Here is a 288,358-nt window from a genome sequence, read left to right on the forward strand (position 1 = left end):
ATTAGCGAGTGGTTGCAATGAAAGTTAGGTCAAGTGCAGCTGTCTGTTGGCCTTGCTGAAAAGAAAGAACTTCAGTGAAAATTACCAGGCCTTGACAGTGGCGTAGCAAGGTCAGGTGGTACCCGGCGTGGAAAATTTCCTGTCACCTCCCACTCCTCGCTCGAGTAGAAACTGCAGAGACAGACTTCGGCGGAAAAAAACACACACACCGTTCCTTATCCATACGGTCTCCACTACACAGCGTCCAGTTCAGCCATGTTTCATTGTGTTTGTTGACTGAACTAAAAAGATTCAATACATATTATGTTGACTTGTTGAGGTTAATTAATTGTCAGACGATGTTATTAAACTTGTTTTTAATGTAATTTTTTTTAAAGTGTGTGAGCCCCGCCCATTTTTTTATTATTTTAAAAACACATATTTTTGCTATTTTGTCACCACCCTCATAGATGACACCCAGGGTGACCCACACCCACCATACACCCCTTCCTACACCACCGGGCCTTGATAACGCACAAGGCTGTCCCTCTGTATCTCTGTGTGCTTTGTGCCTGATTCTCTCACTACCTGACAGGAATGGCCTGTCCTGTTTTGCCACCTGAGACGAAACAGGAAGTGCTGCCTCCTTGCCCCACATTCCACTTCCGCCATGGCAGGCCCCCATCTCTCACCAAACTCAGTGGCAGCCAGGGCACTCCTCCAAGTGTTGCCAATTGTCTTACCTCTGGATGGGGGGCTGACCAGCAATGTGGCAGGCAGGAATGCTCCAGGTCTCACTGAACTCAGGGGAGCTGAGGCACCTCACAAATTGTTGCTACTTGCTTGGCTTCTCCTCCTGGAGGCAGGGAAGACAAGCGGCAATGTCGCGTACTAGAACCGCTCTCTGTCAGTGGTGGAAGCAGTGGGGCAGGTGGGCGAAGTGCTGCTTCTTGCACTTCCACTGCCTGAGGCGTTCACTTAACCAGGCATAATTGGCAGGCCAGTTCTGCTACCTGCCTATCAACATGCAGGTGAAATGTCTACAGCAGTGGCGTAGCGTGGGGGGTGCAGGGGGGGCCAGCCGCACCGGGCGCAACATCTGGGGCTTAGGGTTAGGGGGCGCAAATCCACGGGTTAGGGGGCGCAAATTACTTGCCTTGCCCCGGGTGCTGTCAACCCACGCTATGCCACTGGTCTACAGGCACCTCTCCCTTAGGCCGGTGATTTAAAAACCACCTAGTTCCATGGAATGCTTGGCACATTGACTTCTCTGTCACAGAACCCCTGAGTGCTGAAGAGGGTAGCAATACCGCAGGCCAACCCCAATGCCCCTTATGCAGGGCTGTGGGGGATTTATTAGCAAAGGGGCCCCCATGACAGTTCAAACTTCAGGGCCCCTGAAATGTAGGTCCGCCACTGACATCAGGTGGCACCCCAACCAATGGCAGGCAGGGCAACTCAATTAGAGTTTTGTCCCGTGTTCTACAAGGACAGCACCAAGATTGATGTTATATGACACCCCACGGACTGGCTGTAAGAAAGAAAGGAGGCAGGTCACTGGGGGTTGGCTGAGGACAAACTAGGATTGGTGGGGCAGCGCCCCATTTGTCTTAATGGAACAGCTTTCACCGCAGCTATGAGTGCCTGAGAGTGAAGCCTCATAATCTCTGCTGACCTTACAAGGAATTCTGTAACACGTGTCAAATTGGTGGCAAAATCCATTGGGCAGGTAGTCCTTTCTCTCTGCTTTCAAGGACTTGCTGCCCTCTCCCTCTCCAATTGACTGCCTTCATCTCTGCATGAGAACCTTCTCCTTTGCATCTCCTCCTATGCAGCACAATATCCCCTGTTACCTGCACTTTTTTTATTGCCATTCCAAACTTTATTTGGGAACTACAAATGTCACAAAGTGCGGATCTCGTCTGGTGGCCATTTCTCTTCTCTCCCCCCCCCCCGGATGATAGATTATCACGCTGTACGACTTCTAGGGGGAGGGTGTGTATGGCATGAGAGATGCTACAGAGAGCTCATCCTTCTGAGACTGCATTGTACTTCTGGGTTAAAAGTTGAGGGCATTGGGGTGGGAGAAGATTTGTCTCACAGGCCAAGAATTCCTCCTTTTATATTTTCTCTCCCTGGAGAATTCCTTCTCTCCCTGACTTGGCTGTGAAAACAAAGCGTCCAGTGTCTCTTCTGCTCCTTCTAACACAAAGGCAGTTAGAGTCATTTTCACTTTCACATTGCCAGCTACTTCTTCCTCAAATGCTTGCTGGCCAGTGGCTGGCTTACTGATGGCCAGATAACATTGCAGTGCAGAAATACTTGGCTGCACACACTCACTCTCCCTCACATGACTGGCTAGGCTGTGTGGTTGCAGTTGTGGCACCCATGGGTGCAGCTGCATCCTCTACGACATCCCTGGTGCCCATGAAGTCTCTGACTGCCACCAACCCTCCACTCACTGCACCCTTTCCTTAGGAGGTGGCAAGGCTGGTTCCATTTCCCCCACTTGAAAAGTTTGTCAATTGGAAGAACTTCCAATTCCACGAGCTTTTACAAGGCTCGCATCAGCAGCTGATCAGGAAAGCAGAGCAACTGGGGATAGGAGGGAAAGAGAAATGATCTGAGAGGAAGCAGGGGAGGGACGCAGAGTAGCTGGGGGGGGCAGGGAGACAGGAGGAGAAATCAAATCACCAGCATGAACTGGGAAGAAAGACTTCTTTCTGAAAAGGGGGAGAACTGCTGCCAGTTAGAATAGACAATGCTGAGCTCAGCTAGATGGATTAAAGGTATAATACAGTATAACACAACACCCCCACATGCAGGTGCTGATATTATGGCCTTCAAGAAGCCCATCTTGTATTTCTAGGACTCACCTTCCAAGAATGTACTGCCTCTCTGGGGTGTTTGTTTGACCTCTCCTATGCCTTTCTCAAGCATGTTTTGCAATGTTGATGCTCGTTCAAGAGAAATCCAGGGTAGGTCTGTTCCACTCACATGGTTAGAACAATTTGCACCCCATTTTCTTTTCCACCTGTCATTTGTTCCACCCCCAAGAAACTGCTCTCTTCTGTCACTGCCTCTATTGACATCCGCCCACACTTCTACCCTAGTTGTTATTTGGAGTCTAACCCAGTTTCCAGCAGCTGTGAAAGGAGTCTTGCTTTGATGTGGTCCTGCATGACAGCCATAGTGGGCATCATTCCTTCCTATGTGACATCATCCTGCCAGAGGGAGGGCATCTGTGCCTGAGCATATTGGTGGTCTGTGAAGTTGAGGGAGGACATCTGTTTAAATGCAACGGTGTGAAAAACATGCCGAAACCAAAACTGATCCAAGGAAGGGTGTGCGCGCAAGAGGAGTGGGTGGAGAGGCTCTGGTGCCAGAGGAAACTCCAATGTGCTGGGATGGGGAATCCGCAGCTTGAAAAGCTTCCCGTTGATGAACTGCAACATGGAAAAAGAAGGCAAGCTAGCCAAGAAGAGAGACTGTGCCATGGAGACAGATGACTCTGCTGCCTTAACCACACTGAGTCACACCCAAAAGCCTCTTGCAATCACTTCCTTTTCAAAGTTTTCCTGGACCCCCTGGTTAATATACACTGAGAAAGGATGCACATTTACAGTTAGATCCTTTTCCCTTGAATGGTGGGACTGGAGGCAGAGATAGCAGAATGCATGGGGAAAAGAGAAGACGGATGGGAGCAGAAAGGCAGCGTAACAATGACTAACTTGAGGAATCACCTCCCAGCAACGCCCTTCCATGCACCACTTTTCTGAGATGATGTCTCAGCCTCCCCATCCCCCAAGTTCTCTTTGGGTCACCAAGCCTTTCTGCAAATGTGGTGCGTGTTGTTTTCACGACACCAATAAGGCATATCATGCTGTGGCTTCTCCTTTTTCTCCTTCCTCTGACATTGGTTCTTCTGTAATCTCCATATACTCTCATTAATAACCCCCTTGACTCGAAGAAGAAGAGTTTGGATTTGATATCCCGCCTTTCACTCCCTTTAAGGAGTCTCAAAGCGGCTAACATTCTCCTTTCCCTTCCTCCCCCACAACAAACACTCTGTGAGGTGAGTGGGGCTGAGAGACTTCAGAGAAGTGTGACTGGCCCAAGGTCACCCAGCAGCTGCATGTGGAGGAGCGGAGACGCGAACCCGGTTCCCCAGATTACGAGACTACCGCTCTTAACCACTACACCACACTGGCTCGAGGATTGACTAAGGTCTCCCCCCACCCCAAAACAGGTCATATAATTATAATTATAATTATAATTATTATTAGGTTTTATAACCTAAAACAGGTCTTTTAAAACAAATTAGCCCACCAGTTTAAGTTATCCTGAAGCTATAGCTCTTAGTCTCTTTAATTTCTGGCTGGTAAACTTCCAAGATTCAATGGGCTAACCGGAGGTGATGTGGATTAAATGGCAAGGAAAGTGGTACTGGTTAATGAGTAGCTCCTCAGTATTAGAACTCCCTCCACAAATTCATAACTGTGTCCTCAAAGGTCTCTTTGTAAATGGCCATTATGTTATACATTCCAAGGGGCATGGATTTAAAACTTCAGTGCAGGCATAGTGCAAATGACCAAAGGCAAAGAGCAGTGATTCATGGTTGAAATATTGTGGGATTTCTTGTCCATGTTAATGAGAGTTGCTAATTCAGCATAAGAAACCTGAATCAATGATATCTGAAGCAAGATGAGGTATCAAATTCCAGAGGGGATAATCTGCTGCAGCAGCAGAAACAGCAGAAAGTCTTGTGGCACCTTCAATGCTCACAGATTGATTGTGGCATCACCTTTTGTGGACTAGATGCCATGTTGGCAGACAGATGAAGTGTTATTCTGTTGGAAGACACACACATGATGGTAGGGAGGGAGAAAATATAGGCACCAAAAAACACAAAATGCAAGAAATCTGTCTCATGTCTAAGCAAAACTCAAATATGCACAAGCTAAGCACAGTGACAATCAATGTAGTGGTAGTTGGTAACAACACTGTATTCCTGGTGTTGAAGTGCTAATTCAGGAGAGAGCAATGTTTTTCAGAACAAGGGCCATCTTTCCTTCTGGACAAGCTTTCAAGGGCCACATGCAAAAGGGGCAAAAGAGGACAGAGCGGCTGATGTAAAATCTGCCTTTGTGCAAGAGCACAACCCCTCTCGACCCACTATCTAGAACAGGGAGGTTCAACTTTTCCTACCAGGTGGGTAGGCTTCCAGCAACTGGTATTCGGAAGCATGACTGCCTTCAGTTGTGGAAGCAGAGCAGAGCCCCCATGGCTCTGCCTTCTGCATGCAGAGCTTGTGAGATAAAATGTCGGAGTTGGCTGTGGTGTACAAAATGGAAACATGTCTACTCACTCCATCAGGGTCCCCCCCCCCATCCTGAAAAATCTTCAGGCCTGGACCATAAATTTGCATAAAAACCCATATGCAAATTTAGGGCGACTTTAGGAGGAAAGCCACCACGTAAGCAACATTTAAAAAAGTAGAATAAAAAAGGGGATAAGGGGCAAAGGCCCTGAAGTCCTTGTCAAAAGGTTAGGAGATAAATGTGACAGCTCTTGAGTAGCTGGGGAGAAGAGAGTGTTCAGTGCAGCTCTTAAAAGTGAGACCTAGTTTCAAGAGCAGTGCGGCAGCTAAAAAAGCAGTGAGTTAATTTCTGACTGATTATTCTCCATCTGGGATAAAAGTTTCTAAATTTACCCTGCTGTAAAAATGCAGCATTTCCTGACAGACCTGAATTTGCAGTACCCCTGCAAAATCAGCATTACATGGTCTTCTAGCTCTGCCATATGTGTTGGTGTGTAATAGATCCCTGAATTATATCGAAGTCTAAAAATTGTTTGCATTCTGGAAGAGAACAGAAGGAAATAGATTTCTATTTTTAAACATATTTGTTATTACAACAGAAGCAATAGGTAAATTTAAAAGGCAGCACATGGAAATGCAGAGCCATCTGCTGAAGATATTGTGCCTTCCACATCCACCTGGTGCTGATTTTAATGCCTGGAACCACTAATTTTAAGGCCTGGAATCTGCTCAGAGGTTCAGTGACAGAGGCTGGATGACCATCTGTCAAAGACACTTTAGCTGTGATTCCTGCATGGTAGGGGGTTGGACTCTGGAGATACTTTCCAACACACCAACTCAATGATTTTATGGTGTGTGCAGTCTCCTTCGAAAGATCCACTGTTAATCAACACTGTGGACTATACAAATCAGCAATTCACAAGGCTGAGCCAATCTGGCAATTACTGCCCCTGTGTACTGCCAAGAGGTAATTCCTGTTTTTATAAGCTTCCTATGTAGGGATTTTTAGATACGTTCAATGTTATGCTCATGGCATCCTTATACCTCCAAAATTCCAGACACGGCAATAACCATAGGCAACTGTTTTCTAATCGGCTATAACAAGTGGACTTGCAACAAAATGTTGCAGTGCCTCCTCCCTCCTAAAATGAGTAATCCTTTTCAAGCAGGAAGGAAGCCAGCCAGCCAGCCAGCCATTCCCTCCCCACCCCACCCCACTTTCCCCTTTTCTTTTTCTAGATCACTCTAAATACTATGTCTTACTGAGCATATTCAGTCCTCATTGGGCTGTTTTAAGTTTTGTTGCCATTTGGGATTTTTGTAAAGCTCCTACCCTTCTGCAAAACTTGTTTTATATTTTCTACAACCCCTACACTGAATGGCAATGACCATCAACTTTTTTTTTGAGGGGGGCAGCCCTCTAAAATACTTTATTGGGGCAGAGCCAAAGACCTCTCAGCCCTCAGGAGCTGGCTTCTATGCAAGCAGGTGTGCTGTATTTTGCCTGGTGGGGTTCAGGTGCCGTTAGTGGTTGCAAGGCAGGCAAAAACTTCGATGGTGAAGCTTTCTTCATCATTGTATCCCCACACTTGGTAAAGCTGCACAGGTGGAGTTTATGGCTGTTAAAGACACAGGAGCCAAAACATATTTTTATATGCTGGGGTTTGTGGGTGCAGGTCACCCATAATTCTTAGAACTGTCAAAAGTTAGAATTAATCAAGGTGTGATTAAACTGCCAAACATGGACTTTCCTGGGTTTAGCTCGTTCTAACAAGCCAGGCTAGCTTGACAGGTCTTGCTAAGGGGTTCTCAAACTTTTTTCTCTGGGCCACACTTTCAGAATAAAAATTTGCTCACGTCACACCAATTTTTTTATTGCTAGGAAATAAATTGTAAAACAAAAAGAAACAACTTCTAGCAATGTTTGATGCATAACATAGAACACAACTACTTTATAATATGATCATGGGACAGCTAGAAAGTATGAAAACAATGTAGCTACAGAAGAGCACGAATCATACTGTTTCTGGTTGTGTCTGTTTGTCTGTGTATATATAAATATATAATTTTGATTCTATACTACACCATGCTGAAATGTTTATGTTTCTTTGATTGCTCTTGAGTCTTCCCACCACACTTGTCCTCTCCTCTGCCACACCCTTTCAGAACCACTGGTGTAAGCCATTAAGACACAAAGACTAGTGACAGCTCATCAAGGAAACCATCAAGCAAACACTGCCAGACAAGCTGTGTGTCGGTGGGCAGAGGCCAAAGGGGTGTAGGATTTCAGGGTGGATGATGTAAGTGAACAGGGAAAAGGCTTCAGTTTCTGCAAATGGCTTGGCAAGCGGGTGGGTGGGTTGGTTAGTGGCGGGGGGCAACTTGATGTGGGCTGTCTGGGAGAAGCTGTAACAAAGAAACACAGAGGATGGCCTTTTGCTGTTTTTTAAATCCAAAGCTGCGTTTATGGAGATAGCCAGGCCTGCCTGGGATGTGAATTCTCTGCAAACCTTTCATCTAAGTTCAGGTTTGTGTATATGCGTAAATAAACCATATACAGCGGCACCTTGGAAGTTGTACGGAATCCTTTCTGGAAGTCCGTTTGACTTCCAAGACGTTCGGAAACCAATGTGCGGCTTCTGATTGGCTGCAGGAAGCTCCTGCGGCCAATCGGAAGCTGTGGAAGTCACATTGGATGTTTGGGTTCCAAAGAACGTTTGATAACCAGAACAATCACTCCCAGTTTTCGATTGTTTGGGAGCCAAAACCTTCGACTCCCAATGCGTTTGAAAACCAAGGTATGACTATATCATAAAGACGCTACAATCTCTGTTGTGCCTCGTTGTCCCAAAAGGGATCACAGTCTCTGGTAGGTGCACCTGAAACACCTGGAATCTCATACCGCTTGGGAAGATTGTTGTAGTGTGCAACAGCATCTAGCAAGCAACATGAGCACCAGTGTGGTATATCGATTAGAGTGCCTGACTAGGACCTGGGAGAGCAGGGTTCAAATCCCGACTCAGCCATGAAGCTCACTGGGTGACCTTGGACTGGTTGTTGCACACTCTCAGCCTAACCTACCTCACAGGGTTGTTGTGAGGATAAAATGGGGAGGAGGAGAAGTCTTTAGGCCTCTTTGAGCTCCCTGGAGGAAAGGCGGGATATAAATGTAATAAATAAACTTTGAAAGGAAGCCAGAACTCCTGGCACTACCTAGATGTTTTGGTACAACTCCCTCTCTTTCTGAAAGTGGTAAATACTGTTGTTTCAAAGAAGTTATTTTGCGTGTGTCAAATACGGGAATCTGTTAGCCTTTTTTTTTACAGGGTTTAAACTGATGTCAGGTTCCCCTTTTATCTCCGCCCCTCCTCCTTTCCCTGGGTCGAGCAGATTCTGAGAATAAAGGGCCGCGGCCGCTTTAAAAACAACTACCGTAGCTACTCTACAGCCAAGCGAAACAAAAGGGAGAGTTAGCCCGAGCAAGTCTTGGCTTTCTGCTCTTTCACTCTCTCTCTCGCTTTCAGCGTGTCGCCGGAGGCTGAGCTGCAGCCCCTACCTCGACAGGAAGCCCGCGCGGCCGCTTGCCCGGACCAGGGCGAGAGCACTGTCGCGCGCCACTCCCGGCTTCAGCGCCACCAACTTTGTCCCCACGTGAATCAGCGGCGACGAAAGCCTACGAAGCACAGGTGTGGAGTGGGCTTGTGCATCTATACACGTGTGCGTATATGCACACGTGCGCTCACTGATGCGCGAATTAAGAGCATTTCTCCTCGGATCGGATTCAAAAGCCCAAGAGAGCGCGTGGCAGGACTGTGAATGGAGAAGATTGGTGTAAGGAGGAAAAAGAGGGGCGTGTGTGTGTGTGTCTGTTTGTTTTCATTCTTCATTGTCTTTGGCAGGAGTCTCGCGCCGTAATCGTGGGCAGTTCCGGCAAGAACAATCAGATAATGCTCCTTTTTGAAGCTCACCAAACGCACACATACTTCGGGCGAGGGCGGGGAGGTGGAGCAGAGGAAACAATTCATTTCCCTCCCCACCCACCTCCCCAAGTTTCTTGTTCCCTCCACATGCAAGAGAGACGCTTCTTCAGAAGCAAAAGACTTTTTAAAAATTTCTTTCTCAATGCTGGAAAAGTTTCTTCCGTGGGTGGAAGGGGGCGTGGCCAGCAGGGGTGTGGCTTTTCCGCCGCCACCCTCCCACCCCCAGCTCGCAGTCCTAATTTGCATCGAATGTTTCATCAGGACTTCCTGATCGCTTTCTATTGGCTGCAGGTAGAGAGCTGGACGAAAAAGAGAGAGTGTCTCGCTGGGAACTCATGCAAATCTCTGGCCGATCTCCGCGGCCCCCCCTCCCTCTCCACCGCGCGCCAGCCCCAACTACACAGCCGCGCTTCTTTCCCTCCTCGTTTGCTGCCGAGCCGCGCCGCGTCCCGGCGGATAAGCACAAGCACGTGTGAACGGAGGGCGATCCCTTGGCCGGACGCCCCTCTCGGGCGGAGGAGCCTTTGGACCATTGCATCCTGGTGCCCCGCCGGCCACATGGTGGATCGCCTGGGTGGGAGGTGAACAGCTCGAGAGAGGAGGGGGGGCGGCGGGAAAGGCGTCGGGACACCAGCCGAGTTGGAATCATGAATGAGATGTCCAGCTTCTTGCACATTGGGGACATCGTCTCCTTGTACGCCGAAGGGTCGGTCAATGGCTTCATCAGCACTTTGGGGTGAGTTTGCTGCGGGGTTGAGGAGGGTGGGAAGAGAGAGAGCCAGTCCTTGCGGGGAAAGGCGCTCGGCGGCGGCGCTGAGAAGGAAGCGGAGCTGTTTCTAAGGGCTGCGACGGCTTCACTGGTCTCATCGAGGGCGATGCGCGAGTCTTTCGTTAGCCTGAAGTTGAGCTGAAGTTCCGGAGAGCGCCTGAGTTGCACACACCCCACGGCCCGTGGGGTTTTTTTGAGAGTGGTTGGAGCACAGACGCGGGCATGCAAGCATTGCTGAATGGCAGCGGGGATCTCTTTCTGTAGGGCCTGGATCGAGGGTGAAGTGGTTTGTTGTTCGCTTGTTTTGTCCTGCAAGGATCTGCTTGCCGAGCGTGGTCAAAAGCTCGGCTGGTGTGGAGCTCGAGATGTCTTCCTGGTTTGGGCTGTAATTTAGTCCCTAGCCACCAGGGGTCCGGGCTCGATGACAAGGGCAACTCAGCCTCGGAATCGCAGAGTGGGAAGGTACCACGAGAGTCATCCTCCAGTTCAACCCCCTCCCCGACATTACAGGAATCTTTTACCCAAAGTACCTGAGTCTCATGCTCTACGGACTGAGCTGACAGTGGGCTTCCTTGAGCCTCTTGAGTTTTTGGGAAAGACAGTTGCTTTGGCCATAAAAGTCAGTGCCTGCTCCGGCAACGAGAAGACCATGAATAAAATTGCTCTGACCTCTGGGCCAATTTACACAATATATTTTTAAGCCACCCAGTTCTTCCTGGGTTTGCACTTGCCTGGGCGGATGTAATTGGTAACAAGTTATCATGCATATTGTCTCCAGAGAGCACCATGACTGTGACAATGGGGTGGGGGGGTGGGGGAAGTATCTGAACAATCCTGGGGATTGTTGCCACCCCCATGCATGTGATTGCCTGATCAACACATCAGGTGTATGCTTGAAAGCGTGGGCCTAGCCAAGGGGGAGGCAAGGAGGCAGCAGTCCCCCAAATCAATAGAAATCTGAAGTTCTGCCCCCACTAACAAAAACCTGCCTCCCCTAACAAAAATCCTGGCTATGCTCGTTCTTGAGAGCCCCATTTATCCAGAACTATTTGCTAGGACATAAGATGTACTGAACGAACTAGCCCTAACTGGCATTTTGATCCATGAAGTGGCAGGGATTTACTTTTCTCCTGCTCATCCCTGCCCCTCCTAAAGTTTTCAACAGTGATGTTGACAAATCCTGTTACTTTGGTTCTCACTTGTGATCAACAACACCCCCTCCAATAAAAAAGCATGACCCAATACCATTAATGCAATTAATACTGTCAGTGTTGTGTAGATGAATGCTAATCTGCAGCAAACAGAATTCCTGCTTTTGCCTTTATTTTAGAAAAACAAACTGTATCACGAACTGTAGACGCCTTTTCCTTAATCACCCTGGCCTCGCCTCGCTAGTGCTGTCTGCTCCCAGCTCCCCCTCCCCCCTTGTTCCTCCTCTCCCCAAATCTCTCCCTTCACTTTTGTCCTGTCTTTTGCTTAATATTGTGAGCCTGCTGGGCAGGGACTTTGTCACTTCTGCCTTGTGTGCAGCACCTAGTGCAGGGCTGGCGCTCCATAGCTGCTAATTAACAGCCATGAATCAGTGCCTGTAAACTGTGACATAACCTGCCAAGTAGCTTGTCAGTGCACAGTACTCAGTAGCTGCTAAGACTGTGCCGTCCAGCTGTGCTAATTTATTCTTTGCTCTGGTGGGCCGTTTGTATCCTCAGCAGACCCTGTAAGCGTTCCCCGGGAGAAGAAAGGGAACAAAGTAATGTTAGTGGCTGGATGTGGGTAGATTCTTGCTTGCTGTCTGCCAGCCAAGGATCTCCTCAGCCAAGGAGTTGTGCTGTTTGTAAAAACCATGCAGGATGCCTGCAAATCCAGAGTAGGAGTCAACAGTGATGGCGCTGCCCCAACAACCGGCAGACCCAGGCACTTTTTTAATGGGCCTAGCAGTCTGCTTGTGCCTAGATGTCAGAGTCCTATGTTGATTGCTCTATATGGGGATTTATACATGGGTGCTATGTAGTCAGTGGCTGAGGACAAGAAGAATTCCCTTCCTGTCTGAAATGGAAGTGTTGAAGGGGAGCACTGTGTTAACATCACAGCAGCTGCCATGCAGGCTGTAAACCGCTTTGTGCTTCTTGCAGTCTTCGGTAGTTGGGAGAAGGTGCAGCAGAAGGCCCAACGAAGACTATGCAAGTTGGATACACTTCAGAGAAAATGCCCATTAGATTCATTTGGACTGGTGCAAGCAGAAAGTGAGTGACAAAAGTCACTTTATCCTCCTCTGGAAACAGGCAGGGGGTTTCTGTTATTGCTCTTCTATAGAACGGACTATAGAAGTCCTTTAAGGGCCTGTAGCACTGTAACCCAGGAAGTTAGGACCAACTTTTAGGAAGCAACTACTTGGGCATTACGTTACCTATACAATGGCCCTTGTGGTCTTTGTGGGACACCACAGGATGAAATCAGATGATACCTTTGTCTTTTCAAGATTCAACTTAATTTATTTGCCCACATCCACCTTGTCTCTGCCTCCAAACTTGGGTTGTCATGTGTCTCTTTTTCCAGGACACGTCCTCTTTTTCAGGGGTAAAATTTGAGACAAATGGCATTTATTTGCTTTGAATGACTGTCATAGTGTTTTTTTCTTTTTCAAAATATGGCAACCCTCCTCCAAGCACTTTTTCTGGCACCTCAACTGCCTCTCCCAATTCAGATGAAACAGAGAGATAGAGCGAGGTGTCACCTGCTTATTGGTTTCATTTCACTCAGCAACTCATTATGACCGCTCCCAGATCATTCAGGAATTCATCAGATTCCAGAAGTCTCAGAGTTCCGTCTCAATTGGTCCCCCATCCCAGCAGTGTCAAATAAAGGCATTCAGCCCATCCCTTACCAGGAAATGTGGTGGGTGCTCTTCTATATCTATTGTCATTTGATGTACAGAGTTACCACTTAGACACTGCAATATTAAGCAGCATACAAATTATTAAAATGAAAAAAATAAAATTTGCAAATGTGAATTGCTTTGATGGTACCATGTAGGGTGGCAACTTACTCACCCCCAAGAAAACAAATCAGGACATAGATTTGCACAAAACATGCATGTGCTAGTTTGTATGTATATATGGAGATTTAGAAATGCTTGCTTTTATTGATGCATTAATACAGTACCCCAGACTGTAATGGTTAGGTAACTTGTGTGCCTGCAAGTATGGTATCTAGGCGCTAGCTGAAAGGCATCTTCAGGGCCCCTCCTGCTTTCCCTTCTAATGGTTATTAGTCTTTAAACAAGACAACCCTTCAAATAGAGGTCTGTCCCCTTGAAAATAGGACACATGACCACCCTAGGCCTGTTGCATGGGTAGGCAAACTAAGGCCCAGGGGCTGGATCCGGCCCAATCACCTTCTAAATCCGGCCTGCAGACGGTCCGGGAATCAGCGTGTTTTTACATGAATATAATGTGTGCTTTTATTTAAAATGCATCTCTGGGTTATTTGTGGGGCATAGGAATTTGTTCATATTTCCCCCAAAAAAATATAGTCCGGCCCCCCTACAAGGTCTGAGCAACAGTGGACCGGCCCCCTGATGAAACAGTTTGCTGACCCCTGCCCTATTGGAAAGGAGTGGTTCACTGCCTTTTTTATTGCAGTAGGGCAGATCAGTGAGAAATGGAATGAACTTTCAGTTGCTCATTTTGTGAAATACCGTAGTTACTTTCTCTCATTGAACTCATTGTTTAAGTGTAGTTGGACTGTGTGTGTGTGCCCTTTGTGCATAAATTTCAATCGCAGCTCAAGCTCTTTGCTAAGGTTGTTATTGAAAGCCTGCCAAAACACTAAAATTGCATGAAATGACAAGGTTGGAATGAATGCAGGAGACAATTAAAGACTTCTTGCAGAAATGAAAGGCTTGCTCTCCTGCCTGTAACAGAAGAACCCGTTGGTGACCAAACTTGTCAAATTACCCTAAGGCTAAATAAAGCTGCCAGTTACACCCTTCCCAATGCATACTTAGTTCTGAAGGCTTTGCGTTAATCTCATCAAAGGTGGAGGGGGTTGGGGAATCTACCAATGATGCAGGATTAAAGCAGCAAACATGAGCACAACTGTGATCATAAGGACAGTTATTAAAGGGTGGGTTATTTCTATTAGCAGATGCAAGCCCTTATTTTGCTCATTCCTGTGTCTTACTGAGGAGTTATGTCTGCCCAGATAACGAACCATTATTGTATAATTAAAGTGACAGTAGCTTGGCTGTTGCCATGGCTAAGGAAATGACACTCAGTAGCCATGGAGGTCACAATTCTAGATCACATGTGTCTTGCCATGAAAGGTCTTGCAATAACGTTGCTTTTAAATTGCTTATCTAACAGAATGCTGTGGGTTAAACCACAGAGCCTAGGACTTGCCGATCAGAAGGTTGGCAGTTTGAATCCCCGCGACGGGGTGAGCTCCCGTTACTCGGTCCCTGCTCCTGCCAACCTAGCAGATCGAAAGCACAAAGTAGATAAATAGGTACCGCTCCAGCGGGAAGGTAAATGGCATTTCCGTGCGCTGCTCTGGTTCGCCAGAAGCGGCTTAGTCATGCTGGCCACATGACCTGGAAGCTGTACGCTGGCTCCCTCGGCCTATAGAGCGAGATGAGTGCCACAACCCCAGAGTCGGTCACAACTGGACTTAATGGTCAGGGGTCCCTCTACCTTTTACCTGATTTTTTTTTCTATGTTCAGTTCAAACTCCATACATCCATATTGGCATAATAATTATACCAACAATAGTAAGGGGTTAGGAGGGGGGTAGAGCCTGGAAATCCAGGCTGATTACCGTATTTTTCACTCTATAACACGCATCTGACCATAACACACACGTAGTTTTTAGAGGAGGAAAACAAGGAAAAAATATTCTAAACGAAACAGTGGATGTATGATTTTTATGGTTCATGCTGTGGCCACAGACATGTGATCTGACAGTGAGTTTGGGGTAGCCCAATGCAAAAATCCTGAGGATCCATGTGGATCCATGCTTTGTAACGTTTTTGCGCCATTGCGGCCCCATGAAACAGTGGGTGTGTGTGTTTTTTTTGGTGCAGGCTATAGCCATGGAAATGCTATGTGATCTGATGGTGAATTTGGGGTGACCCAGTGCAAAAATCCTGAGGATCCATGTGGATCCGTGCTTTGTAACCACGTTTTAAGTGGGGAGGGAAGGAAAAGAACTCAAGGGACAAGGAGCACGCGTGGGGTGTGTGGAGAAGGAGCTTTTCTGCGAGCTGAGCGGGGGGGAGGGAGGGAAAGAGCACTGTTGCTTTAAAGGTATACCGTATTTTTCGCACCATAGGACGCACTTTTTCCCCTCCAAAAATGAAGGGGAAATGTGTGTGCGTCCTATGGTGTGAATGCAGGCTTTCGCTGAAGCCTGGAGAGCGAGGGGCATCGGTGCGCACCGACCCCTCTCGCTCTCCAGGCTTCAGGAAGCTATCCGCAAGCCTTGAAAGCCCGGCGGGAGTTCCCGCGGGCTCACAAGGCTTGCGGGCAGCAGCCTGCAGCCCCAGCGAGTGTCCGCAAGCCTTGCGCGCCGGCGGGAGGTCCCGCCGAGCGCGTGAGGCTTGGGGCGGCAGCCTGTCGCCCGAAGCACGGGGAGCCCTCCGGAGGGCTCCCCGTGCTTCGGGCGAGTGTCTGCAAGCCTTGCGCGCCCGGCGGGAGGTCCCGATGGGCGCCCGAGGCTTGGGGCGGCAGCCTGTCACCCGAAGCACGGGGAGCCCTCCGGAGGCCTCCCCGTGCTTCGGGTGAGTGTCTGCAAGCCTTGCGCGCCCGGCGGGAGCTCCCGCCGGGCGCGCAAGACTTGGCGCAGCAGCCTGCAGCCCGAAGCATGCGGAGCCCTCCGGAGGGTGCCCCGTGCTTCGGGCAGGTGTGCGCAAGGCTTGGGGCGGCAGCCGCGGCTGGGGGGGGGGGAATAATTTTTTTTATTCATTTCCCCCCCCCCAAAAAAACGAGGTGCGTCCTATGGGCCGGTGCGCCCTATAGAACGAAAAATACGGTACTTAAGGTATTTGCCCTGTGCCTGGGTTTTTTTTCCATTTAACAGTTTGCAGCCTTTTCCTTCCGCTCCTTGTTTTGAGGCAGAATAGATTTGAGCAAGTGAGGAGGACTTGGATTGCAGGGGATTCGCCATTAGCTGTGTAAAAGCGCTCCTCCTTGCAGCCTGAATGATAAGCAGCCACCAGCAGCAATAGAATGGAGCACAAAAAAGCGGTAGGGGCACTAGGACCCAGACAATGCTGAAATCTATCCTGCCTGAAAACAAGCTGCTCTGTCCCAGCGGATCAGCTGAGATGCGGGGGGGGGGGGGGATTTGCGAAGTTTTCCCCTCTCCCCAGCCTTTTTTTTTTACTTCCTGGTTTTCACTGCGCTGGCTCAGAGCTCGAGGTTGGTTTTATTTTGCTGCTGGTTGCTTAAATTTTATCTTTCTTGCCATCCCTCTGCAGCCTCACTGCTCTGTTTAGAGAGCGCACGGACTTTTGCTAGCGTCTGTCCCTCCTTCCGTGTAAGCGGCTGCTGCCGGCTTTGCTGCCATGACTCTCCTTCCCTCCCTCCTCCCCGGCTCCAGGTCGCTTTAAAGCAAGCAAAGCGAGAGCCTCGTAGAGTGTGTAAGCGGCTCCCACTTTGCTTGACTGACGGCAGCAATGGCTCCGATCCGTGCATTCGCTCCATAACACGCACAGGCATTTTCCCTTACTTTCTAGGAGCAAAAAAGTGCGTGTTTTGGAGCGAAAATTACGGTAGCTTAATGTCTGTTCCAGAAAAAACTGATGGAAATAATTGTTAAAGACAGAATTACTGAGCATATAGAAGGACAAGTCTTGCTGAAGCAGAACTAGCATGGCTTCTGCATGCATAGGGTCCATCTCACTAGCCTACCCAAGTTCTAGGAGAGTGTCAGCAAGCATATTGATAGAGGGGTTCTTCTTGCCACGGTGTACTTAGACTTCAAAACAGAATGTTTAGCAGTGATGGAGTGAGAAAATTCATATTGCGGATTAGTAACTGATTATCAAACATGAAGCAGAAAGAAGGAATAACAGGATAGTTCTCCCAATAGAGGGATGTGGATAATGAAATCCACAAGGATCAATATACAGTGGTACTTCAGGTTACAGACGCTTCAGGTTACAGACTCCGCTAACCCAGAAATAGTGCTTCAGGTTAAGAACTTTGCTTCAGGATGAGAACAGAAATCGTTCAGTGGCAGTGCAGCGGCAGCGGGAGGCCCCATTAGCTAAAGTGGTGCTTCAGGTTAAGAACAGTTTCAGGTTAAGAACGGACATCTGGAACAAATTAAGTTCTTAACCCGAGGTACCACTGTACCCAGTGGCGGAGCTTCATGCTCTGGCACCGGGGGGCGGAGAGCAGGCGGGGGCAGGGCTAGCACGTGTCCTGGGGCGTGGTGCGCCACCCGTAGGGCCGTGGCACCCAGCGCAGGCGTGGGTACAGCCGCAATGGCACCCCCCCGGGATTGCGCTGCCAGGGGCGGTGCGCTCCCCCCGCACTCCTCTTCCTTCATCAGTGAATATACCTGTGCCTTTTAACTTTCTATAAGAAGGGAAGATGGGTAAGGTGGACCTCGGGACTGCTTCTGTGTTTGCTCTTTTACTAAATTAGGACAGTGGTCCATGCAGTCCACGTCTGTCTGCCCTGCTTGGCAACTCCTCTTAGGATGCAGGTCTTTGCGAACCCTCCTGATGGTGATGGACCATAAGATGTTCTGCATGCTAGGAGTGGGCTCTGTCAATAAGTCATGCACATTGTAATCATTTTCAGCCATTTTCAGATAAAGGCACATTCTAATCATTGATGGATAATTGTACAGATGGTCAACTAGGGCATGGAAAGATTGACTTATTTTCAGAGTGTGACTGGACAGCAGATTTGGCTTTCAGTTCTTAGTCCTTTGTCCTAATTGTTGTTTCCTTCCTTGCTGCTTAGCCTTGAGCTAAACACACAAAACTACCTTATATTGAATCTGGCCTTTGTCCCATTAAACCCAGTGCTGTCCATTGGCAGTGGCTCTCCAAGGTGACTTACTTCCTAAATTTGCTACCTGAGGCCCTTTTTAAATAATGATGCCAGGGACTGAATCTGGGGACCCTCTGCCAGCAGCAAAAGGCAGCCCTGCTCCTCCTGTATGGAACTGGGCAAAGGGATCTATACCAGGCATAGGCAAACTTGGCCCTCCAGATGTTTTGGGACTACGACCCCCATCATCCCTAGCTAGCAGGACCAGTGGTCAGGGATGATGGGAATTGTAGTCTCAAAACATCTGGAGGGCCGAGTTTGCCTATGCCTGATCTATACCATTGGTGGTGGTGTGCATGTTTATTTCCTGACATGCATTGTTAGTGCTGTAATGATGCCAACCATGACTTGGATCTCAACTACTCATACTTAGCATAGACCCATTAAAATCAATGGGACTTAAATTTGCTCTAGATATGACAAGGCTGGATCTAGTCCTATAACTCTGGATGGGTATCCAGTGAATCATGAGAATTTGGTGAGGGAACTGAGCAAGATCTTCCCTTCTGTTACAGTTCCCAGAGTACCTTGGGGAAAGCAAATTACTGTTAAACCTGCAGTGTCAAGACACCCCAAAGCTGACAGGGATAATTATGGCAGAAGGGTGGGCAGAAGCTAAATTGTGACCTATCACCCTGTTTCTGGTGAACCACATTGTAATGTCTATGGTGGATCTGTTCCTTGATCTAGACCAGGATTCCAGAATATAGACTAACGGTAGTCTATCCCAGGACTTGCAGATAATTCTGAGAGGAAGAACACCAGTCCTTATGTAACTGTGAACAAGGAAAATACTCAGAAAGAAATCTCTTCATTTAGCAACCATAGTCTCAGTCCATGTTCTGATTTCTAAGGGTCCCAGGCCTCTGAACTCAGCACTCCTAAATCCCTTCTGGTTGCAGGTTGCAAAAAGTGCTGGACTATGTGAGCATTGAACCACAGGACACAACTTATGTCTTTTAGCAAGAGTTTTTAGTCATAATTCTCTAACATGATGCCTTAAAAGTTGAGAGAACTCTCACTTAAATAAATAAATAAAATAATTTATGCTTTAACAGTAAATTGGTACATCCAGTTCACAGTATTCTTCACTATCCTCCTCTCACTTTGAACAGGCAGCTAGTGTTAGTAAATGTTAGTAAAAAAGAAGAAGAAAAAGAAGGTAAAGTCAGTGTAGACCATAGGAAATTAAACCAACACCTGTTAAAATGTGTTTGGGATAACACACATGTAGTTTCAGCCAATATTGTAGACACAAATGCAATTATTTGAATTAATAATTCTTTACACCACAAACCGCAAACTTGCATTCCATCAATGTAGAACTACTTCTGCTTATTGTGAAGAATGGAGCATGCAAACAGTATGTCAGAAAAGAGAGTATGACTATGTGCTGGATTTGCACTCTGACCTGGTTGAAGAGGAAGGGCTTTGAGTAAACATGGCTGTATAAGTGACTGCTATTTAGTTTTCAATCACACCTTCAGATAACTATTATTGTGGTTGCATGTGGATTTGCAGGGTGGAACAGGATTTAGTACACAGGAAAGTAGCAGCAGCAAATCTACATGGTGTGAAATATCATTCTGTCTGCAACAATTAAACAGGCACAATAACATGGCTTTGGCAGTTACTGTCTCATGCTCTTCCAGTGTTAAGAAAGAATCGGGTCCATTTCAATTGGCTGGTAGGGAGGTAAATGCTCAGAGGGCACAGAAGACTCTTTTATAATGCAAATATTTCCTTCTTATGAGTGGTCAATATTGTCACGAGCCCTGCAGTGCACAGTCAGAATTTGGTTGGATTGGCAGGCTGTGACTCAGGCATAGGCAAACTCGGCCCTCCAGATGTTTTGGGACTACAACTCCCATCATCCCTAGCTAACAGGGCCAGTGGTCAGGAATGATGGGAGTTGTAGTCCCAAAACATCTGGAGGGCCGAGTTTGCCTATGCCTGCTCTGACTCAAGAGAAAGGAGGAAGAAAAGTGGGGGGATGGGGACTGAATGGTAGGAACACAAGTTGGAGGAGGTAGGATCTCCCCTTTCCACCCTGACTTCAGTTGCTTAGGGAAGAGAGAGCAGGGATGCTAGCTTCTCCTCATTTTCCTGTAGAGTGGAGAGTTTTAGTGGAGGCTGGGGAGGGCTTGGAGCAGCCAAGTGGGGAGGCAGAACCGGAGGTAGCAGCAACTGAACAGGAACCCGAGCTGAAGAGTGCAGTCTTGAATCAGGTGCTACCTTCACAGGTGGGAGTAACAGACCCACCCACCCAAAAGGTGGGTGGGTCTGACATTCCTGCAAGACAAAGGTGTTTTGCAAAGGAGAGTGCCATGCCTTGTTTTTCAAAGCTTGGTGCGTGAGGTGTGGAAACTTGTTAGGGCATCTTCATTGCTTTCATTCAGTTCTGAACTTCTTGTCCTGCTCTTCAGCTCCTAAGCCATGACTCCTGTTTCTTGTGCCTGCTGCTGAACCTGGACCATTGTTTGCCTGGATAAATATCTCTTTCTTACTTACAAGCAAGAGCCTCTGCTTGGGTGTGTCAGGGTGGCAGCCAGGGCAGATAGCCAATGTTCTCTGGTGCCAGCTTCTTGAGGCACACATGTTTATTAAGCATATGTTGGCTGGTTTGGCTGTAAAGTAGGAATTGGAGGTTGGCTTCTAACATTAAACATAGTGCATGAATGATAGAAACAAAACCCACATCCTTCCTCTCACCCCTCTCCTACTCTAAAATGGTTTCTCCCACCTCGTTGCAGATACCCGATGTGAGCCAAGGGAAACCACCTTACAGCTGTGGAGCATGGGAAATTATGAGAGAGGGAGGAACAGGTTTCATTCCAGTCCTCTATGCACGTCATTTAATTTTAAAGTTAACTCCTCCTTACCCACCCACCCCAAGCTGAGGTGTTAGAATCTAATCAAATTCTTTCCAGGCTTTAAAAATGTACACAAATGCTTTTTGGACTATGTGTGTTCTGTGAAAGAAAGTTTTATATATGCAGATAGTTAAAGAAGGCACCAATAGCTACACACATTGTTTGGGTAAGTTCACATTTTTGGCACCAATACGTGATCTTCTTCAGATATAAAACAATATTTGTTGCGATCAGTACTTCTCATAAGATCGTTGAAATAGTCTTAATCAGGTCAGGGTCCTTTGTTCATTTGGACACTGTCTGCAGAGGAGGAATGTCCATTTGAATCTGAACCTTGCTTGCATATGGACTTAAGGGGTTCACTGTAACTAATAATCAGCACATTTAGCCCCTTTGAACTTTGACAGGGGTGTGGCCAGGCAGACCAAGTCAGCCCACTGGGCAATGAGGAATGACTGACTTTGCCCACTGGCCAGATCCAGTTCCATAGCTCTGATTTTTCTGATGGTGTCTTATGTGAAAGTGTAAGAAAAGCCATAGAACATCACCGTGTACTTAATGGAACACAACAGTCCTTGAAAATTGCTCATAGCAATTTAAAGCGAATCTGCACACCTAATTGCGGCAATGGCTTGCTAATTTGCATGTGCAAAATTGCCATCTCCTGATGAGTGATAATGATGGTTCATTTGTTCTTACCGCCTCAGGCAATTATTCAACAGGAGCCCCTTCCCTCTCCCCATATCTGCCTTCACCAAATACTCATGGGAAGGGAAGATGGAATCAGGCTTGCTGTCATTGCTCCAGACCTCTGTGCACTTGGTCAAAGGTGTGGTTAGAGCATCTGCGTGTACAAATAGACACACACAGGCTGTGTATATGTACAGGGACCTTGCCTTTTGCAGAATTCACAGTTGCATGGAGAGAGCCTGTGCTTGTTTAGATGCTGCAGGCCCTATTCAAGGAACACTCACAGGTTGGAAGTGGGGGCAGAGGGTACAATCCCATCCCTGTCTTCAGAGAATGCATGAAAACAGCTAGGAAGGAGCAACATTGAAAGGAAAATAAGTGTGTCCTGGGTTGTCTCACAGCTTGCCTTAGACTGGATTAGACTGAATTATCCATTGAAAACCCAACAACCAAGATGAGAGGTGCCTTTCAGGATCTCAGCCAGTGATCTGTTGACAGCAGTGGTTGGTTGGGTGCCTTTGGCTGTTCACAAGCAGGGTGCACAGAAATGACGGTCTGTGTTTGCCCTCAGCGCCTGTTTTTTTTGTATCCACTGCTGCAGAATGTAATGCTGGCTGGTTGAGCCACTAGTTTCAAAGGACTAGACCTGCTTTCTCCAATACGGTGCCCCCTAGACGTTATTGGATTACAACTCCCATCAGTTCCAGCCAGCATGGCCAGCAGTCAGGTATGATGGGAGTTGTAGTTCAACAGCATCTGGAGGACACCAGGATGAGAAAACTAGGACTAAGTCTGACACCTCAGTGGTGTTTTGTTTTTTTAAAGGCTGAGATCACAAATGCATTCCCATCACCTTATGCTTGCAGCACCGAAAAATGATTTGAATGGAGCTTCATGTTGCATTTGTTTCTGAAGTGTGTCTTAGGCTAGGGCAAAATAAAACAGATTATAGATGGAGGTTGATCAAATGGTGGAGAAGCAGGAATTCTGGTGGCAGATGTGTCAGTAGGAAAAGTGCTAAAACCACAGCTTCTATGTTTCCCTTTAGGGATTTTTTCCCCAGGACTGTGTGGTTCATGGTGTGTTGCAAGGCTGCATTTGCAATTTCCATGTCACAGTTCCATTCAAGTGAAAGCTCTTTAGCTAGCTGCCTTAGACACCTAGAGTGGCCAGGTGGTGAAGAGGAGAGGACTGCTCTACCTTGAGTAGTTGTATAGAAGAAGGCACTTCAGCAGTTATAGGTCTACTCTACAAAGTCAGCACCTCTGAAGTGCAATGTCTGCCACATATGGATAGCTTGAAGGGGCAAAATCAAAGGGTAGGGCCACACTTTAGTGTTGTGATGTGGGCAAGGGTGCCTGCCTTCAAACTGAACTACTATTTTTTGTGAAGTCCCTGTTTTGTGGACTAGAAATGTTTGAGGGCATCATTGATGAGAGAAAGGAGTACCAGGGAGTGGAGTGCGGTCCCAGAACCATCCTTGGCTGAGAGTCTTGGGTGGGAAATAGCAACCTGGGTGAGAGCCAGAAAGCTGCCCAGAACAACACATGTGTGTGATTGATGGGTGGCAATATCTTAAATATTTTATACGCTTCTGCCAATGCTTTTACTGTTGCTTTGATGTTTTGCTGCAGACTAGATTGAGAGATTGGTGATTAAGAAGGAAGTGTTGGAGAGATTGGGTGGATGGTGCATTTGTGAGTATCGGTGGAGGTGTGGGAGTAATATGGCATGAGTGATAATGGATGGGGGGGTGCTCTGTGATTTGTGTTTATGCAGTGTGAATGGTCTGAGTAAGGAAATCGCTTGGGAGTAGGTGGAAGACAGAACTGGGTGTGATGTGCGAGTGTTAGTGGCGCGAATACTGCAAATTGCAAGTCTGACTGTGCTTTGGCAAGATGGAGGGTAAAGAGAGAAGGGATGGTGCCCCTATCCACGTGGTTATAGGCAGGAGACAGTATGGTGAGCAAGGAGGTGGATAAGGTTGGAGGGCTCGAGGGCAGGGTCAGAATAGCTGCAGACAATACCTCTCTCCTGTTCTCCATTCACCTTACTGACACTTGATGGCCAGGCTACTGAGCCATTTCCCCGATTCCTAAAAACTTTTCTAAGAGTGTTGCTACATTTTGGGTTTCTTAAAAAAAATAAAATTGTTTCATCTGTTATTGCAGTCTTAGTTGTATATTGTTATTTCTATTCTGTCTGCCTATCTATCTATCTGTCATCTGCCTCCTCCTTGTTATCTTTTCATAAACTGCTTAGAGCAGGGGTCAGCAAACTTTCAGCAGGGGGCCGGTCCACTGTCCCTCAGACCTTGTGGGGGGCTGGACTATATTTTGGGGAAAAAATAAAAATGAACGAATTCCTTTGCCCCACAAATAACCCAGAGATGTATTTTAAATAAAAGGACACTTTCTACTCATGTAAAAACAAGCTGATTCCTGGACCATCCGCGGGCCAGATTGAGAAGGCGATTGGGCTGCATCTGGCCCCCGGGCCTTAGTTTGCCTACCCCTGGTGTAGATAGTGTTCTAATATTAAGTAGCATATAAATATATGAAATAAATAAATAGAATAACAGACACTTCAAGTGTCTCTATTTTCCAGGGACGTCCCTGATTTAGAGAAGCCGTCCCGGTTTCTGATTTGATCCTGGAATAGCCCGCTTTTCCTTAGCATGTCCCTATTTTCATCGGAGAAATGCTGAAGGGTATGGAATAACGCTTGCATTTTGAATCCTAAGAACAATGCCTTGCTATCTGGATTGTCCTAGATTAACATCCTGTAGATTCATCCCAGCCCTCTGCTCTGTAACTGTACAACAAATGCAGGATTTCTATTTTGGTGAGTTCCCTACTGGGACAATGCAGTGTGAATGCAAGTGCAGCAATGGCCCAGCATGGACCTGTGCTAATTAAACACTGGTTCAGCTTCCTTAGATCATGATGCACTAATTGCCTGATTCTATCATCTAGATAAGGAACCCTGAATGGCCTAATTACAATACGGTTCTGTGTGCCTCACCTCCTTGCTGAATCTACTCTTGTATTAAATTTCATGTGTTAACTGTTTCACGTCAGCAACACTTGCGCATGCAATGCGCTGCAGCTAATCATTGAAGGACATTTCAAGGGAAAGCAGAAAGGAAAGCAGAAAATGTGTTTGGTTCTCTTCTGACCCTGCTGCCTTTTCATTTCAGGATGCCTTAAAACAACTGCAAATTGACATGAATTTTGTTCTGTTCAGTCATTGTGCTGACTACAGCAGTGACATAACAAGATAATGAAATCAATGTACTACGTACATAACATAGAATTGGGGACCACCAAATTCATTACAAAGTAAAAAAAAGTACCCAAGGAGATAAAACAGTTGCCCACTTTAAAAGCAATCATTGACACAGCCTCCCTTTGTCCTCATGAGGCTTTGAGTATCCACAAATTATTGTCACTCAATGGGCTTAAACAGCACAGCGGGTGCCAGAAAATTGGATAGATACATACTGCACAAACAGAAGTTACACAACTTCTCTTTGAGCATGTGTAGATCCAAACTTTCTTAATGGTGCAATCCTTTACATGCCTCCTTAGAGTTGGTCCTATTGAGTTCAGTGGGTTTATTCCTAGGTAATTTGGTATAGAACGGCAGTCTAAGTGTCCATTGATTTTCTTCATTGCTTATTTATGGCATTCAAAGATCAGCAACTTTTAGTAACAGATATTTATGCTCAGTAATTTTAAATATACACAAAAATGTCAGATACCATGTGAAATGCACCCTTTAGCTTTTGTTTAACAATAATCTCTTGAAAACCTTTCATTGAAATTACTGTAAAAGGTTATTAAATTAAATGTTCTAATGTGCTTGTGATGATGCTTTGATTCACTCACCTTTGATTTGCAAAGGCAACAAGAGTCAGGATAAGTGAGAACCAATGTAGAGTGTCACTCTTGAGTTAGAAGACCTGGGTTCATATCCACACATTGGACCACCAGTCAGTACCTCTCAACCTAACCTACCTCACAAGGAGAAAATGCTTGTAGAATGAGTGAGTGAACGAACCAGGTATAATCTTTGGAGGAAAAGTGGTTTAGAAATGCAATAAGTACAGTGGTACCTCGGGTTACATACGCTTCAGGTTACAGACTCCGCTAACCCAGAAATAGTACCTCGGGTTAAGAACTTTGCTTCAGGATGAGAACAGAAATTGTGCTCTGGCGGCGCGGCGGCAGCAGGAGGCCCCATTAGCTAAAGTGGTGCTTCAGGTTAAGAACAGTTTCAGGTCAGGAATGGACCTCTGGAATGAATTAAGTACTTAACCCAATGTACCACTGTAAATCCTTCTTCCCAGTGAACTCTGGGAAGTGAAAGGCAAGCCAAACACGGAAAGGAGAGAGAGCAGGTTAGTTCCTTACCTGAAAAAATGAGAAGAATGGTATCTGTGCATTTTAACCCATATCTCAGATTCTACAAATGCTAGATATTTATTCTTTTTTAAAATAATGAAAGCTGGCAATCTGGGGATTATGGTTCATCCAATCCAGTGAATGCAGCTGCCCTCCTCTTGCTTGCATTCCCCATGTGGATGACCATGGTGTGGAAATCATTATTATGAAGTTGCCCCCTGGGGAATTAAATATCAGGAGAGGAAATAGACTATAAACAATGTGTCAGGCACACCTTAGTCATCACTGTTTTTGTCTTTGCAAAGTGAATATTGATGACTAATATCCCTGGCATCAAATATGTCTTTGTTTCGTACGCTTGTATCATTGAAGTTTGTTCTCTTCTGTCATTATCATAAAATAAGAAAATAAAACCGACCATGTTTACCTTTTTCCAGAGAGGGGAAGTGTCTGGCACTAGCCCCCAATTCCTAAATAATTGTGCGTACTCTTTGGAGGTGGGCATGGTATAAGTGAGATAATAAGACATGACAATTATTCTACAGCACTTTGAAATTTTAAAGTCTTTTGCATGCATTATCACAATGTCTTGATGACAAACCCAGTAAGGTAGATCTAATAAACGATGAGCAAAGAGTTTTGTTGCTTCTGAGTCAGACTGGGATTTGGGAGAGGGTGGGAATTCAGAAGTTTCTAGAATGCAAGCTTCATTTCTTAGTCTATATCTTTCTCTCTAGAGGACTCAGATAGATTGGGAAAGAAAAAGTGATTTATATGCGTTGTATATGCGATATAACATTGTGACACCAGATGGTGCTGTGGAGTCCCATTTCTCTCTACCCGTTTTCCCTCTTTAAATTTACAACGCGTTTAACTGAAATGCTTCTTTGATGTGTCTAGATCCAGCCTCTGTGTGCTAGTATTCACGGTCACTCACTGTGCTATTGAGTTAACAGTGCACTTCTGAAGGGCAATTAAGATTCTCTGTTTGGTGGAGGCAACTCCCAACATTCACCCACCCCTCAATAAAATCAATAGGATTTATGCCCAAATATGAAGAATCATAGAATCACAGAGTTGGAAGGGACCCTGAGGGTCAATTAGTCCAACCCCCTGCAGTGCAGGAAGTTTGCCCACAGCCATCCCTGGATGGACTCAAACCACCAGCCTTCCGGTTAACAGCCAGACACACTAGCCCATTGCGCCACAGGAGAAGTGTGTGATGGTTTCAGGACAAGCAGAACTTTGAGGCTCGGCACACATTAGCAGCTTGAAACGCAGCAAAGTCCACTCCTGGCCGGTGTGTTTCAAGATGCTTTTTAATATTGCTGTTCATACCAGAGAAGGAGTGGAGGTGTCTTCACCCAATCTCTGTTACCTGATTTGTTTCCCCTGCACCAAACTCCAAATCACGGAAGCTGTCATAGGTGCATACGCTATGATCTGTGCAGGCACAACAGCTGCCTGAAATGTACTCACCTTGGTTTCCCTCTGGCTTCTGTTTTCTAATCCGATGGAAACTGGCGTGAGAGAAAGAGCATCAAGCAGGAGTATTTCTCAAGAATCAACAGGACGCTTATGGATTATGGCTAAAGTCATAGAATCATAGGACTGTAGCTTTGTGTACTTGGGGCTTTAAACTCTGCATTGATTACTGCAATGTGTTATATGTAGGGCTGCCTCGGAAAACGGTTTGGAAACTTCAGCTGGTGCAGAATTCAGCGATCAGGTTGCTCACTGGAGAAAGATGGTTTGAGCATATTACACCAATCCTGGTCCAACTGCACTGGCTACTGATTAGTTTCCAGGCCCAATTCAAAGTGCTGTTTTTGACCTATAAAGCCTTAAACGGCTCAGGACCGCAATACCTCAAGGACCGCCTCTTTCCATATGAACCTACTTGGACCCTGAGATCATCTTCTGAGGTCCTCCGGCATATATCTTCTCCTTGAGAGGTCCAGAGGGTGTCAACACAAAAATGAGCCTTTTCTGTGGTGGTTCCCTGCTTGTGGAATGTTATCCCCAGGGAAGTTCGTCTGGTGCCTTCATTATACACCTTTATGCACCCGGCAAAAACGTTCCTTTTTAACTAGGCCTTTGGTTGAGCTGATCAACATCCCATACCCTTTTAAAATGTGGCTCTTTTGGGGGGGGTATTATTGGGTTATTGAATTTATTTTTGTCTTGTATGCTGTGATCTTTTCTGTGAACCGCCCTGAGAGCTCTGGGTATAGGGCAGTATATAAATTCAGTCCGTCCATCCATCCATCCATCCATCCATCCATCCATCCATCCATACTGTGGTGGTAGGAGCATACTAGAGCCAGAGTAAGTGTTAATGTGTACACAGTTGGAGTTTTGATGTAGGTTAAAAGCAAGCACAACACATTTGCATTTATCCTTCCCTGCCCCATATCTAATTATTTCCTCTTCCTTCCCCTGCTACAGATGGGCAGCAGAAAGAAGGGGTTAAAGGAAATGTTTGTGCATTAGAAACCTGGGGAATAGCTGATAAGGTTGGGAGGGGACACGCCCCGTGTAGTCCATTTAGTTTCATTTTCATGGAGCGTTTATGCCATCCTATCTCTTACTGCCTTTTAATAAATAAGAATCAAACAAACCACAAATCAATGAATAAATATGCGAATAGAGCCTGGATGTTAAACTTATGGCTGGGTGGGTTAACAACTGGCCACGTGGCAACCCTAACTTAAAGGCATGATATATAGCTGCACTGCGGGCTTTCAGAAGTAGGTCCTGGTTCTTGATATATGAACAGAAGCAGCACAGGCTATGGAGGTCCGGTGTCATATAAATCCAGGCTGTGTTTCCAGAGCATCTACTACCTTTTTGTTGTGTTAATTAGGTTACACATTGAAATGAATGCTGCAGGAAGCCCATTCGAAAGGAACAGATCCATTAGCCGGTTTGGGAAATGAAACCCCACTAGTCATTGCAGGTCCCATTATGTGGCTGTGAAAGAATGTGATAAGCTGTGTAACCGGGGTGGGAAGAGGTGGTGGAACAATGTGGAAGGACCAGGAAGAGTGAATGGAAAGGTGAACTGACAGCAAGGAAGTTGTGCACATCAGCAAAAACTGATTGGATGGAAGCCTGATAAATAGAAATAACAAATAGTTTCAGGGTGAAGCATGTGACTGATAGGAATACATGGGGAAGACTATTGTTGTTCTAGTTGGTCTGCTTCTCTGTATGTATCTCTTTTCCACTCCATATTTCCTCCTTTCTAATCCATCTCCTGCCTCTATTTTCTCATTCCAAAAGTGGATCCTGGGACAGCAATCTCTTCCCTGATTGAACCTTAGGAACTTAATCCTTCTCTTCACATTGTAGACAGAGTTTCATAATCTCCCCATTGCCCTCATTCACAAGTCAGACGTCTTCAAAGCCAGGCTGCTGAACACACCCCGTTACTCTCTCATCTTCTTCCTACAAAAGTATATTTTTGTTCTTTTCCTTATTCTTTAGGTTTACATCCTGCCCTTCATCACTTTCGTGATCCCAGAGCGGATTGAAGCGATTTAAAATCTGCACCAAAATTAAAACAAGCCGTTTGCTGTGTAAAGCACAATTGTAAATCAGCAGCCAACAGCAACTTATCCCAACAAAGCGCAGCAGCAAATATATCAGATCTTCTCCAGCTGCATTACAGCAGCAGGCACATCCATCAAAGTATCTCTCATTAGCCCCTACCAAAAGCCTGGGAGAATAAATATGTTTTTAATTGGTGTTGAGAAATGCTCAGAGACAACCCTGAATCTCGTTTGGAAGGGAGGGAGTTCCACAGCCAGGATGCTATGACAGAGAAGTGGCCCTATTTTGGGGTCACCACCCCACCCCTTGGTAGAATCCGAAGAAGGGTCTCTCTGGCAGATCTTAACACCCAGGCAGGATAATATTGGAAGAGGCCTTGCTGCAACCTGACACCTGCGTAAGCAGCATCACTTGAAAGTTTGCTGCATCCTTCCCCATTCCATTGCAGGACTGTGGCCAGAGACAGACTCCATAGCCAACTCTTCTCATCCTCTAAACTTGTTTTTTTATTAAAAAAATACTATTTAATTATTTGGTTTTTCAGATTAAAGTTTTACAGCCAATTATCCAACATACAACATAAAAACAAGATTTCAAAGAATCTCCTGGACTTTCCTCCTCCCCATTGTGGGTCCTATTTTTAACCATTTCCTCCTGCATCTTTTGTAATTATCCAAATCTTTTACATCTCCATTATGTCCAAAATTCAACATTAAACTACAAGTGTTATTCCAGTCCTACTTATCCTCCGCACCTTTGATTGCTGTTTACTATATAGTCCAGGGTCAAGGAGCTTTTCAGAAGGCTTTGGAGCTGGGTTTCAGAACAGCTGTTTCCCGCCTTAATCAGGACCTCCTGCTGCTCCCCAAGGCTGCCATTTTAATTATGATTGATAATTGTTGGTTATTTATATTTCCAGACATTATTTCATTTACTTGCCTAAGAATTTGGGCTGGAGTTGATGACAACTTTATATGCTCATCAAGGTGCTTTATTATGTTTTAACTAATAAAGATGTGGTCCGAATTTGGATTTTGGGATCCATCTCCCCCTGATGGAACAATGCAGCCAACTTTACTTCTTGAGTTTTCTTCCAGTAATTCTATCTGTCCCTCCTTCTCCTGACTTTCTACTTGATACCATACTTTCACAGGGTTACAGTGTGGCAATTAGTGACAAAGCTGCCAAATGCTCAAATAAACATCTGACCTTTTGGAACTACTTCTTCTTCTTTTTGCAGAGGCCCAACCTGTCTTATTTGTATAACAAGTTTTACTTTCTAACCGTGAACATTACAATCACAGATTTTACCAGTTAGGCACCTAAATCAAACCATACAAACATGTTCCATGAAATGCCCCTTTCAGTAGTGCTGGCCCAAACCATTTTGATGACTTGAAGCAGAGTCCAAACAGCAAACTGTTCCCTCCAATAGTGGTTGATGGGGGAAGTGTTGCTTACCTGGTTTCCCAATGCCCTCATGGTTACCAAGAGGGAGACAGGTGAGGCAGCAGGGAGGTTGGTGTAGGAGTATTGCGAGCATCATCAGATTGGCTGCACCTGCATCTCAACAACCTTCCTGCCGCCTTGCCCCCCTCTCTATCAGTAACCAGCATCAACTGGTCTGACATTTATAATCTCATGCAAATCAATGCTTTAATTCTGATGGTTTTAAACATATCACCCCTAATACAAGTGGTAGTCTATGCCCCAAAAAGCTTTTATGGAATGCTTGAAAACAACTTTTAGGTCTTAAGATAACCAGTGCCTACTGTATAATATTGCTTGCTCACTGTCTCAGCTGAATGGAAATTTGTCTCATCAAGAAAAGACCAAGGGCACATCAATTAAGTGCTAGGTAATGACGCTGAAGCACATTCTGATTTCAGCAACCTTGATGTCAGATCAAAGCTGCTATGTTAGCTTCACACAGATTACACTAGGTGCCAGAAATGGGAATATGTCACCTTTTGCTATATCATATCTGTAGCTCAGTCAGAAGAACGTGACGTGCTTCTTGTCAAGGTTGTGAGTTTGAGCCCCACATTGGGCAAAAAGATTCCTGCATTGCAGGGGGCTGGACTAGATGGCCCTTGTGGTCCCTTCCAACTCTCCAATTCTATGATTCTTTGCTTCCTTGCACCTCTGATTTCCAGGATGGTTGCCTAATTTTTTTTGTTACATTCAGGTTTTGGGGATCCAAATGAATTAGAGAATCTAAATACGAATTCCAGTTGGCAGGGCAACAGAAGAGAACACTCTTCTCAGATTGTGAGAACAGTTCAGGGGATGGAAAAGGCTTCTTGTACAATCTTCATAATTTGAAGTAGCTTGAAAACACTGAACTGAGAGACGTTAGGCCGTCTATTTCTCTCACTTAAGAACAGAGGCAAACAATGTTTGGTTTCTGGGTTTGTTCCAAAGTACTCAAGAGGCCTCTTGCTGCTTAAGTGCTTGCATCTATTTCCCAGCTCTTCGTTGTTCTCAAAGCCCTTGGGATAAAAGACTGGCTGGTCCTTTGCACGTCAGTGAGGTGAGCAGATTTTCAGTTAGTTGGTCAATTACACATATCTTTTAGGGAACTCAAGGTGGTAGATGCAGGGTTGCCTTTGAAGACGGTTTAGAAACTTCAGCTGGTGCAAAGTTCAACAGCAAAAATATTCAATTGTGCAACTGCCAGGACCATATAACACCACTCCTAGAAGATCTACAGAACGCTGGTTAATTCTTTGTTTCGCGTTCAAAACAGTATTACTGTTTTGTTTTTTAACCTTTAAAGTGCAATGCATCCTAGGTCTTGCCCTAGATTATATTGAGATTGTCAGAAAAGGTATTTGAAGTACTGTTGGTCACTATGAGATCTATTATTGAGCCTTTGGAGTCAGTTCTTTGCTCCGTCTAGCTCACTGTTGTTTACATTGGCTGGTAGCACTTCTCCAGGATTTCAGACTGGGGACATCTGAACACGTGTCAGACTGGGGACACGTGTCGACAGCTGAACCAGTGACTTTCTGCATGCAAAGGAGATGCTCTGCCACTGAGCTATAACTCTCTGGATGCTGGTACCTTGGCTCCAGTAATCCCTGCCCAAGGAACATAGGAAGCTGCCTTCTATAGAGTCAGGCCATTGGTCCATCTACTTCATTATGGTCTACACTGACGGGGAGGAGCCTTCCAGGGCTTCAAGGAGGGGACATTTCAACCTGGAGATGCTGGGAATTGAGCCTGGTACCTTCTGTAAGCAAGGCAAATGCTCTACCATTGAGCCTTTACCCAAGTTGATGTATATTCCCATGGTTTGCTTTCTACTGGCTTTCAGGTGGCAGATGAACTTCATATTTCTGAAAGCTCTTAATTGACATAGGGTTTTTTGGCTGGAATTTGCCAAACTTGGTTTCCTAACTTCTTTAATAAGAGAGTTCCCTACCACTCCATAAAATCACTTTGCCTTTGTTTGGGACATAGGGTTGTATCCAATCACGTTAGTCCTTTTCAGAGTAAACCCATTAAAATTTCAGGACATGACAAACTTAGGTCTGTTCAATTTACTCTGAGTACAACTTGAGATGCAACTCATGCTATCTAACTAGGGATGTTTACACCCATACCTTTTAGGGTGTTTTCACAAGTTGCTGCCTGCCCTTTTCTTTCCTGCATTAACAGACACTCCCCTCCACAAGATTAAAAGCTCTTCTCAGTGTCACTTGTGAAAATGCCCCATACATTTTCACTTGTGCTGTTGGGTGGTAGTGATGACAGGAAATGCTTTTGAGTAGTGAAACAGCCAGAGGTGAAAAGGTTAAGTGAATCCCCCTCCTTTTGTAGTCATTTTGTCTGCTTATGTTTAAAAAAAGAAAGTTGGGGAGGAGAGATGTTTGTGAATGAGCATCACATGTAGTTGGGGTCACAGTGTCAGTAGTGAAAACCCTTCTCTGGATTCTTCTACTCCTTATTCACCAAAGTTCACTGCTGAAGTGTCCACTGTTAGATAATAGTTCAGCAAACAAAAAGAATTACATTTGAAATGGCAGAAAAGAACCCTTAAATTTGGATAAGTGTGCAGTATCATTTCACAGAATGCTAATGTCAACATGAATCTGGTGACCCAATGTACATTTTTTATGGTTAGCTGGCACACCCAAAAATGTTGAGCTAGTACTGGCAGTGCCAGTAGCCTCAGGATCTACCATAACCTAGTAATGGATCCTGATCAGTCATGTTAGAATTGCTTGTTGAAGACGATCTCCAGTCACAAAGAGAAAGGATTACCGCTGTGGGACCTAACCTTCACCCTGAGCCTTCCTGCTGAGGACACCTTGGCAATCTTTGAATGCATTGAGTAAAAACTGGTGTACGTTTGAAATTTTGGCTGCCTGGTTAATGTGCTTCCCTAAGTGCCAGGAGCAGCTAGCTGTTTGTTTCACTGCCATAGGAAGAGCTGGAAAGGAGACAGATGGAATGAAGTGCTCTAGCAGGCAGAGCCTGATTCTCTGGAGCAACAGGGTCCCCCGATATACAAGCAACAGGTTGTTCAACATGCAGCTGTTCTCAGATCCTGCTGGAATCCCCATCGCCTTCTTTTGCAACATTCTTCCCAGCATAATGTATTGACAGCCTGTAATATGGCACCGTATTGTTTCTGCGAAGGCAATGGGGGGATTATTGTTGTTTAATCACCTTCCACATATGCCCCAAGGTGATGTAACAAATCTAAAAATAAAAGCTAAAGAACAGTACACAATTAACAGAAGTTTAAAAACAATGCAAAATAGACACCTGTGGCACAGTCGTATTCATCCAAGTGGTATTCATCCAAATCCAAATGGAAAATGTGCTATATTAGTAATCTGGGGGGTCCTAAAATAAGCTTATCACCTACACCCTGGTCATGTTTTCACTTGTACACTGTTGTGTCTGCTGCTCTGGCTCTGACTTACATGGCACGACTAACCTTCATCTCTCTGGCCCAAGGTGTGGTGGCTGGTGCCAATTGGTAGGGTGGCAAGTCAGGGAAGCAGAGCCAATGATGCACAGAATGATCCCTGAGTTTTGTCAATAAGAAGGCAAGCTGGTGGGTGTTTGGCTGAGTGGGTGTTTGGCTGAGATTGGTCAGCCAGTGCCCCCTTTGCCCTAATGGACCTGCCTCCCTTGCCTCTGACTCTGAGGGACTGTAGCTCAGAAACCCTCATGCAAGGATGGGGAACCTTTGGTCCTCCAGGTTGCTGAACTACAGCTCTCATCATCCCAGGCCATTGACCATTCTTGCTGTGGCTGATGGGATTTGCAGTTCAGCAACATCCAGGGAGGGGGCCACAAGGGTTTCTCAACTCTGTTCGAGTCGAACCACAGGCCCTTCCACTCTGTTTGAAGCTTATGACTGCTCAACCAAGGTGGTCTCCTTTCTCATAGAAGGCAGAGGGAGCTAGTCAGACCTGCAGCTTCTTAATCTGAGGTTGGCTGCTGCTGGAACATGTGGACTCTGTTCATATGGATTTTCCAGCCTAGGCGCTTAATGGAGCTGTCCAGTCACTGTCGCTGGAGACTAAGTTGCCTCAGAAGTTATGAGGGCCTTTTCCCAGCTTGGGCTGGTGCAGCAGCTGCAAGTGTTCCTGGATCAGGATAATTTGCCTGCAGTGATCCATGAGCTGGTAATAATCTCAAGACTGGATTACTGTAACACACTCAGTGCTGAGCATGCTTATATGGTCTCCATATCAATGTGCCCTTCCTTCTTGGCTCCACTGTTTAAACAGTGACACATTCAAATGATTAAACATTCAATTACATGCTTTATCGTTTAAAGCTTGCAGCCATAGTCAAGATAGAAATAAACTTCAAAAAAGGGCAAGATGCATCAGAGTTATTGTGGCTCCTGAAATGAGGGGGGTGGGAGCCCTAGGTTTGAGGAGGGACAGTCCTAACATCTGTGTTATACTACTGGCCACTATTGATTTATGATGACAGTGTTCTGCACTATGTTGCAACTGGAAGCATACATGCCAAAATACACGGAGGAGTTATGTTATTTTATATACTTAGAGGGATGATGGCAAGTTACCAAACCACCTTCCTCATTAGCATAGTGCAGAGGGGTTTCTGTTGACAAATAGGAAATAGCTTTTTAATTGCACAGAATGTTTATGTATTAGGTACTGTTGACTAAGCAGGCTGAATGAATTATCAAAGTCCCAGGTTTAACCCCTGGTATCTCCAGCTAAATGGATCTTGGGTAGCAGGCAGAAGAGAGGCCTGGTCTTTCTGTCCTGGTCTAAGACTGCCTCATATGTTTCATATCCAAGCACTCACTGAGTTCTTATATTAGCCAACGTCGAGAAAGTCTCCAATGTGGAGGAAGAGTATGTAGAGAGACAAAAAGCTTCTTCAACATTTAAGATCATACTGAAAAGCGTTCAAAAACATGAAAGGTTATCACTGCTGATGTTGCGTTATTTCCAAAATGAAACAAAAAGGAATTGTAATTCTTAGGTTATTGTGGAAATGATTATGCTTAATAGAGAAGTTGGTTGACACTTAGAATGAAAGTGATTGTTCTCAAATATATGGGCTGTCAGAAAGATGTACCAAATTATGTCTTTTGAGTAACTCAGTAGTCTGGCATGAGTAACCATAGATATTCAAAATCATGAATTGGCTTCCTCAAAGTCACAAGATTAGTCTTAAATTATTCTGCAATTTCAACACATAATACATTTTGAAGCTTTTGCATTAGCTGTCTGTTTTAGAACATCTTGGCAAATGATAATTTTCAAGTTTTGCTGCACTGCTACAGAATGTTCAACATTTTTTTAATTCATTTTTTTAAAAGGGAAATTTTAATTTATTTTTCAAAGCATATGTGGTTCTGGTATGTGTGTGTGTGTGTGTGTGTGTGTGCACGTGTGTACAAAGAAAACAAACAAACCAGATGCCTGATTGTTTGGATACCCCACCCCAAGGTGCTTCTGGTGTATCATGAAATAATGATCCTGTATCCCCAAAATTTAAGACTAGGTCTAGGAATCTGTGTTATTGCTTTGAATTATTTTTGCAGCTTTAGCAAACACAAAGCAGGACGTGACCCTGTGTCTCCTGTTCTCTGTGATAAAGGTAAAGGACCCCTGGATGGTTAAGTTCAGTCAAACTTTAATATGGGGTGCAGCACTCATCTCAATTCAGGCTGAGGGAGCTGGCAGAGCAAGGAGACAATAGAACAGATAACTTTTCAGACCATTGAAATCACTGAGTTCAAAGTCAAGTGCCATAACTGAATATTTTCTTGCTTGTTTTTCAGGCTGGTGGATGACCGGTGTGTGGTGGAACCAACAGCTGGTGATTTGGATAATCCACCCAAGAAATTTCGAGGTAAGAGACTAATGAAGCAGTAAAGTCAACACTTTTGCTGGATCAACTGCTTTGAGATTCCCTAAAAACAATTCTCTGCTTAGGTACTGATTTACAGTTGGCTTTAGCATTGAGTGACACAGTTATCACTGTTAGAAGTCTAGCATCATGGGTACTAATTTGGTTGTTATCCACAGTCCTCTCAGAGAGAGACAGTTTGTTGGGATAACCACTAAACTTAAAAATCCTTTCCTTGTCAGCTTTGTCAAAGCAAAACATATTTCAAGCTTTTTATATTTTGGTCCCTTCAGTTTTGCACTCTTTGAGATACTCAGTGATATCTTATTGATATCTTTAATTTTTTTATCACATCACATTTATTCACTACATTAGCTCCCCAGGAAACCCTATTATTCATTACTTTATATTTTTATTATCATTATTTTATTTTGGTTTATTACAGTCTTCACATTAAGGCCACTGGATAGGTCCCAACAATTTAAAATACAACATTCAAAACAGTTTAAACAAATCACAAGAACAGGGTGGGTCCCAAAAACATATAACTTAAGTGTCAAAAGCCGGGGTAAAGAGGTGTATCTTCAACACAGACAAAAAGGTGCCAGATATATTTTTGTAGGGAGGGAACTCTACAACCTAGGATCCCTCTCCTGGGCCACCACTCCTTGAGTTTTTCTGAGGGCGGTGGAACTACCAAGAAGACCATATCTGCTGATGACATCCAATAAGGTTTGTAGGAAATGAAACTGCCTTGCAAGTATTTGGAGCCAGGTCATTAAGGCCTTAAAAGTTAGTGTGAGCATCCTGAATTGGACCAGGAAGCAAATCGACAACCAGTGCAGTTGTTCTATAACAAGGGTTGTGTGGGTTCTAAACCAAATCCCAGCCAGTAACCTGACGATTGCATTTTTGGATGACTTCTTCTTCTTCTTCTTCTTCTTCTTCTTCTTCTTCTTCTTCTTCCAAACTTCATTGACAATTTTAAAAACAATTACCAAGCACAAAGTGTTGTCTTTCAGGACAAATGCAGGTACAGATATTGAAATAGACTTAGAAAATCTTTTACTTTGGAGATTAAGCTCATGTCCATAGGGTATACTTCAATCTAGAGTGTTACCGTAATTTCTCCATAGTGACTGCTGTGACTGAGACAGAAGGGAAATCACTGTACTATTGTTAATCGTTTCTGAGTTCAAGGGCAGTCCCATGTTGAGCACATGGCAATAATGCAGTCTGGAAATTACCAGAGGATGGAGGGCTGAAGTGTAGAGTACACTATAAACAAATAGAAGTGAACGAAATGCTTATGTTTTCGTAAAAGGTCAATAAAAATATTATTAAAAAAACAAACAAATAGAAGTGAATAACAATAAATCTTGACAAGGGTTCACAGCACAGGAGCCAACTCCTAGGGGCCGAGGTCCCTTCGCGCCCCCCCCAATTGATGGGCATTGCCATTCAAATGGTGCGCGTGCTGTGTCATGTGATCGATTATGTGGGACAGGGTTTTCCTCCCGCAATATTCTATCCAAGTTGGCACCCCTGGTTCACAGTGTATTGTAATTCTAATCTTTTAAGTTTTGGATTGGAGCTGACTGGGATTGTAACAAATGGAAGTATAATCTATTTTTGCTGTATCAAACCAATTGGAGAATTGTATGGATGGATGGGAGGAAGCAAGCAGACAATGACTGCATTTCTTCACCCCGCAACCCTGTGAAAGGAGCGAGAGTCACAGTGGGCTCTCCTAAACCACTGCAGCCATCTCCTCCCCATCCCTAGGCAATCTCCATGCTTGGCGCTCTGCTGTTGTGTCAAATACCCTGCAGGCCAAACATTTTAAATGCAGCCCCCTCTGCATCTTGCATCCAATATCCCACTCCACCCACTGCTCCCTAGTACACAGCTGCTTCCCCATGAAAAGCAGGAGCAGAACAATAACAGGTTCTAAGGTGAGGGCATGAAGGGACCTCCATTTAGAATATCTGGCACTGCAGGAGCTGCTGAACTACAACTCCCATCTGCCCCAGCAAGCATGTCTAAAGCCCAGGGATGATGGGAGTTGCAGCGCAGCAACATCTGAAGGACCAGTTTCCCCATGCCTGGTTTAGAAGGATGGAGAGGGATGGGCCTTCTGACATCCAGCACACTCAACGTGGCATTGGCTGGCATGAATGCCCAGGTACGGAAGGGGAGGCTACCTTGGCTTCTGGTGAAAGGCCTTTCTGTGCCTGCTCCCCTTGTACATGGTGTAGGGTTGCAGCTTGTGTGTTTCAGCCAAACGCTGAGCAGCCAAGAAGCCACTCAAGCCAATGCCAAAGCAATAAATTTTATTGGGAGCTTGCATTGGCTCTCTAATGCTGGTTAGATGGCTGGGCTCCCAAGCACATTCAAGTCAGTTGGGATTTTCTTTTTTAACTGAATGCATTCTCTGATCTCTCTGGCTGATGCATTGACTTGGTTAAAAAAATTATTTGAAGTTAGACCAAGCTGGGGTAGAGGAACATGATTTAAAGACAAAGCAAAATCTGAAACTTAAACTGATACAAGGGTAGAATGAGTTTTCATATCATATAAAATATAACTCTTGGTTCTCTAGATTCCCCCCTCCCCCCAGCCAAATCCTATTGCTAAAGGGAGAATAATACTGAACTTTTTTATGGTGCTTTCAAAGCTTTTTTTGGTGCATATTTTTCATATATTATCAGGTTGCAATCCTTACCTGTAAGGTAAGTCAGCATTATTATTAACCTCCATTTAGCAGATGGGAGACTCAGGCTGCGAAAGTGGATCTCCCAGTGCTACCCAGTGAGCTCATGGACTTGTGAGATATGAACCTGGGATGTCCTGATTCACAGCTGGGTTTCTTAACCACCACACAACGCGAGTTGTCTTCTCTGCAATTTGTTTCATTCACTCTGTTCCGGCAGTGTAAGATACTTGGAGGTATGTCAACTAAGGAAGGGCAAAGAAAGAAAGGGCACTTCAGGAATACGGTTAATTTGCTAAGCTTTGTGTATGTTACCTTAGATTATCTTTTAGTCGTCTCTGTGGTGCTTCTTGAGCTCTGTTAATTTATTGGTAACAAGAGTCAGTGGCGTTCTGTCAATCAAACATTAAACATTGTTGGAAATGTTAAGATGAATGTAGGATGTATACCTAGGAAGGTGAAATCAATCTTATTATATTTCAGTTCAAGGAACATTCCCCCAAGGCTATTGGTGGAGTGCCTCTTTCTCACCTCGTTCAGGGATGTTTCCATCTGAGCACTGATGAAAACAAAATTGCAGGTGTGGCTAAATAAACATGGTGCAGAATTACCTAGTCTGTTTTTCTAGTGATTTGAGGGAAACTTTGGGTCAGGGTTATCTAGCCAATGTTTCCTCCATCTTGATTTCTTTGACAGCTACTGTTGATAGGTAGCCATGCTGCCCCCCACCCAAGAAGATAATTCGGCAGGCTGCCAACAAGATCAGAGCCACCTCATGCTAGAACACACAGTGAGAGGCAGGCCCATCCAAGGATATTGGAAGTTTTGCACGCTCTCTCTCTCTCGTAATATGGGAAGATACAGTAGGTTCTTAGCTGAGCAGGAGAGCACCTGCTTGGCATGCAAAAGGCCCCCAGTTCAATCCCTGGCATTTCCAAAGAAGGCTGGACAGGACCTTTGTTTGAAATCCTGGAGAACCACTACAACCACTACCAGTAAGCATAAATAGTGTTGTTGTTGTTGTTTAGTCGTTTAGTCGTGTCCGACTCTTCGTGACCCCATGGACTAGAGCACGCCAGGCACTCCTGTCTTCCACTGCCTCCCGCAATTTGGTCAAACTCATGTTTGTAGCTTGAAGAACACCATCCAACCATCTCGTCCTCTGTCATCCCCTTCTCCTTGTGCCCTCAATCTTTCCCAACATCAGGGTCTTTTCCAGGGAGTCTTCTTTTCTCATGATGTGGCCAAAGTATTGGAGCCTCAGCTTCAGGATCTGTCCTTCCAGTGAGCACTCAGGGCTGATTTCCTTCAGAATGGATAGGTTTGATCTTCTTGCAGTCCATGGGACTCTCAAGAGTCTCCTCCAGCAGCAGAGAACATTCCCCGGTGTGTAGCAGGAAGCTAGTTCATAGATTGGGTTTGTTCCTGGTAAATTCCCTTTGTTCCCTCTTAAAAATAATAAAGACACAAAAGTCTTCTTTTAAAAGTAATGATAAAAAGTTTACTTGCATTCAGTTCACAATAGGTTCCCTGAAGGCAGGCATTAGCTTGTAGATACAGAAAAGGGTTTGAGTTAATCCCATATGGGAATGAGCCCATGTGCTGCTGGCTGAGAGCCAGCAGAAAGCAAAATAACATCAATATCAGAAGAGAGTCAAAGAGGAAGATGGCTGTGTGACTGGCCCTTTTACAGGGTCTCACAGGGTCACACCCATCTACCTGGTCACACACAGGGGGAGGATGCTCCAGATGGGTGTGTCAGGAGGTCCTCCTGGCTGGAGTAACATCCCCCTGTGTGTCCACTCTGGGCAAACAGGAAGTGTTGTACTTGGCTGCTTATGTTACATCCCACAGGAAGAGGACAGACAAAAGGAAGAACTCTCTTCCCACTGTGCATAGTTAAACTATGGAATTCACAGCCACAAGATGAAGCAATGGTTCCCATCACCAACTTTAAAAGAGGCTTTGATAAATCCATGGTTGATAAGTCTACCAATGGCCATTGGCTGTGATGATGACTATGTCCTACCTCCAGTATCATAAGAGGTGTTCTTCTGAATACCAGTTGCTCAGGAGTACAATGGTTAGAGTGCTGCCGTGCTCAGGTCTTACTTTTGGGCTTCCCCTTGGCATCTGTCTGGCTGAGAGTACAGGCTGCTGGACTAGATGGGCCTTTGATCTGATGTAGTAGGACTCTGATGTTCTTAGATAATCTGAAAGGAAAAAAATAAACAGAAAAGAGCCTTATGAAACTGAAGCCTATCACCACTTGAAGCCCAATAGGCGTTCAGGATGGATTATCTGCTAAAGGAGCACGACGTGTCACAAACCATAGTATCACGTGAACGTTGTGGACAGATATGTCACTGCTAATATTTAGGAGTGGTGAGTTGCGTTTTGCCAGAGTTTAATCAGGAAACAGTCAGAGCTAGTGGCCTGGAGGGATGCAGGCAGTTCCACAGAAAGTCAAGCTGGGAGAAGCAATCAAAGCGAGGGCTCAGGCAGCAGTCAGTAGCTTTTAAGGGCCAGATGACTGACTTATTATATCTGTGCTGGGCTGGCAGCTGCATCATCATCATCATCATCATGATCATTATTACAGTGGTACCTCGGGTTACAGGCGCTTCAGGTTACAGGTGCTTCAGCTTACAGACTCCCCTAACCCAGAAATAGTACCTCAGGTTAAGAACTTTGCTTCAGGATGAGAACAGAAATCGCGTAGCAGTGGCGCAGCAGCAGCAGCAGGAGGCCCCATTAGCTAAAGTGGTATCTCAGGTTAAGAATAGTTTCAGGTTAAGAATGGACCTCCAGAACGAATTAACTTCTTAACCCGAGGTAGCACTGTATTATTATTTCTTACCTGCCCTTCACCATAAAGTCCTACGGCAGGTTACAGCAATTTAAAAATACAATATTAAAAACAGTTTATAACCAATTACAGTTATGAGACTAGACTGGGAACTAAAATGCTGTATGTATATCTATATCTCCAGGTATCTCTATATATCCTGGGTGTCAAATACTAGGGTAAGGGTGTGTATCTTCAGCACCTTTGGTACCACTTTCTGGCCATCTCCTGTGGTGATCCGCTTGTGCGCTACCATAGTGGCATTGGGGCTTCCACCAGAGTCCTTGGTTTGCAACCTTTATACGTTATATCAGAAGTGGGGAGGTTCTCCCCCCCGGTTGAGGACATCATCGGTGATGGGGGACCTGTATATCAGCAGTGGCTAGGGCCCAAAGTGGGTAGGTCAACCCTTCTCTCTTTTCTTTCTCCCCATCCATTTTTCTTTCTTTGCTGCTCTCCTTTTAGACCTCATACCTGGTGATTTTCTCCCTGGACACACCCATAATATGCAATTCCAGCACCTGTGGAAATGGGCAAAGTTCTATTGAGGTTTTTTTGTGCTCCTGTGCCTTTGATTAAAATGCTGTATACACTTGCCTATGAGTAAGCCCCATTGAACTGGGCAGACTTACTTCTGAGTAGAACTTTAGAGAACTGCGCTGTGAAAATCTCTTTGATGATGTGGACACGGTGCCAGGAGAACTAACCTGAGCCACTCCCGTTCGGCACACTTCAGCCATGCCTTCCGTGACTCAACTTTTGCTAATTGTTTCCTATGCATGCGAGAGCCATGGATTCTCAAGCATGTCTTTGTGGTGTGTTGGCTGCCTGGTGTCCTGTTCCAAAGGGAAAAGGTGATGAGTCAGGGAAAGGGCAGGGCAACTCTTGGCCTGTGAAACAGGATGCCAGGGCCAAAGCACCGGGTTTCTTTCCTAAAACCATCCCTTCTCTTAGTCCTTGTCCATTCCAACAACCCCACTTTCTCTATAAGTATAGAGGCTCATTTCCCTTCTCAACGATTTCTCTTCTGACTTGCCTTGCCACCACACTCTGGCATAAGAATCCTCCTAAACACACCATTTGGGATGGAATTCATATGCTCCAGCTGCCCCTATGCAGCAGGGACAGCCATCAGGGCCGCCTCTACCATTAAGCAGAGTGAGGAAGCCGCTTCAGGTGGCAGATTCTGGTGTACGTGGGTTGTTGGTGGCAGCATCTCTCTCAGCTGCTCCTTCTGCTCTCAGGGACAGAGCTATGTGTGCCCCCCCCGGTGTTCCCTAAGCTAGTGTGTTCTTTCTTCCTTTTGAAACAATTTATTTATCAATACATTACACAAACATACAGAAATGAATACAAACATATTAAAAATACAAAAAGTATGATTTTTAAAAAGGAAGTAGGAGTGGAGGACGGGTATAGAGAAAACTCGTAAGAACAGTATTTAAAACCAGTCGTTCTAGAAAAACCGTTACGAAATTCATCCCCATTCTTCCGTCTCCATATTAAAGAGAAGGCTACATTTCAGGGGGAAGGCAGCCCACAACAAACAAATGAGGAAAGCAAAACCAGAACCTGAATTCTTTTGAGACGCAGACTTTTGACCTGTTGCTCAAGCAATGGCACACATTCCAAGCTGCCTATGCGTTTTGCAGCATTATATAATGGTCATGGGTTGAAAATATCCTCCAGCTATTTGCAAGTTTAAACAGAGTAATTGGCAGCTTGTGTCAGTTTTACTGTGGCTATTAAATTGCTTGTTGCTCTTCCACCACCATTTTATCTAATCTTTTAATCCTTGCCCTTTTGTTTCCAGGAGTATCCTGTACAAGGCAACACTATAGATATAATTGTATGTGGTAGTGATAATGTTTCCTCTATTTGAGATGGAAAGGGGTACAGTTATGCCATTGTCAGAAGTATTGGCTTTTAAACATTCGTGCATTTGTTTATTTCAAAATATATCTCCCCTGCATTTCTATGCAAAGCCCATCGGAAATGGTTTATAGCAATAGAAGAACTATATCATTTAAATACAAAATAATAAAACCCATCCTATTCGTTAGGTTTGACTGGCTCATGGTTTTCTGTGTATATATGCATGTGTGCTTTGATATTTGTGCTTCTGGAAGTGAAAAATCCCCCTTTGCTCTGCTGTCACTTGTCCTTGTCTTGTTTCCTTTGCCACAGCTCAGAATGGAAACACACAGGAAAACAAAACAGAAATACACTGTATTTGGGGTAGAATGTTTTCAGATCTGCATTCACACATTTCTTTTCTGGGGCTTCTGCATCTTGCCACATTGGCTATGCAGTGGGTTTTTGAAGCATATTCATATTCTCATATTCTCACAAGGATATGCAACAAACCTAGCATGAATCCTCAGGTGTTTACACTTTGCCATCCTGGGATTCAGCAAATTTGACCCTGAATTCAATGCCAGCAGGGCATGTGCCACTTCAGGGCTGTTTCTCCTCTTGACGTCATTGGAGTTCAACAGGAGCAGCTTCAGGTTACTGCAAGGAAACCACTGCAAGTAATAACATCGACTGGTGCAAACACTCAGAAAAATCTCTCTCTCTTGAAAACTGCTGGAGGTGACACACCTTTGGTGCAGAGTTCTAGCTTTCAGGAAAATTCACTCTCAATGGATTTCAGAAGGCTGATCTGTTAACTGCTCAGTGAAGGCGGTGAAGGTCCTGTGTGAGTGCCTGGAGGCGGTTGGAGGATGGATGGCGGCTAACAGATTGAGGTTGAATCCTGACAAGACAGAAGTACTGTTTTTGGGGGACAGGGAGCGGGTTGGTGTGGGGGATTCCCTGGTCCTGGTCTTGAATGGGGTAACTGTGCCCCTGAAGGACCAGGTGCGCAGCCTGGGAGTCATTTTGGACTCACAGCTGTCCATGAAGGCGCAGGTTAACTCTGTGTCCAGGGCAGCTGTCTACCAGCTCCACCTGGTACGCAGGCTAAGACCCTACCTGCCCGCGAACTGTCTCGCCAGAGTGGTGCATGCTCTAGTTATCTCACGCTTGGACTACTGCAACGCGCTCTACGTGGGGCTACCTTTGAAGGTGACCCGGAAACTGCAATTAATCCAGAATGCGGCAGCTAGACTGGTGACTGGGAGTGGCCGCCAGGACCACATAACACCGGTTCTGAGAGATCTGCATTGGCTCCCAGTACGTTTCCGAGCACGATTCAAAGTGTTGGTGCTGACCTTTAAAGCCCTAAACGGCCTCGGTCCTGTATACCTGAAGGAGCGTCTCCACCCCCATCGTTCAGCCCGGACACTGAGATCCAGCGCCGAGGGCCTTCTGGCGGTTCCCTCATTGCGAGAAGTGAGGCTACAGGGAACCAGACAGAGGGCCTTCTCGGTAGTGGCGCCCGCCCTGTGGAACGCCCTCCCATCAGATGTCAAAGAGATAAATAATTACCTGACATTCAGAAGACATCTTAAGGCAGCCCTGTTCAGGGAAGTTTTTAATATGTAATGCTGTATTGTTTTTAACACTGATTGGGAGCCGCCCAGAGTGGCTGGGGAAACTCAGCCAGATGGGCGGGGTATAAATAATAAATTATTATTATTATTATTATTATTATTAACTGCTCAGACAGTGGTTCAGCACTTTTGATATTCTGTGATATAATTATTTACAGCCCAAGATTAAAAATGCTATCATCAGCTGCTGGCTTTTGGCACATGTTATCACATCCTTGTGGGTCTTTGAGCTTTTTTGGTCCTAGGACTGTGTAGGGACTTACTGGGCAATTTCTAGAAATAGAACTCCCCCATTTCAGGTTCAGTTTTTGAGACAAAAACACATGGGCCTATATTCAACAAAACAGTTGTATCAGCAATGAGTCTGGCTAGTGCAATGTGGCTTCCCCTCATCTTCTCTCCCCATGTGCCCATGCACACCCCCAATCAACCCCAGAGGGGTTGCTAGAACAGCACATGGGAGCAGGAGAGCAAAAAATGGTTGTACTGGCAGAACAATAATAATAATGTGAAATTGAATTCCTCCCATGGTTTTGTCAAAAAAGAAGAGACAATATGTTCGCCAAGCAGCAGACATAGCTCTAGTGGTGACCTGCACCAGACTACTTATGAAACCTCCAAATTAAACTAAACTAAATTGAATGAAGCATATAATTCTGAGGCATGGATTTCTTTCCTGCCCCGGTTTGGACCATGGCATTTCGCTGACTGTATTCCTCTGATCCGCCTTAAGTCTCTTATGTGGATTGGCCTTCAAAGATTACTGATGATATTTCACTTCATAGTGAAACTGCCCTGATATTCCTTTTTAAACACCGCCCCCCCTTGGACCCATGCAAATGTCACTTAGGCTTTCCAATGTGCCTCTGTTTGATTGCAAATGACAAACATCCATGCAAATGGAGATTTACTGAATCTGTACGTTTCTAGAGAAGCAGACTTCTTAAATGGCATTTGCACACCTCTTCGGAAACAGGTTTTAAGCTGCACATGTTCAAAAAATCATGTTGGCGGCAGCCCTTAGAATCCAGCTAAAATCACATAGTTCAGCTATGAAGTGTCTGGACTTGGCTGGGCCAACAGAAATGTCTGATCACAGCTTGGCAGTTCCTGCTCCCCGCCCCTTTCCATGCTTTCCCCTGAGGCTCTTTTAGCAAGGCAGATCCCCATGTTTGGACACGTTAGGGGGGAAAAAACGAAGGCGTTCAAATCTTGTACTTTGTCAGAGAGATGACAATAAATGCTTTAAGATTTATTTTATTTTTTAAACACACTGTGGGTGGCTGGCTGGGTGTAACAGACAACATAATTGCACATAATCCCCACGCATTGAGGACACAGCAGCAGGACAGCTGATTCCATTCATATCCTCTGGTCAGAAGCAGCTCGGTGTCCAGCAGGATCAGCAGGAAGCAGAGTCATTCCAGTAATGGATTCACACCTCTGCTCTAACTCTGGTGTTCAGTCCTCAGGGAGACTTCCAGCTAAGTCACCGAACTGCTGGTGCAGTTTAACCTTGACATGACTCACTTGCAAGCACATGCATATTCCTTTGGTGATAATGGCAGAGGCAAGGAGTGGGGGGGACCCTGCACTAAATGATGTGGGATGCATTGTCTACATTGACTGCCTGTGGCTCACCAGGGTTTGAGTTGGGTTCTCTACCAGTCCTACCCGGAGATGCCAGGGATTGAACCAGAGACCTGCACACAGAGCAGATGCTCTACCACTCAGCTACATCCATTCCTTTTGCTGTATCCCTGGTGATGCCAGTGCATTGCTGTACCCTCAAGCTCCATTTATTCTCTGGGTTAACCCTTCTTTATTTAAGTGATGGTCTTTGGTTGAGGGTGCAGGGCTGATTTCCAGGTAGGAATTTTGAAACTTTTTGATGCAGCCCTTACTCTTGTCTGGCCTTCCTCAGAAGTCAAAGCGACAATAGCAACGATATATGGGCTCCCAACTTGTTACCTGGAGAAGAAAATGTATGAAAAACAAGAAATTGTACCATTAATCTCCAGCACAGGCAATTGATGACCATTGGGGCACATAGTTCTTGTACTGAGAGACAGTAAGGACCCACAGCCCCTTCACACACTTGTTCAGTACATGAGAGGTTGCTTTGTGTGAAGCTCCCTCTAGTTTTCTATGTACAAGCATTTGTGTGTGAGGTGGGTCTGTGAATATGGAAATCTGGACATTTGTCCATCTATGAGCACCTACCAGCAGTAGAACAGTACAGACCAGGCAGAGGTTGACCACTCAGTCTGCTGTTTGTGAGAAGCTGGTCCTAATTCATGAGGAGGAGACAGGACCTGCTGAAGTGGGGTGTTTCCAATATGATGCTCTCTAGATGCTATTGGATTGCAACTCCCAGCATTCATGATGGTTAGCCATGCTGTGTGGGGACAATGAGAGTTGAGAGTCCAGCAAAACTGGGGGAGGGGGAAAGGGGGTCACCACATGCATTAACCCTGTGCTAAGGAATTCCCCTGGCATGGGAGGTGAGGTGTCCTTGGTGTGGGACTTGCCAATAGCAGAAGCAGCCGTGTGGGATGAGACAACCAAAAAATGGCTTCCTTCCAGAACTGGTGAGAATAATGTTTTGCGCCTGCTTATTCATCGCTCTCTGATGAATAACTGACAGCAGGTTTGCCAGCAACTTGGGACGGGATCCAAGAATGGAAATTATTTTCTTCTAGTGTCTGAAGTTTCTGTGGTGCTATTTTAGGAGCAATTAAGAGCCATCAAGGACTTTGGTTCCATCCACCTGGGACTGTCTTTCTAACAAACAATTGAAATCACTGCTAGGCCAATTTGCAAAGCAATTTTCACGTTTTGCCAGGGTGGGGCAAAAATATCACTCAAGGATTGGATTAATCTTAAAGCAGGGGAATTTAAAGAACTTTCTAGGGTAGATCTACCTTTAAATACAAGGTTGCTAGTTCCCCCTTTTAAAAAATGGTCACAATGCAACTCTTCCCCCTGCCCCCAATGGCCCTGAGAATGGCACTCACACATTGCAAGGCTGATTTTAATCCTTTATTTTGATAATGCATTTTGTGCAGGGTCAAATGTGAAGAAGAATTGTTTTTACCGCTTAATAGAACTTTTCCATCCTTGCATAAAAGCTGTACATGCCATTACATTTGCAGGAATTGCTATTGCTTCCTAAAAGATGTATGAGAATCTCTTTTCCTAGCGTTTGAGAGCTACAGGAGAGATGGTGATAATGAAAAACGTCCCTCTTTTTCTAGCATCTAAAAGCTGTAGAAGGATTTGCATTATCACATAGCTCTTAGACACTAGCACTGACACAAGGGAAGGTGGACTCCCACAGCTACGAGTCTTGCCTTTTCCAGACTTTTCAGATATGTAATATTTACATCGTATTTAACCTGAAAGTTAACATTAGTAGAAAGAGAATAATTTGGTGAGCAGCAGCTCTTAATAATCGGTGGTGAGCGTTAGAAGAATGTAATGCTTTCAGGCTTCCCACAGGCAATTGGTTGGCCACTGTGAGAACAGGATGTGCTAGATGGGCCATGGCCTGATCTAACAGGCTCATCTTATGTTCTTATGAATTGTGGTTTTAGCATGCTAACGCTTGCTAACTGTTATGTACTGAAGTTCTCACCCTGGGCCAGCAGGGGGATACTGTAGATAGTTTTCACTCAGGTCCACATATGCAAATAAGGGATTGAAAGTGACGTTCAGTGATTGGATAGTTACAGAAAATGGTTACTGTTGCATTCTAGTGGAGCTCTATATAAGCAGGCTGGCTGAACCCTTCAGTTCAGTTCTGTTCTGTTCTGGCCTGTGAATAAACAACAGCTGTTTGAAGAATCGCTGTGTCGTGTGATATGTTCACCCACAACTTAACACTAACTTCTTCTCGTTACAGATTGCCTCTTTAGAGTATGTCCCATGAACCGCTACTCCGCCCAGAAACAATACTGGAAAGCCAAACAAACCAAACAGGACAAGGACAAAATAGCCGATGTGGTACTGCTGCAGAAACTTCAGGTATGACAAGCTCCAAAAAATGTATTAACCACATTTCTTTCTGATCTGGCAAGGCTGGAGGACCTTTCCATTGCTTCCTGCTTGAGACCTTGCTGTATTGTCTACCCTCAGCATCACCCTTGCTGGGCAGGAAGTGCAGTGGTGGCTGCTGCCCCCTGGAATTGGTAAGATGGAAGGCAGGGAGACTAACAGTAGGGGGAGCCAGAGCCAATGAAAGACAGAGCAAATTCAAGAGGGGACCCTCTTGGTTTTTCTGCCACCCTCAGAAGCTCAGCGGTAAGGGATTCTCTGTGGCAAAGCCCAAGATATGGAATTCCTTCCCCGCAGAGGTTCATTTAGCAACTTTCATCATATCTTGGTCTCTCTCTCTCTCTTTGTGTGTGTGTGTATATATGTGTGTGTATATGTGTGTGTGTGTGTGTGTGTGTGTGTATACATATATGAGATATACTCTATTCTTGTGATAGTAAATTGTTTTTAATCTTGTATTTTTAAATTGCTATAACCCACCCTGGGAAGAAAATAATAATAATAATAATAATAATAATAATAATAATAATAATAATAATAATAATAATAGTAATAATAATAATAGTAGCAATCCTCCAAATTTATCTTCACTGCTTTATGGCATAAAAACTTTCTTTAAAAAAGAAAGAAAGCTGAGATTCTCAGGATGCTGAATTCTGTGCTCAGAACGATTCTTGCATGTGTGCATTGTGCAGCTGGGAAATGCACACTGGCTTGACTATAGAAGGGCTTGTATTTGCACTGCCTTATTTTACCCCCCCCCCGTATAATGAGACCCAGCTGTTCTTCTGGTTCCCTGGATCACATCCAGTGCCTCCCCCCCCCCCGCGCACCTTGTGTAATGAGAGTCTAAGAGTGATTCACACCATCAACAATTGTGGTTAGCCTACATGGAGACAAATGAGTAAATTAATATTTGAAATATAATGGAAGTAGATTTTCTGTGCAAGGAGAGGCATAGGTTGGCTCCATTGTTCCTCACCTCTCCCAGCTGAGGCATTTATGTAACGCATTGATATGCTGCCGCTCAGCCACAATTTCTGAGGAGTGTCCCCAGCAAAACAATAAATAAAAAGAGCAAAGCAAAAATGCAAGTCCAACACCCAAACAAAATAACCCACAACAGAAAAAAAGATTTAAAACAGAGGCAGAAAAACCAGCCCCAACATTCCTGATTCTTCAAAAGTGCTTGTGTGTTTTGAGGCTACAATGCAGCCTTGTTGCAGACAACTTTTAAAAAATGAGGCCTGTTTTCATTTTTCAAGGACATCCTTTGCCCCCCCTCCCCCACTGACCAGGTTAGGCTTATAACTGTATTTCAGTCAGAGGAAATGATTTTCTAAAATAGAAACAGAAAAAACGGAAATCCAGTCTCACTTTTTTTTTTTTAAGAACAATCTGAATTTTGCTGGGGCAATTCTCCCAAATATTTGAAGTTGAATGGCACCATCAGAGCCAGCCTTGCAGCAAAGTTTGCACGTGTGTACTCAGTATCAAGTCTCAGTGAGTTCAGTACACAAATCCCTTTAAACTGTGTGTTGGTTGCAGTCTAAATTCATTTTGGTGGCTTTGGTGAAATAGTAACCCATCTTTAAGCATCCTGATTGACTGTTATGCTCCATTAGGGTGACCAGAAGCAATTCCTGGCCTCCTTCCCATGTTGAGCCTAGGTGAGACCCTGCGTTCTGAGCCCTTGTTATCTGATGTTCAGGCAGGAACAGCAACATCCTTTAGAGCTTCCCCCTTCTGATTTTGGGCCTTTCATATGGAACACCTTAGCTGACCAACTCCCTTCTAAGCCTTAGAAGACTGGTTTTTTGTTTTAAATTATTATTTATGAAGGCTCTTTGAATTGTTTGGCTGGTGCGGTTGGTGGGATAGAGATAGAGGCTGCTTTTATTCAGTCCTTGGCTATTTCCTGATCCCTGCTGGTTATGCCATTGTTTGCTAATTTATTTATTTTGGAAAATATTTATATCCTGCTCTCTGTCCAACCATTTCAAGGCGAGGTATACAACAATTACTAAAACAACAAATACAGCTACAAGTCAGGAGCAGATAAAATACTAAAGTAACAAATAATCTTAACATGCAATACCAGTCATTGCAAAATTAAGACGAGAGATTAACAAACAATTAAATGACACTGTAATTTTTTATTGTGGGCACAGGCTTTTCAGTGGGTGAGGTTTTTTAGAAATAACATTGATTCATATTAAAAGTAAATAAATGCACAAAATCCTCCTCCTTTACCATGTGGTTTGCAGGCTTCCACATGGGAAGATCTGTTCCCATGTGGTCTGCGGGTTCCCCTATGCACTGTGCTTGCTCAGTTCAAGCTCCACTCCTGGCCTATCCCCTTCTGAAAATGGGATCCCTTACCTGCTTACTTTTTGATTTGCAATTCCTTGCCATGAAGGTTATTCCTCCAGCTGTGCTCTGTCTAAGAACCAGTAAAGTTATTTAAGGTGGGTCCACCACTTATGCATAATTTACTTACATGATCGTAACCTTAGGTGCATGCCTAATGATTGCTTGATTGAATGAATGAATGAATGGAGAGTGGGGAAACTGTGCCACTGAAAGAGCTTTTTAAGTCCTCTGCTTTGCTGACCCAACTCTGGGAAGGGCTCTCAAGGGCTCTAGGAACCATGGCAAAGCAGAGTTCCCATATGTCCAACCCTTGGAGCTGATGTAAAAGGACACCATACTTATGGTAACAAAATCTGCCAGGTTGAGGAACCAGGTCACACTCCCCCCACCTTGCTTCCAACAAAGGTAATCAAGCAGGGAAACCAAAGCTGTTCCAAACTGTGTACACATTTTAAGCTTAAAATGCAGCTAAGGTCATTCTTATTCTCAATTTGGATTGAAGCTAGCTCGGGGAGAAACCTCATCAAAACACAGTAATTCCTAAGAAACAACAGGGCAGATCTAGATTGAAGCTAACATTGTACGTACACCACTTTCCAGACTGCATTGGATGCAGAGTAAAATTCAGACACAAATTCAATCTGGACACAGAATTCAGGCTGGAAGCCAGATTGAAATGGAACTGAAAATAGCTCTGTTGGTTCAAAAATATAATTGTGTCTTTTTAAAAGCTCTACCCTAGGCAGATGCTAAGGGCTGGCTTCCAATAATGCTAGCCAGGGGCTCCTGTTGTTTTTTTGTTTGGAGTGGAGATGGGTGGATGGGCTCGATTTGCACCTGTGCTGTGGCACTTCATTGTTCCTGGCAAGCCATAGTTTGTTTTAACTCTGGCTTCTGCTACATGCAAACTAGGCTGTACTATACTTTCTCCAGTCATGGTTTGGAGAAAGAAGCTGCAGGTCACTGAGTTCTCTCTGCAAACAGTGGAAATAATCTGTCACATTTTTAGTTTAGTTTAGACTACAAGACGTGCTTCCAAATATTTTTTTACAGCTGTTAAGGCTAAAAACTTGCATTCAAAAAGCAAGCAAACTAAAAAGAATGGAGATGCCTCTTTCTCCTCTCTCCTCTCCTCTTTCGTTAGGTTTCCCCTTTCCTTGTCTTTTCTTCTTTCTTCCTTTGTTCTATTTTAGACCAAGTAGCTGGTTTATATTAGTATATTATAAAAAGATACTTTGTAATTGTTATGTATTTTTGTATATCTCCGAATAAGTATCCACAAATAATTTTTTTTTTAAAAAAGCAAGCAAGCAAGCAGTGTCACAAAACTGAATTTTGCATCTAGTATCTAATTCTACCCTTATGTGGATTTGGGAATATGCACAGCCCTGAATGCAGACCATTGTGCCAGTTTAAACTTTATGGGCTACAGGAAGAGCAAGGACTTCACTGAAGCACAGAGAGAATTTCAAATGGTGCCTTCATTTGCTGCTGTTTCTGATTTCTTCCTAGGATCAGAAGGTTCAACCAGGCACACTTTTCTTTGCCTTGCGTACCTAGATCCGTTTCACTATCTGCTCCATCCCATACTTCCTGTACTCTGACCCAGCCCAGGAGCCTCAGGGGTTATTTGCTTATTTTTCTTTCAGTTCCTTTTGCTGCCGGTATTTCTCCTGAGCAGCAGGCTTGTCCCAAACTGTGCGTGCTCTGCTTTCCTCCCCTTTGCTACCAGACTGGAAACCGAGTCAAATATTAATCCTGTGTTTTGGAGAGATTAGGGTTTAATTAAATAAAAAGTGCAGCAGCGTTTCTGAGGGCTTTGGATTGCCAGTGAAGCATCCGAGAAGAGCCAGCCTCTGCCAAGGTGGATTTGTGGTCAGGGCACCACCTAGTTGGAAGATGGTTTTATTCCATGGCTTGAAGTGGTTGACTCATGGCTAATGGCTGTTCTCTTGCACCGCACAAGCAATTCTCTTTCCTGCAGGGCAACCTCAGAAATCCACCCTCACCGCTCCTTTATTAGATACTCATCTGACCAGCAATGTCCTTACAGTTATATCCCCAATCATCCTGAAGTGAACTGAGAAGTAGCAAAGAGCTTAACAGGCTGAAGGGAAGTTTCCTTGAACATTTCCCCTGAACTGATTTCATTTCAACAGTTCAGTTGTATGCAAAGTGGCAGGAACCTAGCACATGGGATGAAGAGTGCAGTTGTTATGGACATCAGAGCTGGTGTGAAGGGTTGACATGGACGTGCATCTGCCAGAGGCCTACATCCCAGTGGGGGTCCCACTGACAAGAGCCCCCTGGTCCTGCTCTTCCTCTTCATCACTGCAGGCTGCCTGCTTGTTCACCTGCCTCTTGCTCTGGCCTCTTGCTCTGACTCTTCGATTTGAAGTATTCCCTTCCTTTTTTTGTCATTCCTGGTTTGGATTCATTCTGCTATGGTCTGTGTTTCCGTACAGCATGCTGCACAGATGGAGCAGAAGCAGAACGAAACCGAGAATAAGAAGGTGCATGGGGACGTGGTGAAGTATGGAAGCGTTATACAGGTAGGGAAGGTTGTCTTTCTCCTCCACTTCTGAGCACTGGAAAAGGTGAAGGAAAGGCAACCCAAAGCTGTTGGGAGTGGGGTGGACAGAGCAACTTGCCTACGAGGAAAAGAAAGGTTTAGAGAAAAACGGTGATTGAGGAGGGATGTGGAAAAGCATGTATGGTGTGGGGAAATGTGGACAGAGAGAGGTTTTTCTCTCAGTCTCATAATACTAGAACCTGGGGCTACCCAAGGAAGTTGAATCTTGGGAGACTCAGGAAAGAAAAGAAAAAAGAATTTCCTCACATTGCATAGTGAAATGATGGCATTCAATTCCACAATATGTGGTTATGACCATCAATTTAGAAAGCTTGGGAAGGAGATTAGATTACTTCCTAGAGGGTAAGGCTGGTTATGAGGCGGCATGCCCTGAATACTATTTTATTTATTGGTGAACAACAGTGAGAGAGAGCAATTTCTCTCATCTCCTGCGTTTGGACTTCCCATTGGTTGCCTACTGTGGGGAAGCAGAATTGGACTGGCCTGATTCAGCAGGACTCTTATATTTCTGATCCTACATTTTTGTTCCGAGTTCCCTGGGAAGAGCGATTGATTGTTAAGCCAGTCTGGGAATTGTAGCTCTGGGAGGGGTGTAGGGGTCTCCTATCAACTCTCAGCATCCTTAATGAACTACAGCTCCCAGAATTATTGGGTAGGGGGGAGCCATGATGGGTTAAAGTGTTATCATAGTCCTTTTAACATATGTTGTGAGTGTGGCCTAAGTTTTTCTCAAGCACTCTGTGTAACTGAGTACCGCACAAGGTTCCAGGTAGGAACTGTTCTGCTTCATGTTTGGTTTTCCAGCTTCTCCACATGAAGAGTAATAAATACCTGACTGTTAACAAGCGCCTCCCTGCCTTATTGGAGAAGAATGCCATGAGGGTGACGCTCGATGCCACAGGCAATGAAGGCTCCTGGCTCTTCATTCAACCCTTCTGGAAACTGAGGAGCAATGGAGATAACGTGAGTGTGTTATCGGGAGGCAGAAAATAATATGTGACTCTTCCCAGTAATACTGCTATAAGCTTTAGGCTATGTGGTGCCCCCCCCCAGCTGTGGCTGGACTACAACTCCCATCATCCCTAACCATGGCCATGATTTCTGGGGTTCATGGGAGTTGGTAGTCCAACAACATCTAGAGGTCACCTTGTTTGCTATCCCTGCTGTAAGCTATAGATCTCCAAAGGCTTTACAAGCTGAGATGGTTATAGGATAGGTGCCACTACTAAGGAGGAGAAATCTCTGAGAGGGGCAGCAACTTGACTTGAAACGTGCAAGGAATTTGGCGACTGAGCTCCCAGGGTGGATTCTCAGCCCCAGACCTAATTTCCCGGAAAGATATTTGCACATTTTCTGTCCTGAAATTTATTAAAGGAGAGATTGATTTGGGGGTACTGTGTCATGGAAAGGAGTACATAATCGGGCCAAGTTCCCAGATGCTTCTTTATTACTCCGTGGTTGCAGTGTCAAATGATGATTTATTGTGTGCGTCGCAACAGCTGCAGACTGAGTTTTCATATCAGCTCGCACAAAGTGCTTTTTGATAGAGGCGGTTCACATTGTTGCAAGTAATTGAATGGTAAGGTATCAACTTAAGAGCTAATGGGTGATATGCATGCATATGCGAATCAGCTCCCCGCCCCCGCCATTGGAAATGTATTTGCAATTTAAACAGATAACTAAAGATTTGGCAGGAAATGTGGGGTTTGTTGGCTGCAATCTTACACTTAGTTACCTGGAAGTAAGCCTCATTGTGCTCCTTGGGACTTATCTTTGAGTAGACATGTATAGACTTGTGCTGCCAGTTCCTCAATTGCCACATTTTATTCATGTTCACTAGAGATATTTTAGGGGACCTTCCATACTTCAGGCCAACACTCACTAACCCTGAGGTTCTCAGACTGTGGTCCACAGACTACCAGTGGTCTGCTTCATTCAGGTTGTCCATGGTGTGTCTGAAGAACACTTACATGTTGAAGTCTACAGCATTCCAATTGTAAGACAGTAACCTACATACAATATAAGACATCAAAGAAGTGCTAAAAATACAATTAAAAATCCTACAGCATCTAGCCCAGCGCATTATAGTTGCTACAGCAGGCAGGCAAGAAAGAATCATTAAGTGATCTGCCAAGGTCCTCAGCAACATTTAAGTGGTCCGGGAGGGGGGAGGCTTTGGAACTGCTGTCCTGACTATTATGACATCCTTCCTCAGGTAGTTGTTGGAGACAAAGTGATTCTGAATCCTGTGAACGCTGGGCAGCCACTACATGCCAGCAACTATGAACTCGCTGATAACCCAGGATGCAAAGAGGTACCAGGAATTGAGAGAAGGGAAGTGGTGTGAATATGGGGTGTTAATGATAGTGGCCTGAGCTAGATTGCTATTTTAGATCTCCCCCCCTTACAGGAATTAATTTGGGGCTAGTCGTGTGTAACGGGTGTGGGTGGTGCTGTGGTCTAAACCACTGAGCCTCTTGGGCTTGCCCATTAGAAGGTTGGCGGTTTGAATCCCCATGATGGAGTGAGCTCCCGTTGCTCTGTCCCAGTTCCTGCCAACCTAGCAGTTCAAAAGCATGTCAGTGCAAGTAGATAAATAGGTACTGCTGTGGCAGGAAGGTAAATGGCATTTCTGTGCACTCTGGTTTCCGTCACGGTGTTTCATTGCACCAGAAGCAGTTTAGTCATGCTGGCCACATGATCTGGAAAGCTGTTTGTGGACAAACGTCGGCTTCCTCAGCCTGAAAGTGAGATGAGTGCTGCAACCCCCTAGTCGTCTTTGATTGGACTTAACCGTCCAGGGGTCTTTTACCTTTTACCTTAGTCGTGTGTAGCATGTGGATCTTCTAATGGCTCATTGTTTTCCTAGGTGAATTCTGTCAATTGCAACACCAGCTGGAAGATCAACTTGTTTATGCAGTTCCGGGACCACATGGAGGAAGTGCTTAAAGGGGTAAGAATGAGTATGTGTCCGTCAGCCTTGAGTCGCTCTGCTGAGGACATCTGCTGAGTTTAGTTTGGCTTTCAAAGAACCTTGCTTTAGTGTTTGCTACATAGGTGGCGGGGCTCCTGGTTTAAAACAAAATATGGTTTGTCACTAAACAAGCTAATTTCAAACCATAGGCCATGAAGCTGTTTGGTTTAACTTATCATTGTTTTGAACCAGGAACCCTGGTTTGCACGTAATGGTAACTGGAAATTGTTTGAAAGGGAAACTCAGCTTGGCAGAAGTATTCCTCCTAGTCTTGTGGGAAGAGGAGAAGGAAGGAAGGGGGAAGTGTTCAAGCTTGATGTTTTACTTGTCCTTGTTGAAGCTCATCCACAGAGCTCCAAACCATGCTTTAGTGTTACTTGCGGAGTGTACTGTTATTCCCTTGCGTTGCGGTTTCCCTAGACAGCAAGGAACTATTTTTGCATATCTTTTTTGTATTTGACTGACAGGGGGACGTGGTCAGGTTGTTCCATGCAGAGCAGGAGAAATTTCTCACCTGTGATGAATACAAAGCCAAGCTGCATGTATTTCTTCGAACTACCTTGCGGCAATCGGCCACATCAGCCACAAGCTCTAATGCACTCTGGGAAGTTGAGGTGAGTGCCAGGCCTATTTGCAGGTTTTTGCTTGCAAAAAGTTCGCTTTCCCTTTCCTTATATTGTTTATTTAATCTGAATGCATTATTACCTTAGCTTACATGGCAGGTCTATGTGTTTTGGTGTCCCAATTTTGTGTCTCCCTGATCAACAACAGGAATGTCCTTGGGAGACAGCATTGCATTCTGGGTTGTTTTAAATAGTGACAATGAGGGATTAATTGTGCTCACACGGGCTTAGCCTTGGCATTTACTTTCAAAGCTTTAGACCAACCTTGGAACAAAGAATTTTTAGAAATTAAGCACTGGGATAATGCGAAATTTCTCAAGTTTTGAATTATTAGCTAAAATAAAGTGGTCTAAAGATTCCTATTGGATTACTCTGCACACCAGGAGATGGCACACAACTCCTACTGAAGCCTTCGGGGAGCTAGAGAGACCAGATCTCCTTGCTATTGATGCCTCTTTGGTGACAAAGAATAGCCTCATCACAAGAGCCAAAGCAAGGCTAGAAAAGAAGAGTGTATTCTGAGTAAATGTATAGCAATAGTGTCATCAGATAACGCTTTGTTATTACTCATTGTCAGAGTTTGCCTAACATTTTAAAAGCATCTCAAAGAAGAGAAAGGCTCTTGCTTCGCTTTTCAGCAAAATAAATCTGAAGGTGTTACCAAATGTTGATGTGTCCTTTGTTTAAATCTATAAATTCCATGACCAGAGCCAATCACAAGGAGGGCTTCTGTGCAGCATTGGTGACTAATGCTTTAGTCAAGTGGCATGGACAGCTCAGGTAGCCAGGTGGCCTTGAAGAGCCAGAGGATTGAAGCATTCCTGTGCTTTGGCCAGCACTTGCAAGAAGGCAAGTATCAGACCTGCGACTTACAACACACTGATTTTGCTTTCCAGGTGGTCCATCATGATCCCTGCCGTGGTGGAGCTGGGCACTGGAATGGCTTATACCGCTTCAAGCACCTTGCCACGGGGAACTATTTGGCAGCAGAGGTGAGAGGAACTGAGTAGACTCTAGCAGGTTCTGTGTAGGCTCTAGTAGGTTGTGGTTAGGGTTCCCTTCACTAATCAGCACTACGTTAAAGCTGAACTTCAAGCTAAAACTTGGGAATATGTTAGGATGAGTCATCTTACTGGCTCCATTTAGGGCGAACTCTAGAGCCATGCCTTTTGATGTAGTATCAGTTTGACCTTTCCTCTTTCTTTAGCAAAGTGTCACAAACCCTAAAGCATTATAACATTCCAGAAATGCAGGCTGCATCACTATCTCTTCTGCACATCTTCCCGCCCCTGCAGGCTAAGTTTGACTGGTGGGTAAGGACTCTCACCTGTCAATTACCTGGTGTCCACAATGCTGCCCGGTGACCTGTACTTGCTCCCCTGTTATCCAGGCCTAATTGCCATGCCAGATCCAGGCTCATGCCACACCTGCCTACCTCACCCCCATCTTTTGCCCTGGTTGATGTGAGTGTAGGGTTGCCGACATGGTGATTGTTCTGCCACTTCATAAAACAGTGTTGTACAGTGGTACCTCGGGTTAAGTACTTAATTCGTTCCAGAGGTCCGTTCTTAACCTGAAACTGTTCTTAACCTGAAGCACCACTTTAGCTAATGGGGCCTCCTGCTGCCGCTGTTCTCATCCTGAAGCAAAGTTCTTAACCCGAGGTACTATTTCTGGGTTAGCGGAGTCTGTAACCTGAAGCGTATGTAACCTGAAGCGTATGTAACCTGAAGCGTATGTAACCTGAGGTACCACTGTACTGGGTGGGGAGTTAGCATTGCACCCAAATTCTGCAGAGTGTACTTCATATTTTCAAGATCACAAACTAGGCAGGTTTTAGTTTGTGCTTTCATATAAGCACATACAAACTGAACTAGGTACTCCCGTCATCTGACTATGCCGTACTTCTTAAGTGAATGCATTCTTAACAGTATATGTTCCATATAAGTGACATCCTATGGAGAATACCCCAGGGCTCTCCTGCACTCTCTATAGAGGGGCCTACCATTTTTCTTATGCTGGACCGAGACTATCCAGACTCTTCTCTGATGCTGTTTACACGAACAGCCATTCAGAAGTAGGAGTGTGTGACTGTACTCCAAAGCGGGGTCCACATTCCTATTTCCTCCTTGCTCAAATTCCTCTGGCAGTTATGGTGCATTGTGAGGTTTGCTGTGCTGAAGCCACTCTTTATATGAAAACAGCTTAAGGGGAGCTGTCTTCTTTGAACTGATCTTGCCTTCACTGTTCTAAATGGTTCTTGGGTGACTCTAGGCCGCTCTCATAGCTCTTTCTTGCTTACAGTGATGGACCAGGGCCATCAACAATATTGTTGCTGGTCTCTGCTGCTCATGCCAGGCACTTCCCAGCAACTCAAGCCTACTGGTACAGCCTCTTCTGTTATGAAGCCTTTCATCACTTTATAGCCGTTTCCCTTTCTCGGCTTGATTAGTGGCTACAGAGGAAGGATTCTCTTTGTTTGTTCACTTTGAGCCAATATCTGCTTTCCCTTTTAGTGGATTATGCTCAGTGTTTAGTAGCTCCAAAAAATGTGGCCTGGCAGGTTGCAGCTCACTCAAACATCTCTCGTCCAAATCCTGTTTCTTGTGCCTTTGGAGAGTATGGTGATCTGGCCAAAGCAGCTGAAGCAGCTGCACAGGTGTCTGAATGTGTAGCATTATAAACTGTGTTATTCAACCTCTGGACTTTTAGTGTCATATCACGGATAAAAAAATATATGCTGATATTTTTATTTCTTCAACTTTCCAGGAAAACCCCAGTTACAAAGGAGACACAGGAGAACCAAAGTCCACGGTAAGTTGTCTGTTGCGTTTGGCTTGCTTGTGATAGTTTGCTTAGCCAGGCATAGGCAAACTCGGCCCTCCAGATGTTTTGGGGCTACAACTCCCATCACCCCTAGCTAACAGGACCAGTGGTCAGGGATGATGGGAGTTGTAGTCCCAAAACATCTGGAGGGCTGAGTTTGCCTATGCCTGGGCTTAGCAGTATGTAGGAGGCAACATTTTAGATTGGGCTTTTAAAAAGTTCACTTTCCTTTTTAAAACTATATTAAAAAAATAAATAAATTGTCCAGTAGCACGTTAGAGACCAACTAAGTTTGTTCTTGGTATGAGCTTTTGTGTGCATGCACACTTCTTCAGATACACAGTGTGCATGCACAGGAAAGTTCACAACAAGAACAAACTTAGTTGGTCTCTAACGTGCTACTGGACAATTTTTAAATATTTTTTTAATATATTCAGACCCAACACGGCTACCTACCTGAATCTTTTTAAAACTTACATTCATAAAGTCATTAATTTATTTTTATCAATTTATTTATTACCCACTCTTCACCCTGAGGCCCTGGGGTTGGTGGGTTACAGCATTAAAAACAATACTGAAAACAAAACCATGGGGAGCGTGAAACATTCCTCTTAGTAATAGTTTTCACAGCACTCTCACCTCAGTGCCTCTAACTGGCTACCCAGGTTATGACATTATCAATGAAATTTCTGTGCCAGTGTATGCCACAATGAATTGGCCTGGACAGGTGCCAGTCATTAAGATTTTTTTCTCTCCCACCCTCCTCTCCTCTCCCTCTCCTCTGGCTTAAATTGCTTTAGAATTTTGTATCCCAAACTCATGGCCAGCAGCTGTGGAATACTAAAACTCGATTTTGTTTGCTTTATTCTTTCATTTTAGTCTTTTAGGTTGTGTGTGTGTATTGAAGGGGCATGTAAAAATGGCGGAATTTTAAAATTAGGACTAAATAATCAACAGTTCACTGAAATTACAAGAAAAACCACAACACAGAGAACAAAATAACAATAACAAAAACAAAAATGACTAAATAAATTTTCATACCTGGACTGGCTTGCTGTAGGTTGGTGCCCTGGAACTCCCTGAAGATCCCATAGCAAGTTCATGACCATTTTTGGTGCATGAACGTTGGTGGTTTTTGCTCACACATAAATGAAAAAAAAAATGCCTTATTTTGGAACAGGCTGGAACAAGTCGCTCCAGTCGGAGATACACAGGGGAAAAGATCAAATATCGACTGGTGGCTGTGCCTCACGGCAATGACATTGCTTCCCTTTTTGAACTGGATCCCACCACACTGCAGAAGACCGACTCTTTTGTCCCACGGTAAGTTGCTTTATCCAGGACATCCAAAGAATCCAAGCCAGAATGGAGATATAGAACATAATCCAGAGAGAAAGGCATTGCTGTGTGCAAGCAGGAGGCATAAAAAAAGAAAGGTTAAGAAGGTCCCTGCTGGATGAGACCAAAGGCCCAGCTAATTCAGCATCTTGTTCTCATAGGGGCCAACTCAATGCCTATGGAAAGTTCACAAGCATGACTTAAATGCAGCAGAATTCTTCCCACTTGTAATTCCCAGCAATTGGTATTAAGAGGCATACAGCCTTAGTTGAGGTAGAACATCACTCCTGCAGGTAGTCATTGAGAGAGCTTTATCACCATGAATTTGTCTCATTCTCTTTGAAAACCATCCAGGTTGGTGACCATCAATCTACATCTTGTGGGAGCGAATTCCATAGTTCATCTATAGGCTGTGTACTTTCTTTTGTCTGTCCTGAAACTTCTGAGTTTTTGCATTATGAGAGAGGGAGGAAAATGTTTCTCTATCCACTTTCTCTACATCGGGCATAATCTTACACACCAGGCAGAACAGGAGTGGAGCAGGCAGAGAATGCACACAACAGAGTAAATGCAAGTATGAAATAGGATTCAGAAGTGATGAGGCCCATGGTCTGGCCACAGCCCAGGAAGCTGTTTTTAGTGGCCTACCACTGATTTCCAAAATGGGGCATAGCACCATTGTTGTAAAGTTGTAGAGAAGCTCAAGAAAGTGGAAGAAGGGCACCTTTGTGTTTCCTCTCTGAAACCTAACAATGATCCTGTGCCAGAAGGAAAAAGCAATGCTTTTCAAAGGGGAGGAAGGACACATGGTTTTTGGAGGGCTTTCCTCCCCATTACAGAGTTGGGGTCAGAGGCTCTTCTCGTAGCCCAGGGTGTGATGGAGAGCAAAATGGATGCAAGTGTTCAAAAGGGTGTCAGTCCAATGAGTGCAGTTCAGAGAGGAACTGTAATCCCATTGAAATCAATGGAATTTACGGCTTTAACTGCTTCGGTCTCATTTAAGTCAGTATTTATATACTACTATATCATTAAAAATATCAAAGCAGTTTGCAATAATATCTATTTATAATAAAAACAGATGCAAATTGTAAAACAAAGAACATCAACTAATAATCATGGAAAGATGTATTAAGTTAAAAGCCTGGCAGAATAGAAAACATCTCAGCAGGTATTTAAAAGTTGAAATAGAAGGAGGATAATTTCTTCTTCATTCTTACCTTCTTGTGGTTTCAGGAACTCCTATGTCCGACTCCGTCATCTCTGCACCAACACTTGGATCCAAAGTACCAATGTACCCATTGATGTGGATGAAGAACGACCCATTCGCCTTATGGTAAGTTTATTTCTGGGCCGGTGGCTAATTCTGCTATTAACAGAGAACTGGTCCTTGGTGAAGGGAGTGCCAGCTTGCGACAGGAACCAATCTGGCATTTCCAGCAGCCCTGTTAGTATCAGGAAGGTGGCCCTGTGGCTTGTCCCACCACAAAGGCTGCTACTGCTTCTGACTGCTAGAAGCCTGTATGGGCAGTTCCACAGTTCTGTTTCTTGTAAGCTATCTTGGAAGCATCCAATACTGATTGCAGCTAAGAGACAGAGTTATGAGCTAGATGGATCGGTTGGTCATATTATTGTGGCTGTATAACGTCATGCTTGATTTTATTTATTAAGACATTTCTTTTTTGCCTCTCTCTAAAAAAAATTGGACATGCAAGGCAGCTCACAATACAAGGAATACAATGAAATATATATACATATAAAAATACAGTGGCACACGCAACTATAAGAATCAGAAGAATAAAAATGATTTAAAAACCAACCTACCCATGAGCAGAATCATCAGCTAACCCCTCCCCCCGCTCACAAAAAAAGAGTCCAGAACTTATGTCTCTCACCCAAATCAGACACTCACTTAATCCAGGCACTTTTTGATCTGGCACTGAAAAGAAAGGCTGGGGTGGGTGGCATGTACCTCTTGGACCAACATATTCTAGGACAGGCATGGCCAAACTTGGCCCTCCAGCTGTTTTGGGACTCCAACTCCCATCATCCCTAGCTAACAGGACCAGCGGTCAGGGATGATGGGAATTGTAGTCCCAAAACAGCTGGAGGTCCAAGTTTGGCCATGCCTGTTCTAGGAGGTGTAAATTGCCAAGAAGCACAGACTTGCTTATTTGGGGGACAAAGCAAACTTTGCTATTGGATGACCAGGTTCTCTTTTTCAGCTTGGCACATGCCCCACCAAGGAGGACAAAGAGGCATTTGCCATTGTCTCTGTGCCAGTGTCAGAAATCCGTGATCTGGACTTTGCCAATGATGCCAGCTACATGTTAGCCAATGTAGTGGAGAAGATGAATGAAGGATTTCTCAGCCAGAATGACCGGAGGTAAAAATACCCCAAGTATTTTGATTCACTGTGTATGGGAAGGCAATGGTGGAATGGGATTCATTGACAGATGCAATCAACATGTGTAGTTTTAGGTCCATCAACTTGAAGAACCAATAGCAGGTTGCATTTTGCAGGGAAACAAGTTTCATGTCCACGAGGTAGCCTGAGCATTTTATTTTGATTTGTATAATTTGTCTTGGACACATAACTTGATGTTTTTTGCTGCAGAATTTGAAAATGTTTGGATGTAGAATTTGGTGTAGCTTTGAATTGTAAGGAAACAACGCAAATTATTAAGTCCGTAGTTCACATCTATGTTGATTTGGTTTCTTGTTAACTTCATATGTGGGGTGTGTATGTATGGTGTTAATGACCCTGGTATGAGGGAGTGGGGGGTCATTCATTGATGATGCTCACTATAACTTGTTTGGCAGGTTTGTGATCCAACTGCTGGAAGACCTGGTTTTCTTTGTCAGTGATGTGCCCAACAATGGGCAGAATGTTTTGGATATCGTTGTTACCAAGCCCAATCGGGAGAGGCAGAAGCTCATGAGGGAGCAGAACATTCTGAAACAGGTGATTGGGTCTAGAGAGAAAGACTTAAGATGGAGACAATATCATTGCAGTATTAAGTGGAATGTTTTTACTACTTCTCCAGCCACAATTCTTTTCTGAGGCTACAAGGGAGTAAAGCACCTTACTTCTGAGTAAACATGTACAGACACGACCTGCACGTTATAGGTCTTTCTCCAACATTGGAGTATGTGGTTATCCTGGAATTTGTTATTATTCCAAGTTGTTCCAACAGGAAAGGCTTTGCTTTATAATGTTGCAACTTAGCTTTAGAAGCTTTGTCCCTGACAGTTGGAGGAGCAACTGCCCTCTTGTAGCTTCTGACTGCTTGGTTCCACTGTGATAGGGCATCTGAGGAGCTCAGTCTCCATCTTCAACATTATTTTGTATTTTTTTGAGCAACAGGCAGGTACCATTTTCTCCGCGCCTGGCCCTAGATTAGGTAATCATAGTAAGGTGAAGGGAGCCTGCCATTACAAATTCCTCAGAATGAAAAGTTTATTCTACTTTGTCTGTTGCCTCAGTTTAAAGAGGGAAGGGGAAGAATGACCACTTTAGAACAGCGCCTTTCTGGAAGTGCCTCTGTAAACTGTGAGATGTTTTAACTCCCTTGTATATGTACGCTTAATAACTGAAGGGAATGTAGCCCAGTGGATCAGAAAGGTCCTTAAGAAAGACACAGAGGCCAAGGTGGAGCATGCCAGAGGCGGGTGCAAGATAGGCATTATCATGAGGTATCTTCCCCACCATCTCCTAGTCCTGGTCCATTTCCATGGATGTTAAAAAGCATGGGGATGGAATGGGACCCAATGGGACCCCACAGCACAGCCATCATGGGGCCTAACAGAAGTCCTCCAGGGCCACTCTCCAGAACTGGTCCTGCAGGCCCTTTTCAGTTTGACTGGTAACTTCCATTTCCATTGGGTAGATCTTTGGGATCCTGAAGGCTCCATTCAAGGACAAGGGTGGGGAAGGCCCACTCGTACGCCTGGAAGAGCTGTCTGACCAGAAGAATGCTCCCTACCAGTACATGTTCCGGCTCTGCTACAGGGTGTTGCGGCACTCCCAGGAAGACTATCGCAAGAACCAGGTAAGCCTTCACCGACATGAGTCAGTAAGTCTGTGGGAGATAGAATTTGGGAGTTCTATTCTTCTGAGACCTTTAGGCATAATGATGATGCATGTGGGAAACAAAGCATTCAGACAGTGAGGAATTAAGACTTGCAGTTCTAACTCGGGTGCGTTGTCCTCGTCCCGCAGGAACATATTGCCAAGCAGTTTGGCATGATGCAGTCCCAGATTGGCTACGACATCTTGGCCGAGGACACCATCACTGCCCTCTTGCACAACAACCGCAAGCTGCTCGAGAAACACATCACCAAGACGGAGGTGGAGACATTTGTGAGCTTGGTGCGAAAGAACCGGGAACCCAGGTGTGTGTCGCCCCACTGGCAGGGAGGCAGCCAGAGCTGCCAGCTTTAGAACCAGGCCTTTTAACCCGCAGCAGTTAACAGGTGTTAATATTTATCTGCATGGTAAAGAGCTTTAGCTGCTAAATCAAGGTGTTGCTAAAGACTGAAAAATGAGGTTGGTTTTTCTGGCTAGCTGGTGATCCTAGATACAGTTCAGGGTACTAATATGGAGGGAAACGTATTTCCCAATGCTTTTACTTTTTCCTTCCATGTGGTGCCTTCTATGACAGCTGTATGTTGTGGCAATGCCTCTTGCATGCTTGGATGGAGGCTGGAGAGTTGGGCGTGGGTATATGTGAGAACCTCTGAAGGTTGCCATACAAAGGGCCCCACACCTTTTGCTCCCCTTTTGCCTCTGCCCCTGCCATCACTGCCCTGCGGACCCTTGGAAAGTTTCCCCCGAGAGAATGTGGCTGAAAAAGATTCCTTTCTCCTGCTGTATGTGAACTCTACCCTTTTGTCTGTGTGAAAAACCACAAGCCAGTCAGTCTTCTAGGTTTGTTTGACTAAAGGGAACTGAAGTGCTGTGGATATAGTGGGGTTGGCAGCAGATTGCTGGAGGGTAGCTGTGTTAGTCATGTAGGTGGAGGAATTGAAGGAACTGTGGCAGTAAATGTGCAGGAAAACTGTTCAAAAGGATGGTCTGAATCAGACAAGGTGGGGGAAAAACTTACACAGTGAGTGTTGATAGCTGAGATAACAGATGCATCGGGTTGTCCTTAAATATAAAACATTGCAGTAGGATTTACTTCTATGTACCCATTTCTATGATGTTAAGAATGATGTTCTTAATGTTTGATTGCTATGTGTCAACGTGGGATCAGGAAGATGATTGATTTCCTGCCTGTAATCCAGCCAAAAGCAGCTCAGATACACCTGGGCGGAAGGTAGTCCTTGTAGGTTGTTTGGAAGATGATGTAATAAAACCTCTCCTATGTCTCCTAGATTTTTAGACTATCTGTCAGATTTGTGTGTGTCGAACCATGTGGCCATTCCCGTCACTCAGGAACTGATCTGCAAGTGTGTGCTGGACCCCAAGAACACTGACATCCTGATCCAAACTGAGTGAGTATCTAGAGAGCCCTGTTCCTTTGAACACTGGAGTTGCCCTAGTCTTCCGCTTAGAAATTACCTTCTCTGAGAAGGGTCATTTTAAGCCCATTATCAGTTAATAATGGGAGGAGCACCATATATATATATATATATATATATATATATATATATATATATATATGAGTACCTTGAGTCAATGAGTAAAACAAGTTAATGAAGAAGGTATTGAGAAGAGTTCTAATCTTTGATCTTACTATATACTTGATTTAATATTTGTATGCTGCTTTTCCAACAACAAAAGGGAGCTTCCAGGAAACCTGTTTATTGAACATTTATGCTGATTTGTTTGCAGGGAGGTTAGAGGATGTGGCATCAAAGGAAGTTTCATCCCACACTTTCTAGTGCATTTCCCCATCACTTTCCTTATTTCAAAAAGTCTGATCCTTTGAGGAAGTGGATTTGTGGCCCAATTAACTTTGACTCTGCAGCCTGAATTTGCCAGATGTAATTGAATCCTATCTGAAAATTGTAACAGTCTGAAAGTGCCCTAAGTTGAGCTCTGAGTGGCTGCCAACAGTAACAAATACACAGAACAATAACAGATAAAAACAACACTTCATCAGTCTAATGATATAAACAAACACAAGAGCATTTCAGTAAGCAAAATCCAGCAATTCGGTAAAAAAGGACACAGTTCAATACAAACCTATAATAATTCAGAAACAGTTCATTTCGGCAAATTCCAACTGTGGGTTATGATGTTATAACTCAAGTCTGAGGGTTGCCTTCCAAAACATTTCTCTGTACTGTGAGTGGACGATCAACAAAGTTCAGTTTCTTCCAGATTTACTTATTTCTCCAGCATGAATGAGGAGAATTACAGACAAATGGTGCTTATTACGGAGACGGCATTATATTATAGCCTCCCTGAAGGAGTCAGTGTATCCTGAAGATTAAATTACTACATCATAATGTGGCCATTATTGGAGCCTCGTTCTATAGTCGGAAAGCAAATTAGAAAAATAATGGACAGATTAATAGAAAGACAGGAAGAGGGAGAGACAGGCTATCATTGTCTGCCAGCTGCAATGTCACTTGCTGGAAATCACAAACACTGTTGCATTCAGATCCTCTTTGCGGGTTTCCAAAAGTCATCAAGTTTGCCACTGTGAGAACAGGATGCAGACTCTTCGTAAGTTCTTATGAGTGGAGAGGAGTCCCTTACCTGCTTTGAATTGGCCTAGGGGTTAAAGCCACAAAATTAAAAGACTCCTGCTTCTTGGGAGGAGGGCAATGACAAACCTAGACAGCATCTTAAAAAGCAGAGACATCACCTTCCCAACAAAGGTCCGTATAGTAAAAGCTATGGTTTTCCCAGTAGTGATGTATGGAAGTGAGAGCTGGACCATAAAGAAGGCTGATTGCCGAAGAATTGATGCTTTTGAATTATGGTGCTGGAGGAGACTCTTGAGAGTCCCATGGACTGCAAGAAGATCAAACGTATCCATTCTTAAGGAAATCAGCCCTGAGTGCTCACTGGAAGGACAGATCCTGAAGCTGAGGCTCCAATACTTTGATCTTACTATATACTTGATTTAATATTTGGCCACCTCATGAGAAGAGAAGACTCCCTGGAAAAGACCCTGATGTTGGGAAAGATGGAGTGCACAAGGAGAAAGGGACGACAGAGGACGAGATGGTTGGATAGTGTTCTCGAAGCTACCAGCATGAGTTTGACCAAACTGCGGGAGGCAGTGGAAGACAGGAGTGTCTGGCGTGCTCTGGTCCATGGGGTCATGAAGAGTCGGACACGACTAAATGACTAAACAACAACAAGGGGTTAAATGGTATTCAGCAGGTTCCTTTTTTCCTCTTCGTTGCCATTCTACCTGTAAAGTGGGGGCAACAATCTTATGAGTTGGTTCAGTGTCCCATTCTTTTTTCCAGGTTGAGACCTGTGAAGGAGATGTCCCAGACTCACGAGTACTTGAGTATCGAATTTTCTGAGGAGGAGGTGTGGCTGACTTGGAGTGACCGAAACAACGATAACCATGAAAAGAGCATCCGGCAGCTGGCCCAGGAAGCACGAGCAGGCAATGCCCATGACGAGAATGTCTTGAGCTACTATAGGTAACAAGCGGTTCTCCATTGGCATTGGTTCCACCTGGTCCTCGACCCACCCTTTTCCTCTTTAGCAATTACTGCCTGTTACCCTAAGTCAGGCTTCCTCAAACTCGTTCCTCCAGATGTTTTTGGCCTACAACTCCCATGATCCCTAGCTAGCAGGACCCAGTGGTCAGGGATGATGGGAATTGTAGTCTCAAAACATCTGGAGGGCTGAGGTTGAGGAAGCCTGTCCTTAGTAGCAATCCTAAAACAGTCTTCTTAGCATGTTTGTTTTTAAATAGAACTTTAGTCACTCTATTGTGATGATGGTATTTGCAGGCATAATTTGATTTCTCCTCTGTTGTATACATATTGGCTGCATCATGTTGTAGTGTTAATCTTTTAGTGGGGTGGGGTAGGAGCAGTGCCTTTTTCTGGGGGTACTCAGGGGTACGCACACCCCCTAAACATTTTGTCCATCTTTGTACTTTTGTCCATTTACTGTATTTAGTTTTCCTGATTTGAACTATAAAATGGTTATTTTCTTGAGTCAAAATGAGAGTGCCCCTAAACATTTTTAAAGAAAAAAAGCACTGGGTAGGAGTCTTCCTGTTCATAATACTGCAGGATGGTCACTTTTAGTAAATGTTGCTGTTTTATTCTTTTGATGTTTGTTTCACACTTTTGCATTTGTAAGTCTTTTTGTTATATAAGACCAACTGAACTGACAGGGAACTGCCTTGGAAGAGTCTTCGACTTTACTAATTATTAATCTGCTCTCTCTCTCTTTTCTTTACTTTCCACACATGCTCATACTTACGTGACTTTTTCTTTTCACTCTTTGTCTCCTCTCCATCCCTGCTTTTGTCCTTTACAGATACCAGCTGAAGTTGTTTGCCCGCATGTGCATGGATAGGCAATACTTGGCCATTAAGGAAATCTCCAAGCAACTGGGAGTGGAGCTCATCTTCCTCTGCATGGCGGATGAAATGTTGCCCTTTGACCTCCGGGCTTCCTTCTGTCATCTCATGCTGCATGTACATGTGGATAGGGATCCACAGGAGAAGGTGATGCCCGTGAAGTTTGCACGTCTGTGGACTGAGATTCCTACAGCCATCACCATCAAAGAGTAAGGAATATCTGGAGGATAAGGGGATGCATGTATGAGGGGGACCATAGCAACTAGGACAGTGTTCTTCAACATTAGAGCTCTGGTGTTGTTGGACTGCAACTCCCACCATCCCTCACCATTGGCTAAGATGGCAGGGGATGATGGGATTTGTAGTCCAGCAACATCTGGAAACCAAGATTGAATAACTCTAGTCAAGGAGGTTCTAGGTTCATATCCCACCCTCTTCACTGGTCGCAGTAATAATAATAATAATAATAATAATAATAATAATAATAATAATAATAATAATAATTTATACACCGCCCATCTGGTGGTATGGACAATATGGATGGCCCAGGTAGAATAACCTTCTAGGAAGTGTGTGTACCTGCCCAAAGATGTAATAAATGCAGCCACCAAGGTGATTGCAGGTAACTCACAACTTACTCTTCTTTAACATATGCACCCTCAGCTTTACATGCTTTGCTGAATAATAATATTTTTTTTAATGATGCAAAAATGGTGTACATAGGGGAGAAATAAGAAATGTTTTGAAAATAGTGTGCATGGGGAAAAAGAGGGTGGGAGAGCAGGAAAAAATGGCCAGCAACCTTTTTGAGAATATTTGGGTGTGGAAGAGGCAGTTGTAGAGGGTGATCGAAGGAGGCCAGAGAGACTTGAGGGGTTTGCAGCAGTTTTAAAAATGGGTTTTTAAATGGTTTTCTAGGGTTTTTTTTAATGGTTTTCTAGGGGGGGAGGTTCTGGCTTTATGCCGGTTTGCTTACATGTGCAATGGCCAGGAACTCAACCTCCCCGTAAATTACCTGTAATTCAGTGTATTCAGAAAGCCTAGAGTTGATCTGTGCTGGAGATTAGGTACCTCATTCATTCATTCATTCATTCATTCATTCATTCATTCATTCAACCAACCAACCAACCAACCAACCAACCAACCAACCAACCAACCAACCAATTTCCTTTGCAGCTATGATGCCAATGTGAATAGCTCAAGGGATGACAAAAAGAATAAGTTTGCCAGCACCATGGAGTTTGTGGAGGACTATCTCAACAATGTTGTCAGTGAGGCAGTGCCCTTTGCTAATGAAGAGAAGAACAAGCTCACTTTTGAGGTCAGTTTGCCTTTGCCATATTCTGGGAGTTTGGCCCTGGCATACCTTGCTGAATGTAAGCAGTTCTGGGTCTGATCAGTGCCTGGATGGGAACCCCATGTACATTGCCTTGGATTCTGTGATGGAAAAAAGATGGGATATAAATGTAAGAAAACAAATTAATAAAATAGTTGCACTTGGATGTCCTATCTTCTGCTTTTCCATAGGTTCTGTCTACACTGGGAAGAAATCTAGGTTATATTTTGTGGTTTTGGGGGTTGCCTTTGTTTCCCGTCATAAAATGGCAGGCTGAACATTTGGGTTCTTTCCTGTATTCTAGACAAGCGTTTTTGGGTTCCTTTTGAGTCTATATTGTTATTACTATTTAATATCTCACATAACACTGAAATAATATAGCTGTGTGTGACTGTCTTTTCCCCACAGCCCTCATGAACTGGGTATGTGAGTTTTTAGGTACACAATCAGTTCTGGTACAATTTGTCAATAACAATGTGTATCCCTTCTGTGGGATTCGGTGTATTTCCATTCACACAGTGTTTTGTTGTGTGTCAAACTGAAATATGGAAATCAGTGTCTTTTAAAAGCCATTAAACACCATTAGCCAAGCCCCATTTTCCAGATTCCCCACCCCCCGCCATACATACCACTTCCTCCAGCACCGGGTTCAAGTTTTTTTCATGGCTTGAGCCATAATATAAAGGGGGGAAAATCCATGTGACATGGTCAGATCTTTCAAAGTTTTGCTAAAAACAGCCTCCATGGCACCAGTGGTAGTTAAAACAAAACAAAACAAAATTTCCTCTCATGCCATTTACGCAGTATGAAGTTATAGTGGTACCTCAGGTTACAAACGCTTTGGGTTACAAACACTTCGGGTTACAAACTCCACTAACCCGGAAGTAGTACCTCTGGTTGAGAACTTTGCCCCAGGATGAGAACAGAAATCGCACGGCAGCGGGGTGGCAGCGGGAGGCCCCATTAGCGAAAGCGCACCTCAGGTTAAGAACGGTTTTGGTTAAGAACAGACTTCGGAAACAAATTAAGTTCGTAACCCGAGGTACCACTGTATTCCCCTTATATGAAGTTGTTATTAACATATACAGGTACAATGAATACCTGTATCTCTCCCCCCCCCCCAGTTAATAGCAGCTTCAAAAACATATAATCCACCTTCCCCAATACTGCAAGCTCAATTCATCTTTGGGCTCCAGTGGCTGTTCTTTTACAAAAGTAGAAGGCACAGGGAGATCTGGTCCACAAGCTCTTTCATGTCGCATGTAATTTGGCCCCAAGACTGAGGAAGAACTAGTTCTCACTGCTGCAACTGTCAGGTGGCACTATCAGTAAAATAAGTTGCCACTGGATGGCTTTTGACACCACCAGCTCTTATTGACCTCATTGGTAGTTTGGGGCATTTTTTAAGAGCGTTTTGAAGTTTAGGGTGATTTCATCTTCACTAGTTTGATAAAACCTCTCTCTCTCTCCCCAGGTTGTCAGTCTTGCCCACAATCTCATCTACTTTGGCTTCTATAGCTTTAGTGAGCTGCTGCGTTTGACACGAACTCTTCTTGGCATCATAGACTGTGTCCAGAACCCTCAGCTGATGATGCAGGCCATGTACAATGATGATATGACTGGTATGTCTAGTGAGTCTTCATCTTATTGAGCCAAGGGTGAATGCCATCATTTAAATTACAAATAACATCTATTTTTAAATGCTGCAGTCTAATAAAGCACTCAAGGGTATGGTGTTAGATAGGGGTTGTTTGTTAGGTAGGACAGAAGCGTGGTTCTCAGATGTGGCTAAACTTCACCTCCCATCATCCCTGACCATTGCCTATGCTGGCTGGGGCTGGAGGGAGTTGGCGGTCCTACAACATCTGAAGCACCACAGATTCCCCATCTCTGTTTTACGAATTACAGAAGAAGCATAATTCATTCAATGAACCTTGATAGACCAGAAACGGTTAAAGTAAAACCCCACAATTCACCTTACACATTTCTCTTTTTTTTTGGTTTGTACATCACATTGATTCACTTAATGGATATGACCATGACTCGCTCTTCATGGCCGGGGGTGTAATTTGGCAAGGATCATATAATGACCTGCACAGAATATTCATACACTGGACGACAATTCAGAAGAAATAAAGATGTCGACAGAATAATGAGGGGAAATAATTTGAAATTAGCACAGAAATAAAAATGTGCTCTGCTTATCCGCCAAGGACTCAGACCAGATATTTTTCAGTTTCATAGTATTTTCCTTTGGTTTGCTTGCGGAAGTGCGTTTTCTGCTGATCTCCAGCAAAAGCTCAGCAAATAGCCATTGCGAGATGTCTATGTAAGTAGGACCAGCTTTGATCATGATTTTTGTGGTTGCTCTTCCAGGGAAAAATGTCCGGAGGTCCATCCATGGTGTTGGCCAGATGATGTCAACTATGGTGCTGAGCAGGAAGCAGTCCATCTTTGGTCCCTCGAATATGAATGCCGTGGTAGTTCCTGAACCTGCTGATAGGGGAAGGAGCATAGAAAATGAAAACATTGTGGTGATGGAAACGAAGCTGAAAATTCTAGAGATTTTGCAGGTTAGGGCAAGTCTGAAATTCCTGAGACCTTGTGACCATGTGACAACAATAGTTGCTCATGATGGACCTTTTCTTGACAGTGACTTGGGGCTTAAGAAGGGAAAGTGATGATGAAAGGTTGGAAAGGTGTGCAAATTGGATTGATTGATTATCTCTCCGTACTCTCTGTTCTTCCTCAGTTCATCCTGAATGTACGTCTGGATTACAGGATCTCCTATTTGCTCTCTGTCTTCAAGAAAGAATTTGTAGAGGTCTATCCCATGCAGGACAGTGGAGCTGATGGAACAGCTCCAGCCTTTGACTCCACAAGTAATCTCCTACACTTCCCTTGTATTTTCTCCCTACTTGAACTGTGTCATTGATTCCTTTCTAACTTCATATTGCTTTAATAGACAATACAAAAGCTGGCAGGTGTTAGACTTTTACCTGCAGATCAATGGAACCCGTAACACTGCAGATGTTGTTGGATTACAACACCCATCATACATTACCATTGATGATGCTGACTGTGATTGATAAGAATCCAGCAACATCTGGAGAGCTACAGATTCCCCATCTGCATTCTAAACAGGAAAGCAATGGTGAGGAACTATTATTATTATTATTATTAGCCATTTAGGGTGAATCATGCCCATCTTTCCCATGCCTGGGTGCACTTCTGATTTTCCATCTGCAACCCTAGCTTGCATTTGGTGCTTTTTGAATTCAAGCCACAGCTGCAAATATCTTCCTTTGCATGGCAACAGAAAGGGGCATCAGATTTTAAAAGTCTCAGATTCAAGCTGCAGCTGCAAAGGAGGAATCCCTATTCTTCCTCTGCAGCCTGAGGTTTTCTGCACCTGATGAGGAAATGCCTGACCTCACAGGATGCATCTGATGTCATATGAAATCAGATGATTGACAGGCGAGCCACCTGCCTGTCAAAGTGGTCCATGGAGTGTTGGCCACTTTTGGGTCCTGCCAAAAGTGGCTCCCCACCTTTGAGAGAGAGAGAGACAGATGACAGGGTAAGAAATGTGGAGCTGTTCAGATGATTAGTTTTCCCTTCCTTTCTTATTTACATTTCTTATTCCCCATTATCATCTCTGAGTTGTCTCCTAATGGTGCACAGCATTGCTCACTTCCTATGCATTTCCTTTTCCTGCAGCTGCAGCAATGAACCTGGACCGGATAGGCGAGCAGGCTGAAGCCATGTTTGGGGTTGGGTAAGTTCTTGTCACTTCCAGCTCTTAGTGCCCCCAATTGCCCTTTTCAAAGAGTATCTCTTTGTTCGCAGCCAAAACTGTAGGCATAGGAGATAATGAATCACTAGGAGCTACCATAAAAATAAGTTTTTTAGATAATGCAACACATCTGGATTATTGCATGCAAATCATTATTGAAACTCCAAAACCAGTGTTGGATATGATGTCCTTTTTTTAACTTGGCGGCAGGAAAACAAGCAGCATGTTAGAAGTCGATGACGAAGGAGGCCGGATGTTCCTTCGGGTGCTGATCCATTTGACCATGCACGACTACCCCCCACTTGTCTCAGGTTCCCTTCAGCTCCTCTTCAAACATTTCAGCCAGAGGCAGGAGGTCCTGCACACCTTTAAGCAGGTAACTCTCTGTGACATGTGACTTCTGCCAGCCAGCAAGTCATCTACATCCGCTTCCTTTCAGTGTTGTCTTACAATTCTCCCTCAATGGAACTGGCCACTTGGTTGTAATTATCTATGCATCCCCTGTTGCTTCACTTTGTTTGGACCTAGCTGTGAAGGGAACAAGCATTGCCTTGGTACTGTGTGCATCAGGTGGTGCTTGATCCACTAAGATTCCCATCCGTCTGAGATCAATGTGGGGCCAGTGTGTTCCTCCACACATTCTTTGTTACGCACAAATTTCATGATTAGAGACACTGTAGCCATCTGAGGAACCCTTGAACAAACTGAGAGAGATGCATGTCTCACATGCTATCTTTTAACAGAGCTAGGCCTTCGTCCTGGTTCTTTTTTTGACAGCCAGCAGCATCAGCAGATGTTCTTCACGGTATCTCAATGCAGGTTCAGCTGCTGATCTCGGCTCAGGATGTTGAGAACTACAAAGTGATCAAGTCAGAGCTGGATAAACTACGCATGATGGTGGAGAAGTCTGAGCTCTGGGTGGAAAAGAAGGGCAGCTCCAAGGGAGAAGACGGACAAGAAGGAGAAAAAAAGGAGAAGAAAGAGGTAGAGCTGGAGCGTCTTTGGGGCAGGCAGGGAGCACCTCTGCATTGCTGGTTCGAAGTCTGGGTGTGCTGTGAACGATGAATGAATGAGAATCGAAAGCCTGGGTTGAGAACATTCCACACATTATTTCAGCAGTAACATTTTCTTTGCCACTGAGTGATCCCTCGACAGGGAGCTTTTGCTAATCCTGGATCTCTTGTGAGTATCTATGACAAAAAGTGGATGGGAAAAGGATAGCACTCGATTAGGAATGGGTGTGTGTGTGTGTGTGTGTGAGAGAGAAACGATGACACAAGGTAGTCACTTTGAATCAGGTTTCGCTTCACTTATTACACTATAGCATAATATGTACCTAAAAGATTAGTTTGTGTACAATACAGTGGTACCTCGGGTTAAATACTTAATTCATTCCGGAGGTCTGTTCTTAACCTGAAACTGTTCTTAACCTGAAGCACCACTTTAGCTAATGGGGCCTCCTGCTGCCGCTGTGCCGCCGGAGCACGATTTCTGTTCTTATCCTGAAGCAAAGAGTTCTTAACCCGAGGTAATATTTCTGGGTTAGCGAAGTATGTAACCTGAAGCGTATGTAACATGAGGTACCACTGTATAGGCTAGCCTGGTTTTTGACTGCTATGAAGGGAGAGTAGGCTTCGCAGAAAACACGAGGGTGGATTTCTTCTTCATTAGCTGCTGCAAAGATGCCTGAATAGTTTTATTTCCTTCCCCTCCCCAGCGTACCACAGATGAGGAGCCTGGGACCCCTGGAGAAAAAAGCAGTGAGAACTACCAGCTGGTTAAAGGCGTAAGCATTTGCACCTGACATTCCTTCTCGGGAAGTTGTGAGGAAAGAGGGGAGAACCTTGCCCTGAGCTTGTTGGAGGAAGGTTGGGGTGGCAATTACCAGTAATCCATACAGACACAATATGCCTTGGGCTAAGCAGCATCCCTTGATTCTGGAGAGGCATGTGAGGGCACCTCTCATTTTGCTTCTCTAGAATCAGGGGTAAGATTGCTAGTTGCTTTCTACCACTAATTCATCTCCTGCTGGGCGGTGGTTTATGATTATGTTTTGTTTCAACTTGCTTTCCTTCAGATTCTGGAGCGGCTCAATAAAATGTGTGGGGTTGGTGAGCAGATGCGAAAGAAGCAGCAGCGCTTGCTGAAGAATATGGATGCCCACAAAGTGATGCTGGACCTCCTGCAGATCCCCTATGAGAAGGTGAGAAGGAGGAGATGAATGAGTGGCAGTCGTGATTAGGAGAGCAGAACGTGCTGGGCTGCTGGAGATCTCATGGGGATAATGCTGTTCTAAATCTGTGGGATTGTCAGCAGCGGCATGGGGTAGAGTAGGGTGTGGCGAGGAGGTGAGAAGGGGAGAGCTCCAGGTTGGTGATGTTGGTGTCCCACACAGGTGTCCCCTGATCTTGATGCCACCTCACCCCATTCATGGTCTACTCAAATTAAGGTACATTAAAGACTTTGCACCAGGGACCTACCTTTTATTCTCCGTGAACAGGGTGACACCAAGATGTTGGAGATCCTGAAGTTAACCCACCAGTTCCTGCAGAAGTTTTGTGCTGGCAACCAAGAAAACCAGGCCCTCCTCCATAAGCAGCTCAGCTTGTTCCTCACCCCTGGGGTAAGAGAAGGAGCAAGTGAAATAAATGGGGGAGGGGCTAAGAAATGTTGTGTGCAGGCAGCATGCAAGATATCATTTCCCGTAGATCTCCTGTTTCTGTTCAGATTCAGCCAATACAGACTTTATAACAGAGGCTTGTAGTTTCACAGCCCTACTTGGGTTGTGAGGCCATGTCTCCATGGAGCCCAAACTATCCCAGTCTAATCTCACAGGGTTGCTGTGAGGATACAGTTGGAAAACCCTGTCTAGGCCTTTCCTAAAAGCTATGGGTGAAAAATGGGATCTTGTTTATTTTATGCTATTTCTTTACTCCAAGGAGCTCAAGGTGGGTTACATGGTTCTCTACCCCTCCCCTGTTTTTAACCCTGTGAGGTAAGTTAGCCTGAGGCTGTCACTGTCCTAACGTCCCTCAGAAGGCTTAATGAGGATAGGAGCTTCGGTCTTCCCAGTCCTAATCTGACACTGAGCAGACAGAAGAAAGAAATAGACTGGAAGGTGTTCCAAGAAGCCAACGATCAAGGCCAGATATAGGTATGAGTGACACCTGCCGTGCCTCCTGAGCCTCACCTTTCCTTCTTCTTTTTGCCAGCTTCTGGAAGCAGAGACAATGCAGCACATCTTCCTGAACAACTATCAGCTGTGTTCCGAGATCAACGAGACGGTGCTGCAGCACTTCATCCACTGCCTGGCCACACACGGACGCCACGTGCAGTACCTGGACTTCCTGCACACCATCATCAAGGCTGAGGGCAAGTACATCAAGAAGTGCCAGGACATGATCATGACTGAGGTGAGGCTCCATATCTCTCTCTCTCTCTCTCTCTCTCTCTCTCCCTCCCTCCCTCCCTCCCTCCCTCCCTCTCTTGCTGAGCAAAACGAGGGAGGAGGTGAGGTACAGATCATGACACAAGATGCTGATGGGAAGTCCTGTTCTAGCAGTAAGGAAATTGGGGTTTAAAGCTGGTAGGGTAAATCAGGCAGCCTCAAGTGTAGGCTTCCTTCAGTCCCTAACTGAATCGCCTGCCTGCAGTTCTCCTGTAATTTGAGGGGGAAAGTGTCAAGCTGCATGTTTCTGGCTGGGTTAATGGAGTGCCAGGCCTGTGGCACATGCAGTTACAATCTCATAGAAGGGAAAAACCTGACTTGGCTTGGGGGGAAGGGAAGAAGTGCCATTTTGTGGTAGGAAGGTAATAACAACAACATCAGCATCCGTAACAATGCACAGGCCTGAATAGCTGCTGTCTGACTATAACGGCTTTTTAAAAAAGAAGTAAGGAAGACGCTGTGACGACCAGCATCAATGCCAGCATCAGCCTTGGTGGGTTGCATGTTTGCTTGTGCAGCCCAAGTGCTGATGCAGGGACTGTTTAGCTGCCACCATCACCTACTGCTTTCTGGGTGATCATTTGGGGGCCCAGGATCTTGAGCTCCACCTCTAGCTATAGTGCTGCCCCTACCTCTCAGGCACCTCTCAGATCCAAGTATATGGCTTGATCCCTATTGAGCCTGAGACTATGAGCTTTCCAGCTTGGGCTTCATTTTTCAGACTGATTGTGAAATTATACGAGAGAGAAAAACAGAACACTTAGTGTATAAGCAATGAGGAAGAGGGACTTTCCCTTCCAGGAGATGCAATCACAGTGACTACTGTGCTGTAAAATTGCCATCCTCTCATTGTATCTCAGGTCCTTAGAATTATATTCTCTTTTGGATGAGGCATTCCTCTTTAGCTCTACCACAGCCTATATACAGGTGCAGTGGGGATGGAGAGGGGCTCAAAAGTACTATTTTTTTTGCAGATGTTTGCCAACCTTTTGGAGCAGGGATGAGGAACCTGTGGGCTTCAGCCTCCATTGCTCCCAATCATCACGGCCAATCAATGTTCAGGGGTGTTGGGAGTTGAAGTCCTGCAACACCTAGAGAACCACAGATTAGCCACTTTTGTTTCTGGGCTGTGTTGCTTAGCCTCCTTGTCCTTTTCCCACAGCTGACCAATGCTGGGGATGACGTGGTGGTGTTTTACAATGATAAGGCCTCCCTAGCCAACATGTTGGAGATGATGACAGCAGCCCGGGACGGAGTAGAGGAGAACAGCCCCCTCATGTACCACATCTCCCTGGTGGATCTGCTGGCAGCCTGTGCTGAAGGCAAAAACGTCTACACAGAAATCAAGTGCACCTCTCTCCTCCCCTTGGAGGACGTGGTGCGAGTGGTCACTCACGAAGACTGCATCACGGAGGTGAGGGCAGGATGTGGGCAGCTGCTTGAGGTGCAGGTGCTGAAAGGCTGTGGCTTTGTGGTTGTTCCTGTATTCCAGGTTGCTGCCCTTCTAGGGAGAGTCACGATTCCAAACAAAGGAAAATCTGCTTTTCAAATGCATGTGAGATGGTTATTCCCCAGTGTGATGTGGTGGATAGTGTCAGGAATGAACCATTCCCTGCTTGGCCATGTTACCCACTGGGCGACCGTATAGCCAGTCACTGTAAGAATAAGCAGCATCCTTCTGGATCAAGTCAGGGGTCCATCAAACCAGCGTCTTGCTTCCTACTGGCCAGCCAGTTGCCTCTGGGGAGCCAGCAATCAGAGCATGAAGGCAATATTTGTCTCTTGCTATTGGTCTCCAGTAACTGCTATGCAGTGGCATAATTCCTCTGATTATGGAAGCTTCATTTGGCCATCAGGAAGTCTAATCTTCATCATGGAGTTGTAAGAATGCATCTTGGGCACCCTTTGCTCTTTGCAGCAGAGTGTTTAGATGCTGAAGTAGCCCCCCTTTTTTGGCTCAAATCCCCCTTTTCCGTGTTCTTGTACAGATGTGGATGGGGGTTCAGAGAAGTATTGGGGGTACCAATATAAACAAAGATGCTCCTATGAAGTCTGAAGGGATAAGTGTGGAGGTTTCTTGCCTTGCCTCTTCTCATCCCACTCTAGGCAGGGGCTTCTGACCCATCCCTTTTCTTTCAGGTGAAGATTGCTTACGTCAACTTTGTCAACCATTGCTATGTGGACACAGAGGTGGAGATGAAGGAGATCTACACTAGCAACCACATCTGGACGCTGTTTGAGAACTTCACTCTTGACATGGCCAGGGCAAGTGTTGGTACCTAAATAGCGTGGCTGGGATAATGGGACTAGGGAGAGAGGTGCCCTTTGTGAAAAGGAAGTCCTTTTGCTCATAGCATAAGCCTGATGTTTCGCTGACGGCAGTTATATGAACAGCTAGTTAGCTGAAGAATTGGCGGAAGGAGGAAGTGTCACACAACACCTCATCCATCTGTAGAATTCATTGCTGAAGGTGCTTTGTTGGCCATTAGCAAAAATAGCTGTTTTATTAAAACAAAAACAATGGGATTTAGTGACCACATGTGACGGATGGGTCTATTAGTGGCGCTTAGCCATGATGAAAAGGCAGGGTGGCATTAATGCAAGAATGAGCAGAAAGAACCTCAGAGGAGCACTAAATATAATTTATGGAACCCAGTGTGTTTTTGATTACAGTTTTCATTTGGGGCGCTGTAAAACAAAACAGTGCTCTGTATTTTCTTTGTGCTTAGTTGCAAATGGATTAGCTGTAATAGCCAGCATGACTTCAGAGTTTGAAGATGGTAAACCTCTGGCTACCAAATGCCGGAGGCTGTCAGGAGGGAATAGATATCCCTGATATGCCCTGCTTGTGAACTTCCCTTTGGCATGTGGCCAGCTGGAAGGTAGAATGCTGAGCTAGATGGTCTTGGCTCTTCATTACTGTTCAGTGTGCTGGAGCTGGTATGCCGTCCTCCAAGCAGGACGCTGTTTTATTGTCCTTGTGTTTCGTCTGACGAGAAATTGCTTCCTCAAATTATACTGTGCCATTATGACTGTAGGCAATGCACATTTGTTCCTGCTTGGCAGTATGCCCCAAGGCTAGGAACTCCCAAGCCAGGACCTTACTGGTAATTCATGGTAGAGGCAAACTTTGCACAGTTCCCTGACTTTGGGGTTAGGGAAGGAGATGCCAGTCTTCTGACTCACAGATGCCACCTGGACTCTGGAAATATTATCTCCATGCTCTGTTTTCTGGTCCCATGAGCTACAATCCACTGCCTCAACAGTTCTGGTGGAATGGTGGCACTAAAAGCATGAGCTGAGGAGTCTCAAACTGAGAACTTGTCTCAGCCACAAACTCATTAGGTGGCCTGAAGGAGGCCACTCAGCCACAGCCTCTTATCTGCAATGGGAGGATGATAATAATATCAACCTACCTTATAGGGCTGTAGTTAGGATTGCTAAGATAATGTTGAAGGAGTGCTTTGAAAAGTGAAGTACTGTTTTTCATCTCCATCTTCACAGGTGTGCAAGAAGCGTGAGAAGCGCCTGGCTGATCCCTCTTTGGAGAAGTATGTACTCACTGTGGTGCTGGACACAATCCATGCTTTTTTCAGCTCTCCTTTCTCTGAGAACAGCACCTCACTACAGGTACAAATGGGTAGCTTCAGGTTCTCAAATCCGTTCCAGCGTAAGACCATAATTGTGAACTGGGAAGGATGTCACTGGTCCCAGTATTTCTAAGGAACAAGATTTGCAGTATAATTCTGTGTCTACATAGGCCAGCTGTAGCATGCCTTTCCCTTCTCTTCTGAGGGACAGATGCATTCATAAGGTGAATGCCACTTGGCTTGGCCTATACTTTGTCAGCTAAAAAGGTATTTGAGAAGCTCAGTGTCACCTGCTGAAGCAGAAGTAGAATATTCTCCATAGCTAAAAATTAGGATTCAGTTTGCACACTTTATATTATCATTCTTTCTTTCACTCCCAGTTGAATCAGGATAGCAATCAGCAATTGAGTGGATCCTCAACTCAAGTTTAGAATCGAAAAACAAAACCACTGTAAGAGGTTGATTTGATAAGCTGCTGTTCTAAGGGTAACTAGACGAGTCAGTGGGAGATCCATGATTGGGTACCTTGATTAGTTTTTTAAATGTAAATACAGCAAAATCAGATCAGGTCTGTGGAGGGCCGGTAGTGGCGCCCACCCTGTGGAACGCCCTCCCATCAGATGTCAAGGAAATATACAACTATATGACTTTTAGAAGACATTTGAAGGCAGCCCTGTTTAGGGAAGTTTTTAATGTTTGATGTTTTATCGTGTTTTTAATATTCTGTTGGGAGCTGCCCAGAGTGGCTGGGGAAACCCAGCCAGATGGGTGGGGTATAAATTTATTATTATTATTATTATTATTATTATTATTATTATTATTATTATTATTAAAGAATATTTATTAAATTTTCCAATTTTTTAAACAAACAAACAAAAACAGAAACATTAAACAAAAGCATAAAATTCATAAACCATACTTTTAAATAACAAATTTCTCAGACCTCCTCATACTTCTCCTTCTTGTATCCCAATTAAGGTTATTTGTTCAGCAAATCCTTCATTTAAAGCATTACAGCTTGTAACATTACCTTATTTTTCAAACCCTTTTCCCCCCCATCTATGTTCTTATATATCATTACAGCTAGAAACCTCTCAATTTCAATCCAGCACCATCTAACTTTCTTAAATTTTACAATATTTCTGTAAATAGTCCTTGAATTTTTTCCAATCTTCTTCAGCCGACTCTTCTCCCTGGTCACGGATTCTGCTCGTCAATTCTGCCAGTCCCATACAGTCAATCAATTTCATCTGCCATTCTTCCAGAGTGGGTAGATCTTGCGTCTTCCAATACTTTGCGATGAGTATTCTTGCTGCTGTTGTAGCATACATAAAAAAAGTTCTGTCCTTCTTTGGCACCACTTGGCCGCCCATGCCCAAGAGAAAGGCCTCTGGTTTCTTCAAGAAGGTATATTTAAATACCTTTTTCAATTCATTATATATCATTTCCCAGAACGCCTTAATCCTGGGACACGTCCACCAAAGGTGAAAGAATGTACCTTCATTTTCCTTACATTTCCAACATTTATTGTCAGGCAAATGATAGATTTTTGCAAGCTTGACTGGGGTCATGTACCACCTGTATATCATTTTCATAATATTCTCTCTTAAGGCATTACATGCCGTGAATTTAATCCCGGTGGTCCACAACTGTTCCCAGTCAGCAAACAAGATATTATGTCCAACGTCTTGTGCCCATTTAATCATTACAGATTTAACCGTCTCATCCTGAGTATTCCATTTCAGCAGCAAGTTATACATTTTTGACAAAGTCTTAGTTTTGGATTCTAGCAATTCTATTTCCAATTTAGATTTTTCCACCTGGAAACCAACTTTCTTATCCAAATTGTAAACCTCCATTATCTGATAATAATGAAGCCAATCTCGCACTTTATCTTTCAATTTCTCAAAACTCTGCAACTTCAGTCTGTCCCCTTCTTGTTCCAAAATTTCCCAATATTTTGGCCATTTGGCCTCCATGTTAAGTTTTCTCTGAGCCTTAGCCTCCATTGGTGACAACCACCTTGGAGTTTTATTTTCCAATAGATCTTTATATCTAGTCCAAACATTAAACAGTGCTCTCCTGACTATGATTTTTAAAAGCTTTATGTGCTTTCACCTTGTCGTACCACAAATATGCATGCCACCCAAAAACATTGTTAAAACCTTCAAGATCCAAAATGTCTGTGTTCTCAAGAAGCAGCCAGTCTTTCAGCCAGCAAAATGCTGCTGATTCATAGTAGAGTTTAAAGTCTGGCAGGGCAAATCCACCTCTTTCCTTTGCATCAGTTAATATCTTAAATTTTATTCTAGGCTTCTTGCCCTGCCAGACAAATTTAGAAATGTCTTTGTGCCACTTCTTGAAACAATCCATCTTGTCCAAAATTTGCAAAGTTTGAAACAAAAACAACATTTTAGGCAATACATTCATCTTTATAGCTGCAATTTGACCCAACAAGGAAAGCTTCAAATTTGACCAAATTTCTAAATCTTTTTTCACTTCAGCCCAACATTTTTCATAATTATCTTTGAACAAATTCCCATTTTTAGCTGTCATATTAATCCCCAAATATTTCACTTTCTTAACCACAGTCAGGCCTGTTTCATTTTGGAACTTTTCTCTCTCTATCGGTGTTGTTGTTGTTGTTATTATTATTATTATTATTATTATTATTATTATTATTATTATTATTAATTTATTTCCCTTTTCACCTGACCTTTTCCCTAATCCAATTTGTGCATCCCCCACCTGCTGCTGCTAGCTTCGTGGGGAAAATATACTTTTTATGTTTCCCTCTGTGAGTTAAACTGCTACTTTGCAATTTTGATTTGGGAAAATGGTATGGAGGGAAAGGGTTAACCCTTCCCTAGTACCACAGCCCTGATCCTGTTCAGGCCTCCCCAGCTGCTGTTACATTCTTTTAAAAACTCCAGGATCTATGGATCACCTATAGTCTGATCTCATGGTCCCCTTGTCTCATTGTATCCAAATAGAAGCTGATACAGCAGTGTAAGCAATGTGCTGAAACAGTCCCCCTAAATGCCTCCCCTCTCTTGCAGACCCACCAGACTATTGTGGTGCAGCTCCTCCAGTCTACCATGAGGCTCTTGGAGTGTCCTTGGCTGCAGCAGCAACACAAGGGCTCAGTGGAAGCTTGCATACGCACGCTGGCTATGGTTGGTAAGTCAGGGGAGTCAGGGGGACTGTCTGGGCTTTGTCCCCTGTGGTCAACATGAGGAAAAGCCATCAGACCTACATCCTTGAGTCCTCTAGTTTGGCTGGACTACAGACCTTCTCTCCTTGCAGTTATTTAGGCACCTGAGATTTTGCATGGCTGAAATTCCTACCAGAGGTGGCCAGCTGTGGTCTCCAACATGGGGTCTACTAGTTCTTCACAGAAGGCTTGGCATGGGTGATCTGCCAGAACCAGGGCTGTGGGATATCACCCAGGTTCCTTGGGTGTACCTTGAGGCGCCTTCCTTGTTTGTAAGCCTCCTCTCCTTTCAGCCAAGAGCCGCTCCATTGCGTTACCCATGGACCTTGATGCCCATGTCAGCTCCCTGCTGAACAGTGCCTCCATCAGCAATGCACAGAGGAATGCCGCCAACTACAAGACAGCCTCACGCACTTTCCCTCGGGTCTCGGCAACAACCAACCAGTGGGACTATAAAAACATCATTGAGAAGCTGCAGGTAGGGACTGAGAAGAGGTCTTGTTTGGAAGGTATCCAGGGTGTGCTTCTCCCCAAGGAAGGGCTTCTGTCAGAAATAAAAATCTGAACGCCACTCTGAGGAAACTCCCAATTCTGTGTGCCCAAAAGGTGACAGCCTTTCTGAAGCCACCATAAATGGCAGCTCTGATCTTTCGTAGACTTGATATCCTACTCTCTGGCTGGTTTTCAGGTTTCTCTTTGCAGGCTTCAGAACTAGAAATTTGCATCTTCCTTTTCTATGAAATTTGCATCTTCCTTTTTCTACGAAAGCCAAGATATTCAGGATGCTGAATTCTGTGCTCAGTAACAAATGTCACGCTGCTGCAGCATAATCTCATCTAGCTGCATCTAGCTTTGCCCTGACGACACTGTGCTTTTCCAGGACATCATCAATTCCTTGGAGGAGCGCTTGCAGCCCCTGGTAGAAGCTGAACTTTCAGTCCTGGTGGACGTCTTGCACCGCCCAGAACTGCTTTTCATGGAAGGCACGGAAGCCTACCAGCGTTGCGAAAGTGGCGGTTTCCTTTCCAAGTAAGTGGATCTTGGAAGACAGATTCTGGAGAGTGATCTGGGACAGGTTGGTGGTGACACTGTGGTTAGGGTAGCACGTGAGTGGGGCTTTTACACTGCCTCAACCTCCCTGCTGCCCCCCCATCTTGGTACTGCCATCTTGGTGATGCTGTTGCTGCTGAGAAGCCAGGTCTGCAATACTGCCCTGCCCTGCCGGCTACTCCTGGGAGTGGGCGGCGCTGTGGTCTAAACCACTGAGCCTCTTGGGCTTGCTGATTGGAAGGTAGGTGGTTCGAATCCCCGCAACGGAATGAGCTCCCGTTGCTCTGTCCCAGCTCCTGCCAACCTAGCAATTCAAAAGCATGCCAGTGCAAGTAGATAAATAAGGTCCTGCTGTGGCAGGAAAGTAAATGGTGTTTCCGTGCGCTCTGGTTTCCATCACGGTGTTCCGTTGCACCAGAAGCAGTTTAGTCATGCTGGCCACATGACCCAGAAAGCTGTCTGTGGACAAATGCTGGCTCCCTCGGCCTGAAAGCAAGATGAGCGCCGCAACGCCACAGTCACTTTTGACTGGACTTAACCGCCCAGAGGTCCTTTACCTATTTTACTTTTTACTCCTGGAAGGAGGAGATAAAAAGTGCTGGCTGGCATGAAAGAATTAAAGGCTTTGAGACTTGGTTGGCAAGAATGATGTGGCCTGTGGACTTGTCTAGTTAGGAATAGGGTCCTTGGTATTTTGTAACATTCCTTGTGGGTGGGTGTGCATACTGGTAGTGGAAATAAGAGGAATTCTTCTTGTGTTGCTAGATTGGTCCAGCACACCAAAGACCTGATGGAAAGTGAGGAGAAGCTTTGCATTAAGGTCCTGAGGACACTGCAGCAGATGCTGATGAAGAGGAACAAATATGGAGAGAGGGTGAGTGGCTGAGGAGGTTTGGGCTCACATATAAGGTACCTCCACAGCAAACTCACTTTTTCAGTCTGTTTTCCCTGGTAGGCTTTCTGGGCAAAGAGCCAGGCCTGTTTTACCATGTTCTGAGAGGATCCCCCATCTTCATAACAAGGCACTGCATCTTTTAACTACACAAAAACTGTCCAGTCACTGCTTTTTCACAGAGTTTAACTCATTCACTGAGAGCCTGAATGAAATGGATCATTCATATTAAAGACTTAGGAGGAGTTCTGCTGGCTCAAACCAAAGGTCTATGCAGTCTTGTTCCTTACAGTGGTCAGCTTTCTTCCATACTTACCTACTGGAACCTTAGGATCCTCTTTGGAGGCGCTGCTCTAGGTGCCTCCACTAAATGAAGTAAGGGAGTAATTCTCAGGGAAGGGGCCTTTTTGGTAGTGGCACCACTGTTATGGATCAGCTTTTCAAATGAGATTGCCTGGCATCATCTTTGTTAACTTCTGAGTGCCAGGTGGATACCTTTCTATTTACCTAAGCCTCCTAAACCAGTTATTGGGCCTCTCAGTTTTTTAATCCATGTTTTTAATCATGGAGGGTGTTGTTTGTTCTGTTTATTTTAAATATTTGTTTAATTTTGACTTTGTGCTTTTATGTTTTATATTTCTTTCCTTTCTCCCCTCCTTTTTTTTACTGTAAACCACCCAGATAACTTTGTGTGATGGTTTGAAATACAAAAGATAATGATGATCATGATGAGCAGTTCCTCCCACTTCTTTCTCATTCCAGGGCAACACATTGAGGAAAATGCTTTTGTCTAATTATCTGCAAACCAAGAGGTCTGGCTCCAAAGGGGAGATTGTTGACCCTTCTGGAACTGGTAAGTGGCCTGCAGTTCTGGCTTTCATCTTCCTCATTCTTGTGTCATTTTCTCTCCATCCCTTCTCTGGGTGCCTTAAATCCATCTTCTGCCACTCAGATGTGCAGGACACAGATATAGGATGGGCATTTCAGATGTTCTTGAAGGTGCACATGTTGGTTGCATACAGCTTACTGTGGACCAGACTCCTGGTCTATCTAGCTCAGGGTTTCCTGGTAAAGATTAGCAGTGGCCCTCTCATGGTTTCAGCCCTGCCATAGCTTGGATCTGGGGCTTTCTATGTGCAGGAGATGTGCTCTACCACTGAGCCTTGGGCCTTACCTTCCGCTCTTCAAAGCTATCACTGTGAACCAGGGGGCTGTTTATTATCCCTGGCCAAGCAGAGAGAAAACTGATGGATAGAGGAGCCAAGGTAGCAAATACTATTTGCAAATACAAATTATTCACCATCACCAGCTACTTAAGCTGATATGTAGCCCTTCATACAGTTTAATCGCATCAATGGTTTTTGCATCTTTTTGTGCTTGATTGGGCCAAAGTCACATAAACCGCCCGAGGGTAGTAATTAAATGGAGCACCGTATTTTTCCATGTCTGAGGGTGACACATTAACTATTGAATTAGCCTTCCTCCCTGTATTTGTTAAGTTATGATTTTTAAGCTGTTCGGCTGCCTCCATCTCCCTCTTCCCCTAATGTTCTTTTTCCCTACAGGCCAAGATCAGGATTGGTCAGTCATTGCTGCCATTCAGTGCCGGCTGGACAGAGAAGGGGCCACCAAGCTGGTGTCTGACCTCATCATGAACACCAAGAATGAGAAGATTTTTCAGGAAAGCATCCGCCTGGCCATACGGCTGCTGGACGGGGGCAACACAGAGATACAGGTTTGTGTCTGCTGCGACAGCTTCCACTTAAGTTCAGATAACTACCCAAGTGCTCACTTTTTGCCTAGTGTGAATTCAGTTTACCTTCTAATGCCATACTGTGACTGTGGGGTACGTATCTCAACCGTGGCAGGGACAGAGCTACCAAATTTGACTGTCCCATGGTGTAATGTGATCCTGCGGCAACGACTTTGGGTGCCCCAGCAAGCAAGCACAAAACATGTTTGGTGGAATTAACCCTTAAAAAAATAATATTGCATCAGTTGGTTGACTATATAATTGGAAGAAGGAATGAGTTGTAAGACATCTAGCCAGATTTCTTTAAAATCGTACCCTTGAGATGCCTAACTGTAGTACAGTGGTACCTCTACTTATGAACGCGATCCATTCGGGGTGCTGTTCACACCCTGATAAGTCCGTAAGTAGAGCGCTGCTACTGCACTTGCACGAAGTGCGCAGATTGCTTCTGCGCGTGCAGCGAACCCAGAAGTAAGCACTTCCGGGTTTGCCGCGTTCGTAACCTGATAGTTATGTAACCATAGCGGTACGTAACTAGAGGTATAACTGTAATAGATTTTCTTAAACAACTTTTGCTCCCTCTACTGGGCATCTTTAAAATAGCACCTTGGGACAACATTTGATTTTACCATTAAGGTAAAGGTAAAGGTACCCCTGCCCGTACGGGCCAGTCGTGTCCGACTCTAGGGTTGCGCGCTCATCTCGCTTAAGAGGCCGGGAAATCTGCAGAATAGGAATTTTGTGTTGTGACCATCAGATCCCAATTGTAATATGAAACCTGAGCTGCCTGTCAGAAGACCTTGTGATAGCTAAACGCAATACAGATGGCCTTGGAAGAAATGGTCGGTCCTAGCAGGATAAGAACTTAACAGGAGCCCCACTGGATCAGGCCAAAGGCCCATTAATCCAACACCCTGCTCTTTTGCAACGGCTTCCCAAAAGTTTATGTGAAGCCTGCAAGGAGGACTAAGTGTCTAACCACTGTCCCTGTTCCTCCCACCCTTTCTGAAGAAATCATTCTATAACTTGATGACGGGTGACAAGAAGTCGGAAAAGTTCTTTAAAGTTCTGCATGACCGGATGAAGAAAGCTCAGCAGGAAGTCAAGTCTACAGTGACTGTGAACATGAGCGATATTGGCAACAAACCTCGTGAGGACAAAGACTCCCCAGACCATACCAGCAAAGGTATGTGGAAACCCAGTTTATTCTGGGCTCCCCAGAGCTTGTCTAGGAAAGCAACAAATGCTCTTGGCAAGAATCTCTGAAAATGGCCACATCTCTCTCAACCCTTGGATTCCCAAATGAAAAATAGTAACTCCCTCTTGAAAAATGTGGGATCTGTGACAGCAGAGAGGAGTACATGGCTTGTGGGTCACATATAACCCTCAACTTCATGTGGATGACAAGGAGAGAGACAGAGGGATAGAAGCGCCCCAACCACTTTTTGCTCTACCCCACTCCCCCACACGCTGACTTTGGCCCTGCCCATCACCAGCAAGCATTTCCCCATAGATTACCCCTGAAGGAATGCAGCCCTCCATGGGAAAATAAAGGTTCCTTGCACTGAGAAACAGTATGGATGCTAATTTTTTATCTCCATCAATCTTTAAGCCAGCTCCCTCAGCATTCTGCAAGTGTAGGGTTAACCTGGTCCTTAATAAACTAAAGCTCCAGGAAACACCCAGCTTAGGTGAAAGGCTGTCTGTCATCCAGACTGGCAATAACCATATTAGGGAAACACCTAATTACTGGGGGCAGGGATCCTTGGTGTGTGTCACTGTTGCCAGCCTAAACCACATGGTATCTCAGCTTCCTGGTAGAAGCCATGTTCCAGGACAGCAAATGGGTGAGCCTTCTGTCAGTACATTACAAAGTCTTCAGTAGCTGAGTCTTCCAGAGTGTCAGAAATGGGACATCACTTGAGCTGCTGGGTGATGCTGTCAGGAAGGGAGAGGCTGAGTGGAACAAAGGGGGATGCCTGCTAGGGGTCCTTTTTCTGAAGAGTCAGACAGATTGGTTTTAGGTCTTCCAGACAGGTTGCCACAGCTCATATGCTAAGCCAGTGATCAAGTGTTGATTTCCTTGCAGAACGAGTCACATCTTTCATGCTGCCCAGCGCCCCGTCCCGTTACCCAATGGGTGTAGGGCTCCGGACTGGCCATGATGCAAGGGATAGAAACCAAAGCAATGAAATGGGTGTGTCCGTCTTGATCATGGAGCCAATTCTTCGCTTCCTGCAGCTGCTGTGTGAGAATCACAACCGGGATCTCCAGGTGGGCACCCTGCACTGAAATGGGTCCCTTCTGCAGCATATCTCATATCCAAGTGATGTCTGCTGTTGAAAAGTTGCCCGCCACTGAGATGCCTCTTAAACTCTGCTCTTGATTTCACAGAACTTCCTCCGCTGTCAGAACAATAAAACCAACTACAATCTGGTGTGTGAAACCCTGCAGTTTCTGGATATTATGTGTGGTAGTACCACAGGACGGCTGGGCTTGTTGGGCCTCTACATCAATGAATACAACGTGGCCCTCATCACCCAGACTCTGGAGACACTGACAGAATATTGCCAGGGACCCTGTCATGAGAACCAGGTAACCCCAACTGACTTGTGGATAAAATTGTATTGCTTCATCAACCAGTGGAATCGTGAATTCAGCTTGATTCACACACTCAGGTTATGGAGATGCTGGATAGAGCATCAATTTTTATGTCTCAGCATTTGAATAGGAGCAGAGATTTGGAGTCGGCTGTGAGCCAGTTGAGTAACTCCCTTGTATTAATCCACAGAGCTGCATTGTGACCCATGAGTCAAACGGCATAGACATCATCACAGCCCTGATCCTCAATGACATCAGCCCCCTCTGCAAGTACCGAATGGACTTGGTTCTTCAGCTAAAGGTAGATGGCTTGGCTGGAAATGTGGTGATGGGACAGGGAGGGATGGGAGATATGGGATGGCAAGAGATGCTTCATGTTGGGGGTTGACTTCCTGCATGCAATTATTTCATGGTCAGACTAGAACATATTTGAATGTGATCATTCTAGCCCTTTGCGCCAAAACAGGGTTTTGCATGCACCAAGCTTCTTCCACTTCCTGCCTCTCAAATACTGCCCACCCAATCATAGTGTGTGTTGGTTCCTCCTTGCTCTCCCTCATCCCTTTGGAATCCTGACTTCTCTTGTAGCTTTGATGGAGGATTGGTCCTCTGCAGAGTGAGTGCGCTCTGGATACATGGTGTGTTGAAACCATCTATCTTTACTGCAGTAGCTTTTGTTTGTTTGTTATTAGGACAATGCCTCCAAGCTTTTGCTGGCCCTGATGGAGAGCAGGCATGACAGTGAGAATGCCGAGCGGATTCTCATCAGCCTCCGGCCTCAGGAATTGGTAAGAAGGTTGAGGGGGCTGGGATAGCTCTGTGTGGTCTTTCCTGCTTTTGGGAGATCTGTTGCTCTTCAAATCTTTATTGAAATAAAGGGGACCTGGAATTGTGTGGAGCACAATTGGGATATAGGACATCCATCCTTTAAGCAGCTTCTCATCCTCCTCTTTATCAGCTTTGCAGTTCCCTCTTGACAGAGCCTTGTAGAAATATAACCTGTTTTACTTCACGTACGTGGAATCCATTTGCTCCTAAGTAACTGGTCTCAGTCTGCACTTGTTAGATGGGTACCATCTCTGAGCACTCTTCAGACAATATGCCAGCTACCTTGCTCCTTGGCAACTTCAGCAGAGGGACCAGGAGAATAATAGATTATAGCAGGGGTGCGGAACATTTTTCAGCCTGAGGACTGCATTTCCTTGCTGGCAACATTCTGGAAGCCTCATGCCAATGGTGGGTAGAGTTTGAGGAAGGAGTAGGCAGAGGAATGGACGTGACTCTGCAAAAGCCCAAGGTTTCTGTACCCACTTATCTCCATCTTCCAACACGATAAGCTGCACACTATGTTCCAGTTCCAAGAACACATTCCAGCCAGGCAAAAGCCCTCAAGGAGGGTGTGAAGCAGGGTCTGTGAGGGACATGGCATGGGAACAGGGGAAGTGACCTGAGGAGAGTGGACATGGCCTCGGGAGATCCCTCACGCCCGGTAAATAGGCCTGGAAGGGTCTTCATCAGCTCACAAGCCTGAGGTTTGCCCAGAGACCATAATACAGTAGGGTCAAAATAGAGACACACTAGCTGGTCAGTTGACAAACATTTGCCTTGCTGTCCTTTGGTTTCCATACTGCTTGGAAAGACTAGAATGGAATAAGGGGTTGGTGAGGTGGGTTGGAATTTGTGGACTCTAGGATGGGGCAGCTATGTGGGAGGGAAAAAGACTCAGGGCATTATTTTCAACCCTTCTGGATTCTGAGATTTTTAGTCTGTTTCTCTACAAGTGCTAGTAACAGGAAGGCTGTGTGTTTTGTTATTAAAAATTAAAGCTGTGATTCTCAGGATACCAAATTCTTCACAGAATAGCAGATTCTCTGCTCATACGGCAAGCCTACCTGTTTACTATGCTATTGTTATAGCCTTGCCTGTAGCAGATTCCTGCTTTAGTGACCAGGACTTATGTGTGAAATATTTCACAGGTTGATGTCATTAAGAAAGCCTATGTTCAAGAAGAAGAGTGTGAGAACTCTGATGTTTCTCCTCGGGAAGTTGGACACAACATCTACATTTTAGCCCTACAGGTATCCTTTGTATGAATGCTTTACTGCTTGATAAAGATTCCTTTCCCTTTTCCTAGGCACTGGTGCCCTTGAGGATGAAGGATGGATTAGAAAGGGTTACTCTTCCCACATTCTCCCCCCAGACCAATTAAAATAGTTTCTCAAGCACAACATTGGAAGATTTCAGCCTCAGTTGATAGGTGGATGGAGCTGCAGTCTTGACCCGCATGCAATACAACACACTTCCAACGGAAAGAAATAGACATCTGGGGTTTTGTTCTCTCTTCAAGCCCAAATCTGCTTTACCCTTCAGTTTTTATTCCTTCTTTCTCCACACAAATCCAGATCAAGGAAGTACATTGGTTTTTGTGTGTGTGTACCATACTCTCATCCCACAGCTCCATATAAACCTTTAAATGGGGAGGAGGAAGCAATGGTACAACTGATGGGCAGAGCAATTAAAAAACCCAATCGGCTGCGCTAGAGGGAGTTTAGATGTGATGGAGGTATCCTTCCACCCAGCCCGGCTTGGCTCTCCTAACCTTTGCTGTGGAGGTTGCTCCATCATTGGTGGGAAAGCCCTGCCAGCAAGGTGCATCCCAATGTTCCTGTCCAAATGATGGCACAAGCCCTACTTTTGGTTGAACTGGTGATGTGCATTCTGAAAGGATGCACTGATGCAAAGGCTTTTTTTAAAAAATGATTGTAACTGAGTGACATTAGGCTTCAAAGCAAACAAGCTTTCACCTATCCACAAATGACTTTGTAGTCAGCTGTTAGGCTCTGGCAATTCAGTGTTTGTTTTCTTTACGTTTTCAGCTGTCTCGGCACAACAAGCAGCTCCAGCATCTCTTAAAACCTGTGAAACGAATTCAGGAGGAGGAGGAGGAAGGGATCTCTTCTATGGTATGTGTATGCTCCCTATTGAAACAGGAAGGTGCTTAGGAAGTACTGCTGACATATTGCGTCAGTCCTGGTAAGGGACAGTTTTGCAGCTATTTCCCATAATTTAATTTTTCATCTGTTTACATTTTCCCATGAGGTGAAATGTGGAGATGGGGAAGCTACACAAGCCTTCAATAATCCAAATCCATAAGGATGTTAACTAAGGACACTGCTACTTTGTCAGTTTATAAAGGATTTTATTAAAACACTGTTGTAATGCTTTTGAGATGTTTTGTGCTAGTGAAACCAAGGGCTGTGATCGAGAAACATTTATGCCATGGAATGTTCACAAGCATTTATTTTTTTTAAACTGCAGAGGTAGTGAAGCTGTCTACATCAGCATTTTGGCAAAAAGTCTGTTTGTGAGGGAAATCAAATAGTTTTCAGGGATTAAAATTGTGTACAGGCCCAAGGGCAATGTGGCTAAGGGAAGGAAGCAGAGTTGGCAGTGGACCAAAAAACAGAAATTTAAAGATAGGTAGAAGAGACAGAGGCTTTGGGAAAAGGTGGTCGAGGAAGAGAAGCAGATATGAAGCAGAGCTGTGGGTTGCAGGCAAACTTCAAACATCACTGAGTGGCTGGATGGCTAGAGCATGGCAGTTGGCTCTACTTAAGAAACTTTACTTACTGTTGTGGAGGTGCACACACATCAGAACAGGTTTGTGGACATATGCCTTATATTAGTGGCTATTTTTGTTGTATATATTATGATTTATATGGTGTTTTTACTGTTTGATTTTACTGTTTGTTTTTGCTCTTTGACCCTGTTGGATTTGTTAGCTGCCCAGAATGACCCAGTGTGCATGGTTAAGAGTCAGGTTAGCCAGAGGGCACAGGAAGGAATAGGCAATGGCTTAACAATAAAAGGTAAAAAAAGAAGAAGGTGAAGGACCCCTGAAGTCCAGTCAAAGGAGACTATAGGGTGCGGAGCTCATCTTGCTTCAGGCTGAGGGAGCTGGCACTTGTCCAGCTTTCTGGGTCATGTGGCCAGCATGACTAAACTGCTTCCAGCGCAACGGAACACCGTGACGGAAACCAGAGCGCATGGAAACACTGTTTACCTTCTCACTGTAGTGGTACCTATTTATCTACTTGCGCTGCTATGCTTTCAAACTGCTAGGTTGGCAGGAGCTGAGGCAGAGCAACGGGAGCTCACCCCATCATGAGGATTCAAATTGCCAACCTTCTGATTGGCAAGCCCAAGAGGCTCAGTGGTTTAGACCACAGCGCCACCCACATCCCTGGGTTCACAATAGGTCACGGAGGCACAGAATGGAACAATGAAAGGGCCTTCTTGGCCTTCAGATCAAGAACAGGGAGGAAAGCTTTTTACACCAGAAGAGGAAAAAAGAACCCCATACACCAAAGTAGGAAATCTACTGGATGATTGTACAGCTTTGTGTTGCTTTCCTGTGGGCATAGTGGTCTCTGGACACACTTTCCCTCACCTCCCGGTAGTTCTTTATACAGCAGTTCAGGTGAGTTTTCCCTGTGGTACAACCAATGTTCCTTTTATTTTTCAGAGATAGCCACATTGATTGCTTGGCTGTGAGCTTGTTTGCTCACATCGCACAGTCCAAGACCACAATCATTACCCAGTTATAATTCAATTTCTGTGTGGGGATTTATGGGCAGTGATTTGTAATTTACAGATTAGTGGTCTTTGGCTGTTAATTAGTGTGCTGAATTGAATGGCTGTCTCCCAGGGGAAGCGCAGGCCCTGTCTACCCTGACTATATATGCTCCCCTCACCCCCCAGAGCTTGTCATACCTAGTAAATACAAGGAAATGTATTGCTAATACATAGCTGAAGGAGATTCCCCCCCGGGCCTTTACAAGCTGAGGGTATAGTATTTTCCCCTTCTCTTTCTCACAGCTCATTCTGCACAACAAACAGCTGACCCAGATGCTGAAATCAACAACTCCTGTCCAAGAGGAAGAGGAAGATCCACTAGCGTATTATGAGAAGCACACATCCCAGATAGAGGTGGGGTTGACTTTTTTCATAGCTATGTCTACACGTTTTCAAATCTGCGTGTAATTAGAATTTTTTGGGGTCATGTCTGGTATCCGGATTTCTGTATCAGATGACCTAAACGGTGTAATATACAGTTCTGCATTTCATTATCTAACAGCATGTGGATGACCTGCCCCGAAATATCCATAAGAGGCTTATGAGGGGGTCTTGGATACTGTGATTCCAAGGCCTCCTCTGATTTGCCCTCACAAATGGCAAAAATGTACACCAGTTCTGAAGTTAGCATAATTGTTTTCTCTTCCATTAGTGTCAATAGTGGGAAAACTACTTTTCATGGAAGCTGAATGAAGGCAGTACACAATAGAAAACCTCCAGCTCTGGCTGGTGTGAGCCAGTAGGCTTTAGGAAATGGTGGTTTCTCCTCTACAGAATTTCTCTCCTCATCCTCAACTTTAGGATGGCTCTATTAGCCACCAGAGCTGCTGCTTTTGCAGCTTGTAAGTTGCGTAACCAATTTTTCAAGAGCTCAGGCTCATGCCTGTCAGCTGTCATCCCATTAGTTCTGCTTGAATGTAAGGAATCGTGCCGGAATACACTAATGTAGCCTCCTCCCTTGTGACTAGCAAATCTCTTTGAAAAATGCCCTGTGGTTGACTCACTCAAGATTCCACCTAGTCATGTCCTTTCTCTACCTTATCCTGAGCCATATAAAAACCTTTATGATGCCGCTTCTGGTGATGCTAACTCTTGCCTGCCAGTGTTGAAGCACTGGCCCATGCTGTTTGCTGGTGCAGCGTCCTGGATTAGCTGCAACTCTAGCAGACATTGTGCCCCAACCCAGATGCTTATTTCCTGGGTTTTGCTGCTGGGGGTGCTTGTCACATATACAGATGCACTGGTTTTAGCTGTATATTTTATACATACGGTTTTGAACTGCTTTGACCCATACTTAAGCTACCAGGATAAAGTGGGAGAAAGACCTAGGTGCCTTCCAGGATATGAACCAAAGACTCCTCAAATCTCTGTTTTCTCCCAGATTGTGCGCCTGGACCGCAGCATGGAGCAGATCATCTTCCCGGTGCCCAGCATCTGCGAGTTTGTGACCAAAGAGACGAAATACCGCCTGTTCACCACAACAGAGCAGGATGACCAGGGCAGCAAAGTCAGTGACTTCTTTGAGCAGTCGTCCTTCCTCCACAACGAGATGGAATGGCAGAAGAAACTGCGCAGTAAGACTAGAACAAGGCAGGAGGCTGTTTGTACAGATAATAATTTAGAATGCCAAATTGTATGTCAGCTCAAGCCCCTGCAAGCACCTGTTGAGGAGTGTGGATAGTCAAGTGATGTTCACCGGGCTCCACTGACCCTGTCCTGAAGGTGGCACCCAATTCATTCCCTGCAGCACCCCAGAGAATCATGGGGCCATGCAGACTCCATAGCCCTGGAGAGGGCGCTTTGGAGCGATCATTTCAATAGCCGTTTCTGTTTCACAGTGAGACCACAGCTTTTTCAGGAGTGCCAACCACGTCAATCAGGAAACCCCCTAGATGATTCAATAATCCATTGAATTCTATATTTCTCTGGGGCAGACCATCTTATTTTATTTTTTCCTTTAAATTTGTATCTTGCCCTTCCTCCCAAAGCAACCCAGGGGCAGTCAACAAGTAGTAAAACAATAAAGGAAATATTGAAAACAATTCCAGTACAGGTGCAGACTGGGAAAGATTTCAATGCAAATGTCTTGTTGAAAGTGGAAGGTCTTCAGCTGTTGCCAAAAAGACAAGAGATGGCGCCTGTTTAATATTCAGTAGTTCCACACCCCTGCAGGAGGATATTACTGTTGCCAGTCCAAGTGTCATCAAGGAATGATCTACCCAGGACAATGAGCTCATTGCAATCTCTCTCTGCAGCCACTCGCTCTATAGCAAAGACCAGTTCAAGAGTGTGCCCTTCCACTTGTTTGGGGCCTGTGATGAACTGAGATAGCCCCATAGTAGTCATGAAGGCCACGATGAGCTGAATCTGTAGAGGCAGCCTCTGCACGGACATTGACATATCCCAATGCTGCTGTGTGGGGATTCTCAGAGACTACCAGTCAGGGAGGCTTCTGGGTAGGTGACACATCTGCAGCATCCCTATTCCCCTCTCATAACTTTGAGAGAGCTGACTGGATGTCCCTTTAAATCAACAGTGGCTAAGCTGTGGCTGCCCAGACTGTAACTCCCATCATCCTTGCCATTGGCCATGCTGGCTGGGGCTGATGGGAGTTGGAGTCCAATAAGATATGGAGGGCTGCTGTTTCACCCTCCCTGCTTAACGTGTTAGCATTCAAAATCTTAGTGAGTTTTTCTACAGAAAACAGTGGTAGAAAGAATGAAATGAGGACATGATCCCGGACCAGTTTTATGTGCTGCAGTCCACTGAAATGTGGTGAGCACAAATATTGAGGTATCATTTGAAAATTATGTCCCAGTTTCTGGCAATTGATAGTGTTTGCAACTGGGTTGGGGAAACAAGAGCATTGATCCCTGGCTCTATAAATAATTGCACTGAGATTGCTGGGTCTTTGGAGAGCTCTGTGCTACTTTCCAAAAGCATACAAGATATACTCAGCTTTGCCTTTCTTTCTTCTCATAGGCAATCCACTGATGTACTGGTTCTCCCGCAGAATGACCCTCTGGGGAAGCATTTCCTTCAACCTGGCTGTCTTCATAAACATCATCATTGCTTTATTCTATCCTTATGTCGAGGCATCCTCAATGGGTATATGTTCCGTCAGGCTCACTTTCATTTTTATACAACCATTGCCAGCATTCATGGATCCCTTTGCAGGGGTACTCTGCCCACTTGGTATTCATGCAAAGAAAATGCTTTCTGAGGCCCTGTGGTTCTTCGGTCAATTTTGCCAGCTAGGCCTTTGCAGCCAACTCGCTAGCATTCTTTACCTCAAATAAGCTATCATTTCAAAAACCCTAATCACTTATCTTTTTGTGAACATTAAAAATAAACCCCCTTTGGAAAGAACCTTTCTGCAAAACCTTTGGTAAACCAGTTCCCAGTAAGAGGTTGTGTTCTGTTTGTATATTTTGAGTGTTTTTCAAAACAAACAAGCATGTAGATCAGTGGTTTTCAACCAGTGTGCCGTGGCACCCTGGGGTGCCTTGAATTATGGTCAGGGGTGCCACAGGCAACACTGGCCTCTGTCCATCTTTCCTTCCCTCCTTCCTCTGACTCCCTCTTGCATCTCTGCCTCCCAAAGGCTTGCACAGCTGTTTGTTGTAGCAGTCCTGGCTATAAGCTCTGCAGGTATTCACAAGGTATTCTGCAGGTGTCAGGGGTGCTGGTTGCCAGGAGCTGAAGCGGCCTTGGAGTAAGAGAGCAAGTGGGTGAAGGAGCCCAGCCAGCCAGTCCCACCAGCCCTCGCTGTTAGGAATAGACAGACAAGTCCCAGGCCCCTGAGGGGCAGTGTGAGGAGGCACCTCTCTTTGGGGCTGGGCAGTTCAGAGACCAAGGGCGGCGGCAGCAGCTGCCCAGAGGACTCCCAAGGAGAGGGGAGAGGAGGCTGAGGGAGCACTCCACAAGGGAGGCTGTTTGAAAAAGGGTGAGAGGCTGCCAGCTCTGCAGGCAAGGGGTGACATAACCCGGCTCCTGACCCCCACAGGGGTGCCGCAGAAAGAATCTTGTTGGTCAAGGGAGCCATGGACTCAAAAAGGTTGAAAACCTCTGATGTAGATGACACTCATGGTAGACTGTACATACCCTGATGTGGTCTCCTAAAAGAAATGCATCCCTTTAGATCTGGGTGCTCAGATCTGGGGTTGAAAACAGATGAGGCAGGATGTGGTCCACTGAGCAGCTGTGCTGTTGGGGAATGGCTAGCAGTGCCTGTGTGAGGGGACAGGGTGATGGCATCTTTGGTTCCCACTAGGCATTGCTGGTTATGCATTAGTAGCACATCTGCACCATCCTGGGCAAGGAGGCATCTCCAGTTCTCCTCCCTGTCAGCTGCAGTTCTTTGCAGAAAATCCGACTGACGTTTGTTCCAGTTCAGCAGTAAACTGCAGTTTTTCCGACGAGACCCAGGCTTAGAAATCACAAACGAAAGTGTGGATGAACAGTAATGGCATTCACTGCTTTCTGCTTTGCCTCGATGGCCGTTGCTATGCAAGTGCTTTAATGCTGTGTTCTCTCGAAGCTTGTTTCTTCTCACCTAATGCTGTGCGACGTGATCAGTAGCGGGGCATGCAGAGCTCCACTTCTGTCACTTGGAAGGTGTTGGGTGGGACAGAACTGTGGCAAGGTCAGGGTTGGTGGGGGTGTGTGTGTGCATCCAAACCTCACCCTTCCCTTCCCCACCCCCGCACCTTCCAGGTAAGTCTCAGCGATGCCAGTGTCAGGAGAGCAGTTCTGCTCCATCACAGCAGCTGCTGCTGAAGGTTATGTTACAAACAAACGTCTTGGCTACTTAATGAATTAATTTGTGAATTTCCAGGGCTGTTGGATTCTCCACTGATCCCCCTGCTCTCCTGGCTTTTAATCTGCTTCTCCATCATGGCTCTCTTTACCCGACGCTATGGGATCCGACCGCTCCTTGTGGCATTGATCCTGCGATCCATCTACCACCTGGGCATTGGACTCACTCTGAACATACTGGGAGCTCTCAATGTAAGTCACTTGGCTAACCTCAGGCCGAACTCTGGCTGCAGTCTTGTACATATTTAACTGGGAATGAGTTCCACTGAACTACCATAAACTGTGCGACCCTTTGCCTATTGAGATCAAGTAGGCGCCTTTGCTGTACTCTTTGACACCTGTTAAAAACATTCTTGTTTAAATATGCCTATCTAGATGCTTAGAAAATCGAAGTAATTTTAATCTAGTTTAGTATTTTAACTTTTGTGTGCTTTTAGGTTTGGTTGTGAAATTTTCTTGATTTTACTGTTGTATCTTTTGTAAAATGCTGAGGTGTTTTTTTTTACACAATCAAGCAGTGTATAAATTTTATTAAGGAGACAAACCAACCAGCAAACAAAGAAGCAAGGGGTTTTAGGTACTGGCACCATGCCTAGAGCTAAGACCAGTTTGTCTTTGCAAATGTAATGGCAATGGATTTATATCAGTGTTAACTGAAAGCAGAAGATTGCTGTCAATAAAGCTAAAGTAGCATAATAAACAGCATAAACTCACTCCAGAAAGTAACTGCTTGCCTCTTTCCCCCTCTGCTTTGTGCTTGTTCCACAGCTGACAAATAAGATTGTGTTTGTGGTGAGCTTTGTTGGAAACCGCGGAACATTCATCCGAGGATATAAGGCCATGATCATGGATATGGAATTTCTCTATCATGTTGCCTATATCTTGACCAGCGTCTTGGGACTCTTTGTGCACGAACTATTCTACAGCATCTTGGTATGCTAATTTCTTCTGTATTATCTACCTGTTGTATGCGTAACATTTCACCTCTTTTTATGCCTGCTTTGTTCTCCCTAGCTGGCTAAGATTGCAATTATTCATTTTATGAAGTGGGCAAGAAAGAAATACAAATCATTGACTAGATGGGATGGTTTGGTACTGTCAAGCAACACCAAACCAATTCCTGTTCTGAGAAGTTGCTAGGCTCTTGAAGCAAGAGTCCAAAGGGCTTCTTGTTCCTTTATGGAAAAGAACGTTCACATTTATCTGTGAGAAAAGTGGGGATGTTGGTGATTAATGAATGGCAATCATTCACCTGCTAATAAATACTATGTGCCTGAAGGACTACCACAGAATGCCTGTTCTCTTCAGACTGATTCTATATAAGCAAGTTATTATTATTTTTCTGTTTCAGCTGTTTGACTTGATCTACCGGGAGGAGACCTTATTTAATGTCATCAAAAGTGTGACACGCAACGGACGCTCCATTCTTCTGACAGCCCTTCTGGCTCTCATCCTCGTCTACCTCTTCTCCATTGTAGGCTTTCTCTTTCTGAAAGATGACTTCATCCTTGAAGTAGACCCGTTGCCCAACATTAAATCGAAAGGTTTGCCCCCCCCCGCTATCTCTCAAGTTTTATATTTAACAATAGTGGTTTAAACAGAAGGGATTTTAAGATTTGCTGACTTCTGAAGCAACCCATTTGTCTTCACCGGGGTTCATCCAATTACACCGGAAACCTGTATGTTCCCTCCTGTGTTTATTTAAGGATTGGTTTTCACCTTGATTTTGTACTAGACCTTTCAACCAAGAATGAATAACTGGTAATGGGCAAGCTAAATCCACTCCTGCGTGTTTATGTCCTTAAGGCTTGCAATTTGGAGGCTTTGACGTTCAGCGCTGCACTTAAGGGAAGTGCAATTTGAGACTCCTGGATTGGGCACCTTTTATGAGTGTATAAATAGCAGCTTTTACCAGCAAAGTACTGCAACTGTGAAAGAACTGGCTTGTATGTGTTTTGCATGGCAGTCTCTCTCCCCCCCCCATTCAAAATGCAACATATAAAGACTCTTCTGTTCAAGTGTGTAGATTTCAGTGGGTTCATATGCTTCACTTCAGGGGTTGCCAACATGGCATCTTTGGGCATCAGTGTGCCTCCCATGGCACCTGCAGAAGGTCTCTGTAAATCATCTCCTCAAAACCTTCAATGCTTGAGACTTTGCTCTGCCTCCTTCATTCATATTTTCACCTGATCCACTCCTTCTAGACTGAACATGCCCCCCTGTCAGGCTTCGGGGAATCGGCTTCCTCCCCTCTTGTCAGGAGATAAAAAGATAAAAGAAAGGGACGTCTTACCAGTTAGATACTTTAATAATCACAGTGAGAGAACAAAGAAGACATCTCCTAGAAATGGTGGTGCTCCCAATTAAGGATCACACACTCCTCCATCCCTATTAATCTACGTCACTCCTCCGTCTTGTAATCTGAGTTTGTACCCTCTGTGCTTTCTGTTCTGAGACTTTCTGAGCTCTTTGTGACTTTGGGGAGATCAGAGGAATGCTGTCCAAAGACTGTGAATCTGTTAACCCTCTCTCTTCCAGTGTTTCTTCTCCTAGCTGTTCCCCACCCAGTATTTCCCAGCTTCTGCCTTCTGATCTAGGCCCTTCTGCAAACCACTGTTCCAAATCTATACTGTCCTCCTGCTCCTGTGAAGATTTAGGGTCAAGGGGTCACTCCCACCATTCCTCCTCAGCACCATTCCTCCTCAGCATGATCCCTGACAACCCTTAAACATGTCCACGTTTCATTGAGTGCTTGGTCTGGACACCCTACCTCCCTTCTGTTCTGAAGAGATTCAAAGAGCTTCTATTGGTGTGTGCATTCGATGCTGGCTGATGTAGATGCATTTCCCCCTCTTCTATTGACACAATCACTTCTAAGTGCTCTCTACAGCCATGGGGTATCTGGAAGGCTCCTTGGTTTACTGAGGAGCCCTGAGTGATGAAGTAGGCCAGACATCAGCTAGTGCAGGGAGTGCAAGTCCTGGCATAAATCTGGCTGAATTGAGGTACAAGTACATAGCTGTTCGTACCACATGGCAGTGATGGGAGCAAAGATAGTGTATCTCTTGGCCTCTATTATGTACTTAGTGAATGTGCAGCAGAGCTATTCAAAGTGGTTGGCCCAGATCAGTATGGCATCAGTAATGGACCACTCAATAGTCTCCTGTGAGAGATTTGTGAATTAGTCTGGTGGTAACATTACTTGGCTCTGTGCTCTACACAGTGTCACCATTAGTTCATGCTTGTTGGAGGTCCTTGGAGCATCATTCAAGTACAGCTTGTGGGATCGGTTACAGTTCAAGGATGTGGACAGGATGCTTGTGGTAGTGAGGCTATGTGACACTAGGTAGATAGCAACCTAGAACAACAAGAACATGATGGGAGATACTTTTTGGCATGGCTTCAGTCAAAGGAACAACTTTTCTGGACTTTGTCATTGTTATGAATTGAAAGTTGATGTTTTGACAATTCTGCTGCCTCCTGTCCTTCCAGGTACTCCTTTGGGGATGCAAGCAGACATGGACGCTTTTATGGAGACATGCAGTAGCGACAAAATGAGCTGCTCTTCTGGTGTTGCCAAGCCCAAAGTGATAGAAGGTAGGTGGGGTGGCTGAAGCAACTTTCCCTAATTCAGATGCTTGTGGGAGTGAAGAGAAACTTTGCATATTTTATCCGGCACCTTGAGAGGGCAACTAGGATGAAATTGATCTGTGTCTTAGAAGTCAGAACAAGATGCTGTAAGATCTAATCTCCAAGTTAAGATGCAAAGTTACTTTGTTGGTACTTATCCACAGCATCTTACTGGGACTAGGGGGCACTCTATGTAAGTAAGTCAGGATGGCAGCCAGCTAACTTATTTCTGCCACTGCAAGGATTTCTGCTTGCACAATGGAACTCTTCTCCTCTCTTATCCCCCTGTGCCCTCCTCAGGTCTGCTTCAGAGGACCATGAGAACTTCCAGAAAAGATTTTTGGGGCAAACACGGAAGGAGAGGAGTAGGGGAAATTTCATTTCGCAAGTGGAGATCCTTGCACTGATGGAAAGAGTTGGATAGTGCCCTAACAATATAATGCAGGATGAATTTTAGAAACAAGCAGAGCTGTTGCACGTGGCTATTGGAAATGTCTGTTATTTTCTTCCATCTTCTAAAAAGGAAGGATGAGGCAGAACAGGCAGGTATTTTCTGCATATAGTTAATGAAGCTAAGAAATATGGATTTCACAATACTGAAAGCTAATCATAGGTGCTCTGTTTGTGTTCCTGCTGAGTGCACTTTTGCTTGCATTCCAGAAGCGGAGGAAGATAATTCAGAGCGTGCCTGTGACACGTTGCTCATGTGCATAGTCACTGTCCTGAATCATGGCCTCAGAAACGGAGGTGGTGTGGGTGACATCCTCAGGAAGCCGTCCAAAGATGTGAGTTAATTTGGGGGCAACCCATGTTAGGCAACGCTGGCTAGGGGTCTAAACCAGCACAACAAAGGGTGCCTGTGCCCTACTGAAATCAGTGCATACCATTGTGGTGTGCATATTTGGATTTTCCCAATAGTTTGTCTATTGTGACATAGCGCAGGGGCACCTATGCTAAATACCAAATGCCAAATGCCACATTATATGGGTCAAATGGGGTCCCCAACCTGAGGGGTGTGACAGATCTTGTCACATTGGTTTACTACCATCCCTTCTCACATTTTTTACTTTTAAAATTCAGGTCTTTTCTCACAATTTCACTTTTTGTGAGATCGTACAATTCTAACATTATGCACACCTAACACAATCAATCCTTCCAAATATTTTCTTCATTGTTTACAAAACAAATCTATTCAACTTGTAGCCACTGGCATGTTGGCAACGTGTCTGCCAATTTCTAGAGGGAAATGTTTGGGATTTTTCAGCAAAGCGGATAAGAGAAGCCATGCTTTCTTTTAATGGCTGTCCTTGTCTTTCTGTCCTAAAGGAGTCTCTTTTCCCTGCTCGAGTGATCTACGACCTCCTGTTCTTCTTCATTGTCATAATCATAGTCCTCAACCTCATATTTGGTGTAATCATCGACACCTTTGCAGATCTGAGGAGCGAGAAGCAGAAAAAAGAAGAAATCCTGAAGACAACGTGTTTTATATGTGGTAATTGCCCAGGGAAACTATTTATCTGGGAAATACCCCCATATATTCAGCAAACATCCAACAAGATGGATCTGGTGGAGGAACTATCCCCTTCTCCAAAAGTAAACTAAGTATTCAGGGGGTGTTCTTCAGGCCCCTACAGAAAGGAGAATTAGGATTTGGGTGTTCATTTGACTGCAGCAGCTGAAACTGCCCACAATACAAACATATGTTGTATTTCAGATATTCATTGGCCTGCATACAGGATCCAAAACACAGCAGAAATGTATCCCATCTTAGTGCATTCAAATTTAAGTTTTCACAATTTCACTTTCAAAGCAAATTTTTATTGGTTTCTGATGGTCTGTCAGTGGGTGCAAAATGGCAGAAGTGCAATATCACTTGAGATAACGTTAGTGTTTAGATTTCAAGACGTCTCTTGAAGTGGTTATAAACTACTCCATCCATCTTTTCTTTTAAGGCATGTTTTCAGTTTTACAGAGATTCTTTAAGTGTCCAAAACAGGTACTATAATTTGAAATTTAACTGCTCAGCCGTGAACATTAGGCACTAGCCATTTTCTGCTCAAGACCTGCTAAAATTAGATTGGAAGAACCCCAAAGGCTTTCTCTTCCAGTTCCCTGCTGTGAACATGACCACCCATCCATTAGCACCCCACTGACCAACTTATGCTGTTCATATTTCTGTATGCTACAAGTGGAGGTCAAGTAGAGAAAAATGCGTGCAAAATCAGTCTCTTTAATGGGACTTAGGGATGGGTGCAGCAGTTGCTAGATAACATAGCATTCTCCTTTTCTTCATTACTTCCTTAGGACTCGAAAGGGACAAGTTTGACAACAAGACTGTATCTTTTGAGGAGCACATTAAATTTGAACACAACATGTGGAATTACCTGTACTTCATAGTGCTGGTGCGAGTCAAAAACAAGACTGACTACACAGGGCCTGAGAGCTACGTAGCACAAATGATAAAGGTAAAGGCGATCAATACTCTTGCATGATGGCAAGAGTTTCACTTTGGAAAAAGGCAGTTTTAGTGGGCAGCCTGTGTGTGAGGTATATAATCTCAAATAAAATCAGTTGCCCTGGGTCTACTTCCCTTCAGTTTTGCAATCTGGCCTCTGCCAGTGGCCAGATGTATGAGAGGATGTAACTTCAAGAATTGGTACCTGTACTGGCTTGTAAGCAAGGACTGTCTTGGTTTTTAATTTCTGTATAGTGCTTTTGAAGGGATGCTATTAATACACTGGGTGCTCTAGCTTTGTTGCAGAATTGCTCCTCCATCAGTGGATGGATAACTCCTCTCTCTTGCTCCAACAGGCAGCACTTAGCACCAGAGTCTTTGTTCTTGACAGTTCAGTTAACTGCCCTCTCTTAGGTTCTGCCCTACCTGTTTTGCAGTGCCAGGCTACTTTCGTTCTGATTAGTTATTCCTTCCCTTAAAACTCTTGTTTCCTGCAATGACTGTTCCAGAACAAGAACCTGGACTGGTTCCCTCGGATGCGAGCCATGTCACTGGTCAGCAACGAAGGTGAAGGGGAGCAGAACGAGATCCGGTGTCTACAGGATAAACTGAATTCCACCATGAAATTGGTATCCCATCTCACATCACAGCTGAATGAGCTGAAGGAGCAGGTATGAGAAACTTTAGGAACGGGGTGCTTTGGGGAGGGACTAAAGGAATGAACTAAGAGAAGCAGCGCCCTTTTGGATGTCATAAAATTAGACCACATTTGCTAACCCTTCAACTAAATAATGCTCTCTGGGGAAAAAAATTCTGTTGTCTGAATGCAATTGCTTTTAGATGAAGCACAGAGCAGCCCTGGCAACATTTGTAGAAATACAAAGGTATCTTATTGCTTTGAATTTTGTGCAGGCTGTCCAGAGGGCATGGTTAATAACTGTCAAAATAAATAAATAAAACGTTAGGATTACAATTCACAATGTAGCAAATAGCTAGCCTTTGCCAGCCTTGAGATTCAAACTATTCCTCTCGTATATTCCAAGCACACAATCCAACTCGTAGCTATTGCCACAGTTAGTCTTTTCAAATGCTGTTCTGCAAAGAACTCTTATTTGGTGAAAGACGCGGGTGGCGCTGTGGGTTAAACCACAGAGCCTAGGACTTGCTAATCAGAAGGTCGGCGGTTCGAATTCCCATGACGGGGTGAGCTCCTGTTGCTCGGTCCCTGCTCCTGCCAACCTAGCATTTTGAAAGCACATCAAAGTGCAAGTAGATAAATAGGTACCGCTCTGGCGGGAAGGTAAACGGCGTGTCCGTGTGCTGCTCTGGTTTGCCAGAAGTGGCTTAGTCATGCTGGCCACATGACCCAGAAGCTGTACGCCAGCTCCCTCGGCCAATAAAGCAAGATGAGTGCCGCAACCCCAGAGTCGGTCATGACTGGACCTAATGGTCAGGGGTCCCTTTACTTTTACCTTTAATAGCAGGTTGCCCCAAAAAGATTAACAGTAGAGGATGCACTGTCCCAAAGATAACATCTGCCTTAACTGATCTCTTTCTACAATGGGGGTGGAGAACCTTTATGGGCTACATCTTCATCTCCCCCACCCAACAGGACCACCCATCTGTCATAGTTAGCCCACAGGCAACAGGGGGGGAGAACAACTATGGATTGAATTCTATGTGCATCAGCTGATGAATGGGCAGCTTAATTCCCCCTGAAATTTTTAAGCATAGGCATTGCCATTCAAATAGTGTGTGCCTGCAGTGTCTTGTAATTAATCAGGGTGATGCTTACTTGCCCCTCCCTCATATTTTATTCAAGTTGGCACCCCTGGCCTGTGGCTGAAGGTTAACCCCCCTCCCTGCTCTACAACATGTAGGTCAGAGAAGTGTGGGTACATTTCTACACGAGGAATGCCAGTTAGCTGAGTACACCTAACAAAAGACCTCACAAGCTTCAACATGCAGGGGTTTGTGGCAGAGAACACATGTAAATTTGGTAAAAGAATGGTGTTGTGAATTCAACTGAAGAAATGAAAACCATCTTTTAAATCCCCCGTTTTTATATTCCAGATGACAGAGCAAAGGAAGCGAAGGCAGCGGATGGGCTTTGTGGATGTCCAGAACAGTCTGAACCACTGAGACAGCAGAATCTACTTCACCAAGCTAAAACTCTACTTTACATATGCACTTCCTGAGGAGGATATTTGGTACTAGGTTGCCAGCACAGATCTCATCCATCAAAGAAAGCCGATTCATGTCATGTTGATTCATATTTTGGCATTCCGGCACCACCTTCTGTTCATCTCCAGTAGGGCTGATTGCATTTTATTCAAGAGAGAGACCTGAAGCTGACAACTAGTATGATTTGTCGCTTTGTGCGGATTCATAGTTTACCATACATTTGGGAGCTTTGCTGCTCCTTATGATAGCTCTGTTGCTATAACATGGGTTATCTGTCTCCATGCACTACATTTTGATGGCTTCGCAGCCAGGTGCAAATAGGATTGACACTGTTACTAGCAAGTAGTAGTTGCTATATTTTAACTTATTTTAACAGAGTCCATGAAATTCAACATACATGGATCTCTCTTTTTACAAGCTTGTCATCTCAGTTTTCCTGGAGTCACTGGCATTTTTCTTCATCTCTAGAATCCTATCTAACCCAAGAAGAAACTAAGAAAAACTACTATTAGCTTAACACTTCGACTGAAGACGAGCGACAGATTCCATTGTTGAGAAATGCAATGGCATTTCGTTCCATGGAGAGACTTTTATCAGCGTTAGCGGAAGATTGCATGTTTGTGCTGCACTGTGAAAGAGCAATCTCTTCCCCCTCTTGCCCACACAATAGGTTAGAAGACAGTACACACTTAGGCGTTAGCCTGCTTCTGGGAAGGTTAAAAGGTGGTAGAACTGGATTATTTCAGCTGGCTAATGCAAGGTAGCAGAAATATTTCAACTATCATCAGAATGGACATTGAAGGGTCATTAGTTAGTTAGTGTAAGAAAACAAGTTTGGGGAGAAGGATGGAGAGAAAACAAGAGTACATTATAAAAGTCCTGAGATGTAAATTAACTACACCTCTACCAGCCCTGCTATGCTGGCTGGGGCTGGTGTGAACTGGAGGGCACCACACTGCGAAAGACTTGTTTTAGAATTTCCCTAATCAACATACACTGCCCCAGAGCATTTCCCTAACCATTTAGAAGCATTGCAAGTTCGACTTCAACAGCCAGGCTACAACTCAAACTCAACTGTAAATAAAACAAAGTACATTAGGTACAGGTTTGTCTAACTGTGAGAGTGGCCACTAGAGGGAGATGATTAGGGAGAGATGATGACAGTTCCTTGTTCCATCCTCCATATGCTTTTCCATTCCTTTCTGACCCAAGCAGGGTGTTCCCCAAGGGTACATATTACAGTGCTGGTTGGAGGGGGCGGGAAAAAGATTTCATTAATCAAGAGTGCAGCTTTGCAATTTGTCTTGCTCTGGAATATTTTACAAATATTGTTTTAAGTTTTAATGTGGTAACTTCCTTAAGTTAACACAAACAGAACCAAATACAATAAAATGGAAGGGAGAAGGAATCACCTCTCGATATGCTTGTTGGTAAAGCTACAGACTTGTCAGACATTAATACGACTGAGCAGATTTTTTAAAGATCTGTTGGATTAGTTGGATTCTGCTTGATACTGAAACTATTTAAGCAAATATTTCAGACATATCCTTTTCGGTAGGTTTTCATGAAATGCTCTGACTAGCCCGACTAATCTTGCTAGAAGATTCCAGGGTGTTCCTAGGCTCACTCTAGGGTGAATTCCATGTTTGCACAGAATGCTGGAAGACCTACTGGCCCTGTTTTCTCATGCTAGATGAGAACAGATGCTGCTTGTATTGCAGGGGCAGATTATGGTGAACCATTTGTTTTTAGAAACTTGACTACTGTTGCCCATTTTTTTTTACAGCAAAAACTGGTGTTCTACAGAACAAAAAGCTTGAAAATGAGTGCTCTACTGCAACAATTTTGCACCAACATATGGCAGTTGTGCCTTCCTTGAATAAGTGGTGGCATTCCAGTAAAACACACAAGACCACACATCTGTATGCTATAGTGCCTGTATTTGTTTGGGAATATTCTGAATTCTAAAAAGCTGTGAAATACAATTCAGTGATGTCCCAGCATATCAACTGCATACCAGCTGTCTTCTATCAGCATACAGCCTTTCCCTAAAAAACATGCAAACACCTAGACATGCTGAAGCGTAGCAACCCCGTCAATATATTTAAAGGCTTTCTAACATCTTCCTAAAAACCAATGTAATCAAGAAGGGCTTACTTGTCCCATTCCAGAATAGCTTCACCAGTACTGAAGCATTGTTCCCTGAGATAGAAATGGTTCTGAGATGAGATGTCAAAACCAGATCTCTTTGCTTTAAAAGGTCTGACATCATCCTAGGTAAGCAAATGAAACAAACAAACCTCTGTTTCAAGGAGGCAAAATATAGAGCTTTAGGAAAATTGGCTAGTGTCACGAAGTTATCATTTGGAATCTTCTTCAGGATTCTTGGCAGAAAATTTCTCACGTAACTTTGTCCATTTTCCTTTCTTTGCTTCTTCCATCTGCTTCAAGCTAGCTGCATTAAGAGGAAGTCAGAAAAGACAAAAAATAATAATAGGGTTTTCATTATAAAAGCAATTTTCTTTCAGAGGCTGCTTAAACAGTAACATGGTGATATATGCATGTTTGCCATCATGTATACATGTGACAGAAAGCCACAGCCAGTCCTAGTTCCCTGGCGCATGTGCCTGTGCAGTTCACATGCCTGAACACTGACATTAATCATGTCCAACCACTCCATTTAAAGTACACTCTAAAAACCATAAGGTGTGAAACAACCATTCCTTTCCATCTCAGTAAGTTTATGTTTCGCTGCCCGGGGCAGACCTGCTCTCCTTAGTCAGAACAGTACATGTGGAGCCAGCAAAGACTAGCATTTTCTGTGCACTGCAGCCAGAACATAAGACTGCTATTTAGCTTCAGGACACTTCAGGAATGCTTAAATTTACTATTTCTATAAAGGCTGTTTGTCTCGATACAGTTAGCTTAGATAAATCATAGTATAATAGAAAACTCTTGAACTGTAAAAAGTGAAACCAAGCAGAGAAAGCAGCTTCTACACAGGTTAATTTAGACTGTTCTTTATCATATTTCTTGTTCCCAAGCAGAAACCACAAATGCAGGAAGAACGGAAAGCAACAAAATCAGTTGATTACTGATGTCTATTGTGGGAGCGACCGGGAGTCTTAATTTGAGGCTCATTAGCTCTGGGAACACACACTCCCTTCTTCAGACTTGTGTGTCTCAAATGCAGGGCAATTAAATGCTGAAAACCCCAATTCTGTACTGAAAGGATTGGAGGCAAAACAGCTGATGAGAAACAAGAGAGCAGTATCAGCATGGTCAGGTGGACCCTGAAGTATTCAGTAGTACAAATTATTATTGTAAAAAAACCAAGAGGCGGCACCCCTCCTTGGCAGCCCATGCAGCTTGCAAGAGAAGGAATGGCTGGCACCTTGAACAGCTGTTAGGGAGTGAGAAATTGCAGGTCCCACTTGCATCTATTTTCTAGACTAAGCTCAACTTTTTGGGACACAAAATCCATTTATCATAGTGTGCCACATTCCTCAAGTAACGTGTTACTCTTAGCACTAATATTAAAGACTGAATACAATTGGTGCATTACAAACAGCTTTTGCATAATGTTTTGCTCATGGGAAGGCTATTTATAGGAAGGAGGGAGGGAGGAAACTCCTGTGCGCAAAGCAGGGGGGATGTAAAGGGCAGCTGAATCATTTTAGCCAACCAGATACAGAACAGTAGATGGATAAAGTATAGTTTGCTCAAATACCTGTTGCAAGGACTAGCTTGCATTCTTCAACTGTCACCCCAGTAAAGCTTGTATCTTTCAAACGTGGATACTATGCAAACAAACAGAAAAAAATATATAAATATAGCATCCTCCTGCTTCCCCTCAGAACAATGTTCTCTTAATCTTTCATCTCATATGGCATCACCTCCCATCAAGCATAGCCAGTAGTGACGGATTGGGGCAATTGTAGTCTTAACACTAGGAGAGCCACAGGTTTGCCACTCCAATTTACACAGTAAAAGCAAAGGCACTGTGGTAGATAATATAGTGCCCTCTGGATATTATTGGACTTCAACTCCCATTAACCCTGATAATTATCCCATATCCTGATAATGGGATAATTATCAGGGTGTTGGACTAGATGACCCTTGTGGTCCCTTCCAACTTTACAATTCTATGATTTTATTGGACATGCTGCCTAGGGCTGATGGGAGCTGGAGTCAAACAACATCTAGAAGGTGCCATGTTGGCTTCCCCTGCTAAAGATAAATCAGAAGGGTCAGTATCAGGATTACAAAACACATCCCAGAGGCAGCTGTCAGATTCTAACACTGGGTACCCAGCCACAGTGATAGGACTTACCTTGTTTTTATAGTAATTGGTATGGATTTTTGCTAAACTCTCAAACATTTCATCGCAGGTCACTGGATCAGAAATCTGCAAGAGTACAAAAGTACAGTGAAATTATTCCTAGAGTGCAAACAGCACTTCCATTGAAAAGAAATTTTATATTACCAGTGTTGTATTACCAGTTACATTACATTTTAAAATGCAAACTAGTTTTGTTATTCATATCCATTCCAACAGAGTCACTGAGTTAAGATACAATCAGAAGCCCATCCCTGAGCAAAAACCTATCTAAGCTCCAGCTCTTTCACATATCAACCCAAAAGTCCTGAGTATATACTGTGAACAGATGAAACTGTCTATTGAGGGAAGGGGGCATTTTCTTACTTACTCAAAAATGACAAAAACCTAAATCCCATGTCAATGGCAAATTCTAAACCCAGGCCCTGCCACCATTGAGTCTCACTTATTTCCCTTGAACCCTTAGCTTACCAATATTCCTTAACTGTGGGGTACAGGCATGGTACAAAGCCAGTCAGATACAGATAATTAACAGAGATAATTACATTAATTTATTATACAATTATGAAGTACAAAAGTTTTTCTGGTTACTTCAAAAATAGCACTTTATCTTTAGATTATACTTTTTAAACTTCTTACTGTCACTTTAAATACCAATAGCTTACATCCAGCTAAGACAGCTTTAAAGGAACAGTAAATTGGATAGCTCAGTCAGTAGAGTAAGAGACTCTTAATCACAGGGTTGTGGGTTCAAGCCCCACATTGGGCAAAAGAGATTCTTGCATTGCAGGGGGTTGGACTAGATGACCCTCATGGTCCCTTCCAACTCTAGAGTTCTATGATTAAAGCCCTTTAGCCAAATTGCTTTTGTATTCTCTCCACCCCAGTTAACACTATTATGGACGACTCTGTTGGAAGCCTCTTCATCCAACCCTTTATTGACCTATTGAAGAGATTTCTTTTGCTGCATTGCCCTGGAAATCTGCCCTCTCCTGCCAGTCACCAGAGACCAACGTTCAGGTTCTCCCTTTTCCTCCTCAGCCTAAGCCAAGTGATTCAGCTACCCACAGCAAGTTCTCAGCCAACAAGGCATTCCATCTTCCTTCTTCCCTGACCCCCTTCCTCTGCTGTCACTGACCACCCTTAACTCCAAGTCTCCAGCCCACTCCAGTTTTCAATTAACTAACAATATTGCACACATTTATTCTGGCCACTCAAGTCCAGCTCCATCCAATCCCACTGTCTAACTGAAAATTCCAAGCTTGCACCCAGCAAACAAAATATGCATACTCTCCCTCCCTCCCGAATACTAAGGATTCTCTCTCAGCTGCCAGTTAAGGCCCCATTCAACAGTTAAAACTAGTTTTCACCAGACCATACAGAAAGCTTCCTACATCGAATACATTACAATGCACAGTACGATACATATGTCAGAACACATTACACAACACCCATTACAACTTAATTCAAATAAACAGGATTTCTTCACACTGCGTTACACTGATGTGCTGCAAAGAAGTGTTTGCAGAATAAACAGCTCCAAAATATGCCAAACAGATCAACAAACATGAGCAAACCTCTTCACAGCGGGGGGGGGGAATGCATTTAATCTAAGATACTGTCAATAACTGTGGCCCAGATGCACTAGATAAGAGGACAAAGCACACTTCAAGGTCATGTGGAAGGTGTGTCATCTAACTATCATATTCATTTCTAAGTTTTATTATAGTTGGTCTTCTCAGATAGAAAAAATGATGCATAAACATATGTTTTTAATGAGAGATTGGGGGGGGGGGGAATGTGACATAAACTACAAGAATGATAATGTAGTCATGTAATGACCAAACGGCATCTTGGAAAGCAATAATCGGCTGCATGAATTATGCAAGTCAGAATAATATGACGTGTCTTTTCTTCCACAGCCCAAGATATTGGCCGGTGTTCAAATCAGAAAAATGGGGCAGGCCGCTTGTATAATACTGAGTTTTACATATTTTTGTATTCACACTGAAAAACCCTGATAGTGTTGCAGCTATCATGTGGAAAGCAGAAATAGCTTTTCAAAAAAGAAAAAATGCCCCAGCACATCTCATTACACATGGATAAAACAGACATTAGACTTACAAAGTACCTTTATATCTCTGACTCTGCTCTTTATGCATCCCTCCTGCTATTTGGCAAAAAATAATAATCTCTTTACTATATAAAGTATTTTATACATACAAATTGATATCAGTGCTGCAAGCATCAATTTAAATTTTTCAAAACCGATGACAGTTTTGGAAAATTAAGGTAGGAATCAGCTGCTCTGAGCACCAAAAGAAAGGAAAAGCACGTTCCGAAATGGATGGAGCAGACAAAAGTAACAGAATAGTCCTGCTCTGAGGATGTTCAGAAGATAGTGACACTCTTAAAAATGAGTGTCTGCCATAGATTTATTTCATTAATTTTTGCAAAGCATGCATTCTTCTTCCATGGAGACCATAATGTGGTGATGTACTACCACAATGCATACATACACTGATGTCCCAGGCATTAAGAACTGACTCCAAAACATTTTCAGTGCTGAACAAATCATGACTTGAAATCAAGAAAAGCTCAAGGCCATAGAAATCGTCTCTATCAGTTAAGTAACCTGGAAATAATCCAGCAAAAGCTGATACATCCCGCAAATGAAATGAACCTGGTTTTAAACCGGCATCAACCTGGAGGGCAAGGGAAGCTAACAATTTTTGGCACTTGACTGCAGCACAGAAAGAGGGCTATCAGTTCAGCTAAGAAACCAGCTGCCATTTGGCATGTTCCTCCCCTGAATCGTTTCCAATGAAACTGATGGTTATAAAAACTAAGTAAGAACTGGTCCCCGAGTTTCCTTATTTTTCTCTTCCTTTCCTTCCCCCTTTTTTGTTTTTGTGTTGTGTCTTTTACATTGTAAGCTTGTGGGCTCAGACTGTCTTTGCTTTACTCTGTGTATAGCCTTTGGATACATTTAGGTACTTCAAAAATGAAAAAGAATAATTTTTGAAAGCATCAGAGCCAGCAGAAAACCTAGCTCTGGCTGGAAATCAGAGACAAAAGACTTTAATGAGAAACTAGGGAACTCTTAAAGTCAGATCCAGATACCTACTATTCATTTCATCTGGCCCTAACTTCAAGTTCCCCACTGCACCAAGGTTCACATCATATACTAAATTTCTGAAAAGGAACTTTCATGTAAGAATTAATATGACACCCATTTGTAGAGCACTGTGATGATAATACACATAAGAGTATATTTTATTGGAGTAAGTCAAAAGAGGGAATTTCAACATGTGCAGCTCTTTTCACCACTGCGTGGCGAAATGCACTTGCCAAAAGTCTCTATACAGTGGTACCTCGGGTTACAGACGCTTCAGGTTACAGACTCCACTAACCCAGAAATAATACCTTGGGTTAAGAACTTTGCTTCAGGATGAGAACAGAAATTGTTCAGTGGCGGTGCAGCGGCAGCAGCTAAAGTGGTGCTTCAGGTTAAGAACAGTTTCAGGTTAAGAATGGACCTCCGGAACGAATTAAGTTCTTAACCCGACGTACCACTGTATATGCTATTAAAGCCACAGCCTTAACCTCTTAAGCCACCTGGAACAAGAGGTGTGTTCCTGTGATTGGGTCTTTTCAAAAAGTGTGCTATAATCCGGAGAAAAACAGAGGCTATGGACATTACACAGCAGTCATGGTAAGTGGCCTGGGGAGAAGTGAATTTATCTAAGTATTTTTATACAGCACTTCAATCATTTACTCCTGTCAAGAGCAGTTTATCAGAGAATTTCATGCAACTGATATCATAATTACATTTATATCCTTCCTTGCCACATGCTGCGGTGGAGGGCAATCCCACCTTACACAGGAAAAAACTGAAGAACTTTCTAACTTGTCACCCCATTTCCAATGGAATCTTTTCATTCTGAAGTGTCAAAAACCCACACAGTGAAGTAACCTGCATATTAAAGTTGTAACTCAGCCCTCACTCCTGCTGCTTACATGGCTAATACTGCATTCAGAGCCCTGGTGCAAACAGTACAATTGTTGTACTGGGGGCAGTACAATTGCAACATGCAATTGGATTGGGCCTCATGCTGTTGCACAGCAGCAGTGAGATCGGCTCAAGCCGAGGAATACCCCATTTGGGGATCTTGCGCACTGTTACTGGCTATCCCATCAATGGCACTCCTGCCCATTTAGCTTAGCCTTCCCAGCCCATTGCAAGTGGGGTGCAGATTGCTCTGCCCCTTGGCACCAAGTCCCATTAAACAAAGAGTGAGGTCTCAAGTAAGATATATACATATATGTTAAAAGCATTTAGATAGTGAAGAGCTCTAAAATGGAGTTCATTAATTCTCCTGGAAACCTGAGAGCAGAGTGGTCAGATGCACAGTGCCGGCTCTAATATTAGGCAGCACAAGAGGCAGCTGATTTTGAGAGTCCTGAAAGGGTACCAAACTATGATGCATTTATTATTGTATTTTACTGCCAGAACAGGGGAGAGACGCTTGTAGGATTTTCTGCCTCAGCTGGCCAAATAACAACATGACTGGCCTTGGCGTACTCCACCTCTTGACTTGGGGAGGGAAGGATTCACCTCAGGCAGCAGAATGTCTTGGACGAGGCCCATAGATATAAAAGGCAGGGTTCCTGCACCTTAAAAATTGCTTGCATGGCAGGGACACCTGACAAAAGCACCCCTCTTCTGAACAACTATTAAAGTTGCAGGGACCCCACCCTGTATTCAAATCTGGCTACTCTAGCCAGGCCGGCCTCTAGCATGAGGCAACCACCTCAGGCAGCAGGATCCATAGGGTAGCATATACCAATGAAGAGCTTTCTTCTCCTGTTGTCCCTAAATCTTCATTCCCCCCTTCTTCTCTGGCCTGGAAAGTGGGAGCATCATCTTAATGGTTCACCTCAGGTGCTAAAATGTGTTGGGCTGGCCCTGAGCACAAGCATGACTCACCCCAGGGCCTGCTTGATTCAGGCTAAAATCCTGTGCACGCTTACCTGGGGAGTAAGCCTCACTGAAGACAAAGAACTACAGTTGTACCTTGGAAGCCGATAGCCTTGGCATTTGTACGTTTTGGCTCCCAAACGCTGCAAACCTGGAAGTGTTCCAGTTTGCGAATGTTCTTTTTAAGCTGGAACATCCAACGAGGCTTCTGCAGCTTCCGATTGGCTGCAGGAGCTTCCTGCAGCCAATCGGAAGCCACGATTTGGTTTCCGAATGTTTTGGAAATCGAACGGACCTCTGGAACGGATTCTGTTTGGCTTCTAAGGTACAACTGTATTTGGGAATAAGCACCCAGAACCTGTGCCGTCTCTTCACCATTACGCTACACAAACATCCAGTGCTGGATTTATGTATAAGCTAAACAAGCTATAGCTTAGGGCCCCACCCTCTTGAGGGCCCCAAAAAATTTTTAAGGGAAAAAATATTGGATGTACTTTTCCAAAATATAAGATAAAAAATAAATAAAATAAAACCTACATACACTGAGAGCTTAATAATGGTTTCATTATTAATATACTTCTTCTTAATTGTATTTCAGTTCAACAATTACTTTGATAAAATACATATTTTGTTATGTGCAAATGGCTTTAGATACCTATTAGGTCCATAAATTACCATATAGCATATGTTCAACACAAAAAACAGTGACCATTTGTTGTTGACAAAGGACAGCTGGACATATAAAAGGGCCCCATTACCTTCAGTAGCTTAGGGCCTCATCAAACCTAAATCCGGCCCTGAAAGGATCACACAGAGGCACAAACACACACGGGTTGCCACCCCTCCTGTTTAATACAGGACATATTTCATGCAAAATGCTACGCCCTGTATTTGAGCTCTCTCTCCCCCAAGTTACCAAATGCACGTGTTGGAAAGGGCGTGCGAAAGGTCATGTGCTTAAGCACAGACAGGTTTACAAATTCACGTGTATGTATGCACGTGTGACAAGTTCCAGAGGGGCTGTTCGTCTGAAATAGATTGTATTGCTTTGAAGTCACTTCAGCACCAGATCAAACCGCCCTGTATTTTGCCAGAACAAGGGTGGCCACCCTAAACACGCCACATAAATGTGAATTAAATAATACGGGGACCAGCTGGCCAGGGCGCCGACCTTCCCCCTCCCCCTCCGGGCGTCGCCCCCGCCCCACCTGCGTGTTCTCTCCCTCGCGGAAGGCCTGCGCCACCCTCTGCCGAAGGAAAGTGCCCAAGTCCCGCCCGCGCTTGGTCTCCTCCACGGGCCACTCCTCGCAGAGCTTCAAGAAGCGCCGGTACCGCGTCACCGCCATCTTGGCAGACGCCTGCGCGACACCATTGGCGCGTGGCTCACGTGGTCCGGGCTATGCTAATCCCGTTATTAGTATTCCCAACGGAGGCGCGGCGATTGGTTCCTCCGACTCTCTAGTTCCTCTCTAGTTAAAGCGGAGAGAGCGGATTGGTACCTGCGCAGATGAAACCAGAGAGCTTCCCAGACCCGCGGGGCCGCAGAGATAAGAAAAATTAGAGAGGCGCCTCTCTTTTTCAGGATGACAACATTCCGGGTTTACATTGGCGAAACTGATTCATGGAAATGAACGGAGAAATCTGGGATTGAGCAGCTGGGTCGTGCCCACTGAAAACTATGAGTTAGCGGCAAAGGGACTTCAAGCTCCTCCTCCTGACTCGGGACTAATTGAGCATTTGAAAAGTAGCCCTGCCAATGCAAATTCCAAATACCGACCATCATTTCCCGAAGTTGGAAAATGTGCGGTTGAGACCAGCGCTTTAAGACAGCTCTGCAGGGTTGCACTTTGGGGTTCAGTCTGAGACTTGCTTGGATTTTTTTTGGGGGGGGAGGAAAAGAAAAGAGAAAGATTCACGCAAAACACCCCCAAATTGCAGCCAAAGTCGATCTCCCTAAATTCCTCCAGTAGCATACAGAAGCTTGCCTGCAGAGACTTTGCATTTATAAATGTTCAGAAACTAACTGCATTCGTTTGTCACAATAAGAAACAAGGCCCGAATCACATAGAGCACTTTGTCTTTGCTGCTATCTTTTGAAATCTCTTTGGCCGCCCAATGACAGCTGCGGTAAAATTCAGAATTTTTCTACAGGTTTCTGTGGATTTGCGCAAGGGGATTCGGGGACGGAGTCCATAGAAACCAGAAATCTGGCAACATGTTACATCGTTATTTTTTCCTATTTCTATGCAGATTCGTTGGATTAGGAAGACTTTAGGGATGGTGCTCATTCTTCGGTATTTACGGGTGCGCCCGTGTTGGGAGTGGAGAGAGATTGGTAGGGGCGTCGTCTTACGCAAAGCAGCAAAGGAGACCCGTGCAAGTTTGAGTTTGATTCACACATGATTTCTCCCAAAGAATTATGGGAATTGTAGTTTATCCTTCACAGAGCAGCAATTCCCAGTACCCTTAACAAACTCAAATTCCCAGTATTCTTTGGGGGAAGCCACGTGCTTTACATGGCTAGTTGGAGGGGATCTGTTTCTTACTCACCTCTATGAGATGCATAGTACTTTTTAGGGGTTAATTCAGAAGTGAGTCTCATTTAGTCTTTCGGAAGCAAGTTCAGGACCACAGCTATGCAGTACCATCCTATTCATGCTTACTCCAAAGTAAGAATTCATTGGGATTCACTGTGAAGTAAATGTTGACAGAATTGCAGTCTTAGTCTGCACAGCCACACATAATTTTAAGGCTCTTCTTTCCAAGACGCAATCATATGGTTAACACAGAAGGGCTAGTTGGATAGCCCACGATATGTAAAATGCACAGTTGTTGTCTGAATCTTGGCAGAAAATGAACTACATTTGCATCTGATGATGTGGGCTCAAGCCCATGAAACTCCATGCCATAATAAACTGTGTTAAGATGGTATCTGGTGGTCACAATGGACCCATTAAAATCAATAGATATAACTTGGCTAACTTAAGTCCATGGATTTCAGTGGGTTTACTCTGCAAATAAAACATTTTAAATTTGTTGTAAAGTGCAATATACAAGTGTGACACTAGATGGTGACACTGAGCTATGCAAAATTCAATTTATTTTTCAAAATGTTTTTTAAAAACGCATTTTCACAGTGGTTTTTTTTAATATGTATGGAGATTCCATATGACTGCTCTGAGTACTACTTTGCCAGATGGCACCTGTGGCTTTTAAGTCTCCACAATACGCTTGGTTATTTTTGCAGCATCAAAAATGGCTATCCCTCTGGAAACTTTGATTTGTATTAATTACTTTTTGAAGGGGTGGGGAAGAGTGATTCTTTTTTCTTTTTCTTTTTACGTGTAACAAGGATTTGAATTCTATGAGCAGTGCAAATGAAGACAACAGCTATTTGTGCCTGGAGACTTTGACAGCTCAAATGCTTCTGCTCCGGATGCTCGCTGTCAGTTGCATGTTAGCAATATTTGGTATTGTGAACTACTTCTTTTAGCAATTTCCTGCAGCTGGGTAGCAGTCTAAGCGGAGCATGTACTGGGCCTAATGATTTAATCTTCCTGTCACAATCTGCGGCTATTCGCAAGCCACAGGCAACACAAAGGCAGCAAAAGGATTTCCCTGGAGGCCTGAAATTTAAACGAGGGGAAACGATGATTTTTACAGCAATTATGCAAATGCCAACAGATCTTTAAGAAACAGCAGAAAGGAAACACAGACTTAACCAGTTTGTTACACGGCCTATGCAATTTATTTACAGTTTGACATTCCCATTTTGGGCTTCTTTCTATTTAAACATATTCTAACAGTTTTCCCATGTGACATAGGACACAGGAAGGAATCGATTAATTGGTGGTTCCATATTCACAAAGATTAACAAAGTCTGTAAACATTTTGTCAAGTTTTGTCGGCGCGCACACACATGCACAGAAATGCAGCACAAAACATCTAGATGACACTTGGGCCCTAACAGGGGCAGAGGAAGGGGGCCGGGGGTGGACCGCCCCGGGTGCCATCACTGAGGGGGGTGACATTCGACGTGGCAGCCACCCGTGACTCCCAAGCCTACCCCGAGCCGTCCGGGGAAGGGGCGGAGGTGCGCCGCCTTGCTAGCGGCCTTCTCCCTTCATTTTGACAACTTGGGGGAGGTTTGGGAGTCGCGTTTGGGCGGTGCGCCCTTGCCCCCTGCTCCCAGGCTGCTTCCTGGGGGGGGGGGAGGGGGAGCCTCCCCTGAGCTGGCAAAAGGAAGAGAGAAGGGAGGAAGGCTCCTGGCAAAGCAGTGCAACTCCCTTCTCCCACTGAAAGCAGCCTGCTATGGGCAGCTCACTCTGCCCTCATGGGCATCTCTCCCCCTGAGACACTCGCCCCCACGTGCACAGCATGTGTGCCGCTCTGGGTGCCGGAGCAGCTAGCTCCGCCTCTGGGCCCTAACCCTGATATCTGTGCAAACGTCTTCAAGGCCTGTCTAATTCCTCAGGTGACGTCTCTCCAATATAAAAAGCCATGACATGAATTCATTTATGACTGTTATTCCACAGATTTTGCACCCTCTCCGTAACAGCCCTTCTAGCTCTTCCATCGGAGAACCTTTGAAAGCACTGCCTTATTCCAGGAGGGGCTATCTCGCCCCTGCCTGCTTCTGCGCCTGCTTTTTATTGCTTTACTCACTCACTCCTTTCGGCTGACACATAGATTCCTTGGAGAATACTTCCCCCCCCACACTCTGGTATGGAATATAAAGAATCAAGGAATTGATCTACAGTCCATTTTTAAAGTGCCAGAGTTTGGTGGCGGCTGAGCATGTGGAGCATGGTTGTCATCTGATTGCTTTATTGAAAGTCCTTGGCCCATCAAACAGCGAATTAAAATGTAAAGCTGGAGGTTTTTAAGGACTTGCTAAACTATCTACACCACCCTTTTCAGGAGCATGGCATGTGTTTGGCCTCTGTTGGCCTTGCAAGTCTAAATGGTGCTTTATGAACAAGTCCTAAAATGATTTTCAAGTAACATTTCCTTCTAGCTGAGAAATGATATGAATGGACAACGTTAAAACAAGGAAGGGCAATAACCTTCTTATGGATCTCAGGTATGATGGATTCTGTGTAATCCACAGTAGCATTTAGTATCTTCAGAGTTTTTCCTAATATGCCATCAGTTCACCCTCTGAAAACTCTGGCTGTGACATAGTTGCTGGGAGAGCCATTGCTCTGAAGTACGGGGTGTGCCTTTTACAACCACAAGGTCTCTCGGTAGTTCAGTCGTTGTCATTCTCCCACAGAGATACTCTGAAAAGTTTTTATTAGGTTTTCTAGACCGAAAATGTAGCCATGATCTGGTCCCTCATAGATGGTGTGATTAAACCTAGAGCCTTTGTTGGTTGTATGAGCAAAGTCTATCATACGGACATCCACTTTGGGGTGGCTGTTTCCATGTGGAACAGAGCAGCTAGTATGCTGACAGTGTCCCTGAGGGTGATTGTCTGAAGGTGTTGCTTTCTCCAGTCCCTCATAGTTTATGAGAAGCGAGCTGGAGTAGAACCGGTAAGAGTTCTGCTTTTTGATGATCGACAGCAGAGCCTTCAACTGAGACACAATAGGTTCCACAAGATCCGTTCGGAGGCGATTCCCATTGTGAAGGAACTGCAAGAGGGCTTGCCTGAAGCCGTCTGGTGAGAGTTTCCGCCCATAGTACTTATCTTTGCAGAGATATTGAACAGTGTCTGCCTGGTAGACCTTGGGAAAAAAGAACAAATGACAACACATTAGCTGTTTGAGAAGTTATTTTCAATAGGTTGTTCTTATTTTTAGGGTGTTACAGGAATCTTAATTGTTTTAGCAACAACAGCTACTCTGAGGGGTTTTGTTACTGATTTTCAACAACATGAGGACTGTACTGTTTTTGCATAAAAAAGTAGGAAGTGGTTTTTTTTAAAAAGCTATAATATTTAGGAGGTATCTTTCACCTTTCTATGCTAGACAACCTTCACAAATCAACAAATATTTCAGGTTTATTATCTCAATATTTTTTTTACAAAGGAAATAGTCAGGCTAAAGCTGAGCTGTAAAATCAATAATGTTATTTTTTCTAATGCTACATTCTCAGTTGGTATATATTATAGTTTCATTCCAAGCCCTATTTCTTTGTACCATTGAAGAATGTACTCTCTGATGACACACCTGTGTGCTTCTTTTCTTTTTTTGAAACACTAGAATGAGCTGTTCTTACCTGCATCCCACAAATACGGGCTCCAAGGGATGCTGATGTGCTCTGTTCACACTTCTTTATTTGGCGTGCTTTCTTCTCTTCTGATGCATCATCACCATGCTGTCTGGTTCCCATCTTCAAGTCCAGAATGCAAGGGCATTTATATTTGGATACCACATTTTCAAGCAACAAAAATTCTGGACACATGAGTTAAGGAAATCAATTTTTTTTTTACTTAGGTTTACAACTGTAGCAAAACTTTGCAGTCCACCTGCGCTAGCTCCCCTGACCAGCTTTTTGTTTCCATCTCAACTCATTTATCCTGGGGATGTTCTACTGCCTCTGAGCTGTCCATCATTTTCAGTCACTGCTAAAGGCTGGTGGAGGCTTTCCAGGTATAAAGGACACCAACCAATGCATAAAGGTTGCTAGGAAGTTCTTATTACATGATTGGGCTTTGAGATGTGTATCAGGAGCTGGGTCTTACATGACTTCAGACAGATTTTTGTGCATGTAGACTCTCCCCCGCCCTCTTTTCCACTGAGTGACATAAAGTAGAGCTGAAAGGAAAATCAGACCAAATACAGACTGCTTAAAACTTCCCTTTGAAACTTTTACATTTGAATGCATAGCTTTTAAAAATTGTCAAAGTGATATTAGAGGAGTGCAAAACTCAGCTTTTCATATTTTGAAACTCAGCTTCCTATACGTGAAATAAAACAGTGAAGCTAAAAATCTATGAGATGCAATTCTCCTCCCTCCCATATTGTGAACATGGCACATTGTGACAGAGAACTTCTGTTATAAGGTGGACTAGAAATAATATAAATAAACATTTATTTGCATTTTTTCGATTTATTGTTTCAGTATTTTTGAGACAAGGTTCATACAGAGCTTGGGAATGTGGGCAAAATCCAGCATATATTAGTTGTGACTAACACTGTGATACTTGCCTGCTTGTAAGTATGTCCCATTGAGTTCCATGCACTTACTCCCAAGTAAGTGTTCCAGCCCTAGTCCCACTGAAACAAGTGCCATTACTTATTATGACTAAACTGTACGGGATTGTTCGTTATGTATTTCTATTTTATCCAGTACTACTAGAGCCTAAAATTAGAACAAGTTATCCACGATATATATATGTATGTTGAAATGCTCATCTATTATTAAAAGTGAAAGGGATACTGGGAGTTCTGCATTGCAACCTTGGGATTATAAAAATAAAATAAAATGTAGAAAAACAGCTAGGAAAAAGATACGATGAAGTTTGTTCTCATTATACTTCGAAGACATGCGGTTTAGATGCTGTTTATGGCAGTACAGTCCCCAGGGATTATAGCTGTTCTTTTCTGGCTGGTTCCCGTTGGCATCCTCCATAATTGAAGACACGTCTCTGTGGTACTGGAGGTCTGTCTGTAATACCGCTTTCCCCTGGCAGCTATGCACAATGCAAAAGAAAAAGGAGGGGGGATATGATTAGCCTACTATCTAGAAGTAATAGCCTATCATCTGACCCTAAACATGTTTGCAGGTAACTCACAGGGGTTACGTTCTGGAGATGGCATGTATACGCAAAAACATGTATAGTCCAAGCAACCCTTTGGAACTGCCACATGGGCAATCTTAATTTATGGAGATGGCATGCTGGTCTCACCTCCCACCCTCCCAGCAAGGCTTTTAAGCTCTCCACCTTGCCCGAGAGGCTCTCAAGTGGATTTTTTACGCACTGGGAAAACCCTGCACAGAAAGAGCTCTGAAGCTTTTTGTGTTCCATGCATTTGATTTGTGTGATTTCGACCAGCTGGTTTGCAATCATGCAAAGTTGAAATTGTGTAAGTTCAACATGCGTAAGTGCCAGTGACACCAGTAAAACTTAGTGCATATTTCTAAGCCTGGCTGGAATGTGTCCTTGAACTCTGATGATGCCTCTTGCATGTCTGCATAGAGAATAAAAAGGTGTGTGCAGAAACTACCCAACAAAGGTAACATATATGTTACCATATATACCATTGCCGTGTCCAATTTTCCCTCTGGCCCCAACCACTACTGCCATGGAAGGTTGCCCAGACAGGAATGCAGGCCTCAGACAACATGGTTCTTCATTCCTGGTTTAGTTTATGAGGGAAGGAGATATGGCCCCTTACTGAAGCCAAGTGCACTAACTTCTGTTCAACATGTGATGCTTTAAACAAGGACTTTGCCACTGAAAAGAGTTACTTCCCTCGGTGTGAAAGCTGAATGCGTTTCCAATTGCTCTCAGTGCTTTTGCATCCCTTGGGATAGACTAATGTTATGTGCAGTTCCTATTTCCATGTGGAATTCCCATTTCTTGAGCTACCCTCAAGGATGAGGACAACCTGAGTTCAACCCAGGTGTGTTCACTGCTGCTTTGTGAAGCAGGGGCATTGCACAGGTGCATGTTTTGCTGGAGGTGGGCTCCTTACCTGTCCTTGGCGGTGTTTGTGAGTGGGCCATGATTCCATTTGACAAACGTGTGGTCACCACTGCTGGTGTTTGCCTGGTTGAGCTTCTGCCAAATTGTCATTGAAGACTCCTTGGAGGCATTGTCCAGGGAACTGCGGTTATCCGTTTGCGGGCAGGCTATGAGGCTCAAATTGCCCATGCTGTCCTTCTTGAGGTGTACAGAAACAATACCTTTAAAGGAAAGACAAAAATGAAAATGTGAGAGATATAAGTTCAGTATATTGGTGCTGGGAGGAGCAAAGAAAGTTCACAATTAAGCACTTTTAACGAGACAGTCAGTCACCGTTCCAATCCCCTGAGAACCTCTGCAAATATTGGTTTCCTCCAAATTACTTAGGGTGGAATTCACCTAATAAACCCCATTTGCACAACAGGGATTCGCCTCCCCCAATGGACCCCCCCAAATTAGCTCTGGAGAAGTCAGGGGAACCCCTAAGAATGTGAGGTGGGGTGAGGGGGTTTGTTCCATCTGGCAAGCTGAAATGCTTGTGCAGATGTAACATTCATCACAATGCAATGTTGGATCCCACCCTTTGTTTGTGAATTTGGTTAGTATGCTATAGATAATTTGTGAAGCCATTACCTACGTTTGGTTAGGGCAAAAATGAAATTACTGTGGTTTCTTGGGATGCTATCATACAATCACAGAATTGTAGAGTTGGAAGGGACCACAAGGGTCAAAAAATGCAGGAATCTTTTGCCCAAAGTGGGGCTCAAACTCAGGACACTGAGATTAAGAATCTCATGCTCTACCAGCTGAGCTGTCCCAGCAGTATTGCGTGAAGCACACTTAGCTTTGGAGGTCACCTGGGCCTCTAGCAACAAAGATGGATCCAGAAGCACCCTCAGACTATGAACCTGCTCTTTGTGGGGAGTGTGGCTATATTGTGTGAAGAGAACTTACGAAAGCATTTGTAGTTGCATAGGAAGCTACAGACAGTTCTTAGCTAGTTCTATTTAGATCTTTGACTTTCAGGAGTCAAGCATGTTCCCTGGCATGCATCAGAAAACAGTACTTGACCTCTCTGAAATGCCTTTTCCTTTCATCTCCATTCCAACACTGTACTTCATATGAAATCTATCCTATAAACTGGAGCGTGGGGCAAATGACCTAAAGTGCAGCATGTGTGTGTGTGTGTGAGAAGTGAGTGCTGAACCCTCCCCTAACCTGAAGCTGCTTTTCCTATCTCTGCCTCTCAGTGGAAGTTACATCCAGTATTTCCACTGGGGGAAATGGCTAGGGGAGGTGTTTTAAGAGAATAAAGTATGAGTTCAGTGTTCTCTTCCTGCACTTCAAATTGATCCCAGCTCCCGCTTTACAGGAATTCAGCAACAGTTTGATTTTAAGGCATGGCTCTCCTGCCATACACAACTTTACTTCACTGTTAGTAACTGTTCTTGTGCAGAACCCAAACCTTTAAATAAGACAATCAGATAAAAAACCAGTTCCTGAAACCAGGAAACTAACAAGCGTTCTTAAAGCTTTATTGTGTCCCGTCCCCCCGACCTCTGCTGCCCTCTCATCTGTAACTGGGACTAAAGCAGTGGTAAGTGGTCTTATTATCTACCCTTTAGCCTTTCCTTTATATATGAGATCTGCTGCTTTGCATGTTCTAGAATAGCACAGGCCCTACCCACATTGCTCAGATTTCACATGTGTGGCAATAGGTATTGCCCTAAAATAAAACACCATGGAAAACGAAAGCAAGGTCTGGCATACTTAAGAGAGTGGATCTTGTTGTCGGCATATTTTAGAGCAGGATATTCCAAGCAGGAACAAGTGTGACGGTATCGTACCAAAATAGCCCTCATTATTGTTCATTTGTTTATTTGGGTTTTAACTTGCCATGTCCCAAAGGCTAAAAGCTCAGAATAGTCCATGGGCAGAGTGTCTGCTCTTATCCCTGATCCTTAAACCCGTGAGAGCCATTGTGGTGTAGTGGTTAGAGTGCTGGAGACCAGAGTTCAAATCCTCACTTGGCCATGAAGTTCCCTGACCAGTCGCTGCCTTTAAACCTAGGCTTCCTCAGAGGGTTGTTGCGAGGCTTAAATGAGGAGGGGGTAGAACCATGTATGCCACCTGGAGCTCCTTGGATAAAAGATGGCATATAAATGCAATAATAATAATTGACAACAGTAATAATAGTTTGGGAGGGCAGTAGTTCCAAATTAGTTGTCTGTTGCACCTGTGATGCTTCAGCTGAGGTTTTTGTTGTTGTAAAAAGAAACAAACAGATGCTGTATCGATGTGGTTTTTGAAATGCATGCTTGCACAATTAAAAAGCTGCCTTGCACTAACTGCAGAGTGGTGGTCGTCCCCCAAAAAACCCCCTGCATCCACATTTTCTTTTTGTTTCCATTCAGAAACAACATAAGCCAAAATGGCATGCCCTTTCCTCAAGGAAAAACAAAGGTGATAAAGCAAGAGAAAGAGGGAAGAAAGAGAAGAGGCTCATCTAACAAGGGCTGGTTGTAGAGATCAGATAAATTCCAGCCCAAATGCATTTTCTCCTCCTCTCCCCCCCCCTTGGAGGGTAGAACTTCAGGTTTGCAAGTGGTGCTATACCAGAAGAATTGTGGCCTGTATGAATGGATAAACCTTCAATATCCTACATCCAAATTGGGGCTGCGAGGCAACCACCTGGAGAGCCTTCCGATACTGTGAAAATCAGGTCTAAGGTATAGGATTAAGCCACAGGTTGTGACAAGGCAGCCCCAAAGAGAGAGTCCCTAATCTACTGTGCCAAACTTGCACCCTGTATTTCAGCGAAGTTCCTTCCTGCTGACTTTAATGGGACTCACATGGCTGAAGTGCCAGCTGGGTAACCTTTTATATATTTACTCCACTCCCAATAAAGCCTGAGTGATCACACTTGCAGCCCAGAACATCTCAAATGACAGATTGCTTTCAGGCATGGCTTGCAGAGGAGGCAGCTTTGACCTTTGGAAGAAAGGCCAGCGGCAGTTGTCCCTCTTCCTTCAGGCACAGCCACACTGCGCTTTTCATCCCCAGCTCCGACTTCCGCACTGCGGGGCCAGATGAAGAGTCTTTTGCATAGCGACTGCCCTTTGAGGATTAGCCAGGACTCCTCTGGGCCATGTGAGCTGCTCACAGCAGTGCACAGAGGCCTCCAAATCTTCTGGTGGGAACTCGGGACAGAGCAGGGTTGCCAACTGATGCCCTTCTGCCCTGCGGCTGTGTGTTGGCAGCCATTTTACAGACGTTGCTCCACATATTAGCCCCTTCCACAGATATCGAGTGCAGGAGATTTGATGAAGCATGAGGACCTGGTTTTCTTCTCTATTCCAAAACCTGGAGATAGCCAACATCCCCGATTTTGTCAATATTTGATGAGTGGCAGAGGAATCCAAACCACGGCCAAGCAGTTGTGAGATATGATGGAGGAACATAGCCTGGGTGATGCCTGACGCCATCAAATGGGAACAGTGAGTCTGGCTAAGGATGCAGCAGATCCTGAGCCTGCTCAGTAGCTCACCAGCCCCTCAATGCCCCATTTCGGGGCTTTCCCTAAGCTGTCAGAAGCTGGAAGCCCACCGGCAGACCTTCCACCTTGCACATGCTGGCAGAGCTATTGTGGGTGGGGTGGATGGAGACCTCTATCCCATCCAATATCCCCCTCCAGCAGGGCAGACTGAGGGTTTGGATTGCACCCTAAATGTATTTTTGTAGGTAATCTCCTGCACCATTAACTCCAGGAGCTGTTATCAGTCCACTGTCTTACAGGGGGGAAAATGCTCATAAAGCACAGCATCTTCCTACTCTACTAACCTAGTTCTGCATGTATTTCACATTCAAGATGTTTCCCTAGCCTGACTCAGATATCCTAAGCAGCTGTTGTCTCTTGATGATCAGCATTAAGACTCTTGGGGCCCTCCTCTTTTTCACAGCTGCTCAAAATATAAGACCAGCACAGATATATGGCTGTGCTTGAATGGCTGCTCCCATAGCAGATAGCTTCTGTGTTGCAGAGTTAAACCAAAAGCAGAGACAGAAGTACTGAAAGGTCTCTTATTTTCAGCAGAACTGGCCAGTGTTGGACAATCTGAGATCAGTATGATTTCCACCTCTTGGTTATGGGGTGTTGGGAATGCTGAACTAACATGCTCTCAACATGCATAAATTCTTGGTCCTGACTCTGGCTATATACCCTAAGAGGGGGGACGGGACACACCAGATCTATTTTTGTTCATGAATCAATTAGTGTTTTGTGTGTGTGTGTTTGCCAAACAAGGAGGAGGGAATAGACACTGAATGGCTGCATAACATAACATTTTGTCCAAGACCAAGAAGTCTTAAACAGAACCTAAAACTCATGCACTGGAACAGAATCAGAAATTTTGGAAGGGATCTGAAGGACCATGCAGTCTAATCTGAGGCAAAGCATCCTATTATGTAATGAATGCCAGCTCAATTCTTCTTGAAAATCTCTGAAGGAGAGCTTCTGTACCCTAACTATACTTGTTAAACTTTCCCCCCAATGATCAATAAGCTAGAGGCAAAACCCTGAGATATCCAAAGTGAGTTGACCTTTCATAGGTTAAAGCAGCAATGAGGGAGCCACTTCCCTATACTTTATTTCCATGTCTCAACAATTACATTTGGGAGGTTTGGGACCAATTGGTTGGGACCCACACTTTTTGCAAATACAACCTATTTCTCTTGACCTGGTGCAATTGGTGTATACTAATTGGAATGGCCAACGAGTATTTTTATGGCAAAGCTCAGTGGAAGAATGGGCTAGCAGATTAATTGTCACATATTCCAGAGGGGGCGCGCGTGTTAATCTGTTGCAACAAAACTAGCCAAGAGTTTCATGGCACCTCATTTCACTGGTATGTGCAACATATGATCAAAAAACCCACCAGCACATGCAACTTGGTTTCAGTGCATGAGCTTCTGCAATGGGCTTTGCTACAGTTTAGAATCTGGCAAAAGCTGTTACCAGATTTCTACATCCTGAAGGCTTGGTTTAGCCTTCATTTTGGTACCCCTGGTGATTCAGTTGGGGTATGTGTATAGCAAATTAGTCAGGCAGAGAGTATTTATAGAAGGTATCAGCATGCTAGAAGCATCTCAGCAATTCTCAGAAGCTGTTTTGCTATGTAGCTCCCTAGCTCCATTCTTGTGTGTATATTTTTAAATTAATAGGCACATTTATTTACTGCCATGTGCAATATGAATCTGGGCAGAACCTGGCCTGAAAAACAAATCTGTAATTTCACAGTAGTTCTCAGCAGGCAGCTTTGGGAAAAAGAGAGAGAGAGAGAGAGAGAAGCAAACTTGTCTCAAGGTCATTTTTTCCTGTTGGAAATGCATAAAAGGAGCTGTCATCTCTGTAAACAGGCACTGCAATTCTACGCATGTTTACTCTGAAGTAAGTCCCACTGAACTCCTAAGTACATATGGTTTCAGCCTAGATTGTAGCAATAGTCAAGCAAAGTTTTGCAAAATGGCATTCTTACGCAATGGTCCCTAGGCCTCTGTGAAGCCTTCAGGGTGTATAAAAATAGAACCAAGGTCCAGCCACACTGGTGAATCCAAGCCAGAGAATGCACAGGTATTCCTTTTGACATTTAGGCTACCATTTTGCCTAATGGAAAAGAGCAGAGCCAGCCCAAGATATTTCGCTGTCTGAGGCTGAACCCTCTCTCCACCCCTCTCCACCCCCTCCCTCCATGTTAAGGTAAATAATAATGAAGGCTGGCCAAGTGTTTTTGGCAGCTGAGGCAGGAAATCCCAAAAGTGCCTCTCCCCGGGAGTAAAATATACAATTAAAATTTAAAAATTTGCTGCACAGTATCTTGTATTAATTTTAGAATTATTAGTACCTTACCTTTTTTATACCATTTAAAAATAATTATTGTATATTTCTCATTGTTTTTTTTATAAATATCAACATTGTTTTAAACTACACATTTAATATTATACTTAACAAATTTTATTGTGTTTTATGTGTTTTGTTTCCTTTTTATCTTCTCTACTGGGCATTGACCGAAATATTTATATCTGAAGCATCTGATGGCAGACCTACTCATGAGTAAACAATCCTGCCTGCCATTTCAAGCAGCAGGCTGGGTGCAACCCATCCTGGGAGCAGACTTGCACTGTGAAAATTCCTCTACCTTCCTTGCCTCCCCCAACTCTAGAGATGGGGAATGTCAGCATGCAGACAGCAGCACAAGAATCCCCTGCTACAAACTAAAGAAAGAGACATGAGACAAGACAAAAATCTGCAGAGGGGTCTTGATGCTCAGACAAGGTTCATGGCTTTGTCACTGGAATTGTGGAGATGTAAAATTGTTTTTAAAGTAAAGAGATACATCCTGAAGCTCTTTCTCAAATGGCCATTGAGGGAGCATTAGTTGCCTTTACTGGGTCATGAATAGGGAACACCTCGCATATCCAAGACAAAATATTGGCAAGAGGCTAAAAGAGAAGCCTTAAAATGCAGGTGCTCTCTCTAAAACCTCTATATGTTATGCTTCCATGGAAATCTGCCAGCCCAGGACATGAGGGAAATGCTTTTTATCTTGCCTCAGAGAGAGAGAGAGAGAGAGAGAGAAGTGGAGGCATAAGGAGTTTGGGCTGGGGCAGTGTTGTCTTCTGTTGCTTTACTTACAGTCACTAGGGGGAAGTTAATTAACAACAGTGGAGGAAGTGTGTGAGCTGAACTGCTTTTAACGTGCTTTACAAAAAATAATGGGAGTGAGCGAAATAATAACTTTTTGGTTAAGGCAGGCAGCAAAGCGTTTGATAGAAGAATATCAGTTTAAGAGCCTCTTATCCCATAATACATATTGATAGTTCACTTCCCTGATCCTATTTTGAAAATGTATTGATTACAAGCTCTTTTAGATCTTTAAGGCTCTCTCTTCTTTCACAGATGTTTCATTCGAAACACATTTTATCGTGGGTCTGTGTAGATTAGAGTAACAAAATTTTGTTTTTAGATTTTAAGAAGCATGCTTCTAGATTCCTAATTTGTTTCTTTTTAATCTCTTAACTATGTATAAGTGTCTCTATGCTTTCCTAAGTACTTATAGGCCTCCCAATAGCCTGGTTCTCGGGGCAGCTTGTAATAGAATTAAAAACAAGCTAAAATTTCATACGTTTGAATAAAACACGTGGGGCCGGTAATAGGGACTCAGAAACTAGCTGATTAAAAATCTCAGGGAAAAGGTCTTTGCTTGGCACCAAAAATTCAGTGCGGTTCAACTCATCCAGTTTATGAATTGCTTCACACAGGAAAAGTCCCAAAGCAATTTACAACAACAACCCTATAAAATCCTTTAAAGCAAAACAAACACACTAAACATGTTCATCCACAGAAAACAAAGAACATAAAATCAGCCATGAAGCCTATGTAAGGATGAACACTGAAAACCAGGTCACAGCTAAAAATCAGAAAAGATACCAAGGCTGGCATTTCACAGCTGGGGTACCACCATTGAAAAAGCACTTTCCCCAGTAAAAACCCACTGTACCTCACTCAGCAGGGGCACCTGGAGAAGGCCCTTCAAAGAGAATTTTAAGGTTTGGGTAGCTTCAAGTGGTGATGGACAATTCTTCAGGTACCCTGGTCCCAAACTGTGTATTACTTTCAAAGGTCAACACTGCCATTTTTAATTGGTCTCAGAAACAGTTTGGGAGCCAGTGAGGACAGGGAAGCACGGGTGTGATATGCTCATATACACTTTTTCCTGTATACATGGGCGTAGCCAGGATTTATGTTGGGAGGGGGCAGGCTTCATCTTAGAGGGGGCAGAACCTCAGTTAAGTATTGGCTATGCCCATGCCTGTATATATTTGAGGTCCTCTTCAGAGGCCCAGTTCTGAGAGCCCCCACCCAGTGAAGTGAGGGAGAGGGGTCTTTTCAGGCATGAACCCCTAGCTATGGAATCGCCTCCCCTGAGAGGTTTGCCTGGTACCTTTTTAATAGTCTTTTGAGCATCAGATGAATAACTTTTCCTTCTCCCAGGCTTAAAAAAGAAGTCAGAACTTCCCCCACCTGGCACTTTAGAGCAAGCATTGCTGTTTGGTGAGCTGAGAGATAGTGGAATTTGCCTTCTGGAGCATGTGCTACCTCTCTGGGAGAGAGGAGATGACGTCAGCTCTAGACACATGATCCCCAGTGCCAGCTAGATTCAGACAAGATGCCTGGTGTCCTGTATCTTGGCTCACCTTACAATGTGACTTAGGAGAGCAGGAAACGGGCAAAGATCAGTGCTGAGTGTTAATGTTGTTTAGACTGATGATGATTCCATCTGCCTGCCCTGCACCCATGACTTTGCTTTCTAAGACCTTGGATTTCACATCTAAACAAGCACAGCCTTCCAGCAAGTTGCTAATGGAGAGGAGGGGAGATCCCACATTCACGTTTAGTTAATGATAAATAGCATGTACAGTGGTACCTCGGATTAAGAACTTGATTTGTTCTGGAGGTCCGTTCTTAACCTGAAACTGTTCTTAACCTGAAGCACCACTTTAGCTAATGGGGCCTCTGCTGCTGCCGCACCGCCAGAGCATGGTTTCTGTACTCATCCTGAAGCAAAGTTCTTAACCCGAGGTACTATTTCTGGGTTAGCGGAGTCTGTAACCTGAAGCGTCTGTAACCCGAGGTACCACTGTATATAACACTTAATGGAGTATTTTAAAGCTTTACATCACATACATAGGGTTGTATCCAAAGCTAGTCCAACTCAGAGCAGATCTTAGTTGGATGCAATCCATTATTATCAGTAATCCTGACAACAACCCCATGTTGCAGGCTGGAAGGAGGAGTAGCTGAAGCTGACAGTGGTTGACCTGCCTAAGACCACCTAGTGAGTTAATAGAAGAGGCATCATTTGGCCTTCCCAGGTCATGCTCTTCTTAGTCACAGAAGTGCACCAGCTTATTTGAGTACAGCAACATGAATATATTAACCTTATGCAAGAAGACTTCACTGATTTGGGAGGTTCCTGCCAAGAAGAGGGACTGTCAAACAAGCACCTGTTTCTCTCTAAACCGATTCAAGGTGGCAGCCTAGCTCTGTAGGGAAACCCTTGGGGTCTCATTAAAGAAAAAGGTCAAATTATTGCTGAGCAAGAGGATGGAAGTGCTTCTGGAATGGTCTCAGTGTGCTTGATGAAAGGTCTGTGCCAGATCACAAAGAAATGGCAATGTAACAGTGTAATGGCATAAGAACACTACAATGGTACCTCGGTTTACGAACTTAATCCATTCTGGAAGTCCGTTCTTAAACCGAGGTGCACTTTCCCTAATGAGGCCTCCCGCCGCCGGTGCCCTTCCACCGTTCGGATTCCGTTCTTAGACTGAGGTAAAGTTCTCAAACCAAGACACTATTTCCGGTTTTGCGGAGTTTGTAAACCAAATCGTTCTTAAACCGGACTGTTCTTAAACCGAGGTATCACTGTATTCAGAAGAAAGGGATGGACAATTAAAATTGCAACCTTAAGAACAAACCAACCCACCATTGTCAACAAGTAGCACTCATTGTCAGAATTAAAACTAAAAGTACATGTATACTGAAGGGTTGGGGTGGCTTGTAACAGTAGCTGTTGCTGTTGCATTTTTGAAGACATTTTATCAACAAAAAGTGTGTATATTAATGCTCAGCTATAGGCCTGTTTTTCTCATTCTCAGATGCAGTCTCATTATGGGAGGTGAAATGTGCACAGATGGCCTCCTCAAATGGAAATAAACACCTTGAATCCCAGGCAGTATTACTTACAAACAGACATTGCAACAAGTGAGATATTTGCAGTGTCAACAGGCAAATGCTAAATGAGGAGGACACCAGAGGCCTCGCCTCTCAGTTGTAAATGGGTTTCCCCTTCTCTTCCTGTTTCTGTATCTTTGAAAGGAGCTTGATCCACCCCCCTTGTCTTCCATCCTCTTTCCCTCTTGTTTTTTCATGTCTCGTTCCCAGATGTACCTGTGAAGTTTCCTGACCATCTGAGATTGCAGTCCTGACAACAACCTTTTTGGGGGCTTGCAAATGTTTGTTCACACAAAGGCACAGCTAGCATGAAAGTAATATGGGTTGTAGCCTGACCTGATAAAACAGCAATGGGAAAACTGTGTCTCTCCAAATGCTGCTGGACTACAACTCCCATTATCCTTGACCATTGGTCAGAGGGCTACCAGTTCCCATCCCTGCTGTACAAAAAGTTGGCAACATTTTATAATGGTGAAGTCACTGCTTCTTGTTTTCACCTTCACAGTCTAATCATGGTTTTTGTTTTCAAATCAGATGGAAGCTGGTTTGAGAGAAAGTGCACCAATCAGCAGTACTTCTCAATAAACTACAGGATATAGTTGGATGGTGGCTAATGTCACACATACATGGATTCAAACACCAGCAGCGGGAGCCCATTGGAATCACAGTAAACAGTAATGCGTACACAACCTTAGCATGACGAATGTTAGATCTAGCCCCATGTTTTCACTTGTGTATCAAATTTCATTTTCCTTCACAAGCAGCAAACAACAACTGGCCTACATATTTTGGCTACTTTTCAGCAGCAAATAATTTCTCCATGGCACAGGTGTTTTTGTACTGCAGAAAGCAATCGTGTAATTGTAGACCGAGCAGTTTCTAGTTCTGCTTGCACAATGTCTTCGGCTACAGGCTGTGACTGTGAGATTGACGCAGGCACAGCACTGACAGTGGAGTACTGAGCACTGACAATCCTGTAACCCTGATCAGACGGAAATTAAAAATTATTAGTGGTCTGATCTGCATGGGGAAGAAGGGGATGGCAAGCCTCCTTCACCAAAATGCATTATTGGCAAAGTCCATCACCACTGTTGCTGTTCCCCCCACCACACTCTTTTCTTTCAGCTTTGGTAACTTATGATGAGGAACAACAGATGGCACCCCTCTGGGAACCATGCAATAAACACCAATCACTGAATGCAAACTCTCTTTCTTGCATTAACATTGAATCTTGCGGCCTGATTTCAATTATGTTTACTCAACATTCAAAGGGACCTACTTTCCAGTAGATGCTGGGGTCTTGAGCCTACCTTTGTACTGAGGTGTGAATCGTTTTATTGCTGCAGGGAGAGTCTCGTAGAACCATTGCTCCTGGGAGACGAGGGGTTTGCAGACGGTGTAGTCATCATACTTCATCATGCTCATGTGGCCTCCAACCTGGTGGATAAATGGCTCCAGCACAATCCATTTTCTAGAATCCCCAAGGTCCAGATTATTCTGCACCACCATGGTGCAGCAGAGGCACTGGAGCACCTCTCTGTGTGTCTCTGCCCGTCTCTCTTAGATGCTAAGCCACGAATCGAGAAACAACCCGACTTTCGTTCTCTCTAGCTGGGAATAGAAGATGGCTTGAGGCTCTTCACGCCAGCAAGTGAGCTCAGTTCTAAAGCGCCTGTGCCTTCTGGCTGCTGAGTAATCCTCTGAGAACTTTTCTGTAACCTAAAGCATAAATTAAGCAGGTCAGAAAACAGGAACAAATTGCTTCCTCGCTCCCTATTCTCCATCGTCCAATGCAATTCCCATAGAGGTCAGACACTTCACAAGCATTATATGTGCTGATTTCTGGGCTAAGGGAAGGCTATATAGCCAGGAAATGAATGCATATTCCACACAACACACTTTTAGAGACATAGTTACGGGCTGCGTTCCAAGGCCTGAGGTATGTATCCAAGGTGGACCCAATTTAGATTGCATGGATAAGGTTGGCAGAGCAGAAAGGTAAGGAAACATGACCTAGGAGAGCTATCAGGTTAATGTGGCTCCCCTGAAAGCAGCTAGATCAGGGCATTCCTACTGCCAGCTAACATAAAGTTATTAATAAGCACCTTCTCTCTCCTTATGGAGACTCCTGGTTGGGAGAACAATCTCCACTTGCTTACCGGGGAGCTGCTAATGAGCTTTTCTACTTTGTCTCTGGGACCCCAGGATCAGGACGTCCCCTGCCAATAAAGTGACACATTGGGGAACCCACATAGGACATTCCTCACCCATTAACATCTTGGCGTCAACAAAAGTGGTTTTTGCCTTTCCCTCATGCAATCACTTCACCTCCCCACACCCACATCTTCCCAAAAGAAACCTCAGATCAGGATGTTCCACATCTCCTAACACTATGACACAGGGAAAGGTTTCCTTTTTCCTTGTAAAGTCACAGGACAGTACTTTTCTTTATTTTTAACCTCCTCCTGCAAGGACAATATATTTATATATGCCCTGATGTGACTTCGTGAGGCAAGGGGGAAAGGAAAATGTTTGCTGTTGCCTTTTTATTGACTGGTGTGGTATGTCCTGATCTGAGTTTTTTTAATAGAAAAACCGAGGAGGGCACACACAGAGAGAGGTGGACTGTCTGTCTTCCCTTGCTCTCCTCAAGGCACCCTCCCAAGATACAGCATTCACCCCTGACCACAAGGAAGGCCCACCCCATGACCAGCAGCAGTGACTAGAGGATGTTCTTGGCTGTTCTTCCATGAGATTGCTCACCAACTTATTCTATGCAAGCTCCAGGACAGACAGTTATGCAACAGGTGAAGGTGGAGCTGGTGCCACAAGAGGCACTGAACCCACTATCCTTGCTGTCCGTTGAGCCACTGTCAAAGGTGAAAGAGCCCTGCTGGGTTGACTAGTTGGCAACCCACCCATGTATCTTTTCCATTCGAGATCTGGTTCATGTTGGATGCCTCTCAACAGATGCTTTGACTTTGTCTCATGTGTTGTTTCTTCATTGTTTGGGATTTATCAGAATCCTGTACTGACAACCAATATGATCTGGCTACACCTGGCCTTAGGGTGGGACTTGGAGCGGTGAGGGCAAGGAGCTTGCTGGATTCAGGGCTAGTGGCACCTCCACTGTCCACTGACTCAGGTAGAGGTTCTCTTGGCATTGTTCCACCAGCACCAAAAAATGGTGTATAGGAATACTTTGCTCATGTCATAAAACATCCTCCCACTTTGGGAACAATTTTGATTTATTTTTTTGCAGATTTAATATTTACCTGCTTCTTGAAAACATTAACTACCCTACACATGTCTATATATTTAGATCCATCAGATGTTATAAAGTGTTCTGTTTTAAAGTCAAGCAAGTAGCAAATGTGTCACCCAAACAGTAATGGAAAAATATATATACTAACTTTAGCCAGTAGAGGGCAACAATGTACGCAACTGGTTCTGTACAATCGGCCTTAAATATCAAGGCACAGGGGCAGATCCACACAGTGCAATCTAGTAAAATACACTGGGGCATCTAAGAAAACAGGATGAGGATTGGGGCACAATACTGCCATTTTAAAATGTATTATAATATATTTATTGCATCCTAATCTTTATTTGTATTTGTACTTTAAAATGTCTGCAAATCACTTGTGCAAAATGTTATGCGGTATAGACATTTTCTAAATAAATGAATTTGAGCCTGACAAACTGAAAGAAAGTCCCACTGAAATAAAGAAGAGTTTTTTTCAATTACGGTAGATATGCTGATTTAAAATATCACCGCCTGATCCTTTTTAGACTTGGCCATTAAGTAGACATGGTTTCTATCCTCCCAGAGGTTGCAGACACAGATAGAATAGAAATTTGGCATATTCAATCAAAATGCAAACAATCGCCCAAAGCTATTAATCACACACAAAATGGTTAAAGTTTGAAATAATTTAAGTGGCTAAAATATCTACTTTTATAATCCACACATAGTCCCTAAAGATGTCAATATGTCAATATGCTTATCTTAAAAGCATTGAGAGTTGGGCTTCCACAAGACTTACAAAATCACTTTATACAACAAAATAGTGCCTCTGGGACTCCTCAGATCCATTTCTACTTTTCCATGCACTTAAAATATGGAATTTATCACCAAAGAATGTGGTGATGGCCAGCAATTTAGACAATGGCTTTAAATGAAGATTACACAAATCCATTGAGGATAAAGCAATCCATGGCTAGTTAGGATGCCTATATATCATTCTCTGCTGTCAGAAGTAGCAGGCCTCTGAATGCCAGTCACTGGGGCTCCACAGCAGGACTTTTGTGGACTACTTGTGGGCACCTGGCTGGCCACTGTGGGAAAGAGGATGCTAGACTAGAGAGACCTTTGATCTGATCCAGTGGGGCTCTTCCTCTGTTCTTACTGAGTTTCAAAATTAATTGTTACATCAGCGGCTGGATGGGACACCATGGGCGGCTTCACCAAGAGGCAGTAAGATAATCAGCCAGCTTAGCCTATCGTACTGTTATGATTTTGGGTGGGAGGAACTAGGCTGTATGCAAGATCCTTCTAACGCCTGGATCCAGCAAGTGTTAAAACATAAGCCAGGCTATGTTGAGGAGATTGCTTGGGTGATGGACCATTAAGAGAACAAAGGAAAGAGAAATGCAGCACAAAAGGAAGTCCAGATCAGCCCTTAATGAATGGCACCATCTTTTCCCAGCCCATAAGAGCTGCATCCTCTATTGCCTCTGAATACCAGTTATAGGAGTCATGAATGGGGAGAGGACTCAGGTCCTGTTTGCAGGCTTTCCCACTGGATGAGCAGGATGCTAGGCTAGATGGGCTTGGGTCTGATTCAGCAGGGCTTTGTAATGTTCTTAACACATTGATGATGGCCCTTCCCACTTGTACCATTACAGCCCATTAGGCAAATTTGCTCCTAGCTGACGAACTAAGCAAGGCGCTAGCCACACATTGCAACAAGGCACTTATTCGAAACCAAAAAACTGCAAGCAAGGGAAGCCATTTCAGAACGAAGCAAGGAGGACTGTAATGGGCAAAGTAAGTTGCCAATGAGTACCGTGGCAAATGCAGGGTTATTTTTTGGTGAACAGCAGGGTGTTAAAGCAGTAGTCTCCATTGCTGCTAGGTGGCACAAATAGTTACACATCCAACTTTGCAGCCATATATGTATATTAAGACTTGAAAGCAAACGTTTGCAGCAGAGTTGAGAGTACAGAGTAAATGGAGCCCCTTTGGTAGTCCTAAAAATAGCCAACTGATTTAAATCTGCTTCCCCCATTGTGTAATTCAGTCTCTCATTGCAGCCTGAGACATTTCAGACAGACAGACAGACAGACACGTCTCTCTGTTGCTTTGTTGAAAGATTGCCCTAGTATCTGATTGAAAACCCCCTGCAGATATTGGGAAAAGATTTGGTTGACTTCAGCTAGCTCTTTGCTTATTTCCATACAGACATTTCATGCACAAAGATGGGATGTGTAGCATTAGTCCTCAGTGTATTTCTAAATCTACTTTGGCTCCTTTTCCTTCATCTGAAAGAATAACTGTCTTGGGTGACAGAGTGCTGAAAATGAAAAGCTTCATTCTCTGTGAGGAGTCAAGTTCCAGCACCAAGGCCATAAATCCTTGTGTGCACAGACTCTGAGCCCTTTTAATCTTGTATTTCCTTTCCTGAAAGAATATGATGTTCATAAAGTTTATGTCTGGTCCCAGCATCCCTCATGTACAAGAAGCAAAGATACAGTTTGCTTCACTGAAGGATTTATATGGTTGCTCTGCAAAGCTGGAGGATTGCAGACAGCAAGGATGGGAGAGGCATTAGCCAGGATTGATATGCTGCTAAAATGCTGCATCTCTTTGCCTGTGATTGCTTGGGCATTTGGGATAATGGAGGAACTGCTGTTGCTTTGGCAGGTGGTTTGTGTACCTTTAGTAAATTTTCTGTAGCTGTCCCTCGGTCTCCCCCCTGCCATAAGATATATCTGAATAAGTGCCAATATTTTGGGGTGTGTGGCTATAAAAGCTTCCCCCCACTTCCTGCACCATAGTTGGCAGACACTTCTAGCTACCTTAATAAAAATGCCTCTGGCTTTCAGCTTTTTTCATTTCAATATGGATCTAGGCCAGTTTGGCACTAAGTTCTGTGATCACCCTTTGCTAATTTAGGCAAAGGGAGGGTATTTTGCAAATATGCATATGGTACAGAACTACGAATAGGAATCTCCCTTGCTCTAGCCTTTAGGGGGCTGAGCATATGGCCTGGAATGAACTCAAAAGGTACTGTGAAGCTGATCTCCAGTTGCAAGGCTTTTCTGTGCCTTAGTCTTAATTGACTTTAATATAAAGTTACCAGATTTTTTTCCAATGAATCCGGGGACACTTTTCAACTTCAGTAGGAATGATAGGATTTTGTCAGGGGACTGATTTGTAAATCTGGGGACTGTCCTCGGGAAACGGGGACGTCTGGTAACCTTACTTTAATAACGCTTGCAATCAGACCAAATTGTGATCTGAATTTGGTGGCAGCACCAGGGTGGGAAAATCACTTTTTAATGGGGGCATAGAAAGGGCAAGAAGTTTGTCCCCAGTGACAGATTTCTGAAAGAGAAAAATATATTTCACTTCAACACTCTGGTGTTAACACATTTTCCTCTGTAGTCAATCATATTGATTTTGAAGAAGCCAACTTTCAAGCAAACATGCTTACAACTGCAGCTTTATTTTAATTCCCAGTGTAATTAGTATGTGAAAAGTGACTTTCCTTCAAGTAGCAGTCCGTGGAGAACAAGTAGCAGAGATTAAGTTACTTGTCCAGTGTGGGGGTGTGTGCTTTTCCTCTTCCCTCCTCCTCCTCCTCCTCCTCCAGCATCAGCTAGGTCTGAAATATTCTGCTGTGAACTGGAGGTTACATCATGGGTTTATTGACAGTCAATACAGATTTATTAGGCTAGCTACCTCTCCTGTTACACCACAAAACAAATTTGATCTCAAAGGCAGTGATTTTTTAAACCAGAGAGTAGCAGATTGGTCAAAATGTTCCATCACCAAGAGAGTTTTTTAATGGAATGAACTGGTCACATCATAACAAATACTCCCTCTTCACCACCACAGCAACATTAAGGTTAAGATTTGAGGAACATACCCCTCAACCCTAAGAGTTTAGTGTTTCAGCCAAAGACTGCTATCATACAATCTACTCAGCTGTGTAAGCAGATCTCATGGCCTTGGGCTTAGATCTCAAAGGCCTGCTAGTTAGAGACCCCTCTATAATTTTCAGTGGGAATAATACCCTTTTTGTGCATGTTATATTTATAGAAGACAAGGTCTAATATTCTAAATTCTGTGCACTTAAGATTGAAATACACCTGCAGGTCAGCAAATATTTGGCAGCCCTTTCCCCCACTCAGGAGCAATATGGGGATGTTGTAGAAACACTTACGCAGTGGGAACTAGAGAAGAATATTCAGAACGCCCTAAATTCTCTCTAACATGAACAGCAATGCAGTGAACTTTTGTAGAACTGAACTTAGTAGATTTCACTTATTCAACCCCCCTGATTCATATTCCATCCTCACTGTCTAAGTCTGACCCTTTCTGATCCAAATGAAGGCTGTATACCCAAGTTTAAAGATCAACCACAACAGTCTATAATTTCAGAGCAAAATCAGAACCTTCCCTCTCTAGAGCTAAAAGAAGACCTTGGTGAATGCACAAAATAGTTACTTACTCAGCTGTTCCTTTGATAATCACCAGTATATGCAAAGGATATGGTGGTTCACAACTATCCCAGATTCATCCGAGATGTTGATCCGCTTGGTTTGCTTGCTCTAATGCAGCCTTGCTTGGAAGTCCAGCCTCAGTATGTGAGTTGGGCTGTAAGGGAGGCAAGCGAATTGGAACACAAGGTGTCACCTGATCTTCTTGGAAATTCTTGACAAGCATGTGTTATGTGCAGCCGACAGCTGACGCAACTGGGCTTGGAGGGGGTTAAATGGCGACAAGGAGAAGGAAGAAAAACACTTGTGACATTGATAGGGAAAAACCTGTGACTGTGGGCTGCTTTTAATATTTTGCATTTCCTACAAAGGACACTGCTCTGTCTAAGTCAGTGCTACTCAAAGTGGTCGTCCATGGACTGGTGCCGGTCTGTGAGCCATTGGCTGCTGGTCCGTGGCGACTCTACCACAGCCCAAGTCGGGTGGGACACTTCAGAGACCAAATATGGTACTTGTCCCTTGCACATTTGGGGGGCATTGCCAGTCCACCACATCAGACAGCTTGAGAAGCACTGATCTTGGCGACAAAATGAACACTGCATGCAGATCGCTGCACACAGGTGCTCACATGTAGTTGGCATTTGCCACAGCTTCTTAACATGTGCACAGCTCATGTGTATGAAATAACGTAAAGACATGGGCATTATGGTCAAACATAATGACCCCCAGGTCCCCCACCGACTGTCATTGTTACTTGGAACTCTTCTATAATTCAAGTGAGCAATATATTTATCGTCATATTCGAATCAGATTAAGGGACATGGAAAAATGAAACATTGAGTCAGCTATCGGCTGCACATCAAGAGCCAGTGTGGTCTAGTGGTTAAGAGTGGTAGACTCGTAATCTGGTGAACCGGGTTCGCGTCTCCGCTCCTCTACATGCAGCTGCTGGGTGACCTTGGGCTAGTCACACTTCTCTGAAATCTCTCAGCCCCACTCACCTCACAGAGTGTTTGTTGTGGGGGAGGAAGGGAAAGGAGAATGTTAGCCGCTTTGAGACTCCTTCGGGTAGTGATAAAGCAGGATATCAAATCCAAACTCCTCCTCCTCCTCCTCCTCCTCTTCTTCTGTAAGTAAAATTTGCACCCTCAAGTTTTATGGTTTAAATCCAACAGATAACAAGGTCACTTAGATTGCAAAATGAATAATTCCAGTCCAATGCAGGGCCTTTATGTTACCCCATAGCTTTTGTCAAGGGCAGATATTTAAACATCCCCAGAAACGATAGACATTGCAGATGTTTTTTGAACGTGCTGGACACAGTAGAACATATTCTCTTCTACTGTCCATTGTATACCCAGCTACACAAACACACGCCATCCCCTTTTCTGGATAGTCTAACATTACGGTGCAATGAAAATATATGATTCTATCTGTCTTACATTAACTCAAAAGTAACTGCAAGGGTAGCTGAGTTTTTATCAAAAGTATCTCTTAGAGTGGTGAATAGCACTATTTAGTGGGAAGAAACGCCAATGAAAATCCTCGTTCTTACATATTTTTACATGGCTGTTTATTTGTATATATGTTAAAATTTTATATATGGGTGTTTTATGATGGCCTTTATGTGTAATGCCTAATAAAGGTTTGGAAAAGAAATAGACTGTCATTGTTACCTAGAACAGCTTTCCTTTGGGGGGAAAGCGAAGCATCTGATGCAGCTCAGAGCTGGTTAATATAATAACTGCTGAAAGTTGCTGGTACCATCTTAGGCAGATCTTAATCAAGATATGCTTGATTAAAATAGCACAGTCAGAATGAAGGTTCTTGCTCAGTTTCACAGCTGGCATCTCCCAGAACATCCCTTCCTTGCCCCAGCCACAGAAGTGAGATGTGTGTAGTAGCAAGTTGAATGAAAGCAGTAGCTTGCACCAGACAGCAAGTGTGATCTGCATGCTTTTATAAGGGTCAGGCCTTGCCAGATGACTTGCTGTGGCCCATTGCCTTTCAAGAGTCTTCTCTGCTCGTCTTGCTGGTTACCCTGAACTTTTCTTCTTTGGACAGAGCTGGTGCTGGCACGCAGATTGAATCTGCCTGACACCCCTCAGTTTCCAAATTCAGGAGTCATTGCAAACTTGAATCCTGATACTTGTCCTGCCTACCACTCTTCCAGCCAGGCATGACTTTCAAGAACATTCTGTGCATTCCAGGTGGCTGCAAATGGTGGATACTGCCCACAAGTTTGGTGGTGCTCAAAACCTACCTTTAACAAACAAATCTAAAGTAAAAACAAAAACCAGACTTCACATTATCACACTCATGTAGTTGAACTAGCGCCCTCTAAATGCTGCACTTTCTGTCACTAAAGTGAATTAGCATATCCATTTCACCCATAAACACACATTGAAAGGATGGGGAAAACATCGTACTTCTTCACAACTTTGACTGATCCTACAACAGGATGGTAAAATGGTTTTTAGAAGTAGCTTGAGGAATGCAAAACAATATAAGGTCGCATCTGCAACATTAAAGCACATTGTTTCCCTCATAGAATCCTGGGAATTGTAGCTCCATGAGGGGTAATCTACAGCTCCCATGCTTATTTGGAAGAAACCATGTGCTTCAAATGTATGGTGTGGATATTTCTTAGTCCTTCTCAGTCTCCAGTGAACACATTTCAAATAGGTGAGGGCTCTTAGTCCAATAATTAGTAATAGAATGCTACATAAAAAATTTGAGAAGCAAAAGTATCCAGATTTAATGGAGTGATTTCAATAGAAATTTTGGCCTCAGATTTTGTTGCTGCTGTTGCGATGATAGAAAGGTAGGACTATAGATATATAATCCTGGTGTATTGCAAGTATTTACAGAGACAGAGAGCTCATCCACACTTCTGCTTGTACCGTCACTCCCCCCCCCCCCGAAAATCCACTCCTTAATGTTGAATCGGAGCAAACATTAGCTGAGTTTTCTGCAGACTGATATTTGCTCTGATCAGGGCCGGTCCAAGACATTTTGGCGCCTGAGGCGAACCACAAAATGGTGTGCCCACTCCCCATGAGGGAAGAAGGGGTGAGTGAAGTTCTACATCTGGAACAAGTGTGTGTGTGTGTGTGTGGGGGGAAATAAAGATCTATATTGGGATTTGCTGCTCCTCTGGATCCTGCCACCTGAGGTGGTTGCCTAACCTTGTCACATGGGTGCGCCAGCCCTGTCTCCAATTCAGCAATAAAGAGTTCATTTTCTCAGAGAAAGTGGTGGGACAAAGAGAAAACTGCCCAGATCTATGCACATGAGGCACAGGACAAGAGGAAGTGTGGATGAGCCCAGAGAGAGATTGCACTCAAATTAAATCCCAGTTTTAGTTGGGTGCTGCAGTCAAGAGTCTATTAAAGAAAGATGTTGCATCCAGCCTAGGATGCATGGATGAACAAGAGAACAAATTGCTGGAGTAGATTTCCACAATCCTGGTCTTCATTGCCAGTTACACCCCCTTCCGGTTAGTTTCCCTGGGTAGGGCTCTACTAGCCTTCAGTTCTTTGAACTAAATATTCTTCACATATATTCTGCCTTTTTATTAAGTCCACATTGTGTTTTGGGACTCCCAGATGTTATCATAACACACGGATCACTGCTAATAATTAGTGATTCATGTGGCTGAAGCAAATCGAGTTTTGCATGATGGGGAAGAAAAGTATTCTGTGGTGGGAGGGAGAGGTCATATATAAGCCAGGCTCTGGGAACACAGGGACAGATTAAACAGTTCTTTGAACTAGGATGCCTTGTTCGTTTGCTGGGAAATATATCAAACCCAACCCGTGTCTTCCCCTCTGCATAGCCCGAGGAACCCTGCTCATATCCAGATGTCATTTCTGATCTGACTCCTCAGTCCTTACCTTTAATGTTTTGCCTATGAATTACTTTTAAAACATTTATGTTATGTGGTTCTGGAGAACTCCCTTTGAATAACTTTACCTCAGGCTACAGAGGGAGGGAGAGCAAGGTTTTTGCTTGGTTTAAATGATTCTAAAGACTCACTCTGCTGCTTGGGGTGGTGGCAGCGGCAATTTGGCTGCATAAACAGCATCACTCATAGCCTAAATATTGGAAAGAAAAGGAATGATGAGGACTCCAGGTGACATTAATACATATTTTCTGATGTTACCACATGCATCAGACTGAGATGGCGGAACAGACAGTATCTCTTCAAATGTTAGATTGGGGATACGTCTTTTGAAAGCTTTCCCAAGTTTTTTAAAAATTCCCTACAGATAGCAAACTAGCATATGAGGGAGAAGTGTTCTAGTGTAGCCCTTTGCTTGCTTACTATTTAAAGGGAGTAACTGATTTAAAGAAACATTAAAAAAATTAATCTCCTACCTAGAAGCTGAAGTAATGCAGTCTGTTCTTCAACCACAGCATTCTATTCCTTCATTTTACTGCACAGAGCAGCCTAAGTCACAATGCACTGCGCCTGGGATTCATTTAATCAATTTTATTTAATCCAGATTTATATTTGCATGCCACTTAGCCATGGCCAAACCCAAGGGGTCTGCATCTGTTTTACTGCCAAATATCACTGGTCCAAGGCCTGCCTTGAAATGACAAGAAGCAAGTAGAAATTGTTCACCTAACTCAACATGTTCTGTCTGACTTTCCCTCTTTTTTTCTTGGGTGTGAGTGACAAAACCACTTCGATCATTGCTATAATTCAGTAGGGCTGCTCAATTCCCCAGGATGTTTCTCAATTAGGTAGGGCTGCTAAATTCACTGAAATGTTTCTCCTCAAACGGCTGGCTCAATTCTGCAAAATTTTAGTAGAATCAGTGTTTATCGCAAACTAACCTGCTTTTGAGCTTGGGATCCTGTTTGTATGAAGCATGTGTTCCACCACTGTAGTATGGCCTAAATCTAAGGGTAGAGCTCTCACTTTGAGGATAAAATGTTCCACTTTAATGTCATGGCTGATGAGGTCCAATGCAGTGCTAATATGGTATGTGTAGTCCATGGATGTGGTTTTCTGTGTTGAGCTTGGGAGAGCCTTAAGGCATCCCACCAGGTCTAGGCTCAACCAGGCCCCATTGCCAGGCAGCAGTGCCAAAGCCTTTAGGATAGGACAATGAAGAAACCTAAATGCAGCCTACATGACCTTTTTTCAAATGAGGACCCTAATATTAAAATCAGGAACTAATCACCTATCTTTTTTGGCCACTATTTTGAAGAAAAAATAGTTTGAATAATCTTGACTTCATGACTTCCAGTATGGCAAATAGCCATATTGGAAAAGAAACTAAAAGAAGCCAGAGGACAAAGTATGACTTTTTCCAATTTGGTTTTCTTTTGTTTCCTATACGAAGAAATTTGAACACAACCACCCCACCCCTACAGTGTGTCAAGTTATTTGGTTACAAAAAGCTTATAAAGATCGACTGCTTTGCTTTATGTACATATTTCTTTGCCACACACATATTTTTACTCTGTATTGTATAAGATTTTCCTGTTATATACTATTTGTTTTATGTTTGTTATTGAAAAGCAATAGGAACTTACATTAGAAATAAAGTTTACAGCAGGAGGCTCTCGGCATTAAGTTTACTGGACTGTATAACAAGGCTTCACATCTGAAAGTTGCAAAAGACGTATCAGTCCTGCATAGATAGTAGAATCATAGAATCACAGAACCATAGAACTGCAGGGTTTCTGAGGGTAATCTAGTGCAACCCCTGAAATGCAGCCAGCAGTGATTTATTTAGTCCAAATATTCAAGCCGGCCTTTTCTTTAAAAAGGAAAAAGAATGTATATCATACAATGAAAACAATCATTAATCCCCTATTCATTTATCTTTGTTTAGAAGTGTCCACTAATGTCAAGGTGACAGTGTTTTTGCTTTCCTTAATAGACATTGGCAACTCAAGGATAATGTTGCCTGGCTATGGAAAGTGAACATCCTTCCCTGCGGCACAGTACTTTTCCTAGTGATTTCATCTCTTTTTATATCTCAGTGACCAGAATAGAGGAATGGAGATTCCAGACAGCACTTCACGGTATTCTCCGTGGCATTCACTTGTGTAAACCCAATGCGAGTCTCTAAATAGTTTCTAACAAAGGTTTCTGACCTCTTCTTTCACCACCACCCCTGCTTTGCTGAAGGCTGACTGTAGGATTTGTTGGTCTGGTGTCCTGGCCACACTATGATGTGTGTTGACTAGCTGTACAACATATACACTACTAGCAGGACTCAATGGAGTCCCATGTGATTCAAGGGGTCTCTGCAGATTCTGTGTGCAAAGGGTGGTCAGCATTCAATCTACATAGGCAGGAAAGGGATCCATGTGTAGATTACAATGATCTTTAAAACATGTTCTTCATAAATGCAGCCAAAGGGGGAACAGACCCCTAACCCAGACTGTCGACATTCCATCTTGGACCTCAGGATTGCTTTACCTCAAAGGAAATATTTCAGAATGCAGTTGCTGTCAGGGGAACCAATATTTCCGCATCATTGCATAGCTATGTGACTGCCCTGTTCATGAGCTGAATAAAGAGCATTATGACTCTCTCATGCTAAAAAGTCACCATCTCCCATTCAGCAATGCACTGCATTCATGTCTTGCATAAATTGCTTGGTTTATGTACTCCGCTAAACGTACAGAGTATGTATTGTCGGATGGTATTTTGTATTCCCATTACTTTTTGTTCTTTCTTACACTGTGGCTTACTATTATTATGAAGCAGCCGAAGACCCATCACACTGAATGCTCAATTCCATATATATGTATCAGATACATCTAGCACACTGCTGACAAGAAGCTCATGTCAAATAATGAGTAAACATCTCTAGAACCATACAGGGGTCGGGTGTTTTTTTCTCCCACCACATTGGTATAAACAAACAATGCAGCTATTTGGAATTTGTCCCTAAATTTCTTTTTACATAGTCTGTTTCAGATACGATGAATCTTCTTTTTCACTGAAGGCTGTATACCCTTGAGGAAAATCTTTTGGCGGGTCTTATGCCAGGAGTGGAGAGCCATAGCCCATATTGGGAGTGACGCAACTGCTCCTTTTCTCTCTCTTTCTGTCACCTCCCTTTCCCCCCTATTTCCTCCCTCCATGCCATAACACAGGCATGGCCAAACTTGGCCCTCCAGCTGTTTGGGGACTACAACTCCCATCACCCCTAGCTAATAGGACCAGTGGTCAGGGATGATGGGAATTGTAGACCCCAAACAGCTGGAGGGCCAAGTTTGGCTATGCCTGGATTAGGCTGAGGGCTCCAGGTTAGAAAAAGGAACCCTTTGATGGTTGGAATTTTCTGCTTGCTGGTCATAGAAGCTTCCCTCTTTGTGGAGATCTAAGCCTAAAGCAATATTTAGCCGTGTGTTTGTATTTTGTATTAACCCCTGAAAGTGAAGATCCTGTCAAAATCTGTCATGTTGCAATTAAGATTTCATCAGGGTCTTCAATGTTCCTTTTTATTTCTGCTGTTGACTATGTTAGCCTGCAACTGTTACTTAACACATGCCAGTCCTCTTCTGTACTTGTGCAGTGACATAACTCACATGTCTGTGATAGAAGGAAGCAGACACATTGGCAGCTGGTGGCTTATTGAAACAGCAAGGCTCAACATTCGCCACATGCTGTGGGAGGGAAGGATCCATAGGGAGACAAAGGTCCCTTTGAAAGGTGCAAACAGGTGTAAAAGGGCTTTCAGGCTCATGTCTATAGGCTTGGGGCAGGACCAGAGTTCATCTTGCTTTCTAATGAAGCCATTGATAACTATGCAAGATAGGTGTAAAAATTACCATCATGTTTTATACTTTATTCATAGGGCTGCAACAGATCTGTAGGCTTGAGGAAAACTCAGCAACCAAAATCAGAGTTGAGGGGAAAATGCATTAAAAATACAGGATTCTCTATTACAATAAAACAATCGTCATATACACAAAAAGGCAAATAATAAATCCTTAATAGGCCAAATCCTGTGCTGCATATTTTTGAAATACACTGCAAAGGATTTGGCCTGTTAAGAATTGATTACTGAAACATTTGCAGATATTATAATGTTATTGCAAAAAATAAAATAAAATCTGTAGTTTTTAAAATACATTTTTTATTGACTAGGGTTTTTTTTTTTTGGTTAAGGACCATTTGTGCCTCAGTTCTTTGCATATTTACTGTATGTTAAGGAGAATTCAACCCTCATTCAGAGTCTGGCATGTGAATGATAAGTACCAGAGCTGCAAAACTATAAGTACTGGATTAGTACTGGAGCTGCCAGACTTACAGCTAAATAACAGCACATTGTCTCTATACATTGCCTTCTCTTGTAAAAAGTAATTTTTCCAGATTCCTGCCCTAAACCCTATTTACTGCATGAATGGAAATGTTATCCTTAAAAATCTTCTAAATGGTCAAATAATTGCTACATAGAACAGCCTGGTTTTCATTTCTTTAAGAAAAATGTTTTTAAATAGAACTTCATTCTGCATTTAGAAATTGCAGAAATAATTCCCCATCATCTCCCAACCCACGCCCCTGTTTTCAGCTACAGGCTGATTCATTCTAGCACACCAAGCCTTACATCCTGTATGCTGAGTCATGATCCAACCCTATAAATGCCAACACTAGTGGAAAGAGCTAGGCTGACAACTTTCCTCTCAGGGCCAGTTCAATCATGCGTGCTTTTCCCTTTCTTTCTTTCCCTGTCCATGTGTGAGCAGTCTTAGCTATCCTGGGGCAAGAAGTCATGTGGACAAATGTAGCATGCAAATTCAGAGCTCATACTTAACTCTGCAACAATTCCCATGGTGCAGCAGTGCAAAATTGCTATGCCTGTCTATTTCAAGTAACACGAATGCCAAGTAATGTCCAAGGATGGCCAGGACTATTCAAGTGTACACAAAAAGAGTGCCACAATTAAGTGCAATGGGGAAGAGGTGGTTCAGGGGCGAAGAGATTTATGCTTGATAAAGATAATCATTTCCTCAAGTGAAAGCAGTTTTGCCCTATTCTGGTCTGAACGTACCAGGGAAATATTTGATAAATCCGTCATTGGCCAGGGAGTAAATAGCAAATTGGAATGAAATTGTGGTGATATTATGATCTAATTATAAATGCTGCACAGGGACATTCTATGCCAACAACAAAGAACGGGCTCATTTTAATAGTTAGCTCCAAGTTATCTGAAGTGTTTAGATCGTTATTTCAACCAAGTGTGAAAATTACAGCATGCTTAGTACCCTCTTGCTTCTATGCTTCTATTAATAACAGTGCTGTGGCTCCCCTAAAGCTATAAACTGTGACCCTATGTGTCCCTAAAATGGCTGTCATCCTTCTACTTTTGAGTCCACATTTTACCTATCACGGTTTATTTAAGACTGGATTAATTCTTATGATTTACCTATCCTACCATGTGGCTGGATGCCTTTGAAATTCCCCACAAATGGAAGCATGGTAGATGTTATGACATAGACAGAGAGGGTGGCCATTTTGTCAGCCAAGGAGAAACTAATAATATGAATAACAGGTTTGGCACAAGAGCAACGGGCATGGGCTTCATCTTATTTCACATTTCTGATATGGCATAAGTGTTTCTGTATATGTGGCTCCCTGAGTGCCTTTGATAGTGGCAACTTAGGAACATAAAAACAGCCCTTCTGGATCCAACCAAAGGCCAGTCTGGTCCTATTTCTCACAGTAGCCAAACAGATGCCTCTCTGGGAAACCTCCTGTTGTTTCACAGCGACTGGAATTCAGGGCAGCACCCAAACGCAGTAGGACCGGTGGTGTATCAGTGCTATAACAATGTTACCTGACCTTACCAGAGTCAGCTGAAGACATTTTTCTTGTGGAACAGCAAATGTCCCCCGTCAATCTCCCTGACCCCTCAGGTCAGGATGTAGGATGTACCTCAGGCTGGTCAAGTTACTTTGAGGCAGCTAACCACACCAATTCTTCACTTCTTCCTTGGCAGGGAGAAAAGAACAATAATAACTTTAACAACAACAACAGCTTCACAAATTAAAAAACTAACACCTTGATACCCTTTCAGGACATCCAAAAACAACTGCCTGAGGTGGCTGTCTCACTCTATTTAAGGACTGCTTCCTTGATTCTAGCTGGGCTATAAATTTATAATTTGACATTTTCTCTCACAGCAACTAGAATCACAGGCACCAAACAGCTTGCTTACCGTCCCCTAGTGACAGCTTCTGGGCCATTTATTTGTGCAGCTACTGCGACACACCAGACGGTGCTGAGGTGTTGCTTACAGTGATATTTTAGCTGGTCTTTATCCAGGCCAAGAAAAAGCAACTACATAACTAGGCCAAATACTGGTGATAATCCCTGACTTGCCCATATCAGCCACTGGGCTTTTAAAGCAATCTTGTCAGTTGGAATTGAAGGTTAGAAGGCAGTTCCTCTAACACACCAAGAGATTGGTCTCTTCACAATGAATGGTGAATACAGCCCCACTCACCTTCCTGACCACTGCAAGCTCTACACAGAGTAGTTCCATAACTGCTCCATCACAGGGTCCAGCTGATAAGAATCAGCCACAGAATGTAACATTTGCTTTCCCACCTTCCTGCCTCCAGCCTAACACCCTGGTACCTCCATGAAACATCATAACTGACTATTGCTAACTTGAAGACTGGTTCCCTTTCCACACCAGTAATGCTAAGGTTTAGATGGAGGTGAGCGAACAATTCCTTATTCTGCTTTCATAGCTTAATGTTAGTGTTTACATATTGTAATGGTGTTATGCAATAAAAACATTTTTAACTATTATTATTTTAAAATTTCAATTTTATTAATAGCAACAACAACAACAGTTCTGAAGATGAATTTCTAAACAAAAGCTTGCCTCCATTACTTTATGGACCAGCCAGTCCAGTCAAAGCTCTAATCCACTATCTCGCTTTCTCTTCCTAATATGAGGGATGCTTCTTGAAGACTAAAATGAATGACCTGTGAAATACCTGTGCCACCTGTTGGACACAGAAAGAAACAGCACAGCACCTTGTTGCAGTGCAGCAAAAAGAGCTGTTATGTAGCAAGTCTAGTCTTGGAAAATAAGACAAGGGGACCAGCTTCACTTTAAAGACTATTGCGGCAGAGTTGCTCATCTGGAAGAAACCCGCCAGCACTTTCCTATCACCCAGCCGTTAGAGATTCCCTCAGATGCAGGAGGAGGCAGGAGGGACAGCAAGCCAAATGACCATGCACAGATGTGAATTTAGGGAAATGCGAGCACTGCAGTTGCATTGGGCACACAGTAGAGGAGGAGGCCTTCTCAAAGCCCAGTTAATGCTTGCCCAGCTTCGAGAAGGAGGCGTGAGGGTTCTGCCAAGGTCCTAGACTCCTCCTTTCCAAAGCCAGCCAAGCACTTACAGGACCCTGACAGAGCCTCACGCCTCCTTCCCAAAGCACAGCTTAAACTGGTGCCACAAGGCTGGAGGAAGTTGTCTAATGGCCTTGCACAGGGTGGCATATTACCAAGGTCCGCCCTTGCCATGCATCAAGGGAAAAGGCAGATACCCTTGCCAGCCAGTTACCTCCATTTCCCCACTGTGCTTGAACAGCTAAATGGCAGGGGAGTGCAGGACCCATCCTCCACACGCCTTATCATGTCCTGAGCCAACTGCACATATTCCAATATCCAGAGCTTTATGGTAAAACACAGGCTTCAGCCAGCCCGCTGTTGTCCCTTGAGTTTTGTCATATCCTTAATCTAGTCATGGCACCCTACAATGTGAACATGTGTGTGTGTGGGGGGGGGACCACCATAATTTGTTTTCCAGTATCTTCCTGTTCACGCCATTGATGTGGCTTTGCTACTGAGAAGTTTCACATTGCCAGAACAGCCATCTCAGTGGCAACACCTGTAATAGTGAGCTTTACTTACAGCCTCAAAATCAAATAAAACAATGGCTCTGGATTCAGAACCATTTGATTCATGCCAACTGGGCTGGGATCGGTATGTAATCTGCATTTGCTCTGAACAGTAGTTTTCAAAGTTGGCTTACAAACATGCCCACAAACGTGCCATGGAAGGAATTTTGCTGCAGTTGGAAGCTGAAAAAGTTCCTTAACAAGGCTCATTGTTGTGGCTGCAGGTGCCCTGGGCCAAGAATTATGAACGCCAGAGGTTCATTTTCACCCCACATGTAACTGTCACCTCATCAGATCCTCCTTCAACCCACCAAGCTGCCTGAATGTAATTATAGATTAACTTGACAGACTAACACTCCCTACCATAGCCTCCTGGGTAAAACAGCTGCACATCTAGGGGGGGGGGGAAAGGTCACGAGATAACTTTCATTCTGCTGCCACTTCAGATTCTGCTGCGTGCTGTGGGCTTCAGAATAACCACAGTCCCTGGCCCTGCAAGTGATAAATTAATAGCTGTAAAACTCTAACTTGCTTCAGTCAATCTCACATAAACTGGTAAAGAGAGATGATGATGAGCTTCTGTGCTCTGGCTGCCAGAGTGTCATTAGCTTTTTGTTACATCAAATAAGCACCCTGGAAAGGAGTCTGAGATGAGCTTGTGGCATTGCCATCATCTCATGTTTGTACTGATATAAGCACACATTTCTTCACTGATTGTTCTCCTACTCCCTCCGCACTATGGAAGAACAAGCATAGATGTGTCACCACGTGAGTGGATGAGATTATTATTTTTAAAATGTTCCTGCTGCCTGCTATAGTGGTGACAGGCGGTTCTAACATTTCCCTTTGAGAAACAGATAGTGTGGCAGCAATGCTTTACAGCAAAAGTGCCCATGCCAACTTGATTCGGTTGCTTTGAATGGGGCAAGTCCAGACTTCTTGTTTCCAGTGGGCTGCATCCAATGCACTAAGTCACACAGTGGAATACTTGCTACACTGGTGATTTTTTTTTCTGTGCCAGCAGAATAATGATGTATGAGGGAATGCATAAGCAGGTTTCTGGTAACCTGGTTGCACAATAGATTGTGCAATCTGCTGCCCAACGAGTTTCTGCTGGTGCAACTGTTGTGTTGGAGCCCTTCTGCCAAAGCTCAGCAAAACCACCCTGCCAGGAGTGCCTGCAACCATGGGTGTCTGGGGCTGTGGGTGCCATGCAGCATGCATGGCCCTGGCACCAAAATTTGTGGGTGTCCAGCTCCTTTGTAGGAAATTTTGTGGGTGCTCTGGCACCCAGGGCCCCAGGGAGTTGGCACCTATGCATCCTGCCCTGCCTCTCCTTAGCTGTAAAGGTGTCACAAGACTCTTTGTTGTTTTTAGCAGGTACATTGTGTGTGTGTGTGTGTGTATTACTGTTTTTTTCCTTTTTAAAAGGGTCATAAAGGTAAAGGTAAGGGTAAAGGTAAAGGTACCCCTGCCCGTACGGGCCAGTCTTGACAGACTCTGGGGTTGTGCGCCCATCTCACTCAAGAGGCCGGGGGCCAGCGCTGTCCAGAGACACTTCCGGGTCACGTGGCCAGCGTGACAAAGCTGCATCTGGCTAGCCAGCGCAGCACACGGAACGCCGTTTACCTTCCCGCTGGTAAGCGGTCCCTATTTATCTACTTGCACCCGGGGGTGCTTTCGAACTGCTAGGTTGGCAGGTGCTGGGACCGAGCAGCGGGAGCGCACCCCGCCACGGGGATTCGAACCGCCGACCTTTCGATCGGCAAGCCCTAGGCGCTGAGGCTTTTACCCACAGCGCCACCCGGGTCATAGAGATGCTTTATTGTTTGAGCCCATTATTTGCTACTTTGGAGACTGAAGACTTGAAAGGTGGTGTATAACTGGAAATAATGAATAAACACACAGTATAAATAAATGTTGGCTTAATTATGCACTAAAGAGGTATTGCGCAGGGAATGTTGTGGCACCTCAGGGGTTCCATGCTCTAAATCCATGCAACGAAACAATACTCTTATGTGAGCTTGTGCATGCCTACAATCCCCTGCACAAAGTTTCAAATGAAATACGAAGGAAAAGGGAACATCACCCCTAGAGGCTGTAAATGAATCCCAGATAAAATATAGTGTCTCTGGCACAGTTGTGCCAAATACGGCTCAAGCACACCTCATTAGATCTGAGTCTAGCTTGTTAAGCACACCTAGTGCTATTTCAAAATGGTTGTCTCAGAAACCCTCTGCTTTTATGAGTGATAAGCTGGCTTATTTATAGACCAAACATGCACCTGCATGAGAGCCCCGTTCAGCCAGTATTATTTGCAGACTCCTACATTTGAGGAGGGGGGGGGACAAACACCTTGAAATTAGCTCTTCTTGAAGCCTACAAGATGCAAGCTAAGGCGAGCTACTGTAGTGCAGCGGAGCTGGACAGCTCCTCCTGTTTCTTCCTTGTAATTGTTAGTCCCTCTTTGCCAAACTCTGCATCTCTTTCTCCATATGCCATGAACTGGCTCTCTTCAGCTAATTGAAATCAGCAGAGCCTCTGTGGTTTCAGTGGCATGAATTACCAATGTACAGATATGTGGTCTGTCTACTTGTCTAGCTCACCTTCATAACAAACGCTGTGGTGTGAGAGAGAGGGCATGTAGACTTCGTGAGCCCTCTCTCCCCTACAAGAGTCCACTTCCCATTCCTTAGCAGCACCTATCACAGGAGTTTTCAGTTAGTCCAGGTCCCATTTTTTCACAATGCTTTTTATTCCTTGTGAAAATCCTAGTCCATACCCTTAAACAGGCAGACAGACAGGTGACAGACATCACAGGGACAACTAGACACCCCCTCCATTGAGATTTCACTTCTCTTATCAAGTTAGGCTTAAAAACCCCCTCAAAATTGAGAGCTTTCCATTGGCCCCATTCATAAGTGAGGGCACAACCCCGCCTTGTGCTTGTGCAATTTCATGCAATTCCATTGAGCCCCATGGAGTCCCCTCTCTGGCTCTGTAACCAGCCAGGGCAGGAGTCCAGCATATTGTTCCCCATCCAACCTTTCTACTCCAACAGAGCATCCCAGCCTGGGATTTACTCAGGTTTGAAATTAATCCTGCACTGGCCCTTGCCCCTTAAAAGGGGTCTCTACTGCACCCTCTGATGGCCCCTCAGGAAGTGCAGGGCTGAACTGGATGGATGGTGCTGAGTTTCAAAAGCAACACCCACCCAAGATGGAGCAGGTTCTTCTCTCAAACCACAACAGTCCATTTTATGAGTCAAGACAGAATCCCAACTGGATTTGGGCTTTCTTTTGCCCAGCCAGAACCCGTTGGAGTTTTCAAAGGACTTGTCAGAAGCCACACCAGGTTTGTTAGATTTCCATTGGCTGAGGCCTGACAACACATGGACAAAGGTCTTTAAGCACCAGTGACATTAGTATGTGCCACTTTCTAAAGGCTTTGGTGCAGACTTCATCTCACATGGAGGCTACAGAGTAGCAGCACTGGTGGTGGTGGTTCGGTGTGTGTGCAGAAAAGTCCTAGTTCATGTGCCACAAGCTACAGGGCTGGAAAGCCCTGACTAATCATCTTTTCTCAGAAGGAATCTCTCCCTGCCGCAAAAAAGACATGTGTGCAATCATAACATGATAATCTAAATGTGATTTCATACAATTCCCTACACACAATGTCTGAAGAGGCATTCCTGCTATACTTGGTAAGGAATTATAATGCTGTGTCTCCACTAGTGTCTAGCTTCCAATGAGCCTAAGATTACGGTACATAGTGTATCTCTTACATCAGTGAGATGTGGTGTTAGATAATCCACTGCTGACACCGCTCCTCACATCACATAATATAGACTTGGACATTACAATTGCACTAGCAACCACACTCATCTGTGGCACTGGTTACTTGGGTATTCTGCATGGATCTGTTACAAAAAGCCCATACATAGATTGGCGCTAGTGGAGACTTTCCCCTTATTTCCATTTAGCAGCAATCCTAAGAGCGTGGAACTCCGATTCCTTTTGTTAGAACTTGGTCAGACACTTGTGGGGCAGCTCCTGTGCCAAGCCAAATGAATGTAACATTGTGTGCATTTTATAATGTATGATTATTTGAAGAGATTAAATTTTCATGTCGAGTACATTGTGGTGCCAAGAGACGTGTCCTTTGCAAGTTATTATATCATTAAGACATGCAGAGCCGAGGATTGCTGAACAAGAAGTCTATGAAATATAGGGAGGTTGTGGCCTTTGCAAGGTCCCTGGGGCAGCTGGCCATGCAGAGTACCACAGCTGAAGGAGTCGCAAAGCACCAGAGCCAATTACTCAGCCACTTGTCAAAAGCACAGCACTCTAAGGGGAGACCAGGCCTGCTTTTGATTCAAAGTATGCTAATAAGCACTAATTATAGGCACAAAGATATTATTACTCTTGGCCATTGGCAGCCCAGAGCAGTCTGCATTATGTTCTTGGCACTTGGAGCTGCTAAGGTGGGAGACTCTAGATCTGTAGCTTGGGCTCTGTTGCTGTGCAGCCTATTTGGCTAGAGCATCCTAGCTGTGTTTGCAGCAACAATGTCTTATTTGGGGCTGAGACATTCAGTCAGAGTTTTTAGTTACCAGATTTCATCTGAAGACAAGTTATGCAAGTGACTTGGGCTCTACTTGTACAAACACCTAACGATTCTGGACTCAGTGAAATCTGGCCTCTGACCCTAGGCCTTGTCCATGTGCCACAATTAAAAAACAAAAACAAAAGCTGGCAACCAAAATATGGACTGGCTTGTTATGGCAGTTTGAATTGGTGCTCTGAGTAATGACCAATTATATCCAAACCACCCTTGTGCTGTCAACTGGAGCTTTGACTATTGAGGCATCACTGTCATTGTGAAATCATGCAGACTAAACTATTGTACACTGATAACTAGTGAATGGTGGTGGGGAAGACAGGTGAATCTGTCAATTTCAGTTTCTCATTTTTACTCTCTTAAGTTCTTTTCTCCCCATTTCCACATCAGTTTGTGAATTTTTTAAAAAAGAAAATAAGTCCTCAAGAAAATTCAGCAGCATTTTAGTGTGAATTTCTCCTAATATGCACATCTTTATATGCAACTTTACCTGATGCACATACTTTTGAAAAGCAATTTCCCATAATGTAATGCATTTCTGTAGGCTATTTTTGGAAATATATGCATTTTATGGAGACTTTACCTTAGTATCTGCATGTTTGTGCACATCGCTTTGCTGAAGAACTACACTGCAAAATTCAGAGAAGTGCAAATTTCACAGGGTTGCAGTGTTTCAGTTTGTGTATCATTTTGGAAAATGCAAATTAGGTAAGTTTGCCTAAAAATGTGAACCTTTCCCACATCCCTGTTAAGCCACACTAAAGCATACCCTTCTTCCAACCGGGGGCTTAGACACACTTAACCTTTCCCTCACTTTCCCCAGGCATGGTCTACTATTTAAATCTCCATGTTTGAGAGCCCTTTTCTTTTTTGCCCTGAGCGTTCTCTGTGAAAACTCATTCTTTAAAGCGATATTGGAGCAAACTTCAATCCATGGGAAACCTGAATTGACATTTGCTCTGATTCCGCTTTAAAGAGCTGGTTTTCATGGGGAAAACTCTGAGCAATAAATAAATAAAAATAAATGCTTGTGTATGGAGCATTAAAGTTCAGACCTCTTCCTGGAAAGAACAAGTGTGGAGAAGCCCTGGGTTGACTTCAGTCCTTTAAACAGATATTTGCAGCAGTCCAGGACACAACTACCTGGGAGCAAGCTTTCTTAAATGCAGTGAGGCTTACTTCTGAGTAGACAAGTATAAGCTAGCCATTAGAATAGGAATCTGTTTACATACCCATCAGAAATTTTATTCCATCCCACGTTGATGGTGAAATTAATTTCCCAGGTTTCAGTCTGCATGACGTCAGGAAATTTATTAATAACAATCAAGTCCCACCCCAGAAACCTTATCCAGGATGTGTGTTTGGAGCTGTGCGTGGGTTGTGTAATCCTGTTTCTAGGCTTCATAAGCAGGTCTGCTCGTCCTTATCTGACCCATGTGGCTATCCTGTTTTGCTGGAATGCTAATTTTAGTTGTGGGGCAGAAGAGGGCTGAAAATATGTCTCACAATTTGGACTATAAAACTTTTATTTTTAAAGTGATTGTAATAATAGCAGCCCAAACCAAGGCACCATCTGAAAGGGCAAATTTAGAGACCCAGGATAACACATTGTTCAGTGCATTGAAGCCCATTGATTTCCGTGTGCTTCAGCATGCTTAACATTGTGTTGGACTGTGGCCCAGGTATGTAGTTAGGCATGTGGCTGCCATAACTAATGTCTGAAGAAGGGTTATATTTGTATGACAAAAATGGGTGCAATCTATGTTTGGCTGCCTTTGCAATGTTATATGTGCTATAAAACTCATATATAGACAAACACATGTAACTGTAGCTCCAGTGACATTAGCATTTGACCTGGACATTTGGAATGAAAAGCTGAAATCTGCAAGGCACGTTGCTTGGATAGCCCTGATAAATCTCCCCAAACCCTCAGTTTTAAAATCCTCTGCAAAATCATTCTCTCAGCAATCCTTATCATTTGGACTGTAAGAGCCTTCAGTGAAGTTTGTTCAATTCAGGCATATCTTGTTATTTTCAGATATATGGGTGCTTTTAGCTAAAGGGTGAGAAATTGACCATTTCCCAATATGGCAGCTTTCCCTTTCATATGCTTGTCACAGCTGTAAAATAAACATCCCCTGCAATTTTCAGCTTTATATTCTAAACGTTCAGAATGGGCCTAAACTTTTCCTAAGTATATTGGACTGCTAAGTTCACACATTCTGCAAAGACATGCCTGAGCCAATGCATTTCTAAACACCTGTTTGATGCAAGCACACTTTCCTTATTTAGCTGAACATTTTAAAACAAAATCCTAGATGTATACAGTATCTAATATGTGAAGGAGCCCTTATCATTGAAGTCTTACACATGAGTCACTTCCACATGGGAATGAAACCATTATCTGCAGCAATGCTATCCATCTGCCTTGTAAGCGCTCGTTCCCTTGGGTGATGAGAATGTCATGGATTAATGCCTTCTAGGAATTGTTTATACAGACCTATTTGCCATGTGGTATCTCTTACAAAGCACATTGCAAGAACCATGTTCAAACTTCTGTTCTGCAAGGAGAATTTAGTTAGTGTAAAGGGGACGGTGGGCATGTCTACTGACTTTTTGGTTTTTTTTAGGCAAGTTAATTGAGTGTCACAGCCCTTCTCAGTTTTATTTGCTCTGCTTTTCAAAAGGACATGATTTAGTTCATCCTTAATCCACCTGGTTGGGCCTGATATGAGCTGTACTCCAAAACTCCAAGTTGGGGAAGGCTGGTTTAGTGGAATGATGCTTGCATCCATTTGCTTAACTTCTAAGGTTTGTCAGCCACCATGTCTTATGCTGGGTGCCATCGTGGCCAGGAGTTTGGCATTTGTAGAAATATGTTTAGAAGGTGCTTCTTGGCTCCAATACTTTCCAAAACAAAGGATGAGTACCTTCTGGAAACTTAAAACACACTTGGACAGACATTACCTGAAAGCAAGTACAGTTGTACCTTGGAAGTCAAACGGAATCTGTTCCGGAAACATTTGGAAACCAAAGCGCGGCTTCTGATTGGCTGCAGGAAGCTCCTGCAGCCAATCGTAAGCTGCAGAAGCCCCATTGGATGTTTGGGTTCCAAAGAAGGTTCACAAACCAGAACACTCACTTCTGGGTTTGCGGCATTCAGGAGCCAAAACGTTCAACTCACAAGGCGTTCAGGATCCAAGGTACGACTGTATTGTGTTACAGTGTGTATGTGTTGTTTTACAGACCAACCTTGGACCTTAAACACACCTGACCAGCTGTAAAAATGATAAAATCATCATCATCAACTGAACTACTGTGTAATAAATGGCTGTTATTTGGCACTTTGATTAGCCTTTTTTTTAAAAAAAAACCATCAGGTCAGTTATGCCTGTTTGCCCAGTGATGATCATCCTGTGCGTGCAGGAGAGGCTTTTTGGTGCCTGGATGTGCTAAACCCTCTTTCACATGATGAAGGAGGCAGTTCCAAGTAGTTGCACTCCTGGTGGTGTGGGCATACGGATGTGCTGGCCAATACAATTTAGGCAGTGCAGTTCTGTCCTCCCTTACATACAGGATGGCTGGGAGCGTGCTTACGCATCTGTCTGTCAATGTGGATGTAGAGCTGCCAGCTCTGCATCTGATGTCTATGTGGACACAGCTTTTGCACTCAGCTAGCTGAGGACAACTTCCTGAGCATTTGAGCATCTCTGAATCAGGACGACTGCTGTCATTTACCGCAGAATGAAAACACATTCGTTCTGGGCTGTGTACTGACTCATTGCTAAAGGGAATGAGCATTTCTTGATTTGCCCAAGCATTTGTCTCTAACAGTTTTCCTCTCATTTGTTCTAAGCTGAGAGATAATCCAGACAGACATTGAAATAAGCAAGAAGAACGGCCATATTTAAATAAGTGTTTTCTGAGTTTCACAGCCCTTCAGACAGATTTTATTTGCTTTGCTTTTCAAAAGGACACGATTTAGTGCATCATTCGCCAACCTCATGCCTTTCAGATGTCCACAAGATATGCATTAGATATGCATTAAAAGAAGCAAGAAACTTGAGGCATATGATGAACTATTGCTTAGCAGAACAGCTATTGGATCTGGTACTGTATGTTAAGGAATGTTAAGGCGCAAGAAAGTGTCAGCTTTGGTGGGGAAGAATGTGATACAATCAGGAATGAAAGCACGCTCTGGATATAACAGACGACAAGCCAGAGCCATACTTTGCCATTCCTTCTGCAACTTATGTAGAACACCCAGAATCTTATTTTACTACCTTGACCAATTCATTAATCCCCCATCTGAGCAGAGCACACAACTGATATCACTACCTTTTTACAGAGCTTTCTAGACAGAGGAAATCAGAGCCAGATCAGTCTCCTTCCTTTTGCAGCAGGGATGCCTTTTGCAGATGGTGTTGGCTGCCAATGAGCTGCCAAGCCTGTGTAATTGTATAGTCAGGTCCTCCTCATGGCTAGGCAAGTGAAATGAGACTGACACGTGGCCTTGTGCAATGGCAATAATTTACTAGGGAAAGTGACTTAAGGCTCAAATTCATGTGTAGACTCCAAGCATGATTTACCTAACACTTGTTTTGTGTGTTGCTACTGTATGCTGCCATGTCCAGTGCTGCTTAATGCATCTATGCACACATGTAGTAGCCTCTCCATGAAGATCTGCCAGCTAACGGAACTAAAATATTATTTTTGCACCCAACATGCTGACCTACTGCTTGGAGTCCTGGCCAGTTTTTCTCTTTTGTGTAGAGAATTTTCCTTCCATACCCAAAGATCCACTCATTTTCTTCAGAGCAGCTGCAAATATTCTATGATTGACCCATGTACTATTCTCAGACACCACAGCAGAGACCTATGTTCCTGTATGTGCAAGGAGCAAAAATTATTAGTCTGCAAATTTACTAGAAGCTTGTAGAAAACTTACTGAGGCTTGGTTTGGGCTTCTAACCCTGTTACAGCTTGAGCATTTATAGGATGAGCATTGCTAACACAGTAAGACAGTTCTGTTAGGGTTAACTATATGCAACCATATGAAAAAAATGCCACAGATCCAAGGATGACAGTATTTTTTTTGCCTAGAGAGCAGAGACAATCTTTTTAAGGAGTATGGAAAGTGATACAATAGGGGCATCATGTCTTGTGATGTATACACCACCTGGAAAAACCTTCCCTGCAAACAGAGAAAAGTGTGGGATGAATGTTCACCATGGGCAACGTTGCTTCTAATATCTAACAAGCCACCTTCAGCTCTCTCTCTGCCCACCAGAATGAATGAGTTTTGATTGTACACACAGAGCAGTAGGGACAAGGTGGGCGGTGATTCATTATGTGTGGAAATCCTTGGTGTTGACGCTGAGTCTTTTTATCTCTCCTGTGCAGAGTCTGAAGCTTGGTTTCCAGCATCACTCAAGAGGTTTGAGGAAGAGCCTCAATTTTTGATCAGGAAGAATAATTGTCACCAGCCTTGGCAGAAGCAAGTGGAAGGACGGCTCATATGCAGCAGTAGCTCCAGTAAGCAGTGCATGAAGAAGCTCCTCTTCAGTGACGGAAACGTGGGGCATCTGCTGCCTCTTGTCTGATCAAACACTGAACGGCAAGCAAGTCCTTCACTGCTGACAAAGCACCAAAGCCTATAGCTATATTTTGCTTGCTTTGGGGTTGTGGATGGGGTTTTAGAATTTGTGTTAATGGGTTTATGTTCTTTTATTGCAGTAGGTTTGCATTGCCTCCCTACCAGTTTGGTTGTTATTGGGGGGAAATAAACCTTGTAGAACTGCTAAGCCTGCTGCCAATTAAAAGGATCAGCTAGCTAGGTTTGTAATATAAATGTACGTCTTTGAGGTTCTTTGTACAACTGTATATTCTGCTGTGCAAATTCTCCACAGTTCTCTTAAAACAGCTTTTAAAAAATCTATAAAGGAGCAGACAAACCCCCATACTGCTGGAGTTCAGGAAGAAAACTCAAGACAAAAGGCTGGTGGGGGGAGGGGGGGACCTTGCCATTTTAAAATGGACTTATCTACAGCTGTAGAGAACAAGGGTTGTCTTTATGATCTAACACTAGTTTTAAAAATCATCTGAGTTATCATATCTACCCAAAAACTCCAATGGTCAATGCCCTGAATGATAGCATTTCCAGATTATTTATATTTGTGTATGTGTATGATAGGGATGTGGGTGGCACTGTGGTCTAAACCACTAAGCCTAGGGCTTGCTAATCGGAAGGTTGGTGGTTCGAATCCCTGTGATGGGGTGAGCTCCTGTTGCTTGGTCCCAGCTCCTGCCAACCTAGCAGTTCAAAAGCACATCAAAGTGCAAGTAGATAAATAGGTACTGCTCCAGTGGGAAGGTAAACACGACCTGGAAAAACTGTCCATCAGTAAAGCGAGATGAGCACCACAACCCCAGTCATTCGTGACTGGACTTAACTGTCAGGGGTCCTTTACCTTTTATGTGTATGATTGGATTATATACACAATGTTATACTTGTGATGGCTGCTACCTGGGGCAGTAGCTATTCTATCCCCTATAAAAGAACAGGAGAGGTATAGCAAGTGTAGCCAATACGGCACTTTCCAGATGTTTTGGTTACAATTTATGCTGGCTGGGGTTTGGGGGAAGGTACCACATTGGCTACCCCAACAGTCTTTCTAGAGAGATGGGCATAAAGTAGGCACTACCCAATACATGCCTATAAAAGCAGAAAATCTATGCACTTGCAACAATGGAGACATTCCAGAGGAAAGAACAGCATTTTCCCAACAATAAAATGCCAGTGGGAGAATGTGAGCTATCCCCAGATTAAAAGGACTACCACTGGGAAAGAGAGCTGCATCCCATGCAATAAATGCACAGCCATCACACTGAAGACTGATTATCTGAAAGGGAACAATGGACCTACCATTGTCATTCAGGGGACAAACCTTAAGCTCACTCTGCTTATTTGACGTTTTGCTGGAAGGTACCTTCTGCACACCTAGCAGTTCAAAAGCACACCAAAGTGCCAGTAGAGAAATAGGTACCGCTCTGGCAGGAAGGTAAACAGCGTTTCCATGTGCTGCTCTTGTTTGCCAGAAGCGGCTTAGTCATGCTGGCCACATGACCCGGAAGCTGTACGCCGGCTCCCTCGGCCAATAAAGCGAGATGAGCGCCGCAACCCCAGAGTCGTCCGCGACTGGACCTAATGGTCGAGGGTCCCTTTACCTTCTGCACACAGAACATAAACTATGGACTTCGCTCCCAACAAGATGTGGTGATGGTTTCCACCCTGGAAGGCTTTAAAAGATTAGACAAAGTCATGGAAGATACCTCTGTTGATGGCTACTAGACAGCAGGTAAGTGAACATTCCCCTTTGGATGTCATGGTTCTGACTCCCCCTGCCCCATTATATAAAGCAAAAGTGTAAAAATGTAAAGCCCATTTATGCATTTTGCGTACCATCTAATTTGGCCTAAGTGTTTGAAGGTTACAGTCCAGGACTTTGGGAAATGAGATGCTTTGGGCACATTTCACCGCCTGTTCCTTTTTATTATTTACTTCATGCTGATTTTCCCAGTAGAACTGGCACTGTTCCCAAACTAGGCTCCCATAAATAGAAAACAGCATCAGCTGTCATGTCAGTGGGAGACAAAACATTTAATATGAAAAGCCTTTAATGGAAATGGAAAATAAAAAAGATAAAGGGCAAATTTTATTTTAGATGCTTAGTTGGTGCATATTTTTTCTTTCTTTTTGACAGTAAGAGGACGCAATGGCATTATCAACCCAGATTTCTGAGATTTATAAATAGTCTCCCTAACGTGTGTCACAACGACAGAAGAAAACAGTCAATGGAAACTGCCCCAACACAAGGCAACTCTTGCTGAAAAGGTGCATTTGGATGAACAGGCTAACTAATACATGGGCCTGCCTCTGCCACAGGGAAAAAAATACACAAAGCACATCAGCATCTCAGTACTTTTAAAAAGGCATAAAAACAGGGCATGCATCCAACACCCTGAAATAACTTTCAACAGAGCAGCTGCAGACAGTACCTTTGAAGCACAAACCATTTTAAACTAAGATCTGTAAAACTTTGTCTGCTACATCACAGATCAGGATGGGGCAATGTAGAAGCAGGGGCTACTCCAATATTTCATTAATGGCGAAGGAGGACAAAAAGAAACACTCAGTGCTGGCTGCATTCAGTTTTTGTTTTCTCTTCGAGCCCCTCACTAGTGGCTCAGGTGACATTTTCTGTACAGTGAAGGAATTAGACTTGGCCCTGGGTTCAGATCCCCAGCTTTGTTTAGAAGTTACTGTCTCTCAGGGCATAGTTCATTGCTTGTATTTTCATTCTGCAAGGGCTCCATTTTGTCTTACAAGTTATTTCAGTACATTCTGAAAACCAGGTCTTTTAAGCTGGAAACGAACCATGGCCTTGTTTGCATAAGACCCCTAAGCCAAACATGACTGTGTGATATAAGGGCCCCTGGGTAGAAGCTTGCATCCATTTTGCTCCTCGTCATTTTTTGCAGCTGCACTAAGCAAGGCCAGGGCTTGGTACTATTTGGATGTTTTGTATTTTATTGTTAGGCAGTTTCAGCATTTATTAACATGAGGTGTTTGTTTGCCCTAGTGATTATTAGTGTGATGATTTGTTTAAATTGTGTTATTTTGTAACTGTTAATGAATTATATTTAATTGTGGTTATATTTTATTCTGTATGTTGTCGTGAGCTACTTTGAGCATGGTTCTACCACGGAAACCTGGCATATAAAAAATTCATGACGATGATGATGGTGGTGTGCCATCCAACCTGACACTTGTGGTTAAAGCTCTCTCTTGACTAACCATGAACTGTAAATGAGAATCTCTGTTACAGCTTGTGGCTAGTGAGGAGAGTGCTTAACAACAAACTTGTCTGGTTGGCACGCTAAGCCAAACCTTAGCTAGGAGGACCAAAAAAGAGCAAAGTGGCTGCAAGTTCCTCCCCAGGAGTCAGCATGTTCACATGCTCTCTCACTAAGCTAAAGCCCAGCTTAGTGAGTTAGGGTGTTGCAGGAAACCAGGTGAACATCTTAAAGAGTTTAAAGAGTTTTATCTCACTATCACTTCTTGGTCAAACAGGCTTAACAAGTGTTTACCAGGGGCAAAAGCAGGATGATCTCAATTCCAAATCCATTATGGAAACCTATCATTTCCCTTCAACTTTTAAAATCCTCAGACATTGTGGATGTTTGTACATTGTTTCTGAAGGCTGGAGTTTAGCTTTGGTTATTTGCAGGCCAGTGTAGTACCCTCCAGATGTTGCTGGAATCAGGCTCTCAGCAGCCCTAGCCAGCATGGCCAATGGTCAGTACCATTGTGCTTGTCCAGTGCTGTCTATAACTCACTGCAACCCAGTATAATCAGATGAAATTCAGTTCAGGAGTGCTTTCAGCATTAAATATCCAGGGAATCAAACTGCCTGAATCTGCTTTGTCAGGAGATGGTACAAGTTACCAATACCAGCCAGTCCCATTTGTAGCAAATTTTTATTTTGCAAGATAAAATGGACAGAGACAAAATGTATAATAAATAGCACCAGCCCATCTACATAAAAATAAATGAACAGCTTAGTCAACTGTACATAATATTGTTTGGCATTTCCTCTTGAGAGTCTGATGGTAAAAAATACCCACAAATGTTTCTTTTAAAGCCCTAAGAATGCAGGCACTGTGGAATTTTTTGCAAACATCAGCAGAAATTAAGAATACATTAAAAGCAATAATTTGATTATCTGCTTCAACAGTATAAGGGGAGTGTTTGTGTGTAAAAAAAAAAGGATGGCTAATGTCACGGAGACATCTGTTACATCTCTTCTTTTGCTCTAAGACACCGCCTACGCTACAGATGGCAACATGTGGGGATAAAATTCAAATGAATGCAAGATTTTCTTCTACTTAACCAATAAGACCTCCTGGTGCTTTGTTTTTGGAGGCTGCTTTTCTTTGCACTGATTTCAGCACTGATGAATCAGCAGGAGGCACATAATGAATTGCTGCATGCTGCTCAAACAGCCTCGAAGGGCACCTAGGTGAAAACTCCAATCCGTCAGTTTTTCAGCTCTGCCAGCAGGGGGAGTAAAAGGGCAAACTTCCAAGTTCAGGCTACCACCCACTTGCAAATAAATATGCCAGTTGAAACAAAACATGTCATAAAAGGTACCATAAAGGCTCAGCTCATTTTACTTAGAGAGGCTCAAATGTGCACACTTTATTCCAAATTCATATGCCACTTGCTATATCCACTGGACAAAGGTAAAGTTCATGATGAGTTAAGTGGATGCCCTGAACCAATAATGGAATGACGTGCCATCATGCCAGAGCCTCAGACTTTATGACGTCACTGAAGAGGTGCATGGCAATTTTGGTGCGTTTCTCCCCCTCACAAACAAACCAGCATGAACTTGGACCAACTAAGGTGCTATATGCGCAAAACATGTTACTATATTGGCTGAATAAAAGATTTCCACTCCTTGGGCAATCCTGTAAACACTTGATTTGTGAGGAGTTGATTCTGTACCAAACACTGTTGGTGCCCCATCTGCTCTCTAGTATGGCACACGACCCAAAAGCACAGCTGTTGCTTTCCGGTGCTCCCCACCAAGCCGTTTTAAGACTGAATGCTTTCTACCGCTCTCGTAAGAAAATGTGCTCACCTACCACTGCCTAAGGAAAAAAGCTTTAAGCCCCTCCCACCTTGCCTCCAAAGGTTCAAGACCTGGCCCTCTCAGTCCCACCCATCACCCAATAAACAATGCCAGTAGATTATTCCTGATCAGTTTCTAAGAACAAATATACCTCGCATATTTGCTGTCCACTCTTATCCACAGTGCTTCTGTAATGAACACCTTTACAAAGCATCTTTTAGTGGTCTTAGCACCGACATTCTGAGTAGATGGTCAGATACAGGCTTCCCTAATACCAAAGCAAAACTATCAATGGCATCTTTCAATTAGGGCAAGGAATCCCGTTTCTTCTTTTTTAATTGTTACGTTATGGAAGCCAAATATATGCCATGAGAGTAACTTTGGTGTGCACCTGCATTTCAACATTTATATTCCTTACAGAAAATGATCACCCCCAAGGAGTCATTCTACAGCTCTCACACACATGTACAGTAGTATCAGGGGTTCACCTGAGTATGGGCAACAGGCCATTCCCTAGCTAGAAGAGGGCACATTGCCCTGCACAGTGTTAAACCAATGGCTTGGCCTCTGGTCAGAGCTAATGATCTGAATCAGAGAGGTAAGAAGGCTGCGTCCAACGCCACACCAGCATATCCTCTCCTGCCACCCTGTGCGACTCGGTCTGAATACGTGACTCATTTGAAGCGAGGAAGTCCACTGCTCGGTCCCAAACCCGCTTCATTTTTTTCCTGGGGATAAAAAAAGAGCACTGTAACCAAAGCTGAGCATTAGTGCAATGCAGGAAAATGGTGGTCTAATCTAATGCTTAGAGCATGATCAACCAAGGATCATTACATTGTAGCAGCCAACATTTGAAGGTACAAAAGGGGGGAAAAGGCCCCTTTCCAACTTTCCACGTCATTGTCCCTCTCTCTCTCTAAATACTGGAACTCAAAAGACATCATCTGCAAAAGCGTCAGGCCAAGTAGAAGGAAATATTCATTTGACCCATGAACAATCAACTTATAGAGCTCATTGCTGCAGGTTATCGTGTTCCCGAGCGTAGACGGCTTGAAATGATCAGGCACATCCCTGAAAGACTGGTCCTATCAGTGTCTATTATCTATATTTGGAGGAAAATAGTACTTAGGCATTCCAAATATTGGTGACAAATATGAGGGGATGCTTGCTTCCTCAGCCTGCTTCTCAGGGACAACTGTTTGGCCACCTTTTTGGAAGACTGACCTCATATCTCCACGGTAACTTAATCAGGACCGTTAATAAAGGCAAAGAAAAACTCACCTGTCTTGTGGTGGGATGAGTGTGTCTCTGATGTGAAGGATGCCTACATATGGGTACCGTTCCAGATTTTGCTCCCATTCTTTGTAGTGACCTTGGACGGCAGCTGTTGAGAGAACAACGCATGCAGTCAGGAAAATAAGCAAACTGATGAAACTGAGAGGATTTTACCTATAATTTGACTAGCAGGTGAATGCTACCTATGATTTTCTGCACCATTTTATACATGTCCCGTTCCTCTTCTTCCCTTTTCCGCCAGTAATATTTTAGAAGAATCAGAATCCCCCAAAGGAAAGCTAAACCTGTGAGGAAGGAAGCACAGAGATGAAATCTTCTAAATACACACGAGTTAGCCTGAAATATTTCATTGCTATCCTTAAGATCAGTTATCAAAGGCGCTCTCTAAAAATTCCCATCCATGCACCCAGCATACAGTGATACCTCGGGTTACATACGCTTCAGGTTACATACGCTTCAGGTTACAGACTCCGCTAGCCCAGAAATAGTACCTCGGGTTAAGAACTTTGCTTCAGGACGAGAACAGAAATCATGCTGGGGCAGCAGGAGGCCCCATTAGCTAAAGTGGTGCTTCAGGTTAAGAACAGTTTCAGGTTAAGAACGGACCTCCGGAACAAATTAAGTACTTAACTCGAGGTACCACTGTATAGCCATTATGCAGAGATGTGTTTCTTGGAAGGTGCTATACAGCTACATTTGCAATATTTGTAGATTAAAAACAAAATAAAATCAGACTAGCTTTGCTAGTTCATGGGGTATCTCTATGCTTCAGCAAACGAAGTTAAATTACTGTTAACTGAAGACTTCAGTGAAGGATTGAGTTACAAATATGGCAACATAACACTTTGTTTTCACCAACTTGGCAGATCATCACAGTATATCACGTTTTCAGCAAAGAAATTCAGAGCTATCCCAATTGACAATTCATAGTGACTGGTCCAAGCAAGCTTTATGACTGAGTGGGAATTTGAAACCTTGTCTCCCCCTCCCAAGTCTAAATCCAAACAACATCCACTATAACACACTAGCTGCATAAAGGCCGACTGCTGGTACTTTCCTCTTAAATCCTGTTCCCATTTATATCATTCACATGCACATTCTTTGCAGGGAATTCCCCCTACAACAGGAGACACCCAATGAAGTCTGCCCATTTGTGCAACGAAAATCCTCTTGCACAGTGGGGTTCTAGGTTTTGCTTCTTCTTCATGCAGCTCCCAAAATTTCCCTTGGGGGGGCAACCTTCTGGAGGTTTAAGGGGGAGAACAGATGGCTGCAGGAGAAAAAGAGGAAGCAGAAACCCTGCTGCACGAATGTATGCCTAACCACACTACTTTGGATCTCACCTAATGTGTGTGCGTGATCTGTGCTTAGTCAGCAATGCATGACTAAGAATAATACTGCGACTGTTAAGGAAGCAGGGTATTAATAGTGCCTTGTGAGGAAGAGGGCAGAATTCATTGGGGTAAATGCCAGAACACAAATGCATGAAGTTGTGGTGCACACAGAGAGACCTCCACGGGATGATTTTCATGAAATGGCAAACACCCACAGTGCATGAGCCAGTCTCAAGACTGCTTCTTGCTGTTAGGCCCCAGATTAAATATTCAGCAATTTCATTCATTATTCCCTCAACCTTCCAGAATCTCACACTGTACAAGACTGTTGGGAGATCTTGGCTGTCACAGATAAAGGGGAGAAAAACTTACTCCAAAAGAATATAAATAGGTTAGTAATTGCTGTATTCAGTGCCCGGCGGAAACGGCAGCCTAAGCCCATCCGTGGACGGGTGGATTCGAGACAAACCACTTGGCTCACTGTGGTAACTGTTTCGGAACTCTCATCGCCTTGTAACCTGAAAGGATGAAGCAGAAAGATTCCTTGACTGAACAATGCAAAGAAGCTGATGGTCCCTATTTATTATAAACATGCTATCCTCTCCATCACACTCCTTAGTTTCTTGCTCCCAACCTTCTCAGAATATTCCAGCAGTGGCTCATTAACAGCAGATTGATGAGGATATGAGAGGAGAGCAAACAAAGATAGCACACTAGCAAGGTAGTCCTCTTCTATAGTATTTTTATTTCTTCTGACAGCACCTCTTAGTACAGTATACAGGAGATTAAACTTTTAAACTGGATTCCCTCCTCCAGTGGCTGCACAGAGATCAAGTGAAAATGTGCATGCATGTTGAGTCTATTTTCCTTGAAACAAATTCCAGCAGTTAGTTTTGTTGGGAAAAATGTTAAGTTCACCTGCATTAAATGTTGGTGCATCTTTGGAAAAGGATGAGGGGAAAGCCTACAATTATATGCACACCAAATTTATTCTGTGCAAAATCTACAATAAGGAAAAACTTCATCCTGCAAAATGAGGAAACACTGGAAATGGCCACTAGGATAATTCCAGCTCCTAATCCCCACAAAAAGATAGTTTGGCTAACTGTGCCAGAAGAGAAATAAAACAAAACAAAACAAATAAATTCTTTCCAGTAGCACCTTAGAGACCAACTTAGTTAGTTATTGGTATGAGGTTTCGTGTGAATGCACACTTCCTCAGATACCAGAGGGGCTTTACAGGAACTTGGCTTCCCATGGACCCAGCAGAGTAAACAGTGATAAGAGAGTCTCAATGCAAGAGACGATTGGCTCAGGATATTTGGTAACTGGGCATGGAGTGCATTCAAACCATGCGGTTGAGTAAATGGACTTACATGACAGCAGAATGTGTGAATATAGAATTTAAGAGTCTGTACACGCTAGGCCTGGGTGATATATCAATTTATCACCCAGGACCGGTATGAGGAGCAGACCGTGACATCAGTTTTACTCAGTGGTATATCACTGGTGAAATCGCCACTGCTCCTGAGTCCCTCTGCTAGCAGCATCCACTAGCAGAGGGACTCAGGAGCAGTGGTGGTTTCCCCAATGATATATCACTGAGTGAAACTGCCATTCTACTCTGCCGACTGGCCCCGATACAACTTGTTCCTCCATCTGCATCTTTAAACTGTTCGACTGAGGAGTGTGCAGCTGCCCTTGCCGCAGTTAAAGAAGCCCCTAGCCCAGCCCTGGCTCACAGAAGCCTGCAACAGGGTGGGGGTTCTGTGAAACTGTTCAGCTGAGGGGAGTGTGTTTGCCGTTCTCTGTAGTGAACAGTTAAAGGAGCCCCAATGCTCTGCCTGTGCAAGAGCACGGGGCAATCTCAGCTGGGGGAGGTGACATTTCCTCCCCCCAAAGCAGCCCCGATACTTCTGTTGCTTGTGTGCGAGTGGCAAGAGCACTGGGTCTGTCTCAGCTAGGAGGGGGACCTTTCATCCTCCCAGCTGAGTGGCGTAAACAAGCTGAATTGTCCCACCCTGCGAGCCTGGGTGCAACTCGAGGTGAGAGCTGGGGCAGTTTCACCTGGTGTCTTGCACGCAGAGGCCAATGCATCTTGTTTTTTCAACCAAACCAAACTGGTGATACACCGCAATGTTGAAAAGCTGATACTGCCCAGCCCTAGCACATGCTGGTAAAATGCCTGTGAAAACCTCTCTCAGCAGTTGAAGGCAGATAAAGGAATTACCGCAAAACAGAAAGATGGAACAAGTACAGCAATTACCGCACTTTGACTCTAGTCTCTGCAGGCTCACTAAAGGAAATCTGGAAGAGCCCTGCTGTAGAATTCCCAGTCTCCAGGCCTCTTCAGTCAGTGTATATATAAAAAAATCCAGGTGATCACATTTTGGGCAGCTAACTGATGTCACACCAGGGTTGCAATTAATAGCTCATCATACAGATAGTCCAAATCAGTTGTCTAAGAAACACTGCTGAGCAGTGCACATAAGCTCCTGACATGCTGCATCACACTCAACTTTTTACCCATCCCCATGGATTATTTGGATCCCAAGTTTCTGAAAGATCTTAAAATATGCAGCAGCGTTCCCAAGCACAGCTGTCTTATTTGGTTCTGCTCTTAACAGAACAGTGTCAAATAAGTTCGCACAACATTTGTTGGAAAGCCTGCAGCAGGTCTTTAGTATGCTGTACATTCTTATTGAGTTTCATATTGAGCTGCCAGAACAGGATCCATTTGCTCAAGTGTTGATGAAACTCTTAATTATGGTGAATACAAAACTGGGGAGTGTATTTTACGCTTCCAGGCTATGACTTGTAACAGTGAAGAAAATCTTAATTAGAAAGCACTGAATTCCATCCCACCAGCAATTCTAAGCATGTCCCTAAGGGAACAGTGTTTAGCAGTGTGGAGTCTTCCTATACAAAGAATGGAAAAATGGAACACGTTTTCGAACATTAGGTTACAGCAGAGTTTTAGATAATGAGATTAGGGGAGGAGAGTATTTTGTTGTTGCTCACAGCCTCGGGCTTGTTGAATTATTCTACAGCAGTGAGAGAGTTAAGAAGGCCTCAAAATTATGTCTGAAATCTAATAAACACTACTGAACTGAGGCATCGGCATCTACCAACTTACATGAAAACACAGCAAGACTGTACTTTTGGGATCACCTTCAAAGCATTACTCAGAAGTGTATTCCATACTAAAATAATTAAAATTTGGTACCTGGCATTCTATGCAAATTTGTGCACTAATCTCACTGGCTTCAAAAGGGACACATATACAGGCAAATTGTTTTACTCTTCTATCATTCTGCCTTGATAAAAGATTGAATCTGATACCATTTTAACAACAATGGCTCCCCCCAACGAACTCGAGGAATTATAGTTATTTATTTATTTTCTTATTATTTTTATATCCTACCTTTCCTTCAAGGAACTCAAAATAGAATACATGATTCTCCCCCTACCCATTTCACCCTCACAATAACTCTGTGAGGCTGAGAAGCAGTGACCAGCGCAAGGTCACCCAGCAAGTTTCACGGCCTATTGGTGATTTGAACCCTGATACCCCAAGTCTGAGCCCAACACTCTAACCACTACATCACGCTTATAAGTGTGCCGGGACTTCTGTGAAAGACTGAAAGGGCTAATTTACAACAATCTTTCCCAATATCTTTGGTTAGACTGAAGCCACAGTGGCTGAACAGATTTAAAAACTGTTGTGAAAACAGGGTCCTAACAGGCTAACCCTACCAAAAAAACTGAACTGAGACATGACTACAAGCTCCATGAGAAACAGTAAGTCATTTGAGGCCTATGGGAATTTCAACAGTAACTTTTGTAGACAGGACTTCAAATGGAGAGTCTCAAATAAAGAATTCTACACCATACAGAAATAACTAAGATGAGTGGAGATGGAATAATCTTAGCACACTAGCTGGCGTGAATCCCTGGTAACTGCAAAGGAATGCATTTCAAATTGCTATTATCCATCCTTTCCTGCTCACCAAAATAATTGTGTTTTCAAATAGCACACCTGTATTAGAGAGTTTGAAAATATATTTATATGGGCTCCCTGCCGGCAGCAAGTGGCTCTTGATATCTCCCTCACAGTTCAAGAGAGTAATCTATAATATCGGGACGAGACAGGCAAGGAAGTCCTTATAAATATATAATAGGCACTCAGAGAGATGGCATGATTTTTCAAAGAGCTGAAATGATTTGCACAGGGTGATGTTTGCTCTCCAGACACAGTCTGCAGCCACCATTTACAAATAAACAAACTCATCTGCTGGAAAAAAGCTTATTCTGTTCTTCCAGAACCAACTGAAGACAGCAAGGATATTGCCCTTTATGCCAGTGAGCAAGTTAGCTACTCTGAAGATGTGACCAAGATCATCCAAATTTTGTGTGTTACAGATGCCTTAAAGAGCATAAAACATCCCTTTAATATAACTACATTTACTTCGAGCACAAGAGAACGAGAACAAATGCTCCGTGCATCTCCTGAATTTAAACCACATGAAAGCTAGGCCAGCACAACCAAGCTCATATTTCAACCACCTGCATAAAGTACATGGTATTCAGTATCAATCTCTTAAAACAAAATAAAATTAATAAATTTCAGAGGACTGGAATCAGTTTTACAGTCCACCTGAAAGACCAGAAAAGGCACAGTGTACCCTTGTTCCATAACTGAGAGATCACTGCATTCTGAACAGTTGGTATTTCAAGCAACACCCTGGTATTAGCAGGGAGAGTCTCAGGTTTCTCAGTTATGATGTGCCAAAATATTGCTTACCTCATATGATCCAATGAGGTTTCAGATTGAGAAATGACAGCCAGTCTATGTACTGAGTTATATCCAGAGCAGCGCTAAATAAGCGTCCTGTCAGCACAAGAATTTCTGAGTGTGCAGTAGGACCTCCCCTACCTTCCCCCTGTAGGGTAGGCTGTTATCATCTCCATATTACAGGTATGAATGTGAGAGCAACTGTCCTAAGGAGATGTAAGATTTGAACCAGGAAGTCCCCTTCATTACACCACACTAATTTCCACAAATAAAAAAGAAATAAAGTGTAACAGCCAAGCATTACAAGTCAGGCCTGCACACATCACCAAGGCCACATTAAGGCAGTTGGAGGGCTGGTGAAGTTCACCAAACAGGCCACCCCACTCCTCCCAAAAGGAATGCATGAAACAGAGTACCAGAAAATATGTCAAGATATTTCTTAAAGACTCACAAATTTATTATTACTTTCATGGACTATCAAATAAATACTCTGAGCATGTGCAGTTTTACAGCTCTCAGCAAAACACGAACATTTTGACAACCAACAAAATGAATACACACACGTTTTCATATTTTATACTCAAATCTCATTGGTTTTGCTCACTTCCTAACCTGGGTCAGTCAGTCCAACCTGTTTTGCATGCCTGTTGTGGAGATACAGGAGGAGGCATTAAATGGCTACAAAAGGGGACTTGGTGCTTTTATCATAGGTGTCAACTTTTGGTTCCTTTAACCAGAGCGATGCACCTTTGTACTACCAAAGGGCCAGATTTTTCTGCCCACTCCCACTTAAATATACCTCCAAGGCTTCAACCAATACTAACCTGGCCAGATGGTTGGGTGCTTTAGATGCACAATTCCACTCGTGTTCAGCTGTGATTGCTCCCAGGTTAGAGTGCACAATAGATTTATTCCTAAGAAGTTATTTTAGACCTATATCCAGTGTTAGAAACTGATAAATGAAAGCTAGGAGCTAAATGGCATCTTAAACCTAGGTTATGTCTAGGCACACTTTTATTATAACAAAAATACAAAGCTGAAAATGAATTAACTGCTGCTAAAATATTATGTTCATTTTTCAGATGGTCTAGTCCTTTCCCTGCCCACCCCCTAATATTTTTAAAAGGGTCTCTTCTCCAGCCTTCAGAGTAGCTGGAAGTGGGGAGGCAGAAAAAGTCCTCCTTCCACTCTGCAGTTTTAATCTGAAATCTTAGGTGCAGTTCTGTGCCCAGAGCTCAGAAACTGCTTGCACTAATGAAATTGCTTGTCGCAAAATGCGCCTAGAACAATGGGAGTTTCGAACACTACCTATAGCCACTGGGGGTGGGGGATTGTGGAGAGCAGATCGGTTTTCTTTCATTTTAAAAAGGAACAAAATGGAATGGAAAGAAACTATAGAAATCCCAAGGACAGAAGCAGGAAAGGAAAGCACACTCTAACGGGGAGAGGAGAAAAGCAGTTCTTTAGAACTGCAGGGATTCCTGTACTATGTTGTCCAAATAACTCACTCATCACAGTTCTGACTTCATTCACAGACTACAAACACTGAAAAGTGGGAGTAGCCAGGCTGGCTTATCTCTCAGAAATTGCTTAAAAGGGTGTTTGCACATCTTGCTTTATAAGATGTAGGGGGACACTGAGGAGGAGGAGGAGGAGGAGAGAAAGGAAGCTCAGTCCAAGCCCCCTTGCAGGCATTGGGCCCTGGTACAACTGCACCTTTATAAATCCAGCCTTTCATTTCTGTGAGAGTTATGGAGCTGCACAGCTAGCAACTATGACCTTCCAGATGCCCGTCAACCCATGTTTTGGCAATCTCAGGCAGAAAGCAAAAGGAGGTGATTTACCAAACCACAGGTGGGCAACTTGGTGGGTATCAAATTCTGCAGATCAAATGCAAATCTAAATAAAAACATCTTACAGTGCCAGGCTTAGAAGAACACTTGTAGTTAGCTGGTTCTAGAAGCTAACTACAAGCAGTGTAAGACTTCCTAGGGAAAGTCTTACACTGCTTGTATTTCAAACAGCCACTTATGGTTCCCTGAGTCACATCTCCACTGAATCTCATGGGATACTGAACAGATATGGAGATAAATTTAACACAGGTCATTCCAATGAACTTACCATATGCCCGAGTCTCTGTGATTGTCCAGTAACCGCTGCAAAGCATCCTCAAACCTTTGTGCACTGTAGGCAGTCACATTCTGTAAGGAAGTGGGCCCCAAGATGTAAATTCTGCATTCAGCTAGCAGTGAGACTTTTCTGTAAATACATTCTTTCCATATTATTTAATTTATTATATTTATATTCCACCTGCTTTTCCACGGAATTTGAGAAAATATACATAGGGCACCCACCCAGGCAGTCTCCTATTTACAGCACAATTAGTTTAGCAACGCTTTAAATACATTAAAATGAGTGTTAGGATTCTATTCAGTTTTCCTAGTAGCTAAGACTATAATTTTATGATCATATTTGATGCAGGAACACACGCCATAGGTGTGCATAACTATAGTATACTAACAATCCTTTTCTATAGAGAGGTACAAAAAAGAAAAGAGGAAAGCAATGTGTTTACTACTGCTTTGTAAGCAACGACTTTAAAATGCTGGAAGATTTTGGTTTCTCAAATGGAAAAAGAAACTGCAAGTTTCAGCAGTCATATTATTTAGGTTTTCCAACACAACAACCCAAAATAAAAAAATGCCAACCAAGTAACAGCCAAAATAATAATAGCAGAATTACTGAAGGGAAAAAATAAAATAGAAGGTAGTTTTAATGCACTAAATAGCAGATACAAATATATACCATAATAGAAAAATGTCATGACCTTGCTTACCTCTATATATTCCTTTGCCACACTAACTGGAATGCATTTACTTTCTAGATTATCAGGGTTTCCACACTCAAAGTTGCCTGGTGGTGGTGGGAGAGACAGAAAACGTTATTGACATGGAAATCATGAAACTTGCCAGATAGTACAGAAGCACTGAGCTAAGTTCCTTTTTAAAGCACTTTTAATGCTAGCCAAAATGTTTTTACAGAATATAGACCTGGATTAGTTTTATGACTTAATAAAATTTGCAGTGCTGTATACATGCTAGTATAAGGCAATCAAACCTCACATTTATTCCATGAGAGCAGCTCATACCTTTGAAGAAATGCATGTATGTGTTCCTCCTTTGTGTAACTGTACCTTGCCTAATGCTTTGGGCTAATAGGATACTATTAAACAGTGCCTGAAAAATTTACTAAATTATACAAAGATTTATAACATGTCTGAGGACACCCCCACATGCCCCTTAAAAAAAATGCTTTCATGATGATTCACATTTGGGATGGGATCAGGGATGTTAAACGTTGACCGGCTTCCAATGCTGAAAAAGTTTTAGGGCGGGCCTGCCACTTAGCTTCTGGTCAGGTTATGTTCTGTGGTTCACCTGATGCCTTCATTACAAATCTTTAGGTGCCAGGCGAAAACATTTCTCTATAACTAGGCCTTTGGCTGATTAACATTCTATGGCCCTTAAAATGTGCTTGTGGGAGGAGGCCTAATGCTTTGTTCTTGTTTTTATTATGCAGTTTGTTTTCTCATTTTGTTGTTGCCATTTTGTTGTGACTGCCCTGTGATCTTTGGAAGAAGGGTGGCATACCACTACTACAACTTTCACAATAAACACAAGAGGGGAGTGAGACAGGATTGCTGCCTATCGTAATGGACGCTCTAAGATACAGCCTGACACTTAAGCAGTTGTCCAGTGCCAGTTTTCTTCTGAAAACTGGTTTCTCATCTGCAAGGCCATGAAGCCATCAAGAACGCTTTGATATTTCCACCACATGCTGATGACACAACCCAATTTTAAACTTAAACTTCAAAATCTGAACCGAAAAGCAGCCGAATTCTTCAGGAGTGCAAGCAGTTTATGCACCGCCCCCCACTGTGAATGTACAGCACTGTGGTTATAAAGAACATAACCAGACATTGATTTTTAGTTCAAAAGACTTTTAAGTATCCTTCCCTGCAGAGTGGCCACAAGGTAAAAAAAATGTGATGTTCAAAGAACAAACATATTAATTTCAACAAAGCTTAAGAACCGCTGAAATTCAGGAAACAAGCCTACTATATGAAACAGTGGCATAAAACCCCTACCATCCACTGCCCACACAGTAGTTTTGGCCAGTTATTAAAATGTCTGTTGTGTTGACAGCTGCAAAAAAAATTAATGTTCAAGATACAAACTATCTTGAAAACTATGCAAGAAGTTATTTAACAGTGCAATCATTTGCATTTCGATTTGAAAGTTCCACTGTGTCCAATGTGTGCAGAGGATTACAGCCTACTGAATCTAGGACCTTGCTGGCGTTAAAGAAATGCTGCCTAGTAGTGACCTCCAAAGGTTTTTCCAGACACAGTTCAGTTCTGCAATGCAGACTGGGATACACACAGAGAAACGTAACGCTTAATGATATAAAATGGGCCAGCCTGGGGGAAAGGGGGCATATACATTGCTGTGATCAGGGAACTCATTCCTGGAAACATTCCATATATCCAGGATGAGATGGGTGAAGGATGAGCTCACCATCAGCACACAACCATGGCTTTCCCAGGGGAAAGCGTATCAATATCCTTTGGGATATTTTGATTAGTCATCTGCTAAATGTAACAGTGTTCTGGAAATTGTTGGATTGTGTTGGCCAGCCCTTTAAAACTACGCTGTGTATCTGTGAAAGCTAGAAGAAGGTCTTGAACTTAACTTGTGAACTGCATCTTTATTTTGGACATGGAGTGGGTGTCACATCAGGAAAGCACACCTGAGAACTGAAATGCTTGACATAGCGCAAAGGATATGTTAGCATAAGGATTTTCCTTACTTGATGGAACCTTGTCCCCCTCTCTTCTCATCAAATCTGTACTGTGCTTTCCCCCATCCTCCCGGAGCTGATTTGGGAATGGCACAGTGTATGTGCAGGGGGAGGAAAGGAGGGAATTCCCATTGCGCTAGTGGGAATCCTTTCATGGTCTCACACTACCACAATGGATTAGGTGAATATGACCCTAAATCTCATTTTATCTATGTGAAAACATCAGTGCCATACTAGGGGGTCATTGTTTTAATAATAATGCAGCTCAGATTTAGAAAGGCTGTTTTTCCTACATTCCTCTGCAGCCTTTGAAGGGAAACAAAACAGTCCTCGCTCTTTTAAATTCAAATTAAGGTTGAAAATACCTAGCTAGTATACACCTATTTTCTTTGAACAAAGTGACTGGTAAAAAGATAAATAAGAACTCACCAGCTTGAACTGCAAGATAATTGTATAGTTCATACAGAATGGTCATTACCATTTCTTCATGTTTTTCCTGACAGTACTGAAAAATTAAGAGAGAAAATTATTCAACAGATCTTTAATTCAACCAACTACAAAAATTACAACTATTAAATAGAACATTTCTCATGCGCTCTAATTTAGCTACTGAAAACTAAGGATGGACTCATAAGACCTCATTTCTTGCCAGAAATTTAATTCTCTCCTTCTGCAAATGTCATTGCTAAACTATATCATTTTGTATGATGACGGGGAGAATGAGTAGACTCAATATATATCAGCTCCCTTCACTGCAGTCACTATAAGAATAAAACCCATCACATCCTGTGGATTACCGTATTTTTCGCTCAATAGGACATACTTTTCCCCCTTCAAAAATGAAGGGGAAATGTGTGTGCGTCCTATGGAGCGAAGACGCCATAGCCCCGCGACCCTCTCCCGGCTGGAGAGGTGAAGCGCAGCTATGGCAGGAGCCTCTTTAGCCACGCGCCACCTCTCCAGCCGGGAGAGCGCGCACGGGGCTAAAGAAGCCCCCCGCGACCCTCTCCCGGCTGGAGAGGTGACACGCGACTATGGCAGGAGCCTCTTTAGCCGCGCGCCACCTCTCCAGCTGGGAGAGCGCACGTGGGGCTAAAGAAGCCCCGCTTACCCTCTCCCAGCTGGAGAGGTGACACGCGGCTATGGCAGGAGCCTCTTTAGCCGCGCGCCACCTCTCCAGCCAGGAGAGCGCGCGCGGGGCTAAAGAAGCCCCCTGCGACCCTCTCCTGGCTGGAGAGGGGACGCGCGGCTATCGCAGGAGCCTCTTTAGCCGCGCGCCACCTCTCCAGCCGGGAGAGGTGCGCACCAACCCCTCTCGCTCTCCAGGCTTCCAAGGTAGCCGCCTGAAGGCGACTGAACGCACCTTAAATGGCACCTTGTTTTAGAGGGGGAAAACAAGAGGGGGAAAATTCTCCCCCTCTCTGCGCGGCACCTCCTGCCGCTTCGCTGAAGGGGCGCTGGGCAGAGAGGGGGAGAATTTTTTTTCTTGTTCTCCCCCCTCTAAAACAAGGTGCGTCCTATTGTCCGGTGCATCCTATGGTGCGAAAAGTATGGTATGTGCACTGTAAAAAATTGGATTTTGGGGTGGGGTGGGGGTACAAAAACTATACAGCCCTCAGATCTCAAATTCTTATATTCTAAGTAAGTTTGATGATAAATAATCTTAAATCTATGTATGTACAAAAAAACAAATCAAGCGCTTTCATTTTAATTATATGCACTATATTGTATAACAAGGTTTGTCTTATTCAGCTACATGTTACAGAAAAAGTTACAACTACATGCGCACATCAGGAGAGATTAAAGGCTGTTAGCTCTATTAAGCTTGTTATTGAAAAGTAGCTTTACAGATGAAATCCTTGTCACAAATCAGTCTCACTTTTGTTACAACTGACTAACGAATATTTCTGTAAGATAAGAAGGATTTAGATTTGCAGCAGCTTACATTTACATGGTCTGAATTACTAATCTATAACAAGCTGTCTGTTAATTGCACATCAATAAATCATTAGATTTCTCTTTGAAAATAGCAGAAGCTTACTTCTGTAGCAACACAGATACTAAGTGATCTGTGGCCAGTGCTTTTTTCTAAAAAAAAAATGTTTAGGAATACTCTCGTTTTCCTACTCTTAATGAAATACTGTCCCTCAATGAGGCCAAACTTAGACTCACAAAATGTTTAGGCTTCTGCATCCCCCCCAGAAAAAAAAAGCACTGCCTGTGGCCCTCCAGATATTGTTGGACCAAACTCCTCATCATCTCTAGCCTTTGGCCAAACTGACTGGGGCTGATAGCAGTCACAGGTAAGCTGTACATTGTACTTATTAACAAAATTTAACATTGGAGATAGTAAGAAGATTCACACTTACACCTTCTTTAGTTCTTTCACAATCCATGGGCAATAAGTTAACTGAACGAGAAGAAATAAGGATTTTTTTTAAAAAACAACAATGAGTCTTGTAGCATCTTCAAAACTAACAGATTCATTGTGGCATAAACTTTTGCGGATTAAATCCCACTTCGTTTATTTACAGAAGATGGACATGGCTACCCTTCTGGAATTTATTCTCTAAGCATTTTATTTTGTTAAACCTGAAATACGAACCTAATAATGTTCCTTGGAAGTGCCCCATTTTGTTCAATGGGACTTACTGCAAAGTTAAGCACCCATAGATTTCCCATCAAAAGGAAATGATTTACATAACATAGTAACAAGACAAGAGAAATAACTATTCTGCATTCATGTCAAAATAAGCACATTTGTTTACTTTGCAGAGTATCTGGGGTTTTGATTCTGAATATAACTATAGACAGAAAATGTGATTTAGCTTCTTGAACACTTATGGATTAAAACATAGTGCAGACAAATCTTGACTGAGACAGTACTTTGCTATCATACTGTAGGAAAAGTTACTTTGTAATGCTGGTGAAAGGATGCTAGACTGATTTCTGGAATGAGTAAGAACATCCCACTACCTCATCATAAATCTGTAACATAAGGGTAACAGCCAATATATATTGCCACATAAAAGTTCACCAGATTTTAAAATACAAGTGGGTGGGAAGAATCTTTTACACATTTTCCCACAATGCTTTGCAAAAACAAAGTGACCAGAAAAACTGTCCAATTGATCATGAATTTGTAGTTACTGAAATAACCGTTATGACTTTTGGATTGGTAGTCTAAGACAGTGAAGGAAACATCCTATTAGTAACAACCATGCCCACCTCCCACTTGTCATTCTAAAGTCATACAAGAGAATTATTATTTGATACATCAGGAGAATTCAGTCTATCCTTTTCAAAAAGGTAGAAAGAACCCTTTCATCTGCTTAATCTCTTTGGTGTGTGCAACTATTAAACATTTCAAGATCAGTAGTTGCTAGGCAGCCAGTCTGAAAGACATCATAAAGCTTTCTTTTGACAACATATCCTTAGAACCTGGGCCAGGACAAACTTACTGTAATGGTTATTTGAAAAGGTATTCATCCTTAGGCTATGCACACACTATAACTTTAAAGCACATTGCAACTACATTCTTTCCCTCAAAGGATTCTGGGTACTGCAGTTAACCCATCATTGAGTTACAATTCCTAGCAACCCTTAACAAACTACAGCGCCTAGAATTCATTGAGGGGGGAAATGTGCTTTGAAGACATAGTGAGCATGCAGCCTCAGTCATTTTTGTACATTGATTATGAGCTTTTGAAGGAACAGATGCTAACTTTCACCACAAAAAGTTCTACAAGTTGTGTTTCTGTAAGCAACAAGCTGAAAAGAAAAGGGACTGGAACAACAAAACTCTAAATGAGGCTATCCCTAAGAGGAAGAAGAGATGGAAGCGGGGTTGAAGAGGAAAAGCAGCGTTACATCCCGCACACGTACAATTCTCAGGCCCTTCCAGTCGGGGAGGTCCCATCATCTTCACCCAAAGGATGCCCAGGAAAATGATCAGCAGCCCTATGGTTGCCAGCCACAGGAACCAGGAGAGATAAAATTCTAGGCCTCTGCCTTTCCTCCTTATGCCCTGAGCTTGGGGTTTCAAGCCTACATGCTGGCGTGTCCCATCCCAACGTGTCTCCCTACTCAGCTCTCTTGCCCCCCATGGCGGTGTTTTCAAACTCCTGGGCGCGAGCCCAACCTCCTTCTGCGCTCTCCACGGGGACCTGTAGGTCAGCCCCTCTTCGCTCCTTTGGGCCAGCGACCCCAAATAGGAGCTTGGGGTGACCCTCCTTTCGGCCTCTAGGTGGGCCCTGTTACTGAAGGAGCTTGGGGTGACCCCCCTTTCGGCCTCTAGCTGGGCCCTGTTACTGAAGCCTGCAGCACTGCCCCCCACCACGGGGGGCTTCCAGGAAAGGCTGGGGCTCACGCTCTGCTCGTTTTCCCACCACTTGCTGGGACTTAACCCTATTCCACCTCCTGGGGATGCTGCTCCCCACGAAGGGCTGGAGGTGAACCTGGGCGCCGCCGCCTCCCTTTGGTAAGGGGCCTCGAAGCCTTCTCCCGCCTCCAGCCGAGCTCTCCTCGAAGCCAACCCGCTACTGCCCTCCTCCCAGCGGCTGCTCGGCGTTGCTCCCTCCCGAGCTGTCAACTGGGGCCTCCGGGCGGCGGCGAGCCCGCTGTCTGCCCGCCAGTCATTGCTCTGAGGCAGCAGCCCTCGACTCCCGCTCGCCGCCTCCCGACGAGGCGGCTCGTAGTCGTTCCCTTCTTCTTCCTCCTCCTCCTCCTCCTCTTCCTCCTCCTCGCTCTCCTCCCTCCTAACCGGGACGCGGGGCCCCCGGGGAACCGCCTTGGGCCCGGCCGCGGCCTTGGGCCTCGCGGGGCCGCTCGGGCCCTGAGGGTGTGTCCGGGCGGTGCTGCCGCGGCTCCTCAGCCCAGCGGCCACCTCGGCCCTCAGCCGGGTGAGTTTCTTGGCGTAGAGCTTGCGGGTGGAATCAGTAATGGGCCCCGGCTGGTAGCCGAGGGCCAGCAGCTCCGCCCGCAGCTCTGCGTCTGACAGACCCGCTGCGGCCATAGCCAGAGAGGAGCGGAGGAGCGCCAGCCGGAAGTGATACCTTCTCCGGCGAGGAAGGGCTTACCGCCATCTTGGTAGGGGCAAGCAGGCGTCTCTCTTCCAGCTGCCATCATGTGGAGGTCAGGGCCGCCTCCGACGCGGCCGCCATCTTGAGAGGGTCGCTTATGGCGCTCCGAAAGGCTGCATTCCTTTTCATACGCTTGCCTGGGAGAAAGTGCCTTTGAGCTCAGGAGGACTTGCTTCCGAGTAGACGTCTATACTAGTAGCGAGATAAATAAACAAAAAAGAAAGCAAAAAGCACGTACAGGTATCAGTGGCATAACTGGCAACATTTCCCTTTTTTAAAGGGAAATTCCCTTATTCCGAATAGGAATCCTCGCAAGAAAAGGGAAAAGTTGACAGCTATGATCAGTGGCAGAGTACACTGAGGACTTGCCCCCACTCCCCCAATATCTGTTGCACCTTAAATATTGTTATTGTTTAAAGTCGTCCCATCTTTAATTCCGAAATGTGGAAAGATTATTATTTCTTTATTTTAGTACAGCCTGACTTCTGTCTGACCTCTTGGCTTCCTTCCTTCCATTATTAAATATGCCTTAGGGATGCATTCCGGTGCATGTGTTTCTGCCAGTAAGGCAAACTGAACGCAGCGGGGCTTACTTCCATGTAAACGCGTATCGGATTGTGGCGCAAGATTGCTTTTATTGGTTTTTAGCGTCGTGGGAAAAGGCTCGCAGGAGGCGCAATGCACCCAGTGGGCCACTGGGGCAAGGAATAACGATATTAAGGAAGAGCCGATGAGAACGATCCCTTTTCTTTGTTCATTCTTGTGCCTTGGCGATCTCAGCCCTCGTTCGTTAGGAGGACATGTTTTAGAGGGGCTGCAACAAACTTGGATACAAATAAAACTAAAACGACCCTTTATTGTTGCGTTTCATTCCACCAGCTGGAAATTGGGTAGCCAATAGAACTGTTCACCTTGCTCTAAAACTTTATCTAAAGAAATACTGTAATTGTAAAACAGAATTTTGTATCCTGCCAGCTCAAGAATTTGCAGCTATAACTTTCTGTTTTTTACCTGATCTGGGGCCAAGAGGGTTTAAACTGGCCTGGAAAAGGTCAAGAATGTAATGAAATAAACTGAGGAAGCACCATGCAATAAATTCAGAATAGACAATGCAAAGTGTGTATATCCTGTGTATGGAGAAAACCTTGTTTCTCAGTTAATGAGCTTAACATTTTGCCCAGGCTGCTATGTATTATTATTATTATACCTTAGAAAAATTCCCCCTTTAGCTTGCATCTAATATAGTGTAACCATCAAATGCATTTCTAGTGAGGCAAAACATTAGTGGATCCCCTTTGGTTCCAAAGGAGAAAATTACTTTCTGGGCATATTTTTCCTATTTGCATGATGGGCTATAACAAATTTAGCATTGGCTATTATGTACTTGATGTCAAATACTGGTATTATATAGTACTAAATATTCAGCCGACATCCAGGGCTGTATTAGAGTAGATTCATTAAAGGTATGATTAAGGCTGGAACCCTAACCACACTTATCTGTGAGTAAGCTCCATTGCATTCAGTAGGACTTACTTCTGAGTAGGCATGTCTAGGAGTGTGCTATTAGTTAGGATCCAACCCTCAGTCTCCGAAGCTGCAGTAGAATCTTTTTGATAAGGATTTAGGGAGCAGGATTCGTTTCAGCACTAATGTAAGGGTCATTTGTCAAGGGGAACACAGATATGCCACTTCTATTGTCAGTTTACAAATCTCTGCACCCCCTCCATGTAGAATTCTGAACCAATGTCACCTTGCTCCCCTTTACAATTTACTGCACCTGATCATCTAACACAGAAGTTTACAGGAGCAGGAATAGGACTGAATTAAGGGGGGGAAAGAGACTTGGTGCTCGTAATTAAATAAGAAAAAAAGGCGTGATTTGAAAATTAAATTTAGCACATCAGAGATGTAGAGTAATTGCTTTTCCCACTGCTCTATATAAAAAATAAATGAAAACAGCTGAAATATTGCTGCTTAATATTTGAATTTAATTAAAGATAATGCGGAAATAGTGACTAATGTTCCTTATAACAGCAACAATATAAGGATCTTTAAACGTACCTTGGGCACTCATTGAGCTCTTCATGTCCTACTGGGGGGGTGTGTGTCTTTGAGTAGTGATACCCACTTTCAGAGTTCTGAAAATAAGAGGCAGACTTTCTGACAGAAGTATTGCGAGGGAAAGGTTGAACTACTCTTTACTCTTTCACCACGCCAAACTTTTCATTTTATGATTTGATTGGGCTAGGATGTTGAACAACCGTCCCAAGCCAAAAAGCTTCATTCTGGGAGGTACATGCCAGCGAAGAGCCGGGCCAGGCACAAACGTCGATAGAACAATGGAAGGGACCTGTTTGTGTACAGTAGACTACATTCTGCCACACGAAACCCAGAGGTTTCTACACACGATTTGACTTAGGGAGAGTATCAAGGGCCCTCTGCCTATTTGCCCTTCTGCAGCTGCCTCTGCCTCTACACCTGCTGGGCTGCCAGCCACTGCTTCTTGCTTGCTACTGCTGTCCCCACTCATCCTGGTCCATTGTGGCATGACCTCTAGGAGCATTGCTGTGGTGATGGCATCCCTAAAGTGCTTTCTGGAATGGTAACTACTGTCAGGGACTGGACTGAGCAGGAATGGTGGGAGCCCCTACCTGCTTTTCCTGAACCTTTCCAAGGGCAGGAGGACAGTATTGATTTAGAACAGTGGTTTGCAGAAGGGCATAGTCCAGAGGGGGAAAGCTGGGAAATACTGGGTGAGGAAGAGCTAGAAGAGGAAATGTCACGAGAGAGACAGCTGGCAGAGTCAGTGTCCTTGGACAGCATTCCTGCCCCTGCCCCCCTCGGCTAATACTAGACGAGCTTGGAAAGTGATAGGATAGAAAGCACAGCAGTAACAAGCTCAGATTACCCGGCATAGGCGTGACGTAGATTAATGGGGACAGAGGGGGGCAAACCTTTACTGGGAGCAACGCCATTTTTTAGAGAGAGATGCATTCCTTTGTCTCTTGCTGTGATTATTAAATAACTTATCTGGTAAGACTGCTCCTTTCATTTGATCTTCTTATTTACTGCCACCAGGGGAGTGATCCGATTCCCCGAAGCCTGACACCTACGCCTTGATCTGAGGAAGGGTTGTTCCTCAGAGTGAGCCATGTGGGAAAGGCGGCCCAGGCAGGACCTCTTTAAAGTTTAAATGTTGACTACTGTGAAACTTAGAGCTTGTTCACCCTGGAGTTGAATATGGATTTGAAGCTGCTTGCTTGCTTGTTTTTATTTATTATTACATTCATATCCCATATTTCCTCCAAAGAGCTCAAGATGGTCTATATTTCTCCTTCTCTACATTTTACCCTCACAACACCCCCCGAAGTACTGTAGGTTGTGTCTCTTCCATTTTGTGGCATTACAAAATGTTCTTATCCAAGTAGCAGTTCCTACTTCCCTTCCACTAATTTCAGATTTTCCTGATCTGTGAATAACCTGATAAAGGAAGAAAATTCAGTATAAAACTGAATGACTGTGAATGAGCTGTAGCACATTGTATGGGTAGGCCTTTCAACATGTGTAATAATGTTTAATTGGGTGCTTTCTATAGCACCCCCAGCTGTTTCCTTTCCATCAACCCAAAGGAAAGGATGGAGCCTGCCCTTTTCCACCGGTGGTTGCTGAAGGCACATTTGTGGTGTTTTCATTTTTAAAACATCTCTTTGGTGCAGAACATCTCTTGCACAAAACAGCTGTATTAAAAATAAAAATTGCCCTTGCAGGTATAGGAGGCTGGAAAAGAAAAAGGAAGGAAAGGAAGCAGCAGCCTTTAATGCGAGCAACTCCAAATCCTTGCCTGCCTTGGAGCAACACACTTCTTTAAAAACAAAAGCAAAAAACAAATTGATTGCTCATTTGTGCAAATCTGATATATTGGAAAACACATACCTAAACACATGCCACAATGGACCTCAGGTACCCTGTTTTGAAATAATATTTTTCTTTCTTTTTTAAAGAAGTATTGCTCCTGTGTGCAAATCTGGTATTTTGGAAGACCTGAATTTCAAAAACAGCTTTGCAGAACATATGGTGATGGTGTGGGGTACTAATAGAGGGAGGGTTCAACAACACACAGTGCAAATATATCAATATATCTCTATATCTATCTATCATCTATCTATATCTATCTATCTATCTATCTATCTATCTATCTATCTATCTATCTATCATCTATCTATCTATCTAATCTATCCATGGGAAACATTGAGATGGATTTCAGAGGCATAAAACTGGATATAGGTGCTTAAATGGACACATGGAAACAGCAGCCCATATATGCATGAATACCCTAGTGTGTGCATAGACTTACTTGCTGTTGCTGCAACAAATATTGTTTAAGATTTCACAGCAGTATTTGCCACTGCTGCAAAATGGTGGCAGAGCCGGCACTGTCTGGGTGACCTCACCCATGGTACCTCTGAAGAACGACTCTTCATCATGGAGATATTGTTTGATGAGATGGACCCGGAACACCTGTGCTGCCGCTGCCGCTGCTGTTAATGTGGGAGCAAAAACTGGGGGGAGAAGGAGCCAGTGGAGAAGGAGCCAGTGATGGTGGTAAGTCCACCTGCCTTGAGCACTTCAGTGTGTGCAGGCCCACGTGAGACAAGGGGCACATGCCTTGTCTTCTGTGTGGTCTTTTGACTGCAATCCTATTATAGGCGCTTACTACTAGTCAGGCTTATGAATCAGGTTGCATGAAGCAGGTCAAATGGCAAGCTGTGTGAGGTATCAAATGCCCTTTAGGTCGGATAGTGTTTAACTGAACTGTCTCCATTCCTGCCCCTGACATAGCTTTCCCCCCAGTCCTTTCTGTGCTACAAAACAGTTTTGGGGACTTCCACTGCACTTCAGCAGACAGTGGTGGCTGCTGAAACTGTACATGGGCAACAGTCTAGGTTGGATTGTGACCAAAGTACAGCTCCCTTCATTGCAGCGAGGCAGACATCATGGCTCCCTGTCTAATATTTATATTGGCTGGCCCTGTATGGTTTACCCTAGTTGGCGTCTGGTGAAAAAAGAAGCCCAGGTTGCTTCATTATGATTTGGTCTTCTATTAGGGCCTCTTGCTTTTCTTCAGGAGAACCTGACCGCTGAACTGAAGCAAACATCAATTGGGTTTTCTGTGGACTGTGGATTGATGTTTGCTCTGATTCAGAGGTAATGAGCAGGTTTTGCCAGGAAAACTGGTGGGGCAAACGGAAAACTGCTTGGACTCGTTTTTTCTAGGCATGGGACAAGTGAAGTGTGGCCAAGCTCACATATCACACAGTAAAGAAACCGATTGTCCAGTCTTCAGACTCCACAGTGTTTCAGTGGTTTCAGCACTAAGAGTGGCTCCTGACTGTAGTACTTAACATGGTTAGTAGCGGAGCACCAGTCCTGTTGGACACAGTGAAAATGGCGGCACAGCTCCACCCCTTCCCCTTTATGCTACTAGATTGCCCAGGGTCTCTTGTCCTCTGTTCTGTTCAGATGAAGGACACATTCAGGCCATATATTTAAGTGATGACTCTTTAAACAGTCATGGCTTCCCTCAAAGAATTCTGGGACCTGCGGTTTGTTAAGGGTGCTGAGAGTTGTTAGGAATCTCTGATTCCTCTCCCAGAGCTACGATTCCCAGAGTGGTTTAACAATCAATCCTTCTTCACAGGGAACTCTGGGAATTGTAGCATTTTTCAGGGTGTGCACAAGGAGGGAGGAGATGGTGGGGAAGGTCCTGTTGCGCAAGAGGAAATCCTTGCATTGATGAGATGTGTTACAGTTAGTTGAATACCACCCATCGTTCCAGAGAATTATGTCCAGGACTTTCTGCTGCCTTTCATAGGAGTGGGCCTTTATTTGCCACCCGAGCAATCAGCGTCATTGGCACTTCTATGATCAGTGTTGTGCCCTGTGCTTCTGCACTGATTCTAACCCCTCTCCCCAGCTGTGAACCCCTGAAACAGCCCCCTCAGCAACTAGAGCTGAAAAAGTATTCTATTGGCTCTAGTAGATGGCTTTTACCAAGCCCAATTGTAGTGGAGGAGGAGATGCTAAGGGCCAAACAGGGAAAACCTCAGGGGCCACATTTGGCCTTTGGGCTGGTAGTTCCCTCCCTCTGTTCTAAATAAATGTTCAACAGTGGCAGTAACAATCAACATAATGCTTGTTTTATGTAATTTCAGCCAATAATATAAATCAATTTTTATTTTTAAGCTTTTTGTTTTTATAGATTTACTTCTTCGGAGCTCTGATAAATGATCAGCTTTAAGCATCTTTTTCATTTGTATGCATCGTGAGTGCCTAAATGGAGAAATTATGGTTGGAGCTCTCTCCCTTCCCTTTATTTATTTATTTATAAAATTGGGAAAGAGAGTTTTAACTGCCAGGTTTTTATTTGCATTTATTTATGAGAGTTTTTTGTACTTTCTTTTATTTCTATAAATTTAGATGTTTACAGTTGCTGAAAATTATGGACTTGGATAATAATTATTTGATTATAGGAGATGCTGAGATTGGTAGAGCCTTAGTCTTCATAAAAACCGTTAAAGCTCTGAACCATGAGTCACTTTTTTGTGGTCTGAGCTGTAAAACACAAATTGTCAACCCTGCATGACAAAACGTACAAAATACATAACCTGAAACCATCAAATTGCATTTTCTTTTCTTACCTATTTTGTATTAGGCAGATATATTAATAGGTACTATTCATTACTTTTCTGACCAAACTGCGGGAGGTAGTGGAGGACAGAGGTGCCTGGCGTGCTCTGGTCCATGGGGTCACGAAGAGTCGGACACGACTAAACGACTAAACAACAAATTCATTACTTTGCCTGACTATAACTTCTGGTAAGCAAGGGAACTCCTGGAGAAGTATATATTGGTTTGTGTATGGATGTATTTGAAATAGTAATTGACCCCCAGATAAAAGAGTTTATCAGGTTCCGCTTGCACAACGAGGATAATATTTGTGCATTTTATGAGTATCCCTGCTTGTACAATCAATCCTTGTGTGTGTGCGCAGCCTGCTCTGACTGAAAGTTCTCTCTACCTTCATGTACACACAAGGGTTTGTGAGGGGAGGCAAGTGCTTGGGCACATGTGTGTGTCAGTGAAAGAGGGGAGCTAATGGTTCACATATTGTAAAGATAAGAACCATGTAGAGTTGAAAGGAGCCACAAGGTTCTTCTAGCCTAACACTCTGCAATGCTAGAATCACAACAGAAAAAGATGGACATCCAACTGCTGTTTAAAAATCTCCAATGAAGGTGAGTCCACCACCTTCTGAGGTAGTTGGAATATATATTAAAGGTAAAGGGACCCCTGACCATTAGGCCCAGTCGTGGCTGACTCTGGGGTTGCGGTGCTCATCTCGCTTTATTGGCCAAGGGAGCCGGTGTTTGTCCGCAGACAGCTTCCAGGTCATGTGGCCCGCATGACTAAGCCCCTTCTGGCGAACCAGAGCAGCACACAGAAATGCCGTTTACCTTCCCGCCGGAGTGGTACCTATTTATCTACTTGCACTTTGACATGCTTTCGAACTGCTAGGTTGGCAGGAGCAAGGACCGAGCAACGGGAGCTCACCCCATCACGGGGATTCGAACCGCCGACCTTCTGATTGGCAAGTCCTAGGCTCTGTGGTTTAACCCACAGCGCCACCTACGTCCCTGTTGGAATATATATTACTGAGATTATTTATGCCAGCAGCGTGGAACCTCAGGCCTGGGAACCAAACGTAGCGCTCCAGATCTCTATTTGGCCCTCAAAATGCTTTTCAGACCACACCCCCACTGGTCTTGCTTTGCAGCCCAGCTTCTTTTGCTTGGCTGGAATGTGCCCTTGAATTCTGGCTTTCAATTTTTATATGGCTTTTACTGTGGTTGTAAACCTCTTGAATTTTTTCTTTAGTGAGCAGCAGTATACAAACACTTTTATCAATAAATAACAATACACGTTGCTTGTCTGAACAGATGAAAGAGAGAGAGTGCATGTGAGGGATGTGTAGGAACTAGCCTACTGTACAAAATATGTGGTGTGCAGTCCTTGGAGGATTCCAGAAGGAAATGTGGTCCTTGGGCTGAAAAAAGCTCCCCAGACCTGATCTATGCAACTACAGAAGTTTAGCATTTAGCCCTCAAGCTCTGTAAGAAATGAAAACCTTGCATTTTGGAGAGTCAACTTTTCTTTTTCAGAGGCATGCCAGTGGGACATATTGCCTCGTTTCACATGTCCCTCTCTGGTTATTCATTTTAAACATCCTTCGTCCCAAGTTCTTCCAAGTTATGTAAATTGTAATAATTACTAGCGCTGCTTGAGGGGGAAAATGGAATTGTATGTGGTGTATGTATTATTTAGCTTTCCGTAGCACCCCTTTGAGTCATTAGAGCAACGCAGAGTATAAGCTGACAGGGTGTTGCTAGACTGCTCATACATAAAAAAGCCTCGTGTGGTTGGTCCCATCAGCGGAGAAATCCTCCTCCTCTCATTTATGCAGTTTATATTCCCTTTTAAGATGTGTGAAGACCTTTGAAGTTGAGAAATTTCATCTGGATTCTACTGGGTGCAGTCGTAAGGGGAGAACATGCAGCCTTTTATAGAGTTGTGTCAGCTGATTAGAAGATGCATTTTGGTGCTATTTCAGTGAGCAATTGTGCCTTTGATTTTAATGAATGCATTAAAGTATGAGGGGGTGGAAAGTTGGTTGTGATGCTTCTGCCTCCTGGTGCCTTCCTTTCAAAGCCACTCTGCTCTCATCACTTACTCTAATTTGGGGCATCAGGATCAAGCCATGCTCAACTTTCTTTCTTTATTAAGGAGGCGCCTGCAAATTATAGTGCAATTTCTTAATTCATTTAGCAGCTGCAAGTGTATATTTAACAAAGGATAGCGTCTGGTCTGAGGGGAAAAGCCTGGAAGCATGAGACTAAAGTTGTGTCTTGTCTGAACTGGAAAGCACAAATAGTAGCTAATAGGATGGAGCAGGAACTAATATAAATAAAATTAAAGTGCTACCTCCTTCTTTCACAGAGATTCTTAACTTAGTATTTAGTCTCCGGGCCTTCAAATTCTATGGGTTGAGCAGACAAATCTGATCAATGTAACCAGGCAGGCTTCCAGACGGATGCTATTTTCTGGTGGGATTCAGCCACTTTTGCTTGTGCAACTATATTTTATTATTACTATTTAATTAATTTTATTAGATACTTTTTCTTGCCACAGGCAACTCAAGGCGACTTTTAGCAAAAACAAAACAACAAACATTAAAACTAAGAAAAAATACCAGTACATTAAAATGAATACAAATTATTCAAACACTTGCACAACTAATCTGTGTTCCCAAAAGACTAGAATTTTTGTGATTAGGGAAATAATAGGAAACTGCAGTGGAAAGTGTCAGACATCACTTGCTTGGGTTCATTGTCATCTAATCTCCCTGCAGACGTATCAGAATGAATGCTCATTAAATAGCCAACATCATCTAATTTCCCTGCGGACAAATCAGTATATACATATTTTTAAAAAGATAATCTGGAAGGGCCCCAAATAAACTTTCCCTTCTCTTTTAAAAGTGTTTTCTTCAGGACAGGACCTTTACTGATTGCCATTTTGAGTATCATTTCAATTTTGCCCCTCATTGGCCTGGTACAGTGGTACCTTGGGTTAATAACTTAATTTGTTCTGGAGGTCCGTTCTTAACCTGAAACTGTTCTTAACCTGAGGTGCCACTTTAGCTAATGGGGCCTCCTGCTGCCGCCGTGCCTCCGCAGCACGATTTCTGTTCTCATCCTGAGGTAAAGTTCTTAACCTGAGGTACTATTTCTGGGTTAGTGGAGTCTGTAACTGAAGCGTCTGTAACCTGAAGCGTATGTAACCTGAGGTACCACTTCATGCGTTTACCATTTCAATGCCATACAAATGCTATTACGTAGTTTGAAGTGAAACAATGCCATCATTGACATAATAGGCATTGATGGTACCTTGATATTTCCAGAGTTACCCAAAGATGCTTATTCAAAGGTTTTGATGGCTAGAACTGTGGTTCCCAATGTGGGGCAATTTGATTTTTAAGGGGAGCAATTCGAGAATGAGTTATTAACAGTTATTGGCCTTCCCCCTGTGACTAGGAGTTCACTTTTTGAATAATAAGAATCATATGTCATGGGGTGTGTGTGTGGAATCAGGATTTTAGAGATGCTTGGGTGCCAATTACGAAGAATTCTTTAAGGCACTAGGATTTGATCAACAAAACTATTGAGTTGGTACATTATTATTAATCTGTTCTAAGTAGCTTTTTTTTCTTTAAGAAATAATGGGGTCATAATTTAGATTTTTTTGCTCCAGCTGATGACATTTTAAAGGCTGGCATTAACTGGGATTCTGTTTTTATTTCCGCCTCATTACTAGCCCTGTGGTCCGCCCAAAGTTTATTAGTGGCATTTCCCTCTCTTTTTGTCCCAGTCTCATCTAAGGAGGGGGCAGGATTGTGATAAATCTCTTTGGAGGCCTGTTTGCAGCTAGCCATGCATTCTTGGAACAGCAAATGGAGTTTGCCGTCCCAGAAACTGGATGAGCTGCTGCTGGTAAAAATAAATGATTAGAGCCGATGGAGAACAATTGAATGCTGATGATTGGTGTGACTGTGGGAAGAAAGGCTTCTGAACAGTGAGATGGGCTGCTCCGCATACAGATGGAGAATACAACCTGATTCCTGCTCTGGCTCATTAGAGAGGAAGGCATCAGAGACAAGCAATGGCAGGGAATGGAAGACAAAATGTGTGTTTATATACAGAAATGGAAAATAGGTGGCAAGAACTGACTGTAGCCAAATGTTTGCAAAAATTAGGCTCTTCTATGCCATAATTTCAGATTTATGTTGACTGGTAAGGACACTGTGAAAATTATATTGTTTTGTTTTTCAAATTAGGCTGCATTTATAACAGCAGAATCCCACACATGTCTGGTCTGAAACAAGGCTCTTGAAGCTCAGTGGGACTTATTTGCAGGTACCACAGAACTGTAGATTTGGAAGGGATCCCAAGAGTCATGTAGTCCAATGCAGGAATCCTGCCTACAGCCATCCCTGCAGGGGCTCAAACCACCAACCTTCTGGTTAACAGCCAGAGACACTGACCCATTGTAATTGTGTGCATACATTATTGCAATGCATGTTGCATCCTTCAAAACAACTCACTTCCAGGAAAAAGTGCTCTAGAAAAGCAGATTCTGGGTGATGCCATATCAATAGGAAAGAATCCAGAAATATTCTATCTGCTCAAATTCTCTCTGCATTGGTTCCCCCCTTGCCAAAGCAATCCTTGTATGCATATTACCTTAACAATGAAGAGTGAAAATATATGTGAATGCTGTTCAGTTAATATGGAAATGGTGTCCACCATTGGTGACCATAGGAATCAATTAGACCCTCGGAGGGTTCTCATTGAGACTGGCATCCATAGCAAAGTGCAGAGCTGATCGAATGGCGTGTATGCCATTTTGGCAGCAATACTTGAGCTCGCTCAATGATTCAGCGTGACAGAAGAATTCACATTAACTTGGAAGTACAAAATTGGATTGGAATTGAATCTGTGTCACACATATCATTTGTCACGGTGCTTCTCTCCCTCCCCCCACCTTTCAAACCTTGCTGCTGTTAAGAGCGTGTGCCACCTAGAGAGTGACAGCTCTTCGTCAAATGTCAGGCCTTTAAGTGGCTAGCAATTAATGTAAAATTGAAGCATATCTAAGTTTTCCCCCAGCAGATTTGTTTACAGGGTTGAAATAAGCACCAGTGTGCATAAGCACCGAGTACATTCCTGGATCCTATAACACCAGGCAAACCATGTTGGCAGGGGAAGACATGGGGGAAGACTAGAAAGCTGAGAGCTTGTAATAACGATATAGAGTTGATACTCTGGTGATTTGCATGTTCATGGAAAGTCACACGTGGTTAACATAACACCTCAATTCTTCCCTGTTTAGGGAAGTTTTAATGTTTGATACTTTATCGTGTTTTTAATATTCTGTTGGGAGCCACCCAGATTGGCTGGGTAGGCCTGACCAGATGGGCGGGGTATAAGTAATTTTTTTTTTATTATTATTATTAATGCACACAGCTGTGAAAATTGATTTCAAAACGTGTATTTGGCATCCACTGTGAGACAAGTAGGGGAGGTTTGTCCTGCTATACTATTGGCCACTAGAAGCAAAACTATTATTTGGTCACCACTTGGTGTTGAGAGTCTGATGTGCAGGGTTGATTCAGCTGGCTCAACAATAGTGGAAATACCTTTGGAAAGGTGCTTGAGCCCGGAATCCATTCTGACATGATGCCCTATCTCTCCACACCCATGAACGTAGTATGCAATAGCTTTGCATGACACCACAATGCCACATCTTAGGATGGTAGCTGTTGCCCTTTTGTCAGCCCATCTGATGACATTGACATAACATCTTGGGTCAGCTTGAACTGCCAGAGATACTTGTTAACATTGGTACCACACATTTAAATGGTTCACATATTGTAGCTCAATAATTTATAAGATAGTTTTGTAAAGGCAGGGCAGGATTGTGTGTGGAGGCTGGCACAATAGCAGTTTCCCTAAAGGTGCAGTGAGCTTATCGCTGCAGTGAAATTTGAGCCAGGGACATTCTACCACTGTGATACCCTAGCTCTCTAATGTAATATGAGCATACAGTTATTTCTGGTGTGAAGGTTCATGGGATCAGTCAGGAAGCAGGACAATGTTCCTTATTAGCTGAAGGAAAGTTTAGAAGTCAGGACTCTTGCCAGGTGAAGGGTGAAAGATCTCTCCATAACTGTGACACCCTCTTTTCTTCCCTCTTAACTTCCCTGTTCCACAGTCTAACAAGCTCACTAATGTTTCGGCTGAAAGCAGAGTAAAATGCGATTGTATGGGACCTTGGTGCTTCGTGGGGAAAATAGGCAGGGATGGACAGTTGTGGATTCTTGACAGCAAATTGTCTGGTATTTTTGCAAAACCTTTAGTTAGCTTTCATTATTTAACTCAGAATACTGGTAAAGCATTATGAAAGTTCAGGAAAGCATGGAAGCCACTGTCCACGACAAACCACACTTTAGGTCCTCATCTCTCTGACCCATCAACTTGACTTTCCTAGTCCAGCATTTGCAAATGGGAGCATAAGACGCAGGGCCGGATTTAGGTTCAATGAGGCCCTAAGCTACTGGAAGGGACGCGGGTGGCGCTGTGGGTTAAACCACAGAGCCTAGGGCTTGCTGATCAGAAGGTCAGCGGTTTGAATCCCTGTGACGGAGTGAGCTCCCATTGCTCGGTCCCTGCTCCTGCTAACCTGGCAGTTCGAAAGCATGTCAAAGTGCAAGTAAATAAATAGGTACCGCTCCAGCGGGAAGGTAAACAGCGTTTCCGTGTGCTGCTCTGGTTTGCCAGAAGCGGCTTTGTCATGCTGGCCACATAACCTGGAAGCTGTACGCTGGCTCCCTCAGCCGATAAAGCGAGATGAGCACCGCAACCCCAGAGTCGTCCATGACTGGACCTAATGGTCAGGGGTTCCTTTACCTTTAAGCTACTGAAGGTAATGGGGCGCATTAAATGTTCAGCTTTCCTTTGTCAACAACAAATTGTTGCTGTTTTTTGTGTTGAATATATGCTATATGGTAATTTTTGGGCCCCCCAAGAGAGTGGGGCCCTAAGCTATAGCTTGTTTAGCTTATACGTAAATCTGGCATTGATAAGATGTGGCACTATGGTGGCCTGCAAAGCTGTTTTATAGCATATACATAAGTTGAGAAATAAGAATGGTATGTCAGGATGGGTTCAGGACTCAAGCTCCATTTACTAGCACAACTGTAAAGGAATCCCTGACCGTTAGGTCCAGTTGTGGACGACTCTGGGGTTTTGGCGCTCATCTCGCTTTACTGGCCGAGGGAGCCGGCGTACAGCTTCCGGGTCATGTGGCCAGCGTGACTAAGCCGCTTCTGGCAAACCAGAGCAGCACACGGAAATGCCGTTTACCTTCCCGCCGGAGTGGTACCTATTTATCTACTTGCACTTTGACATGCTTTCGAACTGCCAGGTTGGCAGGAGCAGGGACCGAGCAACGGGAGCTCACTCCGCCACAGGGATTCAAACCGCCAACCTTCTGATCAGCAAGCCCTAGGATCTGTGATTTAGACCACAGTGCCACCCGCGTCCAACTGTAAATATGCACAAATATGCACAGGCAACTTCTCTTCCTGAAGTGCTGACACTAGGGCTTTATGCCTCACTATAATCAGCATAATACATTAGGCCCTGAGAATGGTACAGAGCACAAGCTCTTAATTGCTTGGGATTTGCAAAGTATTTTGATGTTGGTGGAAGGAAGTTAATGTATGTTACATATGCAGAGTGACTTGTAAGTGACATCTTCCTTTCATGTTCTCAGATGTCATTTGGGTCAATCTTTTCAAATGAACTTTGAACAAACTAATCATATATTTAAGTTTCATGCTTTATTATCTTGCATAAGTATTCCCCCCCCCACTCCCGACAGCCTTTCTGTTAAGTGGAATCTTGCAAATTTGCAGTTTAGTCTTTCGCTCTTGTCTTCTCATTCCGAGAACATCAATTAGCTATAAAGAGAGGAGACAGAAACAACAATGTAAGTTTGTGAATCGATACTGTACAAGATCAAATTTGGATTTTCTTAATCCATCAAATGAAGAAACAAAAGGTGGTTTCAACAATAAAAATGGTTTGAAACTAAGTAGATTATCGTAACAATTCTCTGTGATAATTACATGGTGTTATTCAGAGGTTTGCTGGAACAAACGAGGTCATAAACTGTGGATAATGTTCTTGAGGGTAGGGAGGTTTCTTAGTGTGTTCAACTAAATGTACTTTGAAACCCTCTACAGACCTTTGTGTTAATTGCCTGGTAGTCTAAAGAGGAACATGTGCAGAGACATGGGGGTGGGGAGTTGCATGTGTGATTTAAGATGCTGTATTTCTGGGGGAATGGCTAAACATGTCTATGATGTTAAACTGATCTGCATTTTCAAATGGCAGTAGTAAGCCCTGCTCACCCACATGTGTAGGACAAACTACAATCCTACTCTATTAGGCTATTGGCAGTTCTGATTACGATATTCTGAGATTTTAATTAAATTTTCAAAAGAGGTAAGTTGGCACATGTCTTTGAGTACCTGGCTCCGGTTACGGATGCAGAGGTAATTTGAATATTTTGTCACATCCTATCCAAATGTCTTTAGCTATTCAGTAGAATCCTGGGACTAGTATTTTAATTCCCCATTCCCGCTTTGCATAGCTTGGAACTTTTCAGCGAGATGAGGCTCTCTGATCCTGCCCAAGCTCATGTACATAAACTCCCTTTGATTTCAAGGCTGAAAGATAAGCAATCCTAAAGAGTTATTAACAGCAATATCTTTTTACAAGCCCACAGTGTAATTCATTTCCAAGTCTATTATCAGTTCCAGAGAGAAACAGGAATTACTCACATGAAAATAATGCATAGTCCAGTCTGAAGCTCTTGATTCATTGCGTACCATAATCACACAAAACTCCAGGTTTGCCACAGAAGTGCAATATAGGAGAGCAACTCAACAGTTGATGAAAATGGGCACAGAACAATGGTGGTGGTGGTGGTGGTGGGGGGGTTAGTCACATATATGATTTTCCAGTAGCTGATGTATTGCCACAGGTCCAAGCAGGTTTTTTTTGCTTGACCCATACTTTCTAGGCATGGGTCTGAGTGGTTTCCCCCTTGCCTCGCTCCTTTACCCAAGGAAAACCTGACGCAGGTGGCACTGTGGTCCAAACCACTGAGTCTCTTGGGCTTACTGATTGGAAGATTGGCGGTTTGAATCCCCGTGATGGGGTGAGCTCCCATTGCTTGTCCCAGCTCCTGCCAACCTAGCAGTTTGAAAGCATGCCAGTACAAGTAGATAAATAGGTACCACTGTGGCAGGAAGGTAAACGGTGTTTCCGTGCACTCTGGCACTCGTCATGGTCCTCCATGCGCCAGTAGCGGTTTAGTCATGCTGGCCACATGACCCGGAAAACTGTCTGTGGACAAACACTTTCTCCCTTGGCCTGAAAACGAGATGAGTTCTGCAACCCCATAGTCGCCTTTGACTGGACTTAACCGTCCAGGGGTCCTCTACCTTACCTTATACCTAGGCATGGGTCTGAGTGGTTTCCCCCTTGCCTCACTCCTTTACCCAAGGAAAACCTGATCTTTAGTGCTAAATTGGAGCAAATGTCAATCTAGTGAAAACCCAAATTGCTGTTTGCTCTGATTGAGTGCCAAAAGAGTGGTTTTCCCTGGAGGAAAGCAGTAGGACAAAAGGCCACGTGGATGAGCCCTAAGTGGAGAAGCATTGCGCCAATGAAAAATGTGGCTGGGGTGTACTTTTTCTTGATTGCAATCACTGCTGATAGAAGAAGGATTTATGATCCTTGGTCAGGAGTTTTCTAAAAACGAGCCAACATGACACAAAAGCTATTCCTGGAATTTCTGCGCCGAGGACTTCCAAGGAAATGGAGAGACAGATAATATCGTACCATTCTGAGTATCGGGTAACATCTCTGTTAGGAGTTCCTTCAGGACATCTTGATATTTTTCCAGCTGTTTGGACAGATGTATTCCTATTTCTACTGGAGCAATCAGCTGTGAAGAAAAGCAGGGTTAACATGCAAAGAAAAAGCAATGTTTCCACAACTTTCTGCCTCACACACGCTGAAGGAATCATTAGTGTTGGATCGTTTGTTATTGTTTAAAGGTATTTCCTGATCCAGTATTTTAGCATTTGACTTTGTGACCTGTGGAGCAGGGTTAAGTCGCTCATTGAAAGGAGTTTGCAAAAGCCAATGCCAGTTGTTTCTCATCTTGTAAGTCTTGACAATTTATCAAGTTTTTAAAAGCTGAACGCTGCAGTCCAGTACACCATGAGCAGCACCATGTGAAATCAGTGGAACTCTGATCTGGATTGTGGTTGAACCATAGGCCTTAAATTAAAATATGTCAAGAATGTCACATAAGGAAATATCCAGTCTGCATGGATGCAGACAAATTCCTGAAATACAGAACTGCAGGATAAGACTTCTGGGAGCAAACTTAAATAATATAAACTCCATATTTAGTTATGCTACCCTGTTTCATGATTTTAAAGCACTTCCAATAGGCAATCCAGCTAGATGGATTAGAATAATGAAGATTTTGGTGTGGTAAATTTGAGATGGATGGGAACTTGATCACAGGTCTTGAGTGGTTGGACAAGCTTAATTTATAAAACTACTTAGCTACAAATAAGTCTTCATTTACTGAGGCTTGCCAATACTGAACAGAGGGCAGTACCTATACTTTAGGGACATGGGAAGCCACATTATCCTGCGTTAGACCACTGGTCCATCAATTTGGTATTGTCCACACTGGCTGAAAGCATCTCTTCATGGCTTTAGGCAGGGGTTTCTCCCAGCCCCACCTGAAAACATCAAGGATTAAACCTGGAACTTTTTGTTCTACTCCTGAGCCACAGCCATTTCCATTTTCAGAACACCTTTGCTTGCAGTAAGATCAGTGAGAGGGATGTGGAGGTAAATTTGGCCTTGAAGCTCAAGACACCTGTCTACATTTTTGAGGTTTGCCGTTAACATAGTGTTGCTTCTGGAAGAGTTAGTGGAAACTTCACATCACAATATGAACATAAAATATATTACAGATTATAAAGGAGACTAAACAATGAAGTAGATGAGAGATGCATAAACTGTAGATCTGAAGCAAGTGTTGCAGTTAATCAGTAAGCTGGTGGTTGGGGGAGACAATTTCCTAAGCCAAGTTGTAATTCACAATAGTAGCTAGGCAGGACAGCTCCTGAAGCCTTTGTAGCTTTGTAATTCTTAAAAAGGCCAATTTATATGTGTGATTAGTTGACTTGACTGTATCACATCCTGTTAGGATTTCAGCTGTATACAACACATTAGAGCACACGCCTTTTATGTAGGCACAACATTTCAACAAATATAAACCGGTATTTCAGACTGTTCTCTTTCCTACTTTCATTTAGATTGTTTAAGGGAATGAGTCAACTTCATTCAAATAAGAGGAAATAACAGTCATATTTTACTAGTGATTTTTGATAATTTCTCTTTCATTCAGCTCTAGTGCTATTCTAGGGACTAAGTAATAGTTTTGATATAAGTAAAAAAACAGCTCCTTTTCCCTTATGGGGTACCCAAGAGCCCATATAGAGTCCTTTTGTAGGTTCTTTATTGGTAGGAGAAAATAACAGAGACCAACCAGAGAATATGGAGAAGCAGAGCAGCTAGTAAGCCTGATCTTTATTAACTGTTGCAACAGGCTGCTCCCCCACATGCAGGAGAGAGGAGGAGGCCCCAGAGCCATGCATGCAAGCTATATATAATGTCTATATCATTTTAATGTCTATAATGTCTATATCGTTTTAAATTGCCCACCCTGGAGTCTAAGACCACCCCCATAAACATCATACATACATCACAGAAGGGGTATAGCCCAAGACCCCCCCCCAGATACATCATACCTACATCACAGAAAAGGCGGTTTGCAACAGAAATCTGAGTGCGTTGTTTATCTCCTGTCTGCCAAGTTACCTGACAGCATTATCTGGGTTTTGGCCACTCTTTTGTTATTATAACTACTTAATTTCTGAATCTAGGTCACAGGTCACAGGCTCACACCCTGTTCATATCTTGAATGTGCCCTTGAGACAGGATTTGTGAGGAAAGAGACAACGGGGAGGTTTCCCACTTTGACCTTGCAGAGAAATATTTGAGGTCAATTTGTTCAGGACCTAATCTGTGGGGTTTCAGACATGTGGTTTATATATACAGTCATGAACATTTTTTTTAAATATATGACCTTAAAATTCTTATAACAGTTTGTTGTAATAATAGCATTTGTATGAAATTGATAGATTGTCCCACAGATTCCCTTGGAATCTTTCAAGACATTGGATGGATGATACAAATTAATAATAAAAAGTTACAGAGAAGTGAGGACAACAGTGAATTTTTACCAATGAAAGCAGAGATTCTGCCCAATGAGAATTGAAATAAGCTTGCCTCTTCATCAGTATTTTACCTGCTAATCAGTGTGATGCTTTGTCTCATATGTTAGAAGAACTACCTGCCTGTACCTGTCTTGTTTGTTTGTTTGAAAGCACTTGTAAGCCACTTAATACTTTTAAAATCTCTAAGTAGTATACAATACAAGAAACAAGCAGTATCATTAAAACGTAGCAGCCTAAAACCACAGAAAAGCAAATAACGCAAAAATCAAGGGAATTGAATCACATAAAACAGAGTATAACCTTATGGTTCAGGGAAAGCCAGGACAAAAAGTTCATGAATGGTATTCAACTAAGTTTGGACCCGCCCCCCCAGCACAGGTATTATATGTGCACATCTATGTGCTTCATTCAGCAACTTGGCTGCAGCATTCTGCACCATCTGTAGCTTCCGGTCCAATCCCAGTTGTAGTCCACAGACTCACTCATATAGTCTCTGTCTTACCAGGATTCAATCTCATCCAGCCCACCACTGCATCTAGGCACTGTTTTAAAAAAGTCACGGCCTCTCATAATTAAGGTGCAAAAGAGAATAGAGCTGGGTGTCATCAGTGTAATGGTTGGCATAATTTGGAGCACAATTTACCTTGATGATCTGTCCTTCATCTTCTGACAGCTCAGGAAAATCTCCTGTGTCTGATTGCTGCTGCAAAGTCAGAGATTTCTTCTGTGCTCGGTTCCTCTCTTTCTCCTAGGGCCAAATGACAAGAGATATTAAGAATGGCACTTTGGGGTGGGTCACTGTATGAGAACCAAGTTGGCTATGTTGCCATTTCAAATGAATATAACAATGGTGACAGGCAATAACAACTGGTCACAGCATCACTGTCAACAAAATCTGGCTAAAGCTCACTGCTTGAGCAGTGTCACTGCCCTGAACCAAAATTCTTCAGATGCCAAGACTTCCTACAACATCATTTCCAAGGAGAAGCTTATTCCACTCCATGGTCCTTTGAATTTAAGTCCGATGGCACTGGGGTCCACATCTCATTCCTTGAACCCCGAGAAGATATCACTGCTACATTACTCTGATTACTGGATCACAGGCTCTTCTGAGGATCAGGAGAGCCTCGATGAGCTTTCTCCAAAGCAGTCCCCAGAGCTTGAAACCCCACTGTCTAGAAAAAGCCAACAGCTGCAGCAAAAGGCACTGGCGTTTTAACTGGCAAGATCTGGCACTCATGGACTATGTGGGTCAGACTGTAGAACTTTGCCAGCTGTTCTAAAACACTGCTGAGACAGCTTGCATTTTCTGTCCATGGTTCTGAACCAGCAGCTTCACCCTTATCCAGGGTCCTGACCTTGCCTTAATTTTCTGTCTGTTCCTGGGCTTATTGAACTACTGTGGGCTTGGGCCAGAATTTCCATTGGTGGTGGACATCACCATGGATCATGCCAAGCAGGAGGTGGAGAAACAGTTGCAGAATGGTGAGCATATAAGACTTCCCGGTACTCTTTCTAATTCTGTCATAGGAACATACGAAGCTCAGTAGACTGGCAATAGCTCTCTGATGACTCAGACAGGAACTTTATTCCAGCCCTGTCTGGAGATGCCCAAGACTGAACCTGGGACCTTTTGTATGCAAATCATGCATGTTAACATTGAGTTGTGGCATTTCCTAAACACTGGCACACTGTTTTCCAGATACCAACCTGCATTTTTCTGAAGTCATCAGGAGTGTAGAAGGCGAGATACCCTTCACTCTGTTTAGCCAGCATGGCTACCATGTAGAGGAACAGAAGAGTTACCACCACCTTTCTTGGAACCATCCTAAAGCATGACAAAAAATAAAATAAAAATACATGTGATTGGCCATAGACTTGCCAGATACCACATGTGACTTTCCAATCCAGGTTTGTGTGGTCTTTTCCACCATGAGAATCTACATGCCAGAAATTATGGTCACAGTTAAGGCTGAGCGGCACTCTCTGGCGAGTTCGGATGGACATGATTGTGGCAGCTCAACCAGCCAGAGCTGCAAAGAATCTTGCACAAAAGTGACGTCCATGCGTCCCACTATAGGTTTTCCAGTCCTCTATACCAGGAATGTGAAACCTTTGAACATCCCAATGCCACTCTACTACAACTTCCACCAGCCCCAGCAAACATGACCAATGGCCAGGTTTGGTAAGAGTTATAGTTTGGCAACATTGGGCCAAACACCAGATTATTTTATTTTTATTTATGGGATTTCTATCTCACTCTTCATCACACATAATCTAGGGACAGGTCACAGCAAGCTGAAATATAACACCCGGTAAGAACAAAATGGAAAGTGCTTAAAAATATTACCACCCCTCCTCTGTTAAATATGTTAGTCAGAATAGCCATGTAACACAGCATAATACAACAAAGAAGTGTTTGGTAAGCTGGACTCTTCAGCAGGAATGGGGAACCTGTGGCTCTTTTCATGTGGAACTCTAAATTCCTTCAACCCTAGCCAGTGTGGCCAGTGGGCAGGGATGATGGAGCTGGAATTCAAAAATGTCTGGGGGGCGGGGCTACAGGTCCCCTGCCCTTGCTCTAAAAGATGAAATAGAAAGCTGGTTCCCTCTTTAGAACATGGAAAGCACTATATAGGGAGAGCAAAATATGATCTGATGGCTGATGATTAATAAGCACTTATTAGTTATTCAGCAAGTCAGCTGAAAAGCGTTCATAAATCTGCAATTTACAGGCAAAACTGCACACCATCTGAAACTGCTATTATATTGCTTAGGACTTTGCTTGCTAGAATTGAGATAATGAAGCAGGAATGTGATGCAGTAAAGTGTATCTGGAACTACATCTTTTGCCTAATAAAAAACCCACCTCTTTTCTCAGTGGCCATTAATATTCTAGAAAGTAAGTCATCAGAGCAATTGTATAGGTAGGGGAATTGACTCTGGACTTCTTCTAATAGTTTGAGAGCCTAAAGCTGCAATCCTATACTCACTCAATAATAAACCACATCAAACTGAATGGGGGCTTACTTCTGAGTATATACACACACAGGAGTGCACTGTTTTTGTAGCATTCAAATTCATGCTCCTCAGGAAATGGCAACTGGATGACTCAAGATGCAAAGTTCTGGAACACAACCCAGACAACCTTCTTTGCTCACATGCCAAGTGGATTCACACACAGCCATTTCCACTTCTGTGATCGTGGGGTTTGTGTGCTCCTGTGTTACCTCTTCCTGCATCTTGGTGCCATTATTCCCAACACCTGTGGGCAGCATCTCAAGATCCACTTGAGAAAGCTGACCTGTGCTCACTGGCACATCAGAATGCTGACTTTCTTCTTCTTCTTCTTCTTCTTCTTCTTCTTCTTCTTCTTCTTCTTCTTCTTCTTCTTCTTCATCATAAATGGAATTATGAAATTGTGATTCATGTGAACTGATGCATTGTCCTGAGCTGAAACAAGGACTTGGGGAGACCTTGGTTGTGTTCTCTAGCTACCAGATAACATCAAAACCCAGGGGTATTGACAGAAAGCTTTTAAAACAGTTGACCAACACCACTGGCTTGTTATAAGGAAATAACCTACTGCATTTATAACTGAATCTCCAGGAGTTTTAAATTGCTGTTCAGTATTGCTAGCTATGCTGTAGATTTATAGCTGTGTTTCAGAAATCTAGTCATTCAACTACGGGAATGTGCATGAGGGTTTTGCATCTTTCCTCCTTACCATTTGTCCCCTGATGAGAAAGCTCTTGGCAGAGAAACATATTGCTTTTCCTATTAGTATTATTGTAATTCCCCCTTTTTCTTTTCCTCCATAAGCTTCACAGAGGGGAAGAAAAGAATCAGACAGCTGTGCCACAGTCCCTAATCTTATAAGAGACCTAATAAGCTCATCTGGTCAATTCCCATTGGTGCGCTGAGCTCCTTAATAAACCTTGATAGGTTGTACAGAGCTAAGAACATGGTTTGTCACTCTCACTCTATGGGAGCCTGACTTTAAGGGGCTGCTGTAAACCAGTTTTCGACTTGACTGGACAGCAATACCACATCACAAGGAGGATTTATGTAAACATTCAAGAGCCTTTTAATTATTAAATGCTCTTTGTTGAACAAATTTAATGAAGCATGGTCCAAGTACTTAGAAGCTTTGCTCATTTTTATCCTGAGACTTAATTAATTTTTTTTAAAGTGCTTTTGGCATTATTCAAGTACTGCTCTTGGGTCAGATTTAGTTCTAAACCAAGCCTTTATGTACCAATAAAATTGTGCAGGATCTGAAACCAATATTGTACAGCACCTAAAAACTAATTCTTCTGGTGCATTTATTACCCAGATGTATTAGGGCATGGAAGATGAAAAAGAACTGAGCATGGGGTGCCATTCCTCTGTGGAGTTTTGGGGGAGTACTTTAATTTAGTACATCAAAAATCCAAAATTTTCATTGCACCCAGGAATCTTGATCTCACACCTTTCTGCTCAGGTGCTACAGGGTCACCCAGGATGTGCTGCAGTACTCACATGAAAAGTTGAAAAGCTAGTGCAAGAAATGTTGCACCACATTGTGCACAATGCACATTTTTGACTGCACACAAGAGCACAAACCTGAGAAGTATCTGATGTAATTACACCTTTAACATGGATGAGGCGGGTTTCAGTTCTATTCCTGGATCATGTTCCGTCTAGATCAGAAATAGGGAGGCTGTGGTCCTTCAGATGTTGCAGACCTCTAACTCTCATCTGCCCCAGTCAGCATGGTCATTAGTTGGGGATAACGGGAGTTGGTGTCCAACAATATCGAGAGGACCACAGGTTTCCTATCCCTGATATAGATACTGGTCCAGATCACATGTTCAAATGCAGAACAATAAAGGAAATTGTGTCACAACAACTGCATGGCTACAGATGCACAAGGTGTTATGATCCCTGAATCCAGCAACAATTCAGACACAGAACTGGAGGTTGCAGAGGCACCAGCTAAGGAGCTAGATCAAGGAGCAGGGTTCTAAATAGACTGCTCAACATCAGGAGACCACTAGAAGTCCCCAGAAGAACCTTTCATTATACCAGGGCTTGTAGAACCAGAGCCAGAATCCTCAAGGGCACCTTCCCATGAGCCTGAGGAACCAAATGCCTCCCACACTACCTCACTGGTCCAGCAGTGCAGGGCACACATCAGACAGGAGGGCATAGAATGGAAGAGAAGCACCTTTCTTCAAGCCAGAGGGTTCAGCCTTTAAGAACTTGAAGTTCTCCACACAGGGGCAGAGTCTAGGAGAAGCAGTCCGGAGTCAAAGGCTTAAAAAAATCTCAGCCTGCTGTCAGTTTCCGTTATAGCAAGCTGCCTACATGGAACTATCCCACATTAAATCCCTCACTACAGGGGAGGCCCATCCCATTTCACCACTTGAGGCAGTCCCCACCCTCCCCCATCAAAGCCTTTCTTACCAGGGTTGCATGGTGGTGGCTTCCGGCAAATTCTCATGAGAGTTCCACAAGATCTCACGAGATCTCACCAGAAGCTGCCACCTCTCCTCACTTCCCCAGTGGCAGCAGGGGCAGGTGGGGCATCCGTGGGGCAGATTCTGCCACCAGGGCAGCTGTCTCAGTCTACTTTATGGGCTGCCCAGTCCTGCTCACAACTCTCTGAAACATTGAAGAACTGTTTCCAATGTGGACAATACTGAACTAGATGGATCAATGGTCTGAATATATAAAGCATATTTTTTTTTGTGATCCTACCATAAGGCTCCCAATGCATATTTGCAGGGGCAAATACCCCTTTGAAATCCTGCAGATGATAAAGCAGCTTGGAGGTCAATGTAGAGTGGAGAGGTGGCTGGCAAGGAAAGGGGTAGGCACCCACTGGCCCCAACACCACATCATTACTTCACAAAGCTGCATTCTCTGCAGGTGGGTGGATATGAAAGGGCCACTAGGAGTTTGTTACACACTTACACATGCAGCGTCTAATTTGGCACTGAGCAGCCAGGTGCAAAGGAAGACTGAGCTTTTGTTGCTCTAATAGTAGAATCTAGCCAGTCTTCAACAAGTCACACAAAAACTGGGCTAGTGGGAGCATGACAGGGAGGAAGTTATACTTTTTTTAGTCCCTACTTCTCTCGTGGAGCTGTTGCCACGATCCTGGAACTCCTGCACCTGTATCTGTATATTCAGTGGGAGAAAAAGCAGTCATTTGCATATTTAGTTCGTAATGCACTGTTTGTGCCAATTAGTGCCCCCCTCCAACCCCCTCCGATTGCTACTGGGAACCAACAGATTGCAATAAATCACTATTTTGCATGTGCTCTTTATTTGCAAACCACTTAACCGCTGCCATTATCTTCTTTTTACATTAGCACTTTCATCCTTCGTTGGAACATTTGGTGGCTACCTTCATTCATTTCAAATGGTGCCCTTAAATAAACCCATTTCTTTAAATAATTGCTGTGTTTAGTCCTCCCCCCAAGAACCTGACAGTTCAGAACTATTATTTTGGCTATTTTTGAACCCAGTGTTGATGAGCTTTGTTTCCATTCTTCTGCACATTTGGCTGTGCATCATTTCCATGGACACAGTGCGCACAGCACATCAGAAACCGGAAAACGTCCAGTTTCTAAAAGATTAAAATAAAATGTCTTCCTTGAATAGGAAGAGAGACAAAAGGTCAACATTTTTCATCAGGTAAAAAAAGAAGCAGCAGCATATATTCTATTTCCTGACCAGCTGTCATGCCTGCAAATTGTTGCTAGGGACCAGAACCCCAGAGTAAATTTGTGGATTCTGCTTCGAGCCAATTGCACCATAAGGTTGAGGGAAGTGTGGTTTGCTATGATTTGAAAGGGTGCTGCCCAGATCTATATAACACAATCTGCCTCTCTTTCTTTGCACAACGTTACCTTTGCATGATTGTGCTTTCGTGCTACTTTATTTGTAATTTCAGCATAACACTGCAGAGCCTCAAAGCCAGTTAGCTTCCCCCTTCCTCTTGACTAGCCTTGCTGTTTCTCTGCTACCGGGGAAAGAGCCCCTAGTTTTTCTGTTGTTTGATTGGTGAGACTACGGATTGCCCCTTCCTTGCTTTGCAAGCAGGGCACGTCTTTCAAACATTAACACTGCAGCTCGTTGCCTCCCAAGGCGAATAGTGTGTTTGCTGTTTGTAAATTAGCTGCACTGGTAACATTTTGAAAAGGTGTGATTCAAAATTGGACATCTTCGGGGCCTGATTCCCTTTCTCTGACCCTTTTTTCCAGGTGTCATCGTGCACATCGGTACAAAACAAGGGGGAAATTAATGTGGAGGCAGAGAAGGAATTGTAGGAAGCACTGTCTCTTTTGTTTAAACATTTGCTTTTGTCTCTCCTCTATCCAGAAACATTAGAATTGGGGAGCCAAACTAGACATAACATTTGCCAGGTTCATTTTTCTTTAACAAATAGGCAACTTGGGGAGGGGGAGCTGAATTCACACCAGGTCAGGGAGGCACGGGAGTGTTAACCCTTTGACCACACCTGGCCTGGGGTTGAAATCAGACTGTTTCCCATGCCTGCCTTTTGCAATGGGAGGAAAACTCCCATCAGTGTCAAGAAGGGATTTCTTCCTATTGAGAATAGCAGGTGTGTGGGGGTGAACAATTCCAAGTGGGAAACTGGTGGGGGCAAAGGGTTAAAGGTCTCTGCCCATAATGTCAAGGTCCCCCAGTTCAGCTTTTTGTTGAGGAAAAAAATCAACCATGCAAGGGCAAGCAATGTGTCAAACATCACATTTATTTTGGACCAACATTGTTCCTACTGTTAAGCAATTTTTGATAGTCTGTTTTCTTCTTTTTCCAAATTCTGTAACTTGAAAGAGTTGCACATTGCTTCTCTGTTTATGATTGCCTTGCCTTCCCCTATCGTTCCCCCTGTGTTGGATTTTAGATTGTATGTTCCTTGGGGCAGCTGGGACCTGTGCTATTGTGCTCTGTGAAATGCCACGCACATTGATGATAATTTTTTAGCCATGTTCAGTCAGCAGAAACTCTCCCCATGATCAGAAACGGTGGTAAGTCAGGATTCTCACTCTTATGGAGGTTTCTCAGACCTTCATGCTAATCGTGCAAAGATCTGAAGCACAACCTGCTCATGCCTGAGGACACTGGGGATGGTACTTAAGTTCATGCATGCCCCTGCCCTCATCAGCAGTTTAACATTTCCCTGGTTTAACATTTTGCGTGCTCAGGCAAATGCCTGGATATAGCTTTAGTGTTGGGGCTAAACGACATAGCATCACAAATGTGTGGCTGCTGCCAATTCACATTGCCTTGCAGATCTCCTGGGTGATTTTAATTAAAGAAGATGCATTACATGATAATGTGGAGCTTGTTATTTCCCTTCTCTACTGCAGTGCCTGCTACTTAGAATGGGACATAGAAACTTTGAGAACAGTGAATGATAATGGGGATTCTGTGACACCCCCCCTGGGTATTGCTGAACTACAACTCCCATCAGTCTCAACCAGCTTGGCCAATGGTTAGGGATAATGAGAGCTGGAATCCAGCAACAACATTTGGAGGGTCACAGCTTCCCCATACTTGGTGTAAGGGATGGGGGAGAAGGGGGCGAATGTGGGAATGCAAGTAGCTTTCCAAAACCGATAAAATTAAAAGTCATATTTGGATTTGACCTTCTGTCCAAAATTAACCACAGTCCTCATTGCAATGTGATAGTTGCTTTAAAATGGTTTTTATTCTTATAAACTGCTCAGAAGACCATTTGGGCAATGGAGGGGGCTATAACTACAAGCAATGAAAGTTCAGAAGAGATAAGTGTATAGAAAAGCAATTTGTATGTGCCAGAGACTCTGTTTTAATGAGGCATCAGCTTTTACAGGTAAAGATTTAATTTATCAGGTACACAAAGTGGACTGTGACACTGAGAAGATGCAGATGTGATGGGACTTTGTAACTGCAGAGTCCCACTCATTGTAATAATATTGGTGTGGACATAATGGTAGCCTTTCTTGACATCACTAGAGTGAAATTCACCCATACTTTGAGCCTCCACAGAAGATCTGTGCATTGTCAAGGATTTTCTAAAGTATGCTTACATTGCACAGAGATCGAAAATGGTTTTTTAAATTATTATTCACACAGGGAAAGAACCCAGAAGCCCATTCTTGTTCAATTGTCCTGGGCTTACAGAGGGAACATTCTGGGCCACAAAACAGAATGAAATACCCATATATGGAGACATCTGAGATCCTTAAACTCCACTGTCTCTCCACAGAAGATTTACATTGCATAGAAATGAATGGGCAGAAATGCTTACCTAGTGAATGTGCTGCCTCCTTGTCTGTGGAACAGTGCTCTGCAGATTCCCCTTGTCTGTTCTTCTCTCTGGTCTGATCTCATTGGCCTTTATATAACCACTATCAGCTCCTAATGACATCAACAGCCCTTGTCAGTATTCATGGCCCTTGAATACATTGGATTGATTGGAAATGTAGGAACATAGAAATGGTTTTGTTGCACATACCTGGTAAGAATCCTGAGTTTCCAAGGAGTGTTGCTTCCCTTGGTTGCTGCCACTGGGAATTCTGGGCTGTGCTTTCATCCCCATCCCTTTCCTCACCTCCTTCCCAGTGATTTTGTTAAAATGTTTGATCCACAATTCTAAATAATTGTACACACTCACAACACCATTTGAATTCAAGGAATGGCCTTTTCATCTTAGTGACAAAGCTCTTGCTGAGGGTCTCTTAATGCAACATTACATATTTTGGAGCACATCTTAAAAATGTACAGTGTGAATGCAACAAATATGTTTGCAAATACAAGTGTCTGATGCAGAGGTATATGCATCAGAATGCCAGGCTTGGCTGTAGCTCCCTGTTGAGTATATACTTGCTGACAAACCCAAGTTTACTTTGGGTAAGAGGGGTGGGGAATCTTAGACTTGAAAGCCAAATGTAGTTCTCCAAGCCCCTCTATCTAGCCCTCAGCATTGTCCCCAGAGCACAACTGAATGTGCTCCTTGCCTGTTGTCTGGCTCAAATGCGTGATGATGCCTCTTGCTTGACTGGATAGAGGTTGCAGAGGTGGCTGTGTCGAAACCTGTGACTTTTGCTTGGCTGGAATTTGGCCTGCCACACATGCTCTGCCCAGTGTTGTATCTGGTCCTGAGCACCACGGACATGTGCCCCCACCCCCCGGAAGGTTGTCCATGAATAAATATGGCCATGGGCTGAAAGAAGGGGTTTCCTTTCCTTGCTGTAGAACATGGGCCAGGCTTCAGGCCTGTGAATCTTGTCGACAATTCTCTGTGTTCTAGAGTAGCTGGCTTGATTTCCTGTTACTTAATTTGCTAAGTCTTAATATCTATAATTAGGCTGTGCAGAATTTCATACCAACAGAGAGTACATCCATGTTTGTTTGTAAAGGAAGTCTTTTAGTGTTTATCAGTTTGGATGAATTGTGGAAAATTACAGCTTTTAAGCATTTTTTTTTAACCACTTACCCATATCTTTTAAGTATTACAGAAAATTAAGGTGTCACTCCATAATTATGTAAACACTGAGATTCTGAAAGTTAAATCTTTACCACTGTCAGAAATGATAACTCACATTACTTACACAAAGCTGTGCCAAATAAACATTTTTAATTCAATGTATCATCATCTGGAGTGTGCAATTCTTTTTTTCCATGGATTACTTTGCCTAGACATACATGACACTGATTTATGATGAACCCGTTCTATTTAATGCTTTGTACATACATGGTAAAAGTTACTTACAAAAGGGTAGATCTTCCAAGTCTGCATTTCATTCTGCTATTGAACTATTGCCCTGGGGGGCTATTCTTTGAAGCCTGGACACTTGAAACTGTAATCTCAGCTTTCTTCCTTTCATTAGTCTAAGTGTGTGTGCGTAGCCCTGAGGTGAGTGGGAAAATGCTTCAAAGTTTGAAGGTAGCAAACTTCCTCTGAGACTATATCTATCTATCTATCTATCTATCTATCTATCTATCTATCTATCATCTATCTATCTATATCTATCTAATCAGTCAGCCACTTCCATTTCTTGATACACTGTACAGTGGAACTGTCTGAGTGCAGATGGCCTGGATAATCTGATGTGACCAACAGAGGACCCGCATTGCCTCCAAAGGTGACTCCCTCAGTGTTATCCCATTGTTATGGGAAGAAGCAACCACAATGGAGTTTGGCTGGAGAAGCCACAACTCCAGACACAAAGGCTTCCAAATATATCTCAGTTCTGATTAATAGCAGCTGGGTTATTTCCCCTGTTCATAAGAGGTTGCCAGAGAGACTCACCTGATATTTTATTTTATTTTATTTATGTGCCAGGTGAATTCATCTTAGCCTTCTAAAGTTGCTTGCATTTTATGCTGGGTTTTAAAAACCTTTTAGATGTTGGCCCTAATTGCTGCTTTTATTATGATTATCTGTTTGGTTCAATTATTTATTATTGGTTGCATCTATCCTTGATTGCATTTGTAAGGTGCTCTGGAAGCCTTGTCGACCAAAGCGTAGGGCAGACGTATCTAAAATAAATGACAAATAAATAACAGATTCTTTATTTATTTATTTCAAGGAACATTTCTCCTGCTGTGTACAGATTCCGAGCATTCTCTCTGCTTTCCAGATACAAGGGGGTTGGAGACGTGGGCTGCTTAAAAGAGTTTTCCTCATCTGCTTTGGCTGACAGCGGCTCAATGCAAACACGTTCAACTATAGAATTTCGCCCAAGTTTTATGACACGTTCCCGGTTATCATCCCAGTCAATAATGTCATCTTTGATCAAAACACACCCTAGAAATGTGCTGGTAGTTAAGGCACTCCCCAGAGCCCTTTGTATTTATGATAGGTTATTGTAAACCCTGTAAAGGGGGCCCAGCTGTAAACCTCCAGGAGGGGTCAAATGGCTTTGCTGCTCAGAACTTTGTGCCTTCCCCTGACAAATTTGTGACACCAGTTTTCATTTTAATTGAGCTTTAATTTTTTTTACAGCAATGATGGATGTGGCTGCGAGACAGCAGATGGTGCTAGGAACAGCAAATTAATTATCAGGAAAGGTCATTCTTTGAAAGCACAAAACTTTCATATCTTTCTCTCTTTTTTGTGCCAGTGAAATGTGTCTGCCAGCCAGCATGAGGGACAGTTTTAAAAATAAAAATAAAATGGTTAGATCAATCATATTTGTATCAATTAGATGTCAGAGGACAAATTAACTATGCCGATGTGGTTTCCACGGCATGTGTTTGTAGAGCTGCTGCTGGAGCACAACCAACACTCTTCAAAAGACATACCTGGTGGAAACTGCTTGTTTTCAACACGTGAAGAAGAGATCAATAGTCTTCTGATGGAGGAAGGCTCGCAGCTCCTGAAATCCACTGCTAAATTCACTGTTTCAGTTTAAATGGAGCTGAGTTTTGGAACCAAAAGTTTGGATTAGCGCCGTAGCAGACGGTGCAGTGGGGCTGTGCTGCTTACCTGGCCAAATTGCTGCTGCTGCATACTGTGACAAAAAGGAATGAAGTGGAAGCATGGGCAGCATGGTGCAAATGTCCCGGCAGGAGCACCAGATTGGCTCCAATGGCATGTTTGCACTGCACCAATCTTGCTACCCTCTCTGTCATGGCATGCAGCAGGGACTTGGCAGGAGGGAGGTCGGCAAGCAACACAGCCTGACCACATCATTGGCTACTGAGCATGTCCAGTCCCTACTATCTCCAGTTAAAAGGATCAGAGAGCAGGTGATGAGAGATTTCTCAGACAAAGGTTCTGGAGAGCTGCATGGGCTACATCAAGCATGGGGAACCTTTAGCCCTCCAGAAGTTTCTGAATTACAACTTCCATGATCTCTGGCCATTAGCTATGTTTGCAAGGGCTGTTGGGAGTAGTAGTTCAGCAACATCTGGAGGGCCAAAGATCCCACTCCTAAGCTAGATGGGCAAAACTCTCGTCTGCAGCTTCCTATGACATGATGCTCAAACAGAATGGTTATTGGAGATTATCTCCATTGGCCAGTGGATGCATTCAGATGATTGCCAAAGGCTTCCTAGCCATGGCATACGAAGCTGTGAATGAACACCATAACTGTGTGCCCTTCTCTTAATCCTTCCTGGCCCTCTTCCTGTTGTGCTGGCTTCTGCATTAAGAGCTTGTTTTGAGTTAAGCCAGGGTTCCCTGTTGCATCTGAACAGGCTGATGTGACATCTGTTCTGTCTATGATCCTGGCTTATTTTCCTGGTGTGTTAACTGGCATGAACCCTGAGTTCCTGGGTTCAGATATAACAGGAAACTCGGCTTAATGCCGAACCCAGAGTGCAATAGAAGGATGGCAGTGTAGAGGAGGGGGTAAGTGAGGAGCAAACAGCCAGAATGTTAAAATGATGTCGGAATGAAATGAAGCGATTTTAGCAACAATGTTAAAAAGGAATATGCAAAAAGGGGTTGTCAATAGATGAAAATATAAAGTTATAATATGTTAAGATAAAGAATTAAGATAAAAACAAAGAGGGAAAGGATTTGCTGAATTAACCATTCGAAATGGAATACAAAAAAGGGAGGTGTGAGGAGGTCAGGGAAACAAGTAAATGAAAGGCAAGACATGGAAAGATGGATTTATTTTTAATTGTCCTTTTTTTCTTTTCTGTATTTTGTATTTTTTGTTTTCTTCTTTTTATTTTCTTATTACTTCTGTAACTTTTTCTGAAATCTTAATAAATATCATTTGGGGGGTAAAAAAGAGTGAGGAGCAAACAGCCTTGGTGCTCATCCACACCTCCATAAACCATGGTTTATAAAACCTTTGCAAACCATCTAAACTCAGCCATTGAGTCCTTGGACCAAAATTATATATTCAAGTTGCTTCTCCTCTTTTCCTGAAAATCCACAAGTCTTTGGATGGTTAGGTGATGGAGGACCAATTCACACAATCCCTGAGCATGTAGAGTAGGTGGTACTATAGAAATAAATACAATTAACATGGGTGGCTGCTTTTTCTTGATTGCACCATGATTAACAAATGATTTGTTGTGAACACAAATTGTGATTTGGCACATCTCTGCTCAACTCTCATTAAGATGATTTGTGCATAAATCACAGCATAAAGGGTTTGTGTGTGTGGTGGGGATCCATGTGCTGTCTGTTCATGAGAACTAGCATTTATTTAAATATCAAGCTGCGTTTGGTAACCAAACTCAAGGAAAACACAGCTACACCACAGATTTCTAACGCTGCGTGTGCAAGCACCTTGCTCAGAATTCTAGGTAATGCAGACACATCATCTTACAGAGTTTTGTTTTAGAATCATAGAATAGAATCATAGAATCATAGAGTTGGAAGAGACCACAAGGGCCATCGAGTCCAACCCCCTGCCAAGCAGGAAACACCATCAGAGCACTCCTGACATATGGTTGTCAAGCCTCTGCTTAAAGACCGCCAAAGAAGGAGACTCCACCACACTCCTTGGCAGCAAATTCCACTGTCGAACAGCTCTTACTGTCAGGAAGTTCTTCCTAATGTTTAGGTGGAATCTTCTTTCTTGTAGTTTGGATCCATTGCTCCGTGTCCGCTTCTCTGGAGCAGCAGAAAACAACCTTTCTGCCTCCTCTATGTGACATCCTTTTATATATTTGAACATGGCTATCATATCACACCTTAGCCTCCTCTTCTCCAGGCTAAACATGCCCAGCTCCCTTAGCCGTTCCTCATAAGGCATCGTTTCCAGGCCTTTGACCATTTTGGTTGCCCTCCTCTGGACACGTTCCAGTTTGTCAGTGTCCTTCTTGAACTGTGGTGCCCAGAACTGGACACAGTACTCCAGGTGAGGTCTGACCAGAGCAGAATAGAGGCACCCATCTTGTCCACTGAATTAAGCCCACATAAAACTCCAATTTTAATCCCTCTGTTTGCAAATGATTTGATCTGTGGTGTAAAACAGAGCATATTCTTATCCAAGCAGCATTTGCAAACTGGTGCCAATGAATGCACAGATGCATTCTGGACAACAGCCGCCACCACCGCTATCTGTGGGTGTTCAGCTTTGCTAATGAAGAAAAGTGCCTTTGGCAACTTTTAATACATTTTTCTTAATATTAGATTTTGTCCCCCTGCATACATAAATATTTGAAATTCAGAGGGTTTAAATACATGTTCACTCACAGCATAAATATTTTAAATGCACAGCCTTTAACTTGTGTTTCTATTCTTCCCTGCAGACTGGTTACATTTCTCCCAACTTCTCAGCAATGTAATTCATGTTAATTCACTGGAGCATAGCCGGGTTGGAAAGAGACAATCAATAGTAAGATTTAACTCCTGCTGGGTTCAGACCATATTGCGTACTCTGGCTCTTGGCCGGGGAAAGCAATGTCAGATTAATGGGGAATTTGGTGGGGGGGTTTGTCACTTTCCTGGATTAACATTAAACTCTCACTTTCCCTGTCTTCTCAGATCCATGCCAAAAGCCCTGTGATCCTGGTTCTAATTTCAGCTGGGAATGTTTACTGATCCTAACAACAGCTGATTCATTTTCCATGAGAAACCATGGTCCCCTACAGATTGTGGCATCTTGTCATCTTGTGCTCCCCCATAAATAACAAACTGACTTTGGCTACACCATTAATCAGATGCCAATGGCTGCCCCAGGCATGTGATAATGAAGGATATCAGAAGTGAGGTTTCATCCTGTCTGTGAGTGCTACATAGCCTGCTATGTACTGATTCAGATGGAAGATCAATGACAGGCACATTGATTCAGTGTACCTGACACTCATAAGCCATATAAGAATGGTGCCAAATCCTGGGCTGATCTCCATTAGGCCAGGTACCACACCTGAGGGTATCAGAGACTGGCAGGACTCTGAAGCAGAGGCAGGGGGCTAGGAGAATGACCCAGGAGCGGGGGCCAGTGATTTATAGGGTTGGGTGCTGGTCGCAAAGCAGCAACCAGGCCAGGACGCACAGTATGTAGCAGAGGAAAAAGGGACAGTTCAGGTGAGGGATGGGTTAGTACTGTCCTCACCTTCCCCCACCCCACTGTCTCCTTGAACCAGGAGGGGCTTGAAAAGGGAAGAGCAGTGATGACTTCCATGCAGGATAAATCTCAGGTTTCAGGCATGCAACCCATCAGAGGAAGGTATATAGCCCGGAAGGAATGGCCCCGCTGTTGCTGCAACTGCTCCATGGGGTCCAGACCATGGACAGCTGCCTAGTGACTAGAAGTGTGCGTGCATGTGTATCCAGAGCACTGTGGGAGCTGATGTTCCGTACTTTTCCGTGTATAAGACAAGGTTTTTTTCTTTATTTTTTTTTTGGTAAAAAGTGGGGGTCATCTTATACATGGATAGTGCATAGGGTGGACGTTTGATTGGATGCTGCTATGTCTGTCAGTGTTTATTGGGTGTGTTATTGATTGCTATGTCAATGGCTGGTGTTGATTGGCTGACACTGCGGCAATTGGGCAGGTGATTGACAGGTTCTGCTGGCAAGGGGGCATATGAGAGGCTGATTTTGTGACGCATGTGGGTGAGCGATTTCCAGCAATCAAGAACCCTGGGTAATCCTCCGCAAGAAAAGCTCAACAACTCTGGGCAATCCTCCCCCCAAAAGTTCAACAACTCTGTGCCATCTCCCTCCATTTTCTTAAATTTGAGTCCCCCAAAATAGGGGCGTCTTATACATGGGGGCGTCTTATACACGGAAAACTACAGTAATTGTTTCTCTTGCCAGTAAAGAGTTAACTATCAGATGTGTGCCTTCCTTGTCTGGGGTGGGCTGTGACAGAGGCAATAGCAAGACAGGCTTGGGTTGTATAGACCCCGTCAAGCATACTTGCAGTTGGGCTTGGGATTCATCTCCTGAAGCCACATTATGTGTTCCTACCCAACTTACAGAGCAATCTTAATGAGGGGATGTGCAGATTGGTGAATCTACAGCTGCATCCAAAGCTCTGCCAGCTTATGTTAGCCAGGGTAAAAGGTGGGGTTCCCTCTCTTGCTCTGCCAGTGGTATAGTTGGGGGGGGGGGCAAAGATTCAACCCTTCAGGGGATCCATGAGGCTTTGGATCCAGCAGATCCAAAGCTGGCAGATTCCTCCCAGTGCCCCACTTTCTGGTGGTTATCACTAGCTGGAAAACTGCTGGTTTTCATGCCCACTAGGCCTGTGCTGTTCCTCTGTGCAAGTGGAGGCTAATGGAAAGAAGCTTGTGTGCTATTATCTCTGCTCCCAGCACCAACAAAGGGGAGAGCATCACTGCACTCTTAGTAAAAGTGTAGGAAAAACAAGCAATGCTTAGTTTCACTTGTAAGGAAAAGAAGCAATGAAGATCCTTTCGTATTTCATGTGAATTTTTTTGTATTAGTATTTGGAGAACTGCTTCCTGGGTTGGGCTTCTCAGTCAGAATATTGGGAACTGCCTTTTACTCATACAGATGGTCCATTTATAGATACAGATGAATGGAACTGTCAATTCCAGTTCTCTCCATTTCTCATTTTTCCAATCTCAAATTTATTTCTCCACTCTTCTGCAGCAATCTGCATTACAAAAATCCCCATGAATATTTGTCAGCATTTTAGTGCAAAATTATCCAAGGGGGTACACATTCATATGCAGTTTTGACAAATGCATTGACAAGGAATTTCTCCCAATACAATGCATTTTGCACACTGTTTTCACTAATGTTTTCCTCATTATGCATCTTTGTAAACATTGGTTGGTTGGAGCATTGCATTGCAAAATTCAGGAGAGTATAAATTTCAAAGAATGACTGAGTTTTGGGTCTTGTATTGTTTTCGAGAGTGAGAATTAGGTAGGTTTAAATGCAAACTGAATAGAATTCCTTCCACATCCCTATTGACAGGCCACCTGACAGGCACATTGGTGACATACTTGTTCCTTCCCTCCTTTCCCTCTTGCACATTCTCAACAGCAGCATACCAAACTGAAATATATTAAGCTAAGCATAACAAGATAAAATACCACAGAACCAGGAAGGACATTAACTATGTCTTTGTAAGTTGCCTGTACAATCAAATGAGTAAGACAATGATGCATGATACCCAAGTCCCTCTTGACAAAGGATGAAAAATTGGCTTTAAAAAAAGGAAGCAGAAAAAATGACGAGGCTGTCCTCTGAGTCCTGAGTGACCAAGGTCTTTTTGCTCGCACAGATTTCTTACAGAAACCAATGGATATTTTGCCTGGGTAAGAAGTGAGAGACCCTTGGATTCAACTTTAACACCCAAGTCTTGTCAGTAGATATTAGCTGTCACTGTAAGAGAGGTGTACAATGAGAAGAAATAGCTGTTCTCACTGCTGTACAATTCCCTGGAGATTTTCTGATAACAGGAATTGGATTAAATCAGGCTTTGATGCTTTAGATTTTATCAGCATTTTTGATTGACAGTTGCGTGTTTTGTTCGCAAAATTCTGTGCTGTCAACCTTACTATTTATCTGCAACTATTAGCGTTTGTTTGTTTGCGAAGATTGGTGGGGTGGCCATTCGTTCAGCATTGACACGTGGATGAGGAACAATGCTTCCACCCCAAACCCCCACAGACGATGCTGCCCTCATTAGCGCTATCACAGCAGTAGCAATGTAGTAATATCTATTCATTAAAATAATGTTTAGATCACTTCCCAACCATGGATCCTGAAGCTGTTTAAAGAATAAAATTCTAGCACTAAAATGTTAAAAAGATATAAAATCAATTGAGTATTCAAATATGAATAAAAACTAAATAAAAGCAACAGTGAACAACAAAGAATGTCAGGGATGTGCGTAATAATAATAATAATTTATTTGTACCCCATCAATCTGGGTGGCCACTCTGGGTGGCTTCCAGCAAAATATTAAAATACAATAATTTATCCAATATTAAAAGCTTCCCTAAACAGGGCTGCCTTCAGATGTCTTCTAAAAGTCAGATAGTTGTTTATTTCCTTGACATCTGATGGGAGGGCATTCCACAGGGCGGGCGCAACCACCAAGAAGGCCCTCTGCCTGGTTCCCTGTAACTTTGCTTCTCACAGTGAGGGAACCGCCAGAAGGCCCTCGGCACTGGACCTCAGTGTCCGGGCTAAACGATGGGGATGGAGACGCTCCTTCTGGTATACTGGGCCAAAGCAATCTAGGGTTTTAAAGGCCAGCACCAACACTTTGAATTGTACCTGGAAACATACCGGGAGCCAATGTAGGTCTTTCAGGACTGGTGTTATGTGGTCTCGGCCACAATATCTAAAACGAACCAATAATCTAGTTGGGGGGAACTGGCACAAGTATGTTAACAGGCAGAGTGTGAGAGTGTGGACCCTAGAATCAATCCAGACATGCTCTTCCCAGTAGCAGATGGCATGGAGGGTCTGTGCCACTCAGCTGACCTCCCATTGGCTAAGTCACTGCGACATAGTGGGATGGAGAGGGGGAAGAGGGAAGTGGCAACATGGACCTTGAATTGCAAATGTGCTGGCACGAGTGCTCCGTTGGCTGCATGGATGCATTCACACTGCGCTGACCTCCCCACTGCCTCAGCCCCCACTCTCTTCATTCCACTAAGCAGCAGAGAATTGGCCAGAAGGAGGTCAGGCGAGTGTTTCAGCCCCACCATCTTATGGCTCTTCTACTTTGCAGACAGATGCTCAGCAGCTAGAGAATTCCATAGGTTTATGCCCAACTCCTCACTCTAAGTAGTACAACACTATCACAGTGCTAATCTGCTGGGAAAGATAGAAGAGGGACATAGTGCCAGGACACTATTATGTTATATATGTGTTGGAGAGGGCATGCATACTTGCTTTCTTACTTTGAAATCATAACTGTAGAGAGGACCTCAGACTTAGAGGCCCCGTAGCATAAGTGGTGGAGCAACATGCTGCAGCCCCTGGAGCAGAGAACAGGCGGGGATGTGGCCCGCGGGGGCGTGGCATGCGTCCGGGGTTGTGTGGCATGCAGTGTGTGTCCTGGGAGGGCGTGCTGCACATCCCAGGGGGGCAGCCGCGATGGCACCCTTTCCCCAAATGGTGCCCAGGGTGATACGCTCCCCTGCCCCCCCTTCGTACGCCAGTGCCTAGCATAACACCCTGCTCAATGTTTGCTTAGGCTGCATGCTCATTATCAGGGCACACACACAGAGAAGGAGAGATGTGACTTATTCCCTCAGGAACAATTAGTTCTAGAGTTCCTCAGTCCCTACTGGCATTTCTGTTCAATGCTGACTGCAAGCCCCACTTTGGGCAGGGATTGGCTGCATTCTGGAGCTCCTGATCACAGCTGACCCAAGCAGGTTCCACTTTGGGAAAGAATCATCTTCACTTGGAACTCTTGAGTGGTGCTAAACCCAGCTGCAGCTGTACCTGGACTGGGAGAGTCTGACCACAGTAGTTCCGGCACTGGTAACTTCAAGACTGAACTAACAGAATGCACTCTATGCGGGGTTTCCTTTGCAATCAATCTGGAAACTGCCATTAATACAGAATGCTATAGCACGATTGCTGACAGGAGTTAGTTCCTACCAGCATATTGCACATCTGCTCAAAGATCTGTACTGGCTGCCAATTTGTTACTGGTTCAGGGTTTTACTGTTAGTACACAAGGCCCTTAACAGCTTGGGGCCAGCTTACATGAAGGATTGCCTTGCCCCTTATGTGCCAACTCGACAGCTTCCATCTGCAAAATTTGCACTTTTACAAGTGCCATAAAATGTCAGTTCCACATTTTGCTAGGAGCTAGTTTTTCAGTGTAGCAGTGCTGTTGCTTTGGAACTCCCTGCTGATTAATATTAGGCAGGTGCCCTCACTATGCTGTTTCAGATGCCTGTTAAAAATATTTTATTCCAGGAAGCCTATCTGGACACATAATTTAGTTTTGTACACTTGTTTTTAACTTTTGCTGATTTTTATCTGTATTTGATTGATGATTGCTTTATGCACAGCCCTCAGAGGTTTTTATTTTTAAATTAAGTGGTTTATACATCTTTCCAAATAAAACAAAACAAACCCTAGTTTTACCATTATTTTCCTGCAAACCACAGAATGTCACTGCACCAGGTTAGCTTGTCTCCTTTCAAGCTTTCAAGCTGTTGCTTTATTTTTAGTCTTGTGTAAAATTGTGCCTTCCTGTAGCCAGCAGAGGGCTTAGGAGCACAGAGCTGGAACAGCTACCTGAGCTAGAGTTAATCTTGACTCTGAAGGGAAAAAAAACAACAGCACAACACCAACAAACCTAACTGTAAATATATCTGTGTCCTACTTCTTCCCTGTCACACATTTAAATCTATTTGATCCATACTAATGGATTGATCTACAAGTTTGTGCACACACATCCTGCTTGGGGCGGCCCAGCTGACAGCAATGCACAGATCATGACCTGTCACATCCACTCAGGCTCACCTTAGCCAGGAGCTGCTGGGAATGAATCCAATTACAGGATAAAGAGTTTTCTTCCCCTTCCATATGGTCTCTACCACTCTCCAGCTTTATCTCCATTTAACCCCTTTCCCATTGGTTGAGCTCACAAGCCACAGATAAGCAGCTCAGCTCCTCAACAATGCACAACTTGGTCTCTACTGGGGATAGAGAGGGGCAGGCAGGAGGGGTGGAAGTCTGGCTATAATAGGAGATTTCCTTTCTCCTGCTCAGCAGGAAAGCAGCAACCCTTGCCGAGAATTAGGAAACAGGTCAGGACACCATTTAGGGAACTGAGCAAATGTTTAGCCAGCCTGTGAGCTTGCTTGCCTCACTGCTGGTTTCCACTGTGACCTTGGGCAAACCTCATGGTCTTGCCAACTATTCTGTTTCCTGGCTCTCCCACCTCATGCACAGGATAAAATTGCTTTTATTGCAGACGAGACAATTTTGTTCCTCTGAAACTGCAGCCAGTGGGACCTTGTTTTGAAGGTTTTGTTTTGTTTTGAGATGTGGAAACCAACATGCCTGCATCAGTGTGTGGGGAAGTGGAGATAAGAAATGGAACCCCACCCAAGCAAGGCATTGCAAGGGGCAAAATGGTCTAGAGAACAAAATGTACTGGGGTTCAATAGACAGGAAGGATGGGCAGTGTAAGTGGAGAGATCTCATGCGCCAGGTGTCACAAGCACAGCTAATCTGTTCCTCAGGCAAGAATTGGAAAATGACCTGGAAATATTTGTAATGGCCAAGGTCAACAGGCACTAATGATCAGGGAGACGGATGGAGTTCAAGAAGATATCTGGAGGACGGGAATGCAGCAGGTCTTCCAAGCTGAGAATATAGAGCAGTGGTCACTTATCCCAGAGTTGCTGGAACAAGCCTAACAGCTCCAAGTCTAATATTTGTTCTGTACCACTCATTTTTACATCGATGGTTGTTAACACATAGCATGCCTACTATTAAGGCTGGCTCAAGGCATTTTGCTTCCTGAGGTGGAATAGTGAACGGACACCCCCCACAGAAGCTAAGGTGCATAAGACCCAAGCCCTGATGCCATCATGGTGCACATATCTCCACCCACATCTGCAGCACCCTCATGAAGTCGAAAGGGGTGAGAGTAAAGTGAACAGTGTAGTAACTGCTGGGTAACTTGAACTAAATATTACAAGAGAGAAGGAAGGTACTTGGCATGAAGCTGAGTACAACCCATGTTCTTTGTAATGTGTAGTTTTGCCCCCGTCTGGACTAGATTTCTAAGCAAACTGTATTTCACACCCTCAGCTGGCCAGGGGCACTCTTTTCATACCAATATCCCCTCTTTCCCCACTAGCTTTGCTGAGAGTAAGTATATCATAGCATACAAATGCTGAGTGCTTAATACCTGTTGCATTATTTATCCCCTGGCACTCTGATCCACAGCCCCTCTTTAATGAAGCACCAGGATTTAACCCAAAGAGATCATTAGTGATTATTTCTAAGGTGAGCACAGGAAGTGACTCTGGTTTTATCCCGTTGAATAAAAATAAGGTTTCCATAGTGTCCCTGTTCCAGAATGAGTAGCTGTGAAATTGCAGCTCTTTGAGACACAGTATATTGATATTGGGTTGTTTTTTTTAAAAAAGTTGCTTTGAGTTGCATGTGGCAAGAATAAGCACCTAGTAAATTTAACAAATAATAATTCAGATTTTAAAGTGCATATATAATATTGGAGGTCATGGAGAAGCTACCAGGTCCTATCATCCCCCTTAGTCAGGAAGGAGTGATTCTCTCTTTCAAATGGTGAAAAGAATCTTAATGGGGCTATTAAATCCCCTGCACAGTCTGACAAACTCTCCTCCTTCCCATTTACTGCAACTGAAGGACAGGTCCAATTTGTATAGAAAGCAGGCTCAGGGGAATGGCTGGGAAGTGTTAACAAATCACACTTTTTGTTATTTAAACCCCAGCGCATCTTCTTCAAGTGACTCAGGCCCAGGCCAAAAATAGCATTGTTTTATCACCCCCAGTGAGCGTCCTTGCCAAGAAGCTTTCTGCTTTTCAGACTGTATTGTGCAATCAAAGCTGTCCATTCCCTTCTTGTTCATCCTTCCCCCTTCCCTAAGCCATTTCCTCCTTTTTTGCTTCCATCTCCTGGCCTGGGGTTATGCACTGGAGGGATCATAACCACTGAGCTTGGCAGGCGAACACACTCACCTCCTAAATGAGTATACCAGAGCTTGTCACAAAGGTGCATAGATGGCTCAGAGTGATTGCCTTACAGACTGGGAACACAGAGAATCACAGCTATTTCAGGCCAGGAAGGGGATTCATTCAAGGGTGCTGATTGTAACACTGCAAAGACATCTAAAGTCGTCTCCTTACAATGCTCCTGACCTTTGAAGAAATAAATTGACCCCAATCTCAACAGATCTGTTGTATGTGAGGCTAGGATTTAACAAACTTTAATACTATGAGGTATAATAACTTGTATGTCTAACTCCCACCCGCTCGGGCTTCATTCATGACTGGGCTTGGTAAGCCAACCTATTTTCCCCAAAGACGGGAACAATAGGATTTTTTCAGAGCCCAGTTTCAACTCTAAAAACCCTCTTGCACTCCTGATAACATACGAATGCCCTTGCATCAGGAGCTCCTGATCCCTTTCACTTATCTGTGGCTGCAGCAACACCAGAGAGAGCAGCAGAATGCACCTATAGGGAAAACTCCATCTTTCAAGGCCCTTGGCATGCTGTTTCAGGCACCTGGGAGGTGAGAGGAAGGCCTCCAGGTCTTCCTGTCCACTGTCACTGTTGCTGCAGTCACCACTTCTGCCATATTTCAAGCTGTGGAAATCTGGACAGAAAAGCTGTCCAAAAGTTGGGCAAAATGGCAAAAAATGCAGTTTTTGAGCTATTTTTATGGGGAAACAACTGCCATGCGTCTGGATTTTCCCTGACATTTCCCAAATTTCCACCCGGACACTGCTCCACTGATGGAAGGCTCCATTGGATTAAAGAGCTTTTCATCAATGGAGGAGCACCAATTGGATGTAACTCACAGAAAGCAAGATGGTACCTTGCTTTGAGTTTCCTGCTGCCTTGTTGCCCTGAATCCTTCCTACTTTTCTTGGAGTGTGAAGGCTTAAAGAAAAAGGAGTCATGCAGGTGTGCTTATATCCAATATTGCACAAGAGGGCAAGGGACAAGGGGCACATTCTGCACCAGTATCATAATAATGGTGGCATCTCATTCAGTATTATAACTGACGTTCATTGAGGCCGAAGTTCACGGTGGTTAAACTCCTTGGAAAATATAACCCAGACAGACTTGAGATTCTAAATGGGAGATAAAGTTCTTTGAAACCTTGGCTGAAAAGTATAGGTTGTAAATTACCAGCATCCAAATTGAGTGCTTGTCATTTATGTTTATGAAATTATTAAGGCTGTATATTTTTCACAGTAAGCAATTGCTTATTTCACGGTACAAGGGGTATTTTTCATGGTATGTTATCCCCTCCTCAAGATTTGTTTCTGAAAATCTTAATACAGGAAAATAAACTGTGTGACATTAGGTGGATTTTAACAGTTAAGCTCTGGTGGTTTCTTTCTTTTAAATGAGATGTAGAAACTCAGGTGGCATGCTTTTGCTCATTGTAACATTTGAAAAGCCAGAAGAAGAAAGACTGGGAGTGACAGGACCATAAAGATCAAAACGGAATGTTCCTTGTTTGAGAGGAATCCTTTAGTTCAATGCAGGTGGTTATCTTGGGCTTTTTTGACCAATGATGGATGTTTACACACCATATGGATAGATCTTTCCCATCCCTTCTAAGGCAGAATCCCATGTAGATTGCCTGAATGAAATCCAAAAATCTTGCTCATGCATTTTAATGCACTAAGGATTTTCACAGAAAATAATAAGGTATACACATATAATAGCCCATAATTAGAATAACAGCATTAGATTTCTGAGGCTTGAGAAATACTTCCTGGATTTCAGCATGGCACACAGAAATATTATTAGATCTTAATACTTTAATGTGTTTTTAATTGCAATGGCTTAAACAACTCTAAGACCCAACTGAAAAGATTGCTGTGAAAGAACTCAGATGAATGAATAAACAAGCATTATTTCAGATTGCTTTTTCTTAACAAGATATGGGGGTGCTATTCTATCTGATATTGGGTCCCCTCCACTATTTTTAATTTTTTTCCTGTTACTGGATTTTACTTTAATGATGGTTTGATGTATATATGTTTGATTATGTATACTATATTGTTTTATGGAAGCTTCCAAGGATGTTTTCCATGAAAGATGGTTTCTAGGGACTGCACAGCCTCTCCTGATTCAGATGGAATGGAGGGAGAGGGAGAGAGAGAAAGACTGATGACACTATGCCACAGCCCCATGGATGATTGCTCCCAATGGCTTCATATAGAAGAGCATAGGAGACAGAATGGACCCCACTGCCTAAAAGCCACGAAGCTTTGCAACTGTCTCCTAGTGTTACTTCCTGGTAGTAATGCTGCAGGTAGGAGCAGAGCTACTGTAATACAACACCTCCAACTCCCACTTCCCTGGGTCATTCTAGGCTGACACCATGCATGGCCAATGGTGCCGAAAGCCACTGGCAGATCAAGAAGAACCAAAAGAGTTGCCCTCCCATTGTCCCTCTTCCAATGAAGGTCATCAATCAGGGCAACGAAGGCTGTTTCAGGGCTAAAACTGGCCTGAAGCTATTTTGAAATAGGAAACCTAGATGACCTGCTTCCTCCAAACATACATGTAGCTGGTTGGCCACTTCTTGATCATCTTACCCATGAAGGGAATATTAGAAACTGGGTGGTGATTTTATACAAGCTTTGGATCTAGGGAGGACCTTTTCAAGAGGGGCTTCAGCTGTCTCCTGCAGTGAGGCATTAGTCACTTCATGGACCCAGCCAACCAATCACCTCCTACTAGATTTTACCAGCCATGGTGGGCAGGGATTGAGAGTCCACATATTCAGTCTTAAGGCTGCAAGTGTCTTGTCCATATTATCAGGCTGCAGCAACTGAAACTGATCCCATGGCAGTGCTTCAGGGACTTCCAACAAGCCTGAACTAATTGTGGCATTAAATTTGGCACAGTTCCAAGCAATTTTGTCCTCAAAGTGCTTCTCAAAATCTCTTGCAGCAGGCTATTGAATAGTCCATTGTTCATGATACTGTACTGGTCTGTACTTGAGGCAGTTTACAACCAGTTTTAAAAATAAATAAATAAATGAATGTTTTAACAAGAACCTTCGATATGCAGTTTTTCAAAGTGATTGTAGCTCTCTCCCTTTTATAGGCAAGGAGGTATACAGAGTTTGAGTGGGGAGGCAGCAGTTTCAGGCATCTGGATATACCCTAATGAGCTTTGGATTAAATATATCACTTCCCAACTCTATTACTAGTGAAGAGAAAGTTGGGGAGAACCTAGTTCATGTCCAGATATGCACTCACTGGAAAGCCAGTCAATTGACCTGTATCATTTTTCTCCCCTGAGTTTAGCTGAGGTCTTCAGCTGTTGTCTGCCTATTGCTGACCTGATGATAACTCTAAATCCATGTCAAGTAAGGACTTCAGCATTTATCTATTACTCTTAAGTGAAGATCGGGCACATAGAAAGACCCTAGAATGCAATATCTAGCGGACACAGTGGAAGAAGCACAGAGCCAAATAAGAAATCTGACTTATCTGTATTAGCAAAGAAGAGATCTATCTATCTATATCTATCTATCTATCATCTATCCAACAGAATATCCATTTAGGTATGGCATGGATTCCAAAGAATTAGCGGTATTTGATCAGTGGATCCTAAAAATTCAGAATTGCATAACTGTGAGTCAAACACTGTAACTCACATAGAGAGAGGGTGAGATAATCATGGATTCCGTGGTTAGTTAAGGATAGCATTTTGATGTTTTGATTTGGATTTCCCTGCTGAAAATGTGAATATACAAAGTAGAAGTGGCATTTTCCTTTGAAATAAATATTTGCCTTGGAGGCAGCCCACACTGTTGCTAGCAAAGAAGCACTTGGGACCATCTAATGAAATGAAATTGATTGACAGCTGGTTCAGGATAAGCAAAAGGAAATGTTTCTTCACATAATACATAATTAACATATGGATTCAATTGCCACCAGATGATGGCCAGTAGTTTTAGATGATTTTTTTAAAGGATTAGACAAATCAATGGGGCATGATTCAGTTAATGGCTCTTAGCATGGTAGTTACTCATGAAACCTCTGTATTACGAGCAATGCAATCCTCACATTGTAATGCCAACCCAAGAAGCAGAACCTTCCCATGTGGTGCCCATAGATCACCAGGTGCAGCCTGATGCTTGAGTGCCATGGCCTGATCTTTCCGTGCTTTATCAGAGGTGTCCTAGTTCTCTGTCCTTTTAAAGGATCAGAACATGCAGGTGATGCAGATATTGTTCCTACTCTCTGGCCTTCTGTTCTTTCCTGGAAGCCTCTGCTACAAAACCTCCCCCCACCTTTGCTCAGTGCTCACAGAGCTTTGGGGACAATCCAGTTCCTTCATCTACATGACGTTGACTTTTTCCATCTCTCTCATCCTGGCAGAGGGGAGGGGAAAAGGAATGAGAGATTACAGAATTGGATTAGGGCAATGAAACCCGGCAAATGCCACAGATTAGACAGAGAGCTCTCCTTATAAGGTTTGGATCCTTTGCTCATTTCAGGAAGGCCTCCAATTAAAGAAAACAGGCTGTGAGAAGGCAAGCAGTAGACAATTTGGAGGGTTTCGGTTTGGATTTACTTATTCTCCTTGCATGATCTATCCATGGTTTGAAGTTCTCCTTGCTCCTTTATCTATCCATGGTTTGAAGTTCCACATAAGTTAGGGTTGAGCCCCAGGCAGCATGGCCAATGATCAGGGTGATGAGTGGGCCACAAGTTCCACATCCCTGAAAATGGTTCCTAGGCTTTCCAAATGTCCCTGTTTACCAGGAACATCTTCTTTGTGGTTGATCTCCTTCCCCAGAGTTTCTAGAAGTTAACAGTGCTCTCTTAATCCTGCTCAGAAGCAAATCTCATTAAGTTCCATGAGGCTTACTCCCAGTAACTGTCTATAGAAATTCAGCCTAAGAGCACAATCCTATTCTTATTTACCTAGGAATAAGTCCCAGTAGACATGGATATAGATGGGATTGCACTCTGTATCTCGTGAACGGTGAGTGGTCACAACTTGTCTTGCACACATATAGTGTCCAGGTACAGGGCTCCTCCTGAACTTTTCATAGCTGTGTAGAAGAGGGGCGTTTCAGCAATTATGTTTTATAGTATATCTGTAGCCTAAGGTGCAAACGCATGCTTGGCTTTTAAATCAGCTGGGCAGGTTGCTGCAGAATAACGGAAAATATCACCCACAGCAGGTCATTAAGCGCCTTCAGTGCGGTGTCATAATGGAGGAGGTGGGGCTATGGGAGTCATCCTTCAAATGGACAACTGACGTGTTGCATGCCTGTTACTGTTTACAACTGTGAAATGTAGGAGGGTGATGGCTTCAAGTTTCTGGGACAAAATGGCTTCACATTTGTAGAGAGGCTGTTCCATGTTGCAGGCCATTCCTCTGAAGCAGTTTGCACATGATACTAACTTTATATACCATAAAGTAGTGAAAAGATATGGTTATACCCTGAGATATAACCGCTCAGATTTCCGGGCCATAAGGAATGATGACTGTTGTGTCTCTTAAATGGAAGGGTGTGTGTGTGTGTGTGTGTGTGGGTAATATTCATTCCTCATATTTTGGCTCTCAAAGGGCTGGCTAAAAACACCATTTAAAAAACTGTATGTGGGAAAATATCTGCCAGGCGTATTTTCCCTCTCTTCTCTTAAGCGGATCACCTACTCTATGAGTCCACATTTGCTCAGCACATCTTAGAAGTAAAAACCCCCAACTATGTTTATCTTTTGCTTCGAGAAATTATTTGCAGGCTTGAAAACTAAAATTGCATAGGACTGGGACATCTCACTGTATTTGCACAGTAGCAATAAGGCAAGTCCTGATAACGGGATTCATACTTCTTTAGAACCCTTGGAGTTCAATTTATTGCAGGAACTGCTGCAGGCATGGGCTATGTTTGTTTGAGAAAAAGTATTGCCAACTTTCTTTTGTCACCCTACAGCTGACAGATCCAACACAGCTGTATGTCTTTAAGGCTACAACTCTACTGTATCTACACATACCTGGAAATAAGCCTCATTGAACCCAACTGATTCATAGGATTGCATTACAAGCCCAGTTGCTTTCTGTGGATTGTGTATGCATATTTGGGCTGGTACATTAATTTATTGATCAGCTTACTCAGTTATGTCTTGTGGAGTTTGCAAAATGAAGGTCATATTAAAAATAAACACAAAAGAGAAACATTAGCAAAATTCCTATAAATTGCATAATAAACAGCATCATAAAAATGACTTACAGAGTAAGCTGAAGTCCCTCTGCATTAGGTTGTCTGGGTGTGTGTGTGTTGGACTGGGTAGAGGTGTCACTCTACTCAGCCCTATCAGCCTCCATCAGACTCCCATTGGACACTGCCTACAGAGGGAAACAGGACCTGCCCCTTCCATTGAAAATGGCAAGGAGAGATCAGGGCAGGCTAGAGTTGCTGGAGGAGAAATTAGATTTGGTCCACACTGAAATGCAAGCCTATTTAATCTTTCCAAAACAATGTGCAAAGTGAAACACAGACACCCTTAATGGACCTTTGAAGCAAAACTGAGAACCCAAAGTTGGAGTGGAAGCAGAAAAGCTGGAGAGAAGTCCAGTTAGGAGAACAAGAATCTGAGGAGGGGATAGCCAGCCATGGCCCTACATCAGCTTAGGAGCAGAAGGACAGAGAAGTCCCTGAGGAAATACTCCAAGCCTGAGACAAGGAGTAGGAAAATATTGCTTGCTACTCCAACATTCAGTAAAGCTAGATTCAGTTTGCATTCAAAGGTCAACCTGCCTCATTCACACTTCCTGAAACAACAGGAGGACTGAAACACAGCCATCCTTTGAATTTCACACATCTCCAAATTTTGCAATGCCATTCTCCAGCCAAGTAATGTATGCAAAAATGCATCTGTTAGGGGAAAGTGTGAATTCAAATGAATATATTAATGAAAACAACATTAAAAATGTGCTATGTTAGAAAAAAATTGCATATGAAAATGAAATTTGCAGTAAAATGCTGATGAATTTTACAGAGGGCTTTAAAAAAACAATTTGCAAACTGATGCAAAAAGGTGGGGAACTGAATGTAAGGCTGGGAAAACTAGAAACTAGGAGAAATCAGAATGGACAGATTTGCCCAGCCCTGTGTAGCAATTTGGGTCCTTCTCCCTCATCTTCCACCTGAGCCATTACACACAGGGCCGGCTTACCCATAGGCGTTAGAAGTGCGGGGCACCCGGGTGCTGGGCTCTCAAGGGCGCCAGGCCGAGAGTCCAGGGCCGAGATTTGGAGTCAGGGATTGAAGAGCCAGGCAGGGCTACATGGTTCATCTGGCTTCCCAATGCCACATGTTGCCACAGGTTACTAAGAGGGAAACTGGCAAGGCAGCCAGAAGCTCAGTGTGGTTTCGGTGCAGCGCTACAAGCACCAAAATGGCTCTGCTGCTGTGCCTGCACCACACCAAGCTCCCAGTGGCGTAGCGTGGGTTGTCAGCACCCGGGGCAAGGCAAGTAATTTGCGCCCCCTAACCCGTGGATTTTAGCACTCGAGTGCGAGCGCGCCCCCCCCAGATGTTGCGGCCGGTGCGGCCGGCCCCCCCTGCACCCCCCACGCTACGCCACTGGGGCTGGGGGCGAGCGAAGGAGCCAAGGACCTTCCCCCCAAAGGCTCAGCAGGAATTTATTAAATTTATTATTTGCGGAGCCCCCGCGGGCCGAGGCAGCCGAAGCCCCCTCCCCTCGGGCGCCTCCCCGCCCCCTCCTCTCCTTGGGCTGTAGGTGGAGCCCGCGCTCCGAGGCGCTCCAGATCCGGGCTTGGCGAGAGCCTCTCCTCCTCCCGGCCGGGTCCGGGGGCTTCCAGCCGCGCTCCGTCCTCCCCCCCCCCTGAGACTTGCGCTGAGAGCCGGAGCCAGCGGCGCCCCCTTCCGCCGAGAGACGCTCGCCCGCCCGCCGGCTTCCTCTCGGAGGGTTTTGGGGAGCGCAGGGCGCGTCGAGGCCCCTCGGAGCTCTCCTCCCTCCCAGTCGGCAGAAGCAGCCGCCGCCTGTGGCTGGGCTGAGGGGATGGCGTCGGCGTCGGGGTGCGGAGGCTGCCGGTGCCCGGCCAGGCGTCGGTGGCGGCGTCGGCGCTGCTGCAGCGGCTGCTCCTCCTGCGAGCAGTGAGTGGAGCGCAGCCGCAGCGGCAGTGGCGGGGGGGGGGGCGCGCCCGCTAGGGCGCAAGGCTGGCGGTGGCGATGGGGAGCCCGGCGGAGGAAGGAACTTGTCCCTTCCCTCTGGACTCGCGCCCCCCCCAGATGTTGCGCCCGGTGCGGCCGGCACCCCTGGCACCCCCCACGCTACGCCACTGCAAGCTCCCTGCTGCTTTGCCAGCTCCTCCTGTTGGCAAATAGCAGTGATACAGATCACTGGAAAGCCAGGTCAGCAATGCAGCACCCCCTGCCACGTTCCACCAGAAATACATATTTAAGTGAGGAGATGAGACCATTCAGCAGAATATTTGTTATTTTGCTGCATCTTGCAGTATTTTAAGCACTCACCAGAGTAAGAACTGCAACCCTTCTACTTTTTCATACCCTCCCACATGTCGAAGGCAGAATCCAGAATTCCATCTTCTGGGATGCCATTTTTCTCATGCGAGCATGGCAGCCATTTTTGGCGCCAAGATCTCACGCAATTTTGGGCCACCCCCCAAAAAGCGGGTTTTGGGGGGAGCACAGTGCCCTAAAACATGTGTTTTAGGGTGCCCCATGAGATCACAAGAACACCCCTTTTTTGGGGGGGGGGGTGGAACTCACACGAGATCACAACACCCAAAATGGCCACTGTGCTGTTGTGAGAAAAAAATTGAGATGTCCTGGTTATTCCAGGACATTTGATGGGTATACACATTTTTAGCTGGCTGGAGCCATTGCAGGACAATCTAACATTGAGGATCTCTGTCTGTGGCTTCATATGCACACAGTAGTAGCAGCATGAAGCCACAGGACTTGGGCAAACATTCATATGATGAGTTCTTTTTAAAGCTATTTTATTGGGGCTCAGCTTTTCAGTCTGCTGTGAATATTAGCAAGTCATCTGCAGGGGGCTGTGACTGTCTGATGTCATATATCAGTGACAGCCCACATCGACAAATTATGAGACTAAATTGGATTTCTATAAAAAGCTGGTGGCATGAAGTCCCATGACAGATCCTTCCTGATGAGAAACGCAGAAAGGATACATGATGACATAAAAAGCGAGCTTCTCCACTACCATTTTTCTGAGTTAAACTGTGATCAGTTTGTGGCTGAAATCCTGAAACTGAATTAGAGAGCCAGGAAAGGCTCGCTGGGGTTAATTACATCTGTTTATTTCTTTTCAATTGCACAGATGTGAATTTACTAGGCTTTTATGGGGTAGACTGAAGTAGCAAGTAGAAATGAAGCCCCTGAGACTTAGGGAATCCTAACTTTGCAACACATACTTAGGAATTTTATAGAGCATCTCATGTTTTTCCTTTCCTCTCATATCTTTCAGTACCCTGGGAAAAGAAATCGTAAAAAGAACATTGTGGTTTGAAAATCTGGGTTGTGAAACAGGCAGAGGCATTCCAGCCCAGTTAATTAAGATTTTGTGCCTGCCAAAGGTGGACCTGGATGTGGTGGACTCATTAAAGAACTGCATTTGGAACCTGACAATTTCTATTGGATTGCAGATCCATACATTAGGTACATTGGTACCTAATATTAATGGGATGAGGGCATTGCCTTCTTTTATCCATGCACACAGCCTGGTCACCCAGCCAACACCAGGCCTCATTCACTGTGAGAAGCCGTGGATGTCATCAATCCCTGAATGTGCTAGACCAGGGATGTCCAACAGGTAAATCGCGATCTACTGGTAGATCCCTGCGAGGTTTTGGTAGATCGTGGTCAATCTCTGGCTCCCTTTCCTTAGCACCGCTAAAACTGACTCCTCCCCACCCTCTTGCCCTGCTCTCCATTGTTGTTTGATCTCTGGAAGGGAAGACGGAGCTTTCTCTGCGCTGCTGTTTTCATCCATAGCTATTTTTTTGTAAGTGACTTTACACCTTTGTCCTTCACCTTTAACCCCCCCCAAAACAGAAGTCAAGCCCCCAAAGCTTTCCTCTTCGCTAAGAAAAGCTCAACAACTTTGAGCTGAAGCCCCCCAAAACATGGGTAGATCACTGCTAGTTTTTAATTCTGAAAGAAGTCTTTGGAGAGTTGGCCACCCCTGTGCTAGACATTTTAGTGAAGATAATTTCAGAGCCTATCATTGACAAAATATATTGCTAAATCCACTAAAAACACAGTTTCTTTAGATTGTATATAATGCTCTCTATGTGTAGTTTTGCAGGTGCAATGGGACCTACATTTCCTTTCATCCCCTAAAATCTTCTCTAAAGTATTCCATAACTCTCCAGTACTGGTTTTGAGGGTGCCTGGGTGTGAGTAGAAGAGGCAGGAAAGGAAGAGGATTCTCAGTTGCACACATAGAAGCCTGTTGTGCCAGTGGAGCTGCAGAGATGGATATAGCCCCATATTTTGCTTCAAGGTTTTGGAGAGACTGAAACTCATTTTTTTGAGTCCACCAAATTTTTTCAGTATAGAAGCTGACAGTTCCACAACACATCAAAATGATGCTTAAAATGAAGAGGCTTATTGGGAAACCCAGAATGTCTAAGATGTATCCATGTTTGGTAATCACCGGGAGCAAAAGGATTCTGTTCAATTTATTGCAGTAGTTACTTGAAAACATGTCTCTCCCCCCCCCCCCCATAGAAGGTGAAACACCAGGATGCACAGGGCCACTATATTTCTCAATAAATTTCTCGATTTCAAAACCTTCCCTTATTTTGGGGAGTTTCTTGTCTTCTTGATGCTACTCTCCCTCCCCAGTCTATTGGTGTGAGTGCCCATCTGAATAGTATATCTGCACCACTATTTGGGTTAAGTTTCCTGCTTTTTTCAAATTTGGCACAATCTAATGGAAAGGTCCGTATAGTTAAATTAATGGTTTTCCCAGTAGTAATGTACGGAAGTGAGAGCTGGACCATAAAGAAGGCTGATCGTCAAAGAATTGCTGCTTTTGAATTATGGTGCTGGAGGAGACTCTTGAGAGTCCCATGGACTGCAAGAAGATCAAACCTATCCATTCTGAAGGAAATCAGCCCTGATTGCTCACTGGAAGGACAGATCCTGAAGCTGAGATGCCAATACTTTGGCCACCTCATGAGAAGAGAAGACTCCCTGGAAAAGAACCTGATGTTGGGAAAGATGGAGGGCACAAGGAGAAGGGGACAACAGAGGACAAGATGGTTGGACAGTGTTCTCGAAGCTACAAACATGAGTCTGACCAAACTGTGGGAGGCAGTGGAAGACAGGAGTGCCTGGCGTGCTCTGGTCTATGGGGTCACGAAGAATTGGACACGACTAAACAACTAAACAACAACAAATGGGAAGGTTGAGCCACTGGTTTCTGGATAATTGGGAAGGTAACCAACTTGAAAGGTGTGGACTGCTCAGACACCGATTCCTTAGATGCATGTTCCATAGATGCTTATGGCAGATAAAAGAGGACGTGTGGCACACAGAGCCATTGAATAACTTTCCTTCTTGCACATTTAATGGCAACCTGTCAAGAGGATATTAGAAGCAGCAGCCAAAGAGCTTCTAAAACCCTCCAATCCCTGCAAAGCTGCATGGTGATGGATTGGCACCTCATTTCCTGAGGAGGAGTTTTGTCAGGGCAGGGAAGGTGAGCGGCAGGGGAAGAACCCAGTGACCTTCTTCAAGTTTCCAGAGAGATGGCCAGAATACCAAATGGAGCCCTGCCTCTATGTTGGGACATAAAGCAAACTTTCTTGTTACTTTCATTCAGAGCGTATGACTGAGACTGCATTGGGGGAAAATACTACCTGCAAATCAGTGAAGGGTGCCCCAGAATTCCATCATGTGTGAGAGAATGGAGTAGGGATTCTGTTTTCTGATTCCAGGGATTGGTGTTTAGGGTCTTTTCTGGAAAAGCTCCACAGGCTGTTTGGTTGGGTACCCCAGAGCTCACAGAAAAGAAAAGGAAAAAATTAATGAACTAGACCAAGGAAAGGAAATCTTAACATTCTAGTGCTATTCTTTTTTTTTTTTTACAGTGTAATCCTGGTGAGGACAGTGTGAAACTGAATGATTAATATAGTACCAGAAATGTCAGATTCCATGTTTCACACCTTTGAACAGCTACAGCATGGCAGATGGCCTATCCCTGTGCTTCAAGCATCTGTAGCACGGCCCATCTCTGACATACTTTCCATAGTCTTCCATCTGAGATTCAACTTCTGCTAAATTAGGCTAAGGTATTACACTAAGTGGCAAAGCGTAAGATTACAAAGTGCAAAGAAGATCCCCAATAAGAAAATAGATGACCCTTGCCAGCTACACTTTGAGAAATGCTGAAGTAGGTCATGAGGAAAGCTCATCTACAGAGGTGAAGAACACGCCCCCCCCCCTGGATCAAATAAATACAAAGTATTGGCACAAACAAAGTCAAAAACTGGAGAACTAGGGTGGATAGGGTGTTGGACTGGTAGATCCAGGTTCAAATCTCCATTCAACTGTGAAACTCACTGGGTGACCTTAGGCCATTCTCACTCTCAGACTAACCCACACCACAGTGTCATTAGAATGCAAAGAACCATGTATGACACCTAGAACTCATTGGAGGAAAGTTGGGAGATACATGTAACCAAACAGCAGCAGCAGCAGCAGCAGCAGCAGCAGCAGCAGCAGCAGCAGCAGCAGCAGAGTGTATGTGAGAAAAGGTTGTGGTACCAACATATTCTGGTTTCTGATTTTCTACCAGAGATATATTCCTCTGACGGTACAGAATAATTACCATGTTTGCCCCAAATCAGGGTTTCAAAAGCATTTGGCAGCCCTCAGCACTTCCCACCACACCCTCCGTGTTATCAAATTTATTTATTTATACTGACAGCTTTCCCTCCACCAAATGGCACCAGGGTGGGTTACAAAAATATCACAATTGATGTTAGTCCAAGGAGCAATAAAAACCATAAAATAAAACCACAAAGCTGGCCAATATCAGAAGAACAAAACAGCAACACAGAGCAGAAGTGTATAGCAGTGTACAGAAATGTGGGAAGACATACACTCAACCAAAGATCTGGGTAAAGAAGTGCATTGTGACCCATCATCAAAAAGTATACACTGGTGGTGCAAGACACACCTCGGGGCAGAAGCCATTCCACAGCCTGGGGACTACCAACAAGAAGGTTCGCTCTCAGGTGATGCCATCATTTGAACCTGTTTTGTTTCTAAATAGCATATGGTAATATCCTCAGCTCAAGATACTCTAAGAACACTGTCTTGTTATGAACTTGCCTAAACTTTGAGGTCCACATTAGAAGTTCTCTTCTGTGTTCCTCAGCTGTCAAAGTTGAGGGAATGATGAAAGTGGTAGTCCAATAATATCTGAAGGCACCTTGTTGACTATCTCTGGAGTTCTCTCTCTCTTTCGATTTGCAAGTTTGCAACCAGTTTGATTTTCATAAGGAAGGAATTGTATATCCTTTCATACGGGTGTATTTTTCTTTTCTTTTATGTATTTTGGTACAAATCTAACATTATTCTATGACAACTACCTGCCAGTCTAGCTGTCCCCCTCATCTCTAAATAAAACAAACCCTTTAAATAATATTAAACACTTAGTAGAAACTAATACGCCTTAGGGCAGGTTTTGGGGCCAACTAGCTGCTTAGAGGGTGCTTAAAACATCAGCCCCTCTCAATCCCATTGCCCTTGTCATATAAAGTTAGCCTAGACCCTAATCCTCCCCTCCCCTCCCCGCTCCTTCCTCTCCCTCCAGCAGGACTGGGCAGAGGGTATAAAAACCCCCTTTGGATCCTGGCTGCGCCAGCCCCGGGACATAGATGACGGCAGACGCACCAGCCCTGCATTCCCTTAGGGGATTTGCTATTTTTTTTAGAGTTCGTAGAAAAATAATCAAAGTTGGGGGGCGGGAACCCCAAATCGATTTGACTTAAAAACATAACAAAAAAGACAACCCCAAAACCAAAAGAAGCAGTTGATTAAATAAGTGAATCATGAATGGAACAGAAGGTATCAATTTTTATGTGCCTCTTTCCAACAAGACAGGGCTGGTGCGGAGCCCCTTTGAATATCCCCAGTATTACCTAGCAGAGCCCTGGAAGTACAAAATGGTGTGCTGCTACATCTTCTTCCTCATCTCCACTGGGCTGCCCATCAACCTCCTCACCCTCCTTGTGACCTTCAAACATAAGAAGCTACGACAGCCGCTCAACTATATCCTGGTTAACCTGGCGGTAGCAGACCTCTTCATGGCCTGCTTTGGCTTCACGGTCACCTTCTACACAGCCTGGAATGGCTACTTCATATTTGGTCCCATCGGCTGTGCCATTGAGGGCTTCTTTGCAACACTGGGAGGTAAGATCCACGAGGGGAGTAGTGAGCACTACTTTGTACCGAGTTAAAGGAGTGGTCCTCTTAACTCAGTATTGTCTTCATTGTTTGTCAGTGGTTCTCTGGGGGTTCAGACTCAAAATTCCCTGCCATACTGGGAGATGTCAGGAGATTGAACCTAGGATCTTTTGCAGATGCTCTAGAAATGAGCTATGGAAGCATTGCAAGGAAGTAGTGGCACATGACTAGCCAAGTGGTGGGGAGAAGCGGCATGGCTGGCTCAGCTTCTGCTGCCTATGTTGGGTTCACTTATCATCAGACATCTTGAATATGTGAACCTAAACACAGCTATCCTTTGAAATTTGTGCATCTCTGAATTTTGCAGTGCAGTTCTCCAACCAACCCAAATGTACAAAAATGTGTATGTTAGGGAGAAATGCCTATAAAATGCATACATTGGTGAAAATAATTATATTGGGGAAATTGCTTGCAAAAATGTGTACATTAGTCAATACATACAAAAATGTGTTTATTAGAAGAAGTTCTTCGTGAATTTTCATGAAGATTTTTTTAAAGAAAAGCTTATTGCTCCAAAAATGTACCGAACTCATTTTAAGATTGAGAAACTTAGGCAACCAAAATGGACAGTTTTGTCCATCCTGACCCATTTATGTATTTTTTTAAAATTTGAACTAGTGGTCAACTTCATTAAAATATGAATCCCCCTTCATTTGCTTCAACTATAATTACTAAAAAAAAAAAGAGAAATATTTCATTATTCATCATATCTACTGGTTCAAAGACTTGGGGTTGCTCATTTGACAAAATTCCTACCTAAAAAGCATTGTACACACTGCGACACATATCTGTGTGCAGTCATTGTGTATGGTAATCAACACATGATTTTTCCTACATGCAGACAGTTTCCATGTAGGTTGTGTCTCAACGATGGAAACCTGGTAGAGGCTGGTTTGTGTATGTCAGTGTAACATCCTCAGGGAAATATGAAATTCCACCTGTAGTAAGGAAGGCACAGTTCCAGTGAATGAATAGAAAATGTTGTGCACCCTAGATCCTTTCTGTTTTCAAGGAACATTTTACTTAAGCATTCCTACTGACAGGAGATTATTGTTTCACATGGGAAGAGAAGCGGTCCAATAAATAAATTCCAGTACACTAAACTTGCAGTAGGAGATGTTGCCATATGCTGACAGGAGACTCTAGCCCATAGGCTTCCAACAGCATAAAATGAATTGGGTATCTCTTCTGGCAAACCTATTGGAGTTCATTTAAGAACTGCTTCTCTGCATTGCAGGTTGCAAAAGAACATTATTACCCTATGGAAACCATTTCCCTTATGGAGTCTATGTGCTCTGTTGTTTCTCTGCTATCTGGAGAGAACACAAACTAAGCAATGCTGAATCTTTGGCCCTTGCTCTCTGGAATGAATATTTCAGGGATAAAACAGCTCCTACTTGGGCACATGGAACAAAGCCCATGCCTAGTTCAATCACACTGACATCACTCCAGGGCTAAACCAAGCCAAGTTTTAATATAGTTAACATATACTAGGGTTGCCATATTTCAAAAAGTGAAAATACAGACACAAAAGTTGTTGAAAAAGGAAAATCGGCAAAAACAACACTGACGATATGGGTTGCCATACATCTGGCCAGACATTTTATCAATTTTTGCCTGAACACTGCAGTATTCCAGGTATGTCTGGGAAATTCTGGATGTATGGCAACCCTATAAGGGTGAGGAAATATCTACGATCTTTATTATTATGTCAAGCCTGTGTGCGTGCAAAAAATAAAAGCACACATTTATTTTCAATGTGCATGCCATAAAATATATACAATTCTTTATGTTTGGAGATGCAGGTAGGCAAGGGGGAGGTATTCAACTGAAGGCAAATTTACCATTGATAAATGAAAACCTATCCCCTAACTAGATTATGAACCAAGTCAGTGTTGTTATTTCCTCTGCTTGAGAAGTATCTCATGTCCTACAAATTTCTCACATTTTGCCTAATGCTCAAATAGATGAAAAATGTCACTTCTTATTCCACTGGACACATCTCCAAAAGAGGCTCTGAAAGGACACAGCTGGTGCCGCATTATTCTCTGCACTGCCAAAGAAAACACTCGGCGCACATCTGCATGATGCTCCTTATGGGAATTGGAGGCAATCATGTAGAACACGGTCCTTAAAATCCACATGGTCTGGGGGGCTTTTCCTGGCATTGGGTTCCCTCTATATCACTTAAAAGGGCAACTGCAGGACCAAGCTGGGCTGTGCCATGTACCGGTACTTTACTTCTTGCTGTGGTCCTGAGAGGAAAACACCAGCCTGCTAATCATATGTTGCTTTTTCAGAATATTAAGGCTAATACTTGAACACACAATTCTCTCTAAGTTTTGGCTTGAAAAGGGAAGGCTTCAGTTGTTTTCTACATAGACAAAAAAAATCTAGTTATGAGTAGGAACTTGTAAATTTCACTGATTTCAATGTGAAGAAGTGGAATCTGTGCTTAATCTATATTACTGCAAAGCTGGAGCACAATCAGCTGATAAAATAATAACTAACATGGACATACCCTAAGATAAGCTATACATGCCAGTCCTTTTAAAATAAACAATCCAAACCATGATCATGGATTTGGAATGAGATAAAGCAGTTGACATTTGGAGAAAAATTGGTGCTGTGCCAGAGAAGAGGATGTTTTGTGTGTTTCAGAGGGATTGAGTTTCAGGGGGAAAGCCAGGATATAGGTAGCATAATAGGTACAGACAGAAGCTAACAGTAAACAGGCAGAGAGCAGGGAAGAGAGAGTCAAGGAAAAGCATGGCAAGAGCAAGAGAAGAATGAGCAAATGGATTCAAGGCACAGCCAAGGTGCTCCAGTTGGGAGCCATTGAACAACCTGCCAGTAGCATCTTCCTGCTTCCTGGAGTCAAAGGGAAGCCCAAGTGCTCTCAGGTGAGCTCACATTCCAAGATGGGGTGAGGCCATGGAGCAATTCCTGTGGACACAACTAAACATGACATGAGAGAGCCATGATCAAGGCTTCATGTGAACCTTTGAAAAAAGTGAATACCTCCCTAGTGAGAACATTCAGATTGGGACTGCAGTACTGGGATTGAGGCTTGCAACCCAATTCCATGTGGTTTTTCTGAACTAAAAATCAGCACCCTCTATCCAACATGCTATTTGCTCTCTGAGAGAAAAAACATAGCTACCCCACATCTTTCTTATTTATTTGTATTCAAAATGTTTATTCCATGTTCTTTAGACAGAAACACTCCCAGATGCTGATAAAAATAACATTTGAAACATGTATGATTTCCACCACAGGAAAAATAGCTTGGGAGAAGGGAGCCATTTTATTGGGGAATCTGCATGGAGGCAAAAATATACCAGATCACCATCCTCCAGCTGCTATTAGTTCTTTAAAAATCTGTGGGAGATCCCAATCTTGGATCTCCTGGTGGGTCAAACCTAATTGTGTCTAAAGTTGGTAGAGCTCCATCTGGTTCATGCTGATTTGGTTTGGAAATAACCTAAATGATTCTCTCTGTAATCAGGAAACAGATCACCTAATTTCAGATCCAATCTGAATTTGCTATTTCTCCCACAGCTGCAATCTTTGAAAGTAGTCTCTGTGCAAACAGATGGAGATAAGGGTTTCCTTCTATTTGCATATCGGCTGCTTTCAAAGACTGCACCTGGAAAAACTGCTGCTTTGGGGATAAAAGCCCTCTCTCATTAGGAGATCCATGGGGCAAGAGGGTTCCTTGAAGGGGATAGATGTTTATGTCACACCAGCAATTTTCCAGGATGCAGCCCTTCTAAGCAGGGTTAAGCCAGGAAGTCCTCTCAGCTAATAGTTTAATCCAAGCCAGAGAAGATTCACCTCTTCTTTGTGCTACTGAAGTCCTTTTTTGGGCCCAAGTTTGGCAAAGTTTATTGGCATCTTTAGTTGTGCTGTAAGAATGGCAAAGCAGTTAGAAGTCATCTTCAATGCTCTACACAAACCATCCCCAATAAACAACAACAGAAAAAGCGAAATAAGATAATATAGTCTGGGGCTTCTCTCAGTATTTTTGTGATGAAGAACGGGCTCAAAGAGACACCCAGTAGGAGCTCTGAGACTAAAGAAGTGACATTAAGAGCATCAAGAAAAGAAAAGTCACTTGTTTCTAGCTTGAGCTGGGTAAAAAAATCTCTGCAATAATAAATGTGCAACTTCAAAGGGTTCCATGTGTTTCTTTAGGAGCTGCGTTTAGCACATCTGACGATAGCCCTCCTCCCTTATCCATGTAGTGAACAGGGGTGATTGCAAGGCTGCTACTGGCTACACAGATGGGTTTTCTCTTTCAGTACTGCAGGATTCCAAGGCAAAAGTAATTCCCTTTCACAACATGTCAGCATTTGTTGCGCTTCTGGCTATGTGCTGTAGTAGTCAAACTGGAATCTGGAGCAGATTCACGAGTCCCAGAAATGTAACTGAGATTTGAATGCCGCGCCGCCTCCCCCAATGCTTTTCAAAGCAGAATCAGTGCATGTTGTCTTTATTCACCCACTAAACGAGCAACCTTCTCATGTAATTTAGTTGGCTAATCCAAACCAGCCAAGCTTGAACCCTAGCGAAATCTTCACTATCAGTTGGTAATGGTTGTGGTGTGTCTTGTTTGTTGGTCGGTAGATGTGGGACATCTCATCACACAAGGAGGGATAAACCAAAATGAAAAGAACTGGAGTCAAAGAGCTGGAGCAGACTAAATCCTTAGTAAGAAATGAGAAAGCTCCCATTTTAGTGCTGCAGTTAAGCCACAATTTTTGACCAAATTCTACACTTCTGTTTAATGCATCAAACTTGCCCCAGAATTTCCTGATGTGCACCCCCCCTCACATTTTCTCTTGCTTTGAAATAAATGAGTTGTTTATAAATGAGCATTGACAAGCGTTCCCTACATCAAGAGAATAATCCAAATGGTGATTATAAGGTCCCAATAGGATTATATGAAAAGGATGTGCGTATATTCAAATAATTACAAAACAAGGCACATGCATGTTTATGATGCAACAGGAAATTGTGAAGCATCACTTTACACTTTACACTTAAGACAAAAACTTGTCCTAGGTCCACAGGAAAACAACACTGTAAGTGAGATACCATCTTGGGCGGGGGAGGAAATCATGTTATATTTCAAATGGAGAGTGAAAAGAACAGTCTAGATATAAAAGCGGCAGCTGCCTTTCCAACATGAAACCCTGCATACTTATCACTGGATAATCACATGCTGGGGGCATTAATAGGCTTAAGGCACAGCCTTGGCTCAGATAATCCCCTGAGTTTTGATTACATTTGATAAAGAGATTAATAGGCCCATATGCTCATGTACACAATCAAAGGATGATAATACTTATACCACTGTTGGCATTTTGTCAGGAGCTTTTGCATCGCCATGCCGTGCACCACAGGTCTTGCAGACCATCTTCCATTAAATGTGGACTCAGATGATGTAATGTAAACCACAAGGCTCCTGATTCCCCATCCTTCACTGAAACCAGCACATCATGCTTTTGTGCTATCTTAAAAAGACCTGAATTAGGCAAACCCTCACAAAGGGCACCCAACCAACCTATATACATTAATTGCGTTTCATTGCTTTGTGTTTTTCTCTTCCCCTTATTACTTGCAGGTCAGGTTGCTCTCTGGTCACTGGTTGTTCTTGCCATAGAGCGCTATATCGTGGTCTGTAAACCAATGGGAAACTTCCGCTTCTCTTCCTCCCATGCCTTGATGGGCATTGCTTTTACTTGGGTTATGTCCCTATCCTGTGCATGTCCACCCCTTTTTGGTTGGTCCAGGTAAGTAAAAATGATAGTTTTGCATTATATACAACACTGGGGTACTATGTTGCACTGACTAAATAGTGAAATCCAATTACTGGTAGTTAGGAACTGACTAGCTAAGAAGTAATTATGGAAACAGCTATAGACTTGATCTCTTTTCATAGGCATCAATCCCATTTACTTACCAAGGCTGGCACTTGGAGTACTGTACAATATCAGATATGGAAGCAGAATTGAACAGAAATTTTGGGAATGCCTGTATGTGCAATTTCCTTATATTCACATAAGAATGAGTAAATTTGAATGCATTTCCATGCATTCTGGCAAAAGTTCATCATAGAGATGAAATCACCCTGTTCTAGATTAATCTGGGGGCCTGTTGTATGATGATTCTATCAATTTCTGACATCAACTTCCAAATATTTCCCTCCCTATGGAATGCCCTCCCATCAGATGTCAAGGAGATAAAGAACTACACAACTTTTAGAAGATATCTGAAGGCAGCCCTGTATCAGGAAGTTTTTAATGTTTGAATTTTATTATGTTTTTGTATGCGTTGGAAGCCACCCAGAGTGGCTGGGGTATACATGATAAAATTATTATTATTATTAAATATCTCCATGGGGTCTCACTCATGGCAGACAACTGAGGCATCTCAGTTTGAGGCATCATTCTCATTAGAACCATTAATTCTCTAATTTCAGGCCCACTCACTCATGCAGTGAGAATGTGGGTGAGTTGAGTGGATAAGGGCAAAGTCAGTTTGGCATGCCGTAAAATTGGTTATATGAGGTCTTCACAAGTCACCCGGAGTCTTCTAAACTTTCCACTATTTAGTCTGAGAAGCCCAAGCCCTTAAGTGAAGGGGGTGAAGCGCCTGGGAGAGGAGAGATTCTCTGTACTAAGCTGAGAGTTTAGTGGAAGTGCTGGCTGCTTGTAATGCAATTGTCTAATGCCATGTCCCACCTGCTGTGCTCCATTTAACAGCTGCTTTCTCTTCTGGAGTGCCCGAGGCATATTTGTGCATGCATGCTTGCACATGTGCCCGGGCACACACACAGCATCTCTTTTAAGCACACGTGCACACAGAGACCATCTCTTTCTACTCCAGCAGCTGCTACAAATTAACCTTAGCTTTAACGAAAAGATGGTGAGTCCCATTTTAACAGCCTTGAACCATTCAGTAGATCCGTATGCATTTGTGTCATTCTCAGAGTCTGTGGGTTTCCTCGTGCAAGTAAGGGAAGCTGAGGTCATGCTTTTCAGATGTGGTGCTTAATCAATTGCCATTTACTTCTGAACAGCAATAATGGGAAGGAGCTGGGTGATAATCTGCATTGGGTCACCATGCCGGGCATCGTGAATTGCCTTAGTATTTGCTTACAGTTCAATGGAAAGACAAGGGATTTCTCTACCATAGAAGGCTGTCTATTCAGTATCTCCATTTCCAGCCTTCCAACACAGAAAAATTCCCTACAGCTTCCATTTAGCTTCCCAAATCCAAGGTTTGCACCAGCAAAGTAAAAGCAGTGACTCACACACCTAATCTTTTTCTTCACACACAATGGCCAAGATCCACAGAGCCCATGGGGTGCCCAGCAAGATGCTTGACTTTTTTTTCTTTGAACAGCAGCCTTTATGCTGCATCACAAACACCTTTGGAATTTCATCTCCATTTCAAAAGCAGTTTGCCATGGGGCATTGGAGGCCTGCTGTTTGAGAAACACAAATTCAAGCCCTTTTTGAAAAAAAGGCAATAGTTTGTGTGCCTCCCCCCCAATCTAAGCTGAACAGTTTTCTTCTACATCTGACCGTTTCTGGTCCTTAGTATATGGAAACACAAAATCAGTAGCCATTACTGAAAAATCTCACCATTGGTTGCAGTGGCCTAGGGTTGCCAGTACCCAGGGCCATGTGGGGGGGACGGACGGGACCTGGCAGAATATGCATGTGTTCATCTGCCTAATGGCATCTGCACCACCCAGGAGATTGCCCACCCAGGAGATAAGAAAAGAGAAGTTGTCCAGTTGTCTGGAGAGGTCACCTCTTGGTTCCCATGGAGAAGCCATTTTCAATGGACCCCAGCGATGGAAGCACGTAGCTGTATTGAGGCAACAGTGGGTGTTGAAATTTTGTGCCTCTAAGAATTTTTCGCCTGGCGGAACTGCCCCTTTGTCCCCCCATTGGTGGTAAATCTTAACTGCAGTCCTGGACATACTGGTGAATTTTAGTAATTTTCATGGAGTGCTAATGGTGTTCAGGTCAACAGACCTCTCCCATATGTACAAGTGGAAAGTATCAGTATTTAATATATTAGTGCCTTATCAAGCAGTAATGCTCTAGCATGCTCTTTTATTATTACACACTATGTTACATGCAGCTCAAGTGAACACTTAAGACTAGGCTTCCACAGCTCTGCTTCCAAAGCATTGTTTATAATTCTATTTACAACTTAGCTGTGTGCTACTTAGGTATAAGGACCTGGCAAATGGGCACTTCGATACTCCCCTGCTCCACTTCCTTTGGCAGCTGCAAATTACAGACTCCTTAGAGTTAGCAGTGCCCTCAAGGACCCACATAATCTCTGTTCCCTTCCTCATCTGCTTGCCACAATGTGATCAGGTGTCTGACAAGTTCAACCACACGCACTCAGCTGCGCAGAGATTAGACTAAATCGATAGTTCCCCGTGGGAGGCAGCGAGCGTCACAACAAACTGATGTTATACATCCAACTGCAACATGCCGGCTTGGAGCGCATTGGGAATGTGTTCAACTCATTTGTTGCCTCCTTCCAAGTGAATATACATGATGGCATGGCATTGTCCCTGTGAGACTAGGAGCAGGAGGCACCGGGTCCCCCAGAGAATAAAGCCGGTGATCCCTGCATGTGGTGTCATTGCTTGAATATGACAGTGTTCCCTAGACATTTTAATTAATCATAAGACTTTCAGTTGATGACTAGATCAGATTTGCCTGTTTTCTATTCTTTTTCTATTCTTTTCATTCATTCAATGTATTTATTTAGCAAATTTTTGTATACCACTTGATTGTACCACCCTATAAATGAAACATAAAAATTCTTGATAAAAACAGTTAAAAGCAGGCATTTAAAAACATTCAAAGATGTTTAAAATCAACACTAGCTAGAAAGAGATAAAACACATGTAACTTATACTGGTGAAATTCAGTGTAGCATATATGCATGGCTAATGAAATCCCCCTGCGTAAGAGGAATTTCCCTCCTCTCTTTTCCTCTGTGCTCCCTAAACCTGTTTCAGTTCTGACTCTGCCAGCTACTGGTTTTGGTTCCACCTACCAATAGCATGTGGACCTCCACAGATCACCGTCAAGGGAATGTGGTTTTTGACAGAAAAAGGTTGCCCACTCTTGCTTTAGAGTAAGCAGGAGGTGGTTATATATCACTGGATGTACAGTGGTACCTCAGGTTACAGACACTTCAGGTTATAGACGCTTCAGGTTACAGACTCTGCTAACCCAGAAATAATACCTCTGGTTAAGAACTTTACCTCAGGATGAGAACAGAAATCACACGGTGGCAGCGGGAGGCCCCTTAGCTAAAGTGGTGTCTCAGGTTAAGAACAGTTTCAGGTTAAGAACGGATCTCTGGAACGAATTGAGTTCTTAACCCGAGGTACCACTGTACCTCCTTTGTCAAATCATCTCCTGCCCAAAAATTCTGGAGACACAACTGATCTCGGAGAGAGGCACCAGGTGAGCAATCTTCCAGAAAAACACTATGGTCCCTTATTAGCCTACGATGAATATAGCCCAGGACTTCTCTGGATTGGATGGAAGTGCCTGGAAAGAACTGTGTGCTGAAAGTGGAACTCAAAGTTCACACTAAAGGATAGTGGATGAACATGTCTGAGACCAGGTCGAAAGCGACTATGGAATGCTGCAAGAATCTCTGGTGCATCTCTGAACTGTTGAAGGGAGATGTAGAAGGGAGTGCAAAGACAGGAAACTGCTAGAGAAACTTCACAGAAAGATATTCTGGAATTATAATGACTTCAGTTAATGCTATCAACTGGGAATCAGTGGAATCATCCTGAAACAATTTGCAGGCTTTCTTGCTTCCCTCGGAACTTCTTAGAGGCTGCAGATAAGTGAGCGCCTCCACATTAATGTTGAAATTTAGTTAATGGCTACTTAGGGAGGTGTGCAGTTGCTCTGAGAAAAGTTGTTAGTTTTAACTACATTCTTTGTGCTTCTTTTGAAACCCTCAGAAGTTTCACCTCAGAAAGAACCTCCAAATGTAGCTAACAATTTGACTTATAGGTGAAATTTGGTGGCAACAACTCTGCTTGAGCCAGTGACTCTTGTACTGATCCAAAGGCTTTGTGTAAGATAAACATCTTTACTGACTTGTTTTTGTTGTTGTTCACAGATATATACCTGAGGGGATGCAGTGTTCCTGTGGCCCAGACTACTACACCCTCAACCCTGATTACCACAACGAGTCCTACGTTGTCTATATGTTTGTCATCCACTTCGTTATCCCCGTGGTGGTCATCTTCTTTTCCTATGGGAGACTCATATGCAAAGTCCGAGAGGTAGCGTATCTCCCTCCACACTCAGGGTATGAGGAGGCAGAGGCCAAGAGCAATGAGGTGTACACTGGACTGTCTCAGGGATGCTGCAGGCTGGTTCCACCTTGATGGGTGGTCATAGAGATAGCTGGGCATGACTTCAGTGTTATATATGCACCTAGGTTTTATAGAGGCTCTATAAGGGAGACAAAATGGGAAGGTTACACACTTTGAATAGGCAAGATCAAAAGTCATTTGTAATATGTAATAGTGGAATTTGCATATCCACAAGAATGTCCAAATTGGGGACAACTTTCTAGGTGTACCTGGTCTGTTTTGTTGCTTCTCAGGCCACATTCACACCATACATATAAAGCAATATCATACCACTTTAGACACCCATGGCTTCCCCCAGAGAATTATGGGAGAGTTGTTAGGAGACCCTGATTTCCCCCCACAGAGCTACAGTTCCCAGAACTCCCTGTGAAACAGGATTGACTGTTAAACCATTCTGGGAATTGTAGCTCTTTGAGGAGAATAGGGGTCTTCAAACAACACTCAGAACCCTTAGCAGACGACAGCTCCCAAAATTCTTTGTGGGAAGCCAGGACTGTTTAAAGTGGTATCATAATGTGTGGTGTGAATGTGATCTGAGCCCTGACTATTCTAGGCCTCTGGTCTCCTGGAAGGGCCAATTCAGATATTAGCCTCTTACATGAGGAAATGTTTGAAACTCATTTTCCCACCACTTGTTTTGACCACTGGAAGAATATAGGAGATATATCAGAGAACTTACCTCCCCCAACCAAAAGGAAGTGGGGACTGGGACCAGTTCACAGCCACAGCTTCCACTTGCCAAAGAGAGAAACCAGCAGATAGACTTCTTCTGGTTGCCTGGACAAATGGAATCTGGAGTGGGGAAAGAGAAGATATGAGCACCAACATCCACTTCCCTGCAGGGAAGGACAAATGATGGAACAGCCTTCAGTTGCCAGTCCTGTTTTGGCTACTGGAGGACAACAGTCTACTGCCTTCTTCTGATGTTCAAGGCAACTGCAACTCAACTCTGAGGGTGATGTTGAAATAGCTCCATAGCGGCTTGGCTGGAGAGAGCCCTTTTGAGTCACTGTCTTCTCTTGCACCCCCAGGCAGCTGCTCAGCAGCAAGAGTCTGCAAGCACCCAGAAGGCAGAGAAAGAAGTTACCCGCATGGTGATCTTGATGGTGCTAGGGTTTATGCTTGCCTGGACCCCCTATGCCGTGGTGGCATTCTGGATCTTCACCAACAAAGGGGCAGACTTTTCTGCTACGCTCATGTCAGTGCCTGCCTTCTTCTCAAAGAGCTCGTCCCTTTACAATCCCATCATCTATGTCCTCATGAACAAACAGGTGAGATTCCCCCCGAATCGGGAAATGAACCCGACTTCCCCTCCAATAGACTCCATTCCCAACTTCTATGAATTTAAAACATTGCATATGCCTCTCTTAAATAATAACCTCAACCCCAGGTAGTGTTAGAAGTCCTCATTTGCAGGTTTTGGACATTACAGTTTTGAATGTTAATATAGCTCTCCTGATAAATGTCTGTGTCAAAGGGGGAACATAAAAACAATTAAATCTCAGTGGCTATCAGTTAACGTCAATTCCTGCTAACCAAGTCCAAAGTCCAAGTGGATGCAATAGTGTATCTTATTCTGCTACCTAGAGTTACTTGGAATGTCATACTGCCATTGAGTTGCTTCTCTGAAAACACATATTTGTGATGATGGTTAATATGCCTAGAGTTGACAGCCCAACGAGGCATGCAGAGACCCTCTGCTTTCTACCAGAATATCTCCCTTGCAGCTGAGCTTCTCTGACTGTGTGGTACACATTAATTGTTCCAGAGCATCTCTGTTCTCTTTTTCTCTTTCCAGTTCCGTAATTGCATGATCACCACAATCTGCTGTGGCAAGAACCCCTTTGGGGACGATGATGTCTCATCAACTGTATCCCAAAGCAAAACTGAGGTATCCTCTATCTCCTCCAGCCAAGTGTCACCTGCATAGGTTATGGACAGTTTGACCTTTGGTGACCTGCCACACTTTGGAATCAGGAAATGGAACTGGGCTCACTTAACTGAGCTCTGGTTTAAGAGTTCCTCTCACCCAATTTTTCTTTTATGCACAGATGTTGTATGCCACACACATACAGGAGTGCACAGTCTAGCATAACCCTTTTGATGGTATCTACTTGTAATCTATGTAATTCCCTCTCTGCAATAGTTGTGTGCATCCTATAACCATTTGTGCAAGCATTCCTCTGGGCAAATACCTGCCCATGACACCTGGGATAGCTCAGTCGGTACAGCATGAGACTCTAATCTCAGGGTCCTGGGTTTGAGCCCCACATTGGGCAAAAGATTCCAGCATTGCGGGGGGGGGGGACACACACACACACTAGATGACTCTGTAGATGGATGGACCCTTCCAACTTTACGATTCTATGATTCTATGTATTCAGCACACATTTGTGGAAATGGATATGCTCCTCATCACATTTATTTGTGTTGTTTGTACATGAGAACTGCAGTTTGTACAAAGGCCCTGTCGACTCACACCTCCCCGCTTGACACACAGTCAAAACAAAGCTTGTCTGCTCACTTGCACAGACAAAGAAAAGGAAATAAAATGTTCTCCATGTCACTGGATGCTGATGATGGCGGGGGTGACGGGAACTGACTTGTTAGGTCAAGGCAAACTGGGGTCAAACTTGGTCAAACAAATGTGCATGGCAGTGCAAGGGTGTGGTATTTGGCCAAAATGGTGAAGCTTGGCACGCAGCTCAGCTCTGCCTTCTTAGCAATGCTTAATGCTTTAAGTGCTGTGTGCAACTGCCTCCATTTGAAACAAAGCCAGAGAAGATGTCCGTATTGAGACTGACATTAGGAATCAGCAGCTCCCGGCTACTGTTCTTATAGGAAGATTGCTAGATCACTTAAGGGGCCACACAGGTTCATTTCTAGGTACTGAGTTTTTAAAAATGAACAAAAGCAGTAAGCCCACAACTTATGTACATTTAACTTGGGTGCATTTATCTTTGTGCACTTGGCATTTTAAAATAAATAAATAAGGGGTGGAAAGGAGCCCAGACTGGGAAAAAAGCCTTTGGCATTCTACCTGCCATTGAGCCCAATGTGTTTTGACTATATGCGATTTTGACTTTAGGTGCTATCCCTGAAATGCAACACCCATGTAAGCTGCGGGCTTACTGTAATCGCTTCTGCTTACAGAATGCAGTTATTAGGTTTTAACACTTCTCCAGATTTTGAGATGCAGTTTTTCACTAAAAAAGAAACCCAGAGAAAAATATATACCAGAATGTGTTTAAAAATGCCTATTTAAGCTTGAGTATCCAGAAATGTGTCTTGTGAAAAAAAAAGGTTATATGTGAACTTTCGTGCAGGTTTTTAAAATGCAAATTGATGCAGAAATGGATCACATGTGATTTATGAATGAATTTATGAAGGAATGCATGTGTTACTAACATGGAGCAGAAACAGACTTATCCATCCATACTTTTTACCACTTCACCATGGAACTAAACTATGTAGCACAAGGGAAGGCTAGGATATAAGATCAAGAAGCAATCTCTGCATTTCATTCAACAGTGGTTACAGCTAAGGAATGGTATGATTTGCTTTCTGTGTGCTTTGAGGACAAAGAGTGGAACAACCACCTGAGTTGTAGGTTCAGCTTTCCACATTTTCACCAAAGTCTGCTGGAAGGGAGGAAAGGAGGGAAAAGGGTGAATTATCACAGTGGTTGCTTTTAACCCAATGGAACAACGCTTTGTTTCTGGATAGTTGCTTTTAGTTCAGGGTCTCCCAACTTTTCTGGGACCAAAGGCACACGTGGCAATCTGATAAAGTCATGGATACCATGAAAAAATGGCTGCTTTGGGAACCAGCCTGGTTATAATAATTTGTGTGAGAAACTAAAAAAAGGCAAAGCATCTAGCCCAAAAAAACCAAAAAACAGGCAGCCCCCCAATAAACAGACAAATTGCCCACACCCCAAAACAGGTAACACACATACACACTAAAAAACAACAACAGGCAAGACACCTCTGCCTCAAAACAAACACACCCAATCCCTCACAAAATGCAGACAATGTACCCCCAAAGAAAACAAAAACAAGCATCCTACAACAAATAACACAACACAACAAACAGACATGGTAGCATCACCCAAGCTTACCAGGCCAGGTCCCTCCCACAGAGTTTTAGACAAGAGAGGCTGGAAAGCAAAGTACTGGCCTCCAGCTACTTCACCTTATTTTACTATAAAAATGGGGAAAGGAAAGGAAAGGAAAGGAAGGGAAGGGAAGGGAAGGGAAGGTGGCAGGGTTGCTGGAGGCCTACACGTCTCTTTCCAGCCAGCCCAGATGCCACCCAAGGTAAAAGAAAAGAAAACAACAACCAAGTAAAAATATTGCCATAAAAAACAAGAAGACAGGTAGCTTTGCCCTTTGTCACTATCCGTGCTTAACTTGCTTTATTGACTGATTAAAGACATAATCTTCACTCAAGCTGTTTGTTACTCACTGAATCCTATTAGAAAGCACAAACACATTGTTTCTAGGAGGAAGAAACACACTTCATGTTTGTATTTTCCTTGTGGCGGTGGGCAAGTTCCAGAGTCCATTCCAGCTGGACCCAAAGATGACAAGCCTAGCTTCTTTGTATTCTGAATCCTCTTGAAGGCACACATTGTATGCAAATTATGAAAGCCTCAAAGGTTTATTGAACTGAATTTTTCTCTTTCTGGAAGGTATTCAGTGTGTTTCTGAAGTTACACAAGATTCAGGGGCTATTTTCAAGGCATCCATTTGTATCGATAAAACATGGAGCCATGAATCCAGAACTGTCTCTTTCACTCCTTTCTAAGTACAAGAAAATGAATGCAAAGTCATCTGAGTTGTGCATTCTTGCTGTAAGTGTATGGATGATGGAAATCAATATACATATCACTGATAAATCATTATAACAAATGGAACTGTACAGAGTTCTGAGTCTTGCGCAAACCTCTATATCCTCAAAATGGCACCATAGATAGCTTTTTGTCTTGAAACCTGTAAATATTTGCTTGAAGGCTTTGAAATCTTTCTGGTTTTTTTGTTTGACAACAAGCTCTTTATCCCTCTCTCCCACCCCCAAGGCAGAGGAAGCGTCTTTTGCTATGACATTTGGTTTATGAGCCGAACGGACTATAAAGGGCGGAATGACTACTGTGGCAATTTTCTGTACATATTTTATAAATAACTTATATCAGTGATGACTTTGTAAAGTTGGAAAGTAGAGATTGGAAAAAGAGAGAGAAAAGAATAAACAGCAGCAGTACAAAGGAGGAGAATGTTTGCCTCTTTTCTATGCATCTCAAGAAATAACATTTTTTTTCTGTATTGTGTTGAGTTTGTTTTTTATACCCCTCTCTAGACAATTATTGTCTTGCAAAGCAGCTCATGTCAGTAAAGAAAGAGGCCCCATCTGCTGTACACATTTCAAGCAGTACCATAACATTCTAAACAGATAACCTCAGAAACTGTAGTTTGTTAAGGATGCTGGGAGTTGTTAGGAAACTCTTATTTGCCCTACAGAGCTACAATTTCCAGAGTCGTTTAACAACCAATCTATCTTTCCAGGGTGCTCTGAGAAGTGTAGCTCTTTGAGGAGAATTGGAATCTCCTAACAATTCTCAGCATCCTTAACAAACTACTCTTCTCAGGATTATTTTGGGGGGGGGGAGCCATGACTGTTTAAAGATGGGGCCTGTCATCGGACTTACAACAAAAAAAGGGGGGGGGGGAATCACGCACGGTAAAGGAAAAGTATCTCCAAGGCCAGAATGAAGATGTAAGCTTCAAGTGGGCATCTATACCCAGTTTGGGACAGACTGATCTTTCCTTGCTGGTGTTCTTGCTTGAAAAGCAGTTGGTTCCAATGGTTCCTTGGGCTGATGAGTGAGGTCCTATTGTCCTTTCTCCTTGTTTCTGCAATTTGAATCCTTCAGCTGTTCAATCCCTGGACAACATCTGGTGGGCAAGACACTTTTGTGGATGAGCTGAATGAATCCATACTAGGAATATATTTCCAAAGCTTGAGTTTTCAGATCTTCTGCAGAGTATGTATGATGTGAACAAATATACTACATATACATGCACTATAAATATATTGCTTGATTTTTGGTTGAGAAAAAACACCTATTTGAGCCGCTTTTACTGCAACCAGCTAAAAAAGGGTCTCTCAAAGAGGAGCACACACACACACACCCTTCTTATTGGGGGCTGAAGGAGGAAATTGGTTTTAAGTCTGTCATTGCAATTGTGGATTAAAGTATTAGCCTGTCACAAGTATTTTGGAGACATAAAGAAGGGGGCACCATCACAATACTTGAATAGATTTGGCCTGTACCACCCTCAGATTGCATCAGAGGAAGAGGTTGCACAGTTTCACCATCCAGGTGATGGGCAAATCAGAGCTTGCTTGGAACTTTAACCACTAATGAACAGTTTCGGCAAGGACAGTGCGTTCATTGGATATGTGGAGTGTTTGCCTTTCCCAAAGGAAACAGCCAATTTGTGAAGGAGGCTGTGCTGCTATGTATAAGATATTGGAGGATTGCACTGGAAAGAAAATGGCAGTGGATGGACCAGAACTGGGAGCAAGGTGAGGAGCCATGGAGCCAGGCTCTTATCTACAGTGTATCCACCCTGATTTCAGTGCAAAATGTGGGTACAACTGCAGTAATTAAATTACTCCATCTTAAAAGGACTTGTAATCTGAATATCTGCTAGTTTCTTCAGTGTGCATATGAGGTTTCCTTTTGTGTTGTGTCAGTGCTAGGATCTCATCATCTTTATTATCTCAAGAGGAGGAAGATGGATATCCATACACAGTTGGGGGGCACTCTAATTCACTTAAAGGTCAATCCTTTTTTCCCACCCCCTAGATAATCTTTACTGGAATCAAAGAAATTACATTAAGAGCTATCTATAGTATTGGGGGTACAGTGGTACCTTGGGTGAAGTACTTAATTCGTTCTGGAGGTCTGTTCTTAACCTGAAACTGTTCTTAACCTGAAACACCACTTTAGCTAATGGGGCCTCCCGCTGCTGCCGCGCTGCCGGAGCACGATTTCTGTTCTCATCCTGAAGCAAAGTTCTTAACCCGAGGTACTTTTGCTGGGTTAGTGGAGTCTGTAACCTGAAGCATATGTAACCTGAAGCGTATGTAACCCGAGGTACCACAGTATATTCCTCACTGGCTCTTCTCTTTGATTTTAAGTGTCCCACTGCATTTTTCCCCCAGTGAGAAGAGGATATTAAAAATAGATCATGCAGCAGCATAATTGCACCACAAGCTTTACAAACCCAGCCTCATGCCCATCTAACTCACTCTTCAGTCTTCAACCATAGTTCGTCAGCAGCACCAGAAGCTTCAAGGACATGTGGCATAAGGAGTTCTCTTGTCTTGATTCCCCCAGCTTTTGTTGTAGGTACAGGTCTTTGCTTGCAGCTTCAAAATGGATCTCTCCTCTTTCCCTTATCATGCAGTACTTTTACATTTCCAGGAAAGCTGGCTTTGCACAGCATTCAGCAACAGCTAATTCTGGTCTCATTGCTACAGCAGCATATTTACAATATTATGACACACGTGTACAATGTGTGCTTTATTTTGCTTCCCCCCTTCCTTGTAATCTTCCTTCATAGAGCTAAATTAACTATTATGCTATGCATGCTACAGTACAGTGTAAGATCCCAGTTGAAAAGAGAACTCTGTTGTGGTGTAATTATTAGGGGAAGGTCCTTATTTACTTATATTTTACATTTCTATCTCCTCCTTTCTCCAAAGAGCATAGAGGACACGGTTCTTCCCTTTCACTTGTTCCTTATATCACACTAGCTACATGGCTGAAAGTGGGGGGAGGGGAAGCAAAGAACTCCAGTCCCTCCCAACTCTCAAAAATCCCAAGCTCCTTTACAGTTAAACCCCGTAATGGCTCAAGTTAGCATAAGAAATAGAACGGGTAGGTCCCATTGGCAGACTAACACTGCTTTAGAAAGATGTCTGCTTACATGATACAAAGTCTGGCAACATTAACTCCGCTGGGTGTGAACCCTTTGCAGACAACCACAGGGCCTGGAGACAGGCAGTCACAGCAGTGGCCAGAGGAGGAATGACCACTGGGAGGAGTGCTGAAAGAGGATACACCATGGTGCATCTGCAGCAGTGTAACTAGATGCCTGCATCTGCCCCACCGGCAACAAATCATGTCTCTCCCATATTGGTCTCTACAGCCACAGCAGGCGCTGTAACTCTCCAATGATTTGACTTCATCCCCAAAGGCACACTCTTCCATTATCTCCCAAGGCAGATAGATGCCAACCATCACATCTGAATTTCAAATCACTGTTCTTTCAATTTCCCTGAAGAAGGACCACTAGCATTTGAAATGAATTAATCCCTGTTCATAGGGAGCTCTGTGAACTGTAGCTCTGTGAGGGGAGTAAGGGTCTCCTAACAACTAACAACTCTCAGCATCTTTAACAAACTGCCAGGAATCTTTGTGGAAAGCCATGACTATTTAAAATGGTACCACAGTGCTTTCAGTGTTTGGTATGAATGTGGCCCTTATTGAGCAGGGCTGAGCAGGGCTTGGAGAACTGCTTCAGTGGCAGATCCAGTAGCAAGGAAGGGAGACTGCGCCCCACGAGGTCACTGCATGGTCTGGTTGAGTGTAGCCTTGTTACTGCCAGCTGCATGCGTTGCTGTGAGCTGAGCAGAGCTAGGTTTAGAGAAGGGAGCCTGCCAGCCTTTGCTTCACCCACAATAATGCTGGGACTCAGCTACATTAATAAAGATAAAGCATTGTAAATATGTTACAACACTGTGACACCTGACAGCGCTGTGGAGTTCCGACTTTCAGCAACGTGATTTCCCATTATGAGGTTTACAAGGCGTTTTCCTCTAGATCCAGCCTTGGTGTTCTTGGGGAACCTTTCTCAGCCCAAAGCCAGCATTTCCTTCTGAGAAACCTTCGGGGGGGGGGCACATGCGAGTGATGGGCAGGGCCAGCGGAAAAAGTGGTCAGAGCTATGAATGTGATTTTTGACTCAGTACAGTAGGCTAGTCTCTACACGCACTCATACACCCCTCTCTGTTCTCCACTCAGGGAAACAATAGTCGTTACCAGAATTCAAGGATGCATTCCAGCTGGGCAGAAATGTTCAAGGACGGTGTTTGGCCTGGGGAGAGAGGATGTTGGCTGGGGAGAGTACTAAGGGCCAGAAAGATAGAAGAAGAAGAGTTTGGATTTGATATCCCACTTTATCACTACCCTAAGGAGTCTCAAAGCGGCTAACAATCTCCTTTCCCTTCCTCCCCCACAACAAACACTCTGTGAGGTGAGTGAGGCTGAGAGACTACAGAGAAGTGTGACTAGCCCAAGGTCACCCAGCAGCTGCATGTGGAGGCGTGGGGACATGAACCCAGTTCACCAGATTATGAGTCCACTGCTCTTAACCACTATACCACGCTGGCCCTCTTGGAGGGCCACAATTGGGCCTGATGTTCCCCATCCAGTGCCAGATTTATGTATAGGCTAAGTAGGCTGAAGCCTAGGGCCTCTAAATCTAGGGGGCCTCACCAGCCTGCCCTCTCCCCAGTGCCGCAGTCTCACCTCTCACAAAATTGCAAACCCAATACTTCATGTGAGGGCAGGACAACTTGGGCCTCTAAATCTAGGGGGCCTTGCCAGCCCTCCCACTCCCCAGTGCCGCAGTCTCCCCTCTTCCAAAATTGTAAACCCTAGACTTCATGCAAGGGCAGGGCAACTCAAGCCCAGCAACTATTAGACCCAGGGCTAGCCAGTGGGGCCCAATTTGAAGCAGTGGGGTGCAACTTGAATTTGTGTGTGTGTGTAGGGCCCCAGTTCACAGCCAAAGTCTGCAAAATCTTCTAAATAATATCCATCTAGATTGCCCCGGTGCAGGGGCCCTCTTAGGAGCGGCCCACAAGGTCCAATTTGGCCCAATTGCTCCAATTGCCTTAAGGTCAGCCCTGATGAGACTGCCCAGGGGTTGGACTGACAAGCCCTGCACTTTCTAGGTCCCTGGTGTCACCATTCAGAGTACAGACACAAGGACTTGTTATGGAAATAAAGGGGGGGCACTTAATCGAAATCAGTTTTGTCACCTCTTCCGCCCCCCAAACCCTGGAACAATGAGCCCAGCCACCTTTTATTCACAGTCGTATAAGCACTACACTACAGCATGGCCATAAACTTGTATGTCAACCGCTGAAATATACACCCAATATGCAGCAATGGAGATTTATGTTACTGCTTTATGAATAAACACTGTGTTTTATGAATGAACTCTGTATTTTGTGAATTACCTAAGAGCCACCAATAGGGAGCTCTAGAATCTGACAGCTAACCAATTGGATACTACCAAACAGCGACCCCTATTGCTGAAAGCAGGTAACCAGTTCAGCCTTTGCACTGTTGACTGAATACCCCCTGCTGTGCAGATAATGGAGAAAGCTCGTAAATTGTATTCCTTCTGGCATCCTGGCCAACTCTATTATGCTGGTGTAAACCCTGGTGCAACAGAAGCACAGAATAGCAGCAAATAAAATCCACTCATATGTCAGCAACTGATAAGACTTGTCAACCAGTTCTTCCAAAGTCTTCCTAAATTATAAAGCTCCAAAATACAGGCCAAAATAGAGCAGGTCTGGGAAGAGTGAGGCATACAATGGGCACCACCAGCGAAAAGGCCCTGCTCTGTGTAACTCCTGCCCTGTCATTTGATAGAGTGACCACTTGCCCTCCTTCTTGGCATGGAATGCTCTCTATTGGAGTCTCCAGGTCCAGTACAAAGACCATAAGATGGGAGAGCAGGGACCTTGAAGTTCCCAACAGCTGTTAATGAAGCAAGCAAGCAAGCAAGCACACAGGTCACCTTTGTCACAGTCAGGATGCCTATGTCCTGGCCAGGCCTGCACCCAATCTTGTTTTTGTACAATCTTGTTTGTCCTTGTTTGTCCAAAATTATAATTATAATTGGGTAAACCACCCAAAAGGTATGCTGAAGAGTTTGCTAAAACAGTCATAGCAGATACAGCTGTTGTTAGTAACTCAGAGAAGGTTTGGGAACCTTCAAGCTTCCAAGAGGTCCAAAGTTTAACCTCAGAGGCTGCTGAGCCATGGTTAAATGCCATGAAGGCTGAACTTGATTCCTTAGAGAGGAACAAGACCTGGGAACCTGTTCCAGGCTGCCCAGGCCACAAAAGGTTTACAAAGTTCAGTTATTGCAAAAGTTTTTTGGTATTAATTTTATGCATTTTTAAAAATCACCATGGTATTTAACAATAATATCTTATGTCCTTTAGAGGAGAAATTGTGAATTGTAGAATTTTAAATACCCGTAATCATCCTTGGCTTCACTCAATTTTGTTTATAACACTCTTCCATTTTCTTCTAGTTGTGAGGGTGGGGGATGAGGAGGGGCCTCACAAATGGAGTAGCCTAGGGCCTCTCTTCATCTAAATCTGGCCCTGTCCCCATCCCTGGTATAAATGATGAAAGGGGAGATGCAGAGTGGCCTGTGAGAAGCTAGTCTGTTGCAGTCATTGCTACATGCAGCCCCAAGTTTTTTTGCGCAATGTTGGAAGGGTTCAAAAAACAACATTTGGACATGGTTCACACCTGGCGTGTTCTGGCAGCACCTTCTGAACCACAGCAAAAACCCCCAAAATCTGCAGACTCCCTGTAGTGAGAATTTGCAGCAGGGTTATACTGGCTTCCATTAGTAATACTTGGCTCTGCGTACATTTTACATCAGTGCTCACACAGCTTGACATTAGGATGATCCCTTTTAGAATACATTACCTCTCTTGTCTTGAAGTTCTGAGTGCATTGGCAAAAAGGAATGTCCTCCAGCCCCTCTCCCTGGGCCATCTTCAAATGACCAGAGAACCTGTCACTGCAATTTCTGCTTGCACAAACCCCTTGGAGAAACTAAACAAAGAGAAGGAAAGCAGGCCAAGCACCACCAAAAAAGAGGGAATTTGCAAGTTTGCAGGTTTTGCTCTCCAAAAGGAGCTGTGGGCAGGGTGGGGGTGGGGACTGCTGATAGAACCTAAAACAGCAGCTCAGCCTTTGTTGTTTGTGAGTATCCTAAGCAATGTCTCTTTCTGTATTGATACTAATTCTTAACTGAAGAATTCTAGGGTAAATTCCGTTTTCTCTTACCACAGTGTAAATTCACTGATTCCAATCAGATGACAGATGACTAAACCAGAACTTCAGAAGTAAAATGCACTGTGATAGTTCTTGTGATAGGGCTCTAGAATTTGATGGAAGTGACATCCTTTAAAAAAGAAGTAGAAAAGCGATATCTGGCATAGCTCTGAAAGGAAACTGAGAGCAGAATAAACTGTTTGGTTTCCCTATCCTCTGAAAAACCTCTTAAACACACACACACACACACACACACACACACACACACACACTTTCTCTCTACCGTCAGTCTTTGGTGAATGTGGGCTCTGGGAGGTGGCTTCTCCTCTTTCGTCTAAACTAACACCATCCATTATTGCTCAGCCTTTAATATTTAAACATGCCCAACATAGCCTTAAATAAAGCAATTCTGTTGCAGTAAAGGGTTTTTTGTGGAGTCAAAGTTCCTCTCCCTCCGGAGCCCTTAGAGTCAGCATCGTTAAAGGAATTGGCAGCGTCAGGGGGGCGGGGGAAGACGGTTCCCTGTGTCAGTGAATTTGTTATCAAACCAGTTAGTCGTGGCACTCCTTCCCTCCTGCTTCCTGCTTTGCTTTCCCCTTCTCCTGCCCCTCACCAGCAGCTTCTGCCTTGCCACCTTCCAGCTTGAAACAGCCGACAATATACAGCATCACCCAGAGCAGAGAGCTGTAATGTCATTTGAAAAGGAACAATGGACTGTTCTCTGCTCCCTTTAAAAAACTATACCCCAACCTTTCCCAAGAATCTGAGCCAGCACTGCCAACCCAGCTTGAGAGGGGTCTTCTGGAAACGCTATCCATGTGGGGGCGTCCTTGCCCCATCTGTGCACATTCCATGGCTGGGCTGACATTGCATGACATCAGAGGTCCTCTCCCATCTCTGTCTTTCTGTCTGGCTTTGGAAGCGATGCTTTTCAAAATCCTCTTTGCTGTTTTAACCTTTTCAAGGCTGGATCAAAAAAGAGCAAGCCAAAAGAGTTGGAGGTAGGTCTGCCTGGAAGGGAGCCCCAGCGAGTTCAGCAGGACATATTCCCAGATGGTTACCTTACAATACTAAATTCTTGAAAGTCAGCTCCATTGATTTCAATATGGTTTCCTTTCAAGTAACTGTGTGCACAGGACTGGGACATGGGCTGCGAAACATAGGGATTGTTCTGGAAGGCTGAGATTGCTTCTATACTGACCAGATTTGCTACCTTTCATTTCCACTTTAGAGAGAATCCAGATGTCACTGCTATTCTGTTGCATTCCAGAGTTTTCTGTGATATCCTCCCATCTTTTTTCAGTCCTGATTTGTGGCAATCCACAAAGTCCCCATCTTAAAGCACAGTTGCAATGCTAGACAATCCAGGGCTAATGTACTTTTACTTAGAAGCTTCCTTCTTGTTGCATCTAATTGCTTCCTGTTCAGTGTAGCTGGGACATGGCTGATAAACTACCCCTTACTGTTCTGCTTCTGCTCTCACAAAAGGGTTTCTTTTCATTTGTTTTTTTTTAAATTGTGAAATTATGCTATTTTCCAATAAGAAGAAAATAATACCGCCCCCAGCCATTAAAGCCGCTCCCCAACATCAGGTTCAAATAGGAATTGATCAGTTATGGGGACTTCATTAGTGATGTGCCGAACAGGAAGCAATTACAGATGGAAGTTATGTCTGGGAGAAAGATGTACTAGTGGAGAAGCAGAAACCTGGGGAAGAGTTAAGCACATCTTCCTTGTCTACTGGTTCTTCAGTTCAGATTGTGCGTTTCCCCTCTGCTTTTAAGATTTTCCATGGGGAATCAGGGTGCTATCATTCTGTCGCAATCTTGGGCAGGAGTCAATAATATAATGGCAAATTCAAGTCATGCAATTATAGCTGATGGGGGAGGTCTCACGCAACAAACCCACTTCCTCTAAAGTTCAGCCTTTTGTGAAAAGGAAAGTGATGGGACAAAGCACTGGGAAGTGTGGGATGACACTTGTTTTGATGCAGCATTATCTCCCTGCAGGCAAATCAGAGTGAATGCCCAATAAACAGACCTTCTGGAAGTGTCAACAGGTATCAGAACCTGAGTCTACTGAATGTCCACTAGCAGCCTTAGTCCATGCAACAAATTGTAGGGTCATTACAATGCCAATAAAACTAGGTTAGACCTTTCTTCTTAAGATTTTGAGGAGCAGGAAGTGTTATTGCTGCTTTGTGGATGAGCACTGAAACTTGCAAACCTGTCATCTATAGTCCAAAGCTGGGGAATTCCTGACTCTGCTGAGAATCCAAGCTGTCTTAGTGAGTCCTAGATGCACTTCTTTGAGGAAAATGTGTATGCCAGTGCTTCAGATGTTGGATGTACACGTCACTTTTACACATTTGCTGGGTGCTTCCTCGTAATGCCTAAAGCCACCCTGAGAAGAGGGTCCTCTCCCTGCTTAGAATGGCCAGACCTAACCTGATGTGAAAGATGATTGTTGCAATCTCTAGGATGTTCACCAGCTAACAGAGCCGCAAATTCATTAGCAAGGTGAAACAAGATGTTGGGTCCTTGCTTCCTTGTAGCAAAGCGTCCTTAATTAATTGACTTTATTCTCCATGCTGTTAAACAAAAGAGGGGATAAGAACAGCCATAGGTGCCTTGAAAGACACTGTGCCTGGACTCATTAGTGTGTAATTAACCTTTGAGCCTGTTGCTTGGCAGGCTTGTGGCTGAGAATGCTTGTCAGCCCAAAGTGGTTCTAGGTTGGCAGAAGGACTCGTGAGGCATTCAGGATTCCCAAGTTTGCCTTAGTATTTGTGGGGTGGAGATGCATTCAGGTTCAGGAGCTTAACTCTGCTCAATCACAACATACAGGTCTTCACTCCAAAGCAGACATATTCACATACCGGTACTGTCTCTTCATGTACTATCTGTGGACCTGTTTTCCTATGAATGAGTGGCATCAAGTGCTCCCAAGATGCTTCAGACCAAGGATTGAAGTGATCTATCAAGGGCCACATGCTAACTGTGGACAGGGCTGAAGCTAGTGGTGGGCAGGGTCAGAGCCCAAAGCAGGTGGAGTCATCCCTTCTCTCTGTCTGTCTCACTTCCATTTGTCCCAAGATTTCTCGGCATGGTTTGTCTCAGAGGTTTCACTTTTGTTCCACCACTTTCTCCAGGAAAACCCTCTGTTTACTGCTGAATCAGAGAAAACATCAACTGGGCAGCAGTATTAGATTGGCTCAGCTGGTGAATTTGCATCATGCCAATTTCCCTCTCTGTAGGCAACAGTGACCCACCTTCCAGGAAGCTAGTGTAGCAGCTCCGCCGCACCTGGTGAGCCACTTCTGGTAACATCTATTTGCATTGGTCCATTATATCCCCACCTTGCTGAAGCAAGCTAGCTCTGGGTCTGGTTAGCACCCAGATGAGTAATCCCATGTATCCCTTGAACTCCTGGGAGGATATATATATATATATATATATATATATATATATATATATATATGTGTGTGTGTGTGTGTGTGTGTCCATGCCCATGCCCAGGCTCAGGCCCAGGCCTATGCCTATGTATGTATATGGGTTTGCTTCACAGTGTACAACTAAAAATGTGATGTAGGAATGTTATGGACATATCTCACATGAGTACACTCGTCTGGAAGCTCCGATTGACTGAGTGATTTATCCTTGGTATCCTTCAATCCCATGCATCTCCAGGTAGGGCTGGGCTAAGCCCCTGCCTGAAACCTTTGAGAGCCACTGCCAGTCACTATGGACAGTACTGAGTTAGTTGGAGAAATTGTCTCAATCTGCATAGGGCAGCTTCCTAAGACCCTTTTGTAGGAGATCCTGAAAATGACTGCATAATGTTGCAAAGGTAAGTGCAGATTTGGAATCTAAAGGACACTAGATGTTACATAGGAAAGATGCTCCAACAGCTTTTTTCTTTCTTTCTTAAGTCTTGGGAGGCTGCAACTTTGAGCAAGAGAAGCAGCTATTAAAAGGGTACCAAACTTTCCCTCTGTCAACTATTCTTCTGTTCAAAACCACCACAGCTTTGCTTCCCACCCTGAGGGGTTCTAGATGTGTTTATTTAACCTTGTAAAGATGCGTCCTGAGTCAATAGAGGGCAATTGGTAACAGGGACAGAATTCCTCCATGGCTGTCTTTGGAGTTCTTGTTTGAATACAACCCCCTCCCTCCCCTTCCCTCTTCTCTTGGCTAAAAAGAAACTTCTAACTCTGCCTACAAAGGGAAAAACATATTTTCTTCTGGTCTTTGAAGTCAGGGACAAACAAAGCAATGGAAGCACCACCAGGCTATTTTATGTCTCATGACTGAAAATGCAGCATTCAAAGGAGACCTTGTCGGTATTGTTTATCTTGCCCTATAGACTTTTCAGGGTAATAGATTATCTGCATTCAGATCCTGCAACCTGCAAATCTCTCCCTCTGTTGCTGGGTGGGTTCCCTCCCTATTTTTCTTTAAACACTGCAGCTGTTTCAGGTGAGAGCCGCTGTTCAACTTCCTGCTGAACAATGTATTCCGGTGAAATTCGTAATGGGGAAAACAGATACTGCAGGAAGATAATAACCAGATCTGAGAAGGTGCAGGGTGAACAAGAGCCCTTGGGTTTGCTGAGATCTGTGACACCCACACACATAAACACAGGGGTCTAGGGCAGAGGCACATTCTGGGTGGGAGCCCCCTTGCATTTTTCTACTGCAACTCTGAGGACCCCCTAAGTTCTATGACACTTTTTAAAAAATCGCAAAGCTTACACATTTCTTTTAGGTAAGTCTGCAAAGAAGATATACCATGTTTTCCAAGGAGAACAACAATTCACCTAATCCAGACATTATATCAAAAGAGACTAATACTAATTATACAGTCAACTGAATGTTTTTACTCTATATCACCCCATCTTCATACGTCCTCATGGAGATTAATTCTAGATCAGTTTGTATTAAAATTCCAAACAACAGCATCGATAGCTTTGTTGTAGCAAAGCACAGCACTGATAATATAAATATAACCATGTTCGGTACAGCTCAAGATTATAAAATACAGCCATTGACAACAATGTCATATAATCTCATGATTACTATTTGAAATGAGTTTGAATAAATTACACATTTCTCTTCTATTCCAAGTGTTCTGATGAAACACTTGCCTGCTGTGCAGGAGGCTCCCCCTTCAGTTTTATGGCCAAGAAAACTGTAAATGACTTTGACAATGAACTCCACAAATTGTGGACCACATCAATGTAAAGGAAAGAGCAGCCTTAGTAGCACACAGCCAAGACCTAGGGCAGGGCAGGGGAACCCATGACTGCCTGGTTACCGTTAAATAACAACTCCCAGAATCCCTGACCATTGGCCATGCTGGCTGGGGCTGATGGGAATTGGAGTCCATCAGCAGCTGGAGGGCCAATAGCAGGATTGCTTCCACCCTGACATTTCCAGTGCTTCCCGCTGCCCTCTCTGAATGGCCAGAAACTACCCAGAAGCCCTTCCAACTCTACAAGTCTATGAATCTATGATAATGATGAAATAGTCTCCAAATACTCACTCCTTCACTTAGACTGCTATTTTCTACAAGTTGTGTGATGCTGATCTAGCCAGCTGCCCGTACTGCACGTCCTTTCTCTGCAGTAGCTTCCTTTGTTTGGAGTTTCCTTAATCAGACCTCTTCTGTATTGAGTTTTGCTGCATTCCACTGACATTAAGAGAGAGAACACGACAACATGAAGAGCCCTACTGGATCAAACCAGATGCCTATCTACTCCAGAACCCTATTAGATGCCTGGGGGTGGGGCAGCCCTCAAGCAGGATATGGGCACAGCAGTCCTCTCTCACTGTTGTTCTCTGGCAACTGGCATTTGGAGGCATGCTGACTCTGATAGTGGAGGAATTATATAGCTGACATGATTAGTAACCCACTGATCTCAAGCTGCATCACTACCTTGGCAACAAAACAAGGTTTCAGACACCATACCTGCAGTCTTTAATCTCCCCTCGCATTCCTCTTGATCTGCCATTCTGAAAAACAAAGGGCCTTCCTGCTTCACAGCCTGCCTTGTGCCCCCAAGTTACACCACCAGCCACCTGCCAAGTGCACACCAGCATCCCCCATCCCCACCCTGACAAATGGGTAGCTGCTAGCAGTGATTTGTTTCCATAAAGCAGAGCACAAGGAGGATGCCGGTGGAAAGTCTAAGATAAATCAATTAGGCATTTGCGAAGCAGGCAGAGGTCACAATTATCCTGTCCATTACCATCATGGTTTCAAATGCATCCAGCTGACCTCAAGTGATTCATGTTGGGCTGGAGAGGGAATCTCCCTGATAAGGATCTGCACTTACTCCCTGTGATCTGATGGGCCAACAGGCATCTCTCCCACTTCCCTCTGCTGTATTCAGCCGTGATGAATGGCTCACCAGGGGGCTATAGCCTCCCCACTGATAAACACTCTGAATAGGTATGACTCTGCTGGGAGCCTTTAAACACTGAACTACTTTGTTGGCATAAACAGATGCAGCCTCAAAAATCCTCCTGACCATGAAGCAAACATCTTGTGGTGCACAACTGGCCCTGATATTAAGGAGGCAAAGCATTAGATGTTGCTACTGAAGGGAAGCCAATTGGAATCACAGAACCAGAAGATCATCTAGCCCAACTCCTTACTGCAATTCAGGACCTGCGGTTCAGGATTCTGGTACAGTATCCCTGGGAGATGGCCAGTCATCCTTCTGCTCCACTGAAGGGCAGTGCGCTCATTGCTGAACATCTCTAACCATTTGAAAGTTTCTCCTAATGTTTAGCTGAAATCCACTTTCCTGCAATTTCCACCCATTGCCCACTAAACGGTCAATTCTAAAATGTATTGTCAATTTTTTATAGCCAGGTGTGTGTGTGTGTGTGTGTGTGTTTCACGATACAGTGGAGCCTCGGGTTATGTTGCCTCTGGCTTACATCACCCTCAGCTTGCGACCAGAACGGGTTACTTCTGGGTTCGCACCGTTCGTGCATGCGCAAAAGCGCTAAATCATGCCTGCGCATGCACAGAAGCGCTAAATTGCACCCTGCACGTGCGCAGACATGTCACTTTCAGTTGCATCATTTTCGGGTTGCGGCTGGACCTCTGGAACGGATCCCCGCCGTAACCAGGTGGTTCCAAGCATGTACCGAGGGTCGCGGTTCTGTTGGGAATCAAGACACGATGTAGACTGTCATGTCTTTAAGAAATATAGTTTATTTTACACATATTCACAAACTGGGTGCAGATGGAGGGAGTGCAACCTTTACAGTATTTGCATAGCAAGAGGGGCTTGTTCTCCAGAGCAGTGCAGCACTGAAGTCCAAGCCATCTCTGTGCCTCTGTCTCAGTCTGCCAACATGGTTTTGGCCTTCAGTTCCCACATGAAGTTCTGCCAATGTCCACCTCTTTCCCAGAGAAAAAACTCCTCTCCTCCCACTCCCCGCTATCTCTCCATCACCTCCATTTAAAAGTCCCCTGAAAAAGGCACTTTTCTCTGTGATGACATAACATCTGTAATATTTGCAGCCTCCCCCTTTCTTGTCTGATACTGAATGTCTCACCTTTTGTCTGAATAATGACTCTCGCTTGTCTCTGTTCTTGGAAGGCACCTAAGATCAGATCCTGAGGGTGCTGGCTTGACTTCAAGTCCACACTTACTAATTTCAGAAATTATGGGGAGAAGCTGGTAGCTAGGAATTTTAGGGAATCCTTGGCCCCTACAAACCCATAACAATATGATGCTTTAATCTGTTTTAGCATTTCCTAATGTAATCATTCAGATGAAAACATCACTTTGATTACAATGCATTTTCATTGAAAATGGAGCTCCTCTGCTTTCTGTCCCACAATCCCATCTGGATACAAATTATCTGAATAAGGCCCTGTGGTACTATTAGATGTGTCACGTGTAAATAATACACTCTTTATATTAACCATTCCTGCATCACCATTTCATTGGACATACAGCACCTGTTGAGATTTTGCCCATTGCAACCTTTTAAAGACATCAAGTCAAGGTGATATACATCCAATTTCAGCTGTCATTCTCAGTTAAGTATACAAAGATGCCTATGATTGCCACTGATGTGATGCCTTTAGTGTTAAAGAACATTTAATATACTTCCCCCCTTTTAAAATGCTGCACTGGAGACTCGAAACCATAATTTTCTTGCACCTATCTGTAGGCTTCACACACCTCATTTTTCACAACTAGGTGCTTTTAAAGATGCTCTTTATTGATCACACGCTTATTTATATGCGAACAATGAGAGAAGACAGTTAGTTCAGTTATTAAATTTAGAGCTCTGACAAAAGCAATCAGAAGATATATGGTTTAATAGGAGATTAAAAAGCTGGCTGCAAGAGTCCAGATACCTGACCTGTCATCACAGAGATTTCATATGTGTGTGTGTGTGTTTGCTGAAGGGTTTCATTAATTGATTCTGCTGCAGACTTCCTGGTTTGTCTCTGGCTCCGAATAATTAATTTGAAAGCTTCTCGATTTGGCAGGTTGCTGAGGAGAGGAGAGGAGAACCACTGCCGTTCCCTAGCAGGAGATCTGAGTTTTGAAAACCAGGTATAGTGACTTGCATGCTCTGTGACTATATAGGATTCCGACACACACCTAGGCTACAAATATATCCCCTCTAGTGCAGAGCAGGATAGATGAGGTTCCAAGCATGTGCATAAGCCAAATCCTGAATTGTGCCATAGCGCTCAGTTTCAAATCAAAGATGCTTCTGATATTCAGAGGATGTCCCTATAGAATTCTTGGGTGGGGCGGTAGTTCCACATTGAATGGTTGCGTGTAGCCCCACTGAAGTACATGACAACAGGTTGCTGGAAATACTTTGCAAGATTCATTAGCAGCAACATCAACAGGTGTGGTGGTTACTTCATCCTGATGATTACCTGGGAGTAAGCCCCATTAAAGTCAGTGGAGCAGGACCATAGCTTGGCAGTAGGACACATACTTTGCATGCAGAAAGTTCAGGCAGGAGATGATGTGAAAGAGCCCCATGAGCTCCTTACTGATTCTTTGGGAGAACATCAACTTCTATACTTATTTTTGGCACATACATTCACACAGAAACATTAGCACTCCTCTCCTCTGTTGCGTTTAGATAGACACTGTCTTAACTAACACTGTCTCTTCTTCAGTGTTCATGGAGATGCAGCCATTCCAGGCAAATTACTCACACACAAAACAAAATGGAGACTGTAATAAGATACCTCCCATGTGACCAAAGTTAACCAATCACACAAGAGTTACTGGGGAACATTCCAGAATTAAACAAACAGTAAGGCATTTAAGCACTCCCAATTTCAGTAAATTAAATCACCCTACTTAACAAGAGATCTGCAGAGGGCACACACTGAGACACCATCCCTTTCAGCAGCCTGAATAGCTTATGTACATTGTTAGTCTCAATGGCATCAGTGTGTACCAATTGGCATTGCAGATAAGCACTGATTTGTTTGAGCAATGTGCAATCTCCCCCTTTCTTGCTACTTCTGTACTTGGCATGGATGGGTCATTGAGCCCCAGGGCAACCGCTCCTCATCTCTGCTATATCCATTACTCTCACCCACTGACACAGCATTGGTTCTTGAGCCGAATGGAATGTGAGAGCTGGGAGTCAGATCAGAGCAAGGGTGAGGTTGAGGAAGTTTGCTAGAGCTGCTGGCATGACATAAATTATGGGAGCCCTCCCCTCTGCTGTAGTCCCAAGAGGGGGATGGTTAGAGGGTGGCAGTGGCAGCAGCTTCATATTAGCATGATGAATGGCTGTTCCACAGGGAGTCAGAGTTTTCCAATTTGCTGCCCATTTGGAGTACAGTTTACCCACAATTCAAACTGCCAGGGTCACAAATCACTCAGGAGAGTCTGCAACAGCTAATCCACAAAGTGCCCAGGGACATCACCCACACAAATAGGAAGTGACTCAAGCCCAGGACTAAGCCATACTAACATAACATGAATCAGACATTTTAGAACATGTACAAAAGATACACAACTGGGGCAGTGAAGAAAGAGCATCAACATCTGGCTATCTGAAAAGTAGCATCTGAAAAGGAAGCTCCTTTCCCAGGACTATCCATTCTGGCTTTTCTACCATGAAGGTATGTATGCATGGTAAAGTGATTGTCTGCATGCTCTCTGATGTGCAAAGTCCTCCATTTAATGCGGTGCATTGTGAACACCTGAAAGAATGTTTGCAGCAGCACCATAAGCCTGGATTTCTGCAGGGAGAGGCGTACTCAAATGGCCACTCTGTTTTTCTGATCTTTTGTTTTCACTTTTCTACATGATGCAGCTCTCCCTAAATTAGCAAGATCTGCCCAGGATTCCAAGAAATGAGTGATTTAGGCACCATATGGGGATTGGCTGTACAATTCTTTAACTAGACTGGCAAGTGAACATAACTGACAGTTCATCTTGAATGCTTTTAAGATTAATAAAGAAGCAATCATCTCCCCATGGCCCTTATTTGACTTGACACTAAATTTGATGTGACATGACACATGGCCCTTAGTTCTTTTTCCAATCAGCACTCCTAAGTTTGAGGATAGGGAACAGATGATATACTTCTTCTAGGCTACATTTGCTACAAATTTCTCATCTCTCTAGGACTCCAAAGGATTGAGTGAAAATGGCCTCCTGAAAATCATCACTCGATGGAGGTCATCTCATTGATGAAGACTTGCACCTCTTTTAATTCACCATTGTCAATCTTGCTCTTTGTGTAATCATTATATCTGGGACTTCAAATCATAGCAGGGTCCATGAGCACTTTTTATCAACCCAAAACAATGAGAAGAAGTTGACTTTGAAATGAAATCTGGCAACCCTTCACCTGAATATCTAAGAACATATAACACTAGTGTTCTGGTGAGCTGTCTTGGCTTCTGATTGTGTTCCAGCTGTAAGCCTAGATCCTGGCTTTGACCTATGAAACTTCCTCTCCTTACGACATTTCATCGCAATTTGTACAATCTGCTCAAGCATCCTCCAGATGATGTCCAAGCAGCCTCTAATTCAGGTGTGGGGAATTTTTTTGGCTGTCTAGATGTTTCTGAACTACAACTGCTATCAACCATGGCTATTGGCCATGCTTGGTAGGGCTGATGGAAGTTGTAGTTCAACAACCAGGCAGAGGGCCTTCACGGTAGTGGTGCCCGCCCAGTGGAACACCCTCCCATCAGATGTCAAGGAAATAAACAACTACCTGACTTTTAGAAGACATCTGAAGGCATCCATGTTTAGAGAAGTTTTTAATGTTTGATGTTTTATCATGTTTTAATATTCTATTGGGAGCTGCCTAGAGTAGCTAGGGAAACCCAGCCAGATGGGTGGGGTATGAATAAATTATTATTATTATTATTATTATTATTATTATTATTATTATTTATTCAACAACATCTGGAGGACCAAAGGTTTCTCACTCCTGTGCTAGAGGATGTCCTGCAAGCATTGGGTATGAATACAAAGGATATATAGAGAGAGGTATTCTTGGCATTCCACCCTTTGAAATGCCATTTCCCTGATGTGTGACAAAAATGTAACAAAAAGCAGGAGCAAAAAAAGAAAAAGAAAAGAATGAAAAAAGAGGAACTGATCCTCACAAGTGCCAGTTGTTAAAGTTTTAGTGTTTGTAGTTCAGTGTGTGTTTCAGAACTAAAGTTTCTTCTTCAGAAGCAAGACATTTCCTAACTGTGTCAGACAGGGAGGAGTGTCTGTGTGAGCTGCTCCAGAAAGGCTAAATATTATCCTCTAATATCAGTTCTACTCAAAGTAGACCCACTGAAATTAATGGACACGACTAACACGAATTTCAGTGGGTCTACTTTGAGCAGAATAAATGTTGGATACAACTTTAATATTGTTTCTGAAGGAGGAACTTCTGAAAAGTGCTGAGATACAGCAAATAACCCTCTGGAGAACAAAGATCTCAAAATGTAACTCTGCGTACTTGAGCCATAACTTAACTCTTAAAATCTGTATTGAATGCTACTCTTGGAATATGAGTCATAGTAATAATAATAATAATTAATTGACTTCAAATATATCCAGAGTGCTTTCCCCGAGTAACCTAAGCTCACCCTTACATATCTGGAGTGTGTGTCATGTTTTCCAGGTCCAGGCAGGCTCGACTGGTGGTGCCTCTCATTTTACAAATTAATCATCATTTCATCCAGTGTTAAACTATTTTTAAACTGAAGGCACCACCAAATGCTCAAGTATTAATCCGAAGCTATTTTAGTGGGATATTTTACAATATATTGGTATTATGTTTACATTTTTTTACCATGCATTATAGCTGCTTTTAAAATCATGAAGTTAAGAGCTCTCTGACTTAGTTTAGGAAATCAAAAAGAAGCAAATCATGCAGATCATGAACTATGCTTAACCACTCAACAGCCTTTAAGGAAATTGAGACACCCACTGGGGCAGGGCTTTTAAATCTTCATAATCTTCCTATTGACCTGCTTGCTGAGGAACTCCTGCAATATGCCTTCCACAGAATCTCTGCAGAGAGGATTCTGGGGTGCATTTTAGGACATTCTAGCAGTGGCAGATTTGGGGCTTTCAAATTTCAGCAGCGTCCTGTGCAACGCCAAAATTCGGTGCCCCCCTGCCTCTCACCTTCCATTCTAAGTCATTGTGGTGGCACCCTTGTGGCACCTTCTTGTCAAAGCACCCCCTAAATCCACTTCTGACACTGACCAGGCTTGCTTGACTTCAGCATCCACTCATCTGAACTGTAAAGCACAGCAGAACAAATTCAATTCTTTGCCGCAGTTATTAATTGCAGGGGAAGTTCATTAGCAATGAGCAGGCTGCCTCTCAGGGCATCTTTTCTGACATGGCTGATTTTATCACTGATAAACCTCAGGGTTTCCCAGAACCATTTGAAAACCACTGCCCTAGGTGAATATCGGAGAATGGTTCTGACCATTAATGCCTTCTCATTAACGTCTCCACAGGCAGAGCTGAACTGAAATCCGATGCATAGAGCAGGATGCTGAAGATTATTCTGCTGTTTACTTCCCCTGCTTTTCTCTGACCATTTGTTCAGCACCTGAGAGTGGCTTTTCTCACTTCTCCTGCCTGCCTCTCTCTCTCTTCTCACCTCCTTGCCCCCCTTCATCCTCCTCTTTACTAGTACTTGCGTGTAGAGGTGCCTGTCTCAGTGCCAGCAGCACCCCCCTCTGTCCCTGGCCAGATGATGGATAATTCTGGATTGGGATGTTATTTTCTCAAATTGCCCACAAAGTCCCAGTATTTATCTTGTTTGAAGGCAGAAGAGGTATCATCTTTGCAACGCTGGAAGGTTAGCAATGTGTCTGGCACAGTCCTATTTATCTTTCCCTGCCTGGTAATTCACCCCTCAGAAGGCCAATCTGGCAGCACCTTCAAGGCAGTGAGAAGACAATGATGAAATTCTCCTGGGATGACAGTTTGTATATCAACAGATGGCAGCTGCAGGGAATCCAATGTACTCATTGGACCTCAGACAACCTCCTACCTATCACACAAGACAGATGGAGAGGAGTCAGTCTTCCTCCCCACCATGCACCTTGTTTCATCCTACCCAGTGCTACGATCTTTCTTGATTGATACCCCAAGGGAAGAGGGTGCCTTGTTTGGTCCAACCATGGGGAAAAGCTAATATTTGATATTAGATTCAACAATTGCTGCAGTGAATCCTCCTGAGTACATATGATATTTTCCTTCCTATGCTGAGATAACTCTTTTCCGCTGAAATCAACAATACAGTGGCAACTAAAGTGAGAAAACAACTTGGTCTAGGTGTTAGTTCCACAGACTTAGTAAATGCCTCCACTGCAAATGCAATCTTGTTTCAATACAGTTTGACTAGCATGAATGGCAACTCTGGAAATGGTTGTTTCGGGATGGGAATCCCTGTTCTCAAGACTTCAAGAGAAGCCATGAAGATGAAAAAGGTTTAAAACTGGTTTAACACATATGGTGCCCATAGAGTCATAGAAGGAACGCAATAGATGATTTTACTATTATGTCCAACATACGTATATCTCCTGAACATTTTCTTAAAAAACCCTGGCAGGCTATCTCATAGCCTCCCCAAGAGCAGCTTGCCATTATAGTTAGGGTGCTTTTCCTAAGGTAAAAACGGACTGGTCCCAGACTAGAGAAAGAAGAAACAGGTCTTGCTTGCCAAGGTGACCTCTCTTCTTCCCTTGTGAGCAAAGTGTGGTGCAGGACACACAAACAGGAGTGCGAACAGCAGGAGAGTACAGTTTGTAGCTTCCCTGTCCTGTAGCCTTGGCTCTTAGAAATTGCACAGGAGGTCTGACATGCATCAGATGAAACTCAACTGTAAACCTCTTTCTGTGAGGCTCATAATAATAAAAATCAACAGAAACGAGGACATGGATTATTGGATTTGGAATATATATGGAGAGTCCTCTGAATGAACATGGAGCACACCAATAGATCAAGCCAGCAGTGACAGAACTGGTCACAAGGAGCCATCCACCCACCCACCCACCCACCCATCCATCCATCACTATATCGCATGGTCTGAGCAATTACACAATAATCATAACACAGCAAATCAGGCTGAGCTTGGCCATTTTTTAAAGACACATCACTAGCGCAGGATATGTTCTTTCCACCTGAAACCCCCCCCATGCTTCATTTCTTGTTATTGCCTATCAAAATAAAGAGATACTGTAAATGCTTTTGTCTGTGCTGATTAGGGATAGCAGCAGGTTGTAATTGATTGGGGGGAAACAAGGAACCAAAAGGGATGTACACCATTCTCTCCCAGTTCCTATTTTATCTCACAACAGCAACTGTCAGGTAGGTTAGGCTGAGGCAGTGACTGGTTCAAGGTCACCCACTTAGCTTCCTGGCTGAGTGGGATCTGAACCCTGGTCTCCCAGGTTCTGGTCAGACACTCTAGCCACTATACCACACTGATATAGCACACCCATATGTGCTTATATGACAGGCATAGCTGAATAAACATAGTTCTGTCCTCCCCCCACCCCCCAGTGGAAAAAAACCCACTTTGAGACTAAGGAAAAGGAAGTTGTGTGAAACCCGCCACACCTGGATTGGTTGTAAGTAAGAAGGCAAACAGGTGTAGATTGACTGAAGACGGACTGAGACTGGAGGGGCAGTGCCCCAGTTGTCCAAATGGACAAGTTTACAGTGTTGGACTCAGCATAAGGCAGTTTATTAGGCCCCGTTTCCTTTTTCTCCCCCGTTTCTCCCCTCATTATTATTGCTTTGTTTTCTGTGACCTAATCCTTTTGGCGGGAGCTCTCTCTATCCTCTCTTTTAAGTCCATATCTTTGTACTGCCTTCAACTCAAGAGGCCCTGGTTTTGATTGGATTAATCAAACTAGTCTCCCAAGGCCTCTAATGGCAAAGGGTCTCCAACTTCGGCCTTGTAACCACATTAAACATCAGAGTGTATATGATGCGCAGATATTCTCAGCCATCGTCAGATATGTCTGTCTTTGTTCTTCATGTTACATCTATGCCAACGGCAAGATTAAAGAGGCAATTCTGCACTTTTATTAGCTAAACACCCGAAATAAATGATCTGAGCAATGCCTGATTCCCAGAAGCAGAGTGTCAGCAAACTCCCCCCTCTTTCATCTGCGTAGATAAGTGCAAATAAAAGCAAAGGATGATTGGTGCTTAATACTCTCCCACTGTCTGTATCACATTGTGGGGGGTCCTTCTAAGATCCATTAATGAAGCTGGGGGCAGCTCTGTTTTTACCCTTGATGACTGGAGGGAGGCAGGGGGGTGTTTGTGGTTCAAGCACTCAGCTGGTTGCTTGTTGATTTGTCACTTGGTCTGTAACTAGCAGGGAACTAAACAGGAATGTATTACAATGGCTTTGGTGAACAGCGCTGGGGCAGCCCCTGTAAGTTAAATTGCTTACTTTTTAGGGGAGGGGAACACACATTAATGGGGTGAATGAAAGGGGCATTCAGTGGAAGAAAGGAGCCATTAGCTCATGCAACTTCTTACTCTTGCCATTCTCTTCATTGACTGCATTCAACTTGCCTGTACACTCTCTCTCTCTCTCTCTCTCTCTCTCTCTCTCTCTCTCTCTCTCACACACACACACACACACACACACACACACACACTTGTACAAACAGCAGCATTGGGAATCAGTTATGTTCTGATTCTGGAACTAGATTTTACAAGAGACACAATTAAGGCAAGAGTGGGAAAGCTTTTTTTCAGCCCAAAGACCACATTCCCTTCTGGGGGCCACATAAGAGTGGTGGGTGGGGCCAGAGGCAAAAGTGGGCAGAGCAATGACTAGAAAATGCACCTTTGTACAGTAGGCTAGTTTCTGCACAGATTCCCACACCCTTCTGCATCCGGGGAAGCAGGAGGCATTATCAGCGCTCAAGGAGATGTTCCAGCCAACATAGGGTTGCCATATGTCTGGAGAAACCCGGACATGTCCTCTTTTGGGAGAAGGCAACCTGTCCATCTGGGCAGATTTTTATATTTTAAAGGTTCAGGTTTTTTGGCTGGCAGCGGCTTGGGCTCAGGTGACTTGGGTTCAGTTTGCTCTGCATGCTGCGGCCACTGCCAGCCTGAGCTGGGGAAAGAGGTGTGCAGGTGTGGTGATGGCGGCTCAGTCTGTCCTCTTTTTTGCTCTTCAAGATATGGCAACCCTAAGCCAACAACATCTGGATAGCCCCAGGATGGGGAAGGCTGCCTGATACTGTCTTCAGATGTTTCACAGATATTTTAGAAATCTGTGAAAAGTTCACTAAGTTAGGACTCCAAACTTACAGTAAGAGTCCTACTGTAAGACCTTTATCCTTCAGACAACTATTCTGTTTGTGTTGGTCATTTTTGTTACACGAGCACAACCCCAATGTTCTTGTATCAACTTTTTCCTGCTGCCTTGTCTTTTCACAATACCAAAAGATATTTAGCTTTTAACATTTTCATCCATGCTAAGCCTTTGCATGGACTTACTAGGGAACTAGCCAGGGCCACAGGACAATGCTTTGGTTCAATGATTTCCCTGCCCCTTCCCATTCTAATTATCTTCGTTTCCTCATCCTACACTCTACTTTTCTTCACCAAGTTTCAAAGCAGACCACAGAAAAACTATTCCCCTTCAATAGGTTCCTCCCTTGTGATGCTACCATCTTCAAGAGACCCATGCAGACTGGGGATCTTGACACAGAAAGTTTGCAGCAGACTATTCAGTTCCTAGGAAGCTCCCTTGTACTGACCACTGGCCCACCTAGCACACCACCAGAATCCCATTCCCAACTCCTAGTCTACACTGATTGACAGTGGCTCTCCAGGGTTTCAGGTTGGAGTCTTTCTCAATCTTACCTGCAGCTGTCAGAGACTAGATCTGGGGTTTTCTGCATGCAACATGAATTGACTGCTGCTGAGCTATGGCCCTATACATCCCAGAATAGCACTTTAGCAAGTGGGCCAAGTTTTTCCTGGGTTCCAAGCATTCCTTTAATTCTTTTTGCCTTTACCACATTATTCCCCCCTCTTGCCCTTGTTGTTTTAGATCGTTTCTCTTTGTTTTTCTCCTGTCTATTCCACCCCCTGCTAGCTTTTCCTCCTCTTTAATTCCCCATTCTCTTCCTACTGCCAATTCCCTGCTTACCCATCAGGTGTATTGATCCTGGTATATAAAAACTTGCTTTTTATATGT

The 288,358-nt window shown here is 43.9% G+C and overlaps 6 protein-coding genes across 10 annotated transcripts; 2 read left to right on the forward strand and 4 right to left on the reverse strand.

The window, feature by feature from the left end:
- The first annotated feature begins 9,500 nt into the window (after positions 1-9,500).
- On the forward strand, positions 9,501-111,591 carry ITPR3 (inositol 1,4,5-trisphosphate receptor type 3). 2 transcript variants are annotated; one of them, XM_053393007.1, is made up of 58 exons: positions 9,501-10,015; positions 36,927-36,997; positions 49,957-50,078; positions 54,947-55,033; positions 55,879-56,037; positions 57,290-57,388; positions 57,944-58,027; positions 58,516-58,662; positions 59,568-59,663; positions 61,441-61,485; positions 62,678-62,820; positions 64,069-64,168; positions 65,058-65,218; positions 65,656-65,797; positions 66,723-66,884; positions 67,055-67,227; positions 68,212-68,331; positions 70,267-70,449; positions 71,303-71,554; positions 72,522-72,666; positions 74,156-74,303; positions 75,058-75,254; positions 75,434-75,563; positions 76,402-76,459; positions 76,688-76,853; positions 77,255-77,461; positions 78,195-78,263; positions 78,555-78,680; positions 78,978-79,100; positions 79,690-79,890; positions 81,088-81,339; positions 82,065-82,190; positions 83,430-83,555; positions 86,575-86,695; positions 87,023-87,207; positions 87,610-87,758; positions 88,545-88,653; positions 89,434-89,524; positions 90,237-90,406; positions 91,436-91,610; positions 92,514-92,698; positions 92,819-93,019; positions 93,216-93,326; positions 93,718-93,813; positions 95,002-95,103; positions 95,902-95,988; positions 97,904-98,014; positions 99,042-99,234; positions 100,643-100,768; positions 102,498-102,670; positions 103,247-103,411; positions 103,830-104,022; positions 105,971-106,075; positions 106,769-106,893; positions 107,435-107,600; positions 108,413-108,573; positions 109,073-109,234; positions 110,637-111,591. In XM_053393007.1, exons 1-58 carry the CDS (start codon positions 9,927-9,929, stop codon positions 110,703-110,705), a joined length of 8,040 nt encoding a protein of 2,679 aa, XP_053248982.1. In that variant the 5' UTR covers positions 9,501-9,926; the 3' UTR covers positions 110,706-111,591. The 2 variants fall into 2 exon arrangements, with proteins under 2 accessions (XP_053248982.1, XP_053248983.1); XM_053393008.1 differs by having other exon boundaries at positions 77,297-77,461.
- Positions 111,592-112,668: 1,077 nt separating this feature from the next.
- On the reverse strand, positions 112,669-121,461 carry LOC128416016 (ubiquinol-cytochrome-c reductase complex assembly factor 2). The gene is made up of 4 exons (XM_053393010.1): positions 121,276-121,461; positions 115,081-115,155; positions 114,478-114,547; positions 112,669-113,202 (listed from the first exon to the last, which is right to left on the reverse strand). The coding sequence occupies exons 1-4, from the start codon at positions 121,411-121,413 to the stop codon at positions 113,108-113,110; spliced, it is 378 nt and encodes a 125-aa protein (XP_053248985.1). The 5' UTR covers positions 121,414-121,461; the 3' UTR covers positions 112,669-113,107.
- Positions 121,462-123,789: 2,328 nt separating this feature from the next.
- On the reverse strand, positions 123,790-146,374 carry IP6K3 (inositol hexakisphosphate kinase 3). Of its 4 annotated transcripts, none has more exons than XM_053393012.1 (6): positions 146,258-146,374; positions 139,806-140,214; positions 128,713-128,923; positions 127,528-127,706; positions 126,290-126,465; positions 123,790-125,796 (listed from the first exon to the last, which is right to left on the reverse strand). In XM_053393012.1, exons 2-6 carry the CDS (start codon positions 140,002-140,004, stop codon positions 125,329-125,331), a joined length of 1,233 nt encoding a protein of 410 aa, XP_053248987.1. In that variant the 5' UTR covers positions 140,005-140,214; positions 146,258-146,374; the 3' UTR covers positions 123,790-125,328. The 4 variants fall into 4 exon arrangements, with proteins under 4 accessions (XP_053248987.1, XP_053248986.1, XP_053248988.1 ...); XM_053393011.1 differs by having other exon boundaries at positions 146,235-146,369; XM_053393013.1 differs by lacking the exon at positions 146,258-146,374 and adding an exon at positions 140,763-141,352.
- Positions 146,375-172,263: 25,889 nt separating this feature from the next.
- LEMD2 (LEM domain nuclear envelope protein 2) lies at positions 172,264-190,770 on the reverse strand. Its single transcript, XM_053393015.1, has 9 exons — positions 189,610-190,770; positions 188,094-188,134; positions 186,154-186,229; positions 183,701-183,777; positions 182,986-183,065; positions 176,442-176,587; positions 174,918-175,019; positions 174,721-174,823; positions 172,264-174,167 (listed from the first exon to the last, which is right to left on the reverse strand). Exons 1-9 carry the CDS (start codon positions 190,736-190,738, stop codon positions 174,017-174,019), a joined length of 1,905 nt encoding a protein of 634 aa, XP_053248990.1. The 5' UTR covers positions 190,739-190,770; the 3' UTR covers positions 172,264-174,016.
- A 14,558-nt stretch (positions 190,771-205,328) lies between these two features.
- MLN (motilin) lies at positions 205,329-219,270 on the reverse strand. Its single transcript, XM_053390977.1, has 5 exons — positions 219,188-219,270; positions 211,591-211,708; positions 210,524-210,628; positions 207,395-207,500; positions 205,329-205,443 (listed from the first exon to the last, which is right to left on the reverse strand). The coding sequence occupies exons 1-5, from the start codon at positions 219,268-219,270 to the stop codon at positions 205,436-205,438; spliced, it is 420 nt and encodes a 139-aa protein (XP_053246952.1). The 3' UTR covers positions 205,329-205,435.
- A 28,165-nt stretch (positions 219,271-247,435) lies between these two features.
- Positions 247,436-260,755, forward strand: LOC128416019 (green-sensitive opsin). The gene is made up of 5 exons (XM_053393016.1): positions 247,436-247,957; positions 253,641-253,809; positions 258,203-258,368; positions 259,493-259,732; positions 260,260-260,755. Exons 1-5 carry the CDS (start codon positions 247,597-247,599, stop codon positions 260,389-260,391), a joined length of 1,068 nt encoding a protein of 355 aa, XP_053248991.1. The 5' UTR covers positions 247,436-247,596; the 3' UTR covers positions 260,392-260,755.
- Positions 260,756-288,358: the final 27,603 nt, after the last annotated feature.

The sequence above is a fragment of the Podarcis raffonei genome, chromosome 6, assembly GCF_027172205.1.
Source record: "Podarcis raffonei isolate rPodRaf1 chromosome 6, rPodRaf1.pri, whole genome shotgun sequence".
Lineage (NCBI taxonomy): Eukaryota > Metazoa > Chordata > Lepidosauria > Squamata > Lacertidae > Podarcis > Podarcis raffonei.

What these genes read in the sequence shown, in the direction of transcription:
- LOC128416016 (XM_053393010.1), bottom strand. Translation starts at nt 121,413, where the DNA reads ATGGCGGTGACGCGGTACCGGCGCTTCTTGAAGCTCTGCGAGGAGTGG. An exon ending in GCGAGGGAGAGAACACGCAG is followed by an intron (nt 115,156 to 121,275) that starts GTGGGGCGGGGG and finishes GTACTCTTGCAG; the next exon opens with ATTTCTGATCCAGTGACCTG. An exon ending in CAAGCTAGTCCTTGCAACAG is followed by an intron (nt 113,203 to 114,477) that starts GTATTTGAGCAA and finishes CTCTTAATGCAG; the next exon opens with CTAGCTTGAAGCAGATGGAA.
- ITPR3 (XM_053393007.1), top strand. Translation starts at nt 9,927, where the DNA reads ATGAATGAGATGTCCAGCTTCTTGCACATTGGGGACATCGTCTCCTTG. An exon ending in GGAACTATTTGGCAGCAGAG is followed by an intron (nt 59,664 to 61,440) that starts GTGAGAGGAACT and finishes TCAACTTTCCAG; the next exon opens with GAAAACCCCAGTTACAAAGG. An exon ending in TCCAGCCTTTGACTCCACAA is followed by an intron (nt 75,564 to 76,401) that starts GTAATCTCCTAC and finishes CTTTTCCTGCAG; the next exon opens with CTGCAGCAATGAACCTGGAC.
- LOC128416019 (XM_053393016.1), top strand. Translation starts at nt 247,597, where the DNA reads ATGAATGGAACAGAAGGTATCAATTTTTATGTGCCTCTTTCCAACAAG. An exon ending in TCATATGCAAAGTCCGAGAG is followed by an intron (nt 258,369 to 259,492) that starts GTAGCGTATCTC and finishes TTGCACCCCCAG; the next exon opens with GCAGCTGCTCAGCAGCAAGA. An exon ending in ATGTCCTCATGAACAAACAG is followed by an intron (nt 259,733 to 260,259) that starts GTGAGATTCCCC and finishes TTCTCTTTCCAG; the next exon opens with TTCCGTAATTGCATGATCAC.
- MLN (XM_053390977.1), bottom strand. Translation starts at nt 219,270, where the DNA reads ATGAGATCAGACCAGAGAGAAGAACAGACAAGGGGAATCTGCAGAGCA. An exon ending in ATGACTTCAGAAAAATGCAG is followed by an intron (nt 210,629 to 211,590) that starts GTTGGTATCTGG and finishes ATTTGGCCCTAG; the next exon opens with GAGAAAGAGAGGAACCGAGC. An exon ending in ATGAAGGACAGATCATCAAG is followed by an intron (nt 207,501 to 210,523) that starts GTAAATTGTGCT and finishes TTTTCTTCACAG; the next exon opens with CTGATTGCTCCAGTAGAAAT.
- LEMD2 (XM_053393015.1), bottom strand. Translation starts at nt 190,738, where the DNA reads ATGGCCGCAGCGGGTCTGTCAGACGCAGAGCTGCGGGCGGAGCTGCTG. An exon ending in TTATCTTGCAGTTCAAGCTG is followed by an intron (nt 183,778 to 186,153) that starts GTGAGTTCTTAT and finishes CACCACCACCAG; the next exon opens with GCAACTTTGAGTGTGGAAAC. An exon ending in CCTATTTATATTCTTTTGGA is followed by an intron (nt 175,020 to 176,441) that starts GTAAGTTTTTCT and finishes CCTTCCTCACAG; the next exon opens with GTTTAGCTTTCCTTTGGGGG.
- IP6K3 (XM_053393012.1), bottom strand. Translation starts at nt 140,004, where the DNA reads ATGGTGGTGCAGAATAATCTGGACCTTGGGGATTCTAGAAAATGGATT. An exon ending in ATTCACACCTCAGTACAAAG is followed by an intron (nt 128,924 to 139,805) that starts GTAGGCTCAAGA and finishes TTTCCTTTAAAG; the next exon opens with GTATTGTTTCTGTACACCTC. An exon ending in ACAAACACCGCCAAGGACAG is followed by an intron (nt 127,707 to 128,712) that starts GTAAGGAGCCCA and finishes CATTGTGCATAG; the next exon opens with CTGCCAGGGGAAAGCGGTAT.